This window comes from Lycorma delicatula, chromosome 10 (genome assembly GCF_047948215.1).
Source record: "Lycorma delicatula isolate Av1 chromosome 10, ASM4794821v1, whole genome shotgun sequence".
NCBI classification, from domain to species: Eukaryota; Metazoa; Arthropoda; class Insecta; order Hemiptera; family Fulgoridae; genus Lycorma; species Lycorma delicatula.
In genome coordinates, this window is record NC_134464.1 from 39,180,318 (window position 1) to 39,466,519 (window position 286,202).

A 286,202-nucleotide genomic window follows, 5' to 3' on the forward strand; every position below is an offset into this window, starting at 1 on the left:
ATTTACAGTTCAGATAACAGAATTTGCATATTAACTTAAATCTTTCATTATTATTTATTTTTCAAGTGATTGTGTTTTTAACAATTTGTAAAAATGTAAAATTTTATTTCTAAAAGAGAATAAACCATAAATTTTAGTGATAATGATAATTTACTATAACAAAGGCTTTTCAAATTATCAAATGCTATTAAAATTAATCTACTTCATGTATAAGTTACTTGACCAAAAAATTATGCACACTAGTTAAACTGAGACAACTGAAAGAAAATTTTAGGAAAATTGGCTACCCAACTGAATGATATAAAAAAACTGATGTATTAAATCTAGCGAAGAATATATCATTAATATATGAATATTCCACGATTACAAACAAGATCTTGGTTACTTTAGCTGCAAGGGCTTGGTAACTGTATAACCTCACAAAAATTTATAACACATCAATAATAAAAAATTTTCTTTAAATAAAAAACATACGAATATATTTTTCTTTAATATAATATACGATCGTAATAACACATATTATACAAATTAACATAGGTTGGCAACATTGTGATTCAGTAACACCTTTAACTACATTAAGAACTGCTAAATAAATAAAAATGAAATAATTAAATATAAATAATTATTATATACACATATAATTTATTTTTAAATATATTTAAAAAAACCTAATTGACAATACAACACACAAAGAAAAAATAAGAAAATTGGAAAAAAATTAATACTACAACTACTTCTGTTTTTAAGGTACAAAAAATGTACTTTTAAAAAAAACAATCTTTACAATACTATAATAAACATATACATACAGTTACAATTAATACTAATAATTATTATTAACAAGTTTATTATAATAATATTATAAGTCACATTTCTTATAAATGTCTTTTTTTATTATGTAGTAACATTAAACTTCAAATATATTTTATTTGTATTTTGTTTATTTATAATTATTTAATTAATTATAATTTACTAGGATAGAGCACATGGATGTATACACACACAATATATATATATATATATATATATATATATATATACAAATAACATGTGCATAAGGCAATTTTTTTTTAATAATACTTTTTATTTAGTAACGTAATTATTAATTAATCTTATTGAAAATAATTCACTTGCACAATATTTGTTTATTTTTTAAAATTTTTTATGCACATTCACTTTGGATTTCATCTGAAACAGAAAGATGACAAATGAAGAGCTAACATAAATATCCAAATGTAAAAGAAATTAAATTATAAATATATTTTATATTGAAATTAATCTTTCTAAGATTCATATTATTGTTATGGGGGTCAAACGTTGGTAAAAGGCAACAGTGGTGGGACGGATGTCGAATATGTCTCACTATTAAATGCCTACTGTTTTTGTAAAGTGGGACAAAGCCTCCTACTTATGTAATTGGTCAGCTCTGCCAGCGGTTCCTAATTTCCATGAGTCCTTGGGTTGACCTCTGAGTGCATGATGTGGGCTATTGTTGTGTAGCAGGATGAAAAGGTGAGAATCTTGGTGCCTTAAAATATAGTCACTTAAGCTAAGGTATGGTAACCCTAACAGAAGAATTCCTGGTCCTCCAGGTTGGGGGTTGGAGCGATGGATCTGCACTCCATCATCTGTACAAAGTCTCTCTGGCAAAAATTCCTACAGGAAAGCTTCAGAACAGGACTGGAAATTAATAAATGGAATCGTGAATATATCAAGAGTTTTGGATGCTGGAATGTACAGAGTTTGAGTACTAAAAGTAATGAAGTCTTAGAATATCTAAGAGAGTCTAATATTGATGTAGCTGTTTTAAGTGAGATAAAGAAGAAAGGTTCAGGAAACGAGATGCAGGGTGATTACATGTTTTTCTAAAGTGTATCGAGAAGGGATAAATAAGCCAAAGCTGGAGTGGGGTTTGCTGTTCACAAAAAATTTAAAAGTTCTATTAAAACTGGGCAACTACAAATGAACATCTCATAACGATTGTCTTGAAAGTATCTGGTCATAAAATTTTAATAATGGTGTATGGACACCAAATGATAATGCAAATGCAGATATAAAAGATTATTTTTATGATACTATGACATCGGTATTCAAATTGGGACAACAGAGAATTGTTGCTCATTGGGGGATTTTTTAATGGATTTTTATAAAAATCTCCGCCTTACACCTTAAAAAATTATGTTATATAATCATTTTTTTTTATTAATATATATTACCAATAGCTACTAAATAAAAAATAAAAATCAAGATTTTGTATGTATCCTTTTTACAACTTGATGTTTCCACTAAAAGTGAAATATATCAACCAGTAATCCAGTATAACAGGAAAAAACATCCAAATATTACAAGCTAAGTTTAATAAATTGAACTCCACAATCACTGAAGTTAAGGCAATAAGGAATGTAGCTTACTTTAAATAAATGACTACATACTAGAAGTAATTCAGGTTTAATGTCTATTTTTTCATTCGTTCAAAAAATCTTACCTGTGCTTAGAAGGAAGATGATATCATTTAGTACTAACAGGTGTTTTTATATTATTGTTAACTGTGGGAGAACCTTTAGAAACAGCCAATGTAGGAGATGTACCCGAACTTGGTGCAGCTGATGTTGGTGAACTAGAACCAGGAGTTGGAGTTCCTGGTGCTTCACTACCAGAAGAAACTCCATCAACGTCCATCTATACACATTAAGAAATATATTTCTAATTGTATAGCAAAATTAAGATTTTTATATTAATTATAAAAACAGAAAGAAACAACTATTACAGGTAATATTTTAAGATTAATTTTTAAGCAATAACAAAAACAGCATCGTAAGTCTATTATACAGGTCACTGGTACCACAATGGTCCTGTATAAGACTGTTAAATACATCCCTTGTAACTTGATGTTCTGCAATATCTAGAATGTTTCAGTAGATAGTTTCAAGAAAATGTACAGCAATGAAATATAAAAATAAATTCAAATTACAAAAGCGACCAGTTTAATGGCTTTTTTGTCAATTTAATAAACAAAATTTTATACATCACCAAATTTAAATAAACTGGGTGAAATTTCATATTTTGCAATTAACATACTGTAGATTTTTTTTTTGGAGTGTGAGGTAAGCACCCAACTTGGCTTCAATAATACCAACAAGAGATACAGAATCAACATTAATAAAGTAAAAGAGTATAATGTTATAAAATACAGGTCTCCTGTAAGAGCACCTGGCTTATGAACATATTCTTCAGGTTAAGTGTGTTAGAGTAATGTAAAGCATTAGTACTTGCACACACAGAAGGTTTCACAGAACAGTTCAAGGTTTGGTCATGCTGGTTATTCCTTAAGCTCTTCCATAGTAACTCCAAGCTCACCATTCTGCTTGTTGGATAATAACACATACATACTACTCTGATGTTTCAGGTCTGTAAACAGCTTCAGGAATATGAACAAGGAAAACATTGCTAGTGTGTACCAAAACAAAAAACTGCACAATAAGAAAGCTGAAGCATCATACATATCAATTTTTCATTTGGTCATAAATTTGTACTCAAAATATAAAATAAGGCAACAATGACATTTTATGGATGTAAATAACTAGGCACAATTTATCATTATATAAGTATAATTTCACATGAAAAAATTAAAAAAGGGGTTTCACATTTGTATCTAAATTATTATTCATAATTGTTTTTTTGTAAAACTCAATAAATAACTGTGAATCATATGGATAAGCTGTTTTAAATTTCACTTTAAATCGACACCTAATAATTAAGAAAATTTATTCTTATATATACAAGATGACATCATATATATGGATTGTAATAATTGTTTTTAAGATTTTTTTTGGATGATTTTATATTAACTTATGAAATTTCGAACAGTTCTACATTTTGACAATTTTTTTTGAGGAAAATTTAAAAAATGGGGACTCAATATTCTATCCAACACAATGATCAGTAACATTTTACTATAAAGAACCAATGTTAAATCTTTTAGAAATTTATGGAAACTGATTTTATTTCTTCATTTTCATTTGAATGTTGCATTTTAACTTTGTTTGTTCTCTTCTGTCTCTTGATTTATACTAATTTTTCTTGATAATACATCATACTATATATTATATAATATGATAATACATTATAAATGGATGTGATAAAGTCTATAAAAAGAAGATTCCTACTTTTTAATTATTAACTGACTAAAATTTTATGGGTTTAACCTAAAGTATATGTTCTTTTCAGTCATATCATTTTTTTTTAAATAATTAAATCTGCTTATAATATTAGTAAATAAAAATTAAAATATTTAATGTTTTTTTAAATTTTATTTTGATTGATATATATTTATTAAAATAATGAACACACAGATTTTCCTAAATAAAAAATACAAATATTATAATTTCAATATAAAATTAAAATTAGTAACAACAGTGATAAGGATATAACTTTTACCTTCTATGTCCAATAAGCATTTGTGAATTTCTCATTCACGACTGCCTTGAATTCCTAAGTACATTTTATAATTCTTTAAGTTTTGAAAAACCATTAATTAAATTTAAAATCTGTTAAAAAAAAATATGTACCACATAGATTTTTAATTTAATCTTGAATCAACAGGTAATCTATAGAAGGGAAAAAAGTTGTTTTATTCTGGTCTCTATAATACAATCATTATTTATATTGAATACGTGTTATAAAAGAACAAACTTAACAGTAGTGAAATAAATCTGTTTACCTTCTCTTCAGCATCAACAATCGGCCCATGTTCAGCTTCATACTCGACCAATACAGCATCAAGATTATATCGTCTTCTATAATTAACAAAAAATGTTCGTAAATGTGCTTCAGTTTTTGTGCCAATAACTTCAGCTATAGCACGAAAATCTTTTCCATATTTTCTCATGCCTAGAAAAAATATAAATGTATAATAAATAAATGAATAAAAATGTTTCTGTAACTTAAATAAAATTTATAACTGTAGGTGTACAAGAATAATTGTTATCTATATTTTTTAAAACATACAATTATATTTCTTGGTTATATGAAATTGAATTTGATAAACAGTAGAGGAAATTGCTGAATTTTTATCACTTAATGTACATTTATAACGTACATCACACTAGTAGTACACTCTTGTGTAGAAGTGTCCAATGCATTCGTTCACAACCAAAAGGGATTATATATTAATTTGTTTTTTAAAGTATTTCTAACATTTATGATATATATAAAGAATGTGAGGCAAATTTTGAAAATGTCTATATAAACTTTGGAAGTGACTTGTGATTAACATCAGGTCATCTACAACCATATAGCATTTAATATACAGTAGCATTATTTTTACAATTTTACAAGATAAAAAAATATCAACACACACAGAGAGATAGAGATATAGAGAGATAGAGATATATATATATATAGAGAGAGAGAGAGAGAGATAGAGAGAGAGAGAGAGAGAGAGAGAGAGAGAGAGAGAGAGAGAGATAGAGATAGAGATAGAGATAGAGAGAGGGAGAGAGAGAGAGAGAGAGTTGTATACTTTCAAAAAGTATACAAATTCAACATGGTTAGCAAGTGGGTAATTTATCAGGTGCTGCTAGTATGATGGTACTAGTAAATCAAATACCTAATTTACTCTGGTAAAAAACAGCCATTTAGTTTTGTCTTGAGTTTATACTGAGCACACAGTAGAGTCTAGTCTGAGTCTACTCTGAGCACACTATGAGTCTAGTTGTACGTGTAACATTGTTTGTAATTTGGATGAATTTTTTTTAATTTATCTGTTTTATGCAAACAATATCGAAATGGGAAAATTATAATAATAAAAGTTGGGGAAAATGGGGAAACAATAAAAGTTTATTCTATTTACAAAGAATGTGGTAGTGAAATGGTGGATATAATAAATAAAGGAGGAGAGTTCTTCGCAAAACCGTGACTAATTGTGAAGTACAATAAATATAAGAAAGGAGTAGATAATCCCAATCGAACTGTCTTATAAATCTGTAAAATTGTATAAAAAGCTAGTACTTCCTTTTATTTTATATAAATACTAATCATCAGACACTATTTAAAAAAATCCAGCACAAATAAATTAAATACGAATGACTTTTAGATAGTAAATACATTTTGCTGGAACCTGTATCATACCCAATATTAATGGGCTTGAAAATTAATCTACTACTGGAATTAGTTTATTCGAACAAAACTGGAAGAAAAGTGTAGGTATAGGTCACAGAAATATTCTCAAATTCATTGTTACAGTCAATATTCAGAAGGTTATTTTCTCACTGACAAATTATCAATGTCCAGAATGACATTAACACTCTTAACACTATTCTTCTTTGCCTATCGCAATTACTGATACTGACTACATATTAGAGCTAATAATTAATTTGCCAATTTATATTACTGATATTCTAAATTCAAATTTTATAATAAAATTTTTATTATACATTAGTATTTTTTACAAATTTTGTTTTAATTTTTTTTATGTCTCTTCATGTGCTTAATAAAAGAGTTATGATCTTTTATATTTAAAAAATAAATTAACAGATCTTTTATTCAAATTTATTTTTTTTTATAAATTTTTATTTTTATTATGACTTATCATTAGTATTATTAATTTTTTTTATGTACTCAATGCAGTAGAAACTATTTTTTATATAAATCTTAAAGTGACATTTTGATAATATTTTACATGCATTTTTTTTTTTTTACTTTTATTACTCTTGTTACTTCCTTGTATGAAGAAAAAGGAGATATTGTGATGGCAAAAAATTTCAGTTTTCAAACTTCAACGGAAATATCCATTTTGACTAGTTTTGGTGTGACATCTGTAAGTGTGTTCGTATGTTTGTATCTCGCATAATTCAAAAACAATTAGCCGTAGTACGTTGACATTTTGGATTTTAGGACATCTAGTTGTGCACCTCCTTGTGCACCTTTTGATTGCAATCAACTGAACCAAAAGTGTCCAAAAAAACCAAAATCCAAATAAATTTGGATTTTGGACTTTTTCTGAACTGTATTGACAGCTTTTCAGCAATATATCAGACGTGGTACTGTAGCAAACAAAAGACCCACAGGCTTTCAGATTTATGTATAAGATAAATCGTAATATTGTAATATTTAACCAACCAATTGTAATATTTAACCAACTCAACAATAAAAGCAATACAATTCAATAAAATACCTTGAACAGCAAGTAATAATTCATCATTAGTCCATCTTGCATTAATTCTACTATTAGTATCAGGCGGTCGTAAAGATTCAATACCTTCACCTGTTCTTCTTTTAAGTGATGAAAGCACTTGCTTGTTATTTTGAACCTATTTTCAACATAATAAATATTATTAATTAATAAACAAATCAATGTTATTTAGGGTACAAAATTTTGAATGATATTAAAATTATTGAATCACGATCAATGTCAAGTCATAAAGACAAAATGGCAAACAAGCAGTTTAAAATAAAGATCACAAGGTTTTGTTAAACAACATATTCTTTTTAACAGAAATAATAAAAATAGCCAAAATTTATTTGAATAAGCCATATCATAACAATAATTGGTCAGGAGTAAAGAGAAATCTTAATTGCAGAGGTAATATGCAACTGCTACTAACATTGCATATGTTCATATACTTCCACAGCATTCAGGCTACAAATATCAATTGGCCAAATTAATTTACAAAAAAAAAAAAAAAAAATATAAAAAATTAAAAAACCAGGACATTGTAATAAATACCACAAACTTACATTTTTATTATAAAAGTTAGTTTGCGAGACTATATAATATGTAATTCCATTTTGTTAACATAAATATGTTCAAATGTAATTATGAAGGCAATGAGTTTTATACAACTTCAAAGATATTAATATTTAATGCTGTCTACTTACAATGGTTTTATGTAGTTTTACAGCAGCACAGATTTTTATATATTAGTTTTCTTACACTTCCTGATGTTTTTAATATTTATCAAAACATTTTAACAAAATATATCTGTTATGTGAATTACATTGTATTGTACAGTTATTACATATTTTTATATTAATTTGCAGGGGAAACATGTAAGTTTAATAATTTTACAAATATGAAAGTAAACAAATTAAAATGACAAATAATATGGCATACAAACAAAATTTTATATTATTATTAAATTAACAAACCTGCCGTTTGAGTGAAACAATCTCACGATCCATGGCCTTTAACATCTGTTCACCTTGGCCAGCTGGACCAGACGCCATAGCAACTAAGTCATCATGATTAATATACATACCACGTGGTGGTTTACGTTTATGTCTTAATAGTACATTATTAGAATGCCTATCTCTTGGTTTAGCTGGTCCAACTGTAGGTCGCATACTACCAGTCCGCCTGTTGAAAAACATAAACAAATATAAACCACATTCCTTATAAACTGTTGAAAATATTCTTACTACAAAACAATGTTAATTAGTAGTATTTCTCAGAATAATAAATGCAATATAAAAACTATACCTTATATGTTTTAAACTGATGGGTTTATCACTACAGATACTACTCAGAAGATTATAACTGATTAAATATTACAGTAGATTTACTTACAATTTATGAAAAAAGTGATATTTATAGATAAAAGAAAAGTGTTATTTAATGGTCTACTTACAATGTTTTTGTGTAGTTTTACAGCAGGAAAAATTTTTAAATATTAGTTTTCTTATGCTTCCTGACATGTTTAAATTTTTTAATATTTATCAAAACATTTTAACAAAAGATGTCTGTTATGTGCATTGGATTGTGCAGTTACTATTTTATATTAATTTATATTCATGGTAATTATTACATTTTGTTGAATAAATTACTTGCGTAATTAGAATTAAACATCTTTATAGGCATACAAACGTTTAGCAAAACAATGACAGAAAAAATCTATTAAAAAAAAATCCTTCTTTAAAACTTATTTTAAAATATAAACATGAAATTGTTAACTATTAAAGTAAATAGCCACTCAAATTATCATCAATTATGAACCAGTAACCAATTAGGCTATTGTAGAGAAATTGTAATAAATTTTTATTTATGATGATTTGCCATGTGATCATAAAATTGTATACTTCAGCTACTTTCAAATGAGCAAAGTGAACAGATATTCTAAGTCAATACTTTCATTGTCATACAATATTTACTGAGATGAATATTTTTAAAGTAGAAGTTTCAAACTTGTACTTTAAAAAGTAGTACTTTTCTTTTTCTTTAAAATAAAAAAAGTAATACAAATAATAGTAATTATAGAATATAAATAACATTATCTTTTATCAAGTAAAAAATTATTACATGATATAACAGTCCAAAAAAAGTTTTATAAATAAATTTTAAATGTAATACTTTTACATTATTCAAATTTTAAATTTTCAAATAAAGTATAAATTTAGATTTTGGTGTTGTGAACATTTTATAGTTTGATATAAAAGTGTAAGTTTAATAATATTTAGTAAAAATAATATTATTAATACGTAACGTAACAGAAAGAGTGAGGATTAGGTATATTAAGCTTTTCATGGTGTTAAGACTAATTTTAATTTAATTTTCATTAACACACATACTCACTCCCCTCCCCCTCATCAATCATCCACAATTTTTTCAGTGCTTACAGAAGTATTTTCAGCAGTGTTATTACAGTAAAAATAGACACTAAATATGGAAATAATTAAACATCCACTGACTTTTATGTAAGACATGTTTTGATTTAATCAATCCTTGAGTACATTTAGAACAATTAGAGTAATAAAAGTAATTAAATTTTATAGGTTGGTCTATGTTGTTGGGAAGAAGGAAGCGGGTTAGAATGGATAATTTTTTTTACAAATATCTCAAAAACTACTGACTTAACATAAATGTTGTAAGAAAAGTCCGACTAATAAAAAATAATGTAGTATTATATTTTTGAGATTTTGCATTTTTTTACTCTCCTGTTGAAAGAATGTGTCTTATACTAGTTTTGATAAACTTTTGATCTCAGAAAAAATCCTAAGTTAAAAAAAAAATTACTTCTTACAAATTACATTTTCTTTCTTCACTGTTATTACAAAACTGACAGACATCAGTAACTTCTTAAAAATATTTTTTCTGTAATAATTCAGTTATGGTGAGTCTATTAAAATAAAGTATGAACATTTAAAAAAGATTTTTAAGTAAAACCGGATTTCTTTAAAACTTTTGATTCTTGTTCAAGAATGCTTTTCCTTAAAAAGAAGTTCACTGCAGGGTAAACTGGGCTGTAAAATATATAAAAATTCTACATGAGGAATTATACAAACTAATTAACTGCATAGCAGAAGTACTTTCAGTTCGTGAACTTAAGCCAAATTTATACAGAGAATCACAGGTGGCTGCTTAACAGGTTTTAATAAAATGTTGGTTATAAATGGACCTCATATCCACTTGACATGACTAAATTTTCTCAAAACACACACACACACACACACACACACACACTCACACTTTCGGAGAAAGAGAGAAGAATGGAATACATCCACAAATGCAGTAGAACACTTAAATTTAGAATTACTTTTTAACACCTTCTAATAATGATCAACATTCAAAAATTAGTAAAAAATTACAAAATAATGTTAGTAACAAAACACTTTTTAAATGTGCTAAAAAATTAATAAATACTAACCTCCAGTGTGTACAACATGTGTTACACATGTTGCCTTTAGGTGTACTCTGAATTTGTGTACAAACAACACCACAATTTGAACATAAACTATTTTTAGATCCATCTGTACCACCCTCTTTCTGAAATAGAAAACAAAATATATAATAAATTCTTAATATCACATAACAAGTGAGATTACTTCTACTTCATTTCTGCTACTGTGGTCATTTATTTGGTTGTCTCACAATAACTACAATACATTTTGATTGAAATGAAATTTTACATGAACATGTTTTTGATGGAAGGTAAAGCTATGCATCCACCTTTTAAAAATCATAAAATCTTTCAAATTTGACTGACTAATTCATAGGGATGAAAGATTTTCCACATAACACTCAAAATGCATTCACTGTGATGCTTCTGCAGTGTTATTTTAAACCATGCACCATTACCATCCTTCTGCTTTTAAACTATATACGAGGGTGTATAAAATTTATTTTTAAAAAGATTTAATTGGTTTACTCAAATAGCCATGCATATATCATTTTTCAATGTAATATCCTGCTTTGGAAATGCATTTTTCCCAGCGTACTGGGAGATTTTTGATCCTGGCATTGTAAAATGAAGAGGATTGTATCAAGAGCCAATAGTGTCTTGGAATTGTTGTCCTCCTAATGCTTCTTTAAGGGACCCAAAGAGATGAAAATTGCAGGGCGATAAGTCAGGGCTATAGGGAGGATGGTCAAGTGGAGTCCATCTCATTTCATCTAATTTTCTGCAAGTTAGATCTGCAGTATGGGGCCGAGCATTGTCATGGAGGAGAATAACGTCTTGAATCGGTTGGTCACGTCCTTTGGAACAATAAGAAACTTTTACCTCATTCAAAAGCGCACAGTAATAAGCAGCATTTATTGTGTGATGCTCATGCAAGAAATCAATGTGCAAAATGGCTCGCTGGTTGAAAAAAACAGTTGCAAGCACCTTGTCAGCTGACAGCCAAGTCTTGGCTTTCCCAGGGGCTGCTTTCTACCGCCACTCCTGGTTGGTTTGGATTCAGGCATGTAATGATGGACCCAAGTTTCGTTACAAGATGACAATTTGATTCAAAAATGTATTCCCTTCTTCTGCAAACTGTACTGAACGCCCCTGAGAGACCTGCAAACATCTCAACTAGTGTTCTACTGTCAAAAGGCGAGGGACCCAACTGGCACACACTTTACAGAACCCTAGATCTTTTGTCATGATTGTCTGACAGTTTCCATAATTTATTCCAACCTGTGATGCAATTTTGGAAACTATCAGATGTCAATCGCCTTCAATAAAGTCACTAATCGTGCAAATGTTCTATTCCGTAATGCTGGTCCCAGGACAGCGATCATGTTCCTCATTTCAATCAGTTGATGTCCTTCCTTGAACTCCTTATGCCAGGCAAACATGCGAGCCCTTGACAGTGTTTGATCCCTAAACTGTCCAATCAATTTTTGCAGAATTTCCACTGGTTTTACAGCTTCATGAGCGAGAAATTTAATGATAAGCATTAAATTTGCGCAGTGGAACGATGCAAGTGCTACTGGCCAAACTGGTCTGAACCAGACACCGCATGATTCCCTACTCCTGAAATCCCCACCAATGCACTCTAGAATGGCCACCTGCTCCCTTCAAACCTACACACTCAAAATAAACAGCCTCATTCATATTTGATCCACCTGTGTGTAACACATTTTTCTTACAAGAAAATCAAATTTTTCAAACCTGAGAGTAAAATGCCATTAAGATAACCATAATTAGATGAGAATAATATGCAATAACAGTGTTATTTAGATATTTATTTACTGGTTGCATGTATTTGTATTCTATATAATTTTTTTGAAAAAATAATAATAAAACAGTATATTTACAGTATATTGTACCAGGTGAGCAACTTAATACCGAACCTTAAGAGTACACACAGTGTTGTGAAAAAACATTTTACTAAAGAAATGAAAGGATAATTTAAATAAAAATCTGCATTTACATTAGCAAAAGTTTACATTTTTACCAATTCAAAGTGAGTCTGTTCTCTTAAGTAATTGCACAGTTGTTACAAGGTATGTTTTCAAATTTAAATCATGAAGAATCTTATGGCATGATATTTTACACTTGTTTGTTGTGATAACTTACAGATTATGATTTTTTCAGACAGAAACATTTTTCTTTGATTACTGGCTATGTCCTTTGAAGGCCTAACAGAAGGTTGCATATCTAGTTTTGTTTTGAAACAACCCCACTGCATGCCATTTTTTAACTGAATCATTTATGCCACTCTTTGCTGGAATACTGGCATTCAGAAATTTTTGTTATGAATATTTGATGCGTTTCTTGAAAAGATTCAGAATGCACATAAGCTTCTGTTATAGCAACCTTTTCCTTGACTGAATAAGCCATTATAGAAAAACACAACTGCAAAGAACAAAATTATACTGCACTGAAGTATGAACAATTTACAACAGACAAGACTAGACAACAGTAACGTATTCAACCAATAGTAGTGCTAGAAGATGCAGTGTTAAAGGTGTCACTCAAATGATTATAGTTCGAGCCAGCTTGGTTCAGCTCTACTTCAAACCGAATTGATTAGATCTTAGAATATTACTATTAGAACTACTAATATAATATTACTAGATCAGAATTTAGATAATTACTAATCATTAGTAATAATCAATTCTCATATTAATTTCACTTAGAGACAAATCTAAACCCTAAACCCCTACACGTGAGAGAGCCAATATAATCACTCTCATTTGTAAACTTGAATCCCTTCTAAGAAAAACTGTGAGTAATATACAAACAACATTACTAACACTTTCATAAGTACATTTTTTATAAACATGATCATATCTCTGTAACAAATAAGTATGAATAAATTTTAATAACATTTCGTTTCTGATGTTACTTCTGAATTGAACTTCTATGTGTAACAATGTAACATTTTAGTTTTTTGCATTTTTGTTTTTATGATGCAAGATATTTAATAAATTTTCTCTTTAAAGTTGTTTAAAAGATACTTCAAAGTAGTGAACACAAGAAAATTAATATTTTAATGTGTATTCATAATTTTATTTAAAACAAAGTTTAAAAAAACTTGTTTTGTAAAACCATTATAAGTTTCAGGCTTCAATACAGAACTTATGAAATAAATTTAACATCTTTAATGAGGTAGTATTACTTTTTTCTGACAATTTTAAAATGAATAATAGAATATGTTTTAGAGGAGCAAAAATTTCATTACAATCAATTACTCTTGTAATTTTAAAGCATTCAAACACTGCTTTCAAAGAAACATTTCTATAACACTGTTTTTCATCTACCCAGTTGGTTTTGTAAATATAACTATATATTACTGGTTATATCAATGGAAAATCTATTGTCATAAAAATCAGTTTAGCTTTGAATTCAGATCAATAAACTGTTTACAAGGGATGAGGTAAGGTTGTGACATTTTATTGGTTTTATAATTTAAAAATTGCTGGTTTGAACTAATTACAATTTATAACTTAATGATTGATGACCGACCCAACTTCATGAAATAAAAAAATTCTTCTTCACTAAATTTTGGTATTTAAAGGCAGTTAAATTTGGTGCTAGCAACATCATCAATGGTTTTGCAATACAGAGACCAATATGAAAAATTGTCAATTTTAGATGATACAGAGTGGCAACTGTGTTCTCAATCCAAGACTACATCGTATTTTTAAATCGTACACTATTTAATCTACATATTTTTTCTGACAGCAGAAGTCAAACTTTTTATTAACTTTTTTTTAGGATTCATTTACAATAAAAGCAGTTTTATAAAACCCTTTGACACTGATCACTTTGTTACTCATGATTAGGGTATTTTTAATGAGATGTTGCATACTATACACTAAATTTTACAAAGTAAAAGTAAAGTAAACTTTTTTTGTATAGATAGTGTAAGGTTTTTCAGCACCCCAAAATTTGAAAATTAGAGTGTCTTGGTTGGTTATAAAACCACTGAGAAAGTTCCACATTTCATCACTAGCACTGTGTTCAAAATTTCTTTCTATTCCATTATAATCTCCAAAGGACTTTAAAAAAATATCAACGATAGTATTGATACATCTACAGGCTGCAGCTCTTGGCCTACTCATGCACGGTACAGATACAATTTTACTTTCTGAATTCTTGAATGTGATATAAATAAATTTATGATGAAGATTTTTGCAAACCTATACTTGGAAAATTAATCCATTTTCTTTTCAAATTATGTAAAACATCATTTGTCAAGTAAGGTGTTTGACTAGTATGTTTTCTGTTATGAATACTATGTGTCTACAAAAATGGTTCAATAGCATAGAAATTGCTATTTTGTCTGACAAAGGAATATTAAAAAATTTTACTTCAGTGATTTTTTTTTTATTAACAGGATTTCACTGCAAAATATTGATCAACAATGAGTTCCTGATATTCTAGGGAAATAAGATTATGTTCTTATACCATGTAAAAAGTTATACTTATCACAGCTTACAGATAGTAAACAGTAAACAGCTGGGTGGATTGATTCATCATTAATATTGAAAATTGAGATTAACAATTTAAAATAATATTACAAAATTAATTAAATAAATAAATAACTTACATCTTTTGAAGATTCTTCCGAGTTAGACGTCCGAGGTGGAGAACCACTTTTACGTCGTATACCTCTGTGTATTGTCCATTTCTAGCATGACATAAGATATATTTTTAGTCAAATTATATTAATTTAAACTGTTTATTTTTAAAACTAAAACAAAATTTAAATGAGAAATATTACTGATAAAATCAAAACAGTCAAAATTATCATGAACTTAGAAATTCAAATAAACTTCTAATGTTAATATACTGTTTGAAAAGGAAATTTAGAAAGTAAATTAGTAGTAATATCCATTCTTTTTATTTTAATTAAATTCTCCATTAAGTTCAATGTACCACAATACAATTCCATATTCTCAGAATTTTTATTTACAAAAAAAGGGATAATGGTATATAAATAACATTTTATATAAATATAAGAAACTATTTTAATATACAATCCTAATCTAAACATGTATCACAGTTAATCTTTTATCCATGATTATAACTCGTTAACTTGGGTGTGGGATACATAATATTAAGATTAAAAAAGTAAAATAAAAATAAATACTGATTAGGATGGAGTTACCTTAATAATTTTAATAAAAAACAAAACAAACTATTTGAAAATTATTAATTGGGTAGAAGAAAATGGAAATTATAAACAAATTCATTACAAATTACTGAATATATAACAATATAACCTATATGCTTTTTATCATTGGTCATTACTAGTTTAGTATATGTTTTAAAAACTGCCTTTCTAATTCTTTTAACCTTAACTTTTTGATAGATTATATATCTTCAATTATTAGCTGACTATGACCCTGGCCAGATCAAAATGAAAAGCCAATAACCCAGTAAATCTACAAACGCTAATCAAGCTTGAGTGATTGCTCAAGTAATTGAACGCTAATACTAAAGGAGTTTATTCTCAAGTTATTTTATGCTGTTAGTTAAATTTTAATTATAAAAGGGTCAATTATTACAAGCAAATAAGGAGGGGAACACACAACTTGACTAGGACCAGATCAAACATTCTCTCCTTAACACTTCATTAAATTATATTATTTGGTTATGTATTAACTCATTAACTGCTGGACATATACACAATCTTTTTCTAAATAAACCCTTTATTTCATTTATTATTAAGTATACAAGCTAGAAATATTTCCATATCAAAAATAAACAAAAAACAAACAATTATTACTCAGGAATCAAATGATTTGTTTACGCACCTTTGGTAAAAAGCATGCAAACAAATATAATTTTCTGAAGAATATAAGACATGAACAATCTAAATTACAATTTATTAAACTGACAGTAATACATTTCAAATTAACTTTTTTAATTTTTTTTTTTTTTTTTTTGTAAAAAAATTATTTAGTTTCTTTGCTGCGAATGAAATTCTTGAAAAGACTTTGAATGTAGGAGGTGCTTTTTACTCTTATACACAAAAACATGGATTTTACATAACTTACATCTTCATCTAGCATTTTTCACATGCTCTGAAATAACAGGTGCCCTATTTGATCAAAACAAACATCTTCTGGCAAACTGTTTTGATGGATCCCTTGGTGAAGGAAAATTATCTTTATTTTTTCTTCATACTCTGCAATGCTTCATGATATTTTTAGTTCTTCAATCTTTGTCAGTGATAAGACAAGAGAAGACCTAAAATCAATTTTACTATTATTTGCAAGTCTGTACATTTTCCATGAATTTACTAAAATAGAGTCGACAGCATTTATAAAGAATGGCCACATTTTTTTCTACACACTTGAATTCTATAATTTCCAATACCATTGTCATAGGAATCAATGCCACCCATACGTTTAGTATATTCTGCTATCATTTATGACTGAGCAATCACGGTGTCTTCTCTTTCTTTTTGGTGTATCTTTTCCCATTTGATAATGGATATATGCCATTATGTTTACCGGTAACTGTCACCACTACATTATCATTCCATCCAGCAACTGTGAAATTTGTTTTTTCAATGGGCAATTAGGAAGCCTATTTTCTCTGACAGTGCCAGTCATAAACTATCTGTTTTCATTCAGTAAATTAAACAGATCATATGTAGAAAAGAAATTGTCAAAAAAAATTCTATGCTCTTTAGGATTGGTATAACATTTAACAAATTTAGTAACGTAAATTGCAAACAAGAATGCGAGTTTTGGCTGTAGTGGGACGGAGAATAATTTAATGTCCTTGGTGTGGTTTCCACAGCAACAGTACTGTTACCAGTTTGAACAAAAACATTGTGTTTGCAGTTGCAAGTGCCTTGTTATTTCAGCTTCTGTATTATTGTACATATTATTACTTCGTTCATTCGCTAGGATGCATTCTAACTGTTGAAACGTTTTTACTCCAGCAGTTTTCTTATTTATTTAGTTCTGCGTAGCTGTGTTTAAAAACATTATTTTTTCTTAAATAGTAATGTTTTATTGCATATTTTTATTAAAGTTTATATAAATATATTAGTTAATAGCTACAAAAATACATTCTTTTTAACTAGCAATTTTTTAAAGTATTGCTTTTTAAAAAATGTAGTCCAAATGGAAACGAGGACAAATAATATAGTAAAGCCGGAGAAATAATTTGTAGTTATAAATAAGTGTGATGAGGAGTACAGTGAGGGTAAAACTGAGCATCCCATTCAGAAAAGAAATCTGAGAGCATCGACATACACTGGAGGAGTTCATGAGCAGACCATATCTAAGATATGGAATGAAGATTTAAAAGCAGGAAAAAGTGTTCTTACAGCTTCAGGGAAAAAGAAACCAAAACATCAAGGACCATCGTCATCAGTCGATGAATTCGATAGAAACCATATTCATAATTTAATAGTAGATTTGTTTACAAACAAAAAAAGGTAGTTCCTACAGCACAAAAAGAAGCGATTAATTTTCCTTCATACACTCAGAAGAATTTTGAAAAAATGGGGGAAAAAGGTGTCAAAATATGAAAAATATTTTGATAGAAAAACCAGATATTGTAATCTGGTGCACTCGGTATCTCCAGTCCATTAAATATCAAACAGAACTCAGAAGAACTATTGTCTAGATTGATGAAACGTGGGTGAACAACAAACTTATGTTTGGAAAATGCTGGCAAAATAATAAAGTTGTGGGCATAACTGCAAATCATAGTTCTGCAAACAGACTAATTGTTGTTCACACTGGCACAAAAAATGGCTTCATAACCAGAGTAGAACTTGTTTTTCAGGCAAGAAAAGAATCTGGGGATTATCATGGCCAGATGAATGCTGAAAATTTTGAAAAGTGGTTGCAAGAAAAATTAATAGGTAACTTCCCAAACAATTGTGTCATTTTTCTAGACAATGTGCCTTACCATACCGTTTAGCTAGACACGCCACCCACAAAATACAAAGCAAAAAATGAAATGAAAAACTGGTTGACTAGCAAAAATGTTCCATTCAATGAAGACTTGAGGAAGTTTGAATTATCGTCATAAATTGATTGCCACAAAAAAGAGAAACCTATGTGTAGATGAAATTAACAGGTCACACAGCACTGCAGTTTCTGTCATGTATGTGTGAATTAAATCCAATAGAATTTATTTGGGGTAAAATAAAAAGATTAATAAGTAATGAAAATGTTGGTGGAAATCTGAGTATAACTGCTCTGATAACTAAAACATGTGAAGCAATTTCATCCATTTTGAAAGAAGATTGGGGAATTTTCTGTGAAATGGTAGAGGCTGTGGTAAGAGAATATTGGAAAAAAGATTGACTGATTGATTTAAAACCAAATGGAAAATTTTGTTATATAAATTAATGACGAAGATAGTGCAGAAGAGAATGATTGTGATGATGATGAGCAATCAGTAGAAAAACAAATATTTTGAATGTTTTTCCCGACTTTCCTTTCCCCATTCTCTCTTTTTTACCTTTATTTGTAATTTTTTTTTTAATAGAAAACAAAAAAATAAATTTTTTCAAATAAATTAATATAAAAATAATTTTAAAAAAAGTTATGAAAAGAAAAATAAATGATTATAGAAAAAAAGAATAAAAACAAAACTAAAAATACAGACATATCATCACACGGTTATGTGTGTACGTGTTTGTGAGTGTATGTACGCATGTTAGTATGTTTTTTTATAGTGAAAGGGAAGATAGTGAATGAACAAATTTAAGGTAGGGTCGATGAGGAATGTTTTTAGAAAAGTATTAAAAATAACTATCATAACGTCAACTGCATACTACTCGTTAAAGGTTGCATTCCTTATCCTCACAATCTCTTCTGTAATTGACAATACTACTTGTGCCCAAAAACCATATTTTGATTTTTCTTTGTATGCAGCTCAGTATGGAATAAATTGGTACAAATAATACCCATCTGAACAACATAAACACCAAAGCTTAAATCCAAATCTAATTAGTTTTCCCTTGATAAACATTTTTGTTGAATTCCTACCAAAATATGGCACCATTTCTTCATCAATACATAAATTATGAGAAAAAACACCAAATTGTAAATTCAGTTTGTTGACAAATATAGAAACTGGACATTTTATAAAATAACAATGTTTATAAAAATAGTACGATAGACAAAATGAAAATTTAATGATTCAAACTTAAAAATAGTACAACGTGCGATTGTAAAGTTATTATTTGTAATGCAAGAATAACAAGTTGCATGCCTAGTGTGTGATTCATTACTTCATACGCCAAAGGTGCATAATCGCACCATTATTTTTAACAACCAGTACTCATTATCAGTTTTCAAAATAAATATTTTTCATGAACTGATGAATAACAGTAATACTTAAATAAACAAATAAATAGAGATATTATTTTTAGCAAGCATAACGCACTCATTATATACCTTATACAGAAGGGGTTACATGATCTCATAAAATACAGTAAGCTGATATGCAAATAAACTCGCTAATTAAAAACCAATAACCATATAATTTTTTTGTTGTGATAACAACATCTAAGAAAATAAAGGCAAATTGTACAAAGTGAGAAAAACTTTGTAGAAATTAAAAAGAAAATATGTTAATGAAAAGGTTCGTTTATGCACCACTGGCTGTCAACTGGTTAATTTAATATTAAAAGAAGTTTCTAGCAACAAATTCCAGATTAATGCTTTTACACTGCCAAGAGGTAAATGTCGCACATGAAACCAGGAAGTGTAAAACCAACCATAAGACAAATAAAAAAATGTAAATTTCAAACCTTGTTAACTAAAAAAACCCTAACTACTTGATTTCTATTTAGTTCTCTTCCTTTCCATAAAAAGTAACTCAAACTTTTTGGAGCTGCAAGTTAATACTTAATTCCATTTAAAAATCAAGAGAATATGTAAATTACTGATAAACTAGTAAGAAATATGCTTTATATCTTTAGAAATTGCCAATTTACTCTTCATTTAACTTGTTTCATTTGTTGTTATAATTGTACAGATGATTGAGTAGTTTCTTCATTGACACTGGCAAAAATAAAACCAAGTTTATATAGTCCAGCTCATTTCCTGCACCATTCAAGGTTTATCAATATGAATTTTTTACAATGTATGTTTTTATTTTCAATTTATGACATTCATTAGTATTCTCATATTCATTTTAATTTTTACAACATTTGTATAACATAATAAAAAACTATATATAGTTCAGCTCAGTTAGAATTCTTTGTAGAATTTTATTTTTCTTTATTGGTTTTACTAATTAAATAAACAAACATGAATACTGAATAATTATTAAAATTATTCAGCATTATTTCATAAAAACAGTATAAACTAGCTGCTTAGTAAACAATCTTAAAACTATATAAATTAGTACAATAACTGTACTGAAGATATTCAACGTTAATAAATGTACAAATGAAACTACTATAACTTTGTTTTTACTTTTAATTTGTACATACAATGAAAGTGCAGAATGTACCTGCATGTAACAGATTGGATTTAAGATTAGGAGGTGGAGAGTGACTAACACAACAACTAACTAGTTAACCTTGACCAAATTACAAGCATGTAACATACATTACCATTATTGCAATATTTAATCACTTTAAAACTTTTCTGAAATATAGTATAATCAGTACCAAAATTATAAATATTTTATAACAGGTCTTTTTTTTAGTTCAAACTTTTTCTCTAAAGAATTTCTAAATATTTCAAATTAACTACAGATGAAAAATGAGCTTAGCATTTGAAAAATTACTTTTATTTATTTTTAACATTACTGTAGGTATTTAAATCTAATTAAAATTGCCTTAAAAAATTAAACAGTTACAGAGAAACTGCATGTTGGTGTGGAATAAATACACTAATAAAACCTAAACCTGACTAAAACAAAAAAGAGCCTAAACGTGCTCAATAAATAGGAATATAGTACATAAATATTACAGAATAGATTAAGTAATGAAAGCGTGCTCTAATCAAGAAATATTTGAATAAAGATTACCTCAGTTCTATTAATAGAAATACTTTTTTTCAGATACATTCTGTTATATCTTATCAGTTGTCTATATAAATACAGATAATAAACTTAATCAGTAAATATTATAAGTATTATAAAATTCAGCAAATAATATAAAATTATAGTATGGAAATTCATTAACATGCACTTGAATATTTTAAATTTAAATTATAAAAATGATTTTAAGAACACAGCCTGCCTTATTATTCTGATTAATAGATGTTAACCCGAAAAAAATTGACCAGGCATAAAATATATATTTTAAAGAATAATCAGTATCCCATATTAAGCACGTAGTAAAGATGATTTAAAAGTTTCCTTCTTCATATAGCCAATAATTACTTATATACGTGACATTTTCTCCATACAAATTGTATATTAAACATTATTATTCTCAAAGAAAGTAATTCTTGAATATTGCCTCCGATATACTAGGTCTCATTTTAAACTTTCCATCTAATTGATAGTTTATATAAAAATTATTAATGTTAAAAAACTGAAACTCATACAAAGCCATCAATTTTGACTCATACAACAACACTGCACTATCATATAGTGCTGATGATGTTCATTTCTTAAAAGATGAGGAAAAACTATGTATTTATTATTAAAATATAAAATGAACTTAAATTCAACCAAAGTAAAAAAAAATTCAATGCTTCTTTAATTTTTATTTTGAAGAGAGCATTAAATTAAAGGTTAGTAAATCACAGATTGTTTTAATTAGATATTGACAATTAAGAGTTAAAATTTTTTAAAAAAAGGTGAAAATGCAACTGTAGGACTTTCCCATCATACGGCTAAAGCTTTTTGGGAAAGTCTTGCAACTGTGGGTTATTTATGATGCATAGCTTGACACACAAAACTTAATTAAAAATATTTATAGTTTTATATAAATATAATAGTTTTTCATTATTTAATTCAATGATTCTAACTAAAGTGCGTGCGTGCATACTGTATTTAATTTGCGCAGGTGTGGCAGTACTAGTGGTAATCGTTGGCACTAACCAAACTAATGTAATTTTACAACTTATATAGAACAAATTTTGCTTCTGTGGCGGTCAGCAAAAGGTAGTCGCAAAGTTTAATGCACCAGTATCGAGTCAACCAGGTGATTGACCTGAGACGTAGCCAGACGAGTTACTTTTTTACACTTAAAATATTATTCACTTATTTAATTCTACCACTCATCTGTGACGTCACAACATAGCAGATGACTACAACAGCTGTACGTCAGTGCAACACTAGCAGTCCTTGTGGTGAGAAAGGGTACTATTGACACAGTATGCCCACTTAGCCCCCAGTTTAGAGGATTTTTTTGGGGTGAGAGTGCGATTTTGCTTTTTTTTACAAATATTGTTATTTTTTAATTGTTAACAAATGTGCCTAGGAAAAATATGATCTTAATTAGGCGAAACCTCAAGATACTGAGGGTGACCTGGCACTACAGCCTCACCCCCTGACCTCTTAAATTGAAAATTTAATGGCATCAATGCTCCAAATGTAGAAGTAATCTGACAAAGTTTGGTCAAAATTGGTCCAGTAGTTTAGGATGTATAAGACGATTCAGAGGCCAACACCAAACACACACACATTAACAGCCAAAAAATTTCTATCTGGTTTTTTGGGTTCCTTAGATGTCAAAACATCAAGATCTGGTGAAACCGCATATGCCCAAATTAGACCAATTTCAATACTTTCCCTTATAGAGCTCTAGCTCTATCTAGATGGGAAAGTAAAAGTTATATTTCATCTTATAGTGAGGGAGATTTTTATGAAATCAAGCTAATTTTTTTATAAACACCAATTTACTTTACATTTTTCAGTTTCAGTTTTATTTAAGATATGAATAATCCTATAAAAAATCTCAAAATATAAAGGTAAATTTAGATAAGCTGATAAAAAAATATACATGTCCAATCTCATTGGGTTTTTGAATGATAATACCCAACTTGCATATTAACTAAAAAACAATATCAAGAATTTGAGAAATTCTACACAGAGATTTTTGATCCAATGTATAATTTGAGGTTCACAAAAAATTAGTTATTACTGGTATTTTTATTTTTTTTAAATCAATGGTTTATATCACAGTTTTGAAAATGATAAGCAATTAAACTACATTAACAAATAATCTAGATCATTGGCATAGGAAATTTCTGAAAATTGAAAAAAAAAAATTCATTTTTTAATAATTGAAATTGATTTTATTTCAGTTATGTTAAATTATCTTTATTTTTCCATTTATTTTAAAACAAGCCTTAAAAAATGCTCTGTATATGCAATAAATGGTATGACTAGGAAAAAATCATTCAAGTTCTGTTCCAATCACAAAAAAAAATATGTTTTTACAACTTTCAATAAATATATTATAGATGTCATTATAAATTAAAAATTAAAAAAAAAAGAGTTCATTATTACAATGAGATTGCCATGGGCTCAAATAAAGTCTAGCAAATGAATTCTCTGGTTTCATGCTGAAAACCAGACAACTACTTTATTCAAGTCTGAACAGTACAAGCAATTAAATCTAAGTATAATGAAAATTGAAAAATTACAATTACTGATCTCCATGTAATCACCATATTGGCGTAATACAAACTGGGATTCTTCTTATAAACTATTAAAAGGGGACCTTGATTAAAAATTCCTTTTCTTTAAAAAAATACAATAGATGATGCCACTCACTAAAAAACTTGATCTAGTGTATTCAGACAGTTTCTATGTAGTCTTTATAGATTAATGAACACTTATAGATTGAATTATATATTGCTGATAAAACAGCATAAAACATATTGCTAATAATCAAACAGCTTTTACAAAAAGATGAAAAGTGATCACCGTATATATGATGCACAGACCTAAAAATATCTTTGTATAGTTTTGAAAAACTTTAGCAGGTTCGTTTCAAGAAATTGCTTTGAATTTGTATAATTACCTGAGGTTTCAAATCGTTCATGTTTGTTTAACAAATTATTAAATCCCACTAGCAGAATCAATTAATTTATTAAAATTAATTAAAAAATGTCTCCACTTGTTAAATTTTCTTCATTTTTTTTTACAGTTTAGTACACTCACAGAACTATTTTTCTGCTTCAGAGCTATAAAATTAATTATACACATAATTAAACTTTAAGATTGTAGAGATAGATTTTAAATATAACAGAAAGATAATTATAAACTAATGTATTAAAATAAAAAAAAAATAAAAAACTGTTCTGAAGAAGTAGCAATCTCTGTGAAAGTCAATGAAGACACACAAAAAGGCAGTAAATGAAAATAAAATTAATTAATTTTAATAAATTCACCTGTTTAATCAATGTTATTACACTTTGATTTAGATTTGCTTCTAGTAATCCAAAAATATCAGATCCAATCATTCAGCAGGCTAAAATTCGCTAACAACTAACATAGATTCTAGGAGTAACATTAATGTAATAGAATAAATGAATTCAAGACTTAAAGTTTAATGAATAAAATGTAAGAAAATTTTCAGTTTTATGAAGAGATCGAGAAAAAGAAAGGTATTTAATTGGGATTTGGAAATTATGTTTTTCATCTGAGTAAAATCTAAATCCTCATTTAATTTTCATCTAAAGGGACTTTAAAAGAAAATGAAAGATGGTAAAAAAAAAAAAAATGATAAGGCAATGAACCAAAAATTGGGATCTGTTCAAAAACAAAGATGGGGTTCTTAGTGTAGTTTGTTGGTATACCTAATTTGAAACACAAGAGTATACTTTCAGCACTACCATTTATAATACAATGATGAATGAAATCTGTGTTGATGTGAAGACAAAGAATAAGAAAGGAAGCATTCTGTGTTTGCTGATGAAACTGTCATGTGAACTGAAAGTCAAAATTGTGAAAGCAAACAACAGCTGATGAAAAAGGGATTGAAGAGTAAGATTAAATATAAGTAAAAGTAAAACATTGGTGGTTACCAAAAAACAGAGAGAAAATGAAGAGGAAAGCTAAATAACAAGATGAAGTTAAACAAATTTTAAATAATTTGTGTAGCGAGCTGGAACGATGATAAAATAGGAAGAAGAGTAGTAAAGAATGCAAAAAATTTTCATCACAGAGTACGGGGAAGTATGGAAACTACTACCAAAGGAAATTTTTCCTTTAAAAAATGTTTATTTCAGATAGTGTACAGAGTATATTTTTATATAAAGTATGTCATTTCTTGGGACAGCCTCAAAAAATCTGAACCAAAGTTTCTATGATACAATAATGGCCTGCCTGTCAGACAATATCTGGTGTCCATAAGTATAAATTGTGTAGGCCTATATTTAGAAAATTAAATACGTTAATTTATCCTTGTGTTTATATTTATGGAGCAATCTTTGCTAAAGAAGAATGCTCTTTTACTCTTGAAAAATAACAATATCCACCTTTACCAAACCACACAACCAACTGTTTTTGTATAAATCAACATAATAATATATATGGCTTATGAGAAAGGGTTATTTTTAATAAATTGCTGAAACATTTGAAAAATTTTCCCACCAGTTTATTTTAAGGGAACAGATTTAAGATTTTATTTTAAGGGAACATTATTTTTTTATGAATTTTAAATAATACTAATTAAAAACAAAACAAAAAACTTGGTTTATTTGCATCCCGTTTGTGTATATATAAACATGTGCTCAAATTAATTTTCAATAGCAGCTTCTGAATTGTAAATTATTTTATAGTAATTTTTTATCTTTAATGCATTTACCTGAACATTATTTCATATGTCTGTATTTAAATAAGTAACATGGACTTTATTAAACACATTTATTTTTATCTATAATTACTTTTTATATTTAAAATTTATTTTATATTGACATGATCTATATAATGTATTCTTATGATCCAATCAGAATTTATTTTATCTATATTAAAGATAAATTCTGCCCACTCTAACATATTATTACTTCCAAGAATTATTAGAAGTAGAAGTCTACTTCTACTGATACTATTGGTTATTCTTATCACCCTAGTCCCATTTCTACTCTGATTTATCTGCACTTAAACAAACATTTAAAGACAAGATCTCTATGCCTAAAATTCTGAGTATGTAGGATGGATTTTAGACAAAATTCTATGGGAGTTTGGTAAATTTTTATTATAATTTTAAAATAATAATTACTATTTTAAAGTATAATTTCAATTTTGATGTGTTTAGTAACCAAAAAATTTTAAATTAAGAAAATTCTGAAAACAAATTCAAGAATACAAATTGTATGATATTTATCAGAAATTTCACAATTTACAATATAAATAAATTAAATAAAGTTATCCAGTATCATTAACAAAGAAATTAAATTTTGTGTTATTCTTGAGAAGAAAAGAAAAATGAATCTAAAAAATAATCATCTTTAAAACTTACAGTCTACAGGCTTTCTAATGAGAAGATCTTTAGAAGCCGTACTCTAGCTTTTGTATGTTAATAGAAGCATAACAAATTAATTTTTCTGAGACAGAAAGACTGAGTAGTGTTTTGTTAAAAAGTACGTAAAAATTGCAATTTATTGACCAAGGAAAAACGTTGGTTAACTAATGATCATTTGTTTACTAGTTATTTACATTTTATTTATGGTATTGCTCATTAGATCTAGATAATTACTCACTGTCCGAAGGATTCTTTATACAAGTCCACATACATTTGAACAGCATTTATTTCATCTTACAAATTATCACTTAATGGATTATTGACTGTCTTCTCTTAATAACTCCCTATTTTCTTATTCTTTATTCTTTGGAAAAATTTTACAGGAATATTCTGGAGTTTATTAGGTTTGCAAAATAAATTTAACAAAAATTGCGATGACTACCAAGTAAAACTATATGTAACTGAATTTAGCAGTCAGTTATGAATAAATTTGATTGTTGAAGGAAAAAATTAAATAGTGTTTTGCTTATTTAAAGGATTATTTATGTTATTATATTATTACATTAGCACTATACAATTTTCTACATTCTTATAATAATTTTTGGTTCTGGTTAATCTTTCAAATGTATCAAAAAAATATGCAGTGCAACTAGATCTGACAAACAGAAAGTATAGGAATGTCAAAGTTCATAAAAAAAAAAACTATAGTTTTGAGAATGACTAAGCAAGTTATTATGGTGTTATCATGATTGAACTAAAATAAAAGTCTTTTGATAATTATCTTCTCTCAAGCACTTCAAAATATATAGGAACAATCATAGTAATCAATACCTTGACGTTGAAAAAATTAATTAAACCAAGCATTAGCATGCTCTTGTTGTAGATATGTGTCTACAATAAATTTGTTTTCTTTGGTTTCTTAAGTATGCATTTTTCAACTACAAAGCTTGTCGCTTGGTTTTCAGATAACTATAAATTAAACTTTTATAACCTACAATCCTAGAAATCAATAGGTTATTCTTCACCTTCTAACAATGTCCAGGCACACCTTCATATGATACTGGTTTTGATAGTTCACAACTAGGAGAAAGACCTTTGCACAATATGACTAATACCTTCTAGAAAACTGATCCAACATCCATTAAGTGACAGTCCTTGTATTTTTATAATTGCCTTCCATTTTGCTAGTACTCAGTTAATTGAACAAATTCATCAAATACTTGATTGATCTTGATTTACGAATGCAATTTTCAACTCCTGTCTGGCAGAAAAAACTGTTTTCAAAAACCTGATAAATCCCTACAGATTTTTTATGATAAACATAGAGCTTAACATAAAACTTGATGCAGAATATATTGTTAGATTTTGCCATCAAATAATATGGGGCACAAAATAAAGTTGAAATAACAACATTCAAAGGATAATATAATTAATAAAAGCATTTATAGAAATTTGATTTTAACTACCCGGACCATTCTCAGCAGCTGTTTTACTACTAAAATTATAATTTATGACATGCAATATATATATATATGTATATATAAACAACATCGACATAATTGAAATTAGATATCAAAATGTCAGACCCTTCCCTAGATTTAAATCCAGGACTAGCTGATTTAGAAAGCTAGCATGCTGACCACTATAACAAATAACTGATCACTTATAAGTAGGCAGAGCTCCTGTTGAAGAAGCAGGCTACATCTTCATTAAGATCTCTCCATAGAAAACCTATAGAAAGTGAGTATAATACAATTTCATAAAAAAAAAAAAAATCATTGAAAAATAACACAGGATGCCTAGTGACAAGAAAGCAGCTAACAGTAAAGTTATTAATATTAATAAATGAAAATTAAGCGTGAATGAAAAAAATCAAAAAAAGAAAAAACAACGTACAGAAAAATAAATATTTATTAATAGTAATAATAAAATACATTAAAATAAAATAAATAAATAAATAATTACAAAATAAAATAATACAAGAATACATTAACATTAATAAAATAAATAATTAAAATACAATTAAATTAAAAAAAAAAGTTTTGTTCATTAATCATTAAAAATACAAAATCAGGGCTGTATAAAATATTACAATTAACTGAAGTGTAATAAAAGAATTATAACAATTACAATTTGAGTATTAAAAAAACATTTTCATATACATTTTTTTATTTTGAAAATTATTTCTGCTTCGTCCTGAGTACCAAATATTTCTGCTTCAAAATGTCAATCAAATATTTCTGCCTCGCCCTCTTTTCCTACACAAATTACGAATACTAGTTAGAAGATAAGAAAAAACACTTGAGTAAGAAATAGCAGGGAAAATATTTAAAAAATAAATTTTGTTAAAAAAAAATCTTTTTCAAAATCTTTGCGAATATTATTAAGAAAAGCTCTTATTATTATACCAACCATCACCATAAAAATATGGTAACAGAAAAAACTAAGAAAAATTCCTTTACCAATTAAATAAATAAAGCAAAAGATTAAAGAAGGATTTAACAAAACATAAAATAACCGTAAAATGTTTGAAAAACAAAACTGAAAACTTCAAAAACAATTTATCAGTGTAGTAGAATGAGAAAATATAAAGTATATTGACAGACAATATAAACTTAAAGTTTTTTTTACCAAAAATTTAAACATCTCTTTTTAAAAATTTTTCTAGATTTGTATTTAACCAAGGATTTAATGGTCAATAAACATTCTGTGTCTTAGATTACATTGATTTTTATATAATCACCCTGAACTAAATTATAAAATACACAGTAACCATAATGGAATTATGGTTTATATCCATAAAGTGTTATTTTAAATTCAGGATTTTATTTCCTCAGATATTCTAAATTCTGGGGAACTACCGTTTGTAAGGGCTATATGGTTTTTTTTACAATCTTACTCAAGACTATACATTAAAAAAAAACAAAACAAAAAAACAGGAGAATAAACTATTATGAACATCAAATAGATTATTTTAATGGCCAACAAAAATTATACTTATTGTTAATGTTTTTTTTTTAATTCTCTCTCATTGGTAGAAATATTAATGAAAATTTGGGCAAGCAAATTGTTAGATGAGTAAATAAACACACATTTAATACTTGTATGACCTAATAAAAGGTCATACTTCATATAGAATATCTAAAAACTGACCCTAAGTTAATGCAATATGGATGAAAAACATTTCTTTATATTTTAACGTTCACTGGTAGTAAATATAGTAATAGATCGGTTGCAACATCTACTATGAATCTTATCGTAACACTTCCACGTATTTTAAAACACGGAACAAAGATCTATTTAAATTATACTAAAAATATCTACATCGCAATAACTAATTCATCAATACACCATAAGCAAAAAAACATGCATGCTTAAAATATTAAAACTATGTTTAATTCTGTCATGCCTAATCATATTCAACACATACCCAACATTATTTTATACATATATATGTAAGAGTAGCATTTATTTGTCTGAACAAATAGGCCTAGTTAATATACTAACACTAAATCATAAGTGCAGTGTTAGTTGTATAGCTCATTCATTTTAATATTTGTATACATTGCTTGTACTTCTTTCAATACAATATTACAGACCCTAATTTCTCTTTTAGAATACTCTAACAATAGTTTTTTTTTTTTTTAATTACTTATATTGTGGAGGTGCAGTACATAAATTAGTGTAGTGTTCTAATTAATTGTTTCAGTGGCTTTGTTTATTTCAATCTGCCTCCTTTATTTATGTGTTTTACTGCTTCTGCAGGATCACACATTTTCATGGATGTTTTAATAAAATTTAAAGAACATAATTTTTTAACTAGATATAATAATTTATGCAATTTAAATCTCATTAATAACTACTGTTTCTTCACTTGAAATATTTACCGCAGGCTACAACTCAAGACAAAAAAATAGTTCCTTCTCATTTATTTTCTTGAGGATACATTTTATAAAAAAAACTTGTCCCTTTTGGTAAAATCTTTTTTCTAATTTAAATGTTCAGAATGTATTTTAGTAATTAATATTCAGGGTGTATTGTTAAGTATTTCAAGCAGCGGAAATTAAGGACTGTTTTCGTAGTCTTCTTTTCAATTTCTGATTAGAGTTAACTTTTGGATATTATTAAAGAATTAAGAAAGATGAAAAAATTCAAGAATAAGGATTATGAAATCACAACAAAAGAACATTATGGTCAAACACTGGCCTTACAGTAGAGCGAATTATTATTTCTACAATTATGATTATGAAAAACGATACCTTAATTTAAAAAAATCCCTAACCACATTTCAACAGATTTTAACCCTTCTTAAGGTAAAAAAGTCAAGTTTCAAACTAGCTCACACAATGCAATCCAAAACTAAGTATCTGTTTCTACATTACTTAGTATTATTCTGCCATTATCCCAACTCAAAAATTATTTTTAAAGCTCATATATTTCTAAACCTTTTTGAAAACTGTAGGTACAACTTCAAGGCTATATTTCAATTTCACTTACTTTCAATGTTATTTTTATCAATTTTAACTCATTTTGACAATCTTGAACTTTTTTTCTGTTGATTTTATAGATCTTTGATTTTAAAACATCACATATAATGCTAATGTTAATTTTAAACCATGTCAATTGCAGCAAAATAAATTTGGAATTGATTACTTTCAGTATATTCAAAACGTGTTCCAAGAACTATCTGACCTCCATTGTTTATGTATCTCACTTATCAGGTTTATTAGAAAAAAAATTGTTAAAATTAAGTGAAAACATGAAACATTATAGTAGATTCCAAATACTCATTGGCAGTAGTAATAATGTTTATAATTAATTACATAAAAAAATATTATGTCTGAACAATCAATGCTAGAAAACAAAGTAAATTAATTACTATTATTATAAAATTATTAAGTTGTTTTTTTCAATTATCCATAAAATCACCATCGAATAACTGTGAGAAAACATAGCCATTACACAGAAAATAAACATAATTACATTATTACTTTAGCAATTATTCTAAGAAAGAATTAATTAACAAACAATATACAATATAATTGCTTAATAAAATTTTTAATTAATTTCACTGTAGTGTAACCAAATTTTGTTTTGTTACAAGAAATAAATAGATCATTTAATACAGGAATTAATTAAATACATTATTTTTTTATATTTAAAAAGTAAGCTAGAGGAAAAACATAGGATAATGCATCTATTTTTTTTATTAAGATTTAACTGTTTATTTTATTAATCTAACTCTCACATTTCAAATAGTTATTCTATACAGATATTAAAACATGCTATATTATTAGTTTTAGGACAAAAAGGAATGATGATAAGAAAGGATAAACAGACACAAGCCTGCTCTACTGCCAAAAATATTTAGTTAACACATGCAGGAACTACACCTATAACAACAGGTTGTTGATCTTCATTCCAAAAAGGCAAACATGTACAAATTTATATTTTCCACATACATGGACTAATCCAGGCGGTAGACAGAAACCATAAATCTTCATTACATTACCAAAAAAACGACATACACATTTAACATTTAAAATAACAAAATGAAAAAATGCATGTATCTACACACATGCATGCAATTTTAACACATGAAACAATTAGTTGAAGATAATATTTATATCCAATTAAAAATTACACGCTACTACATTGTTCCATCTGTACATAAGAGTTTACTTTCCGACAATGATACCTAAAAGTTTTTGACAATTATTCAAGTTGTTACCGTACTTTTTAGTATGGTAACAACTATCTTAATTAAATTCTCAATTCTTTTTAATATTTAATACTATTAATAATGATTATATAATTATCTATAATAATGATGAAGAAAAACAAATGTCTGTAGCTGCTAGTCAAAGAGGCATCCTGATTTGAATAAAAAAAAGTTTTAAACATAAAATCAAAATAATAATACATAAATTAAACATAGATAATTATTTTATATTCTGCAGTACAAAATGATTCTCACCTTTTCATCAGAATCGGAATCTGTATTCGATCCAAGTTCTGAGCCGACATCACTTATACCACCTTCTTCGCCAGCTGCTACATTACGACCTGCTAATTTACGTGCTTGTCTATCCATTAGACTCGTCCGACTTCGAGTTTTCTTCCATGAATAATAATATTTGACTAGGGTTGCAATAGATTTATCTGGCAACTGTTAAAATAATACAAAACGGATAAATAATTTTATGATTGCACTGTCACATCTGTTTACTGTTTACCAATTAAGGATTATTCTGTTTCAGGTAGATTACTTCTAAACTGCTGTTAATTAAACTGTAATGGTCAAATTAAATTGATATTCAAATCCAACTTGGAAATAATTACTTTATAAAAGCAGGTTTAAACCATGACTTTACACACTAACATAGATCAGTAACAATCTATAAATCTAAGGTACAAAAATTATTTTTAAGAATAACAACCGGAAAAATATTATTGACCACTTTCCAAAAATAACCTTGTGCTGATGTATAAGATAAGGAATACATATATTAAATTTAAAAAAAAACATCACATAAAATTAACAGTAACATAGGCAAAAGATAATTTTTAAAGCACTAGCAAAAAAGAAACATAAAGGCTATAAAAGGATCCCTCAAGAAAAATAAAATGAGTATAAACATCTCCATCATCAAAAACAAAAATTTAAAGAAAGAAGACAATTAAAATTACAAATTACGGCTAAAGCAAATTTTTCATTCTATTAACTTTATATAGTAGAACCAGTCTACATTGGCTGCTGTCATTGGAAAGACATGCTAAATAGGTTTGTAATTATATAAATGATTAAGCATCATTAAGTTAATTTGGCACGATGATGTGTTGAATTACATTATCTTATTACAACCTTTATTATGATGGCTGACATGGATGTCTGCTACAGTCAGTCCCTATGATGAACAGAATGAAAATGTCACACAGTGTTGAATATCACTTGGGAATTCAACGGGTTAGGCTTGGTGGTATGTACCAGTATATTTGGTTCAGTGAAGAAAATTACAACAAAGAACCTATTCCTTATTATTCTTAGTAAGCCTTACATGGGATATAATTTGTATTTTGAGAACTGCTGTATGATTTCGGGAATGATTTTTTTCATGTCGGGTTGTCTACAACTGTTACAATTATGGTACTTAGCATTAATACTGTAATTAAAGAAATACACTTATTTTTTAATTAATTATACTTCTCATGTTTTTATGATTAATACTTGAAATATGCTTATCTACATTAAAGAATACAAATATGTATGCAAAGTGTCGCAAAAGTAACAGTTTTAGATAACTTTACAAGAAACTCAAATCAGTACCCAAAATTAAGAGTGAAGTGGTCTTCCATTGCTAATGATAATTAACACTGCAAATTTTTCACTCTGTTCTCTCAGAGATTAGCCATTAATGATCATTATTTCTGTCAGAGAAAATAATTCTGAAAGTGCATTACATGTGTTGTAACTAATTGTGAACAAAGAGTACGACATAAATCAATCTACCATTTTCTATGGAAAAGAATATATATATATGTATATATGTATATATATATATATATATATATATATACATTGGTTCAAATTACTAAGAGAAAAAATTCAATGTACTGTTCAAAAGAAAGATTAAATTACGTTAAAAATAGTAATTCTCTATCTTTTTAGTCAGAACTAAAAAAAAAAATCACGTTAAGCAGATCAGATTATACAGTAAACTTAATTATACATTAAACTTTATATATAATCATATAAGGATTTTAATAATGATATATGTACTACTTAAAAAAAACCAATAAAATGTAAATTTATCTTACCATTTGTCTGATTCTATGAAAGCTTTTTCCATGGAATTGAAATGCTTGTTCAAATAAAACTTTATCTTCAACAGTCCATTCGTCAGGAAAAGGAGTAAAATTAGCAAGATCAAGAATAGCACGTTCAAGATCATGTTTATGCCAAAATAACATTCCCAGTGCTTGCTCACCATTATATCCATATTTTTCTTTAGCTAAAGATATGTATTCGTCCACTGTTGAAAAAAAAAAAAAAAACACACACTTTTAATCACAAACAAAAGTTTAGCTACAGTTTTGGATTAATTCTAAGATATTTATTTTCATTAATTTAACAGTAGCACAAACTTTTAAACAATTTAGTTTAATTTTTACATTTTATCTTATCAAAAATAATTGCAACATTATTAAATAATTTATTTTTTACAACATTCAATACAAATAAATACATTTAAACACCTAATATTAAAATACATTTGAACACCTAATATTAAACAATGGTTAGCCTTCATTTTACAAAATATTATATAATATCCTAGTGGTTACAACTGAATAAAACAAAGCCAACATTACGAACACTACATAATCACTAAAAACAACTTTATGCTTACTTGTTAAAATTTCAATACTTCTTCTGTAACAGAGAGTGCTTTTAAGTTAGTGCTTCTCCAGGTTAGACGTAATACATTAAATTTGGTTAACATATGCTACTATAATAGTTTTCCCCCAAAAAGTTTGAAAAATTATAGTATGTTTACGGATGAAAGAAAACAGATGCAAAAATTTGGAATGAACAGCTGATATTTTTGGCAAAAAACAGATTAACCAAAATATTAGAATTTTTTTTTATCAATCAAATACGAGGTCTAATCAAAGAATAACCAAACTTTTTTAATTACGCGCCAATGTAGATATGTAATGATGTGCGGTTGGCAGCATTGTGTTCCGCATAATCTCCTCTGTAACCACATGTCCTTGGATTGTTGATATCCCGTTTAGTTTTTATGTTATTGTTACTTGAGTGCAACAGTTTAAGTGTTAGCAGCGATTTCTGTAATGTGCATTTTTCAGGAGCAATGATACAACATAAAATTTTGCATGAAACTGGGGAAAACTTTTGAAACAAGCTTACGGAGATTATGCTACGGGTCATATGCAATGCTGTGAATGGTTTTCACAAATTAAAAGTGGTCGTCAGTCAATTGAATATGACCCTCGTCGACCAAGAAGGCCTTCAACTTCAACTGATGATACGCACATACAGAAAATCAGCGATCTGGTGCGTGCAAATCACCGATTGACTGTCAGAAAACTTGCAGAAAGGGTTAGCATCTTGATTTGATCATGCCATGACATTTTGACTGAAAAATTGAACATGCATTGAGTTGCAGCAAAGTTTGTTCCTTGTTTGACGACTGAACAGCAGAAAGCACATCGAGCCGGCAACTCCTTGAACAAGCCAATGACGATGAAACATTTACGCAAACGATCATAGTAGGAGATGAAAGCTGGGTTTACGGCTATGACATTGAAACAAAAGTTTAATCATCAAAAAATTGCACATTACAAAAATCGCTACTAATACTTAAACATGTTGTACTCAAACAACAATAACACAAAAACTAAACAAGATATTAACAATCCAAGAGCATGTGGTTACAGAGAAAGTTATGCGGAAAACAATACTGACAACGGCACATCACAAAATATCGTTGTTGGTGCATGATTAAAAATGTTCGATTTTTTCTGAACAGACCTCGTAAATATACCATATTGCCAGTCTGTTTATAATGAAGAATGCTCACTTTTTACATTATTAAATATAAATATTGTTAAAATGTCACCTATATTCCTTGTTCATAAAATTATATTTTTCTGTGAACTTACAATACTGTCAATTCATATAACAATGAATTCAAATTTACTGTATAAACTGGAAGTCAATCAAAAATCTGGAAAAATTATTGACAGAGAACCTGAATCAGGTTTCAAAACCTGGACGACGAATATTCTGGATTCACCCAAACTGTACTGATTACTTGGTATTAAAAGTACAGACAATCGAAAAAATACTTTTCTATAATTGTTCATAATTTAACAAAACATTTTAATCATAATAAAATTATAACACAAGAATTATTTATTGAATAAAAAAAAAAGACAAAAATATATCAAAAAACAACTGGTCCTTAAAATAAAAGATTAAAACATTTAAGGAAATGGAAAAATAAAGAATTCTGAAATGTTGATCACCTCATTCATTAGACATGGGTATAATACAATAATAAATATTTAATTATCCAGAAATGTTAAGGATAGATAACAACTACAATAAACTTCCAAAATTTGGAAAAATATTTTATTAATAAATATTATATTTTTATTATTTAAATCATTAATTAAAAAATATCTATTTTAAAATTACTACTTTTTAATTATTAAATAAAAATAATGGTTTATCTTTAAACTAAGTTTTTTTGTGTATAGAAATCATGCGACAATAAAAAAACAAAAAAATTTAGTTATTTCTTTCAGTTCTCCTGTAAATAAGCAAACTGGAGTTAGGTTCCTTAGTTCCGATCTAATAAAAATAATGATTTAATGCAAGTACTATGATCATATTCATTGCTAAATTTGAATTTCTCTTTATTTTAAAATGCATGGACACTTCTAATGCTAAACAAATTCTGGGGATGGTGAAACTTTTACTTGGGAAAGCCTGTTTTCAGATGGCTCTATAATACCTGTTAGGAAAAGATTTATCAGAACATTATTTATCTGAAATAATCAAAATAAAATCTCTAAGCAATAACAGGTTGTTCCCATCTTGCATGGATTTACTGATGGATGATTCCTGGAGCCCAGTTATTCAGTGTTTAAAGGTGGCCTTTTCCTTTCCCTTAGTCTTGATCATTTCTTCCTTATGGTGGGTAAGATATAAGAATATAAGGAACTGGTAAGTGACCATTTCCTTTCCCTTACAAAAAAAAAGAAAGTGATCCTTTCTTTCCTATGGTGAGAAAGTCAGTAACTAAGGATATTAAGAGCTGGTAAGTGTATTATTTACTAGGAAGTGGTTCTCTACAGACTATCTGGTACCTGTACAAAATGCCCAATATGGAAATGAGATGCTTGTTGGATATAACCAGCTTTCAATATATGTATGTTGTATTTGCATTTGACTACCTAAATTATGGAAAATTCCTAAAGCTAAAGTATAAAGCTAAAGTATAATACAATTAATAAATCAATGTAAATGTCAGTTTTCCTTTGAAATTACAGATTTTTTTTTTAAGTCATACATAATAAATATTTAGTAAACACAGTTTTGCACACAAAAATGTTTGTAAGTGAAACACCTGGGTGAGTGTCTTTTCCATAGAAAATGAAAAAAAGTAATTTATCCATAAAAAATAATACACAAAGTGTATCAGAATACTCAAAATGATGTTTAACATGTTAGATGCAGCATCATTTACAGGTGATAGCTTGTGTCTGAGCTTCTGCATACATCACATGGGCCTAGTGCAGTAAACCAGTTTTTTTTTAGTACTAATAGATACAAAAAATAACAATAAAAAATCTTATGTTCAATGATAAAAAAAGTATATAATGTAATACAATAAAAAATACTATACAATAAATCTTAAAATAGAAACTCCTCATATAAAAGAGCTAATTTAAAAATATTAAAAAAAATCCAGTAGTACAATCACAGAATGACAGACTATTACAAATCTTTCCAGCATACTTACATAATAAAAGAAGGTACAAAATTATTAGAAAATCAATATAATGCTAATGTAATAAGACACAAATTAAAAGATAAGCGTTTCATAAAATTTAGTCAACTTAAAAATGAGAGGACAAACAAAGTATAAGTCTCTGAAATTTGTCTACTTTGTATTTCATACTGTAATTATTTTGAATAAAATTATACACAACTTGAATAATGTGAGAAGTAAGCAAAATTCATTGTTTTACAAAATCATGCTCATTTAATGTTCTGAATGACCCAAATTTTGAACTGGATGACTTTTTTACCAAACAAGTCGGTAATTAATCAAATTACTTTAAAAGTAATTTTATTAGTTTATAAACAACCAACTTACATCTAGTGTCAGAAATATCTGTTGTAGGTGACCATACAAGTAGCGCTCTGTCTGGACATTGTTCCAATCGACGATCTACAACAAAAACAAATTAACAGTAATAAATTGAAAAATTCAACTAATTAATTCTTATTTACATAAATTTTATTTTACTTCATAACTATAATTCAAAGTAAATATTTCATCTTTCAAAGATTTTCATGCTAAATTACTAATAAATTAGTTTTGATATATTTTCAAATTATTTTAATCAATTAAAAAATATTTACTGTATATTACACATTTTTTTAAATAAAAAAAATGTATACTTGTCAGTAAGGCACCACACAAAGATTCCATAAAAAAAATGACACAAATTGATTCCTGATTTACGTAAACTTTGGAGGCTTTTGCATAACTCAATGGGGATATAGTTTACTGATAATAATTCAACATATTATTCATTTATTTTTTTTATTTTTGTAAAATTTTAGTTAAAAATGATTTTATAATTTGACTAAACTGCACGTACTATATTAATTTATGAGCTATAAATCTACAAAATTAATAGGATCTATTTGTAAAGGATATAAATGTTCCCATTTACATTTAAAGAAAACATTTTTAATCAAAAATAAAAATAATATCATGAATAACCAAATTCAACAGTTAAAAAAGTAAAAAAATTAAATAAAACTTGTCTCTGATTACATTTATTTTATTTGGTATATTTTAGTAAAGATATTACATTTTCAACACAAGCTTACAAGAATCCTATATAAAAGAAAAAAAAACAAATAAAAGATTGTGACCCAGTCCACTTGCAGCAATATGATTTATTCACAGTGGAAATACTTTCTGTAGAATAGCATTACCATTTTTTTTTGGAAATCTTTGTCCTTTTGCAGCAAGTTGTAAATATTGGTCTTTGATTATACAGTAAAAAAAATAAAAAATAAAAATCCACAGTATTTATGAATACAACAATTTTTCAAATCAATGTTAATTAAATTTATGATACTATAATATTTTTTAAATTGATTATTTATTCTCAAAGCAAAAACACACTTACACTTAATTAGGTGACTTTACAAAATTTGTAGGATATGAAAAATACCAAGCCTAAGTGGGATTTGAATCTCAAATGAGAGATAGCACTCAGCCACAGAATGGTAGAGTATTATTTTTTATTTTTTTCTGTTTTAGCCTCCAAACCGCTGTAAGGTATTACGTCAGAGGATGAACAAAGAAGATATATGTATGAATATAAATGAAATATAGTCTGGTGCAGTCTCAAGTTGAGCATTCCTGAGATATGTGGTTAACTGAAACCCAAACACCAAAAGACACTAATATCCATGATCTAGTATTCAAATCCGTTATAAAAGTAACAGTAACTACCATTACTAGGATTTGAACCTTAGAACTCTCGACTTTGAAATCAGCTGATCTGCGATGATAGTTCACCACTTGACCAACCTGGTGGCAGAGTATTATGAAGGGAATAGTGCTGTTAAAAACAAAGTTAAAAAAAATTTATCATCTTTACTAAGAGCCGAAGTTTAAAAAAAAAATGTCAGCCGTACTGAAACAACCATCAAAATACTAATGAAAGCTGAAATTCTACCTTTAAATATTAATTTTTCACATAATCTCTTGGTAACAAAGTCATGGTATGTTCAAACTGCACTACCAGGAAACAAAAGAAATCATAAGGTACTTTTAATGCATAATTTGTAATTCCTAGAAAAATTCTTCAAATAAACTTAAATGATCAAAAATAATATTGAGAAGAAAGAACAATAATGATAACTCCTACATTATTGTCATTATTCTTTTAATGTTTAATAGGGAACACAAAACTCAATCTTTTTCCCAAATGAAGTTTGGTATGATAGTTTAATGTCTATTTGTGGTTTGACTGGCCTAAAAATAAAGGAAGGGATCAATCAAGCCTAGTAAATGTCTATAAATAGCTTTGGAAAAATAGTAAAACAATTTTTATCAAAGGTTATAATATAAGATATAAATTAAATTGGTGCATTGTAATACAACATATAAATATATTTATGCATACCAGTGGTTCCCAATTTCAATTCTCAATTTCCAGATTTGCCTTATTTCCAATTCTAACAAGTACACTTTGCAAGGTTGCCAATAACTTTTGCAAGGATGAAGTAAAAATAAATAAAACACACATTTTACATCACAAAAAAAATGTAATAGAACAGATTCAACTACTAAAAATAAGTGGGATGATGTATCTGTTGATACCCACATATTTCTCAAATCATGGAATTAAATTGGACACAGCCATTCTCATTTCTCAAACCTAAATTTCCATTGTAAATTTATGAAATATTGAGTTGCCCCTCCCCTTTAATATGCAAGCATATTTTACAGTCATATATTGTGAACTGTATCGATAAAGAAAAAATTGTATTTTACTTATTCAAATCCGAATGTAAAGTAGTCATTTACTATATAAATATTGAATAAAAAATTTTTAATTCTATGAAAGATAGCTTTGAATTTACAATTTAGTTCAAGTAATTATTTTGATTACTATTTTAATTACAACTTCGCACAAACTGATTTATTTTTTCTAAGACTATCAACAAATAAATATTTTGTATTAATACTAAATAATATATTGTTGGCACCATGCCCATGCCTCTAGTAAGATTCTGTTAAGTGTGAAACTGTAATCGATAACATTTTATTGGTATCTTACTTATTCCAACAAAATTTTTTCATATAAGAGAAAATATAATTGAAAAAGAACAATACATTATAGCCAATACAAGTGACTTTCAAAATCCACATTGATCAAAATTTGTACTCATGGATGAACCATTATCGATAAAAGTTTTAGCTACATTCAGTCATTCAAACTGAAATAAAAGTTTAAGTATTTTTTAGATATAAATGAAGTGGAAGGCAAAACAAACAAATTAATGTGATTTTTATTGTGCACACTATACAAGTGATGTTTTTTATTATGAGAGTTGAAGTTTGTAATGTGATACATTTTGATTGTACTTAATTTAATAAAATAAATTTAAATAAAAATAATCAATTTTACTTCAATATTATTAAAAATGTCTCGTAACAGACATTTTTAATGCCATAAAGTACAGTTCCTCCTCTATGAATCATGAGACCTTGCCATTGGTGAGGGGGCTTGAGTGGTCAGGGATACAGAGTAGCTGGACCGAAGGTGCAACCATATCAGAGAGGTATCTGTTGAGAGCCAGACTGAGGAATGATTCCTGAAAGAGGGCAGCAGCTCTTTCAGTAGTTGTTAGGGGCGTGAGTCAGAATGATTTAAACGGCCATATCAACATCACTCAGTCCTGAAAGTACTGAGTACTGCGCAGCTGAAAGCAATGGAAAACTACAGCTGCTTTTTTTTCCAAGAAAATGTGGCTCTCTGCATTTTCATATAGCAATGACGGAGACGCCTTCCTTGATAAAATATTCTGGATGTAAACTAGTCCCCGGTTCGGATCTCCGGGTGGGGACTACTAAGGAAGGGGTCACCAGAAAATTAAAAAATAACATTCTACGAGTTGGAGCGTGGAATGTTAGAAGATTAAAAAAGGTTGGTAGGCTAAAAAATTTAAAAAAGGAAATGGATAGGATAAATGTGGATGTAGTAGGAATTAGTGAGGTTCGGTGGGAAGAGGAAGGCGACTTTTGGTCAGGTGATTTTAGAATAATTAATTCAGCTTCAAATAATGGGCAGGAGGAGTAGGTTTCATAACAAACAAGATAGGGAAGATAGTAGAGTATTTCAAAACGCATAGCGATAGAATCATTGTAATAAGGATAAAATCAAAACCTAAACCGACAACGATTATTAACGTCTATATGCCTACAAGCGCCCATGATGATGATGAGGTAGAGTGTGTATATGAAGAGATTGATGAAGCAATTAAACACGTAAAAGGAGATGAAAATTTAATAATAGTTGGAGATTGGAATGCAAGCATTGGAAAAGGCAAGGAAGGAAATATAGTGGGTGAATACGGGCTGGGCAAAAGGAATGAAAGAGGGGACCGACTTATAGAGTTTTGCACAAAGTATAATTTAGTAATTCCCAACACCTAGTTTAAAAATCATAATAGAAGAATATACACTTGGAAAAAGCCAGGCGATACTGGAAGGTATCAGATAGATTATATCATGGTTAAGCAAAGATTTAGAAATCAACTCGTTGACTGCAAAACTTACCCTGGAGCAGACATTGATAGCGACCATAATTTGGTGATAATGAAATGTAGATTGGGGTTTAAAAACCTGAAGAAAAGGTGTCAGATGAATCGGTGGAATTTAGAGAAGCTTGAGGAAGAGGAGGTCATCGCAAGAGGTCTGAGTAAAAAAGATAAGGTAGAAAATGTAGAAGTAGAATGGGAGAATGTTAAAAAGGAAATTCTTAAATCAGCAGAAGCGATCTTAGGCGGAATAAAGAGAATAGGTAGAAAACCTTGGGTTTCAGACGATATATTGTAGCTGATGGATGAACGTAGAAAATATAAGAATGCTAGTGATGAAGAAAGTAAAAGGAACTATCAGCAATAGAAATGCTATAATAAACAGGAAGTGCAAACTGGCGAAAGAAGAGTGGATTAAAAGTGTTAAGAAGTGGAAAGAGAAATGAACATTGGTAAAATAGACGGAGCATACAGGAAAGTTAAGGAAAATTTTGGGGTACATAAATTAAAATCTAATGTGTTAAACAAAGATGGTACACCAATATATAATACGAAAGGTAAAGTTGATAGATGGGTGGAATATATTGAAGAGTTATACAGAGGAAATGAATTAGAAAATGGTGTTAAAGAGGAAGAAGAGGAAGATGAGGAGGATGAAATGGGAGAAACAATACTGAGATCTGAATTTAAGAGAGCATTAAAAGATTTAAATGGCAGAAAGGCTCCTGGAATAGACGGAATACCTGTAGAATTACTGTGCAGTGCAGGTGAGGAAGCGATTGATAGATTATACAAACTGGTGTGTAATATTTATGAAAAAGGGGAATTTCCGTCAGACTTCAAAAAAAGTGTTATAGTCATGATTCCAAAGAAAGCAGGGGCAGATAAATGTGAAGAATACAGAACAATTAGTTTAACTAGTCATGCATCAAAAATCTTAACTAGAATTCTATACAGAAGAATTGAGAGGAGAGTGGAAGAAGTGTTAGGAGAAGACCTATTTGGTTTCAGGAAAAGTATAGAGACAAGGGAAGCAATTTTAGGCCTCAGATTAATAGTAGAAGGAAGATTAAAGAAAAACAAACCAACATACTTGGCGTTTATAGACCTAGAAAAGGCATTCGATAACGTAGACTGGAATAAAATGTTCAGCATTTTAAAAAAATTAGGGTTCAAATACAGAGATAGAAGAACAATTGCTAACATGTACAGGAACCAAACAGCAACAGTAATAATTGAAGAACATAAGAAAGGAAGTCCAACAAGGATGTTCCTTATCTCCGTTACTTTTTAATCTTTACATGGAACTAGCAGTTAATGATGTTAAAGAACAATTGAGATTCGGAGTAACAGTACAAGGTGAAAAGATAAAGATGCTACGATTTGCTGATGATATAGTAATTCTAGCCGAGAATAAAAAGGATATAGAAGAAACAATGAACGGCATAGATGAAGTCCTACGCAAGAACTATCGCATGAAAATAAACAAGAACAAAACAAAAATAATGAAATGTAGTAGAAATAACAAAGATGGACAATGTGAAAATAGGAGGAGAAAAGATTATGGAGGTAGAAGAATTTTGTTATTTGGGAAGTAGAATTACTAAAGATGGACGAAGCAGGAGCGATATAAAATGGCGAATAGCACAAGCGAAACGAGCCTTCAGTAAGAAATATAATTTGTTTACATCAAAAATTAATTTAAATGTCAGGAAAAGATTTTTGAAAGTATATCTTTGGAGTGTCGCTTTATATGGAAGTGAAACATGGACAATAGGAGTATCTGAGAAGAAAAGATTAGAAGCTTTTGAAATGTGGTGTTATAGGAGAATGTTAAAAATCAGATGGGTGGATAAAGTGACAAATGAAGAGGTATTGCGGCAAATAGATGAAGAAAGAAGCATTTGGAAAAATATAGTTAAAAGAAGAGACAGACTTATAGGCCACATACTAAGGCATCAAACCTGTCAAATGACTGAAGACAAAAATAAAAGTACAGTTTTGCATTTATGGTAAAGTATAAATGATTTTTATAATTCTCCTAATTTACTAAGGTTCACGTGATGTGAACATTATAGTTATAATTGTTTAGTTGTAGTTTAGTTTTGATTGTTTCAATTATTTAAATCATGTTTTAAAGATACTCTTAGTTTTATATAATAAATGAAAACAGTAATGTTTTCATCTACTTTAATAGTTTTTTTTTAATCTTTATAAAGTAGCATAATTTTCATAAACAACACTCAGAGAGTTTAGTTTACTATCAATATTCGTTTCTGCTGTATTACAATTATTCAGAGACTTGGAAGATAAATACTGTTTTAACTTTATTAGATAAGCATTTTTTTCACTGGTTGGCATTTATACTGTAAACATTTTTTATCTACTGTGGCTATGGAGTTTCAACCATGAGGTGTAATGTTAATACCATTTTGATTTTATATTGAATTTTTTTAAATCTTGTTAAAAGATAATGGTTTTTTATATTTTTAGATGTAATAAGTTATAATAAGTCTGTTTGTAATGCTATAAATAACAGGTTCTGCTTTAACATTACCGTTAGAATAGTATGTTGAGGTAAAAAGATTGGTAGAACAGAATAAGATAAACAATAAAAAAAAAAAAATAATAAAAATAACTTTTTGTATGAATCTCTAAAAACAAAAAAAATCTGATGTGCACACCACATGACTGACTTCCTGGAGAACTTACGTATTAACGCCACCGCAGCTACAGCTTTATTTAAAAACAAAGTAGTCAATCGGATTTCGGTGGAAAATGGGCCGATATAGAGCTTAACATACATTCAAAACAGTCTATTAATATTAATAAATGGTTATTTATTTTATAAATATAATTTAACCAAACTTAACCTTGACTAATTAACACCATAATTTTTTGAGTATTTATTTAATAAATTCAGTAATTATTGCAATTATTTATTATTTAAATAATCAAAACACTCCTGTTAATTAGTCAAGGTTACCGAGCGTAGTTTAAGTTTGGTTAAATTATATTTATAAAATTTATAAATAACCATTTATTAAAATTAATAAAGAGACTGTTTTGAATCTATGTTAAACTCTATATCGGCCCATTTTCCACTGAAATCCGATTGACTACTTTGTTTTTAAATAAAGCTGTAGCTGCGGTGGCGTTAATATGTAAGTAACCTTTCTGGTATGGTTATTAAATTACATATACTCATTTTTTGCTGCATTTCATTTTTTTTATTTGCAAGTGAGATATGATCCTCCAGTTTATTAATAAAGTGGACAGTTACACAGAAAAATGGTCCTACAAATTTCCTTAGCATTTTATATCAGTTTATATACTAATTTTGTTTCACGTCGCTCAAGCAGATGTGGTGTAAGTGAGAACATGTTGGATCCATAACCATGCACACATCGGGCTTGAATCCGACTTCATGTACATATTTTTTTTTAACTTTTTTTAAACTTAAATCTATTGATTTATTAATAATAATTATAAACCTCTGATAGTAAAAATTTCTGAATTAAAATTAAAAGTACATAAAATTTTATTTCACTAATAACTTCTGATTTTTTTTCATATATATATATATATATAACATTTTTTTTTTGTATTGTTATTGAATTATCATTTATTGTTAAATTTTTTTTTACAATCAGAGGTTAATAATTATTCATAAATCAATATACAGTCAAATTCCTCTTACTCGAGCACCTATAACTAGAAAATTTCTACTACTCAAAATTTATTCTAACTCCCGACCGTATTTTATTACTTCATATGGAAATATAATTCCATTAACTCGAACGAAAATCCTACAAGTCGAAGTAAAAAATTTGATTAGTTTATTACAAAAAATAATATAAAAACCCAAATTCAATATTAGGCCTATAGTATCAATATTATTTTCAGTTCAGAAATATTAAACAAGCACAATTCACTTCCTGTACTATTCGATAACATAAAATGAATCAATATACAGTAAAGTGGGAAACGAAATCCTATACAACACGTGTCAGTATTCACCGAAACTTGGTTGTCATAAGAAGGGTCGGTCAATGTGTCTTTATAACCATCTCAGATCGTTAAGCATAGATTTCACATGTCTGTTTGCAACTGTAAACAAGGGTGTTCTTATTCTTTCCCTACAACGATTTTTATGTGTTTAGTTTTTATCAATTAGGTTTAGTTTTTATTCTGTTTGGTTAGTTATTTTTACACTCTGTTCTTTCTTTTAAAACATCAAAAAGAAATTTAAAAACATTGTCATTAGATGATAAAATAAGGCTCATAATGGAAACAGACAAGGGAAAAAAGAAGAAAAACATGATCGCATCAGAATTCGGATACCACCCAACATGCTTACAACAATTTACAAAAATTGTGAAAAGATCATAGCTTTCGTTACTCAAGTGTTATCAGGAGTAAAGTCTGTCAGGTATCCCGGTGTTGAAAAAAGCATTTTAGAGTGGTTTAAAAACAATCACGATCAAAATTTACCTATCTGTGAACCAATTTTACGTGAAAAAGCCGAGTAATTTGCGAAACAGTTCAATTGTACGGATTTCAAAACTAGTGTGGTTGGCTTAATAAGTTTAAAGATAGGCATGATATAATCATTAAAAATGTTTGTGGTGAAAGTGCTAGAGTAAATGAAGTTTATAATACATTGATTAAACAGCACGCTAAAAGAAATTATGAGCATATACAATGAATCGGACATTTTTAACGCTGACGAAAGTGAACTGTTTTATAAATATTTACCTGACAAAATTTTAACTTTTAAACATGATAAATGCTACGGTGGGAAACAAAGTAAAGACCGCGTCACAGTTCTTTTAGGTGCGAACATGTCAGGGACAGAAAATTTGAAAGCTCTCTTAACTGGTAAATTTCTTCGCTAACTGTAAATCTTTGCTTATTCAGTACCAAGCAATAGGTACCCACACAAAAGCGTGGGTTAAGAGTGAAATCTTCGAAAAATGGTTATTCAAATTTATCATTATCATTCGAAAAATAGAAAGATTGTTCTATTTATTGACAAATGCCAAGCACATCCAAAATTGTCTCTTCAGGAATTGTTATCGATAAAATGTATTTTCTTTCCACCAAATGTTACCTCTAAATTCAACCAATGGATCAAGGTGTTTTAAGCAAATGTGCAGGAAAAGAATTATAATGAGAACGTCACTGAATACCCTACTGACGAAGATATTGTAATCAATATGATTAACGCAAAGGCAAATGGGAATGACGCACAAATGAATCACAAATTGATTCGGATAATGGCAATGATAAATTACCCTGTGTACCTCCCTCGAAAGTTACAGATAACGTTGCCTGTCCAACGATTTGTTGAGTCAAAAGATGATGTATCAGAATTGGTTGACTACACTGCATCAGATGAAACGTCAGACAACTATCAACAATTTTTTAATCGATTTTAATGTTTTTTTATGGAAGGACCAATTATCCTTCACTTTTTATTTTATTTTTTATAATAGTAATATTGTTTTTATTTTATCTGAAAAATTTTTAAAAACACAATCTGAACCATGTTTAATATACAATACAACAATGATATTTTTTTGCTATTCATAATAGTATTACAATTTTTCATTCACAATTGTATTTTTCTTTCATTAACAATTTTTGTGCAATAAATTGAGTATCAGTAAGAAAAAATGAGATTACAGACATACTATCAAGCAGTGCGTTCTGTACACTGTATTTATAATGTTGAATCATGTCATGTAATAATATTTCTGTGATATGACTATACATTAAAAAAAATTTTATATTTTCTTAAATAGTGCTATACATTTTACATGAGTGAATTTACAGTGGGTATTAATTTCGTAACATGTATGTTTCTCAAACTCGACTTTTCCGTAAGTTGAATTTCTTTTTTATTCCCTTGAATATTCTAGTTATAGGAATTCCACTGTATTTCATTTAAAAAAAAAAAAAAGTATATGAAGTCTGATTCGAACCGTGTGCCTTCCCTTTGTAAGATCCAAATATTTCATTAATGACCATAACTCTGGAACCAATGAAAATAAGTACCACTTATGATATATTGTTGAAAAGCTCTCAATGAGGACTGATTACTAAGGTTAAGAAAAAGTCGAAAATACAAATTCTTTTGGATTTTGGGCTTTTTTGGACACTTTTGTTCCAGTCGATTGCAATCAAAAGGGGAGTTGCATAACTAGATGTTACAACCGTGTTAAATACAGAATTTCAAAATTCTATGACTAATCATTTTTGAGTTATGCGAGATACATATATACATATGTACAGATGTCACACCAAAACTAGTCAAAATGGATTCAGAGATTGTCAAAATGGTTATTTCCGTTCAAATCTGAAAACCGAAATTTCTCGCAATTACAATACTTCCTTTACTTCATACAAGGAAGTAACAAGTTATTGCTTTTATAACAATTATTGCTTTATTTTATTTTAGCTAGCACTTCGTTCAATATTCATTCAGTTACATCTACTAGTTAGACTTAAGTGCTTAAAAACCAAAACATCTGACATTTTGTTTCAAATTAATTTTAAATTTTGATAGGATATTTTAAACTTTACAGTAGTATACTAATTTAAATTTCTACAGAATACCTAAACTTATGATAATATCTGAGGGATTTTCATGGGATTTCTGCTTACTGCATAATAAAGAAAACTGAATATGTTTTTGTTAATCTTGGTAACTGTTAATATTTTAACAGTGGATAAATTTTAGAAGTACAATGAGATATTGAGCTTCAAAAAAAAGTTTGATTTATAAGTACCCAACACTCTTATTACTGAATAAAAATGCAAAATTTCATAGTGTAATTTAAACTGAATAGTCTTTCTTACCAGAAATGTATATCTAATATACTGTTAGCTCTTTGGACAACTAACTCACTCACTTTGTACTGAATTTAAAACAAATTCAACTGTACAATGAAACTGAATTAACAGACTGAAAATTAAAATTAGCATATGGAATAATCACATATAATTTATTGTGAAAGGTTTAGCCAATTAACCAATATAAAATATAGTCATACTATATAATCAAGGACCCAAGACATCACTGATTGATGACTATCAGACGAAGGAATGATTTTTGAAAAAAAAATTAGTTCATCTAAAACCAATATGAATTGAAGTATTTAATAACATACTGGGAAAAGATGTGAAGAGTAGTAAGAAAATGATTTCAAAGATAAATATTAATCTTAAAGATGGAGGAATTGTGAAAGAGTAAAATATCTAATACTTAAATTAATACAGGAGTGTATGTGGGAGACCCCACATTCAATCTGTAGCACTGAGAACTTGGCAATGAAAAATTTCCCTCAAATTCCTGTTTAAGAAAATTAGCATTTGTCAATTTTAAAGGGACAATTTTATGAGATTGTTATGTAAATCATTCTTCCTAATTAACAAAGAGCCTTATCGTAAAATTTCATAAAAATCAGAAAACAAGTTTGTCCATAACTGATAAGAAAACTAGAGGTGTCAAAAATTTAGTTAAAAAAAAAATTCTCTGTAAACAAAGGGAGTTATAATTTACTGCTAATCTGAGCAAATGTAAAAAAACTATACATGACACAGAAACATCTAGAATACAATTTCTTAGATTTTCTTAGTCAAAAATTCAAACAACTGATGTTGGATAATTTGACAATAAATCCTTGAGATAAAAAGAATATTACTGAAAAGATTCACATCTGTGTTCCTTAAAGAAAAAGAAAAAAATGAGAGATAATTTTTAATTTACACGTTTTATTAAAACAGATCACTAATATAATAATACTAATAAATTACATATTCAAAAAGTGAACACAAAATATGATCCAAGCAAAAAATTCAACTGGTATCACATTTTACTACCAGCACCAATAACTGATGAAAGCTACAAAAGTAGAGCTTAAATTAAATTTGGATCGTATTAAATTAAATTTTGAAACGTATTCATTTTATTTAAAACTAGGTGGATTAAGAGATTTCACCCGAACGGTAGTAGTTGTGTTCTACCACAACCTATTTATAGAAGTTAGTAAATATTTAAAAAGTAAATAAAAATATGTACTACAAACAGAATCAAAATGTTATTTCAAATAACTTTTTACCATGCACAGGAGGCATTTGATCAAAATAAAAAATTACTATTACCATTATAATTTCAAATCTTATGTTTCTAAATTTACTATAGTATAAAATATTACTAAAAAGAATCCTGAGCAAAAACAGAAAAATTTCTATTCATTTTAGCAAAGAAATTCCAGCTGAATAGCATACTATATGTAAAATAATAAAATTGAGGTTGGTTTCCAATAGCACAACATATAATAAAGTGAATTACCGGTTTGTTTGAAGGGATATATATTTTAATGGAAAATAAATATATAACTTATGAATAAAAAAATGCAACTGAATATCATAATATAATTAGGATTAAAAGATTCAATTGAGGATCTTCATGAATGGATAAGAGAACATGTTACAAACAATGTATAAAAAATTTTATATAAAAAAGAAATCATTGTTCATATTCAAAATAGATATGCTTATTGAAGAAACTACAGATAAAGAGAAGATTGTGAGTTTGGGAGATGAAGTAACAAATAAACATGCAATTAGCACCTTTTACCTGATATCATCAGGTAAAAGGTGCTAATAATGTAATGACAAATTTTACTTCATTTTTTTAATCCCAGGGGTTTATTAAAAACTTTAATTTTATACTTCTTCCTCATTGAAAAGAAAATCATGTACCATTGATATCCTTCTACAAAAGTGAAAAATAGTTAAGACAGTGATTTTATAATTTTTTTAAGATTATAATTAGATTACATTATCAACATTTGATTTTTTCAAATGTATTAATACTTACTTTTACTGCTGTATATGAAAAATTCATGAATTATATAATTTCTCATTTCTCCCCACCCCCCGCAATTTCACCATCCCCTAAAAGTAATTAATTATGGAAATTCTATCATTAATCATGAAAACACTGTTTCACTACATGGGAGGCATATCCCAATCTGAAATTAGAATTTCTTTTTATCAAAGTGAATGCAAATTTCTGGTTGGATTTGATCCTTGTAATTGTTTATTTAATTGCAACTTGAGGGATTTAATAAAATTTTAATAAATACGAATATTTTATCTAAAATTGTATAATTTTTCAATTCAGAATAAGATAACCTCCCTGCTAAAATCAATTCTACGGCTCGTTGAGAAGAAACTAGACCAATAAAATTAGAAGCAGTAAGTACCAGGTTTAAGAAAAACAATGACAAAACCCTGCCTGTTTGGATTAATTGGGCTTTTTAGGGGTTTTATTGGACATTTTGAATTTTACTCGGCACTGAAATTTTGTTCTAATTTAGTTTTAGTAACTTCAGGAATATTAAGGGCACAAAAATCTCAGAAGTACTTCATGAGAAATATTTCTTGAAAAATTGTGGTATAACTATATTGTTACACCTGTAAGTACACCGAGTGAATTTTAAGATTGTTAAGGTGCAAAGCTCAATATTTGTGCATATTTTGAAAATTCATAACTTTGTTTAGAGTTAAATTGAAATTAGTTAGGTTGAAATTTCTCCTGTAGTTTGTTCTTATATGTATGTATACTATGTGAAAAAATTAGACTTTCATCCCAAGCCCTACCAGAGACATCAAAACTTAAACTTTCAAAAAATTAAGATTTTATTTTCAAAAATTCATAAAAAAGGAAGTAGTTCTTACTCTAGTTACGGTGAATATGGTAGCGTATGTAAAAATAATAATAAAAATCAATTTACTTCACCCTATCATTGCAAATTTAAGCTCTAAAAAGTGGAATTTACATATTAAAATTTAGAGATAAATTTCTCTTATTAAGGCTTTTAATAAAAAAGGACCCAAATTAAGGAGAGGGAAATGATGTATATGTTGCAATGTTTTAGCATAATCAATTCTAAAGGTATTAAGTTTACACTAGTGTCTGTAAAGCTAAAAATTAAAATGTGCTTATAAAGAAAAATGGCCGCCACTCACTGGTAGGGATAAAAATAAAAATGGTGAAGCAAACAAAAATATTTTGGTTGGATTACTTTTGGTTACAAAAGAGTAAGTTCACATGAACAGATTCTTTTGTAAAAAACCTCCTTCCTTCTCCTGCAAGTCCATTAAAAGGGTATTCTCCACTTATTGGCTTGTATGGTCAAATTTGAGAAACAATTTAAATGAAAAAGCCACAAAATTAGTGAAAATGTATTATATATGTAAATTTTTCCATATGAAAAAACATTAAAATTTCATTATTTATATTTCCAGAAAAGTTTCAATACAAATGTTTTCAGTAGATCGTATGGAAAGGGTTTAATATTTTAGTTACAAAGTTTAGATTTTATAGTAAGTATTAAAGGATTTTTAGGGTAAATAAATTGTTATATTAAATAATTATGAAGCTATTGTGTGTATAAATCTAACTATACCATCCTGTCACCAGTATGTGTAAAAAGGTGAGCTATAAAAGAAATGGGTTTCATTGGTTTTTTTTTAAGTGTGTAGTTTAAAAAAAATCTACCAAATTTTTTTGGGTTGGGTTAAATTAAAAGTATGATAAATGAAAAACACAGACATGAAAAAACTGTTATTAGAGAAGTTATTCAGTTTAATCATAATAGGCTCTAATAAATATTAATTTTGCCATACTTGTGTAATAATTGTGATAGCCTACAATTTTTCATTAACAAAAGAATACCTGAGTAAATGCCTGTTTTGAAACAATAGGTTATACTTAAAGAGGTAAGAATGCCAAACTATACTATGATGCAAGGAGGTTTCTGCTCTTCTAATTCTATTTGGAAAATATATTAAAAATTTCCAGTAATACAATCTTTATTAATATGTGGGGATTAAGGTATTGGGGTCATAAAACAACAAGGGCCCTACAAAAAAAACTGGACCCCCATCAAATGTAAAAAAAAAAACTTTTTCCTAAAGGTAGATCATATTTTGATAAAAAAACAGCAGTAAGAATACAGGAATAATTGAGCTTTCCTAATGTTAATTGAGGGGGTTTTTTAGAGAGATTATACAGTAGTTTTTAATTTTATCTTACCCAATGATTATATCAATTTCAGAACTGGAGAACGATATACAAAATTTTGGTGCACTTATAAATAATGTTTTTCATAATTACTTTAAAAAAAAAAAAATCTGTTTTATTATTCATATTATAAAGGAGATTCAACAAAGTCAAAATCGCAGAAGATAAATGAGCTGTATAAACTGCTTTTCTATGCCACTTCGTCAACACTGATTTTTTAAAAAATCAATTTACCAGAATGTAAATTAGATTTGCTGTAGTGAATACTATCTACACTAGAATCAATAGAAATTATAGTACTATAATGGATTTGGTTAAAATTACCTTTAAAAATAATTTTGAGTAATCTTAGCACTAACTGTATCTAACATATTCTTTTAATCATAAATGTACGTTATTTTCAACATTATAAAGTTCATATTTTGTTTTCTGTCCAAGAATTATACTAGACTGACAATATTTTACATAATATATTTATAAAACAATTCATATGTTCTTAATAAATAGCTTATCAATTACCTGACACAGGTATTAATTCAGGAACAACAGCTTGAAAATCTCTACCCACTCGTATTTTTTCAGCTAAAACAGAAAAAACTCAATTAAAAATAATAACAAAATACATTTTTTAATTAATATGCAAGAGAATAAATTCGTGGAATAATAAAATGCAAGGTTTAATGGACAATCGTGAAATAATTAAGAAAGTTTAATTATTTGATAAAGATATCAATAGTCTGATTACAAAAAAAGGCTGATAACTAGAAATCTAGGGGAAAGGGGACTACTAGGAAAACTTATTAATATGTAATGGTGAGTAATCTATGGGCAGTGCTATTACTGAAATAGCACTGATAATAGGTAGATATTATCATTCACTTAGTACAACCAAATACTGAAAAAATGTTAAAAATACACAACATGAAAATGTTCACAGTAAATTTCCCCCAACACTCAACAACTAGTAAACCAATTATGCTAGTAATACCCTACTTTACAAACCCTTTTTTTACAGTCATTATTAAACAAATCTTTGATTTATTTAAGGCAGAATCAAAAGCAATGTTACAAATTTTTTATGGACCAGTCAACCAACATAGACCAAAAATTTTAAATACTACTTGTACTTCTATATTTTCTGAACTTTTAGCTATTTAATTCTACATATACCGTAAAGGTAAACAAACAGAAGGCATATATAACATATACAGTAAAGGCAAGCAATCAGTAATGGATTACTGGTAGAATTTTTACAGTATTATTATTAAAATAGTAAAAAATAAAAACAACTCATGAAATAAGGAAACGTAGTATGCTGTATAAGTTGCTATGGCCAAATATATTGCCTAAAAGTATTTGCAAGACTATATTAAAGTCCACTGATTTGGAGTTAATATCTAAAACAGATGAAATGACTTTAGATGACATGGAGTTATATTTACATGATGAACCTTTAATAAATGAACAACAATAAATTTAATATGAAGGACGTTAATGCTGAAAAAAAGGGAATGACAAAGGTTTCAAAACAAGCTCCGAGATAGATTTATGTTGCTTTAGACTTGTTTAGGGAGGAGGAAATTATGAAGATCATGAATAACAGTAAAAAGAATTTAAGCAACATTGCTAAGAACCTTGTCTTGATTTTATAAGCAGAAAAATGAACAAAAGCCTACAGAAACATTACACATAATTTCATTCTTGTAATTTATTTTATATAAAAAGAAGCTTTTCATAATCATAAAAAAAAATCTTGTGATATAAATGATATAACGGCCTACAGTGCATGTACATGTTTGAGTTTTTTTTTTATATAAAAAATAAATATAAATATAATCTAACCAAACTTAACCTACACTTGCTAACCTTGACTAGCAAGCAAAGTGAGTATAGGTTAAGTTTGGTTTGAGTTTTAACCAAATGTTTGAGTTTTTAAAAACATCATTCTTCCTTCTGATAATAGGTGGCCTCCGTTTAATCAGAAGGTACCTTTTTTTCTATCTAATAATATGGGATGACATCAATTATCGTTTCTTTTTTTTTCACTGTTTAGCCTTCAGGTATCATCACTAGGTAAGGTATTACACCTCAGAGGATGATATACGAGGGTAAATGAAGGGTAGTCTTGTACAGTCTCAGGTTGACCATTTCTAAGATGTGTGGTTAACTGAAAACCCAACCATCAAAGAACATCGGTATCTACAATCAAGTATTCAAATCTGTATAAAAGTAACTGCCTTTACTATGATTTGAACTTGGAACTCTCGACTTTAAAATCAGCTGATTTGTTGCAGACACGTTCACCACTAGACCAACCCAGTGGGGGTTGAGAGACATCAATTATCTAATGCTGGTTGTTACTGTATTAATGACTTACCAAATTAAACAACCGGAGTAAATGCTTACAGAAAAATGGTTGACAAATTAAAGATAATGCACTAAACAGGCAAGTTCAATATGGGTCTCATTCGATCACTAACAATTAACATCAATTAGTAGTTTTCAATTTGCAAGTGCTGTAAGATCTATGCTAAATATGAAGTAAAATAATGACAAGAAAAATGTTGTAGGTCTAGTTCATACAAAAACTTTGCAACAGTTTCATATAATTTCATTACAGAAATTAGATAATACGGGCCAAAATAATTACAGCTTAGTATAATAATTTTACCTTAGTATTTTCTGCTTTTTTATACTTATTTAATATGTCTTAAGTATGGCAAAAAAGATGTCAGGACAAAGTCATTTTTTTGCGTTTTATATATTACTTGAAAAGAAATGCAAAAGTTAATATAACTTACTGCTTCTAAAGTTCGAAAATGGTTTTAAAAGTAATGAAGAGCAAGAGCAAGAAAAAATATATCAGCTAAATAATCACAAAGGCTTAAGAATATCCTTGCTGGATGGTAAGAAGAAATAATAAATTACATGTTTTATAAAACAAAGATATGTTACATTTTGTTATGAACCTTTAATAAAAAAAAAACCAGAAATTCAACAGAAAATGATTTAGTAATATAAAATAAATTGTTTACTATTAAAAACACAGACATCTGTCCAGCAACTTAGTCGGCTAAGTTAATTTACAAAAATTTATTCAACATACAGAACAGTACCTTGTTCTTCAGACTTAGATACACTGATGAGAACTATAACTTAAAAAATATTGATTACATATAAACAATACTAACAATTTTTGGAGAATCGTCTAAAGAAAATTAGTGTTTGTTATGGAATAAAGTTAAGAGTGACAGAAATGTAAAAATAATAAATTTCAAATTGTGAAATTTGTAGACATGCTATTAAGATTTTTAAAATAATGATAGTTTGTGCAATTGCAAATCAATTAATTGGAACAAATATATTTTTAAATAAATTCCGTCATAATTAAACACAAATAAGAAATACATAAAACCATACATTAAATATAAACCCTCTTATGTAGGAGGACCATAGTTAGGAGATTAAATCACTAGAGCCTGTAATAACAGGTATGCCATTTTCCATGACAGTTTAACAATTAAAATAAAACGTAAATTATTCAACAGCTTATGGTATAATTAGCTAATGGAAGTTTTCCTATGAACAGAAACCCAACTCTATAAGGGAAAGAAAATTCCTACAGATATCAACAATTTTAATCAAAAATGATTGAACAACCATCTTGTTTTACTATTGTAATCTTCATAAACTTTAATTTCTTTTTTATTTCAATATAGCTGTAATAGCTGTATGCAATCTTTATTGTTAACAAATTTTAAACAATATAACCAAATCCAAGGAAATCAAAAGTTGCTCTAAAGTTCATTACTGCAAGCACTGCAGAAGATTTACCTATCATATACTGCTACTCAAAATATACTATTGAAAACAGAAATAAATTTAATCCTTTTTTATTCAAATAAAGTCCTTCAAAATTAATTTGTTTTCTTAAAGCATTATTCTGATAAATGAATACTCTCTTCAATTAGCAAACACAAACTACGAAAACATTAACAATTAAGTATTTCTGTTCGAATAATTGTGTGCAAAACATATTTTTTTTATAAGGAAATGCCAATTTATGTTAGCAATGTAACAAATACTCCTACAAGTTAAATCTCGTTTCATCAACAAAGAAGCGACACTTTTTTTTTAAATTGTTATTTAGGAATGCATTTATTAATTCATTTTTTATAAATCGTCAACTTATGAAAACAAACAGGATAAAGCGGCAATTTTTCAGATTTATGTACGTCCGTACACCAAAATAAGAAAAAATCTCCGTTCAAAAGTTTTCATACCATCATGTCAGTTAAAACACAGATAGGATGATCACCAATGCAATAAATTAACACGAAAAAAAAATTAATCTCTATTATTATACACTTCCACAGAGAGGTTTATAGTAAACAAAAATTCACTGAATGCTAAGTCAAATTAAGCCTATTTGAATTTCTTACCACCTTCCTCTTCACTACTCGATTCTGAGGCATGTCCATTCGGACTAGGACCACGAGAACGCCTTCCATTCCGCAAACTATCCGAATTTCTTTCAGCTAATACCATTTCTAAAAAAGTTCTAAACAAAAAAAACTTAAAACTGTAAATGCAACAGCACAGATATGTCACAGATAATCCAGCCGTACCAAATGTTGCCAGAACACATTCGGGCCACTGTAGTTCAGTTGCTATGAACGTATAGTTCTTCTCCTTGATTTTATCAAATTACAACATTAATTGTCTTTTGTCATTAAATTGCTTAAATTAACTTAAAATTCGTAGAATTTTTTTTAAAATGAATAAAAAGTATTCCTTAGAGTTGATAGTGTCTGAAGTTTTAAAATTAAAATTATATATTAAAAAAATCTAATCAATTTGCATTTAACATGAACAAAGTAACATTTGTACAAGTTTCTTTTAGGTTTCGCATAATTATATTAATTAATCAAGATAAAAAAAACAGTTGTTTAATTACTTTTGATACTAAATAGCATATTACTTGATTATATGAAAAAATAAATTACTAGATACGTCTTTAACTATTCATTTTTTTAATTAACGGGTTATTTTAAGTTTACGAGGTAATTTAACATCATTAAATCTAAAATTTAATCGTTTACAGAAAAAAAATTATTTAGTAGATGAAATGTTCCTTTAGAAGTGCAAAAACGTAATGTACGTGGCATAGGGTACTATCAACTACTGTGGTATGAATAATATGGTTCTTGAGAAGCCAAAATACAAAAATACACTTTTGTCACAAATTAAGCAATTATTGCTGCTTTTCATAGTATATAACAAAAGCAAATGATTATTTAATCTTATTTTTCCATTAATCTTTCAAATAAATTTCCAAACATTATTCAATTATTGTTAGAAAAATCTTGATTTTACATTTCCCTCTAATAGATAGCGTAAGCGTTGGCATCATCCAAACTTAAGAAAAACCTATGTAAAGAGCGTGTTATAAAGTTTCCATGTTGAATCTGTACCACCATATTAATGCCAAAATGTTTATTTTTCTCAAAAACGATTATTATCACCAGATAGAATAGTTTTTAAATTAACTATATTAGTACACTATAGTTTTCAAGCTTTACTAAATATGTATCTCTTAAAACCTATATTCTTTACTTCTACAATTTTTAAATTGCATTTAGACGCTACCTCTTTGTATTGTTATCCTGAGCTCGCTGCATTTTATCAATGGTGAGGCGAAGATTTTAGATTCAGTTGAAAAGTACTGTTCTGTTCTAGTTGGTTATGAATTTCGTTAGTTACTTTAATATTGCTGTTACCGAATTTTGTGGGTAAATTTGAAGATGTAAGTATCAAAGTTGTGATACTTAGTTACTATAAATAATTTTTTTGTACTATTGAATAATTTTAATACTTGTAAACTTGGCCATTCTTTGAATCTACAGTTGTCCCTTGCAATTCGTATTAGATGTTATGTTTAAATTGTAAACCTTTAAATGGTCTGCTTCAAGATATGTAATATGATAACAAGTAAATCAGTCTGTTTGTTTTAAGCTTTATAGCTATTTATTACTGTTAATATTTTAATTATATAGCTGTTTAAATTGCTTGTGGCGAATTTAAATATAAATTTGTATAATAATTAAAAAGTGCAATTTAAATATATTTATGCATTATTTTGAAGTAGCTCATTTATTCAGTTATAGATTTATGTTCTTTTTCGTATAAAAAAAAATTAAAATTCAGCAGATTTGGTTTTCTTATAGTGTATTTTATTGTGAAACTGTGTTATAGTGTAAAATTTGTTTTACTATAAATGTGATTTATCAGTTAACTACATTTCAAAATTCGCTTATTTTTACATATCATGACCAATTGATTAATAAGTGTTTTATCTGGACTTCTGTAAGATTAAGATAACAAAAGTATTTTAGTAAAACTTAGAAGTTTTCTTTTTTCTATAAAAGATACAGGTTTCATTACCATATGGAGAGGTTATGGCTGGTATATTTCTTTTAATCTTAATGAATTTATTAATGTTACAGTTGTTAATGATTGTTAATCAAAATAGTACTTATTTTTCTAAAAAATAAATGCCTGCAAATTCATTCTTTACAACTTTTGAAAATGTTCTATTATTCATAAGCAGCTGTTAGTAAATTGCTTCATCTGTTTGATTAGTACTTTGTTGTCATTTCAACAGTTTCGTTATACTTGTTCCTTGAATTTTATTTCCTACAAAGTATTGTTTAATCAGAATTTTTGCTACACCTTTAGATCTGACTTTGCATATGTTTACTTAAATATTAAATTATATGCTGGATCTTTTATTAACCTATCTTATATAACCTTTCAAACAATTTTTATTTGTTAAGTTTATTTATTTTTACATAATTATGCCAGGAGTTTGTGTTTTAATTATATCCGTTGCCTTAATCACTCAAATAATAGTGGACTTACAACCATTTTTTTTTAACCAAAAAAATCTGTGTAATTTTTATAGTAAAGTTGTTTGAAGATTTATTCTGTGAACAGGATGTATGTATGCCCTGGTTTAGGCACTTACACGTATGTAAGTACGTGTTTTACCCGGCAGATGAATTTTTTTTCTAGCATATTCTGAAAACTAGGATTGTGAAACTCCTTTATAAAATTTCAAACCCTTAAGGATAGAATTTTATATTAACGATGTATACCAAATTATATCAGTCCTTTACAAGTTCTCAGCTGTTCTGGGCTCAGCACCCTTTTTCAGACCCTTTTTAATTTAATCCCTGTAAGGATTATGAAATTAGATTTATGTTTCTTTTCATAAAAGCCTTAATTAAAAGGATTAACAAATTTAAATTTCATTTTCTTAGATATTTGAAGATTAATGATGAGTGAGCTGTTGAAATGTCTAAAATTTACATGAAGGCTTTATCATCATGTTTTATTTGATGTCCTGGTTTCTAATCCCAGTTAGGCATGGCATATTTTTCATACGCTACAAATTTCCATTGGGCTAATGACCGGATGAGCTTTATAGGCAGTTGATGCCAAAAAAGAAAAAAATTCATTTATTTTGTTTTTAATGGTTTTAATTTTTTATTAGGAAATTTTTAAGAGGCAACTAAATGTTTAACTTTATTAATGTTGTTTTACTTGTTTAATTTATATTTGGTAACAAATACTTCTGACTATATTCAAATATTCAGAGTTAATAGCTTTTATTTGTTTTAAAAGAATTTTTTCAGTAAGAGTAGTACTAAAGTTAATGGCTTATTTGTTTAATCCCATAATGATAAGGATAATAAGGAATGGGTATTTTTGGTTATACATTTTTTAAGGGATGCAGTTGTTGACAGAAGAAATGTTTACTTAATGTGGTTTATTATTTGAATCAATGTGGGATCTGTTATATAATTTCTCAACAAAAAAACACTGTATTAGTACATAAAGTTTTTTATGTGGTCCCAGATCATAAACAGTATTATAACTATTTTTTTTTTTTTTTCTAAGATACTATACATTTTCTTGGAGATGATTACTATTCATTACCCCCTCCCAAAAAAACCGGGTTAAAATAATACAAGATTTAATAGAAAACATCCTGTTAATTCTATATATGAATATTATTACAATTTAATTAATTATGATTTTACTGATTACTAATTAATATAATTATACAATCTTTACCCATCAGAAAGAATTTTAAAATTAAGATAAGTAGGAACAAGTATTCTAGTTTACCCAAGCTTTAGAAGGAGTAAGACATTTATGTTACCATTATCTATAAATTATTATATCAACATAAATGATATTTATTGATGCAAGTAGTTATTCACTCATGACCTCTGAAGAGTGACATTCTGATAAATCTGATGTTGAAATATATGTTCTGTAACAAGTATTATTTTAATATACACAATAATGAAATCTGATACTGGATAATATATTTTTCTTTTTACAATTATTTATGAACAAATTAAAAGTAGCTAATCATTTAGGCCAGTGTATATATCCTTTTTCATTGATATAAATTAAAACATATGTTGGCCAGCATAACTAATCAGTTCTCATGAAAAACAGTTGTTGCATCCTTAAGCGATCTTTTTTCTTTGGTAGTTTATTGTTATATGTGGTTATGGATGATGCACAAAAAATTAGTTGAAAATGTTCTGATGTAAATAAAAATCTCAAAATTCAGATTTGACAGTTATTAAAAACTATATCTCCTGTTATTAGCTTGAATTTCTTTTTCTTATGTGTGTATATTGAGGTGATTGAATAAAATCCAAAAGTATAATTGAAATTTATGATATATGTTTGCTAAAATTCAAAACCTGTAATTGAATTAATAGGCTATAGTTTATCAATCCTTTAGTTAAATCAACTTGCAAGTTAACAAAGAAAAATAAATTTGTGGTCAGGAGTTAACAAGGGAATTCAGTCTATCTATGTAAAATCTTAGTTATTATTTGTAATGAATAGAAAAAATTGCAATTTAACAGCGTGTAAAATTATTATGCTATAACTGAGCCATATAACAGCCACAACTCTTAAGTAAATTGACTTATACATGATTTTATCTCTATAAACCAATTAACACTGAGTTTTCAATTTTGAAGCAGTTCTTTTTAATTTTTTTTATGTCTATTAACATTTTAAGTTTTTTTCTTTTCAATTATTTTAATAGTGTAAGTCACTTTAATTTTTATCTATGTATCAAACTTTTTGAAAACATAATAATTGTGAAATTTTACTCGATAATTATGTTTATTTTTGTTGTTACTTATTTTATTTGTTTATTTTTAAGTATGGCAGGTAGCTGGAGAAAAGGAAAGAAGTGAGTTTTGAACTCAAATATATACTTACAATTTGTTTATTCATTGATTTCAATTATAATTATTGTGCTAATTGAATAAATAGTATAATTTATTACTGCAAAATGAGGGTAGTTGCTCTCATTAGTGGTGGTAAAGATAGCTGTTATAATATGGTACAGTGTGTTGCTGCTGGCCATGATGTTGTTGCCCTTGCAAATTTGCGTCCAGAGAGTCAAGGTTAGTTGAAAATCGTTTATTACCTATTATTATTAACTTTTTATGCTTTAACTTTGCATGATTTTTTATTTTTAGATTTAGTGTTGTAATTATGACACAATTTCATATTAATTAATTAGTGATTTTATAAATAGTGTTAAGTGATATCTTCATAGCTATCATACCCATGTTGATTTTCATTGGTAGATAATTATCATTATTGATAATTTTGCATACAGAAAAAAAATGAAGTTTTGCTTTAACCTCACAGCTCATCAATGCAAATGCATGAAAGTTATTTGCAAAGCTTGTAGCTACATAAAAAGGAAAAAAAATCTCTATTTTAAGTGCAATTTTCAAGCAGTAAGTTTTAACTCTTTTGATATTATGTAGTAACATACAATTTCCAGCATAGAATATTTTCCTTCAAAGAAGATATTCTCTTTCTTTTAGCATGTCTTAGAGAATATTGTTATTATAAAAGAGCTTTTATTAAAGAATTACAACAGTAAACAAAAAATTTAAATCTCTGTTATAATTTATTGGATTGGGGAAAACTTCTTTCTGTTCTCCCAGTAGATGACTTTATGATTACCTTATAATAATATTCAAATCTGGCAACACTAGCTGCATCCTCTTGTGGACTACATATCCTATGCGGCCTTATGTCACAAATTTAAATTGCCAAGGGATATACGGCACGTCGTAGGAAATGACAATTGTACTAGACCAGCTATTGTTACTTCTAAAAAAAAATATACTTAATAAGATTTAACTCGTCAAAATGTTGATATTTTTTTTTATTCATATTTCATGTATTACCCTAATTGTTATATTTCTTTTGCTATTTCAATTCTATTCCTACTATTATCTTAGTTTTCATCATAGTTTCAACCCAATTTTACTAATATTTTAGTATCTGAGAAGAAGACTCTTGTTAATATTTTGACATATTTGGGCGTTGATAATATGAAAGCATTTTTCACCCCCCCCCCCCCAAAAAAAAACTAGTGATTATTTTAATTAATTAATTTAAAAGTTATTGCGTCTTGAAAATGAATGAAAATAAAAAGAAATTGTATACATATTGAAAAAGGGAAAAATGTGAATCAGACTGCTAAAAAAATGTATGTATGATGTTTGTGGACATGATGTGGTATTAGTATATTTGGCATAAAGCTGGTTCAAGTGTTTTCAGTCTGAAATAATTTAATTTAATATCATTGGTGATGCACCTCATTCTGGTTGGCTGATGACAAGAGAATGTTGATGAAATCATAAAGTAAATGAAGCGAGACTGGCACATTAGCATCATAATATAATTAATGAACTAAACATTGACCACAAAATAACTTTAAACCATTTGAAGAAGGCTGGCTATTAAAAAAACTCAATATTTGGATGGCTACATTTAATAATGAAAGATTTAATGGTTTGACTTTTCATCTGCGAATTATTGCTGAAATGGAAAGAAATTCAACTATTTAAAATGGCTGATTACAGAAGTTAAAAAATTGATTATATATGATAAAAATGTACAAAAAAGATCATAATCAAAGTGTCATCTTCCATCATGACAATGCTGTGCTTCACACATCTTTGGTGACCTGTCAAAAATTCATAGAGCTTGACCAGGAAGTTTAGATGCATCCAGTGTATGGTCCTGACCCTGCACCATCAGATTAGCATTTGTTTTGATTTCTGCAGAACTTTCTTTAACAGTATAAAGTTGGCTCAAAAGAGGCCTCTGAAAATCACTTTGTCACAGGTTTTTGTCCAGAAAACACAGAATTTGTACAGTGATGAGATTATAATGATGATAATTTTGCCTCAAAAATGGCAGAAGATGGTTGATAAAAACAGCAAATATTTGGTTTTAAATATTAAAAAAATCATGTGTTAATTTGGCATCAGAATATGAAGAAACTTTCTCCCCAACTTATTATATTGGAAATTAATAATATATTTTTGTTATATTAAAATCTAAATTATATCAAAATAGTATTAGTTATATCTTAATTATATGAAAATAGATTTAAACATACACCAGCTAATAGTTAGTTTTCCTTTTCCATTTAAGAAAACAAACAAGAAAATTAATAAACAACTTCAAATATCCATCAGAAAAACTTAGGAAATCTGATGGAAAAAACGTAGAATGGAAATCCTAGAACAAATTTACAAAAATTCCAAAGGAATTTAACGTTAAATTTTATCAAGAAAGATCTCTTTATGCAATCTGTGAAAATGGATTTAATAGGAGGTTGGAATTATGTGAAGAATTTAATATTAGTTTTGAAGCAGGTAATTTCTGTGTTGAGTGGTACGGTTTGATGAAGCGTGCTTCAAATTGATTGGCCTGATAAACTGACACAATCATTTTTATTGTCTGATGAAAATCCTCTTTTAATTATGAAGAGGAGATGTTAATGTACCTGGAGTTCAGGATTTGGTATGGGACCATAAAAAAAATAACATGGGGACTTTTTTCTTTGATACAAGTGTAACAGGTAATTGATAATTGGAGATTTAGTTGTTATTCCCAAGCTCTTAAACATTCCTGTGTTAACATCAGCTGTGCATATGTTTGGCTGCAAGATAGGGTACTTCTTCACTAAGCTTAAGTTAAGGGAATTGCTAAGATGCACCTCTGCTTTTCACTTTTAAGGTGTTTAAATCCTGGCCCAGGCTTGGCATTTTCATATGCTACAAAATTCATCATATCTCAACCAGCAACTGCAATCCGGCATAAGCCTGTAATTATATAAGGCTTAAATAAATAATATATGTTACATGTATATGTATTTAATCGTCATTAAAGTATTCTGTAATGATCTGCGTATTTACATCTGTTGATGGGTGTTTCAAAAGCATATTACTAAACTTTAAAAATGGATTTGCAGTACAAATTTTCATATCTGTTAATTCTGTGAATCTATTTAAACAATTTTGAGACCTGTATAATTAAAAAGCAAATTTAAAATATTGCTTTTACGAGGCATATTCATAAAGTAAAGGGCCGTTAGGTCATTAAAAAAAATTAACTTGTGAGAAAATGTTTTTACTTACAGTTTACTACATATCTATTTCACTTTTCCACATAATTGCCATTCAGTTCTAAGCACTTTTTGTAACGCTGTACCAGTTTATTTAACCTCTCTGCATAGAAGTTTACCGCCTGGGAATTGAAACAGTTGACAATGGCAATCTTGAGTTCCTCGTCATTTTCAAACCATTGTCCACCAAGCCACTTCTTCAAATGCAAGAAGAGGAACTAGGAGCAAGGTCAGGGCTATATGGTGGGTGGTCAAAAAGTTCCCAATGAAAATCTTGAATCTTCTTTTTGGTTAAGGCAGCAGTGTGAGGACGCATGTTGTCATGAAGGAGGATTATGCCAGACAACAGTTTCCCACATCGTCGATTTTGGATTGCACTCTCAGTTTGGTGAGTGTTTCACAGTACACGTCGGCTGAAATTGTTGATCCATGTTCCATGAAATCAACCCAAATGACGGCCTTCTCACTCCAAAAAATGGTAGCCAACATTTTATGACTAGTACGGGAATTGCTTAAACGTTTTTAGTTTTGGAGAACTTGAATGGCGCCACTGCATTGACTGTTGTTTTGATTCTGTGTTTGTGTAGAATATCTATGTCTTGTCGCCCATAACAATGTGGGAAAACAAATCATCTCCATTTTGTCATTAGCAGTTCAAAAACGCTCTTCCACTGCATATTCTTTAGTCTTTGTGTTGGTCAGTGAGCATTTTCAGTACCCATCATACACACAATTTGTGATATCCAAGCTTTTCTGTGACAATCTTAAGATAGAGGTGCATCCAACAATTGGAAATTCATCAGCCAGAGCACTAATCGTCAATTGTCTTATCACATCACAGTTTTCGGTTCACTTGTTCAATGATTTCATCCCTCTGAATAGTGGGTCTACCACTCCGCTCTTCGTCATGCACATTTGTGTGGCCATTTTTAAAGTCTCAACACCATTGTCTAACTTTTTCTTCACTCATTATTGTAGTTCCATACTATAGGTAAAACTCCCAATGAATTTCAGCAGTTGAAGATCTTTTTGCACACAAAAATTGAGTCACAGCACACACTTCACAACTGGCGGGAGAAATGATTGTCATGTACATTGCGATCTGCATTCACCAGCAGGCAAACTACTAACTACTTAATCAAAACAAATGCAATGGCTTCATAAATAGCCAATAGATGGCTCTGCATGCGTGAAAATGCGTACAGACCTGATAATATTTAAATATAAGCTGATGGTCCTTATTTTATAAATATGCCTCGTATATTGTAGAAACTTGTTGAAAAACTTTTTTCACGAGATTAATTCACATCTTCAGTTTATTAAAATAAAGTACATATTCCATCTTTCAAGAAATTAACCAGATTATGAATCTTAGTTGATGAATCTCACTCAGTGAAAGCAAGACATTGCTTTACCACTAATGAACAAACTAGACAGTAGATTGGTATGTAACAAGATTATAAACTGACTTATTAAAATAATATCTAATTTTATCTCAAAAAAATTATGACAATATTTCCTTTGAAAGGATAATTTTTATAAGTTGGGACTCACATATGCTACATAACCTTGACAGAAATCTTATATTGTGTAAATTATTAATAGCTGTAAAGTTTACAAATAACTTAGAATGCATTATACTTTCTAAAGTTCTGTATACCTTTTTTTTCTAGTGTATCTCTAGTTAACAAAAGGATTATGGCAAGTTTTGTAGCTTTTTATTTTCTAAATTCTGAAAAAAAGGCTTAAAAACAAGCTGTTTATCAAATGTTAGTCTCTTAGAAATGACTTTAAAGTGCATGATTGTAAATACATACTTTTTTTGTCTTCAGTCATTTGACTGGTTTGATGCAGCTCTCCAAGATTCCCTATCTAGTGCTAGTCGTTTCATTTCAGTATACCCTCTACATCGTACATCCCTAACAATTTGTTTTACATATTCCAAACGTGGCCTGCCTACACAACTTTTTCCTTCTACCTGTCCTTCCAATATTAAAGCGACTATTCCAGGATGCCTTAGTATTAAGTATGTAAATACATACTTATGTATATAAATACATACTTACTCTTTCATATTATGAAATATAGGCTATTCTTGATTATATTCTGTCAAGGAAGTTTAACGATTATTTAAGGCTTGAAATAAGAATTATTTTTTCATTAGTTTATACTATTACAAGCGGAAATTATAATATGTTTCAGTTACCAAAGGCAATCATTTCAGTTTGTAAAAGATATTTAAGTTATATAATTACAATTTTGTAATGGAAAATGTGCTTGTCATTCTTATTTAAAATTGTGTATTATAACAGGAGAGGCTAGCCTGTAGGCCTTTATGTAATATTGTTACATTGGTTAATATATATTTAGCCTTTCTAGTTATTGCTATCCATTTTTGCATCTGTCAAATTGCACTTATGATATAAGCTGTTGAAGTTATTGCAGCTCTTCAGTTAGTTCTTCCTTTGCCATTGCTTTAGTTTAGTTAGAGTGTTAATAAGTAGAATTAAAGTTCTTGATTCAGGTTAAAAAAAATACATAATTTTGTATTTGTTTTTTAATTTCTGCAAGATTACAAGCCGTGTATTGCCATACACGTTATCTGAAGTAGTTTTAGGATATTGTAATTTAACGTGGAAGTGTTAATTTGTAATTATTACAGATGAATTAGACAGTTATATGTATCAAACTGTTGGACATCAGGGTGTAGAATTGTATGCTGAAGCGATGGGTTTACCATTATTTAGACAAATGACGCATGGTGTAGCTTTATTGCATGATAAAGTTTATACGCCCACTCCTGAAGATGAAGTAGAAGACCTTTACCGTCTTTTAAACAGAGTTAAGGTTGGTTGTTTTTTGTTTAGATGTTTTATTTATAAATATTATATCAGAATTTTTTTTCAGAGTTAAAATTTTATTTAAATTTGTAGTGTATACATTATCAGTAAGTCATTGCATTTGTAAATCACCCGGCCTCTCTGCAAATATTTCTATTTATTACAAACAGATATATATATATTTATTTAATATAAATATAAATAAATACGTATGAGTATGTTAAAGCAATAATTTTTTTTTTCATTTATTATGAATAATTTTAAAGCAACCAAATAATTTTCACCAAATTCCGCTTTGTTATTTTTAAAATTAATAAATATCATGATGAGTCTTTCTCTTGCTTTTAGATCATATGAGATATATTTAAAAAAACACCAAATTTTTGTAGTAGCCCACCAACCAGTGCACAGAGCATGTTCCAAAAAGTAGCGCTGATAAGCAATAATTTCAGAAATGCTATGCTTTATGATACATCACATTGCTTGTTAGTTTTCAAACTATGACAGCTGTAGTAAACATGTGTAATAAACTCATAATATTTTTAGCAATGTGAAAATTAAAATAAAATCGTGAAGAAAAATATGTTAAAAAAATAAAGAAAAATGTATAAAATGTTGCTTCAGGCTTGGGTAAAACCTTTTAACAGAGATTTAAATTCCTTAGTAAGCATTTGTGAAAGACTGTAAGAAGATTGTAGAGCTACAAATGATTCACTTTTTTAAAGGCACCACATCATCAATTAATGAGCATCCATCCATTTGTGGGCTTTCACATCAATAAAATGATAATGCTCTAGCATCAATGCAATTTATGTAATCGTTCATGAATGTAACCAGTTAACTGTCCGAGAGGTTGCTGAGGAAGTGGGCATCAGTATAGGATCATGTCATTCAATTTTAACAGAAAATCTTAATGTGTCGTGTTTCTACAAAATTCATGCTGTACTTCCTGACTAATGGTTAAGAAGAGAAGAATTATGTTGTAACATTAGTCAAGATTTTCTTGACTGTACCAATGTGATAAAAATGTTTTGATAAGCATTGTAACAGGAAATGAGACCTGATTATGACAATATGGAAACCAAAACATAATTGTCACAGCTGGTGCATAAAGGGTTTCTCAATCCCAGCAAAATGGCAGGTGTTTGTCAAATATAAAGGGATGTTGATGTGTTGTTTTTTTTTACTTGTAAGCCTACATGATGAATTTGTTGTTGAATGTTACACCATGACAACACACCAGCTCACCTAACACTTCTTATCCGCCATTGTCTAGCAAAATACACTCGCCCATCCTACACTCTAGACTTGGCCCCAGCAGACTTTATCTCTGATTGAAACTAGCCATGAAAGGATATAATTTTCGAACCATAAATGAGGTTGAGGAAAATATGATGAACATCTGAGCACCATCTCCAAAAATGCGTTCCAGGAAACATTCCAAAAATGGAAAAACATTTGGAGCTCTGTATTGCCAGCAACTGAGATTGCTTTGAAGGAAACAAGCATGTAAAAGTTATAAGTACATTAAGGTTTCTATTATAAAAGTTAGAGCTTTTTTTAGCACACCTTATATATTTGGATGGGTTTTAAATTTTGGTTTCATAATTGGAAAAACAAGTAATTAGCAATAATTTTAAATATTGGAATAAAAATGGTAAAAGCAAAAGAATATGTTAATATTTTTTATGATCTAATAGATTCTCTGTATCTAAAAGAGCTAGGAGTAGTATTTAAAGATAACTTGTATTTAAGAGGATTCAAGGGAAATGGGGTTAGGTAGTCTACAAAATATTTATAAAAAAAGTTAAGTTTCTTCAAGATGTTAGAAGTATTTACAAAGCATCGTTGAAAAGTAAGGGCCGATAGTTAACAAAATGAGTACAGTTGGAAAAGTAAAAAATTTATTAATGATTTCAAATATATACATATTTACTTTATTTTTCTGTATAAATGCAGTTTTGTTCTAAACACTTTTGTTAATGTGAAACAAGCTTCTTCAAACCCATTGCATACAATTCCACTGCCCAGGATAGTTTTGCACTGAGATTTTCAACTCTTTTTTTCCTCAAATTGTTGACACACAAGCCAGTTTTTGAGGTGCAGAAAAAGATTGTAGTCACTGTGAAAGATCAGGACTGTAAGGGGAAAATCTCCCATCTGAGTTCTTGAATTGTTTCTATTGTGCATGTAGTCATTTATGGACATGCGTTATCATGAAAAAGAACATTACCTGCCCATCAGCATGACATAGTGTGGTGTGATTGGATTTAGGTGAACTGGAATTACATCACTGCATGGATTTTTGCTTTGTTTCAGCATTGATGTATGAAATTCATGTTTCATCACCAGTGAAGATAAGGGAAAAAATGTGTTTCTCTTGTGGTTAAAGCAGTTAAAAAAATCATGTGTAATATCATTCTGTGATCTTTGTGAGCACTTGTCAATATTTTTAGCACTCAGTGTACAAAATTTACAATAGTCCAGAATGTCAGTCAAGATTTTCAACAATGTTGTCTTTGAAATTCTAGGGAAAGATTGCTGATTACAAAACATTTTATTCTCACTTTTTCATTCACACGTTCAATGAGATTGTCAGTTTGGACAGTAGGCCTGCAACTTCTCTGTTCACTTTCTCTAACTCACTTCACCATTGCATCACTTTTCCTTCACTCATTGTGATAGGCCCAAATATTTCACACAATTGACAGTGAATTTCAGCAGCATTATATCCTCATGCGTTTAGAAATTTAATCGCTGATTGAATTTTACAATTAGCAGGATTTACCACACTCGTTTTAACAAACTGTCTCGCAAAGGCAAACAACAATGAAATGATGGCAATGTGGTGGTTAGATGAACAGCAGACCACTTGAAAGTTACTTAAATGCACGAATCAATCAGTATTGCCAGTTGCTTTTTAATAACTCATCGGGCCTTACTTTTCAACTGCCTCATATTATCATTAAATTATTAAAAGGAAACAGTTGTTTATATTACCTATTTTCAACTGTATTTAGTCATATAACCTAAATTTATACTTACTCTTTTTTAAACTTAAAAAATAGTATCTTGAGCACCTGAACACAAGTATTTAAAAAGTTATGTACATTTTAAGCCTTCTAAATTGTATTAATTTATATTGTTTAGAATTTTAGTTCATTAATTTTTCTTTTTATTTTACTTCAAATTAAAATATATCATAATATATTCAACATATTATTATATGCAGTGTCTCCTAGGAGGTATTGGCCAAACTTAAGGGACTGATTCAGGACATCAAAATAAACAAAAACTTCATGTGAACAAATACCCTATCTTGCATCATTTTCTCTCTTGTCTAGTAATAATGCAAAAATAACACATTATAACACTTAAATTAAAACAGAATGTTTATATGCTTGTGAATGCCTTAATTACTTGTGTAATAATCACTTAATTATAAATAACATAATTTAAAATTATTAGAAGAATTTAGGAAAATATTGGGTCTACTTAAAATCAGTTTTTTAGGTTGGAAAGTAAGAAGTAATGATAAAGTATTTAAAAACATTTAAAAAATTATAATAAATATATAAACTGCTTACCAACAACTTATTTATTTATTACCAAATTCCTTTAAACATTTAGACATGCAAAAAGGACCTATAGTGGGTATAATAAATACCCGTACATAGGTTGGTCTTGTAATTAAAAAAACTTATATATTTTACACAAAATGTGAAGCATACCTCGCTCAGTACATAAATAAACTATACTATACTAAAAATACTATACTAAATAAACTATACTAAACTATAAACTATACTAAAAATTTTAAAAATTAAGGTTTTAGTATATAAAAAGATCATAACAAACAAAAAAATAATAGAATCCATTTATAGAAGATAATAAGTACTCTATGTCATATCAATCTTTTTGATTTGCTCTTCCAATTTTCGTTTTAACATTTTTTTTACTAACATCGAGATCCTTATATTTATTTGTCAATTCATTAAAATATTTTTTAGAGTATATGATATAGCTTCTTTGTCCAATTGTAAATAGGTGTTTTGGTAATTTAATACTTTTAAAACAAGTGTTAATTGGATTCGGAATAAACTCATTTTTTAGTTCACAATAAAACTTGTCTGATATCCAGCGGTCTGTCTTGATTCTGTTCGCTGATTCCAATTATTTTAAAAATACTTTTTTATAGCCTGTTCAAAGGATCAGACAAAGAACCGTAAAGACCACCCTATCCAATGTTTACCATACACTGCCAAATTGTGAAAAGAACCATAGTGTATACTTGTAACGTCTGCTTTCTCGATAATACTTGTTTCAATCTGTAGAAAATATAAACTAGGTATTTGGTTTTTTAACTATGTTGTTCACGTGCACATCCCACTTTTCATTGTAGTAGTATGTCACTCCTAGATATTTACTAGTTTTGACTCTCTTCAGGTGCTGACCATTGATCATGATATCCATGTTATCTAGTATACAATCTCTGTAATTGTCAAAAGTAATGAACACTGATTTTTTATGTTTAGTATAAGATTGTTTTGATATAACCATGAGAAAATAGAATCAAGCTTAGCAGATATTGAATCTGCCAGTTCAGTGCATGTATGTCCATGTCATCAGCATATGTAATTAGATCTTTCTGTAGAATTAACAAGTTGTTAATGTAGAGAATGAATAAAAATGGCCCTAAAATGGAGCCCTGTAGCACTCCCAACATTCATATTAACTGGCTGACTTTTAAAATATAACCTTAACAACTTGAGTTCTATCTAGCAAGTAACTTTTTATAAGAGATAGGCATACACCTCTTATTCCTATATTGCACTTTGGATAGGAGTATCGTATGATTAACTGTATCAAAAGCTTTACAGTAGTCCAGAAAAGCAACCACCACCATTGGCCTGCCACAGCATTTGCTACCATAAATAAATTTGCTTAGGTGAGTAATAGTATCATCGGTGTCTTTATTCCTTTTTGAAAACCAAACTGTTTTTCACTAATTAAGTTGTGTTTTATAGCGAACTTGTACAATCTAGAAAAAATTATTCTTTCAAATACCTTTGCCAGGTATATAGTCTTCATAACTTCAACCTCATTTGTAGGTGTGAGGAACAATGAATGCTGATTAAATTATATACTTGGTATTTCATATTGTTGCAGAGGAGTCGCACACTCATTGAAAAAAATCTTTGCTTAGCACATTGTTGATCACTATATCATTAATTTGTCAACTTTTTTTCGCCTGGTCCAGTTTACTATGAACATATTGCCACAATCTTTTAGTCAGTATTTGAATTTTTTTGTTCATATTTATTTTTTGCTGTCTTGAGTAGGCACTTGAGTATTTTTTTCATAATTTAGGTACCTCACTTTCTTAGCTAAATCAGCCTGATCATTTTTCCATGCTTTGTGCAGTCTATTTTAGGTATTAACTGAATGAATCAGGACTGGAGTAATCCAATTTTTTACTTGGGTTTTGAACTCTTGGTTTAGTTTTAAGTGCAAGTCTATTGATATTCGGAAGTTTTCCAGTCAGTAGGGCTAATGCATCTTGCATTATTTTATATGTTAAACATTTGTTCCTATTGTTCAGATTCACATAATCAAAAAATATTTTTTTATTAATTTCATATTTATCTTTTAAAGCCAAATTTATCTTGCTATAATATAGTGAAATCAGAGCAAGGTAATGGTCAGTGATAGAGTCCAACAATTAACCAGCTTTTGCCTGACATATACCTTTCATAAAAATGTGATCAATGCAGGTTTCATCATTATAATCCTTTATGGGATGAGTACATGTGTAATCATTGATTGATAACCATTATGTAACAGAAGATAAAAATAATCTTCAGCTCTTTTACTAAGGTCATTGATATCAGTATTCACGTCACCCAAGATTAAATGATTTAACATTTTTATTGCTGAAAATAAAATTTCTGTGATCTTCAATGAATATATCATTATAGTGATGACATTAGTTTTGATCATTGTTTCAATAAGCGGGCTGAGGGTTTTTAAATTCCCAAATTGTTTGTTAATAATCTGATACCTTAGATTATCCATCTGCTTTGTTAATTCTATCATTGTCAAAATATATATATCCTGTTAGATTAATAAATTTGATTATTATCTATTAGCCATGCTTCTGAACATATTATAACATCTGCTTTGTTGTCAAGAGCATTTATCATTGCTTCGAGCTTAATAATATTTTTCTTTATACTTCTTACATTAATGTGCAGGATCAATTGTTCAGACTTGGAAAAATTTGAATTTTCATCTATTCTACCGTTTTGTTAAAAATTAATTTTTCACTAAGATTATAGTCCAGTTCTATAAATAGAATTCAGTATAAAATCTCTTTACCAAAGTCAAAGATTAAACAACAGATGGTGACTAGTTTTCAGGGATAATTGGTATCACTAATATATTGTTCCCATCTCACCGTGTAGCTTTCACAAGTTATTTATGTCATCAACAGAATGTTTTGTTGATCTTTTTTTAGAAAAATACTTATTGGTACTAATACAATTGATACATTTTCTAATCTCTGTATTACATGCAGATACATTATGCCCGCCAACACACCTCAAACATGCCTGAGGTCTTTTGAAGATATTTTTGCACTTTATCCCAACTATGATTAATTCCACTACAGTTTTTACATCTCTTAGTATTAAAATTGTCATACACTTAACAGTTTTCAAATCCTGCAAAAACAGTTTTTTCTTCATGATCCTGGCATTTGCATTCTGCTAGGGCTGCATGATTATTATTTCCTTGTCTATATTTATGAACAATGATAACACATATCATTGGCATGTTCTTTCTTATTGAAATCAGCTGAGATATTTGTTTTTTTTATTTGGGGGTATTATAGTATATTTATATATGTATATATAATATTTATATTTATTTTAATTCTATACTACACCAACAGGCCATGTTAAACAGAATCAGTCTGAATGAGAAAAAGAAGATTGATTTTCTTTGGGCACTTGTATAGAATGAATGACAACAGGTTAATGAAAGGGATCTTCAAGTACATTTGGGAAAAGAAGTTAACAACAAGCTTCATCCAAGAAATATAAAAGATGTAGAAAGAAATAACAGAAAAAGGTACAAGCATTCCAAGGTAGGAAGGATAAGAGAACTGAAACAAAGTGGTTCTAGAAAAGGAAAAAATGCATAGCGAAAAAATGAAAGAATACTGGAAGATAAAGAAGAAGGAAATTAAATTGTTGCATGGCCCTTAGCCAGCTGTAACAAAAGAAGAAGATACAACATTTTTATACAATAAAAACATAATATATTTTTTTAAATATAATTTTTTTGAATTCATTTAAATCAAAAAAAATCAATATTATTTTACAAATTTATTTAACAGAATTATTAATTAACTATTTATATTTAACTAAATATATTAAAATATAAAATACAAGATTTGATACAATACAAAATTATACATTTTTAAAAGAAATGCAGTTTTTTTTTTAAATCATTTAAATTAAAAAAAAAGTATTACTTTACAAATTATTTAACAATTAATAAATTATTTTGCCTTCACAGCAAAAGGTACAAGTCCTTGTATGCTAGTGAGAGCATTCGTTTAACTATAGAAACAGATCAGATCTTAATTCAATAAAACAAAAAGAGAAACATTGAAAATACTACCCTTAGTTCATAGAGCAAACAAAATTATGGCAGTTAATTCTAATTTAGTAATAATTAAACAGATGCCTTGACAACAAGAAGTAAATTAGTTAAAAATATTTAATAAAATAAACTATCCGTATTAAAGAAAAAACTATTTTTAAACCATTTTATTAATTCTTTGTTGGTTTTGTATTTGATTACTTGATCTTCAAAAAATCTATAGGTTCATCATTTTTGTATTAATATAAACTATCTTCATATAATGGTTAAATTTGAAAAGTACTCATATTTCTTAATTGTATCATTTATCATTTCTTCATTTGCTCTTTTTTTATGAGATACCTTTCACTTTTGTGTTGCTTGCTTTATATTCGTAATCGATTTGTTTATGAATACTATGACCCAATTTTTCAACCAAGTCGTCACTATAATTAGTAAGCATGTCAAAACAGTTCTCTTTTACAAGACAGTCACTCAATTTTTAGTAATCATATTTATTATTTCTATTTACGTTTTATATCAATAGACATATGAAAACTAGTGGAATAATGATCTGTAATTTTTGTTTTTAAAACACTACCGAAACAATTTTGAAATTTGTATTTTTAAAAAATATTATTCTGATATGATTCTGAATTAATCTGATATTGTTGTGTTAGCATTAATATAAGAAGCAAGACCATATCTGTTGAGAAAGTTAAGGTATTCAGAAGCAATCTTATCATTGAAATTTATATGAGTACAAGTCAAAATTTATTTACACTTTTCATTCTACAATTTATTTATATAAAGGTAGGGTTCAACATGTACACAATTTTTCTACATAGTCACCTCTCTTGTCAATGCATTTGGCAGTTCATAAGCTTTTATATTCTTTCCAAGTAGAAAGTTTTTAGTCGGTTGTGAAGCCACTTTTACACAGCTTCCTGCAGATTTACATCTGTGGAAAATCAACAACCTTGCAAAGCATCCTTGAGTGGCCCAAACTAATGAAAGTTGGAGGGAGCAAGATCTGTGCTGTAGAAAGGGTGTTCAAGTACCTCAAAATTCAACTTGTATGGTTTGAACGATGTTCAACACATATAAGCTTGTGTTCTGCAGTTAGCTGTCGTGGTACCCATCATGCATAAGCTTTACAGAAGCCGAACTCATTGTGGATGATTTAATGGGCAGAAGCATGACTGATGTTCAATGAAGACACTACCTCATCAGTAGTAAATCCCCTATTTGTCAGAACAATCTCTTGAGCTTTCTGAATCTTCTCATCTGTGATGGAAGTTGGCAGGCATTCTACTCCTTCATGCATTATATTCGTCCAGCCACTTTTAAACTTCTCAATCTATTAAAAAACTTGTATGTGATAAAAGTCTACATTGAATTTTAGCCCCTGTTACACCTTCTGACCAGAGAAATCTGATCGTTGCCCTTTTTCCTCCTTGATGCAAACTGTTAGAGCAGTCATGTTTACACTGTAGTAGCTGGAAGGTTAGTTATACAATTGGACTGAAATTTTGCGCACGTGACCACAGTCATATCAACACTAAGCACACATGAGAAGAAGGCAGTATGACAACCATTGAAGGTGTGTTATGGCAAAAGTCTAGATAATTTTTGACCTGCCCTCACATCTGTATTTATATCTCCTATCAAGAATACAAATTTAGCTTTAAGCTGATTCAATTGGTTCAAACTTTGAAGGAATTTGCTTTCGTCACCATTCAGAGAACAATAAACAGAAATCATATTTATTTTGTTATCTTCTATGATTAGTCCAACACACAATTAGTTACATTCCAACATTTTTAAGTCAATGATCTCCACTATTACTTTTTTCTTAAAAAAAAACACGAACACCATCATACTTATTTAAATAAGAATCTGTATAAAAGGAGCATGTATACTGCACTATAATTTAATGGAATAGTTTTATCACCCAAAGTTTCAGTAAGAATTATAGACAGTTTTAAAATTATTTAAATGATGCATTAAATCATCAAAATTTTTCCATACTTCTGATGTTCATAAGAAAAATATTAAACAATCCCAGTTTCTTATAATCTTGGGTTTTTCATTAACAAGGATAAAAAGTAATTAATAATTTCTAATCAGAGGGAAAATGAGGCAAGACGGGAATTTGTTCACTTGAATTCATATTATATTTTGATGTCTTGACTCGGTCTCTTAAGTTGGCCATATCTCTCAGGATATTGTTTATTACACTTTTATAATATATTATGTTTCTTATTTAACTTACAATGAGGTTTAATAAATTAAACAAAGGAAAATTTTATGTAGTTATTCTTTTCAATCCATTCCATTGTTTTTTATTCACATGTTAGATATATGTATCTTTATTTTGTGTATCAATTATCATATAATTATTTTTTTTATTAATGAACTCTGATTGTTGTTTTATGTTCTTATCATATAATTTTATTGTAGAAAAAAATTGTAATTGTTTGAAATTTAATAACTATTGAATGCTTTAATAAATCAGTATAACAGTTTTTTTTACCCATTTTGTTCCCTATTTTACGAACTTTAAATGTTTATTGAGCACGAGGTTAGATTTTAAGTATTACAAATTATTAGAATTTGTTATACCTCCCATTTATTCTTTTCTCATTAACAATTTTCTGGCTTCTATAACCACTTTAAAGATATTTTATTTGTGCTAATTTAAACATTTAATAAACTGTCATTTAAAATTTTCAAGATGAAGTAAACTTCTTTTTAAATAATTTGAGAGTTCAGGAAATATTTTTTTAAGGAAAAAACATTAAACCTTACTATAATAGATAAATCACAGATTTATTCAAACTGGATTAATTTTTTCCTGTAGATGGTGTTTTTTTATTTTCTGAAGGTAGAATTTTATATTTTACTTCAACTGATCAAGGTTTGAAAGTTCTGCTGAACTTATGTTATTTGTCTTTTTCAGTCTTAAATGATTACTCATTTAAAGGATTTCATGGATCTGTTCAAATATTTTCCAACCTTAGTGCATTACACAAACATCCTCCTCAAAGTTTGGTTCCTTGTGACATAAACATAAATATGTTTAGTCACAAGGTTTAGCTTAAGTAGCTCAAAACTTCTTTTATTCAGCACATATGTTGAAATATTATTTTGAAATTGTACTCAGCAGTTTTGTTACATTTTTCATATTTCTTCTTAGATTTCTAATTTTGACTCTAGGTGAAGTTATAGCTGGAGAAAATCACCAGAAATCGGCTGGGAGCCATATATTGAGTGTAAGTTCAATTAATGTGGAGGAATTTTATGTCACAGTATTTCCACATGTTTGGTCTTTGACAGCAAATGGCATCATAAACGTGATGCAGAAATACTTAATAATTATACTTAATTGCTGTTTGACCTGTTTTAATTTAGTAATTACGTATAATATCATGATTTTAAAAAGAGAAAAAATAATATTCCCTGTGTTCCTCATTTATCTTGAGTTTTTTTTATAAAAGGAGAATTAGAAACTACCACTATGATAATAGGAATGGTAGTGAAGCCCTGGTTCTGCATATCTGTTGATGAAAAGCCTTGCTTGAATTTGTGTTCCTTTTTATTTTTTATGACCAATTCTTCAGTATTATTTGCAAAAATTATTACACTTGCATTATATATTTTTTGCCAGTTATAAATTCCTGCTCATTATGAAATTTTCATTGGTTCATATCTTTTCCCCTATTCTGTTTGACTATCTAATTTATCATTCTATGGTTTGATATTTATTTTTATATTCTTCCTTTCAGTTTTTAAAATGATTAGAAATAATATTGCATTTATGTATTTATTTGTAGGAGGAAATCAATATAGAAGCAGTAGCTGTTGGGGCTGTCCTTTCAGATTATCAGAGAGTACGAGTTGAAAATGTGTAAGTGGATTGCAATTTTATATAATTTATGATATTTGACAGTACGCTGTTAATTTATGTATAACTAACTACTTTTATAAATTATATTGAATTTTAGATACCAGCTGTTACAAATTTATGTAAATGACTTCTTTCCAGTATATACATTTATTTACACAAATTATTTTCAACTGTGGTAAACAAGAATAAGTTAAGTTAAAATCTGTATTTTGTCTTAATAATCGTTCTCCATACTCAAATGTGAACTAGTTAAATTAGATTGAATGTTACTAATTGCTAAATTTGGTGGTTTTTGGTTAAAGAAAAACTTAGAACATTTTTTTGTTTGACATCAGTTTTTACTAATTTTGGTAAAGGATCTAGAAACCTCAACTTTTTGGCAACAATTTTTTTCATACATTAGTCCTCAGTTTCAATATATAATAATTATAAATAATTACAAATACATAAAATCTTTAACTAATAATTAAACCTCAAAGTAGATATTATGTGTGTAAATAAATTGATATTATATAAGTAAATTATATTGTTTGTATAAATAAATGTAATTTATGTAATATCTTATATACACATATGTTTTATATATATAAAACACAATTTTAACTATAATATTACTATGCTGTGTTTTTATATATGTTAACCATTTAATTCCTTAACACTTTTAGCTCTTATAATTTATCTTGAAACCATATATAGAATACCGGTCAATTTAGATGGTGTTTAAAATATCAAGAATTTATAAATTTTACTAAAAGATATTTAAAGCTAATAAGGCTGTCATCTCTTTCAGTATACTGAATCTTTATATATTATATTAGTATATAGTATAGAATATAATATAATATATATTATTATGATAGTAAATAATAATATACTGCAGTAGTAGTATTATTTTTGCAGTGTAGTAGTATTACTTATGTAATTAAACATTTATAAATTTATATCTTTCAGTTCTATTAAAACCCATGTTCTTTTCATGTGATCTTGCTTTTGTTCTCATATCCAGTTTTGAAATGTTTGACACACTCGTACGCATAGTTTGTTTACTTCAATTCTATAATCTAACTGAATTTGTTATAATATACAGCAATATTTTAATTATGATGCAGTTTAATATTAATTTATATTTTTTATTTCAAATTTTATTTTTTGTCAAAAATATTTTTATAAATAATCAGTGGAAAGACGTTTTACAATCCTTTTGTAAAAATTGTGCATTACATATAATTTTCTATAGTTATAAAAAGGGGGAATAATTAATTTTTTCTTCGTAATTTTATTTTTAGTTTTCTTGGGTTCAGGTATTATTGAAACTTGAGTCGAGTGGATGAACTCGACTTCATGATTTTATCATTTTTGGTTGGGTTTTTTTGGTGAATTTTTTGGTTCGGACGATTGGGATTGGGTTTGTTGAATTTTAATGGAAGTGTCTTGTAAATTTTTTGATATTGATTAACAGACTTTCTTTTTTATTCTGCCTTTTATGAAATAGACTTTATTGCCTCTGGCAGTAGAGGTTAATTTCATTGAGGACTGAAGGTTTTGTTATCTAACAATAACATTGTCTTTTTTATTAGTTAATGGACTATAATCAATAATATTAAGTTCTTAGCTTGTGAGATAATATTAGAATAGAATATTATTTCTCATTGCTGATTATAATTTTATATTATTTACTGGCATTATTGGTTTAAGCGATGGCTTAAACTAATAACATTATTGTTATCACTGATAAATTTTGTTTCTAACATGCGATACATGATTTTAATCTGTTTTTTAAATACTGAAAATGAATATGAACACAGAATCTTTTTATCACTTACCATGTTTGAAAAATTTTTAATTAAAGATTTTTTTTTATTTTTCAACGTTATAGTTACCATTTTAAGCTCCTACATTGTATTTGTTAGCTCATTTTTTATTGTTTAACTTTGTTAACATAGTTAGCAAGCTATAAATAAACAATACTAGACAAAGAATTAAATCATATCATAGTCACATATTATGACATCATATCTAATATTGAAGAGTGAGCCTTGATGGACAAGATTAATCATGTCTTTGCAGATCAAAACATGTAGCTGAAAACATAGCTGTGTTGTTTGTATTAAGCACTGGATTTAGGAATGAATTAATTTTGTACGTCTTATTCTGCCTTAAGTTTGTTAACAGTGCAGTGTCATAATGCCTCAAAATGATCTGGATGCCTTTTGTTATGTATGTGGTGAGTTTACCGTAAAATCGAAAAGTAAAAACATTCACTTTAAATTTAAAAAAAAAAAAATTTATGACCAGTATAAATGGTGAGTTCCTCTCATAGTACAACAAATGCCAAAAGGCTTTGGCATTTGTTGTACTATGAGAGGAACCATAGGTACAACAAATCCCAAAAGGCTTTGGAATTTGTTGTACCTATGATTTGGCATGATCCAAAGGATCATGTAACAGATTGTTACTTTCGTCTAACAACTGTGTCTGAAATTTTAAAGTTGAACCCAAAAAAATATTTTTACCCCCTCACCATATCAAGCTAGGACTAATAAAAAATTTTGTAAAAGCAATGAAGAAGGATAGTCCTAGATTTTTGAACATAAGGCAGAAATTTACGAATGTATGTGAAGGAAAAATTAAAGAAGGAATATGTTGGTTCTCAAATAAGAGATTTGGTCAAAAATTATGTATTTAACTCAATGTTAAATAATGTAGAAAGTGCTGCTTGGGCTTCGTTTAAAGACGTTTGCAAGAACTTTCTCGGCAAACAAAAATCCCACAATTACCACGATACTGTTAATCAACTTCTTACTTCATACAGAGCTGTGGGATGTAATATGACTTTGAAAATACATTTCTTTCACTCACCTGGATTTTTTCCCAGACTAACTTGGAGACGTAAGTGACAAACACTGTGAATGTTTCCACCAAGACATTTCGGTGATTGAAAGTTGCTATAAAGAGAAATGGAAAACTAAAATGCTAGCCGATTACTGTTGGACATTAATTCGGGATGTGCCTGAGGCTATTTATAAAAGAAAAGTATTAGCGAAATCATTCTAACACAGGTGTGGCCATGCAAAATTATAAACTTTGACTATATTTTTTCCCTTAATTTCTTTTTTGAAGCTTAATTTATTTAAAACTAAGGATGATAGAAAAATTGCATTTAGAGATCTATAATGTACGCAAAAAAGCAATTCAAGAAATGGTATCACATTTAAAGAAACATTACAACATTTTTTTGTCAGTGTATTTAATTAGAATATTTATTTTATTTTTGTTTATCTCACCGGTCCTTTCCATAATAATGGAAGGGAAGCTGGCAGAAGAACTGGAAGTCGCTCCTGAGCCTACGATGTTGAGACAGGAGGCAATGTATGATCTACCCATCCCAGTTGTCACCAGTGCTGTAACATCTAACCTGCTGGTGGAGGGCCTACCCTCCAGAGTGACTGTAGAGGGCAGGAAGGGAACCAAACAGCTGAAGGTGAAACAGTCCTCCACTGAGGAGGAAGACATACCCGTTGACATGGAGATGATGGTCTGGCGGCTTGAAAAGATAGCCAGAGAACTGAGGAAAAACATGAATAAGAATGTTAACGAAAATAAAGTATAAAGAAAATTGATATGGAGTTCACCACTGCTGTGAAAGACTCTCCCGTTAATGCTCATCAGGGCTAGGAACTACTTCCTAGCCCTGTTAATAAGGGGGGGAGGGGTGATGTGGTGACCAGAAGCGTCACAAAGTGGGTGTCTTCCCCTACAGGGTAACATTTGGAAGAACCAAATGGTCAAGGTGGAGCATATGGCTGACTGTTAACAGGAGTTGGCCCAGGAAGGCCTACTCTAACACAAACAAAAATGCTGGGTAAGATTGACACACCCCTAAGAACATAGTAGCAGTTATGGACATCAAAGAGATTACTGAGATTAGACTGATGGACAGCTTGGTGATGAGACATCCTCAGATAGCATGGATGATGAGCACCCAAAGACAAGTAGTTGGGAATGTATTGTTGGCAGCTATGGAGGTGACTCTTACTGGCGAAGATTTGGGAGAACAGGTACGATTAGGAATGTTTTTCACATGGTCTTTGTAGATTCCAGTAGTGATAACGATCTCACCCAGGTTCTGGTTGACGTGTTTCAGAAAAGTTAGTAAAAACAACATAGGGAAACCCTTGATGACATTCAAACTGAGATCTGCAGAGGGGAGACTGCAGTATATATAAGAAAAATAGTTGAGTGTGAAGGCAGGAGGGTGGGATGTAATTACTATGTCACCGTCTTGAGTGGCAGAATTCCCTCTGGCGGAGCAAACGTTTAGGACAGAGACAGTTATTCTAAAGTTTAATACGTCATACATGGACTTACTTAAAACCATGAGATTAGATGTTGGTGTTGCAGGCACAACAGAGATACTATCCTTATGTAAATCTGGACAACATGTGGAGATTAGAGTTAAGGAGGAGGTTAAAAATGCTGGGATGTTTAAGCAGGCAGTGATGACTGTTGATGGCTGGCATCGTACAGTCAAGAACCAGAACTGTTGCTCTCTGCATACATGATCTAGAGGGTGATATGCAGGCGGAGGATGTAGTAAAGGGCTTGGGGAGGTGGCGACCCTGAGCTACTTGATGATTTACGGATTATGATGCAACCTGGTTACAGATGGTGTTTCAAGTGCTTTAAGGCGGGCCATACGGCCAGAGGATGCTGAGGGGAAGGCTGATTGGTCTTTTGCTTAAATTGCGGAGCTGAGAGTCATAGAGCCATTGATTGTAAGGTGGGAGCAAGGTGCTTGACCTGCAGAACCGAGGGGCACAGAATGAGCGCTTCCTCATGCCCTAGAAGACCTGGAAAAGAGACAGTTGAGGAAAGTCGGGAGAGGAGCAGCTGCACAGCTGCATGAAAATGAAGGTCATCCAGACTAATCTGAATCCACTAGGCTGACAAATGACCTGATGACCAGATACTCAACGAACATGGGCACAGATGTTGTGCTCATCTCCGAGCCGTATGACACCTGTCCTTGACCCACATGCCTGCGATCTGAGGATGGGAGGTCAGCTTTATGGAAGCATATCTGTACATGACGTGCACCTTGATAGTAGCTTTGTTTGGGTGAAAGTCAGCAGCATCTTCTTATATTCGTATTATGTGTTGCCGAATATTATAGTCTAAAGATTTGAGGAGGTACTGACTGCTTTGGCCAGAGACATTCTTACGCACCTTCATGCTCTCCTGGCAGGACACTTCAACTCCTGGTCTACGGGTGGGAGCTCTGCCAGGACGAATATCAGGGGGAAGGATCTTTGCAGATACAGCTACTACTTGGATTTGGTTTACCTGAACATGAGCAGTATACATACCTTCAGGAGGGGCACAACTGGATCTGTGGTTGATCTTATGCATGTAAATTCTGAGCTGGCTTCGTGTATCTGTGAGTGGAGGATGTGGGAAGGCCTGTCTGGAAGTGACCACCAGCCTATTGTCACTGTGATCTTGGAGGAGGGAAACGGTAGGGATGGCCTTCCCATATTTTTTGGGTGGAGTACTCGGGACCTAGACATGGCTGCCTTTTTAGAGGCACTCGACTTATGTGAAGTCTGCACCCCTAGCTGTGCAGAAGAGAAGGTCACCAGACTTGTAGCCTTGTTAGAGATGGCCTGCAGAATACTCCCTAGGAGACATATTAGAAAGGGGCGATCTCCTGTCTATTGGGTGGTTGTTAGAGATTGCCAACAAGAGATGGGTGTGTCAAACAGCCAGAAGGAAAATGACTAGGGCTTGTCTCTCTGACCTGAGAGATATATGTATGATCCAGTATGGCCCAATACAAGAAGACAGACCTTACATCATGCATTCGAAATTGAAAGCATGGATGAGCTAATTGCGGAGGTAGAAGCAGACCCTTGGGGCAGGCCATATACTATATTGGTGAAAAGGAGGATGAGACCCAGGGTCCCTGCTATGCAGGATGCTCAAGAAGTACGGGGCATAACGCACTTTTTCTAGATGGACAGGAGGTAACGACTGATGACAGGAATGATGGAGAGATTCCACCTCCTTTTGTGCAAGAGGAGTTATTGGATGCAGTGTTACACATGCCCCTGAGGAAGGTGCCGGGCCCAGACCAGTTGCCAAATTTGGTGGTAAGTGTGGCAGTCTGGGCTGCTCCAGATGTATTTCTTGAGATATAAAATGCTTGCCTCACAGAGGGGGTAATAGAGGCTATAGACCTTATTTATACAGATTCTGTTTGGACCACTCAGACCTTTGTCCCACATGTGCTGAGGAGGAGACCCCCTCTACATGTTTATTTTAGTTGTGCATGATTTGAGAATGAACGCCAAGAAATGCTGGAAGCCTTGGGCACAAAGGTCATGTATAATTCAGAAGACACTCTGAGAATTATAATTAGAGAACCCGTTGAATGGAAGGCTATAAAGGTCTACGTTAAGAAAGTGAATGACAGATTACATGCCTCGGAGGAAGCTTGACAGGGAATTCAACTCCGGAGGGGGCTGGGCCAGACAGGCCTGTGGCTGAGCGCAAAGAGCCCCCCGACCAAGTGGAGGTCGTCTTCGCATAATGAGGTCATGGGCACTCCATATACCAGCATCTGATGGCTGTATACTTCCCCTGTCAGAGATAATGCTCCAAGAGTGGTTCCAGAAAGGGGGAAAAACATTATTGCTGAAACTTATGAAAAAAAAAAGAAAACTAAGCATCTTTGGGCCTAGTTCCTTTTTTATCAGTATATTAATGGAACAGCAACCAAATTAAAACTAATTTAAAAAGCTATGAAGTTTAGTATTAGGGATATTTACAAAAATTAGAATTTTTATTCTTTCCACCCCCTTTAAAATCATTGGCACCTTTGATCATAATGCAGGCACACTGATTTATGAAATAGTTGATACAACACTGTGGATATAAAACTGTACTGAAAATATTTTATTCTACATGTATTATCTTATTTAAATATAATTCGTTTTTATTGTAAGTGACTGATGCCTTTGTTGTTGATTCAGGTGTTCACGACTTGGTTTAATTGCACTAGCATATTTATGGCGCAGGGATCAAGCAGAATTATTACAAGAAATGATTGATTGTAATATAGATGCTGTTATAATAAAAGTGGCTGCTTTGGGTTTAGATCCTGTTAAACATCTCGGATTAAGGATATCAGAAATTCAACCCCATCTAGTCAAAATGGTCAGTCATTAGTTGAATTTTTTTATTTATTGCTGTATTTAGTTTTAATTTTTTGTGAGTTCAGTGATTTTAAGTCCTCATTTTTTCAGATTTTCACATTTGCATCTTAATATTCTTTTTTTAATTTACTGTGTACTCCAGCTAAGTAGAGCATAAATTATGACCTGGTTAGATAAAACCATAATATTTTTGGTACTTTACTAGTCTTTTATTACTAATACAGGGTTATCATAAAAGAATGGTGCGATTTTGAAGATGGTTTAAATTAAAACAGAATTACTTAGAGTTGATGTTTTTTATTTTTCAAATTTGTCGTCTCAAACATTTTTTACATAATTAATAAATTTCAATATGTGCGCCCTTAATCGCTCAACAAATGTCCAAACGATACTCAACTTCTCTCCAAACATTGATTAACATTTCTTCTTTAATGGTTGCCATTGCTTCATTAATTCTGTTTTTTAAGTGGTTTAGGTCGTGAATTTTTTGTGTATAAACAACGCTTTTGATGTACCCCCACAAGAAAAAGTCGCAAGGTGTCAGGTCTGGACTTCTTGGAGGCGAAAATCTGGGTCCTTGCCGGCCTATCCATCGATCTCCAAATTTTTCGTTCAAAGCGTCTGTGACCAATGCATTGAAGTGCGGGGGAGCACCATCTTGTTGGAAATGAAGTTGTGAATGTTTTCAAGTTCATTCAGCTGAGGAAAGCAATAATTGGTAAACTTGGCAAGATACATAGCTCCATTAATTGTTTTTTTCAGCAAAGAAGAAAGGCCCTATTACACAATTTTTCATCACACCACACCAAACATTAACTTTAGGCAAATCGCGTTATTTCTCAATAATTGCGTGTGGGTTTCAGAGCCCCATATTCGTGAATTGTGTCTGTCCATTCACATGGAATGTAGCTTCGTCTGTAAAAATTATATTATCTAAAAATGATTCGTTTTCATTTATTCTGTCCAACATTCCAACAGCGAAATTGTAATGTTTTACACCTTCATCGGGTTTCAATTCCTGCAGTATCTGGATTTTATAAGCGTGTAATTTCAGTTTTTTATGTAAAGCTTTGTGAACTGTTGATTTTGGAATACCTAATTCGACGGGAGATGAACTTCCGAGGACTTCTAATTGCCAATTGTCTAATTAGTTCAACCGTTTCGTCTGGTACACTTGGTCTGCCGGTTGATTTCTGTTTCTTAACTGATCCAGTTTCTTCGAATTGTTTGAACCAATGTGTTATGTTATTTTTGTGGGGTGGATCTCTTCCGAATTCACGTCGAAACACACGAACTAAAATTACAGATTTTAATTCAGGTATCAATAAAACACACATTGCTTTGTCTTTATCCGAGAACATAGTAACTCACTAAACTCACCGCAACAACAATACAAGAACTAATGTTGTGGATACAACTGCTGATAAACAAACTTTTGGGTTGGAGGCTTTCAGGCATACCAATAAAGCATCTAGAAATTTCCCTACAATCTTCCTATGAATGACTAAAACAACACCATTCTTTTATGATAACCCTGTATATATATATCTATTTTAATAAAATCTATTTGACTAATCTGAATGCAGTAGCCCCTATTTTTGTATGATATGCACAATTACTATTTTGTGTAATTTCTGTGTTGAATTACTCCAAAATGGTTAATATGATTTTTATAAAACTTCAGTTCTATATTTCTAGCCCTTGTAACCAGTTTACATATAAATTCTTGCCCGTATAAATCTTGACTTTACTTCTATTTTGATGTATAGCTATATAAGGAAATGTTTGGTAATTAGGTTAAATTTTCCATATCAGAGTCTTTGTAGATCTTGATGCTTCTTGATTCCTCTAACAAAAAAACAATGTTAGTATTGAAAAATTCCAGAGGATGAATCTAGTTGTTTATGTATAGGGTGGGCAGGAAGTTCCTTTATGCTAGTTATAAAATTACTAGCATAGGTGTAGCTTACCTTCTATGGATCTAAAATATCTATGTGGGTTCCACCATGTTCAAAGCTCAGCTGTATGCCCCTCCATATCCGGTTGTTCATCTGCAACAGCATACATTGCAGTGATTATTTGAAATGCTGACCGAACATCTTGGAGCTGCTCGTTTTTTATGGGTATCTGCGTTTTCAGATATACAAAACCCTTAGTGTGCATTGTCGGGTATCTTGAAGTCAGGGCTTCTTGCTGGTCAAGGCAATGGAGCACATAACTCTCCTGATCCATGTCCGATCCAATGATTCGGAAAAATTTCATTGATGCATGTACAGATATTCAAAGCAAAATATACCGGAGCACCGTCTTGCTGAAACATAATGATGTTAGCAATCCCTTTTGCCGATAATTATGGAAACAACCACTCATTGATCATTTTCAGATAACTGTGTTGGTTAATTGCACCACCGAAAAAATAAGGAACAAGGATATGTTCAAATGTTATGATGATGTAACATGAGCTGTTATGAGTCTGAGAACATGATATTCTTTTTCATTTGTTCTCAGAAAGTATTCAAGTAATAACTGGCATGCATAGACACATTGATCAAGACATTGTCACTCAACTCATTAACTGTGACTAGACGAAAACATTTAATTTTAAAGTATTTCCGTTTATGACCTCACATTGTCGATCTTTGTATGCCTAACTGCAGAACGTTTTCTCATGATTTCATCGGTGGTTGTTGAATTGATGTCTCCACAGCAGCACATATCTCAGCTCAGTGATTGACCTCCCACTGCATGGTGCATCAAGAATACTTCCCATTGCAAAAGCTGAAGAAGGCTTTTGGGAGAAGAATCCCATGTCAGTAACATTTGCTACATTTGTGACAATTTCCCTAAATGCACAAAGAAGTCATTCATAATGTTCTACAATGTTTTACTAGTGGGTGGACGTGTGTGGATCCACACTCAGCAGCTAACAAACACTCTTCAGTGAATGCACTTGTATCCGCTGTTGTTCCACATTCTACTACGATTAAGATCATCCCACCTTCAATGAACACACTGGATGATCACCTACACAGCTTATCTTCCCCACCTTTTCAGCAGCAGTGAGTGATATCAGTGGTGAGAGTTGGTAGCAGTAGAGCCTGATTCAGCAGGATTTATTAGAGTGTAAAGGGACTACCTACCCACTCTGTATATTGACTTAATATCTCTGGACTGCATAGACCGATTTAGATTAAGTTTGGTATAGTGATTTGTGTATTTTAGGCAATTTAATTTTAGTCAAAACTGATGTAGGGGAACAGAGAGATATTTAACGTCATTGGTTTTGTAACTCAGTAATGTTCTCATATGGTAGATGAGTTAATTTCACACAATTTAATACACCTTAGACTGCTAAAGTACTTTATAATAGTGTTTGGTCTTTACAAACACCCCATAAATGGATGGAAGCAAAAAGCACTTTTTTATATAATCTTTTGGTTAGTAAACTCCAGGAATGTTTGTGTAATTAGTGAAGTAGACTTTTAATTTAAATCCCTCATTTTCTGACCACCCTGCAGTCATATAATATGGTTTCATGAATTTTCATGAAAACATATTTTAAATATCAAATTAACATTAGATAATATTATTTTATCAGTAAATATATAGTACCATATAATAAAATAAAAAAGAAACATATGTTGTCTGTAGATAACACTGGTCAACAAATTTAATTTTTTGTTTGTTAAATGAGAGTAAATGCCTGATTCTTATAGTATTTTTTATGCTGAGTTCATATGTGTTAATAGATTTTTTTCTATCAGGCTCATTTTTTTTTAATTGTAATCTCTTTTGAAACAAAAAATGTATGGTGAACATAATATGACAGTATATTACATGCATTTTGTACTCGTTTGAAATCTATTTCTTCTGGATTTTCTGCTGTAATTTGCTGTTGGTAGATCCCTCTTTAGTTTCCAACAGTAGTCGGCTAACATTTTTGGGTTCCATATTTCCTGGTATCATGTTTCCATTGTAGATATCTCCTGGTGAAAGCGTTCTCCATGTTCATCACTGATAGTGCTGAGATTGTTAGGGAAAAAATCCGAAAGTGAGTGTAAGAAATGGATTTTAAGTGAACACATTACACCCAAGTTCTTTGTAGTTATGAAAAACATTATTTATAATAAACACAAAATGTTTGATTATAAATTTATTTGAATCATTGCATAATTTGCATGCAGTTTAAAATTCTTGTAATACATTGAGATATCTACTAAACTATTAAATTGAAATACATTTGGTTATTTGCTAATTGCAGTTTATTACAATTAATACATTTTATTGTGAATCCGTCCTTTATTATTATTGTATATTATGCATAATAAAAAAAGCGTTTAACCTCTGTGATTTAAAAATATTAGGTAGAAGGTAAGATAAACATTATGTTTTGATTTTTGAAATATTGGTGAAGTTCTGCAAAGCATAAAATTGAGGAGGATTCTTTAAGACAAAGGTCCTGAAAGATGCTTAACTGTGTCCTATACTACCTGTTGGTTCTGCAACAACTGGAATGTATTTGGAAATAGTAACTGGAAAATGAATTAAAAATATATTTTTTTTGAGTACTAGGGAATTCGTCTAGAGAATCTTTTCAGAACTACGATATAGTTCCTTGTTATTTAATATTCATTTTAAAGGAGTTAGTAAACTTGTTGAGAGTGGGTTCTATGTAATATTTATTCTGTGTTCGTTCATATTACTTTGTATGAATCAAATTAATACTTCAAAACCAGTGCCATCTACAATATTCCTGAATAAGGAATATATACTAGTTGTTCAAAGATCTGAAAATGTATTTATAGTGTTAGAGATTAAATCATTGTTTAATTTAATTTGTTTTATTGTTTAGTGATGAAATAAAAAACATCTTTTTGAATAATCCTGCATTCCATCATTTTTATAAACAAGGCAAGTGCCATGTGTTTCTGCAAGTGTTTTTTAACTGCATCCCTTCTAAATTGTACATTTATACTTCTCATTTAAGAGAAAAATTCTGATTACAAAAGCATGATGTAGATATTATTATTTTTCAGAATGAAAAATATGGATTAAACGTTTGTGGTGAAGGTGGTGAATATGAAACGTTTACCCTCGATAGCCCCTTGTTTGCTAAATCTGTTGTTATGTAAGTATTATTTGTTTGTTACTGTTACATCTGATATAGTTTACAATCTGTTATTATATCTTCTTACTTGAGAATGTAATAAGTACATTGATTTTGTAATAATTATATGTAATTATTATTATATAATTTGAATTAATAAATAATATTTATTTTGTTTATAAAAATCTGAAAAATTAATAGGTATTGTTTGGATTAACTCTACTCAAACTCTTAAGTAATTCTTCCTATAAAATAATTTACAAAGTCTGTTCAGAAAATAACCAAAAAATTTTAATTATGCGCCAACAGAAATATTTAGTGACTTGCGGTTGGCAGCATTGTATTTCACATGACCTCCTCTATAACCATATATTCTTGGATTGTTGATATCTTCTTTAGTTTTCATGTTATTGTTACTTGAGTGCAACATGTTTAAGTGTTAGTAGCAATTCTAGTAATGTGTGATTTTCAGGAGCAATGATACAATGTAAAATTTTGAGTGAAACTGGGGAAAACTTTCACAGAAACATCTCAACTGTTGAAAAAAGCTTACAGAGATGATGCTCTGGGTCATATGCAATGTTACGAATGGTTTCCATGATTTAAAAGTGGTTGGTTGTCAGTCAGTTGAACATGACCCTTGACCAGGAAAGTCTTTGACTTCAACTGTTGACACCCACATTCAGGAAATAAATAACTTCCATAATGAAATACAAAAGCCGGGTTTATGGCTACGACATTGAGACAGAAGTTCAATCATCACTATGGATTGGCAAAGGATCTCCATACCCCAAGAAAGAATGTTAGTCTCGATCCGATGTTAAAGTGATGCTTTCTGTTTTTTGATTTTAATGGAATTGTGCATTTTGAATTCTTGCCCCAAGATGAAACAGAATCGTGCATACTACCAAGGCATTTCGTGAAAATATTTATAAAAAGACATCAGAGTTGTGGCAAGATAAGTTATGGTTCCTTCACCACAACAATATGCCTGCACACTCAGCTTTGTCAGTTTTGTGCCAAAAATCCCCGTCAGCCTCCCTACTTGCCAGACCTGGCTCCTTGCGAATTTTTTTGAGACTATTGATGACATTAAACTGTATTCTTCATAGACCTTAAAGGCCATTTCAAATGAAGCTATCCAGGACTGCTTCACGAAGTGGAAATGCCTCTCGGAAAAGTGTGTGAATTGGGGAGGTGAGTTCTTTGAAGGGGACAAGGACCAATAATCTGTAAAATTAATAATAAAGTTTAAAAAAATAGATTGGTTATTTTCTGAACAGACCTCATGTGTATATATATATATATATATATATATATATATATATATATATATATATATAATAATGTTCTATGCATGTATAGAACATTTATTAAAATGAATAAAACTTTTATTTACATTAACCTTATATTGCAGAGAAGATATAGAAAGTGATATTTTGGTGGCTTTAATGTAATTGTGAAAATACATATCAAATAAGACACTTTAGAGCCATATCAGTTGTTATAACTCAGCTTTTTCAGATGTGCATTAATAATCCCTTGAATCTAGAAATTCATTGGCAACAAATATCATTGTTAAAAGCTTTTGTGTTTCTTGCATCACTTAATATTTTTAGTTATGCACAACTTTTTTATCACAAAATTCCTAATTATCATAGAATGTATTTATAGATTAATAGCACAAAATTAACGAATGGTTTCATTATTTTTACTAATATAAACCTATACTGTACCCATGACCCTTGAACCATACGTCTGTTAAAAATATACTAGTAAATCATTGCAAGATACCTGTTTATAATGTACTATCCTTTTTTTTTCAGTGAAGACTTTGAGACTGTTATTCATTCAAACGATGCAATTGCACCAGTTGGATATTTAAATTTCAGGAAATTTAGACTTATAGAAAAGGAGGTATGTATATAAAAAAAATAATAAAATAGAATAGCAATAACAATAAGGTAAGTACAGAAAAAGGATAAAAGTATTTAATTAAAATTTCTACATCTTTTTTAATTGTCGACTACAATCAGTTCTATTAAATTTTCAAATGAAATTAAGTATGATTATTGTTTAACCTGTAGCTATCTACACCTTTTATCTACTTTTGGAAGTAGACATTGGTATTTTGCTAAAAATAAAAACCATCCAAATATCAGATTGTGTTATAACAATAATTTTTTATATTATTATTTATTGACAAGATTAAATTAAACGCCATAAAATAATTTTATGAAAATATGTATTTAAATGTTATTGGAGATTAAACATTTACAAAGTTAAAAACAATTTTAATAAGTCATGTTAATAGCCAAATTCTATTATTAAATTATCAGTTAGATTTCCATTCCAGCTTGCTCAAGATACAGCTTTAAATATACAAAACCCAAACAATAACAGACTCATAAATAGTACCTTCTTGGCATCTCTAAGGTGCCTAATATCTCAGTTGTATATTTTTAATGTTTATTAGTATTATAGACATTATTTATGCTTTCATTTTAATATGTACATATATATACTAGATCATTTTACTGAAATTAATATTTTTTAAGATTCATATTATTCCTCTGTACTGTTAAATTATATTTTTAATTTTATAATATAAACTACCTAGTATATTGAGATAAGGCATATCTAATTATAAGAAATATATGTCAACAAAACTATTTTGAATTTAATAAAAAATATTATATATAAAAAAATACCTTATCTATGGGATTTTTCCACTATCAGAAATTATGTAAAAATTATACAGAGTGTACCATGAAATTCTCTTGAGACTTTCATAAACTATTGTACTTGTGAAAATAATAGAAAAAGTTCATATAAACGTATGTCCTAAAATGCTTTGTTTGCAAATTACAGCTAGTGAAAAATTTTGCTTGGATGATGGCTACTCTGGTGAAATGAGATTGTGCTGAAATTTTCAGGGCTTAGTTAAGGAGCAGAATTCTGCTACTGGTGAAATACAAATTGACATCTCTTCATGTATGTCTTGTTTACCGACCAGTCAAATTTCACTCAAGATGGTGTCAACAACTTGCACAAAGAGCATACTTGGACTGAAGTAAATCCTCATGAGACAGTGGAAGGCAATTATCAATACTGATTTAGTGTCACAGTATGGCATGACCTTCTCACTCAGTTGTTTTGGCCTTTCATATTATGTGGCCACTTATCTTCAAGAAGAATTGCCAAAGTTGTTTAATTCCAGCATGATAGCACACCTCTCCATTTCTCTTGCGCCATTTCCATTCACTTAAATCATTTCTCTGAGAAATGGATCAGTTGTGAAGGTCCACATTCCTGGCCACGAAGATTTTCTGTTAACAACTTTTGATTTTTGTGTCTAGGATGGGTGAAAAATATTGTATAAAAAACAAAAATACATTCTTGTGAATTGTCCACATTATAGATACAGCTCAGCAACTTAAGGATAGCCCTGAATAACTAAAAAGAGCAACAAAACCAGTACAGAAGCGTGCCAAAAAATGTTTTGAAAAGGCAGGCTTATTTTTGAACATTTATTATAACTGGAACATATAATGCACTTTGGTGTAGTGTACTGTTTCTAAGTAAAATTAAATAACCAACTTTTCTTTATTCAATTTACCTCACACCATTTTGTTCAGAATTAGATACTATTCGATTAAGTTTTATGTGTTTATTACCCATTTAACAAAGTAATTGTACTTCAAACATAAAAAACAAGGTTTTTTATTGCAATTTATTGGTTTTCACCCCTAGATTTTTCAAAAACTATTGCTGTTACTATTTTTGGATCTGTTTTATTCTATTTTTAAGGTCAAAACCATAAATTACTAATTCTGCCTCTTAATTAAGCCCTAAAGATTTCAGTATGACCTTATTTCACCTGAGTAGCAAAAATCCAAGTAAAATCTTTCACTTGCTGTAACTCGCAAACAAAGAATTTTAGAACAGATGTTTATATGAATGGTTTATATTATTTTCATCAGTAGAATAGATTATGAAAGTCCTGGGAAAACTTCATGATAAACCCAGTATTTATAGGATTTTTTGTCATTTACAAATTTTAATATGGACATGGTATGTTGATGATATTCTCATTGTATGTAACCCTGAATAAACAGTAAACATCTAATAATAAACAAATTAAACTTTTAATGAAGATGTAAAATCAAAATAAAAAGGACAATCAAGTTGAAACATCAGTATATAAAAAACCTACATCTAGTAATGTAACAGGTCGTAAAAAAATCAAATCGCCCTTGTTCTCATAAAATTAACACGTACACAAATATGATTAATAGGGCAGTCAAGTACAATATAATAACAAAGAAAAATTAAATAATGAAATAAACATCTTAACAACATATATGGGTTGAAAATGGATGACAGTTTTTTTAATTAAAATATTTATGAAAAAAAAACAGTATCAAAACACTAAAAAAAATAACTACCTTATAACAAGTACATAATATGATACAAAACATACACATAAATTATTTATATACTAATAATATCATTGAAAACATTACTAAAACTTACAATAAAAAAATGTTTAAACCAATATATTTAAAAAACAGAAGTAATAATAAAATCAACCTTTGTGGAATTTATAAAATTAAATATTATGATTTTGATTGTATTTATGTTCGAAAACCAAGTGCATCCTTTAAAACTGCTTGAACATTATAGAACTTACAAAAATAATAAATTAGGTTTGTCTAATATGGCAGACCATCTAATAAACATTAAATATTCTATTTCTGATATTAACACAAATTTTGAAATATTAGAAATTAATAAAGATGACAAAAAATTAAATGTATTAGAAAAGTATTATGTATATAAGTAGAAACAAAATTTCAATTTGATAAACCTCAGACAGTGTTTGAGGGCGACAGTTTTACAAAAATTACAACAAATAGTAGCATTAATGTAATAAATTGATATGCAATTTTCATTTTAATGTTACAGTAATATAACTATATACCACGTATATAGTTTTAATATTTTTAATGTGCAGTTTAATTAAATAAATAATTCAATCGTGACTGAGGGTACAGAATCCTGCGAAAGTACATTCATGATAAAATTAAGGTAAGATGTCTTATATGATATTCTGTACTAGGTATTTTATATTATAGAATCAAAAAAAAAAATATATATATATATATATATCTCAGGTGGTCCATTTAAATTGAGACACATCTGTTTCTTAAAAACTACACTGTTTAGGAAAAGATGTTTCTGATTAAAGTTTTTCCATTTCAAGGGGGAAATACATTCACACCCTATGTTGTCCTTGACAAGGTCAAATAAAGGTCAAGTCAAGCTCAACTTAATTTTTTTAAATAGGAACCTATATTTTTTATTGCAGAATCGAATTCTTTGAAAAAAAAATTTATTTAATTTCAGACTTCTTATATAAAATTGATAGTTTTTTAGTTATTTATCTTCAAAAATACTGTAGACCAGCTGTCTAGTAACATCCAGCTGATGTTAAATTTTTAATTAAAGAAAATTAAATTTTAAATCAAAAATAATCAATGTTAACAATAATGAAGAAGAAGAGAAAGAAGTTAAGCACCAGCAAACTTATTAAAATAGGCTAAAAGTGAAGTTCAAGTTGTAAATGGCATTTGTCTAAATGAACATATTATCAGTGTCTTCAATTAATTTTATTGTTTTATTACTTGCCAACTATTAATTAATATTAAATTATTTAGTTTTTATTTATTCAAAATTATGGAATGATTTACAATTAGAGAAAAAGCTAAGGTAATTTTACTTTATGGGAAATATCACCGAAATATTGATCAGACAGTAGCTTTGTACACTCTACGATTCCCTGGTAGAAATACTCCAAGTCGTTCTTCTGTGTATAGAATTTTAAAACAGTTTAGTGATGCTGGAAGTGCAGGGGCCAAAAATAGGAACCATCAGAATACTGTGATAGCAGAAAACAATGAAATAGCAGTGGCTACAGCAGTCATTGTAGATCCTCATGTTAGTTGAAGAAGAATTTTGTGTGACACCGGGATATCAAAAACCAGTGCGTTTTAGAACACTTTCTAAGAATATTAAAATGTCTGAAATAATTCCATCAGTACCATATTTCACTTAATTAAGAGTAGTATTTTGTTGATGGGCACTGGAAAAAGTACAGGTGCATCAAAATTTTTATCTTAATGTTCTATTTTTCGACAAATCAGGTTTTACTTATCATGGAGCAGTAAACAGACAAAATGTATTATTGGGCAGTGCAAAATTCACAGTGGCTAAGGGAAGTAGAGCAACAACATCCATGGACTGTCAATGTTTGGTGCAGAATCATAGGCTGTTCATTAATCAGATCTCATTTTTTTTTATGGAAGTTTGAACAAAGAGATACGCAGATTTTCTAGAAAATCAGTTGCCTTCACTGATGAAATTAATGAAGTATCCTTGGAGAAGAGAAAACTGATGTGTTTTCATCATAATGGCTCTCCTGCACATATCACCAGAATAATTTTGGACCATGAATACAATGATTGATTGGTTGTGTTGGTCCAGTTTATTGGCCTGCTCATCCCCCTACTTCCATTAAAGCCCAACAGAGCTATGAACGAGGGGGGTGGCGACTGGAACGTCACTAGGCGGGTGTCTTCCCCTATGGGGTTGGGATGCTCATTCCCCTGACATTACGCCAGTAGATTTTTTTTATGGGGTTATCTTAAAGAAAAGGTTTACCAAGAAGTACCAACTATCCCTGAAAACATGAAAGAGCATATCGGAAAATGCATAGAAGTAGAAGGACATCACTTCGAACATTTGCTGCTGTAATTTATGTAGAGGAAGTTTTTGTAATTATTTTAAATAAAGAGCATTAAAAAAAAATTTTAAGTATTACTTACTCATTAAACCCAACATTTTCATAGAGTCTACATAACTGACCAAACCATACAGCACATGTAGTCTGGTATGTACTACTATTTGATTAAAAAAATTCATTAAAATGTAAATGAATTTTATGTAGGTTAATCCTTTTATTAATTGTTTTTAATTTAAAATTTAACATCAGCAGTATGTAACTCAACAGTTGGGCCAGATCTAATGAAACTAAAAACATCAGTTCTAAAAAACAATCAATTTTAGAAAAAAATAGTTTGAAATGGAATTTTTATTTTTTTTACGAAGAATTCGATTCTGCAATAATAAATATAGATCCCAATTGAAAAAAATTAAGTTGACCTTGACATGACCTTTATTTGACCTTATCAAGGACAACATACGTTGTGAATGTATTTATCCCTTGAAATGGAAAAACTTTAATATGAAATAATTTTTGCTAAAATGTTTAATTTTTGAGATATAGATGTGTCTCAATTTAAATGGACCACCCAGTATATAATACTTTACTGAAATAAAAACGTCTTTCTTAAACACTGTTTGATGGTTTATCAAATTGAAATTTTATTTGTATTTATATATGTAATATTTTTCTAACATATTTAATTTTGTCATCTCTATCAATTTTTAAATTTGTGTTAATATATCAGATATAGAATTTAAATACATATATATACACCTACAAGATATAATTCTGAATATATCTAGTGAAAGAGTGTATTTTCCAAAATGTAAAATTGTAATTTTAAATTTCATCAAAATCAGGATTGATAAAAAAAAATTATAAAAGTTTTTTATTAATTTTTATTTTAGAATGGCCTTTCTGAAATAAATCTCCATGAAAGACTTGTACGTTCTGGTTGTGTCGTTAAAAATGCTTTAGATTACATCTCCGATATTGACTGTGCTGATAATATTCTCTGTGATGATAGTGATACCTTAGTCATTACTGCTACAGCTTCTACACCTAGTGATAGTGGTGATAATGTCCATAAAGAAGAAAACAGTAATAATGATAATACTGAAATAGATTCAACAGATGAACAGGTAATTTAGTGTAGAAGATATTTTATTTTTGAATTACTAATTAGAGTTGGATATTTTGTTATGAAATATTATTTATTCATTTATTTATTTTTTATTCAATATCACAAGAATCCTTTTTTTTCATATGAGCTCATAATTTTTCATTTTTGAGTTTTTGCTGGAATAACTCTGCCAGTTATTGAGTCGATAAGAGTGATCAATGTGTCAACTTTTCTTCTCTGAATATTACGTCTTTCCTGAATATTCCTACATTATTGCATAAATGATTAAGCTGGATTGATCCCAATTTAAAATTTGGATTATTATCAGAAATAAAGCTTTTTTGGGAGAGAATTTGTTTCTTATCAATTGCATGACTGATTTAGTTCATGGCAATGATCAATTAAAAAAAAAAAGATAAAAGTTTTTTATTAATTTTTATTTTTTATTGTAGAATGGCCTTTCTGAAATAAATCTTCAATAAATCTAGTGAATTTGTGGGGTTCTTCAATATTTTATTATCATAAAAAATGTTTGTAATTAAACTTATGAATATTGAAATTTTATAAATAAGCAAACTTAACTCAGTTTTACTGTAATTTCATTCACAGTAATGTCTCACTATTTACAATTTTGTTTTGTTTTAAGCAGTGAAAGATTTCAGGATAAGCAGTTTTCTGATGTATATTGTGTTGAAGGATCAGGATTTTTATTTAATATCAGGAATTTAGATCTGAAGGGATTTTTTTAATTTAAAATTATAATTCTAAAGGGTATAAAATACAAATAAAATTATAAAGATAAAAATGATGAATTAAGTCTTTATTTTATAAAAATTTGTTGTTTGAAAAAGCAGTAAGGTTTCCAAGTAATATCTATAATGAAAGGAACTTAAAATTCAAAGAAAATGCTTGAAAGTTATGAAGTTAAAAAATGAGCAAAAATTATTAGTTTTTATCAGTATGCTCTCAGATTATATTAATTTTTTTTTTTTTTATTCTTTGTAAGCCTTCATAATGTTTAAGATCCATAGTTTCTTAAAATATGGAGTCTTTTTAATAAATACTCCAAATTGTAGATATTCATGATTCATTCATAACAGTACTCGATGAGAGTCAAGGTTAAATCATTATCATGATTTAAAGTAATTTTGAAAAATATTTAAACCGAGGGATTGCGTGTGTGTTTTGTAAGTGAAAAATTGTTATTTTTTTCTATTGAGCTAATTCAACACATTAATTTATTTTACTTCGTAAGTAATGATGATGATATAAATAAAAGTTATCATTAACTAAGAGTGTATATTTTTCTGAGAACTATTCCAAAATAGACACTTCTGAACAAACATTTGAAAATCTCTGGTCAGACATTTCTGATATTACTGCCATGTTGCTCAGATGTTTTACTGTATAAATATGCTTAATGTATAATATATTAGTAATTTTTTTACAACAAATAAAAATCTGATGTGGATACACCACATGACTTCCTTGTACGCTTATTAAATTACTTATACATAGTTCTTAAAATTTTATTTCATTGATAACTTCTGATATTTATTCATACTTTTTTTTATTGTTATTGGATTATTATTTATTTAATTTTTTTTTTACAAACAGAGGTTAATAATTAATAAATCAATATATTTCAATTAAAAAAAAAAAAGATGAAGTATTGAGATGAGGTCTGTTTTGAACTGATGTGCCTTCCCCTTGTAAGATCCAAATATTTCATTAATTAAAAATTTTATTTTGCTGTAACTTTGGAACCAAAGAAAATAAGTATCACTTATGATATATCGTTGATAAGCTCTCAATGAGGGCTTATTACTGCAGTTAAGAAAAAGTTCAAAATCCAAATTTTTTTTTATTTTAGGCTTTTTTGGACACTTTGTCCAATCGATTGTAATCAAAAGGGGAGGTGCATAACTAGATCTTACAACAGTCCGAAATCCAAAATTTCAATATTCTACAGCTAATCATTTTTGAGTTGCGAGATATACATGTATGTACAGACATGCCGAAACTAGTCTAAATGGATTCATGGATGGTCAGAATGGATATTTCTGTTGAAATCTGAAAACCAAAAGTTTTTGCGATCACAATACTTCCTTAAGTTAATATTGGGAAGCAAAAAAGGGGGGAAAATTCAGTTTTAAGTAATCTACTTATCAGTAATTTGAAAATTACTTATTTATTACAAGTTATTAGAGAGTATTTCGTAGAAGCATAGGAAATTACTTTTCTATCAAATTTCATTAAATGCTTTTCTTTTGGCCTGAGGTCAAATATACTTTTTTTTTTTTTTTTTTTAGAACATAATCCTGTTTTTTTTTATAAGTTTCTTAAATTTCTCCTTTAGTTGCTTGAATATTTTATTTTTGAATTTAAAGGTTATGGATGAATTTATAGTAGAGTTTTCAATGTATTACTAATTTATTTAACATGAAGTATACAAAAATTAGCATTTACATTGAATATTTATTATATAGTTAAATAATTTATTCAGCTTTGTTCATAATTGTACAATATACAGATGGTTGTGTCAAGAATGAGTTTGTAGACTACTCCTCCTGTTATTAGAATTAATAAAGGTTTCTTGCAATATTGTTCATTGAATAATAGCTTTTTTTTAATATGGATTTTGTGAATTTTTTTAGTTTTAGAAGTACTTTTTAGTTTTAATACCATCTGGTGTATGTAGTTAAGGTTAGTCTAAAAGAATTTGAACTAACTTTGTAACACTGAAATTTACACTGGAACATTAGCTCTGCTTTTAAACTTAAAATCATACCATTAATTAATGATTTAAAAATTTGGCCCAAGCATTCAACCGCAACCTCCATTTATTTCTCTACAGTTTTTTATTTAATTCTGTTCACCTTATTACAGTCTGTAATAAAATATAACAGACTTATTTTTATTGATTCAAATTCATAACATTTGATTTATAACTCAGCCGTTATATATTTTTATTAAAAATAAAAGATACACAAGTGAGTGTTTTGAATATTGGTTTGAGGTTATTTAGCATACTTGTGGCTCATTCATTTAGTCTGGTCAATTGCATTTCTTGATTGGTTTATATGATTTTGTTTATGTTTTTAATAATATTAATACGTTTTCCTCCTTAAAATGTATAATAATCAGGATATTTAATATAACTAAAATTGTTTGAAAAATTCAGATCAGTTATAAATTATTTCAGATAAAATAATTGTATGTGTAGAAAACTGGAAAAAAAGCAATAATTGTGGTTTTTGTTAGATTTGACATTTTATATTCAAGCATTATGATATTAATTTTTATTGCTTGTTGTCTTCATTAAACTATGATTTGAAACTTAACTGCAGGTTATTATTTCTGTATGTATAACTGAACTTTTCTTCATTTGAAAAATTACTTTTAGAATGTGTCACATAATAGCGCAATAGTAAATGGATTAAAATTTTTAAATAGTTGATACAAAGAATAATAGTTAATATATACTAGTAAAAATAATATTATAGATTTTTTACTTTAAAATGAATTTTGTTTAGCTTTCAAACAGTACTTTATATCTGTTTAATTGTAGAGCAGTGACGTAATTTTCCTTCAGGTGGCATGGTTTTAAGGTTTTAAAGTTAAGAGAATGTTTAAAATTTTCAGCATGAGGATTTTTGTAAATGATCAGAAACATATGTTGTAATTGATACTGTTAGTTTTTGGGTCATGTCAGGTAATGTAGCCTACAGATATTAATTATTGAATGCTATTTAAATTATACCATTGCTATATTTAAGTTTTTACTCTGTTGAGAATATGTAATGTCGTTGAACCCAATTATTGTAATAAAAATGGGCATAATAATCAATACAGAAATCATTAGATCACCAGATGGTGATGTTCAATCAAACTCCTGATTAATACTTGCATATACACCTTTACTTTTGTAAAGGCTTAAAAAAGATTTATTTATATACAAGAATATTGTTGCAATTATAGATTTGTCATATCACGTTTAATTAAAAGTAGTTTCACTTAATATAGTGTTCTGCAGAATCATATTTTGATAAAAAACCCAAAGCTAACAAAAAACTGCAACTTCTACCATCTTATAAACGGTGACACATAGGAGACAGATGGTTTTTAAATAAGCAATACTCTGTTAATTTTAGAATTAAATAATGTTTGTTGACATGAAATTAAAGTTCAATACATACCATTCGAATGTAATTATGGTCACCTTATTTATGAAAAATGTTTTCAAGATAACTTACATCAATTTGAATGCAGTTCTCAAGTCTCTTCTCGAAATTCTTCATCATGCGGGCCAAAATTTCTGAAGAAATGGTACCAATTTCTTGAATATGGCATTCTTTAACTCATTCAAATTGCAGGGTTTGTGATTGTAGACATGGCTTTTGGGGTACACCCACAGAATATAGTCGCAGACTGACAAGTCGGGAGATCTTAGAGGCCACGAAACATTGCCAAAACATGAGATGATTTGTCCAGGAAACATGCGTTGAAGAACTGCCGTTGAATTATTTGTGATGTGTGCTGTAGCACCATCCTGCTGGAACCAAATGTCTTTTAAAGCGATTCTTCATCTTCACAGGAATGGCTTGAAGAATATAATTGTATTGAGCCTAATTAACAATGTCATTAACGGTATTTTCCTCAAAAATATGGTTTGATAATGATAAAATGATAAAAGAGTATAATGCTAAAAATGGCATCTTGTGAAGAGCAGAACTGTTCCCAACACCGGCTCTCAGTACTACGAAGATCAAAACTGTCAGTCTCCCGTGTGTCACCCTTACAATGTAATTCCTTGTGTCCTATTATTTTGGAATCACTGATTAGTAAGTAGATATAATTTATACCCTATTCAGGATGTCCGTAGCTTAGTGTAACCTATAACATTGTAAATCACCATAAGACACTTTATAACTGTGGAGTGCAGTTTTATTTACAGTATAATATAATGATAATAATCCTGTATTATTATTGTTTTTATGTGTTTTGTATTTGTTTTAGATAATGTTGTTTTATAGTGAAAATATATTTAAATGTTGTTACAATTTTCTGATGGTATCTACAAAATTGGGTAACTTATTTCTCCTAATTTATGATTATTAATATACATTCATTACTGATTTTCAATGTTATTTCGTTATAATTTTGATTGTATTGTGATTCGTTTATTTATCATTATTTCATTGTTATGTCGATCAGTTATTTTTAATTATTACATTTTATGACTGGTTTTATATATATATATATTTGCATTAAAAATAAGCAATTAACAAATCAGCATTTTTATTTTATAATTTATGTTTATTTGCATAATATTTGTTCTTCTATTTGTATGTGTTTATGTTAATTATATTACTTATATGAAGTTTTGTGTCATAAGCTGTTCTAATTCACTTTTTATTTTTATAAAGTGTAGTTTATAATAATCAGTAAGTAATGTTTATATTATATTACTGTAGATTTTCTTTTGCTTTTTATTTGTTAATAGAATGTTTTAACATGAGATTGAGAAGTTTTAATCTAAATAATTTTATTTATATTACTTCTAATGGTTAATTTATGTTCACAGTAATGCATAATGTAGTATTTACTTGAATGTTGTTGATATAAAATACATTATAATGTAATATGTATATACATTTTGTTAATTGTACTTATAACAAACTATTTTACAGAACCTCCAATGGATACTTTCAGTTTGTTGGAGAATGTTGTGGAGTGTTTGATGACCATATAAATATTAAAATTAGTAATTAAGAAAGATACTGTGCCTAATTGAGACTTTAAAAAGTATTCATGCTGAATCATGACTATTTCAAGTCATCAATATTTTCGATTTTTTTTGCATTCGGTTCAGGATAGTGCAGAATGCTTTGCCTATTTTGGAGTTTGTGATTCTTCATATTGCTTGTAATAACATTTTTATTAATACTAAAACTAAACTATAAGATCATTAAAGATTACTCAAAATCAAGTAATTAAAGTTGAAAAATTTATTTAAGGAAATCACTACCATAATCCATCTGCAAATTTTCATGTGTATTTTACATACCATTAATTTATATAATAAAGAATTTGTATAACTTTTTCATAAAAAAGATAAAAAAACAATTAACATATGCATAATAATAAATTGGTTAAAAATATTAATTTCATATTTCTAAAGCTGAAATTGAACTCTCTAGCAAGGAGATGAACAAGTATATAATCATTTAATTTTAGGTAATATAAAAAAAAATTATAAACAAAACTTTTTTTACATATTATTATATTTTTACATCACTGAAAAAGTTAGGAAAATATATAAAGAGCAAGATGATGCATAGGTAAAGTGATAATTTTTTTACTACTTATTCCTTTTTCCCACCATCAGTCCTAGTTTTCATATTATCAGTTCTGTGAGTAGTTATTCTTCTGCTGAGGGTGTCAGGATCTGAAAAGTTTGTGCATACTTAATATTTCCTTTTTCTTGTTAGTGAATACACAAAATGTCTAATGGCTTAAGGTACCTATTGGGTGAAGCCAGGTGTCTAATCCCCTGAAGTATGTTAATTGTTTTGGTAATCGTCATAATAATATTACTAAAAACTTTCATATAAAAAGGAAACAAGAGTGTGTAGATTATACTATTAAAGTTTTATAAATTTTATGAATGAATTATTCATTTTCCAAGTGCAGAATTAAAAACATAATGCTGTAATTAAAAAATAACGTAAAACTCAAATTTTGCTAAATAACCAATTTAAAAATAATAAATTGATAATTCAGATAGTTTTTTATTTAAAATTTTAAATTATTGTTATACATAAAACACACTTTTTCTACTTGCATAACTTCTTTTATCCCATAAAATATGTCATAACACAAATTTCAATTTTCACAATATTTTTATATTTTCACTAGGATTATCATAATTTATTTTGAATGTTGTTTTCTGACTTTCCTAGCATTGTCACTCTTTTAACATCCATAGTTGGAGTACCTCCATTCTTAAAACTACTTTTAACATTGAGTCTTCCTGCATTGGAATCGTTGATTAAATAACAATTTTAAGCTCCTCCCACTTCCCATCACTACTGTCATGTCCTCTTCTTGTCCCTCAACGATTATATAGTTTCTTGAAACTAATTTTTCTGATTCTTTATTTTAACAATTTTAAATTTGTTAATATTAGATTGATTGTTTATCTGTTCATTTATTGTCTTTTCTTTTAACTTTAGTTTGAATATTTCAATGTTTTCTAGAATTTTTAAATATTAAATATACTAGAACATTCATTCTCAAAGAGGGTGATATGCCCCCTTGTGAGCTCTGATTGCCTTCAGGGGTGGAAGTAGGTGGCCCACAGAAAATTGGGGTTGTTCAGGCGGTCTAGGAAGGTGATAGCTCATTAAAAAAAATTATGCTTTTCTGATATTACAAACCAAAATTAAATACTACACTAGTATAAAAAATTTGTATTAGTAGTTATATATTATAATAAAAATGAAAAATAAAAAAGAGACTTAGAGACGAATAAAAAAAATTAAAGCTTGAATACTCTACTTTTTAACAGTATACTTCAAATTTAAAAAAATTATCAAATTAAAAAAAAATTAGAAGAAGAGTTTTACGAAGAAAAAAAGTTTTTCTTCATGTTTGATCAAGCGCATGGGGGGAAAAAAATGATTTCAGTAAACTCCATTAAAATTATTTAAAAGCTTAAGATTTAGCTTTAATTTATTTATTTATACGTGTCTGCAATTTTTCTGAACTGAAATATTCCACTTTAAAGAGAAAAAGCCACTGTTGTCTTTAATGCTGCATATCTTCTTATCTCCGGCAGTGTATTGATATAAATAAATACTTCCAAATATGTTTAAATATGCATTTTAATTTTTCTCATTTAAAATGTAAGTTTTAACTCAGAAATAGGATATGCCAATTTAAAAACAATAACTGCAATTGCTGTTTTGAAGAGGGATCTTCAAAACAGCAATTGCAATTATTATTATTAACATATGGTAAGTTTAAGAATTTTGGGGTGCTAGAAAATTTTTGATTCTCTATGTGGGCAGTGGGCGAAAAAGTTTGAGAATCAATGTTCTAAAGTATTTAAATATTCTATTTAAAAACATGAAAATATTAAAGTTAAAAGGACAGAAGATTATTAATGAAGAAATAAACACTCAATCCTATGTAATGATATTTAAAATTTTTAAATTGTTAAAGAGTGAGAGGGATAAAACAAAAGAGGCCATGACAGTAGGGATGGGAGGAGCTTAAAAGCACTATTTATTTGATGATTTCGACACAGGAAGACTAATTGTTAAAAGTTGTTTGAGAATAGAGATACTCTCAAACACATATCAACTGCAGATGTTACAGTGACATGCTAGGAAGGCCAGAAAATAATACTCAGATCAAGTAATTTTCTTTAAAGTTTGTTGTTAATTGAATCCATAATCTTTTTTTTGTTACTACCGTTTATTTCTTTGAATATTCTTTATAGAAGAATTTTGTGAAGAGATTTCTATATCCTACAAATAATAATATTTTGGTCATCATAGTGAATAAAGAAAAGTCTATCTTTATCGATAAGTCTACACTTGAAAAATGTAGGTAAATATTTCCTGTTTAAATATCAAAAAGGTGTAATAGCTTTCTAATAAGTAAAATTCCTTAAATAAATAATTTAAGTGAAATTTTACTTACTTCTTAATAAGTAAAATTTTGTTGATGTAAAAATAAAAAAGCAAAAATCTCTACTTAAAAACAAATTGTAAAGTATGAGGTTAACCGCCAGTTTGACTTTAAGAATAAATTTGATAAAAAAGAACAACCCTTTTTTCAAAATAGTCTACAGTATAAATGATATGAATACATAAAATTTTCTTCATTTTCAGTGACCCCTTATCTAATTTTAAAAACTGACATCAAGTTATAATATTGCAATGTATATTAGGAAACCCAGTTTTTTTGATTTTCAGCGTAATCTATTTCCTTCTTATGAGATTTCAGTAGTATAGTTAAAAAAAAATAATAATTAGGAACATTCATGCAATAAATATATATGTTAAATTAAATAAATAACAAAATTTAACTTCCAAGTAATTTTAAATAATAATTAAGAAAAGCTTGCTGTTTGGGAAATGTCAACTTCCCTTTCCAAAATTAAAAAAAATTCATAGAAAAAATCAATATGCACATAAAATTATTTTTGAACAGCAAGCACCATAACAAAAGAATGGATCCTTCCAATTGTGTTAAGTTGTAACAACAGGAACATTAATAGCATAATCAATTTAACAAGAAATACCTGATATTTCAGATTTGTGGATGTAACAAGCGGTAAGGAATCACATAATGTGCAGATTGGCAGGTGCAGCAGCTATTGTGTTAATATATTTTTATTGCATTTATGTTTTGTAGACTTATTGAAGGTGAAATTAAATGTTTGATTATTAACATAAATATATTTCTTATTTTAGTTTTAAGAATGTTTGTCAGATGCATATGACTATTTCTTATGTACAATTGATTTATACTTGATTGATTGTTTATTGGTTACGGCTGTTTGATAAAAATTTAGTTATAATTTGGAAATTTATTTTTGTTATGAAATGAATCCAAGCTATATGTGTTTTTTGAATTACTGAGGTTTCAGTGTGTATATTTTTTGTATTTTATTTATAGTACTTCAGAACAGCCATCTCGTTCATCTAGTTGAAATGAACTATTAAGTTTTTTTTTTTCAGCAGTCATTAAGTTGCTATTTTTTTACTTATTTATTTTTTTTACCTTTTTCTTTTGCTTATTTTTTTTTTCTTTAATTTCTGCAGGAAATGATCTTGAAAAATATGGCAACATTTTTATTATATGGATTATTATTATTTTTTCAATTTCAGTGAATTGTATACACAGCATGTAAACTGAATGAAATTGGTTGTGCTGCATTTTAAGTGTCATAAAAAAATGATGCATCATTAAATGTGCAGCAGAAGCAGTCACCTTCGCCGCCTGAACTTCAGCTGGTACTGTGGGAAGAGGAGCCTGCTGCATTCAACAGTGTTGTCCATTGTAATACTAGCGGTTGGGCTTGGTTCGGTAGTGTTACTGCAACGCATGATAACGTAGCTACTGCCACAAAATTAGCTCTTAATAAACTTAGTGGTATGTTTTATTTTTTTATATTTGTTACTTTACTTTTCCTTCTTTTTTTTTATTATAGTTAATTTTCTTTTTTTGAGACATAATTATAGGAATACTTAATAGCTTAAATGTTAGATATAATTCTTGTATGTAGTCAGTCCTTGGTTCAATTCTTAATTACATGTTTTATATTTTTACTTTTATCATCTCATTCATATTTCATTTTGTGATTGAGACCCTCTAACAAATTTGTCAGAATTTCTAAAGGATTCATGTCCTATCAAAAAATTAAGAAAATAGCTTCTTTAAAAAAATCTTCAGTTTCACTTTTAATAGAATCATATTAATGTATAATTTGACAAAATAACACAGCAAAGGAGCAATTCTAGTATACAATCTGATGATTAATTAATTAAGATGACTACTTTTGGGAGAAATCATTACATAGTATGATAAATAAGAGTTAATTCGCTGTCATCTTTGTCGTTTAATAAGTTTAAGAATGGCCCTTAAAAACTTGCATATTCAATTTTTGAGAATTCAGTCTACATCTGTTCTCCATTGTTTAACAATTCTAATAAATTGAAATGGATCATTTAATGATTACAGAGTTGTAGAAAATAGTTCATCGCTTATTGTAATCTCTGATTCTGAAGGTTTTTTATATAATGTACTCAAAATTTGTATCATTTAAATCCATTATAACAAACACAAAATATATTGTAAAATACACACAAGTAAAACCTAAAAAAGCATTTCAGTTGTAGGAATAAGGCACTCATGACGTTAAGTAAAATGCTTTCATTGTAGAGGAAACATAACCTCAACTTATAATCTTCAAAAAGAGAATTTTTCTAAGATAATATTATATTGTGTTAATAAAGTCCTTGAATAAGAGTATTTCCTGGTAAAATACTGCATTATGTGCTGTGATTTATTGTAGTTATAATGAACCACAAAGCAAAATAAAAACATATGACACCATCACAGCCTTGTTGATAGAACGTAAGATCACAGTGTGATGCTCACCAGAGCTAGCGTTAAATATTTTATCTAGCAGCCCTATCATTACTATATTTAAACAGGGTTTATGATCTTAATTGATTTTGAAGACTACCCATTGCCTCATTATCATTCTTGTTAATTTGTAATAGTTACAAAATTCTAAATTTCTTAGAACTTATTTTAATGTTTTCTGTAAATTTTGTTCTCACAACAATTGTTTTAAGACAATCTTTGAATTTTAGATGTTCATTGATTTGTTAATAACTTAATACTTATAAATTAAGAATTGAAATTCTACATTTATAAATCTATTTTATAATACATTTAATAGTGATTTCTTAAGACTGAATATGTTATGGTGATCTTGAAATTATTTTCTTTAAACATGATCATCCTTAATTTTAAACTGTATTCATAGTATTAATTTTAGTATATTTAAAAAATGTAATTTTTACTTATAAATAGTTTAATATTTGCCTTTTCTTTGCAGCCTTGGTTAAATGTGAACACTTTATGCTTGGTGATTTGGTAGCAGTGTGCCTATATGTAAGAGATATTTCTGATTATACACAGATAAACAATGAATATATTAGGGTATTAAGCGGTCATAATCCACCTGTACGTGTATGTGTTGAAGCACCTCTTAGTCCACAAACTCCAGTTATTATTGAAGCAGTTGCTTATTCACAACCAGAAAAATCAAATTCACCATCAAGGCATACAATGCACGTTCAGGGTGTATCACATTGGGCACCGGCTAATATCGGACCATACAGCCAAGCTGTCCAGGTATTTTTTTTAACCATTTTTGGATTTCAAATTTTTCACATTTTATAATATCTATATATCTCTTTTTTTAGTATGTTTTAGTATAAAAAGTTGACAAGAAAAAAATTCCATTGGACTCCATAAATAACACTGTAAAGTTTATGTTTTTATCACAGTTTATATAGGCTATAACTATTTTTTAGCCACCTTTATTGATTTATCTATTAAAATGCCATTGGAAAAAAAACATAGAGGGGACAGAAGTACAAAAATCAATCTATAAAAATATAATAGATTATTTTAGATTACCAAGAGACTGAAATTAAAAAAAAAATTATTTTAAAATTGAAATACTGCATTTGCTACGTTAAGTTAATAAAATATCAATCATAAATTTATTGATGGAGAGATAAGCACAGTTCTGAAAATGTATTCCCCTTAGAATAAATGCCAGTTTTATAAGCAGAGGTAACATCACTAAATTTCATAGTATTACTTGATCCATAGTGTAGATATGTAGTGACCCCTACCATCCAATATTCTTTGAATATTACAATTACAATCAGATTTTGCAGGGCTGATTTGCTTTAACATCCAGTGCCTCAAGTAGTATTAACATAATCCATATATTACCAATAATCCAAAAGTGTTTATTACCTGTAAGGCTGCAAAGTTCAGAAAAAACTGAGTGGTTCAGAAGAGCAACGTGAATAAGGATTGAGTGAGTGTTAAGTAACGGATTACTTATTCATCTACAGTCATCTGGCAGAGAAGATCTCAGGTTAGTTTATTTATCTCGCCCAGGTCTCTCAGTGGGGGTTAGTCAAATATTTCCTGGAGATCACGTACTCAGAATGGTGTGGGGGATTACTCAAATAAAAGAAAGTTAATATAATTTTAAAATTTGTGAACAATAATGGAAAGTGACTAACATTTCAAAAATTGTAAACTAAAATAATCCTAGGCTATGCTTTACTTGAAAATGTTTGGAATTAAACCATGAAAGATTAGCCAGTTTGTTCTCCCAGATATTACTGATGCTGTTGTTGATCAGCTCATGTCAATTTGAGAAGAATTTTTTGGCTATATAATTTATATCTTAACAGAGCAAAAGTAAATTTTTAATAAGCAATATGATTCTCCAGATTCCTCAAGCACCTTAATGACAGATTTTGAGTTTCTGTAATCTGGTTGATTCCCAAAGTGAAAATACTGCTTTAAGGATAAAGATTTAAAAGAAAAAACGCTCTCAGATTTTGAAAGTGTTTTGAATTGTGATAAAACGAGAGGGCTAAGTGTTTAATTGAACATGAGATTACTTTTATTTTTACTCTTAACTTCCAAAATTTGGATGCTTTTTAAACAGATTTGCATAATTAAGAAAATGTGCTGTACATGAATAGTTTTTTGAATTTCAAAACTTCTTTGTTATTTTTGAAAAAAGCACATTGTACTGAACATTTACATTTTTCCTATTATATGATTTTTTTTTACAGATCGGCGAGGTTATATATGTTGCCGGTCAAATAGGACTTGTGCCAGGTTCAATGACATTAGTAGAAGGTGGTGTACTTCGACAGTGTAAATTATCTTTGCGCCATATTAGTCGCATAATAAAAGCTATGGATCCAAATTCAGAATTACGTAATGTTGTTCAGGTCTGTTATCACGAAGTTCCATTTGTATTTGGAACAAATTAATTTTTTTACTGCTACTTATTCTTCATTTTATTTTAAAGTATGTGGCTTACTGCTTATTTATATATTTGAAGCTTATTTTTCTTAAAAACTATACCAGGTCATCTAGAAAAGTCCTTGATTTTATGTAAAGTATCTTTGATAATAGTCAGCTTAATTCTTTGATTATTATTGTTATATCAGTTTTATTGTAGAAATACTGACAGTTCTAATTTTGGTCACTGAAGTGATCTTAATGCATTGTAAATGTATTAGCCATCTTACTGCTTATGGTATGGAATAATGCAACAATTACAGCTAATTGTTATTTGGATTTAAAGGAATATTCTGTTTTTCCTCAAATTTTCATTATTGAAAGATATAAAAGGTTAATGTTCACCTTTGTGCAAGATGGTACATTATCAACACCAATTATAGTTACAGTGTTCAAGATACATTGAAAAATTGCTTCCCTGATTATTTGAAAGGGAAAATTGGGAAAGACAGTCTTGTTTCTAGTCAGCAAGAAGCCTTGATCTAGGATCAGATCAAGCTTCTTCTTAGTTCTTGAGCTATATTTTAAAACAGTTATTATACGAAGGAAAGATTTCTGATCTATCACAATTAACAGAAGAATCATAATCACTACATCAGCTGTAAACTGGTAACACTTTATATGATTGATCATTCCTGACAAAAGTATTGTTTATATGTTTGTTGCACAACAAGGTATGCTCACACTGAAATGTATCAAGGCATAAAGCTGAGTTTTTCTCTGTTTTGATATACAGGACATTACTAAATTTTAGAAAAGTAACCTTTAATAATGAAAAAAGTAAATAGCTTATAGAATTGTTTGATACATCACTGAATACATTATCTTCCAAGTTTCATTGTTGCCTAACATTGTTAGTTCCTGACTATTCTCACTAGGTGGTACGCACTAATGAGTAATTCCATCTGTCATCATGGAGTCTTATACCGGTGCACAGAGCATGCTCAGTGTTTTTTTATGGTTTCATGAATCCAAATCTGCTACTACTGTTTGGAGACAATTCATGAGTAAATATTGCGAGCAACCACCTCAAAGATAATCTGTTATTGCATAGTACATTTCATTGAAACAGATTGTATATCACGTAGGACGCCAGGTCAGGATAGACCTTCAATTTCTGAAGTTGGAATCGAACAAGTGCGTCAGAAATTCATTCATAGTCCAGATAAATCAACAGGATGTGCCAGCTAGAATTGAATTTTCCTATGGTTACTGTATGGAGGGTAACACGTAATCGACTGCATATCAACCCTACAAATTGCAACTGATACAAGCTTTGAGTGAAGGTGATAAAGAGAAACAAACTGAGTTTTGTGTAAACATGTCAAACAAAATTGAGAGTGAAAATAATGATTTTAATAAAATTGTGTTCAGTAATAATGCAACCTTCCATACCAGCGGTAAAATGAATCAACATAATGTTCAGATATGGAGTCAGCAGAATCCACATCACAATTGAACATGTATAGGACTCCTTGAGTTTAATGTTTTTTACCGTCCTTTCTTTTTTGGCAAGTTAATTGTAACTGACATATCATACCTGGACATACTTTAACATTGTCTAATGCCACAATTACAATAGGTTATGGCTACAAAATTCATTTTCCAACAAGATGGCATTCCACCACATTATCATTATGCAGTTGCTGCATATCTCAATAGCAAATTGCCAACTTGGATTGGACCTGCTGGAACAATTTCTCAACCACCACGATCATCTGATTTAATTCCAGTGGACTTTCACTGTACGGGTTTACGTTAAAGACAGCGTGTTTCTTCACTTGTAGGAAGGTCGACAAGCTATGGTACCAGATAACACAAACAGTTACCATCATAGATCAAGACATGCTTCAAAGGATTTGGCAGGAAATTGATTATAGATGGACATCTGCCATGTTACAAAAGGTAGCCACATTGAACATTTGTGAATGAAGCTTAAAAATATATTGTAGTCAGTGTTGTATCAAACATTTCTGAAAGTTAATTACTTTTTTCATTATTAAAGGTTATTTTTGTGTAACTAATTTAGAAATACCCTATATTAATAAATTTTATTATGTAGTGATGAAATCACAGATACCTATCTCAATGTCTCTTTTTAATATGCATTAACTTTTAATATATATTGGCTTTGTAATAAGTAAGTTGTATGATATTTTTGCAATTAACATTTTTTTTAACTTTTTAAAGAAGTGTGCTGGCAATTTTGTGTCCAGTCACAATTTTTCAGTGTTTTTCCAATGTATCTTGTGTTAGGAGCATCTTACTATATATAGAAAAATGCATGTAGTTTTATTTATATGAGATCTCTAGAAGTTGGATTTGATTACCATATATATCGTAGTGACTAGAAGTATTGGCACAACTCTGATCTTGATCAAATGATGAAAATTATATGACAATTTTTTTAACATGTAATTTTTTGTTATCAAGTGTATCACCAATGAAAATTTATCCGCTGTAACATGAACAAGACTGCAGTGCACTGCATTCCAAATTTTTCTATCAGGATATCATTTCTTATTAATCAATTGAATTATTAAAAACTATTTAGTTTTTGTTAGTGTTAGTGTTAGATACTTAACTATAAAGTGACTTCATGTATGACTTAGTGACATAAGTTTGTTTCATTATATTATGTGGCTTAGTAAAACTCTCATTTAATTTAACATAATATTTAAAACAAACAAGACAGGGAGTTTGCTGTCAAGCACACAGTTGTACAATACCCATAGCTACTTCTTGTAAAGTAATTAATTTGTACAATATACAATCAATAAATTAACAATTAATGTAATCCACCTTACCAGCACATTGATATGTACTCTAGATCTTTCAGCATACTTGGAAGCCACCATCAGGAGTTAAAATTAGTACATTTAAAGACAAAAGTTTAAAAAATCATAGTTAAAATTTAAGGATTTGGAAACAGTCATTACTGTCCTGGTCCTAGTAGTATACTAGTACAGTATTTTTGTGAATACTAGTAGGACTGGGACAGTTATGACTTTTTAAATTTTAACTGTGATTTTTTAGACTGTTGACTTCAAATGTGTTAATTTTAACATATTGTTCATATTTAATCATCAGATTGAAAAATAGTAATTAAAAATTATAATTGTATTCCATGTTTTTTAAACTAAATCTTACAAACCAACTTGAACAATTTTTTCAAAAATGTTTTTAAACATAAACAACGTAGATAAACAAGTTATCCCATGAGCTTATAAAAAGTAAACTTTTTCAAAGGTTGTAAACTTTATTTAGCATGCATAGATATTACCATCATTCTTCTAAAAAGCCTTAATACAATATTCGATAATTATTTTATAAACTAAGATGATGATGAAATGTAGATGTTCTGTAATTTTATTTTGCCAAATCATTGAAGTAAACATATCATTATGTATTAACAATTTGGCCTTCTTATGAATTAATGCTTCCATTATTATTATTATTTTTTAATTCCCTGTTATGGCACCTAGCATTGTGTAGATTTAATTTCCAAACCTTTAATCTTTAGTACAAAAATCCTGTAGAGAGAAAGAAGTTATATTTACAATCAGTTCCAGCTGACATCTGTACATGTCATATAAAATTTTTACTTGGGAAAAAATTATTTTTGATTATTTTAATTATCGTTTTAAAAAAATAGTTGCTCGTGTATTTACTTAATTAGAAGATTTATTTCAGATGTGTGCTAATAACATTCTCTATATGATTATTTTTGTCTAAAAAAAGAATTAATTTATTGAAGACTGTTGCAGAGTGTTTGCTATGTAACAAATGCTGCGTATATACCAGAAGTTAGATCTGAATGGGAGAAACATACTAATAACTCTATCGTTGATTATGTTGTTGTTCCTCGGTTACCACGTGATTCGTTTGTGGAGTGGCATGTCTGGGTACATAAGGGAAATTCACGTTTTGAGTGTAAGTTTTCAGTGTTTTATATTTAAATTATTGAATGTTGCTAGATTTCATATATAAAATAATTCAGTGTGTAAGTGGTAACACTTCCATTGCCAATTTATCTAGCATCACTGTTTTGTTCTTAACTATGCAAATTTCACTAAAATTGAGTTCCAAGACAATATTTTACAGGTACTTTAGCATTGATTTATCCAAGTTATCAGCTTAAAAATTGCACATACAAAAAAAAGGGTTTATAAAACCATATTTTCCTTTTTTTAATTGTAAGCTGGTTTGTTTTTCAATCATAACACCTTTCTTTTGTGTCCTGTTTTATTATTAATTATACTGTATAATTATCATAATATTTATTGTATCTATGGAACTATGATTCAATATAAATTGAGAGGGGTCAGACTTAAGCCTTAACAAATTATATCAAGTTTTTAAGATGCATCTTTCTGATACTGAAATTTATAATCATCTGATCAAGGCAATTGAAATGCATAAATTAATTGTAAATTTCTATGTCAATATAAAAAATAAATATATTACTGTATTTAAATACCTGCTTAATTCATGCCAAAATACACCTGAACTTTTAAACAGTATTTTTTTTTAATATTCAAAAATAAAATATTCAGTGAAATATAATTTTCTCACTGATTATCACATTTTATTATCATTATAAACATATGTAAAATCATTTCTTCATGTAAATCGCACACCTACTAGATAAAAAATGTTGATCAAAAAAGTGTGTGAATTATGCGAGTAAATATAGTAATTAAATGGTGTATACATTTAACCATTCAAAAGAAAATTGTGATGAAAGTGTTACTCAATTTATTTCTGATGAAGCTAGAGTAGATTTCATATAATTATGAAATTGTTATTTTGTGTGTGTGAATGTGTTGAAGTTTTACAATTTCTTTATAAATTTTGATTTCTTAAATATTTTATTTTATTAACCTAAGTAAAACAAAAACTATGCCAGTCATTTCAAGCTTCAGCTATTATTTATTTACTATTATTTCATAATTATAAAAACGTAAATCTGACCCAGGAATTAAGTATTAACTTAACAATTCTAAATAATACTTCATCAGTAAGTTAAGTAGTATTATAAATTTGTCAGATTTTTAATTTTTTTTGCTACAGGCTTTTGTTGCAATTTTTTTTATTTTATTTATTTATTTTTTTGTAAAGAAAGGATGATTGTTGATGAGACACGAGAACAATAAAATAATCGTTCATTATATCATTTAGATTGTTCTGTTACAAAATAGATGAGATGCCTCAATATCTTCAGGTATTTGAGTATATTCATATAAATATGCCTGTGGCGTGGAAGGATTAATTAAAATTTTGTTTAATGGTTTTCACAACTAATAATATTGATTAATTGCATAAAATGATTTTTCTTTATAGATGAAGAAACTGGTTGTGTTGTTGGAGATAATCGTGTATCAATTTGTCGACGATGGAACTATGAGAATACAGTATCTGCCATAGTTTGCTATGTGTCTGCCAGTGAGTAATAATATTTATTCATTTATATTATGAATGTTTCATTCATGAAAGCAATCAAATATAGTTTAACAGCTGATCTATGCAGTGCTGCTGATGTACAACAAAGAAATATTTTTTTTTTAATTTTCCATACTACCACATCTTACATAGAATTTTTCTCTGTTATTTTGATGATAAAAAATTATTTGATTGTGTGAATTAATCGTAAAGTGTTTTTAGAAAACATTTCAACAATTTGTAGTGATAAAAAAATTTTAGTTACACATAGATATCGTAGCTTTATTACAAGTCTGGTTTGTATATAACATTTTTGGATGCATATTTCACTGTTGTTTGTAGTAATTTTAACATTATTTTTAAAGTGAAATCTAGACCATGTCTTACTCCTTCTACACTGGCTTGTAAGTAGCAGAAAGAACTTATCCTGTGTAGAAGCACACTGAATCTTATCAGGAGCAGTATCATAAATCAATACATCTGGTTAATTGCATGTCTCACCAGTATTCATCTAAAAGAAATTTGAAAAATTTTTTGTATGTTTGACTAAAGCCTAATAAAATTATTTGTGCCAAACTTAGGAGTGAATAATTAATTTTTTTTAAGCTGAAATGGTTTAACAAAATACCATAACATCATAAAATATCGTAATTGTTTTATATCTTGTACTTGCTAGAGATCTTCTTTTGTTAATAAACATTTTCCTATTGTTCCTCGAACAATTCATATAAAAGCATAAGTAGAACTTTATAATGGATTATGTTTTGTGATTTAAATATAATTCTGATGAATATTAGCTGAGTTAACATAAAATTGAATTTTATGTTAACATTTTGATTAATTTTTTAAGGCATGTATATAAGGTAAGATCAAAAAGTTCCTGGAATTAGTTTATATTTTAAAAACTGCTATTTTCAGGAAAAAGTTTTAGAGTACTTGTTCTTCAAAGTAGTTCCCTTCAGCAGCTAAACACTTTTGAAAAGTTGAAAACATACCTGGAACCATTTAGGTCAGCTCTTCTTCACATTAGCTATCACATCATCGGAATTATGGAGAATACTGTGGCAGCTTCCAAATGATATCCTAACTATTGATGCTATTTCTTTGACCAGTTTTTCTGCTGCAACTTCACAAAACATTTTCAACATGCTCTATATTTTCTTAATTTTGGCGAGGTAGACTCCCACTATAAATGTTATTTTCAATAATAACACAACCATCACTATAGCATTATATCAAGCAAAAATTGCTGTTTTCTTTATTGCCAATTCTCCATATGCTTGTTCAAGCAGAATTGATGGTGATTTTTTTAAGCAAAACACAAAATTTTTGTACAGTGTTTGACTGTTGCTGACTTTCGTTGTAACATGCAGAATATGATACAAAGCTATAATATTGTTTGCAAAAAATAAATTTTTGCGGCTATTATCATAATGTCATGAGTGCTGCCAACATATAAACCAAAAATTTCCTAGTTAGAATTGCTATTTTAAACTGATGAGGCAATTCCAGAAACTTCTTGAATTTACCGTATAAATAATTACTACAGAATATTAATGGGGTACTACTGTCATTTTTAGTTAACAATTAATTTCATTCTTATCTTAATCTCTGAGGCTATTTTTAACCATTTTCATCAGAAAAATTATTTATAGTACAGCCCTTAAAAAAAGTCAAGAACATATTCTTTTTCCTATATTAATCATTTATAAAGTATACATATATATATATATATTATTGACGTATTAACATATTGACTACTGTGTTAATAAAATTTAATATGTGAAATGCAAACCACCAAACAGAGTAATTAGACAGTTAAACTTACCATATTAATTTCCAAGAATCGATTTTCACGGCATCTTGCACCTTCAGTTGGTATTGAATTCTGTAATTAAATTATATATAATTATTTGTTTTACTGGGCATCAAAATTTGCATATACTTTCAAAATACAAATCAAAATTTTTAAAACTGAGAACAATTAAAATAAAATAATAAAGTTTTCAAAGAATTATATACAAGGTAATTATGGAATTCAATACCAGCTGAAGGTGTGGGATGCTTATCCTGGAAGGTGTGGATATGAATATCTTAATTACTGTGTTTTGGTGGTTTATATTTTACATATATACACGAGGTTTATTTTTTAAGTAAAGTCTAATTGTCTGTAGCTATGTAATTTTTGCACCCCAGCTTCTGGCATGCCTTGCACAAATACAGATGCCATTTACAGTCATATTGTCACTGTGTACAGTTTATATTGTGAAGTTGAAATTTTTCAAATAATTGAGCAGTCCGCCATATGTGAAATACAGATTCGATTTTTGACCATAAGGAACGTTTCAGCAGCAGGTATTCATCGCCAAATATGTGAGATTTACAGCCCTAATTCAGTGAGTGACAAAAAGTGCATAAATAGGTAAGACTGTTCAAGAATGGGCAGGACAATGTTTATGATGAACTGTGATTAGGCTGACTTTCTGTAATCGCAGACAATTTGGTGTGCAAAGTAATGCAAAAATTTGTGAAGACCGGCAATTCACGATTTCCACTTTGTTACGATATTCCCAAAATTTTGAGGTCAGTGCTATATAAAATTGTTGATGAAAATTTTGCAGTTCAAAAAACTATGCTCATGACAGGTTCCCAGGCTGCTTCCTGAAGAACACCAAAAAGTGGAGAATGGCTAGTGCTTTTAACATTTTTGGCCCAATAGTCAAAAATGGAATGGCAACACATAGCATCTACAGTCAAAGTGAAAATCAAACAGACACTGTCAACAAACAAAATTATGGCTACTGTGTTTTGGGATAGACATGGTGTCCTGTTAGTTGATTTTATGCCTAAAAGGACAACAATAAACTCAGCTGCATACTGGTGAGACTTTGACGAAGTTCCAGCGTGCTGTACAGAATAACCGACTTGGCCTACTGTCATCTAGAGTTTTGTTGCTGCATGACAATGCATAACCTCATTCTGTTGCTCAAATTCTGGAGTTAAATCAAATCTTTTGGATGGGAGCAAGTAGACTACCCACTGTACAGCCCAGACCTTGCGTTGAGTGATTACCGCCTGTTCTGCTACCTGAAGGAGTTTCTTGGCGGTTAGTGGTTTGATACCGATTAAGGAGTGAAAACAACAGTTGAAGACTGGTTTTCTTGATTTCTTTGATTTGGGCATAAATAATGTAGTAAAACGCTATGATAAATGTTTAAACAACAAATGAGCATGTAGCGTAAAGTATGGAGTGAAATAAAAACATTTTTTGATAATATCTCTACTATTTTTGTTTGTATTAAAAAATGGACCTTAAAAAATAGCTCTTTTGTTTATGTACATAGAACATAAAACATTTTGTTTAAGAACACATTTTGTTTGTTTGTAGAACATAAAATATCCAAATAAGTCTCTATGCAAATAATAGAAATAAATATAAATACGTAGATAAAATATCTAGATCACAGATATTCTATATAATTATTCAGGTAAAAATCAACCATTTTACAATATTATATTATTACTGAAAACAAAAAAAATATATAAAAACACAACGTTCACCTTCAACATGAGGCTTTATCAAGTACAACTAAAGAAAAAGAAAAAAGAAATATCTTTACTTTTTAGTGCACTTTATAAAGCCTTGTACTGAAGGCAGAACATTGTGTTTTTGTATTTTGTTTTATTTTAAGTAATACTGTCATATGGTTGTTTTTACCTGAAGAATTATAATATGGAATATTTGTGATCCTAGATATTTTTATCTGCATATTTATATTTATTTCTATTTGCGTAGTGATCTATTTGAATCTGAATAGTTTGTATTCTTGATACACACACACATACATATGAAGTATGGTGTATCACAAAGTTCTTCTGGGACTTTAATAATCTATTCTATTCATGAAAATAAGTGAAAAAGTTCATATCAGCATATGTCCTAAACTGCTTCGTTACAAGTTAGGGCTAGTGAAAGATTTCACTCTGATTTCAACTATTCCAGTGAAATGAGGTCATACTGAAATTTTTTGGGTGAGACAAAATTAGTGATTTCTTACGGTTTTTGACCTGAAGATCAAATAAAATAGGTCTCAGAACCATATCTGCTGTAGTTTTTGAGAAATTTGGGGTAAAAAACAAAAAATTGTGGTAAAGAACCTTGTTTTTTATGTTTGACACATAATTACTTTGTTAAACGGGTAATAAACGCATAAAACTGTTAAACAAAACATCTAGAGAATTTAATTTTGAACAAAATGGTTTAAGTTAAGTTGAATAAGACTAAGAAAAGTTAGAAAAATTCTAATTTTATTTAGAAACGATACGTTACTATATTTGTTAGAAAATTACTTATTTAATGTAAACAAAAACCAAATTCTTTTTGGTGATGTGAAAGATCTGTAAAAACAAAACTTACTGTTTGATTTTTATAAATATCAAATAAATTTTCAAACATTTACTATTCAAAGTAATGAAACTGACATTTTATTTCATTTACTTAACTGTGACAATTTTCAACAAACGTTTTTATGTTTTTTTATAAAAGATTTCTCATTCGATCCATTTCTGATAATACAGCATCATTGATGCATAATTAATTGCATTATTAATTTCCACCCTTAATTTACCCCCATACAGGGGAATGTTTGCAAAAGTAATGGTGGAATATTGTATTGTCACCTGATCTTAGTAACTGCAAAATTTCATCAATCGACAATGTCAGGAAGTATTTTAAATTAAGGATACAAGATTTGAGGACAAACACGAAAAAAAAATTGTGAGTTAAAGAAAAGCAGGTAAAAACAGGAAATTACATTATAATTAATTTACTGCATTGATACATGAAATAAACATAATTGAAAAAGAGTTTTATTATCTTTAAAAGGATTTATAAACGGAACAAATAATGCATCTCAGTATGTGCTAGAGTATGGCAAAGGACAGCTGCATCCTTGCATAGATGCTTTGAGTGTATTAGTGTGAAGTATTTGCAGGGGGGAGGGCTTGACTTACAAAATAAAAATATAAAAAATAGTTTTTGGCATTTTCTGCCTCAAAATGCTTTTTATCATAAACAGATTAATAATACAGAAATAAAGTCTGTGATTTTTGTTGCCTTAATAAGAAACATCTAGGCAAATAATGCTGGCATATTTGTTTTTTATTGTCTGAGGAGTAGCACACTTTCTCATTCCTTACATGATTATATAATGTATTATTTACTTAATGAAAAATTTATTCCAAAGACATTACTTGGATTCTCATAAAAAGCTTTTTTGATTTGTCCTTTTAAGAATTACTCTAGCAATAGCTATTAAGAGGCAAAAATTGTATGGACTTCATTACTCTCTTAGTGAAAAAATTAAGTAGAGAAAGTGAAATTAAATAAAACTTTAATAATGTAATGCTTCTAGGTAATATTTCTCATAATAGTTGAATAATGTTGGTGATTTAAAGAAATTTCTACTTACAACAAAACTATTTTATTCATTAAAACTAATTAAAAAATTAATTAAAATGTTTTGTCATCATTTTTAGGTAGTTCTGTTTCAAATCCTACTATGTGTGAAGGAAATAATACATCAGTTGCTACATCATGTGATGAACAGTTAAGCAGTACACAGTTAGATGAAGTATTGAATTATGTATTAAGTAGATTGATGAAAGACGTTTCTTCACCTTATGTACACAGTACTGTATGTTCAATGCGGGTGTTTTATAGAGTAGGACGTGCACCATCTCCTGCAGTGTTACATGCTGCTCTATCACGTGTCGATACTTTTACTGTTGTACCAACAGTAGTGCCTGTAAGTCAGTTAAATCATCCTAATACGTTCCTGTCATTATGTGCACTCAGACATCTTTAAATTTAAATTTATTTAATTTAATGGTAAGTAATTCAAGAAGTAATTTCTGTATTTATTTTTATTATAAGATTATATTTTTCAAAATTGCTTACAACTAAAGAAAATCAAAGAGAGAATTTAAACAGGGCAACTTCTAAACAAGTACCATAGCATATGATAAATGTAAAAATTAAGAAAGAGATAGAGCTGTTAAGAAGAATAAACAATATAAAAATTACCATTATTTCAGGTTTTCTATAAGGGGATTCACCAAAGAGACCATAAAGAGCATTTTAAAAAATTAAATTTTCTAATTTAATGTAGTTTTTTTGCTTGATGATATCACCACATAAGCTGGAAGCTTGTAAAAAATTATTTGCATAAATAAAGTTGAACAGCTCTATACTGAAAAATTATTTGAAAATCTGAACTGTAAATTTAAAAGAACAATTTTTTAATAAAAATAATTTTCTTCATAATCATGAATGAAAAAATAATAAAAATATTATATATAAATATAATATATATAATGTATTAATATTATATATATATATATATATATATATATATATATATATATATATATATATATATAATATTTACTTAAGCTTCCTGATTACATACAAATTGCTAATTTTATATTTTCATATGATTAATTTACCCATAAGTTCAAATTGAAGGGAAATATGGTTTGGAAATTTTGTTTCATATGAAAGATGCCTAGCCTGATTGGAATTGAAGCTAATTCATTTTAAATGAAAGACAGATCGTATAATTCAGCCGTATAGATTATCATTGATATCAAAAGATTACTATGACTAAAAATTACATTTGGTGGTAACTAAAACCGTGGGTGTAGTTAGTGCGGAACTTTTTGTAATGAAATAATTTAAAAAATAAATTTCTCATTTAATAAAAATTCATGATTGTCATATTCATTTAATTATGGGGATGTATTAAAAAAGCCCCATAGGTCTATAAAAAATGTCAAAATAATTTAAACAAAAAAAAATTCAAAATTTATGGTAAAAGATAATAAAATAAAAAACCATATAACAATACATGAATAATGGATGGATATTTACAAATATGGCACACCCAAGATGCCTACTTGTTTTTTTTTTTTTTCTTGTAAACCAAGAATAATGCTTCTTGTAGAACCATAGTCATATTAGAAAGCAGAGGTTTTTATCTTTAAGATGATGTATGACTCAAATTATATTGGAAAGGTGATAACTGAATATTCAAGAAGCTTCTGTCTAGCCATTTGACCAGTTTCTGCAGTTGAGTCAACTGTTGATTTCTTCTGCAAATTTTGCTTCTAGAATTATCAGTAATGTGTGAAATACTTTAGTGGGCTCAAAAGCTTTAAAACAAACTTGTTACTAGATAAAGCATAATTTTTTTTAATTTTCTTTCTCTTTTTTCATTCATATACCTTCTATACAAACTTTCTCAAAAAAATAATTTTAAAGAGTTTGCTTTCTTTAAATCCTCTTCCTTTCAAAGTAGTCTTGTAGAATCAGTAAAAGCATCAATCCCCATATTTTTTTAATGATCAACAACTATCACAAAAGCTGCTTACAGTCTGAACATTTTCTTTTTTAGCAATTCTGTTAAGATATCTTCACTAAAATCAAACCATTATCCCTTAAATGTAATTGTTATTTTTATAAAAAGTGCCAATATTTTGAATGTATGTCATACAAATAACATGATTTCAGAATAACCTTTTGACAATAAAAACTTCTAAACAAAAATAGCAGTTATGATTGGCTGTGTTCCATTTGTGGTATGATTTTGGAACATCCTCTTGACTATATAATATTTTAGGCCTTGTCCTCCTATGTGTGATACATAGAACAAAATTAGAATTTGATGCTATCTACCCTAAAAAAAAATACTCATTTTTTATTTGTATAAAAACTTTATAAAAGTCTTTGAATTGATTTCCATGAAATTTTTCAATCCTAGGACCATTTTTATCAATAAACTTGTACTAAAGTTTATATTAAAGTTCAGAAAGGAGCTGCTTTCTGAACTGCTATGCCACCTTATATATATAAGGCTTTGATGGCTTGTAATTCATAACCTTTGGTGACCCTGAAAAGGGTCGTTTTTTGCATTAGCTCTGAGAAGAGCTGTTGGGTCTGGAAGCTGATCTCCGACGTAGGGAGTTGCTCCATCAGCAGCAGTTGGGTTCCCACTACAGCATGGCAGTGATGACCCCAGAGCCCCGCAGTGTTGGGTCATGTCGGTCATCCCCCGCCGGTGTGGACAAGACGGTTCTCCCCAAGCGATTTCATGCTGGGCCGGCTCCTGTACATCGGCCAGAGCGATTGAATCCTGGTGAGCTGGAGCTGGAGCAGAAAGGTAGCGTCCAAATCCAGCGGTTCCCTCGGCAGGCTGTCCAGGCCTGCTGCTCCAGCAGGGATGTTGGCATCTGCCGGGAAGTTCCACGTTGAGCTGGCCAGGGAACTTCTTGGTCTTCTCCAGGTGGTGTTTGACAGTGAATTAAAAATTCACTTTTGTGCCTCGTGTACATTCTTTATTGGAGCCTGAGAGTGGTGGGGCTGCAGCGCCGCTAGGTGGAAGAACTGCGCGTTGGGAGTGATGCTTGTATCAGCATGTACGTATATTGTCCACCAGCTCACAGCGTTGCTACTGTGGTTTGCCTGTCAATATTAAATTAGGCATATAAGTGGTAACAATATATATATATATGTAGAATGTCCATGTTTATTTTGTTTGTATTGATGTTTAATTAAAACTCAAGTTTTTCTGAGCTGCTCTGTTTGATTGCCAACTTGTTATTGAAATTTGAGGATGGTTTTAGGCATAGATTTATTAAGATATTTGTCATGAAGGTGAGTAATAAAGCTTTACCAGAGAGGATGCCATATTTCACAGCATTATTTTTATTCACGTACTAAATACATTTACTGTTAAGAAGAAGGCTGTTAAGAAGAATTTGTTATAACAAATGAAATTTTAGAAAAAAATTTAATTTTGGTATTTTATTTAAGATTAATTCTTTTCAAGATATAGGTTATTTAATAAAAAAATTATCTTTTACCACAATCATTTTAAGAAATAATAAATGCAGTTCTTTGTAGGAAATCCTATTCATAATGTTTATACATTGGGTTTTATTTTCTTGTTATCTCTGTATTTCATATAAAACTAAATGAAAAGCCGTCTTATGTCAGTGTATCTGAAATACTTAGCATTAGGTCACTCTCTTGACAGAAATAGGTCTCATTTTAGTTAATTCTGTAATTTAAACATTCAGGATGCAGTTTAGCAAAAGATTTCAGATGATGGGAATAAGAGCAAGTAGAATTTTATACAACTTTCACAGAAACTTTTCAAAATGTAGTGTTGTTTCTTTATCCTATTTGCAGGAATTTCTTTTTATGATTTACACATTATGGATAAATTGTAGTAAAAGATTTCTGGGACACAAGAATGAAAGCAAATAAAATTGAAGACATCTTTTGAACAAAATATTTTTAGTTAGAATTCTGATTGAGGGTCCCCTTCCAGGAATTAAAGAGGTTTTGGTGTTTGGAAGAACATCAGATAATTCAGCTTGTACATTATAAACGGAAAAATTGTGCCTGAGTAGAGTATCTTTATTACATGTACTTTATTACCTACCTAGTTTATTATTAATGTTCTTTATTAGTATTCTTTGGAGTAGATATTCCTACTCTCTGATTTTCTCACTTAATAAGTTTATTTCATCTAAAATTATTCTCTTACTTTAAAATCCAGAAATTTATATTTTTTATGAGATTTAAGTTGCAGTCAGCACTTATTTTATGTTGAAAACATTGTTTTATGATTGTTTGCGGTATATAATATAAGATATTTTAATGTTTATTAAAAAAAATTTTCTTTCAATTTCAGATGAAATGAATATCAATACTCCTTAGAAGTTGTCAAGTACTACGTAGGTGAAAAATTTATATATGATTTTAATTTGTTTTTAACTTAAGATAAGTTAATAAGTAAAATAAACTTACATTATATATTATTTTTGTTTTTGTTTTGCTTAATGCCATTAAATAATTTTGTGCCATTGAAAAATTTACCTTAACATTATGGAACTGTTTTTATAACACTTGTTCTATTTGAATTATGCCAGATTTCTAGATTGTTAAATTACAAAGTCATTTAATTGATTAAAATTGTTTTATTTACTGGGTTATTACAAATGATATTTTTTAATACAAACTTGAATAGCTCTGATTTAATAACACTCGCATATGTAAAAGTAGCACCAATGAAAAGGGAACTCAAAAGGTTTTGTATTACATTTGGCTTCCAACATCACATCACATTTGCTAAAAATGAGCTCCCTGTGTCATGCAACACACATCAAGCCTTTAGTCCAGTTCCTGCCATACTTGTAACATTGGACAACCCATTAATTCAATAGCCTCTGAGATGCAAACACGAAGTTTCTGGATGGTAGATGATAAAGGTGGCCGATAAACTTGTTGTTTGACAAAATCCCAAAGAAAAGTCACAGAGTGTGAGGTCAGGAGAATGTGGAGATCAATGCAAATGTTCACTATCATCATGGCCAGCAATCCATCTCTGCAGTAGTTGCCTATTCAGTTCACATCTGACTAAGTGGAAACGGGGTGGTACCCCATGCTGTGGTGGTGGTGGATTTCTGTGGACTTCGTATATAACTCACATGCTCCAGGTTGCTTCACTTACTGGTGGACAGCCAGTTTGACTTTTGATTAAAGATGCATCCTCTTGCTCTAAAATCAGAATGTACTATCAGCAGATTCTGGACCCAGGGATCCATCTTAACCAAAGTTCCTTCTAAAATTACATTGCACAGTGATAACAGGACTGGCAGATCTGAAAATCCAGCATACAAAAAGCTTTTCTATGTTTGTTGGCAGCCATTTTCTCAATTTTTAAGTTTTCCTTTCCATTGATGCTATTTTTATATATCTGAGTGTTATTAAAGTTCATAATCAGTAAAATCATTTGTAATAGTCCTATATATTAAAAGTTTTCACAATTTTTTTTATATCTAAAGGAAAATTAGAGATTTTTTTAAACTTTTTGTGATTTTTTTTTAGTAGCTTTGCCTTGATTATTCAATGTTGCAAAGTATTTCCAAATAACTAGTCTTTTATAAGTTAAGTGCTGTAAATTTGTACAGATGTAAACAAGCCAATTTTTATTCAATAGGTACTACTGTCACTTGTCAGATCAAATCCTAAGAATTATTGTTGTCCCTGGAAAAGCTTATAGTCAAGTTCCTGCCACATTCCACCAAATAAAGTGTTCTTGGTTATTTTAAAATTCAATGATTAATTTTTCGTTATAGATATCAATTCAGTTGTACTTAGAAATTCAAGGGCTGATGGGCAGTATGTGGTAATTTAATGTTTACCTAATCAGCAACACGTAATGTAATGCTACTCTGTATTTATTATCTAATCCTTGATATAAATCAGAAACATGATAATAATTGCAGATTTGTGGGATACATGGTAATACCTTAAGTAATGGTCGCTATGCCTTACCATATTTTTTTCACGAAATGTGTTATATTCTTTGTAAACTTGAAACATTAATCAAAAATTAAGTATAACTAGTATGTAGTAATTGTAAATAAATATACATATTTAAATTGCAAATTATTGTTATTATTTATAAGTGGCAAAGTAATATACACTGAAAGTAAAGATGATACACTTTATAGTGACATAGTAGTTTTTTATTGTGTGATTTTAATACTCATATGATATAAATCATATGAATACTGTTGAAAACTGGTTATGATGTGAGTTCAATGATATTGTACTGTTCTGATTTATTATCATGTTTATTGGAATTTTTGAGAAGTTATGTGTTTAATTTATGCAGGTGGAGTTTGTTATGTCTTATTTTTGTCTCTTGAGTAGTAGTTTCCACTGCAGCCCTGCTACAGAAATATTGATAACCAATTGAGGATAAAATTCAGACAAAAAAATAAATAAAATTATTTGGGGATTTGGGAACATTAATTCATGTAAAAGGTTTGAAGATGTACATGCATGAAATTCAGGAGGTTGCATAATAAAATACTAAACACCATAAAATAAGATTTTATTTTCTTGCATTGCTTATTTGATAGTATGGTAATAAAAACGATTTTACTTTATTGTACAAATAACGTATTTTTAATTCATTTTGATCAATAACAAAAAATCACTATCTTTTCTTAGTTTAAATCCAAAAATATGTTTTTTTGTTGCGGACAAGTCTCCATACCTTAGATTTGGGCACTGCATACATATTACTTTTCTCTGTTAACATTTAAAAACGTACTATGAAGTTACCTTCTCCCTGTGTATTTCCTACAGAGATTTTGGGTAAATTTTCATTCAGATGATCAATATTTGGATAATTGATACTCTGGTGTTAACACTAAAATCAGCATTTAGAATACCCTCTAAACTTTAAGGTAATTTCAAAATCTTCCTTTCTTACGTAATTATTTTTATTAAGCTGTTATTACTATCTATTGGTTTACTCAGAAAATCACACACTTTTGTAATCTGCAAAAAACTTTTATTTTCCCAATAAAAATATTTATGTATTACCCTTAAAAAGATATTTACAAGAATCTATTGTGTGAAATTTAAATACATATGTATTGTAGACCTTTTTTTTGAGAAGAATTACAAAAATGTTATATGTACAGAACATAAAATCTTACTTGCAATTTTCACTTTGTTTCTGAAATGCATGTGATGTCAATAGCATGGAAAGTTATTCTAATTTCACCCTGACACATTACTGTAATATAAAAATGTTTACTTTGTATATAAAAATTTCTTACAAAAAGTAGTAAAATTTTTTAATAAAAGAAAAAATAATTTATTTTGAATCACTGTTGATGATCTTCTTTTATTTTAGTACTCATGACAAAAGTATCACTAATGAGTTATTAATATACAGATTAAAAATGTCCAACACAAATTGTGATAACAAAGTACACAACAATGAAGAACACCGACAAAAACTTCATCCCGTTGGACTATTGGGGAAGGATTGCTTATTGTTCACTAGTTAAAGAGATTTCAACATATACATTAGGAATATAATATAATGTAACAAATATTTTTGAAAGATTAAATTATTTGTTGGAAGTATGTTTTGTATTATAAATTAATATTTCTTGATTAAAAAAAAAATTCTATGAAGAATATATAACATAAAGCATGTTTTTTTAAGTAAGGGCCATTTTGATTTAAAAGTTAAAAAAGCAAAATAGAAACAACTTTATTATAACAAAATAAACTTACATATATGAATATATACTATTTTTCTACTTATACACCATTCACTGCAATACATTTTTGATATCGGCTTACCAGCTTCATTTTTCCGTTAGTGAAGAATTCTCCCACCTGTAAGTTAAACCAGTTAACTACTCTGTTTTGCAATTCCTCATCATCTTCGAACTTCTGTGATACAAGCTATTGTTTTAAATGGAGAAAAAGGTAATAATCATTCGGTGCAAGATCCGAACTGTAAGGCAGATGTTCAAAGATTTCTCAATGAAATTGTTGCAATTGTTTAGTGGTTTTGTTTGTCATGCATTATCAAGGAGAAACAAAATTTTCATTGCTTAGCTTCCCATGCCTTTTTTGAATTGAACGTCTTAAGTTTAGTGTTTCACAGTTCGTATCGACATTAACAGTTCTTCGACGTTCAACAAATTCAATCAGCAATATCTCTTTGGCGTCTCAAAAAACCATAGCCATAAGCTTTTTCATTCTTGCTTAAATTTTTTGGGCTTCAGGAATGATGAATGCTGCCACTGTATACTGATTGCTGCTTTGTCTCAACATTTGAGTAAGATCTCCACATTATCACTGGGTCACAACGTGTTTCCATAAATCATCACCTTCAATTTTGTAGTTCAAAAATTTTTGAACTGCAGCAAGACGTCTTTCTTTGTGTGTTTCTGTCAATATTTTTGGAATATTTTTTGGAATTAAAATGTTGTAAATTACTGATCACAAAACAAAAGGAAATTCAATCAATAATTGAGAAACAGTAAGCCTTTCTGTTTTCACATATTTTTGGATTCACATTTTCAGATAATTCATCTGTGATGACAGTCGGGCAACCACTACATTCTTCGTCATGAACTATTGTTCTTCTGCCATAAAACAAACGACACCATTGGTGAACTTTACTTTTCACACATAAAACTGGGCCTGTAAACATAAACAATTTCTCTATGAATATCAGCAGCAGATTGTTTTTTGTGAATAGATAACAAATTACTGAGCGCACTTAACAACTCACGGGATTATTTATTGCAGCATTCATTTCAGCTAGGCTAAACATAACAACTAACACAAATAACGTTAATCTATTGTTGTGAACAGATGATCATTGATATAAATGAACATGCAACATTTGCACCATCAATTTCCATCGCATCTAATTGAAAACAGCCCTTCCTTAAAAAAGCATGCCTAATATAGTATACAAAATTATTTTCCAAAACTGATAATAATTCAGATTCATGAATGTGTTGAAAATCATCTATCAATTATAGAATTAAAAAATTAATTTTATTCAAATTATTGAATGACAAAATGAGACTAAATCATCAATTTTTTTTAATAATTTATATTTGCTATAAGTTTTATGAGAAACAGTCAAGAGGAAAATATATACTCCAGGAATGTCATTTTTCCTATGATACATAATTTTTTTTTCCTTTTGAAATACATAGGAATTGTTGTCTGATTATTATAAAATGGATTGTTTGAATATTTATGGAATGTTTTTTCCATAAAATATCAATTCAATTTCTTTAATATTTAACTACTGTTATGAAGTGTAATATAATTAAATAATTACCTTTATTAAGTTTAATAAATATATTTCTACAATATAATTTTTATATTATTGTTAACATAATTGTATATGGTGATTTAGTACAAGATTTTAAGTTTACTTTATTAAAATATATTATTTAAACTATGATGTTAGGAGGATTGTCTGAAAAGTTTTGAGCCTAATATAGTAAGATGTACTTTTTCTGTCAAATGTAGTTTTATTTTTCAATAAAGTCTCCATTCAAGTCTATACACTTTTTCCAGCAATGCTTTAACTTCTTTAAACCTTCCAAATAGTAGCTGGCGTCTTTCTCTGAAAAATAGGTGTTTACGTATGCGATAACCTCCTCGTCCAAGGAAAATCTCTTTCCTCCAAGTGAAACTTTAAGGTTAGGAAACAAGAAAAAGTTGCTTAGGGCCAGATGTGGTAAATAGGGTGGTGAGTGGTCAACCAGTTCAAAGTGCAATTCGTGAATTTTAGCCATGGTGACCTTTGAAATGTGAGCAGACAGGCGCATTGTTCTGATGGAAAAGCACTTTCTTCTTCCTCATATGTGGTTGTTTTTTTTTGCAATTTCTGCCTTCAGTTTGTCAAGTAATGATACGTAATAATGTTCCGTTATTGTTTTGTCTTTTTTAAGGTAATAGATAAACAGAATTCTGTTACTGTTCCAAAAAACAGTCGCCATCACCTTCCCAGCCGATGGAACCATTTTTACCTTTTTCGGAACAGGTTCATCCTTTGCAGTCCACTGTTTTATCTCAGGAGTGTAGTCATGGATCCATATTTCATCTGCAGTTATGAATTGACACAAAAGATCTTACTCGTTTTGCTTAAACTGATCCAGCAGGGGCTTGTAAATGTTCATTTGAATTGAATACATTTTTGGTTCAAAGTGAGCAAATGTGGCACCCAATGCACAGATAGCTTATGCATATCCAATTCTTCAGTTAATATACAACAAACACATTCTTTCGATATGCCCCCATAGCTTCTGCTATCTGTAACTAATTCATCAGTTGTCCAGTACCGTTTGGTGAACTTTTTTGTTGGTTGCAGTTATTGTCCGTACAAACGCTTATCAACCAAGCTGGTACAACCATTTTTAAATTCAGCTGCTCATCTTTTCACGATGGCAAATGATGGGACATTATCCCTGTAAACAGCGTCCACCTTAGTTTTAATTTGTATAAGCATATTGCCTTTAAAATGCACGATATTCAATTTTTTCCATTTTCACAGAAGCACTCACAATGACTTACTCATAAGGATTATCAAACAACTGAGTGTATAAAATGGCTGAAGGTATAGTGAAGTTTCAACGCATGCACAAATACATTCCCTAACCTTTGTTGACGAGTGCTGCCATCTTCATGTTGAGGTTCAAAACTTTACAGACACCCCTTGTATAATAATAATTTATTACTACTATAATGTAATGTTATAATTTATTACTTTGCTATTATGTTACGGTGAAGTATACATGCAATTGGATTTGTATGATGATACTTAATAATAATTCATAATTAGTTCACATAATAATTCATTTTATTAAAATATTTTTAATGACTAATATGTATTACCAAACAATATAGTCAGACTTATAATCATATCAACAGGTTGATAACCAAATTATATCCTCCTTCAAGGCTATTTTACTCATCCAAGTTGCTGGTGGCCTGATATTTAATAGCTGTCAAATTAATTTACTCTGAGACAACGTTATTTAGTAAAATATAGTCATTCAAGTAAAATAGTTATTTATACTATTTTTTTAGTGCAGTTTCCTTTTTTATGAAATATTTATTTTTTCCCCCTAAATTAGTAGAAAAGTTGTAAGATTTTATTGCAAGTGATTTATTTTTTGTAAAGAAAATACTAGTATATTTCAGAGATGCATATAAATAAATACTTAAAATATAAAGTAATCAAGAAATTAATACATATTACCAGAGAATTCTCTTACTGGAAAAGTTTGTACACAATGTTTCATGTTTCACCATGAAATATAATCTACATTAAGAAATTCTTGCTTCAGATGATCTTGTTTTGTTATGCTGAATAATCTAAAATTTTTTAATGCAATTATAAATCGTCAATTTGATGAATGGTTAATATCATCACAATTAGTTGATTTTATAGTTGTCTCATGATACTAAAAGCGGCAATATGACCTTTTTTATTTTATTGACGTAAAATTGAGAATCTTCTTAATTTTCCCATAGAAAAATATGAATTTAAAAATATTTTTCTCTTATATTTATGATTCTTTTTATGTACTGTTTGCATTCAGAAATTACAACTTTGATCTCATTAATCCCATACGCCACTTCTTATCATTGTCGTAAAGTTCTGAGTGATAAGTTAAAATTCAGAAAAATTGTAGATCTCATATGCTGTGAAACTAACACAGTACAAATGAGGTGCACATCAGATATATCATACAAAAATTATCATATCTTTGTGATATTTATCAGGTGGTAAAGTGTGCTTAGAAAATGATATACAGTAAATAATTTGATTACGTATAGGGTAAAATTGACTTTATTTATTAATTCTCTTTAGCAACTATAATGTAGCACACCTAGTTATTATCATTTAATGATTAGTATGAGAGATAAATATTGTATTTGAATAATACCAAGCCTGACCAATATTTGAAAGTAGAAACAGATATAAAGCAGAAATAGTAAAATCATTCCCAAAGATTTGTTTATCGCATGCTTTATGGTTTCATCTTATGATTTAATGCTCATATTTTTTGGCTGAAAATTTTTGTAGTTTTAATCATGTTCCAAGTTTCCTTTTTTTTCAAAATATTTTTATCTGGTAGATAGCTTTGTTTTCAACATGTTTGTTGAATGTTTTTGTTATGGTTTATTCACTTTTTTTTTTTTTTTAATTCTCCCACTTTTAAGAATCCCATTAAGTTTTTGTTATAAATACAATGGATGTATATGAGTCAGCAGAAGAACTTTCTTAGACTATGCAGTTTTCTACCACTTTCTATTTTATTTTATTATCTTAATATACTTTGTACATTGTAAATTTACAGTTATTTCCTTGTATTTATTTTAAATGAAAAACTCCTATAAAGTTTTCAATTTAATCATTCTTCTACAACTAAATTAATTATTCTTTGATGAACTAATATATTTTCACTTTGATAAATTTTATTAGGAGGTAGTTTTTTCTCTAATTCATCTTAAAACAACCTCAAACTGTTCTTTACCAGTCCACTTATTTTCTTGCTTCATATTTTAGACCCTTATTCTTTCTCATTCTGGTTTATCCATGCTTTAGTTTTACAAAATGCCACACCCTAAGTTTAATTTGACAATTTCTTGCTAATTCTTTAATCTAGTTTGTTTTACATTTGTATTTCTGTCTATATTTAATACTCTTCTCTCTTGTTCTAATCTTACATTTGATATTTTTTAGAGTTGTGCAAAATAAACGTCATATAAGTCTTTGTGAAATTTTTCAATTCACATTTTTTTCCTTTCAATCACAGTTCTTGATCTTCCTTTTCCTTTTAGTTTCCACTTCTTCCTTTCTTGTTTCTACCTTAAAAGCTCTCATTTCCCTTCCTGCCTGCCCTTTCACATTCAGAATTAAATATACTCCTATATTACTCCTTTTATTTTTAAATTTACCATTTTTAAGCCTTAATTCCAATGCAGTACTTATATTTTGTTTACTTGGAATGATAAAGAAATTCATGTATCCATGAAGTCAAACTGGGAATACAATCCCTGGCTCACAAGAGATTAAGCTAGTTTGTTTCCACTGGGGACACAAACTGCTCTGGCTCATTGACTGCTGGAGTCGGGTACCTTGATCTTTTATGAGATTGTTTGGCTCATTAAAGTACCTCTTCCAGGATAAGTGTAAGAGAAGCAAAGAAAGTGTTATTTTTATGATTTAGATTGTGAGAATTATTATATTTTCATTTGCCATTGCTAAACATCCTTTTGAGAATACTCCCATAAGATTACTTTGCAACCTGTAATGTGTTACATTGTAATATTTTGATATGTTATTTATATTTTCCCTTTTTATCTTTCTACACTACTTATATTTACTGCTGCTTATTTTTAGTTGAAATTTCTGTTACAGCAATGAAAGATGTTTTATTTTTAAATTGTATTTCCAAAAGAACAATATCGTAATTCAATCTTAACATATCTGTTTTTCTTTTAGTTTGTTTATTATTTATTTAGACTTGTATTTTAGCCGAGTTATTATTTTTTCTATAATGGTTTATTTGGCAAATAATGTATAAGGAAATATTCCTGTACTTAGAATTTAAACCATTATAGAAAAATGAATTGCTTTCACGTAATTATAATTTTTGGAAACTTGCTTTTTTTTGGGTCCTCTACATACAATTTTTTATTTTTACATTGCTCCTTTTACAACTTTTAATAACTGTACCCTGAGTTTTATTGTTTCTTTTCGCTTACAGTCTATTCCATTTTATTATATGTGTAGTTCTAGTTAATTATATTTCTTTGAGCAAATTTTACTGTATTTAACTTTGAAAGGTGTCTATTTATCATTAAACCATACAAAAACCTGAGTATATTCATTTTCACCAAGTATATAAGCATCAATTTAACACTTAATTTTAATATTTTATCCTTTAATCAGTATTAAAAATATTCTTGAATTAAATTTTATTTACTTTGTAAAGATTATTTGTTACTTGACAATAATATACAAATGAAATCTTTATCTATTATAAATGAATTTAATTATCCATCCACTGCAATAAATTTATTTTTATGATATTATTAATTATAACTATTAGAATTTAAAAAAAAATTGCATATATATAAATTATAATACATTAGTTCTTAAAACAATACATTTATTTTCATAATTTTTATGTTACATCTGATTGAATATATTAATAATGTTAAGAGGTTTATAATTGTATTTATTATAAAACAAATCTATATACAAATTAATCTATTACTATATTTATACATTTTAAAAGTTACAAATGTATTTTTTATTTTATTAATCATTTATATTCACAAAACAAACTGTAGTTATCTGTTATTCTTGATTTAAGGATTTTATATTTAATTATTTTTCTATTAAAAAATTTATATTTATATACTTAATGTTAATGTGACATTAATTAATATTTTAAGATTGATATTAATTTTATTGTAATATACGTAAAATTTTTATTTTTGCTTGTTATATTTTTATTTAATCAAATTTTTAAAAGAAATTTAGAGTGATATGGTGCTATGTTTAGAAGAAATATATAGAATTAAGTAAAAAATAAGTGGTTTATATATAAGTGGTACTGTATATCTATTGCTATAGCTACTGTTATTCAAATTATAATGATAATTATGGACCCCAAATTCAGACCCAGTAATTCTCGTTTTTCATGTAATTATGAACAGTGAATTCAGTCATATTTAGATGCTTAATTCCGGGAAAAAATGAAATTATATGAAATGTTTATAAGACGGAGATTATTTATACATTATTCAGAATATTTCATTTAAAATTAGACATTTAATATATTATCTCAAGTTAAACGTATCATACAAAAATGTTGAAACTCATTTTAATGATGCTTATAAATAAATTTATCTCTGTAATTATATTTTAAGTTATACTTAAAAAGTATTTTCTAGAAGAAAAATTATTTTCAGCTGTTCCGTATTCATTGATATATGTTATCAAAAATAATTCATTGGACAGTAAAACAGATTAAATTTCCAACATCTTTTAAAGGAACAGTTTTTTTAAATCAGGGTTGTAACCAAGTAGTTCTATTTGGTTTAATTGATTTGGATATATTTTAATAAAAAATTTGTTTAAAATGATGTTTTGAAATTTTGAATGGGTACTCATCATCCTTCCTTTAAAAAAAAATAAAGAAAAATTAAAGTTTTTTTTTAAACAAAATTTGGTTTAGTGATTATCAACTTGGCTTCAGAATCAGTTGGTCTTGGGTTTATAATACAAAATAAATTCTGGAACAACTTTCATTTGAAACATTTCTATAATTTTCATTTCCTACATGTAAATAAGAACTGATAGAATTGAAACACCCAGTAATGTTTAGATTGTTTCCACAATTATTGTCAATTTTTCAACTCTACATAAGTTTTCACGCTATTTTTTTAATAATACTGGTGATTACCATTCTAAATTTTTAACTCTGATTTTTCTCAATTTAATTTTATATATTGTTATAATAAACAATATTTTTCAAAAAACCTTGCAGAAAAAACTGGTGAGATCAGAAAACCTGCAGGGTGCAGGGACTTTTTGAAATTAGACTAATATCATCAAAATAGTCAGTTTTGGTTATTGTGTTTGCTTTGGTTGTAGACAAATGTACCAATTTTCAGATTTCAAAGGAGCAATATATTTAATTATACCTTAACAAACATGTTTGTTATTTTAAATGTTATTACAACAAAAAAAGAAATGTAATAATTTTCTTCCATAAAATTACAAATAAAATACTGTTTGTGTTTTGTATTACATAAAAACAATTCTTGAAACATATATGAATTTTCCTTGCTCCAATTTGTTTTATGTTTTAATGTAACCATATTTAGGAACAACACATTTGTATCTAGTATTATATGTGTACTTTAAAATGTTGGTTTACACCTGATGAAATATAGGTTTAGCCTAGATCTTTAATTTCTTGAACAAACTGGTTTGGTATTTTCTATACAAATATATATATTTATATACTTTATGTTAATGTGACATTAATTAATATTTATCGATCAACTTTTTATTTTATCTCTCACTTTGAAATAATGTAGGGAAAAATAAAATATTTCTAATGAAAGTAGCTATTATGAAAAATATCCAAAAGAATTTGATTTATACTTTTTAATCAATTCGCCTTAATGTGGTTAAGAAAAAAAAGTCAGGCTGATATTTGAAGCACATCCCTGACTCTGGGTATTAAATCATTTGCTGACCTAAATAACAGAATTATTCTGCAAATTAATTTTGTTTTTTTTTTAAAGTCAGCTGTTATTTTATAAAAACATTGGAAAATTTATCATTTTGGAAAATGGTTTAGCAATCTTTGAATGAGGTAATGCACAAAGAAGCTAAGTATACCAATGGTATTGTAATTCACTCTATTACAGTATAATGATTTGTCCTAAGAAAATGAGAAGCAAAAAGACCCTTAGTAACTGGAAAACACTATTACACTAGGTCATCAAAACAGATCTCATAGCCCAGCTACACTTAGTTTCACTTAATGTAACTTAAGATCCAGAGTAGAATCTCACAGCAGTCAATTTGTGATGTGTCATGCTCGATAAAATAACATTTAGGAATTTTGACTAGAATCAATATTTTATGCAATGAATTTCCAGGAACCTTATAATGGTTACAACTTACATCATTTGCACTGAAGAACCATCTAAATGTTTCGTTAATCCCACCTTATAAACGTATTTACAAAAGCATTTGCGTAAATATTCTACATTTGATTTATTTGACTTAGAAGATTCAGTAAACATTTCAAAATAATTATTATATGTTTATAAAAATTGTTTGTTTTCACTTAAAGTATTTGTTAAGTGAAAGAAGAAAGCTGTTCATCATTAGTAAACTGTACCTACCAACTGTTTAATCAAGTGAAAAATTGTATAAAGCAAATTATTCATCGTTTGCTGAATCCTAAAAATAATATTCTCTCTATTTACATTCATCCCTGCTGATGAGAGATACATTTCATATATTGGGATGAATAACTTGGGCCATATATTTGAATACAATACCCAAATGATTGTACTGTAACATGATATTCAAAAGCAAAATCAAAATGATTTTACTTTATCTTTCAAACTCTGTCAGTCTACAATTACTTTCTGGTTTTTAAATAAATAATGGAAAACTTTTATAAATTGCAAGTCTTAAAAAAAGTTGTCTTAATCTTAACCACATTCTTAATAGTGTTTGTAAACTAATAATATTAAGCTTTGTTTGTATGATAATCCTCAAAATATTAAATATTGTATATGAATTATTTTAGGTCCATTTTCTTCATCCCTCTATCATCACTAATCCTAGATATTAATCTTAAGATATTACAGAACTGTGACTTTTTTTGTAATTGTAATCTACATGTAAGTCATTACATTCAAGAACTCCATTAGTATATCATATACATTTGTTATGTTTTTGTTTATCTCATTTACTTTCAAAATTTATAAGATTGGGTTTATTTTCGTTTATTACTGCATCACACTGATTGAAGTGTTAAATAACTTCAGATATAAAACTATCTTTGTGCTGGTTTGTGTCAGCAATGTGTTTTCAGATCAGTCACTTCAGCCTGAAAGGTATTTTGTGTATCTCCTATTAGATTTTAGCTCAGTAACTTTAAAAAAATGCAGAGTCTGACCATATTAATTCAACTCTTTGAATCTAGAAGGAAGGAGATCCAAAAATCAGATTTTTTTGGTATTAAAACATCTCATATTTCAGATATTTTAAACTGCTAGCGATCTCATCTGATAATATCAAACATGATATTTCATCTTTTATAACCACATTTTTTTAATATAAATTATTGGATCTACTTCTCATTTGGTGACTGGTTCCCAGAACATTTTTAGGTGAACAGAAATTTTTAGTTTAGAGAATGATTTTATCCATCTATGTAGAGTAAATCAACCAACTCAGTTACTGATCAAGTTTATTTGTCTATTATGATGCCAAACTCTGTTTCAATTCTTCATAAAGTAAGTGTTTATTTTTAATTAAATGTTATTGTTCCGTTGTACTAGATTTGTAGAATTCTGTTTCAAAACTGATCAGCCTGAGTTGGATAAAAGCAGCTTGTTTCAACATGATATAATCAACATAAATAATCCATTTTAATCAGGTAAAAGCAAAAATCCATGCATTTATAAAAATGAATATTACAAAATATTCTTATGTATTGGAAAGGACATGTTATGTAGAAAATGAACAAATGATAAGACAAATCTTTGTTCTCTCATAAGTATTTATTTTCAGTTTTGTTCTCATTAAATTAGCAACATTATCAAAGGATTTCTGGGGATTTGCATTGTTGTAGTTCCTGCATAATACGTTCTCTCACTGAACTGTACTTAGAGTATATTATCATGAAAGTAATAATTAAATAATATTACTTTTGTACAATTTTATAACAGATCTAAATGAGGAAAACTATTATTTGTATAGATATTAAAGCAAATTTGGTAACCAGCTAGTTTATGTAGTTGACAGTAATCTGAATCGGCAGAGTTCACAGGGAACTTTTTTCACAGTAATTTATGTAAATAAACTCATGTTCAAAAAAATAATAAATAATAAAAAAACTGTTACTATTTGTAAATCATTTTGAAGTGACATAAACTGTCAGCAGTTTACAAATAGAATAAATTTTTAAGTAGAAAAATCAGGCCCTTCATTTTAGACTTTTAATTCAATCAAGGGTAAAATACAGGTTGAAATATTTCTCTGATTTTACTGTACATCTAAATATATTATAAGTAAAAATATACAACTCCAGTTTTGTAATTTTTGAACAAGGAGTTTTAAGAATCTAAAGAAAAATTCATCAAAGCAGGAATGCTGGCTTTGTGTTATTTTTTGGGCGTCCACAATTACAAATTTTAATTTGAGATTAACCAATAATAATTATTGTGATCTGTCTATTGAAATTAATACAAAAATATTATTATTATTATTACATATATAGTTTTATAATAGTATATATGAATGTTAATAATATTAAAAATATAATGTAAGTTAATTATTATATACAGTTTTATTTTTAGTTAATGATTGTTTTTAATTTTAAAAATTATATGATTGATAATAGGATAGATTTCATGAATTTTCTGTGGATCACTGTAATCATAAGGTATATTAAAAAATATATATATATTTAAGTAAGAAATATGGGTATTAGTATTTTCTTAACACTTTTTCTACACATCACAACCAATCTATAGAACTGTTAACAGTGCTATCTTGATTTCATCAGCCAGACTGTTGAAGAGATACTATTAATGCATGTTATACTATCACAGCTAAACTAAAAAATTAATTTTTTTTTCAGCTACATTATTACTTGCATTGCTTAATTGTTACGGCAATGAAAAAAAAAAAGAACTTTATGAGCAGTTCAGTTGTATGAATCAAATAACTTTTTAATAAAAACTGTTTTCTGTATTTCATTTTAGTGATATATATGCATACATATATATATGATATATCATATATATCATATATGATATATATGTATACACACTGTTTTGTATTTTGCAGTGCTTAACACTGCTGTTGTCACTTATCTCATTCCCAGTGATTTCTATTTGCCAGAAGTTTTTTACTATCTTAGTAATAAATATTAATTATACAGTGCAACTGGAAATTCACTGTGCAGTATGCTTTAGAATTATGTGATGATGCATTCTGTTCTTTCGGTGTCAGGTGGTTGCCCTGTGGGTTTGTTGGAAGTTGCTTATTAATAAACCAAGACGTAAGTTGTCGAGTGTGATTGAACATGCTTTGTTTCATTTATTGGAATCAGTAGCTACAAGTAACATAATTGTTCTTTCAGTAGAAGAACACATTTTTCATGAAGGTGACAAGTATATTGATATAGTGAAGCAGAAGTTTTGTTAAGTTCCCAAGTACTCCTGTTACTAATTGCAATGCAGTTTGAATTCTTATAAAAAAATTTCAGGCAACAGGCTCTGTTGAAGATGCTTATCAAAGTGGAAGACCACCTTCCTAAATGAACAGAAACTGCTTAATATTTCATATGCTATGGTTGAAAGTCCATCAAAGTCAATGCATTAGTTAGCACAGCAGCAAGATATCACACTTGCTACCTCAAGTAAAGCTGTAAGAAAAGAACTGAAACTTTTCTCATACAAATTAATGTGTGTTCAAGATCTGAAACCTATAGAACATGCCAAAAGAATAAATTATTTTCAATGGTTTAAACTTTTTATTGACCAAAAGTTAAGTATTTTCCATAGGTATCCTTGACATTATATTTTTTATAGATGAAGCGTGGTTTCATTTGGGAAATATTAATTCACAAAATATACAGCTGTGGTTGACAACTAACTCCCATGAATTGCACATGAAAATTGGAGTCTGGGTTGGTGTGAGTAGAATACACATTGTGGACCTACATGGTCCAATCTTTTTTGAAAATACAGTTAGTAGTGATTGTTATTGTGCTGTTTTAACAAACTCATTAGTCAGTTAACAGAAATGGAAATCAATCATGATTGGTTCGTATAAGATTGGGCCACAGCTAATAGGTCAATGATTTTTTTACAAAATGTCTTTGGTAAATAAATCATTTCAAGGGGTTTGTGGCCTGCACGATCTCCTGAACTGACTCCCAGATTCATTTCTGTGGGGATAGTGAACAAGAAGTGTATCACACAGACCATGCATGATTGACAACTAAAAATCACAATAACGGCATATATACAAGACATTCCAGTACATCAACTGGTTAAAGTGTTAAAAATAAATTGAAACGTGTGCAGTGTTGTAACTGATGTTGGAGGATGTGATTTTCAACCCCTTTAACTATTCCATTTATTGTAATATCAATTTCAATAAAATAATGAAATAAAAATAGAAAGTATAAATTAAGAAGGTTTTGTCATTACACTTCCAGTGCGTAACAACTTTCTTTCTGAACACGCTGTACTTGCTGATTGTTAATTAGTACCATTGCTGATAATCGGAAAGTACATTTGTAATGTCTTTATTATGGTGCTGTAAGACAGAACTGTAAATCAGAGTTAAAAAGTGAAATTATTTTAAATTTGATTTTAATGCCTGAGTTACTAGGGCAACCTGGAGGTCTTCACTTATTCTGAACTATAAATTCAGGAAGCACACAACTAAATTGCTTGGACTATTGTAAATACTGATCAGAGTTTCTATGACAGTGGTTGTTTGCCACCAATGGTAGAGAGATAATTTCAAATCAGGGTTAATGGTATTTCAAGCCAACTTGTTGAGGTGTTTTCTGACTTGTACTATCATCAAGCTTGATCTCATGATACAGTAGGTGATCCGGGACTGTTCAGGTTCATGGTTGTCAATGGAGTAGCTCAGTATCAGAATGCTGATGCTTAAATTACCATCTTTTCAGTATTTTATTCACTTTATAAAATACGTGATGAAAAATTCTTAATTCCTTAAGAAAGGATAATGACTTTCTTCTTGTTAATAATATTTATTGGTGATTTGAAAAATGAATTGTACTGATATAAGTTAAGTGCTTCTAATGCAACTGGAAGCCAGTTCAATTAAATATTGATACCTTAGTATCATTATTGTTAATTATTTTTAAGTTTTATCATTTATTTTTCTACTGATCACATGAATTTCAAATCAGATTATTTTTTATCTCAAAGAAATGTGGCTTGAGATGAATAAAAAAATTATTCAATTAAGAGGTTTAAAAAGAGGGGAAAACATGCTTTAGATTATCATCCAAAGCATGGTTTTTGGCCTCATGAATCTTATTTCCAGAAAGTGTTCTATTTAATGTTAATTTTTGCAGAATCTAATGTATTACTTTACTTTGATACAAATGCCCCTTATAGCTGACAACATATATTTTTTTTTAATTCCTGATTACATGTTGGTATTGTATGAACTTTTGTACTAAAACTGGGACTGGAATTGGTGCTTATCTCTTACATTTTTAAATGTATTTTTGCTGCATCACTTCCAAAAAATTGAAATAAACGAATGAAAAAATGTTCCCTAGAACAGGTAGAAGTTGCTAACTTTGATTTTATTCAAGCGGCCTCTGTTGTGAACTAGACTTATTAAATTAACCCAGCCAAAATAAGCGCTGTTAACGCACATCAGCACAAGACAGTATAGCATTAAGAACGCCAAATAATCCATGCTTCTGGTTAAACACCACTACTATGAGTGTTATTGCCCTATCCCAAACTTGTATTGCAGATTTTTGGTAGCTTATGTCAATAAGTCACTGATGTACTGCTGCTGCTTACATGTTGAACCACAAAGTATGGAATAAGATTAAAGTTCTCACTTCAAATGAGCAGCACTTGTACTGTTGCAGTCTGAGCAATAAATGAACTAACTAATTTTTTTAGTTCTTGTTCATTCAACAGAAATTATTGATCTAAATTTATACAATCTGAAGTCCATTTAACAAAACCAGATTGTTATCAGTTCAGCACCTGTTATTTTTCCAGTTACTGCTTTTTTATTAATTTATTCCAGATTTGTCAAGAAATGACACTTGAAAATTTTCATTCCAATTTCGAAAGTGCAGCATGTACTTTCTCCTAAAAAGAAAATGAATGTGAAACTTCATATGATATAACAGATTTTTGGTGGAGATGAGCATAGTCTAGGACCCAGGATAAGTTTAAGGTGTAGCAAATATTACCTCTGTGCAGTCACCAGGTTTCAGATAATTCATGGTATTCCTGACTAGTAATAATAATACCAGATGGGTTCTTTTTAAAATAAATTTGCTTAAGTGTGGTTAATCCAAACTAATATCTGTCCAGCTAATGCAGTTATAATCCATCCACCTAATGCAATTCTTGATTGAAATAAAATGTCCTGGTAATTCCTTAAAAAAAACTAAAAATAATATCAAAATGATCTTTTGAACTTCAAGAATACCTACCAACTTATGATTTTAAGATCCCTTTTGTAATAATACTTCATTTGAAGAATAATTATTAAAAAAAAATTATATATATATATATATATATATATATATATATATATATATATATATAGTTTTAAATAGTAAAAAAAAGCAAAAAATGCTGGAAGCATTTAAAAGAAATTGTATTAAGTTAATGTAAAATATGTAATATAATTTCTCTTATAGTGTTTATATTATTTAGGCTAAATAGCTTATCAATTATTCTATTTGTATACACTGTGATAAAAAGCATTTAATCTAATGACGTTTTTATATGAGAAAAAAGTCTAATGAGTTAGGTTATGTTTACTATAAAATTTATATGAATTTTAGCAGTATTCTTTATAATTAGTTTTCAAAATTAAATCACAATATTTGAAATAACATAAATATTTGTTTAAAATATGAATGTGGGTAAGAAAATAGTTAATTTTTAATATGATTTAAATTATTGTTTAATTTCTAATAAAGATATGAATAAATTTTAAAAATGCCTTCTTAATTAATTATAATTTTCTGCATACAAATACAACTCTTTAGTACATTTATTAATGTTTATGACAATTAAATTTAGTTACAGATTTAATTGTAGCTTCGTGTACTACTGTGTTGTATAACTAAATGAAGCCCCTATAAATACAATAAACTAATAGTAGTTAAGAAGATCCGCAAGTAAAGACAAATTTATTTTTTTTTTTACAGTAACAGAAGAATGTTTAATTCTGTGTAATATGGACACAGTATAAATCTAGGAAACCTGTTAAGTCTGAAAATTATGTTTATATTGGCACATGTTGGATTTGGGTAGTGACATCAAAAATTGTCTATTTCTGACTAATTGCTATTAAAAGTATTGCATTTACTGATCTAAAAACTAATTTTTTTTCCCATGTCAGCTAAGAAGAATGATGAATGAAATGGTTTTTTTGTTATTGAGGCAATTATACTTGCATATCATCAGCAAGCCAAATCCAGCAACATTTATGTATTATTTTACACTTTGAGCAACATTTTACTTTGTTTACCACAGGGACTGACTGCAAAATAAACATCATTATTCTTACAGATTGTTAGTCATCTTTTAACTAGTACTATTTGTACTTACGATGTTTTACATGACTCACAGCTCTAAAAGACCAAAACAATTCTGTCTATATATTTCATTTATTGTGTATATTAAACATCACTTTAATATATCCTTTTTTACGGGAAGTAAATGCATTATGTACACTGTTTACATTCCATAAGATAACTAAATCTTCAGATATTTATTTCTTCTCCAATTAATTATATGCTTCATTCGTTCTAAAATGTGTTTTACCCAGTTATTTCTACTTTTAAGACTTCTAATTTCCTGAAGGATAGAAAAGACTGAATTATAAAAAAGCATTTAAAACTTACAATAAACTTTACAAATTGCTGTGCCCAAAAACACTCCAACACAAATACAGCCTCATTGGTGTTTATGAAATCATCTGCTATGAGTACTCCACCTTTTATATCAGGCAGGTTGGTGTAGGTCCAACAAGTACTTATACATAATCAAACTTTGTAATATTTAACAACTACAGCCTACTTAAACAGTCATTTATTCTTTCATATTGACTACAGCAATACCTAATTCTCCCCATCAGAAGCAGTCCTTCGAATTGATTGTGTTTTTCCATCGTCTAATTAATTCTTTTTTAAGCATGTACCATGTTAATTATGTTAGCCATATTGATTCTATCTTTAGCAACAAGCTGGTAGGCACTTCTTTAGTGATGCTTTATGGGGTAGTAATTCAATATATATGCCTGTAAACAATCCAAGGATTCTATTTCTGATCCAGGAGAAAGTCAAAATAGACGATGAAATACCTACTAGACAAAGCCAGATCTCCTATTCCTAAAACTACTCTCTATCTTAGCAATCCCTAATGCTAATAAAAACAGTTTTCAGCCATTTCCTAATACATTTTACATTGTACGTAACAGTTTAGTTTCAATTTCGGGAAAAGGAAAAAGTCACAAGGATTCAAATCAGGTGAATAGGGGGATTGAGGAACCCTAGGAATGCATTTTGACGTCAAAAATTCCATGATGGAAATGGCCTTGTGACACGGGGCATTGTCGTGATGAAGCATCCACATGTCTGCAATGTCTGGTCTCACGCGAATCACTTGTTTCCTGAGCCTTTCAAAGATACCTTTGTAAAACACTTGGTTGACAGTTTGTCCTGGAGGAACAAATTCTTTATGCATGATAACCCTACTTTCAAAAAAAAAAATCAGCACGGTTTTTTGATCTTTGATTTGCTCATTTGACATTTTTTCGGTCGAGGAGATGATGAAGTGTGCCACTCTTTGCTTTGCCACTTTGTTTCAGGATCGTACTCAAATATCCAGGATTCATCACCTGTGATTACATGATTGAAGAATTCTTGGTCATTGTCAATCCTCTCAAGAAGATCAACGCACATGTTTCTTCGATTGTCCTTCTGTTCCGTTGTGAGGTTTTTCGGCACCAATTTCGCACAAACCTTTCACATGTCCAAATCGTCTGTCAAAATTTGATGTATGGTGAAAGCGTTTAAATTTAACTGTTCACTCATCATCCTTATTGTTTGATCTCATAAGAACCCTCACATGCTCAATCTTTTCGTCAGATTTTGAAGTTGATGGTCTTCCTGAGCGAGATTGATCTTCAACATGCTTTCAGCCTTCCAAAAATGATTTGTGCCAGCGGAAAACTTGTGACCTTGATAAACAATGTTTCCCGTAGGCCTGTTTCAACTTTTCAAAGGTCACACTCGCGGATTCTCCAACTTTAACACAAAACTTGATTGCACAACGTTGCTGTAAATTCCGATAAGTCTAGTTTTTTAATAAAAATATATCATTTTGTAAGTTTTTAAAATCTGTATGGATTGTAGATGGTACAACATAAAACTTGTTTTCTATTTTACCCAAAAATGACTAAAATACTATCTTTTTTAAAGATATGTTGACATTGTGTATAAAGATTGAGGCCTGGTTTAACGCTTTCATCATAAAAAACATCAGCTGCTACATCATCTTAGCAGGATTGATATGGTATATTGTAGCTACCATAAATGAGTATCAGCTATTTCTCTTTTTGATAGAATCATACATATCAGTATTGGTTGTATATTGTTGGGTGAATATTCTTCTAGATCATTAAGCAACAAGTCACTGAGGAAATAATTTATATGTGTATGATACAGTATTAATTTATTAATTTTTTTTTTATATTACAGGAGTATTCATAATTATTGAAATTATATTATCTAATTTAGTTCTTAGTTATAAAAATGATAAGAAATATTCATTTAATTATAAAAATAAGGACATTTTAAGTGAAAGAATAGATAAAAGTAATATAAAATATAAAATGCTGTATAGTTTTGATGTTACAAAAAAATATATTGTAAAATTAGTTCTAGCTATTTACACTAATAAAATATCTAGTAATAATTATCATATTAAATATGACATTTGTGACAAATTATTCAATAAAATTACCAACTTTGATAAAACTAAAAATGTGGAAGTTATAAAAAACATTAGTTCAGTTGAAGAATATAAACTTCATAACAGAGTTTTGAAGAACAGTGCTGCTAATAATACAACATTGAATGGTAATATTGTTACACAATTAATGAAATCAAATATTACTTTTAAAAAAGAAGAAAATTATTATGACGCTAATTATTACAAAAATAGAACAGAAAATCATAATTATAAAACAAAAAAATATCAACTAAGACATTATCCAACATTTGATGATTTAACAAAAGTTGATGATGATTTTGTATTCTTCAATTTAACTAAAGATAATAGTGAAAAATGAAAATTAATTATAAAAAAGACTACAAAAAATCATGAACTGGTCTAAATTTAATACTATAAATCCTGCATAAACTTTACTGATCTTAAAAATCTGGTGTTGTAGCTCTTCAAAATTAATAAATAGAATTTCTTACTTACATCTAAAAGATAACTAAACAATACTTGTAATCAATTAGTATAATTTCTTTAATGATTAAATAAAAAATGTGTTACTATTGTTCATTTTTAAATTTAGTAAATTTTGCAATTGGTACTGTATAGTTTTCTATCAAAACAATATTTATTTGGTCAGGGTGGTGTAGTAGATGCAAAACATGTAAGATTTGATGTAAATCACGTGTATCATATAGTTTATATGATAATTTTATGAAACTTTGCTACAAGCTAAAATATTATTTTATTACATTTAAGTTATGATAACACTGGGGAGCAAAAAATAACTTTTATTTTGTCTCGGGAAGAAAAATATGTGATTCTGATAGTATATCTTCCCCTGAATTCAAATATGATATCGGTTTTCCCTCCCATCATGCAAGGTTTCCGAGAGACAAGCTTTGATAATATCAAACATTTTAATACTTTCTGCATTCTTAACTACATAATATTCAAACATTTGACTCACCTGGAAAGTAAGAAATGATGATTTTCTGTTATATTTCACCTGTGGAGCATCCCTCTTGATGGTACAACAATATCAGCCAGCATGTTAGGATTCCATTTGCCTTGATACCTCTTTTCCATAGCTGAAGTCTGCTGATGAAAGTGTTCCCCGTGCTCATCGCACACTGTGTCAAGATTTTCTGGAAAAAATGTAGGTGTGAGTGCAGGAAGTGTACTTTTAAGGACATATTACAAACCAAATGTTTATAAGATCGTTGACAATATCACAGTAATTTTCCGCCTTTCGATTTCCCAAAAAAACTCTGAATAACATTTTTGAATGCTTGCCAACCTACTTTCTCAAGTGGCTTCAATAGTTCCTCAAATTTTTCATCATGCATTAGTGATCATATTTGTGGATCCACAAATATTCCTTCTTTAATTTTTGCATCACTAATTTTAGGAAACTTTTGTTTTAAGTACATGAAACTAGGAGTATTGTCCATGGCCTTGATGGTCTTCATTAATCCTAGCTTGATATGTAACAGAGGTAGATACACGTGTTTAGAATTACATAAAAGTCATGTTTCACATTTTTCTGTTTAGGAATGAGTGATTCACGTTTAGGTCATTCTTTTCTAATGAAATGGTTTTTTTCTATCCCTGTTATATCATTCACACAAAAAACAATAGTACTTTGCGTAACCAAGCTGCAGATCAAGAATAAGTGCAATTACCTTCAAATCACCACAAATATTTCATTCATATACTGCATATTGAAGCTTTTCCAATATAAATTTAAAATTTTCATGTGTTTCTTTCATACTACTAGAGTGAGTCACAGATATTTGGGAAGTTATTGGCATTATGCAGAAGTACAGCTTTTAAACTAACTTTAGAGGAATCAATTAACAAGTGTTATTCTATTGGGTTATGTTCATTACAAAGTGTCTCCATAAGAGAAGAAATGTCATTACAAAACACTAAACCATTTTCTCCAGAAAAATGTCTTGAAATTCACAATAACAATTATATAAGTAGATATGTTTGTATTCTTTTGAAGAAGATTTACATCCTTTTAGCCAGGAAACAAGCATTACAGACTGTTTTTTGGATAACTTTAAATCTTGTATGAGATCGTTAAGATTTTCTTGAGTCAGTAAATGAGGCTTAGATGAACTGTTTTGTTCAGAAGTTGTATCACCAGAATCTGTTTCTTTTTCTTCCTTATTTCCATCAGACTGAGCTCTCTTCATCTAATGTCACACATTCTGGAGGCTTTGGTATGGGCAATTCTTCACAGCGTGGAACTGGTCTCATTGCAGATTGCAAATTAAGGTACCCCACTGTATGTTTTGATTTTGACTCCTTTAATGCTTATTAAGTAGAAATAACAGTTAGAAGAGTGATCTTTGGGTTCCCTCCAAATCATAGGATTACAAATGGCATGTGGTGTTTTCCATGCAATGAGAAACCTAGAACATGATAAACAACAGATATGTGGGGCCCAGGCCTTTATTTGATCCCCAACTTTACACACAAAATAAAGTTCATAACACTTTTTTACTAATGGAGTAAGGTTTTGCCTTTGGGACTTGAGCATCATTTCACCACATGCATAACAAAAATTGTTAGGATGATTTAAACAAACTCTAGGTATTTTTGTACCTAACGACTAATTAAAAGAAATAAAGTCATAAATATGAAATACACAATAATTCAGACACACAAAGCACTCACAATGATGTATTTGCTGGATCACTAGTATCTCACAACTGGCATTGTTGCCAGTTGTAGATTACATGTAATATGTAATATATGTTACATGTAATATGTATCATGTAGATTACATGATCAAAATCTACTGCCTTTTTTGATGAAGCAAAGTAAGGTCCTGATTTAACTTAATCTTTTGGCACTTAACCGGTTTTGATGTTTGTGATGCAAGTCACACATTTTCCAATTTTTATAAAACTTTGCCGAAGGTTTCTTTCTACTTGGTGGAACAATATATGTGAGATGATTTTTTCATGAAAAGTGTTCTGTTTCAAAACAGATCGTTAGTTTCTGTTTTGAAACAGCAGGAAGAGGTGTGTGGAGAGGAATTTTCTGATGCTGACCCATCCCTACTGATAAAATGGACAAATAGTCTCCCTTTATTCCTGGTATGACCTATTCCTGATATAATCATCTTCACTGTAACAGTATTCTTGTAATAACAGAATATTTCTTACTGGCTAAATATAAGATACTCTTTCATGTTAAGACCAACATATGTCTCATGAGATCATTCCCTTACTACTGTATAACATAATGTCTCTCAGAAACCTATTTATGCTACATTAGTTTTCAGTAGCTTATTTTTTAATACTTTCTTTTTGAATGCCTTACTTATACAACAAATTGAATAACACAAAAGAAAATATATGTATAAAAAAAATGTAACAAAAAATAAAGATTTAATGGAAGAACTTCCTTGACAGTCATCAGTCAGTGATGTTCATTAACTCTGTTAATAGTGTTTATGTTTAAATAATATTAATACTACTCGACTGTTTCCAGCATGTCCTAGAAACAGTCCTAATATGATTATTTTTCCTGTTGCTAAAACTTCCACAATTAACTATGACTAACAGTTTTTTGTACTTAATTTTAACTTTAATTTATTCAATTTTGTTGATGAGATCAATTTATTAAATGCAGAACATATATAATGATGTTTATTATTCATAGAACTACAATTGACATAACAAACAATAAAAGACTTTTAAAATGCAAATACTGCTGTACCTTTATAGATTACTATTGTAATAAATGTTACTACTCAGAAAATTAATTGATAATTTTTTGTTTATAATTTTATAAACAGTGATCACTTTCTTTTTCCTGTTTAGCCTCCGGTAACTACCGTTTAGATAATTCTTCACAGGATGAATGAGGATGATATGTATGAGTGTAAATGAAGTGTAGTCTTGTACATTTTCAGTTCGACCATTCCTGAGATATATGGTTAATTGAAACCCAACCACCAAAGAACACTGGTATCCACGATCTAGTATTCAAGTCCGTGTAAAAATAACTGGCTTTACTAGGACTTGAACGATGTAACTCTCAGCTTCCAAATCAGCTGATTTGGGAAGACGCGTTCACCACTAGACCAACCTGGTGGGTTTATAAACAGTGATCAAAACTGACCATTCATTACTATGATCATATTTACATCTAAATAATTAAAAATTGAAAAACTTTAATAAAAAAATTAATTAAAAACTTTAATATTAAATATTTCAAATTTATAATACAGTTATTTTGTATTTTTTCTTGCAACAAATATAATTTTGTTATCTTCACTTGAAGCACAATTTAAGAACTATTCTATAAAACTGTTAAGTCAAGGCTGAATGAAGTATAATGAATATTGTCAAATTTGTTGGCCTATATATGAATTTAAACAAATTAAATTTAGAAATTCATTTAACATATAAAACTAAGGGGAAAAAAATGAATTTTAACAAAACAAATGATAAGACACTAACAAAAAAAATTATATGTTAGAAATCATGATTTTTATCATTAATAAACACAGTAAGAGAAATTACCTATTTGTGAAATTTTATTTTAGTTAGACTTTAGAAAGAATACTTTTTTCCACTTTTATTGCTAGTTTACTAGTATAAGGTTGGAACTAAAATTATTTAGGTCCAATAAAACGATTAAAATACACATCCATTAATTAATTTTCAATGACTTACACCATATCCAGTTATGACGTTACTATTATAGTAACAAAATTTGTTATTACAAATAAAATTATTTATGCCTAATATTTTGTTCAAGTTGTATATGAAGTAATCTGTTTCTTGAAAATATATGTTTTTTTTAAGTATGTTAAACTGGTTTTGCTATAAATAAACAGACACAGTGATGTAATCTGAAAAACCAGCAACTTTACTCCTTAATTTGAGTCCCAAAAATTACAGTAGGGCTTCTTTTTATTAGAAGAGCTGAAATTCAGGTGAAATCTTTCATTAGCCCTAACTTGAAAACAAAACATTTCCAGATCTGTTTATATGAATGTTTTCATTATTTTAACCAGTAGAACATAAACTGAAAGTTTTTCCTCTTCTTCGTGGAATATTTCTAAAAATATTTGTCTTGTGCTAGAATAATAAATCCTTCAGGAAATAGGGTAGGAGTAACAGATTTTAATCAGTAATGATATTTGAAGTGTGTCAATTATAGACTGTAAAACAGATTGCTTCCCCCCCCCCCCAACCAGTAATTAAAGAGCTCAGGTTTTCTTAATGAAAACATCTGCTCATCCGAATTTAAGTGTGATAATGTACATGGAAGTATGACTAAACTACATAATTGTACAACCAGGTTCCCACTGAAAGCTTAAGAAAATGGAGACTTAAATAAAGAAGTTAAATAACCAATGTTTTATTATAACATTAAAAATAAAATATATTTTAATATATAAAATACACAGTAAATAAATAATTTTTATTATTAACTAGTAATAATAAATTTTAAAATGTTGTTTTTAAAGAAATATAAATAAAATGTACATATAAAAATATTAATGTACATAATCAATTACACAATATCATTTATGTGAAAAAATAAATGTTTTAATTATTATATAATAAAACTTAATTAGGCGATTGTATAGTTAACAGACTTAGCAGAATTAAATTAATTACAATTATAATATTAATTTTAACAGTTTAAACTATTTAAAAAAAAAAATTAACACCTACTTTTAAATATAAATTATTATTTTACACTTTAGTTGAGGAAGCTATATTTTATTAAATTTTGTTTCTACATTGAAATGAAAATATTTTTATCAGACTATAAGTTTAAACAGTAATAAAAATCAACTTATTTATCTACATAATAATATATTATATAATTTATAAAGCTGTTAGAATATAAAACTGGAATTTTATATAAACTACAAAATCAGAAATGTGTGACTTTAAACAATTTCTTAACTTGCAGATTTAACAATCGTTGAGCCTACCTCAAGTAACTTCTTTTGGTATTAATTTATATAGTAGTATTTGAATAAATGATAACACAGTTGTTATTTAATAAAATGTAAACTTAGTTAATAATAATAACTTTACACCTATAAAATGTTTAAGAATGTAGTAAGTATATCCTCTTATGTTACTAAACACTGTATAATAAATATCCAGTTACTAGATAAAAGAAGTACATAATCTCACATTACTTAGAGAATACAAAGAACATATGTATGTCATCAAGCTGTGTAACCATAACTCAGAAAAATACCAAAAAAACTGTTAAAATTAATTAGCAAGCTACTACACACATATTTAGATATAAAACAAAAATGCATACACAAATTTACTTTCTCTTAAGATTTAAATTTTCTCTTTATATGAATAAATCTTTACAATAAAATAAGAAAATCGGAGAGGAGATACTAGAAAAAAAATTAATATTGGTTATCTACTGACAGGTTAAAATAAGAATCCCCAGTTATGTTTTCAACCTGATGAATCATTAAGGACTCCAAGGTATGTGGGGAGGACGCACTGGATGGGGGAGGGTATGCGTGGGGTGCATACTCGGACTCTGAGTAGACATAGGTAAGGGAAGGGTAGCCTTCTTGAGGAGGAACATTCAGGCCTTCCACAAGCGGAAGGTCTGCATGCTCCTGTGAATCAAGAAGGAATCCGATAGGGGGGCCTGAGAAGGCCTTAAACTAGGGTGGGTTTAGTCACTGCCACGATTCATAGGTGTGGCTGAGGTAACGTGCCACACCTATTTAATATCCATTTAAACACACAGGCAAATGCTGGTTGCACTGTGTGTTTAAATGAATATTAAAAAAAAATTTTGTTTTCAAAGTTCTCTGGAGTGAGTCATATGATAACGCAGAAGTCTCACGATAATAGATGTGCCATTAAATGTTGCTAGAAGACAAATAAGGGCACAGTGATAGGTTAAAATCTAATCAATGAAACAGATCTCTGATCTGCTAACCTACTACATTCTGAAATGCAACAGTTTTTTGATATGCTAGACTGACAATCCAAATTTTTAGATTAGGATGTAATTTATCTGTTACCAAGATGGAGAAACAGCTGCCCTTAACAAAACATAAAAAAACAGTAATGTAGTTACTGGTTTTTTGAAGATTCATCATATAAGCTTAAAAGGATGTGGAATATATAATGTGTGCATATGGAATGGAAGTTTTGTAGTTAAATGAAAAATGCCAAGTCTAACTGGGATTTGAACCCAGGACCATCCAGGTAAAGGTTTGAGAACACTGATACCGGTGTTGGTACAGTGGATATCGGTGTTCTATGGTGGTTGGGTTTCAATTAACCACACATCTCAGAAATGGTCGAACTGAGAATGTACAAAACTACACTTCATTTACACTCATACATATCATCCTCTGAAATATTATCTGAATGGTAGTTACCGGAGGCTAAACAGGAAAAAGAAAAGAAAAAAGGTAAAAGTTTGAGATGTTATTACCCCTTCATGAAGGTCAGTGATTTGGTTAAAATAATGTTCATGTAATCACAGAAGTGGAAATAGTTTTCAAGGAAGGGTGAAAACACAAAATTAAGTGGAAGTCCATTATCTATGGCTCAACTCAAAAACTATTGGATAAAAAAAGAATGATATAGATTTAAGTAATTCAAACCTATTTCATATTATTATTATTATTCTTACTGTTCCCTAAATATTCAGAATCTATCTAGTAGGAATTTGGCTAAAACCTACAGAAAACCTAACCTATAAGTACTTTTCTTGAACTGAGACTTGCTGGACCCACACCTGAACGAAATTAATGTTATATAAATATCTCAAGTGGCTTGAGCTTCCCAAGTGGCTTGAGCTTCCCTTTTAATTGCGTATAATGTTTTTCTTTCCTCCTTGTTAGCTTCTCTTTATTCTTGATAATAGTATTTTTACCCCAGGCAGGTAGAGACATAATATATAGCTAGATCACTTGTTACCAACAGCAGAATCACATTAACATTATCTGCCAGCAGGTAAGGTAAATATCTTACAAAAGGAGGTAGCTCTGCTGCAAATTCATCCATGATGTGCTTTCCCTCCTATTAGGAGGTGAACCTATTTGGTGAATGACATACCTGTCAGCAAATCTGAATTATCTAGACTGGACTATTTACGCATTCTTTGGTAAAGTATCACTAAAATGTTGCCAGTTGCTAATTCAGTATGATTAACAGTCTTCAATTTGTTTTTCTTTTCAAGAAGCTGTAATAAAAATTTATCACATTATTTTTGGTGCAGTATAGAAGAGAATTGTATTTGAGCTAATGATCAGCAATAATTATGCCTGCTTCATTGAATCCGCTATAATGTTTTTTTATTTTTGTATGTAATCAGATCATCAATGTGTCTTTATATGAATGGCTATTTAATAAACTAAGGAAATCTTTGAAACCGTATCATTAAAAATGAATTAAAATAATGTTACACAAAAAAAATTTGGGGAAAACTTTGAAGTAAAAAATGGATAAAAGTATTTTTGGTAATTTTTACAATAGATATACATAGTTTTTTCTTTTTTTTTTAATTGTATACTTAATTCCAGTTTATATCTAAAATAAATTTAAAGTTATACATACTCTGTTTAATAAAATATTATTTATAGTGTGTGTAAAACTTATATTTTTTTAATAAAGATAGTGAAGAAGTGCTTTATTATGTAAATTCTTCTACTTGTGTCATAGTAAGTGCATTTTGAAGAAAAAAAATCAGTCTTGTGCTAAAATTTATGAGCTTTTATGTATTAAATATTTTTATAATTTTAAGTCCTAAGCAGCACATTATATTACAAATAGAACTCTACAAACAAAATTAATATTTTTTTAAATAAAAATATTAAAAAAAACTTTTTCTGTCAATAAACTTGTCACTGATTTTATCATATTTTCTAAATATGGATTTGATTTTAATATCAATGAGTTTTTAATTTTATATTATAATCTAAACAATTATTTTAAAATTGTAATAATTATTAAACAATTATTTAACTCTTTTAATGCTGATTATGATTCATGAAAAGTGTACTATAATAACAATTCATATTCCATTTATATAACTCTTTATTCCTAAAAGAACATATTTTGATTATCCAATAACTGGCATTTTTTGATGCGTAGAATGATTACCGCTTTTCGGTCATAATCACTGGCATTTCATGGTATAAGAGTGATTTATACACCAATTTTCAAAACTTTTCCATGGTTATTTAAATTTAAAAAAAAATTCTATTGGTTTTTGATGTCAAGAATCACCAAATAAATAGATGTGTTTTTATCCACAAAATAAGTTGTGGTTAAGTCTTGAAATATCTGTTGAGTCTTGAAACAAACAGGTATGTTATACTCTAATAAATGATAACTTCAATCAGTTCTTATCAAGAAAGTGCAACAGAAAATAGTAGACAACTTTTTTGCAACCATTTATATTTTTTAGGGAATGATAGATATAAAAGAAACAGTACAAAAATGCAGAAAGCCATTCGGCTTCTTTCAGATTATCAGAAACTTAGTCTATGCGACACAGTTATAAAATTATAAAACTCATGATAATTTTATCCCAAATCAATCAACCAAAGCATTGTTATAAAAGAAAGGAGTAAAGTAGTGCTAACTGCAAAGAAGAAGTGTATTTAATGAAACCAGAGAAAGAAACTAAGGTTAACAAGAAAACAATCAGGACTGGTACATTGCAACTACACTATGGCTAATAGTGCTTGCCAGTTTAATTTTTCAGGTAGTTATAAAACACTGGTATTCCAGTGAATAAAACAAATCATTTGGTATTTCATAAAAACTGTTTAGGATAAAGCAAAAAATAAAGATCAAATATAGACATTAAAAACATAACCTTTCTTAGCTAGGTGAATTCAATTTAAAAGTCACTTTTTAAATTTATAAAAAAAATCAAAAGACCATGCATCATTTTGGTTTTTACTTATATATACTCATGAACTTTTAATAGCTAGACATCTATTTCATGAAAATTGCTGTAACCATTCTAGTATTACGTGCCAGATATATATATGTACAAAATAAATGAATAATAAATAAATATATATTTATTTATTTATAAGATTTTCAGTCATTACCTTCCTTTAAGAGAAGAAAATTAAAAAAAAATGCCTTTTTCCCAAGTTTATCACAATACACAATATCATATACAAATTCTATCTACCCTTCAATCACAGCCATACCCTGATCAGACTTAAAGCTATAAATTATTAAAAAAATCTGTATCATTTCTTATAAAAGTACAGTCTAGAAATTTAGACCCTAAATTACTTTTATTAAGAAATGATAAAAAACATGTTTTTTCAGTTCAGATTATTTAATTTAAAAAATAAATAAATATACTCTTATTTTATATTGTTTTAACTAAAATAATATTAATATTTCCAATTTCTCCAGATTTTCAAAAATCTGTATCCTGGCAGATATTCTAAAAGTACTAAATTTTAAGAATAACATTTTTTTTAATAAAAATTCTTGTTAAATAATATAGAAATCAGTTTATCTTTGAAAAACAATAGTATTTTATAACAATAATTTTCTTGTACTGAAATCTCAGCTTCATGTTCTTAGCTGTTTACCACAGCAAATTCATAGCAATTAATAGCATGTTCATATAGTAATTCCATTCTTAAAATATAATCTGCATTCAATCTGAAATCTCATAGCACATTATAGTACTTAGTAATAGACTAATTAAATTTAATATTTCAATATTTATTCTGTGATAGTTATATTTTAGTTGTGGAAACTATGTGAAAAATATTTCTTAAGTGGCATGGTTTCAGTTTGTAGCATACACTTTGCTCTTTACTGTGCTGTTTGAAACTTCAGACTCAGTCATTGTTATATAACTTGCAATAAATAAAAATGAAAAAGAACAATATTTATAATACATATTGGTACATGATGTTTCAGCGTTTTTCTTATTTGGATCCATTTTACAATTTGAGGCCTGGCTCAATCAATTAATTTTATTGTTATTTTCCTGGCTACCATTCATTCTGTGATTGGGCTTTATTTAACAACATATCCTGTCCTGATTATTTAGAAATGTAACAAGTCAAAACTACATGAATCAATTATGGCTATGGACCCCAATTCAACAAAGTTGCAAATAATATGGTCAGAGATTTTTATATTTTGTATAAATCAATTAAAAACTAATTTTTATGGATTTACGCAAGAAAAAAGGCATCAATGTCTATTCAAATATAGTATAATGCCTTAGAACAACCACCTTTAATTTCAGAAGAAATTTTTCAAATTAGGATTGGACAGGATCCAAACAAACAAGTGTGTAAATACAATTATCTTGGAGAGATTAAAATATTTGCTGATGTATGTGCCAATTTTCCAGAAACGAAAATGAACATTTTTCAAACTAAAAAAACATATGGCATATTACCATACACAATCTTCCAAAAAAAATTAATAAAATATTAATAATTCTTTAAAAACTCTTCAATTACTCAAAACAATAAATTCATTTTCTGACTTTGATATACAGTCTAAAAGAAATAAAAAATCTACTTAACATTTCTGGAAGAGATTAAACCAAGCCATAAAAAGAATTGTGATGATCCATCCATTAACTTAAGCATGAAAACTAAACTCTAGTTCCAATGCTGATAGTATTAGAAACTAAAGCAAAGATGAACATGTGTTTGTATTAAACAATAATGAAATATTCAGCCAACATTTTTATCATTCATTTAAAAAAATCTAAAACAGTTTCTTGTTTGGTTTGGAAGAATGGATAGATTGCAAAATATATGATAATTTGAAGACAAACTTATTATTACTATTCTTTAATGCCAGGAGCACAAATTATGAAATAACTTGATGAATCTCATTAAACTCATTTTCTATAACCTATAATCTACACTTTTCTATCATCTATATACTTACATAAAATCTTGAAAACCAAGTTTCTTCTAAAAAAATGGTTTTAATAAAATGATTCCTTACCTAAATTTGAAGCTTTTATAACTCTGTTGATGGCATTGTAATAAATTGCACTGATGTTGACAGTGCTTTTTTTGAATTTGTTAAAAAAACTATTTTGGCATTTAGTCAAATAACATATCAGACTTATGTTGTTTTTGTCAAATTTAGTATGTTTATGTAAGTTTGTTACTGTTGAGTTTGTAGCTTCTTTGGGCTGTGAATAAAATTATATAATAGTTGTTTGTGTAAGCTTGAATTATTAAATATTTATAATGTATAATTCCATTTAAAATATAATACAACATTTTGGTCTACTTGAAAAAATCAAAATTAGTTTTCAGAATATAAAAATTGGATGTCAGATCTTTAACGCTGCATGTGTTTCATGTAGATTGATTTTTTAATAAATAAAAAATTTTGACATTTCCATGCATTAATATTTACAAATTTGAAATGATTTTTTAACAAAATTCTAGTAATATTTCTACATATTCTTTATGCTTACGGTTGAATGTTCATCTATTCCAGAAGTATGTTTTTTCAGTTGTTACAGTTTAAGGTAAGTGTGACCATCAAAAAAAAAGAAAAATCAGGTTTTTTTAATGTTGCATCATGTGATTATATCAGTACATTTATTTCTGTACAATTCCATGTAAATATTTTGGTCATACGATAAAAAATATGGAAGATATAAACATTTTTGTAAAGTGTTTTTTAGACCTGAAATCCCTGTTTCAAACTCAAAATTTTTCTGATATTTTTCTACACAATACTGCGAGAGATTTAGTACCATACTTTTATTTTTTATATACCGCAGGTAACAATACATGATATCTATTACTGTTTGTGTATTTACTTATACATTGCTATTCCTAAAAGGTTGTGTTGTAAATTTGTGTTTTGTTTTCGTTTCTTTATGTGGCAAGTTTGTAATCAGTGAATTGTTATTGTGTATTGTGAAGTTTTATATAACAAGTGTTTGTACAAAATGCTGAGTTCTGAAAGGCTTACAAAAGTTTAGAGGAAACCAGTACATAAAAAAAAAAAATATTCCTATAGAAAATCTACCTGATACACCAAATCAGCTGCCACCAGGTATAAATAGACCTAGTAGTTCTTCAAAAACGAAACTAAATTTAAATTGTTATGGAAGTTTTAAAGGATCAGGTGATGGATATTGCATATTTGATGTTAATTTATTAAGTAAGTTTTTAAAAACATTTGTTAGCTGTAAATATTATTATGATAGTGATTATGGAAACTTGATTTATTTGGATAAGAAAGGAGTTGGTTTGTTCAAAAGTATTTTTACTGTTGTGTGATAAGTGTAATAAATCAATTGAATTTATGAATTCAGATAAAACAAAGAGTGGTAAATATATAAATCTTGTGTATGCTATGAGAACTATTGGCAAGGGGTCGAATCCTTGTATATTTTGTTCCCTTATAGACTTACCCTCACCTCCGATAATAACTTCATGCTTACACAAAATTGATTGGGAGTGCTGTTAAGAGTTGAGCAGAAGAGATTATGATAGGAGCCACCGAGGATGCTGTATCTGTAAACAATAATTCAAGAAATCTAAGCATGGCTCTTGACAGTTCATGGCAGAAGAGAGGTCATACTTCACTCAATGGATTTGTGAGTTAACTAGTTTTGATACTAGTAAAATTCTTGATGTTAGTGTATTGAACAAATACTGTCAGGAATGTGTAATTCAGAATGCACAGGAACATAACTGCACCAAAAATTATGAAGGGACAAGTGGAGGCATGGAGGTCGTCGGGGCTGTTGAAGTTTTTAGGATTACATGAAGAAATGTAATGTATATTGAGTATCTGAGAGATGGGGGGCAGCAAGGGTTTCAAAAAAAGGGTAGAGGATAACTCTTATGGAAATGATGTAATCATAGAAAAACTTTAATATGCTGGACACATACAAAAGTGTATAGATTCTAGGCTGTGCAAATTAAAAAAAGATATGAAAGGGCAACGTCTGGCAGATGGAAAACCCAGTGGCAGTAAGAACACTTACCTTTTCCAAAATAGATAGAATTCAGTCATACTATGGCCAAGCTATCAATGAGGAAATGAGAAAGAATATTTGGATAATATATTTTCATGAGATGTCGACTGACAGAGAACCATAACATTTCTTACGCCCCAAGGGGATGCCAACTCATGGTACAAGTATAACAAAGCAGTTGCTTTAAGTGAAAGATATAAGGATAAAACACCACTCAGTATGGCTATTGCTGAAAAAATTAAGTCAATTTATCTGTGATTTTGACAGGTCAAAACCCGTCAAAATCAGAGTTGCTAAAGAAATGCCACCACTGCATGCAAAATCTGAATGAGAGTTTTAACCTGAATATAGAATCGTAAAAAATTCCAAAAACTATATTTGTTAGATTAGATACTTTTAAAATAGGGGTTATTCAGTGTTGGTGTTTAATGATGGATTCTGTGGCCAACTAAAAGCTCTACAAAAATTAAATTTGAAATATAATGAAAAAATGTCATTTCAGTGCTATGGAGTCTAGATGCGACATGAGTGAAGAAAGCTGAATTTTCAATGATGTAGCCTATAAAACCCAAAAGAATAGTAAGGAGAACACAGGAAAAGAAATAAGAAGACTCAAAAGAGGCAAAGTTGGATTCAAATTATGGCCCGGGACGTTTTTAACCAAGCAAGTGCTTTTACTTACTTTTAAACTGTGTTTACCGGAAATGTGAATTTTTCACCTATAGTCCTTTTTTCAAAATCTATCAAGAGCTAATTAGCTGAAATTTTTACAGGACTTTACAGAGGCTATTTTACTTATCTGATACCCTGGTACCGAATTCACTAGTATATATCGTCATTAAAAAAAAATTAAAAATTATTTTTCACTTAAAAAATTAACATTTTCATAGAACTTTAACAAGACATTTTAAATCTGTAAATATTTTTCTAGTCTTAGTAAATTTGGTAGGGAATTGTCGTTAAACTATATAGATTCAGTGGTAAAAATTTTAGGGAGATTTCAGTCAAACCATTCGGGAGAAAAAGGAACATAAATATTGCAAATTAACATTACTAGCATAGGGTGGTCATGCTTATCTTAACTTTTGTAATGCAGGTTGTTGTTTTATTAAAACATTTTTGATTTGTTATGATTTTGTACAATATTTTTGAGATAGTTGAAGTCTTAGTATTTCAAAATTTTGAACTTTTTTATTCATAAATGACTTAAAAAATTGAACTTGTTATTTTTCCAATTACTAACTAAATGCATAGAATTTTAAATAGTATTATAAATATATCTGTAATATAAAAAATAATAAACAATGAACTTTGCAGTGTTTTCAAATAATTACAAAAAACATATAATCTATGCAAAAATTACAACAGCTGCTAATAATTTTAATATTTAGATGATTTAATGAAAACATTTTTCAGCAAAAAATTTATATTCATATCATCAAAACAGTAAAGAAACATAAAATATGAAATATTTTATAAACTGAATAGTTATTGTTATTTTACAAAAAAAACTTCCAACATGTTTATGAGTATTCATAACAGTAGGCTACACAGGTACTTCAGTAGCAGTTGTGCTAGATAAGAAACTAGACCTTAAAAGGTTGCTATGGATGGATACAAATAGTATGAATGTCCAGCATATGAAAAACCATCACCTGAAAATTTCCCTTTTGCCTTGGCTGAACGATAAAACCGAATCATCAACTCCATGCTATTTTACAATTTATGTCTTAAGATTAATAAGATATGAGTTCAAGTACTATAAACTTAAAAGTTAAAAATGGTTTTAAAAATAATTCATTTATAATATATAACATAATATTACAGAATATGATTATACAAATTATATTGTATTTCATTATTAAATAAATTAAAGTAAGATTATATCAATAAACATGTTTTTATCAATTTACATGTGTATTTCACCTTATAAAATTTGATAAGTTTATGCTGCTCTTATATTAAGAATGTAACTGCTATACTGATTTCAGCATAAAATTGTAATATTATTATATGCAGGGCGAGCTATTTAAAAACAACCTATTTCAAAATGCCTCTAAAATATCGACTTTATAACAATAAACAAATTAATATATAAGGTAAAGGAAGAAAGAAAGACAAAAAACTTCTTAATTACTCATTTTGGACTGTAAATATGTATATGTTTATTTATAAAAGAAAATGAAAACAATTTCCACGTAAAATAATACATTTTTTACTTTAGTAGCCATATATTAAGATATACCCGATCCAAAACTATAGTTGGTGAAACTTTGAATGTTCCATCTTATGAACATCTAAAGTAATGAGAAATTTGTGTCACTAACTTTCTCATTTAGGAAGTCTAACCTAAAACTCGCATAGACAAAACATACTGCGTATACAGTATAACTATACAAATCAAATTGCAGACAAACCGCTAAGGAATGTTTGTATCACAATTCTTTGTTGACACTTTGTTTTGCCTTGTAAGCACTATGAACACAGTCTCTCACATTCATAAACAGTCAATTGAGTATATAATTGTATGATTAAATCTGTACAACCTGTATTAAGTCATATAAAAAAAAAAATTAGATCCATAATTTAATTACTAAAAACAGTACACATATCTTGATTTTCTTTTATGAAGTGGATCCTTTTGTAGCTAATATGGGTTTTCTGTTTATTAAACCTATTTTTGATAAATAACATTTGTCTACATGTAGATAGGTAAAACCATATTGGACGTATAAACCTTGGTTTATATTAATTATCTCACAAATGTTTTGATATTACAAACAAAATTGTGACACTGCCTTACAGAAATAATTAAAATTTTGTGTAGGTAGTCAAAGTTGCATGAGCACAGTTTTCATATAGATTAGTAGAAATATTTTAGATGTGGGTATTATACTGTTCCAGCACCAGAGAGAGGTGAAAAACACTCATGTGCTCCTCTAATTATATGCTTGCTTGTGTTTTGTTGTGCTTGTGTTGCAGGCAACAAGCCTGTTGAACAATGCAAAGTGTTGGAAGACTGTTTTATACTGACTCATCCTTTATATTTCCACTACACCTGCTCACCAACACAAGCCCAAAGGCAATCAAAATAAACTATTGTAGATCAACTGACTAACTTACAAAATTTTAAACTTACAAACTTTATTGGATAAATACAAAAAAATTAAAAATGTAGCACTGGATTTAAAAAAAATGATCTTTCTTAAGGCCAACTAGCTAGTTACAGAGAAAGTGGTAATCAGTAGATAAAGTCAATTGACAGCTGGAATTAAGGCGAACAACTTTTAAATTGCTGATCTGTAGAGGTGTTGCACACTTGATTGTAATTATTACAGATTTAATTATTTTTAACGTAAAGTGATTATTCGCAATTATAAAAATACTTTCCTGCGCTTTTATTACTTTTTTAATTAATTTTTTGTTATTTTATAATAAAATGGAAACAAGTGTTTCAACTGACTGGAGATCTTTAGTCTCCGATCTCAGCACACCAGGTACAAATGAAGAGAAAATATTTTATTATCTTGGCTACTTGAATTCATCTTATTTATGACTGTTACAATCTGTCTTACTTTAATAATAGTTGGGAGATTGGAAAAGGCAAGGAAGGAAATATAGTGGGTGGATACGGTCTGGGCAAAAGGAATGAAAGAGAGGACTGACGTATAGAGTTTTGCACAAAGTATAAATTAGTAATTGCCAACACCTAGTTTAAAAATCATAATAGAAGAATCTACACTTGGAAAAAGCCAGGCGATACTGCGAGGTATCAGATAGATTATATCATGGTTAAACAAAGATTTAGAAATCAACTTGTTGACTGGAGCAGACTGCAATGACTGGAGGAGCAGACATTGATAGCGACCATAATTTAGTGATAATGAAACGTAGATTGGGGTTTAAAAACCTGAAGAAAAGGTGTCAGATGAATCGGTGGAATTTAGAGAAGCTTGAGGAAGAGGAGGTAAAGAAGATTTTTGAGGACATCGCAAGAGGTCTGAGTAAAAAAGATAAAATAGAAAATGTAGAAGAAGAATGGGAGAATGTTAAAAAGGAAATTCTTAAATCAGCAGAAGCGAACTTAGGTGGAAAAAAGAGAACTGGTAGAAAATCTTGGGTTTCAGACGATATATTGCAGCTGATGGATGATCGTAGAAAATATAAGAATGCTAGTAATGAAGAAAGTAAAAGGAACTATCGACAATTAAGAAATACCATAAACAGGAAGTCCAAACTAGCAAAAGAAGAGTGGATTAAAGAAAAGTGTTCAGAAGTGGAAAGAGGAATGAAAATTGGTAAAATAGACGGAGCACACAGGAAAGTTAAAGAAAATGTTGGGGTACATAAATTAAAATCCAATAATGTGTTAAATAAAGATGGTACACCAATTTATAATACGAAAGGTAAAGTCCATAGGTGGGTGGAATATATTGAAGAGTTATATGGAGGAAATGAAATAGAAAATGGTGTTATAGAGGAAGAAGAGGAAGTTGAAGAGGATGAAATGGGAGAAACAATACTGGGATCTGAATTTAAGAGACCATTAAAAGATTTGAATGGCAGAAAGGCTCCTGGAATAGACGGAATACCTGTAGAATTACTGTGCAGTGCAGGTCAGGAAGCGATTGATAGATTATACAAACTGGTGTGTAATATTTATGAAAAAGGGGAAGTTCCTTCAGACTTCAAAAAAAGTGTTATAGTTATGATACCAAAGAAAGCAGGAGCAGATAAATGTGAAGAATACAGAACAATTAGTTTAACTAGTCATGCAACAAAAATCTTAACTAGAATTCTATACAGAAGAATTGAGAGGAGAGTGGAGGAAGTGTTAGGAGAAGACCAGTTTGGTTTCAGGAAAAGTATAGAGACAAGGGAAGCAATTTTAGCACCTCATTAATTAAAGAAAAGAAGATTAAAGATTAAAGGAAGATTAAAGAAAAACAAACAAATCTACTTGACATTAATAGACCTAAAGAAGGCATTCAATAATGTAGACTGGAATAAAATGTTCAGCATTTAAAAAAAAAATTAGGGTTCAAATTCAGAAATAGAAGAACAATTGCTAACATTTACAGGAACCAAACAGCAACAGTAATAATTGAAGAACATAAGAAAGAAGCCGTAATAAGAAAGGGAGTCCGACAACAATGTTCCCTATCCCCGTTACTATTTAATCTTTACATAGAACTAGCAGTTAATGATGTTAAAGAACAATTTAGATCCGGAGTAACAATACAAGGTGAAAAGATAAAGATGCTACGATTTGCTGATGATATAGTAATTCTAGCTGAGAGTAAATAGGATTTAGAAGAAACAATGAACGGCATGGATGAAGTCCTACGCAAGAGCTACTGCATGAAAATAAACAAGAACAAAATGAAAGTAATGAAATGTAGTAGAAATAACAAAGATGGACCACTGAATGTGAAAATAGGAGGAGAAAAGATTATGGAGGTAGAAGAATTTTGTTATTTGGGAAGTAGAATTACTAAAGATGGACGAAGCAGGAGCGATATAAAATGCCGAATAGCACTGGCGAAACGAGCCTTCAGTCAGAAATATAATTTGTTCATATCAAAAATTAATTTAAATGTCAGGAAAAGATTTTTGAAAGTATATGTTTGGAGCGTTGCTTTATATGGAAGTGAAACTTGGACGATTGGAGTACCTGAGAAGAAAAGATTAGACACTCTTGAAATGTGGTGCTATAGGAGAATGTTAAAAATCAGATGGGTGGATAAAGTGACAAATGAAGAGGTGTTGCGGCAAATAAATGAAGAAAGAAGCATTTGGAAAAATATAGCTAAAAGAAGAGACAGACTTATAGGCCATATATTAAGGCATCCTGGAATAGTTGCTTTAATATTGGAGGGACAGGTAGAAGGAAAAAATTGTGTTTGCAGGCAATGTTTGGAATATGTAAAACAAATTGTTAGGGATGTAGGATGTAGGGGTTATACTGAAATGAAACGACTAGCACTCGATAGGGAATCTTGGAGAGCTGCATCAAACCAGTCAAATGACTGATGACAAAAAAAAAACAATCTGTGAATTTTAAATACCATTATTATATTTTTATTTGAAAATACTGTGTTCACTGCTTACTTATAAATTTATTATTTAAAGCTTGCAAAAATAACAATAATTAATAATACAACTTTAGCAGTAATAATGTTACAGCCCTTTCATTTTTTTAATTCTAAATTTTTAACTATATCATCAAAAGAATTTTTTTTTTAATATTTTTTTTTATACAAAATTATTTTCTTATCATTAAATTTATTAATGATATGCGTTACTTTCATTTTATTTATTTTTTGTTTTTATAAATAAATAGATTATGACAACTGGAATTTATAATTTTTTAAATAAAATTTAGTTATCAGATTCACTCTTAGAAATCTGTATTGGTTCTTCTTTAGATTTTTTAATATGTTTAGCTTTTTGCTTAAAATATTCACTAAACCTTGCTTCTCCGTATTCCTAAAAAACAGAGAACAAAAACAATATTAAAAATGAAACAAAAGTTAACAAATTTCTATTAGATAAACTTTTTCTACTACATAACTTAGTGAATATCTTGTGAAGATGTATACATAAACATATTTATTTAATACAAAGAAACAATGAATATGCTGCACAATAACCACATAAGATTCATATCATTGGAAAACACTGAACAGTCTAAGGCAATTTCATCTGATCCTCTTTCTACAAAAATATGGTATGCTTTATTAGTAGAAAAAATCCAATTTAAAAAAAAAGGTTTTCTATTCAACCTGTATGTATTTTGTTAATGATTAAAATGATTTTCAAATATAATTTCTTAATCAAATTCACTGATTAGGTAATTTTTTTTTGGTATAGTTTGCCAACTGTAATCAAATCAAATCAACAAAAATGACACTTTGCTGATAAAGAACAACTAAAAAATGTATCAGATTAGATTGTATGAAATGGCTAAAAAGTGGTAAGAGCATTACAAGTTGTTTATTTTTATAACAATTTTAGTAATTATAATTACTTACCCAGTAGTTGAATGAAATTTCTGAAGAAGTTGAATTAACCAGACTCCATAAACCCCAGAAAAAATGTGAGGCTAATGTAAAAGCTTCTGTCTCAGCCAAGAGATGTTCAACAGTGTCATTAGGATGACTTTTGTAATTCTGATCAGACTGCAAAACTTTTAAATAATTTCTAATAAAATGTTCCTAAAAAAAAGAAAAAAGAAGATTATTAATGAATAAAAACTTACAAAAACCAACTTCAAAGTAGACTGCCTGATAGAATTTGAATCTATATATATTTTAAATAGAGTAAGCCATGGTATACTGATGATTTTTAAAATGAAAAAAATATAAATAAAAAATAACTTACTTTTTATTACATAATTGGAGCAAATATAACACTATTACCGTTTAAGGGTATAAATTCATTTTTTAAATAGCAATCTATCCAATGTGCTCCATCATTCATTATGAACTGCTGCAATCTGTCCCATAGATTTTTTATCACTGCTTGCATTATGATATCTGATATGGTTGTGATTTTTTTCTTATAGAGATCTTAAGCTTGTTAAGGACCTTGGCTTATTAATGAAAATTCTAGACTTCTGTTACCTCAGAGAAAATAGTTGCATGCAGGGAGTTCTGGAGAATGTGAGACCATGAAACATCTCTGGAAATTACATGATTTGAAGACATTTCTCAAACCACCATCACTGATGCTTTGCAATAAGGAATATTGTCCCATACTCTTGGAACCAAACACATTCAAGTGGATGCTACAGAAATGCAATTCAGGAGCAAAATATTTGTATAACATTGCATTTCAAGTGACTATCACTACTTGCCCTTCCTTTCAAAAAAGTGGGGGTATGATTCTATAGCACAGCAGACAGTTATATGTGGATTACAGAGAGAATGTATATGAATCTGTTGGAGTTTCGAATCAGATCAGTAGAAAATTTTATTTGTTGTGTCAAATAAGTCAAATGTGCTTTGTCATTCATTAACAGGGCCATTTCCTCAGTAAGCAAGTTAAGAAAATTTTAAGTTAAGAATATTGTACACGTACATTGACGTGTTTAATTACCTCTTGCACCACTATCATTTTATATGGATGAAAGTTCACATCTTTAGCAGAATTCTTTTGAGATTGCTGCAGGATAAACAAAGGATGGTAGCATGCTTTCTGTTCAAGCACTAATGGTTTCTTATTGTTGCCTGCGTGGGTGTGTCAGTGTTTCCAGATGTTCTCAAGATGTGAACAGGACCTACTGGTTTGTTTTCTGTTGCACAAACTGTATATCAGAACTTATTTATCCAAAATATTATTGTACTGCAGCTAGGAAGGGCCCTATGATGTGGAATACTGAAATGCTGATAAATGATCTCAACATAATCATTTTTAAAATATAACTTCACTATGAAAGCACAGTGTCAGTGTACAACAGTTCACTACTCCGTTTATACTGAAGTGGCATCCAGTATGCAAGTTCACAATCTGTCTGATTCCTGCCTACATGTTAGGGTTGCCTACCCACTTTAAAAAAAAAATCATCAGGTTCCCATGGCTTACTTTGTATAAATCACTAAGCCAAACTAGAAACTGAATAGAGGAATTATTACTTAACTTCTTTGTAAAATAGTTAGTATTAAAATATATATTATACTTTTAACTTAATTAAAAAATTTTAATTGCAGGTCCTTTTAATGTAATCACTAAATGGAACTGTTTATAATGGTGTACTCTATAAATCAGAAAAAAAAATTATAATACTCTTTCATAAATTAGTTGTGATCATGGCTTATTTAAATGTTTTTCTCATTCTTGGAATTAATAGAATTTCTTTTTTACTTGGTAAGTGTATATTTAAACATAAGTACATCTGCATATAATATGATATATATGCATGCTTATCATTTTAATGATAAACTATATATTTTTTTATAATTATTATGTAGATATTGCAGAAGAGTTTCCAGCATAAACTGTTCTGATGATTTCTTTCAAACCATTAATTTACACATTTTTTAACTCTCTTTAGCCTCTCAAACATTTTTCTATAAAAATCTTAGACCAATTTTCTTTATTCTTTTATTTAATTGTTAAAATATTCATTTTCCTATTGCACCTCTTGATTTTCTACTTATTTACATTTTTTTTATTCTGCTAATTTAATTATTGGAATTATTGTTAGTGAGAATAGAAGTACAACATTTTAAAATTATGTTTTTATAGTAAACATGTTATATACTTTTAAGAAGAAATGAAAAATTATTTTAAAGGAATAAAAAAAAAATAATGGGGTTAACTTGATATAATCAAATAATGAAAAGCTCATTACTGTATTAACAGTGTATGAAAATACCAAGTAGATCACCATAAAAAAAATTATAGAAGTAAATGAATGCTCATTATTTAAGAAAAAAATTTCAGTTAAAGCAAAAATTCAAAATTGTATTTTTTTAAGAACAATATTGTTGATCAAATATTTTGATGTAAAATGATACTGTAATCATTCGGGTCAAATAAATCCCAACACCATACAAGGAAACTTCACTCTCTATTGTTGCATAAGAATTTTACTTATTTAATTTTTTTTAATATGTTACTTCCTGAGATTTTGCCATCAGGATGTACTGAATACACTCCAAGCAAGACTAATCCATTTTATTTTGTTTTTATAATAAACATTACTAACAGTACAGACATTTTATAATGTAAGTGTATGATTGACTATTCTATTATTACTCTATAAATGGCCACAGCAAATATACAAACAAAATGTAGTAGAATTGTTGTTATTATTTGACTATTATATTTAGATTTAGGAGTAGTAGGACTTTATCTGACTTTACCTGAGAGGCAAGTACTAATTGGCTCCTTTATCTGATTCCTAAATAGGAAACAAGAGCTTTGGATGACTAGCACTTAGAAGCCTGATGCTCTGATTATGCATGCATACCTGCCCTAATTCCTAGGAAATACAACAAAAACTTCTACATAAGACATGACAGAAAGCAAAAAAAGATGGCCTAAATTTTACATTAAAAAACCAAGTTCTTGCTAATTAACAAACATAATAGATTTGGTAAGGCACCTTTTGAATGACACTGAAATAAAAAAAGAGTTGTCAAACAAACATGATTACATGGAAACTCTAATAAACTCAAAACAGGACCATTCTTTAAAACAGAATAAGAAAAGCTAGAATCTGTGTTAAAATGGGTTTCATGGATTACTAAAACGACCTTAGAACAAAAATAAGACTTAAAAGATGCTTTTCCAGGTCTGTTGCACAACATTATATATTGGGACTTTGATTAAGAATGAAGAAATTTGAAAAGTAGAATTTAAAGGCACATTATTAAAATACATTGAACATTTTATGTTACAAACATCTTTAGATTTTAAGAGATTTTACACGACATTCTCAAACGTCTTGAGAAGAATGAATAAAGATGATGAAATTGATAAAAAAAAAAAATAATAGATTTTTGAAATGATGAACCAAGCAAAATTTTATAACAAAGCATCTGTAATAACTTATTTTAAACTATTTTTGGTTGTCTTGTGATTATCTTCAAACACTGAAAATGTTTTTAAGTTATTAAACATTATTTTCGTAAAATTTGATTCAGTATGTCAAGGAAAAAATGATAAGGGAGATTGCTGGAACATAAGAAAAGAAATCAGAATATTCTGATCATGTGATCAAACATCTAGAATTATGTGGTTTACTTCAAGTCAGAAGATGAAGAGTCTTGATCAAAGAATTTATTGGCTTTGGAAATTATGTATTTATTTTAACTTCTCTAGAACTCATTTATTCTGTCAATTATGGAGATAGTTGTTAGCCATAATAGGTAATAGATAAGCACGGAAAAAAGAAGGTCCAGACAAAAACAGATCATGGAGAGGATTGTAGGAAGGAACAATTACATCATAACAGATTGTAAGCCTCTTGTAAAATCTAAATTACAAAGACAAGTTATCCATCTAGCAAAAGATGCTATTCAACTCTAAGTTAAATAAACATCAGAATTTTACTATGTTACTATTATGTGATGCAAGGAGAATAAAATTAGAGAAATACAAACATTCTAGTTTAAACAAAAAGCCTTAACTGTTACTTCTTCTTTTTCATCAGTAGTCGTTCTTATATTTAGATCTGTTACCATAATGAAGCAAGAGGTGAATATGTTCTATAATTTATCTCATAATTTCTTATGTAACTCCACAACATAAGCTTATTAAATAATTTCTGACTGTACAATATTTTACAAATTTTCATTTGTGTAAAAAAAGTTTTCAAAACAATAAATGTATTACTTTGTGAAATAATAAAGTTACCTTTTGGGCTAATGTTGGATGATTTTCTTCTGGTTTTGTGTAAAAAAATGGTGGTAGTTCATTTGTATAATCATACAGCCATTCATTGAAATGATTTGCAATATCAAAACCCCTATAATTATATGAGCAATATTCAAAATCAATTATTACTAAACTTTCACAATTTACATTTTGTGGTATCGTTTCTTCATCTGCTATACAATGACATTCATCATCTATTTTCAGTGAACTAAGATCTACTTTTGAAGATGTTTTAACCGGTATATCAGTCATATTTGTTCTTTGGAAGGCTTCATTATTGTCTTGACGTAATAGTATATTTCCTTCTTGTAAATCATTATGACAGAAAACAAGAGGAGAGTCTACTGCCACTAAAAATTCACTGTAAAATAAAATAAATATAAAGCAATAAAACATAATTTAATGCACTAACATTTTTGTATTTATTAAAGTAAGGTGTCATTTTAGAATTAAATTAATACTATAATATTTTGGATATGTAAGAAGACCTTTGGCCCTAATTCACTAAAGCTCTGCCCAGACCGGAAAAGCTAAAACATAATTGCCAGGATAAAAGTGACCACTAGACTTATTAAAAGGATCAGCATATTAAGGAAAGTTTTCCTAAGAGATGAATAATATTTTTTAAAAATATTAACGTATTATCACTTACGTGATTGACATTCAAGCAAGCATACAAAACATAATACAGGTACAGGGTGTCTATAAATTATTTGTACAATTTTAATTAAGAATAAGAAACTTGTAGTAAAAGATAGTAATTTCCTGAAAGGTTTCTTTGAACAAGAAATTCATTTTTTGATAATAATAGATTACAGTATAAACAGCATTGTTTTGTGTTGTCATATGACGGATTTTTCTGCTGATCATCATGAATTTACAAGAGAAAGCTTGATGGTTAAAATAGTTTATAAATCAAAATCAGAATCAAATACAGTGCAACTTTTGTACTTGTTATGAAGAGTCAAATCCATTTCAAATTATTATTAGTGCATGGTATGATAAGTTTAAAACAACAGAGACCATGATCACATAATTAGAAGTAAAGAAAGTCTAGAAGATATGTTTAAAAACAATTTCTAAACTGAATGATACAAATAAATATATTAGTTTATTATGGTTCCATTATTAACTTAATAATATGAAAATTAATTTTGGAAACTACAGAATGATGCCAAATTATAGTAATCATCTTTCTTTTTTTTAATGATGAGTAATTAATTAGTTATGTTGTATATAAAAAACAAGATTTGAAACCCCAGATGAAAGAAAGAGAAGAATACACAACTCTTCCGCAGAAATACATAGAGCTATTTCCACCATTTCATTAACTTTATATCAGTTATGGGTGGAAACTCAGTTATTACTTATCATGTTTGGATAAAATTTATTCGTTCAGTTTTATATTTGATGATTGTCGATAAAAGTTTTTTAAACGTTTTGAGAGATATTTTTTGGTAAATTCAAGATAAAGAGTACATTTAGGAACTCCTGATTTTGAAGGCCTTAGTTTGATCGATTAAAATTCATAAATCTTCAAATTTTGAACAGTTATTCATCATAATGTTCTTAGATGATTAATTTTTATAGATTTTTATTTTAGTACATGATTTTTTTGTTAATTAAAATCTGTTAACATATGATAGACACAGTGGTGAAGGAAGCACATTGTTTTCAGGTCATTTTTAGGCAACTGTCCATTTAACTTGCAAAGGAAACTCCTTTTTTCCCCAAAAAAATCTGGCATTGTTGTAATCCCTTCCCTTCCACATCAATATTAAAAAATAAATATAAAAAAGAAGATCAGTTCATTATAACATAACTTTAACACCAAATTTATAAGAAAGCCAACGATAAAGTGTGTCTGTTACTTTTCGTAGTTACAGTTGTGGAGATATGTCCAGATATTATTTTTATAAGGTAATTAAATGCAAAAGTCTATTCCATTAATTAGGATTTTATTATTTAATGAAGTTATTTGAAATACAAAATAAAAATCATTTTCTAACTTATCTATGAAATACTAACAATAAATTTTATTTTTAAGTTCAGTTCCTAAAAGATGTTTGTTTTAAATTGTTATAATTTTCTATTATGTAATTTTGTTTCTATTTTTTATACCAAAGAATGTATTTGTTTAACACTTTCTCTACTTATTGCAATAAATTTTAATTAGTAGAAATTTTGGTACAGTAATTGACTAGTTCCTAACCATTACATACTTCTCTTCTATTTGATTACTGCTTCAATAATCCCAGCACTATTTAAAACTTTCTACCCAAAAAAATATTTCTCTTTAAACCATTGATACAAAACTTGCCAATAGACACTTAGGTATATTACATCAATAAACAATATCACAAATTTCTATTACCTCTCTTCAACTTGTACCATTTTTTTGTATTTTCACCTGTCTACAAGGTTTTTCTGTTGGAAAAAACTTATTTTAATTACAATATCTTTTTTAACATAGTGATATACTTAAAAAATAAAAAAAAATAAGTTACAATGGATATAAAAAATTGTACAATGACCAGTGTCATTAACCATCTTAATTGGATGTCAAAGTCATGAAAATCACCACATACTAATTTAAGATCATAATAATACGACCTTAAAATATTATCACACAGATAGAAGGAAACAACACTGTGATACCCATCTAAATGTTTTTGTTATATTTATGATTTATTGATGAATAAGTGTGCATCCACTTCTTCACCGGCTGGCAAAAAAAAAATATTTCAGCAGACATTATTGGATAACAAACAGTGTTTTGGAAGTACAAGGATATTTTACTGAAACAACTACAGATGGGATCACAGTAACATCAGAAATTTATTAAAATGAAAGATATTTCAAAGGACAATGTAAAACAAATGGCATAGCTAACTATGAAAGGTTCTTCTGTGTGATAATGCATGTCCCCACTCTGCAAGGTATACACGAAACAAAGGAAAGACTTTGTGTGACCCACTTATATGTAGCTGGAATAGTTCAGTGGGAAATTTTTTATCATATATATAGTCCTGACTCAAAACTGAGGGAATACCCATCTTCTGATCAAGATGAAGACTAAAGACTATCCAACACTTGGAAATCAATTAGAAGCTTACAGATGTAATTAATAAATGGCTGGGGGTCCTGAAGGTAGAGGTCTTTAGAGTTTATAAAAGTTGATGTAAAAACATAATTGCATGAATGTGAGAGGTGAATTCTATGGAGTAATGTGTAATTTTTTTTTTGTTTTTTTTTAAATCAACTAATTGGAGGTAAAGTTTGGAAGTCAATGTATTAATTACAAAACTTTATGAATTATGTGATCACAAAGAAATAAATTAAAAATAAACTGTAAAAATTAATCTTATAAAAATGAATTTAAATCTTATTTTAATTAACCAGTTTTGTTTTATAATAAAAAATATTATAATTGTTCTTACCTTAACCAGGCCAATTCTTCCCAAAGTTGTAATTTTTCAATTTTTTCTTTCATAGCAGTAAATTTTTTTTCACTATTAGTTTGAAGATTGTCTACTATCATGATTATCCATCTGTAAAAATTAATCTTTTTCTTATGAAGCTTGCACAAAATAATTATTACTTTTCAGATGAAATGAATATGTTATATATGAAATGAATATGTTATATCTTTTTATTTTGTCTCATTCACGCAATTTAAGTTAAGGTTCTGTAATAGATATAATTTAATTTGTAATTATTTATATATTTTAGTTGTTACCTTCTTTTCAACAACATGCATGAAAAAAAAAATGGTAATTTTTAGGAATATATATAATTTAAATTAATATTTAACAAAAAAAAGATTTAAAAGATGTCTAAATTAAAGGAGCGTAATTAATATTAATAAATAAATAAATAAATCTTTTATTCTTATCGATACATAATAATAACATTGCATACTAAGATATGTTACACTATTAATAAAAAATTAGATCAAGAGAAAACATTGTATAACTTTGACCAGAAATATATCACGATATATTCAGTTAATTATAAAATAAAAATAAAAATTGATTAAAATTCATAATTATTATTTAAAAAATAAACACAAAAAATAATGTTACGATTAATATATGATGATACTGAATATAAAAATTAACTACAAAATAATTAAAAATTCAGAAGGCATTAATCAGAATTATTTAAGCACATATTTATGTATATGTTGATGATGAACAGGATGCAGATAATTCAGTGTTTTTAAAATTTTTTGAATAATTTTATTTAAAAATTTATTAACATAATAATACCAATTCTGTGAAAAGGAAAATCTTCTAATCATATTTAAAACAAACTGGTGGGAAGATTTTTTAAATGGTTCAGTAATTTATTAAAAATGGCAATGTAATCATAAGGTCCTTTCTTGTAAGCTGAAGTATTGCGTTTAATTATATGATAACAGTTCTACTGTCTAACCCACCCGGTTGGTCTAGTGGTGAATGCGTCTTCTCAAATCAGCTGATTTGGAAGTCAAGTGTTCCAGCATTCAAGTCCTAGTAAAAGCATTTACTTTTATATATGTGTTTGAATACTAGATTGTGGATACCAGTGTTCTTTGGTGGTTGGGTTTCAATTAACAACACATCTCAGGAATGGCTGAACTGAGGCTGTACAAGACTACTCTTCATTTACACTCATACATATCATCCTCATTTATCCTCTGAAGTAATACCTGTACGGTAATTCCAGGAGGTTAAACAGGAAAAAAGAAGTTCTACCGTGTGGTTTTAATAGAGGTGGATATTGTTATTTTTGTTAAAGAATAAATGATTATTCTTTTTATCAAAATTGCAAATTCAATATTTTCAGGTTTAATAATCATAATACTCAATAAACAATTTAACAGAATTAATTATACTGTTATAGTTCTATTGTACAACTTAGAAAATGGAAGAACTAGGTTTTTTTATTAGAATGTAATACTTTTCACACCACCACTACTTCATACAATTAAATTTTTACAATATTGCCTATTTTAAAACTTTAGTGTACCAAAATGACTACTAAGACATTTACTTTCACAAAGGTTTCATAACGTATTTGATTCCAAGAAAAAAATTCAGCGCAGTACATCATTAAAAGTAGCACAATGTTTTGGCAGCAATTATAAATTCAATCCATCACACTAGGTTTTGATTGCAAATATATTTAATATTTTGATCACTTGGAACTTAGGAACCTACTCCATTTTGAAATATTCAGTTTTTCATATTTCTTATAAACAATAACATAAAATAATCTTTCATTCTGAATCATCTTACTGCAAGAGAACTGTACATGGTATTCCTGTTATGGCTGTTTGCATACTGTAGTTATGTGTGGTTCCGTACATTACATTTTTAATTAAATACTGTTTAGTACAGAGAAAAGTATAACTTAATTTTGTTAAGACAAATATAAGCCTCTTTTAGTGAGCCACCAATCCTTTGCAGACTAATACGCAGCACTCCATTTGGTCAGGTGCTAATAGCTGCGGAACCCAAAAACACACATGTTTCATATGCATCCACTCAGGTACCTTAAGTTAAAAAACTTTCTTAACCATTAAAAAACACTTACACCTCCATCAAATTTTAATAATCAGTATTAAAAATCTCTTAATATTTCAACAATTTTACTAAAAACATGTCTACTCCATAATTCACTAAACTTATCTATACAAACATTAAAATCACCATTGTTTGAAGATCAATGATGTAATAGTTTTAAGAACAATCTAGTAATAGTAATAATTAAATTTATTAATTTACAAGACATATTCATCTCCTGCTGAATCAATTCAGAAATTTGAGGTATACCAACAACTAGTAATCTTTACAGATTAATATCACTTCAGCAATTTAATAATATATCATACAAATAAGTGACACCTCTATGTAATTTTTTAATTTAAAATGAAGAATTTCCACTGTTTATAACAATGCTTGGATCTTTCATACTGAGTACACTGGTTTGTTTTTATTAACTGAATGATCTAAATGTTCTAATTTTCTTCTCTTTCAATAGTGAGTGTGGATGTACAGTTCACTAAATCTATTATCATATATATTGTTATTATTATTTTATTTATAAATAAACCACAAGCCCTGGATCTAACTGTTTTTTATGTCTCTTACATACCTAAAGACCAGTGTCATCATTTAAAAAAGAAGTTGATTTTTAAATTGTATCATTTAAGATCTTTATTTGTTTTATATCAGAAAAATTCAAACTGTCTCTAGTTTCATGATGATGAGTGGTCAGTGAATAATCAATATGACTAAAATAGTTTACAGCAAGGATTTATTAAACTATTCCAGACATAACAAAATCTAACATGTGTAATATTAAAAACAAAAATAAACTATAATCAAACTACACGAGTCTAAAAAATGTATATACATGAATATATATATTTTCTTATAGCAAGAAACTTACTCTTCAGTAGTTTTCCAGAACCAGCGAGGTTGTTTATTTAATGGAACATCCATCTGATGTATCTGGACCAGTTTTTCTGCAATCAAAGCACTCAATTTTGGATCTGCTAATTCATGAGTTTTTAAAGGTCTTGCCTGAAAAAATTTGTAATCTTATAAATTTTTAATTATTGTATTAATAGCATTCATAGTATGCAAAAAAAAAAATATTTTAGCTGCAAAACGATATTTAATTACTTTTGTTATCACAGTAAAATAATTAATCAGCAATCAAGGAATTTGATTTTAAGCATTTTAAAATAATGTTACTGTAAACACAATTATATAGCTTTTCTCATGAAATCACTCCCTTAAGTCCAGATAAGGAGAAAGACATTGAAATAATACTCTCTATTATTTTCTGACAGTGCAAAACTGTATAAATAGATGATGTAAATGTTAAAATATAGCTCTATAAAAAAGACTTTCTCTCTCTGTCTGTCTATTGCACACACACACACACACACACACACACACACACACACACACACACACACACACACACACACACACACACACACACACACACACACACACACACACACACACACACACACACACACACACACACACACACACACACACACACACACACACACACACACACACACACACACACACACACACACACACACACACACACACACAACATAATCAGATGCAAGTTTTTCTTTTTACTTTCCTGGCAATAGTTGCATTGCTGCTGGTGCAGTATACGTAAGAGAAAGTTTAGCGATTGGCCAAAATTTTGGGTTTTGGCAAATGTCGATGTTTCAGCTGGGTTCCGTGGTGCTAGTGGTAACTTTCTGATCTTTCATCTGGAGGTTCCAGGTTTGAATCTCAGTCAGGTGTGGCATTTTTACATGCTACAAAAATTGTCATTCATCTCATCCTCTGAAGCAATACCTAATGATGATCCCGGAAGTTAAAAAAATAAAAAAAGAATGTTGATGTTTCAAGACCTCTTGGTCCAAAAAAATAATAAAAATTTCCATATGTGTGTGTGTAAATGTACAATATATGTATGTGTGTTGGCTTAAAGTTGATTAATATCAAAGTGGGATTGGTTTAAAATAACTTGTGTGAAAAACTTCAAAATGTTTATACATGGAACATTGATGGCATTAAATTTTGAATAAAATTGAAAAAAGAGGAGGAGAGTTTACATCTTTTATGTTTTTTTTTGCATGATGGTTATACAGAATTGAGCTTCAAGTACAATGAGAACAATCCTGGCTGTAGGTCTATTGCACTATGTATTTAGCAGTACTCTAAATTATTATAGATTATAGCCGATCTAAAGCTATAAAGGGAAAGTATATAGATTGGTCTAAAGTCTCAATGACTTTAGACCAATCTAAAGTTCATAGACACTCACAGAAAACCATCCATTCACAGACATTCACAATCCCCCTTGACTACAAAAAAAAACCACAGATATTTCAGAAAGACGTGCACTTGTGTGTGTTGGTCTATATGTTGATATCTCCAGACTGGTTCAACATAATTTTTTTGAAAATGGCTCAAACATATTCCTAAATATAGGGCATTAGAGTTAAATTTTGGACAAAATTAAAAAAAGAGTCAAGGCAATATTCGCCATTTTGACTTTTTGCATAGTAATCATAAAAAACTGAGCTTTAGAACAATGAAAGTACTAATCAAATTATTTAAAAGATAAAAAATTTATAACAATTAAATCATTCTTATTGTATTTTTTAAATCAATCAGTTCCTCTGAATTTTTTTTGCACTTTAAACAAATGCTATTTGGAAAAAAAACAAAATGTAATTTCTGGAAATCAGCTGTTTCAACTTCTTTTCTCAATGTCCAAATCTTTTTTTTAATTCTATAAAAATTAAATATTCAGCTTATGTTTTATCCAGACTTTTAGTTTTACATTTTTATCCATCTAATGATTAGCTTGTTGTTACAAATCAATTGTTTAATAACTGATTTTCAAAGTTGAAGGTTCTGAGGTTCAAATCCTAGTAAAAGTTAGTAGCTTTTATGCGGATTTGAATACTAGACATTGGATACCAATGTACTTTGGTGGTTGGGGTTCAATTAACCACATGTCTAAGAAATGGTTGACCCAAGTCTTTCTAAGACTACACCTCATTTACTTGTCATATATATCAACCTTATCTCATTGGGCTGTGAAAGGGGTTGCTTATTGTTCACTAGTTGAACTGATTGCAATTTACAGATTAGAAAAGAAGAGAGAAAATATGTTGATCAAAGATGATATTAATTTAAAAATATGAACTTCAGTGTCAAACCAAACCAAATTTTATAATATAATTTTTCTTTTAGTAACGTTAGCAACAAAAATGCATGTAAATGTTTTGAAGTAATTAAACAAAAAGAAAAAAAAGGTTTATCAGATATGTGTAAATATGTATGTGTATGCATGCATGCATGAATGCCTCTGTTAAACAAGCAAAGGCTAATCTTATTATATATATTTATACCCATTTTTTTCTTTCTTTTTTTAATGATTTTTATGAGCTCGTTTATAACTTACTGAACTGTGAAATTAAAAGATATAATTTTCTCTATGATCATTTTTACAGCTTATGAATCCATTTAATCTTAATTTACATTTACTTCTTTCATTCTCCATCATAAAATACTTTACAAAATGTAATGAAATTACTAGGAATATGAATTGCAAACATAGACTGCTAATCTTTTCTATTTATTTAGATAAAGTGTTTCACTTAAATAATCAATGATATATTACGATAAAATTACACATTAATATTATTATTATTCTATGTGTAAACAAATGTGCAGAATTTATAACATAAAGTGATTATAAAAATAAAGTTTAAAAAATACATGAATGTAAATTAGTACAAAAAATTAAGTATTTTGCTGAAATTTTACAGTTGTTCATACCATGTTTAATATTTAATCCTTCTTTTAGTTAAATATGATTTCTACTAAAACCTTACTTTTGAAAAAAATGTATCTTTAATAATAGAAAACAATAAATATTTTTCTAAATAATTTTATAAACCATTAAAAATGTTTAACATTATCATGTATCAATATTATGATTAGGTGTTGCATTTTTAGCATACCTAAGAACAACAATACAGTTAAAAACACATCAAGACACACTTGTGTACCCAAAAGTGTTTACACACTTTTCTTATAAGTACACTTTATATAAAATGGATGAGAAAACAACATTGTTTCCTACCAAAATTATTTCAATTAACTTTACTCTTATTATTATTTTTTTGGTTAAATTTCATTTTCTACAATATTTATTACATGAATTTTCTTCTAAAGTATACATCAAAGGTAGTATGTGCGTGACCAGATAAATAAGAATTTTTGCAAAGACAATAAATCATTATTTGGAATTTCAATAAATTTTTAAACAAATGGTAAGGCTGAAGCCGTATTAGCAATATAACCATATTATAATATATAATATGGTTATTAATATACAATAACCATATTAGCAAGCCACAGGTTGTTTTTAAGAACCAATCCTAGATCAGACTCTCTGGCCAGCCTAGTCATTGCTACTGATAACCCTAGAAGCTCACGAACAGAACAGCTCTTTTCATGGCTGATCACCCCAGTTGGGCTTCAGCTGGACTCCAACTGTTTGAAAGTAAATCTAATTGTTTTAATAACCAATTGAAGGTTAAGATTCTTGGGTTGGCTCAGCTGGAAGTCTTCTACCAACAGTTCTGATCAGTAGAGGATACTTAAAACTAATAAACAGCAGTCTTTGAAAAAGCTTAGAGTAAAAGGTACCTTGAATAAAGTTTTTTCAATTTCACCTTCATAAAATAATGTATGAGTTTAATTTTGCTTGTTTATTAAAAATTGTAAATTAAATACTTCATCTTACTGAAAATGTTTACTATAGGTTTCATAAATAGACATGACTGTTAAAATTATAACAACTATAAAAAAATTAAAATCATAAAGGATTACAAAATAGATTTAAATCACTTCAAATTATTAAAATATATTCAAGTGAAGTAATCATGTTAATTTGATTTATTATTCTTCATTAAAACATTTTCATTGAAAAAAAAAGATTATTTTTACTTGTTTATCAGAAAGTGCAATTAACTCATCAATAAACAGTTATTTATTATAAGTTATTAATTAAAAGCAAGTGTAATCTGATAAATATTTAATTTATCGTTGTAGAATCATATTTTTTTATGAATTATATAACAGTTTACTTATTTTATGATTAATATATTTAGCTATTAAAAAATCTTTTTTTAGTGATTTACTTTTTTTAGTTCTAAAGTAAAAAGTAAGTTGTAAACAGTTTTTAAAATAAGTGTGTAAAAGTTTAAAAAATATTGTAAAAAGGTTATAAAAATAAGTTCATTAAAACCAATTTATTCTAAAATACCTACTTACAGGAATATATTCTTCCAATCTTCCACCAGGAAATACTCCAAATAATCTTGGACCTCTTTGGCTTTCAGAAAGAAGTGTAAATATAATACATTCAGTTATAACTGTTTCAAAAGCTCGTTCTCCATTAACTTGTCCATAAATTCTTAATAAAGCTCTTGATGGCTCATTCTGAAATGGTTTTTTATCAGGCGGTAATGCACAATAATATAATAAATTGCTTAAACCACCACTGCAACAAAAACACATTTAAAAAATGATTAATTTTTTTAGTAAATTATAAAATGCAATTTACATTAATTTATTTTCCGTTATGAGAGATAACATCTGGTGTCAGATTCTAGTGATTTATCACCCCTTCCAATGTCAGATATATTCTAATTTTTTATTATTATGATTATAAATGACTATTATAATATGAGTAGTATTGGTCACTCCAACAATAAATGATTTTTAATTTCAATTATTAAAGGCTTTCAAATTCTGTAACTTTTATGTTAAATTTTTTTTTTTGATGAATTTTTAATATAAACAAGTAAGTTTATAAATCTTTACTTTTTTACAGTTGTTACATGTTAACTGAAATACCTTGTTATTGTTTATGTTTAGATTATCCTATTTTTCATACTATGTAAGACATTACTCTTAATATCAAACACGATAACGCAATAGAATATGAAGTAGTTTGCAATGGTACTTTTAATTCCTAGTTTATCATACAAACAGATCTGTACAGTTTGATAAAACTATTTACAATTTCTAGCTGTGACTTCAATGCATACAAATATTAGTTTTTGAAAATTATTCTCACTTTTGATTTATATAAACAGTTCATGATTTGTGCTTTTTACATTATAATTTTAAGAAAAATGTCAGTAAATAATCCAGATTTTTATTTTGTGTCTATAAAAAAGAAGTATATTCTGTATATAAAATTATATATTGTATATTTATTCTTGTACAGCTATACAAAAGAATATGATTTAATAAATTTAATACTCTTCTTAAAGAAATGTTTGCTGTAACACAAGTGACTGCAAATATGTCAAGATGAGCTATAATTTATAATACACTGTAGAATTTTTTTAATATCCTAACTTTGATTTTTTTAATATCCTTAAAGTTATCTTTGTGATACCATTAAATTTTTTATTTTAAAAAGGTTTAATGAGGTTAAATGTAACCGCACGCACACAGGGAATCAAAAGTATCATAACCTTTCTAATTTTGAAGCTGTTATCTCAGATGGAGTTGAAATATTCCAGAGTTTAAGTGTCAATTACTTCACCTTTTGGCTACAAAATGAAATTTTACCCCTTTTGAGGGAAGGGTTGCGTGTAATTCAAAATTTTTAAACAGTGACATCCATTATGTGGTACATCATTTTAAAACTCAATCAAAAAGAGAAAAATTCCATAAGAACAACTTTCTTTCTTTATCATGCTCCTATTCTAAAATGTAGTGTATCAAAATCGATTTAGCATTTTGAAGAAACAGGCAATATAGGATAAATTAAGAAACAGGAAGACCTAAACCTGCAACTTCTAGTAATAGTAGTTTGATTTTACTGGTAAACTCAAAGTTAATTGAATAAATAAATGAATGCTTTCACTATCCCAAAAGGTTTAAATTAGGAAATCAGTATTCCCATTTAGCTGTAATAAAACAAAAAATAGTGTTATAGTTAACTTTTTCTCAATCGTAATAAAATTAGATTTTAAAATACACATCCCTCCATTGTATCTCAAAATTAATGAATAATTAATCAAAATTTAAATACTACGAAAACTGAAGAAAATCTGAACTTTCGTCCATTGCCATTTTGGATAGGCAGTCCAAAATATTGAAGAGAATTGCTTTGATGAGAGTCTTAAAATGATTTGCCATTGATGGGTGTTGTTATTTTGAAAATTATGAGGTGCATGCCCACTCCCTTCAACAAAAAGGGTAAAATTAAATTAATAACATCATAAAGTAAAGTAAACCCATAAACTCTCCTGATCATGTCGCCATCTGAAACAGCTTAGGAATTATAAAATAGTGTTCACATTTGATTCACTATTTATATGTATGTGTAATCCCAGTAAACATAATACACTGTATTTACAGTTCTAATTATTTTAAAATAGGAGTGTAAAGTTTAATTAATCAGAATTACAAAAATAATTAATGTTTTAAAACACAATAAATGTATTTTTACAAATTATAAACTTAAAATGAAAAACACATATATTGCAGTTATTTACATTAAATTCAGTTGATGCGGTTCTATCAAATGGAAGGTGTGCCTTTGACCTTCATTTGTCAGTTGTTTTCAAATCGATGGTAATTATATTTGAATGTTATTTAGTTCTTGGTTTTTGTTAAAATTTTAATTTATTAACATAAGAATAGTTTCAAAAATACCGTGAACCTAATTACAGTACAATAAATTATTTAATAATAAAAGAATATATTTTATAGAAATGAAAAACTATTTAACCGTGTTAAATGGGATAAACTAATAAAAATATTAAAAAGCCAAAAAGTGTACTGAAATGAAAAAAAATTAATCAAAGAATTGTACTTGTATCAGAACAGCTATCAAAATAAAGGGTGCCCAAATTAACTGGTTTTACTCAAGAAGAGAAGTAAGGAAAGGTACTGATTCATCCAACCTTGTTTAATAATCATGTTGAAGAACCAACCAAATTGTTCTAGTACACAAGGGAATCAGCATAGGGGGAAGAAATGTAAAAGATATATGGTTCACAAATGTTGTGTTTTTAGGAGACGAAGTAAAATATATTCAATTGAAGATTTCAAAATTAGAATGTGGAATAAAAATAAATTTTAGACAAAAAGAAGTATTGACGGTAGGAGACAAGTCAATTAATGTATACACAAAGGAAGGAAGAATCTAACAAGTAAAAGAGAACTAGTTCTCACATACATAGGTACCATCTAACAGAAGAAAAATGCAAATTTGTAAAAAAAATATGAAAATAAGAAAACGGTGACTAAAGAAACATTAAATAGAAATAAATAATTATGTTGCAAGACAGAGTTAACTCTTGAAGAAGCAGTCTCTAAAGCATTATGTTTAGAGTGTTCTTGAATGGATGTGAACCATAGAAATTAAGGAAAAGGTAAAAAAAAAATGGAAACATTTGAAATAATGGTATAGAAAATATTGGATTAGATTAAATGGACAGACAGAGTGAAAAATGAAAGTGTAATGAGGAGAGTGAACAATAAAAGCTTAATCGGAATAGAAAAGCTAACAGGTTGGGATATATATCATGAAAGGTGAACAATCAGTAGAATGTGCAAACAAGAGAGGACAGAAAAAATTAAAAATGATAGATTATGTAAACAGCAATGGGAGCTATCAGGATCTCAAATGTTTAGCTGCAAATAGAGGAGAACGGAGTCGGACACTGTGCAGGGGACCTGCCTCAAATGCAAATAACCATATGAGAATGAATGATATAAATTTAAAATCTGGTAGTGGGTACAATATCAGTTATAATATAATAGCATTAAATTGAATTTGAACACATATAAAACTAATATACTGGATGCAATTCATCACTGGGTACCCTCCTTGATATGAATTACCTTAGATTGGACAGGACAGTTTCTGAACATTAATTATGTTTATACATTATTATTTTAATTATATTAAATCATTTAACTGTAATGGTTATAGGTGACCTGACAAGAAATAGAAGTCACTTCTGAAAATAACATAATCATTCTCAAGAATAACAAACATCCAATGTTAGGATTACTTAGGGAAATAAATAAATAAAGAGTGAAGTGTTTTGTTTCCTGTTTTTAATTTTTTTTTTAAATTCAATTAAGTTTTTTTATTGACCAACTGTACTATACTAATCCAAGCCTATGTACTTTGACTATACTGTGTATGTACTTGGTATGTACTGTGTACTATGTACATACCAAGCCTGTTATGAGTTGATTGACATTATGATAGATTCACTGTAATACATTAAAGTAAAATATTCTGAAAACAGAGTTTGTTGTAAAAAACCATTATAAATCAATACTAGATTTCAAATTATATCTTAACAGTCAATGTACATTATTAAAATGTACTGCATGATACCTTTAATAAAAATAAAAAAAAGACTGGCAAGGGTTGCATAACTTTCTCAGTTTTGTTCTTTATTTCAAATATAACATATGGTTTTTAAATATTAATATTTAATTATGCAATATTTAGAGAATAATTGCAAAAAAAGATCATAAAAAAATTGGGTCTGATTTGACTCCCTTGATCAAATGAAGACTTTACCTTAAAAAGTATGCAGTATTAAAAGTATAATTGAGAAAACAAATCAATATTCTTAGTAAAATATTTTTGATCTAAGTTTATCCTTCATGCCCTTGACCATATAATGATTTTATCATAAAAATTTAGATTGTATTTAGACTATAACTGCTGAAAGAATAGCTATGGGCTTTCCCACTTGCCAATGGGGATACAGACTGGAAATTATACAGTCTGACAATTTTCAGCTTGTTTTGAAGCATAATTTTCATGATTCACCAAAAACAATTTCTGCTATATCGTAACTGTTTGTTAACCAATTTGAACGACTTAAGTTCATTTTGTTAAAAACAAAAGATAAACATTTTATCTACTAAAACATAATTCAATATAAATATTATTTACAGAACTATTAATGATAATTTTAATGGAGCATTTCTTTATTTCCAAAGGTAAAATTTTTTAACTTATTTATTTTGTAGAAGATTTTAGTGGTTACATGTACACCAAATTTCATTAAAACATCTCAAATTTGTTTTTAAGATATAAATCTTTTCTGGAAAACACAAAATGGTGTACAGACAGAAAAAGACGCTAGTTGTCCACATTGCTATAAGCTAGCATTTGTCCACATGATTTCTTTTTGTTGTTTATTTTGATGTCCTGAATCAGCGCTTTAAGATTGGCCAACACCTCCTAGAACACTCTGTATAGCTATTGTCGGGGAGGGATAAACTAAAAAAAAACCACAAATATGTATAATGTGATGCCTCTTTGTTTGATGTGGATTGAAAATTAGGCCAAAACTGGAATATATATAGTCAAATATTTTTCCCAAATTTCAACTTCTTTGGGCAATAGGTTTTTGTAATATGAGGCAATCCCCCCCCCCCCCAACCCCAACCACCTGACTTAAAACTTTGGGATTTTAAATAATTTAATGCATTGTACTAAAGCATAGAGTTCAGCTTGTGACATCGACGAAATGAGTCGTGCTTAGGTTAGTTCTGTGTTATTGGTGTGCAATTATTGAGTACTTATTAATAGTTACTAGTTTTGTTATAGGGTTTTTAGTAATTGTTTTATTTTTTTCTATGGTTTTAGTTTGATTTAGTTTAATTTAGGATCTTGGTTTGTGTGTGGCTATAGGTAACCTAGGTTAGTGGCCGGGTAGGTTGTTTATTTATAAATCATTCCCCTGGGCTTGGGACTTTATGTTTTTTATGTATTATTTTGGTAGTTTAGTAGTTTGTGGTGGTTGGTGTTAGTTTAATTTATAGTTATGTTTTCATTTTTATAGATATTTAGTTGTTGCCAGGGCAGCATTTTTGTTGTTTATCGGTTGCTAGTGCTCCGACTGGTCATTGTTTTGTTTGTAGCTACCGTTTATTAGTTGCATGGTTGTTCGTATCTAGTTTATTGCGTGTATGTCTTTGGTTGTTTAGTGTTTATTTAGTTAGTGGTTTATGTTTAGGTTTGTTTTGTTGTTTACTGTTTCGTTTGCATAGTTATTTCTTGACTGAATTTTTGTGTTCTTCTGGGACTATGATTTTTGGTATTTTGTTTTGTATTTGGGGTTTCTGTGTTTCTTGGTATGAGTGGACGTGAGGCTCGATTGAGGCATAACCCTACATGGTTGGTATAGTGGTGAACGCGTCTTCGCAAATCATCTGATTTCGAAGTCGAGAGTTCCACCGTTGAAATCCTAGTAACTTTTATGTGGATTTGAATGCTAGATCGCGGATACCGGTGTTCTTTGGTGGTTAGGTTTCAATTAACCACATATCTGGTCGACCTGAGACTGTACAAGACTACACTTCATTTATATTCATGCATATCATCCTCATTCATCTCTGAAGTAATACCTGATGGCGATTCCCGAAAGCTAAACAGGAAAAAAAGGTGATTAAGGCTGTGGAAGAAGGCAGAGATGCTTCAGATGGCCACTGTTAGCGCGGCGGGTATAGAGTATACCTAAAATGGTGGGCTAGCTATACTTTTTCGGATTCTACTGGTAAAACTAAACAATGAATATCCTTAGGAAAAATTGTAAATTCTCCTTCGTTCTCCCCCTATCAGCCATTTTGTTATTTTTATATAAAAATTTATATCTCAAGTTCGCATAGATGAATCACATCTATGCGTTTTAAAATTAGCAAAGAAATCAGGACTTAAATACCTTTCCAAATTACAAAATGGCGGCCGTGTTTATTTTTCAATCCGTTATATTTTAATAAATATTAGTTTTATGAAAATGTATGTTTTTGCTAAAATATTAAGCCTTTTATTTTCAACAAAATGACATTTTATTTTTTAAAATCTGTTAAGAAATAGTCGAGTTATGGGAGGAAACTGATGATGTAATTCTGTGTGTATTCTGTGTATCTGTGATAAATGGTCATTATTGTGAGAAAATTATTACTTAATATGATACTAATTTGCAATACTAGAATTAACAATAAATAAAAACAATATGAAATCGAATTGAACGTAAGTGGACATGCAAACAGATACATACAGATATATATATATATATATATATATATATATATATATATATATACCTTTTTTAAAATTAAATCTAAATTTTATTGAATCATATATTATTGTATAAAATCGTCTAAAAAGGGTATAAAAAAAATGTAGTCCATTACAATGTTATACTTATAGAGTAGTCACAAAACATGAAAAAATGATATATCAAAATAATAATATTTTTTTCAGTTCTGACACAAACAAAATTGTAATTATGTTCACATAATTTAATGAAAACTATCTGCTAAACTGGGTTTAATGATAATCTCTCTATCGAAAGTTAAACCAGTTAGTGAAGAAATTGATTATACAGAAACTTAATTTTTCTTGGAATTCTAATGTAATAAAAATACACATCAGATAATGAACAAAATAAAAAATATTAATTTTATAAATCGTATAAGGAAAATAGAGTGTTCAATAATAAGGGAATCCCACTTTAAACCTGTAAGTAGAAAGTATTATTACAAGTATTATCATTATAATTACATAACATTTTATAATTCAAAGAAAACTAAAATAAGGAAAAATAGTATTTCATCTATAGTAAACTTTCATGGTAAACCAGTTAAGGTTTTTTTTTTATTTTCAAACTAATTTTCTGTTTGGATAAGGAAAATAAATGCAGCTCAATGTATATTACAATAATAATTACTTAACAATTTTTAACTATATATAATTATTAAAATTAATCTTAATAGGTAACTGTAAATGATAATTATTTTAATAGATTATAATTAATTTTGAAATTCATAATAATTTTAACTACATTTAAATAATGTTGGTGAATATATACACCAAGAAAGAAAGATACATCTTGTACAGTTTCATTATTCTTTGTTACAGTAAATAAAAATATAAATTATTTTTGAAAAATAAATTAAAACTTAATATTTATTAATTATAGGCTTAACCTATTTGTAGCATACAAGTAACAAAAAATTTAAAAATTAACAAAATATCATATCAAAACAAAAATTAAATGAAAAAGAACAAAAACAAAAAATATAAACAAATATCACACACGTAAATAAATATACTAGTATATTTATGTAAATTAATTATAAAAAGAGAACAGAAAAATATATTTTAAAGACTCAAATAAAAAATAAAATAATAAAAATGAAAAAATAAAAATAAAAATATTATATGAGAAAAAAGCTGACAGTGATTTGTATAACATTCCTGGCTGTTCAATTTATTTTTTCAATTCAATTATTTATAAATAAATTAAGTCAAAATTAAAAAAATTTCAATTTGAAAAAAATGATTTGAACATGTAAACAAGTTAATCATATCAGGATAATAAGTAAATCAGGTCCAAAGTTATAAGTTCAAAATACAGGCCAACATACACATACATATCCACAAGTGTTGTATTTGACAAAAACATTTTTGTCAAATATTTTTTGGACTTGGGAGCCTTGGAATAAAAACTTTTTTCAAAAGTTATTTACACTTTTTAGAAATATATTTTGTTAAAAAATTTTTCTAATTTTTCCTTAAGGCAGAAGAGTTAAAGAAAGACAAATTTTTTTTCGATTTTTTTTTTTTTTTTTTTTATCACCAGGAAATTCAAAATAACAAAATATTTATTACATAAGTGATTTTTATAATGCAAAATAATGTAATAATTGTACCTTAAAAACCAGTGTTTACTTTAGTTGAAAGTTGAATAGAATACTCCTTATGTATCCCAAAAGAAGCTTACCATTATTTTCTCAGGTGAAAGATACAGATTTTATTTTACACAGAAAGTGAGCTTGAAGGATACTTCTGCACTTGTTTTGACTCTTAGTGTGAAATAGTGGATACATGTTTCATCACGTATTATAACATTTAAAATTTTTTTTATTTTCATACGGAAAAATTATATAACAATAACTAATCATTTTTTTTTGTGTTTGGCTGCAAAAAGGGGTGGAGTCCACCAAGTACTCTCTTTAATAAATTTGAGATGATCTCATACCATTGTTTCAATGATCTCAATACTTAATTTTTAGGATTATTATTTTTTTCAAAAAAATAAGTTGAAATCTTTTTGTAAACAGAGTTTCTTAGCTGAGGCAGTTTATTTTCAACTCTCTCTTGACACTATTTGAATGACTTGCACCATTCATTTTCATTAATTCTGGATTAAATAAGAAACTTATCTTCAAACTTAATTTTAAGTTTCATATACTTATATTTAAGTATAAGAATGAAAGACCCCTTATTTAAAAAAAAAAATTAATAGCTTGCTTTGCAACATTACTTTTACCTCTTATAACAGAAATCAGAGCAATTAATCATAAAAAATTAATAAAATTCCTGTTATTATTTTAAAATAAGTCATAATTGCTAATATTATTACTCTTTCAAATTTAATTAATGAATTTATTTACAACAGCGTAGTTCCCAACTGTCTTAAAAGTTCAGTTGCTATTCCTCTCCTCAAGAAAGGTTTAGCAGTTAATTTACAAAATAGGCCAATTTTATTATTGCCCATATTGAAGAAAATATTGAAAAATAATATTTTTAAATTTTTTGAAAAGCATAAAGTATTTACAAAGAGTTTCAGGCAAAAATTGTGCCAACACAACCATTTACCAGTTTTTAGAAAATATTTTAAATTGTTTAGGTAAAAAAAAGATTAAATTCTTTGTTCTCAGCAAAGCATTAGATTTAATTATTCATATTTTAGTGATACCCAAAAATTTAGTAACTAATAACATAGCAGGAGCTGCTTACAACTGTGTAAACAAGTAGTTGACCTTTTACCTAATAATGAATAGTGTATTCTTTGATACTGTTCTGATCAAGGTTTTACTGGAATTTCACTTGATTCATCCAAGAAAATACTGGGGCAGAACCTTTTTTCTATCCATGGAATAACATGTATCTATTTATTCTTGACACAATCTATGTAATGCATTACGTCTACTGCCCTGGTTAAAAGATTTATTTATACAATAGAATACTCATTTTTCCTATGGCTGGTGGTTTTTAGATATGAGGAAGCTGGAATTTGCAATGATGATAATTCCAATCTTTTTAGCATACATATTATTACATGACTAATGAGACAGTTTATCAAGCATTCAATTGCAGAAAACAGGAAGCACATGGAAAAATTAGAGAAAAGTAATCTAAAATAATAATTTGCCTAATCTATAAAGCATGACAGCTCTTTCTTATAAATATCTATCTTTACACGCGCGCCAGAGAGAGAGGGAGAGAAAGATACACACATATATACATTTGTGCGAGTCTGCATAATTATACATGAAATTACACATTTAATTATGAACTAATTTTGCATTTATTTTTTAAGAATTTTTTTAGAATGTTGTCAGAGTTATAAAACATTCTTCTTCCTCTATATATAACTGATTATGACAATAAAAGTAGTAAGCAATTGAAGTTGAACAGACAAAAATTCTTAAATTATTTAGTTTTAAGTTACATTTAAATCTTTGTGTTATGCATCATAAATCTCGATGGATATATATAAAAAAAAAGGCATTAAACACCAGTCACTTCTGAAAATGGTATATAACCATTCTTAGGCATGACAAGCATTTAATGTCAGGCTTACTAGAGAAAAGAGGGATGAGGGACTGATAAATGGCATCGAACCTTACTATAATGAGTCGTCATTCAACCCTTTATATAATGTCTAATTTACTTTGTTTAACAAAGAGAACTGCTGTATAATAAACATCATTAATCTAACAGAAAATGATTAATTAGCGTCATTTGTGTACAGAATGGTTTATGTGCATTATAGCCATAAGAAAGAAAGAAACGTAATAAATAATATAATAATTTTCTAAGAAAAATTTTAATAGATATCTATTAAATATGAACCTTAAAAATAAAAATAATTAATCAGCAAAATGCTGATTTTATATATATATATATATATATAAGGTAAGATATGTCTTATCTCAATATTCTGTACTAGCAGGTTTATTTTGATAGGATTTAATTTTAATTTAACAGTACAGAGGAAAAATATGAATCTAAAAAACATTAGTTTCAGTAAAAAAATATAAATATATATGTATATAAATTTAGAGAAGGAGTTGTTTTTTTACACATTTAAATTAGTGACAGTAATTTTAGATAACAATAAAATTCCCTAAACTGTTAAAAAATCATATGTTTAAAATTATTTTCACCTTGAACAAAATTTCATGAAAGCTGTTTCCTGTATTAAATGCTACAACTAAATTGCTACAATTATTATTGTATTAATTCATTTTTACTATTACACATACAATAAATTTTTAACAAACAACTTGAAGTTGATGAAATGAAATTAAATGAGCTGCATTTATAGTAATTTGTATATATATATATATATATATATATATATATATATATATATATATATATACAGTAAATTAGTATTAATCATTTCTAGCAACAACTGTACACAATGATATTGCTACTGATCATATAAAAAAAGGAAAAAGTTCTAAGATTCAACTGAGCTCACTGATGTAAGAGTTTTTACCTGCCTACCTTATGACCAGTTGAGTATTATTTCACAGAAATAAATAAGACATAAGAAAGCTTTAAGTAAAGAAAAAACTTAATGTTTTATATTAACTTCTGACATTTATTTTCAATACTTTACCATATAATAATTAAAAAAAAGGTTTTCTACAGAGAGAACATATGTGTTATGATCATACAAATGTTAGATTTATAGATTCCAGTGAAATTTAATGGTACAGATTACAATACTTTCCCTTCTTAAGCTATATCTCTGCTACAGCGCTAGGCGGGAAAGTAAAACATGCTCATACCCACAATTTATAATTTTGTCATCTGCAAACATAAAATTGAAATTGTGTTTGTATTCTCTCTTATTTGTTAATTCATCATTTAAAAATTACTACACAGAAAAGTAGATTTAAAAGGATTTAAAGGATTTAAAAAAAAGGTGTAAGATGAATTTATTGTATTTTCAGAATTTACTCACCCACCTTGTATTTAAAAAAAGAGAATTTACAATAACAGTAATGGTCGATAGAATTGAATTGGCTATTATTATTAAAAAAAAATAATTTCTAATCATGTCAATTACTATCACAAAAATAATGATTTTGTGATTTATTAACTTAGAACAGATTATAAATTTAATAGGGAAACTAGCTTAAACAGAAAGCTTATTTTATTTTGGAAAATTTTTAAATTGAATTTTCTGGTTGTAATAATTTTAAAAAAAATTTATATGATTCAAAAAAATGTTTTTTGTTAAGCAGAATATTGCGCTATAAAAATATTTATAATATCTGAAAGAATTCTCATAGTTAATTCTCATGATTTAATTCATCTAAAATCAGGGGTTTGCCAATTGTGTGTTAAAATAAAAAACGCAACTTAAAAAAAAAGTGCATTAAGTAACTAATAATAGAATGAGTGAGTAATGGACACATTAAAACAATCATTGCTAAGTAAACCAATACAAAAATAAATAAATTCAATAATTTATTTATAAAATTTACACAGACAGTAAGAATAAATTAATTTCAGACGGACATATAAATTATATTTATTCAAAGAAGAGAGGAGGAGGAAGTAGCTGTTAAGCATAAAATAGATAAAATAAATAATTAAAAAGAAAAATATTTTATTATGAAGAAAAAGTAGAGTAGAAAAAATACAGAAATTGGATATATATGAATACAATAATATTAATGTTTATTTTGTTCAAGCAAGTATTTAATCCAGGCTAATTGAATTACAGTTTTCCAATATCAAGAGGTCATTCTATTACCTGAATGACAAAATCAACAATAATGATTATTGTCTAAAATAACAGCTTAAAATTATATTATTTTACGATCATGCTCTCAAATTGATTTAGCTTTTTAAATGACATCATGAATATTGATTTTATATGAATACCTAAATGCATTCATATAAATTTAATGAACTGAATAATGCTTTTTATTTAACACTACTATTTGGCCTGTTGTAAATCACTTGTAGCAAGTGAATTTAACAGTTTAATTCAGTTAAAGAAAATGTTTTGTTATGTATTACAGTTTGACTGATTCAGAATGCATAATTCTCAGTGAAATGCATGTTTCTCATGCTAATGTTTTATTATTGTAGCGATTCTTAAGTTATTAAATAAATATTCATAAATATAACTTTTTTCTGAGTGAATACATTAAAATTAATTTCAGATAATTATGTTGGGTCTTTATATCATGGGAGTAATATATTGGTACTTTATTTCACTGAGAGGGAAGAGAGTCAGTTTGTACCTTTATACAGAAAGAAGATAAAAATATTACAAAGAAAAAAGTTACAAGTTGTCTGATCCTTCATAGAAAGTAATTTTATTAAAGAAAAACATGCGCATAATTTGTGCATTTTGTTATAAATAAAAATAAAAAAAGAAATGGGCATAAGTGCACTGAAATTAAAGAAAATATCATTAATGCTTGTTCTGGCATCAGAAGTTAATCCTGAATTTATATTAAAAAAACATAATATTTGTATATAGCATGTTTGCAGTTTTCTTTTTAGACCAATCTCACTAGTTATGTAGTGAATAAATTGATTTGTTAGTTGCTGGATTTGTAAATTAAAAAATACAAAATCTTCTGTTATTTTTAATGGTATGGATTCGTACATTTAAATTTTATTTTATACTAAAATATAACAAAATTACAGGGAAAACAAAAGTTCTAAAATTACAGTACAATTATGCAATTAGTAAGGTAATTGCTATAGCAATTAACGCTTTTATTATTATTAACAATTAAAGTTTTTATTATTTATGAATTATACATTTTAATTATTCACAATAAATAATAAAATCCACTACTTTTGTCTTTAGGCCTCTCCATTTAACCTTTTTGTACTATATGTATTCTGTACTACCTTTTTGTACTACTATGGTGTTTCAATCTTACTTTATTAGTAATCTTTACAGATCACACCTGGGTACTATACCATACAGCAAGCTGGGTCTAAGCCAAGTCAAGGCCATGTTTATCAGCAGAATGATACTATTTTGTATGGAAAAGTTGATTCTACCAGGGTGGGATTGAGTCATTGCCTTAGCCGCTTTAAGCCCTGAACCTGGTCAATCCCTAGACAAAACTGTTCTGACTGGAGCCTTATCTGAAGTGAAAAGAATTAATTCAAATATCATTTGGGGTGAAGTATTAGGTGCATGCTGGATTTTGATCAACAACAGACATACCAGTGAGTGAATAGCACTAAACCTTGTTTTGTGACTCACAGTTTCATGTGGGTAGAAGGACAACCTGCAACCTACCAAGGTGATGACAGCTCACACTGCATTCATCAAGTACTGAACTACCACCAGATGCAATCTCTACACAGTGCATGAGTTTTATTTTCACTTGAACAACTCAGCCCCAAATTGGGCTTTCTATATCATCAATAGATTGGAAACAGACACTGCAAAATTGGTTTGGAAACAGAAACATGTACTCCAAAACATCCCAACCCCGTAGGTGGAAGACACCCACCTTGTAATGTTACCTGTCGCCACACCACCCCTCCATACCAAGTCCTGACTGGCTTTACCAGAGGTCTTTAGACCCTCTAACTGATTACATTTCACAGTCATCAGCCAGGCTTCGGTTCAGGATGCCACCGATGTAAATGCCTCAGCAGACATTTGCATCAGTTAAATTCATATAAAATTTTGCCTTCACATAGGCCTCAAATATATGGCTGTTTTCCAAAACAGCCATACCCAACAAAGTACAAAAATAACGCAGTAATTCTGAAAGAACCTATAACCTACGCACGATTTCATCAGTATGCAGCTAAAACACTATTTGGAAGAATGGATTAAGGAAGAGGGAAAGGAGTAGCTAGTAATAAAAATATCACTTACTGACAAGGGGTAATAAAATTAAACAGACTTAAAGGAATATTTGAAGGTATTCCAAATAAAATTCCTCAATAGATGGGAGGGATGTTTACATAAAACTGAAGTAGAGCACATTATGATCAATAAATCTGCACTTAACAGCTCAAATATATCCTGCAATAAGCTGGTTTTCTTACATATAATAGAGAACTATATAATAAGTGTAAGGTTCAATAAGGAAAATTATTGCCTACACTAACAATTGTATGGAATGGAGTAGATTAGATTCTACCACAAGTAACAACTCATCCACATTTTACAACAAATAATTCACTCTTGTTCTGACTGGAAGATCTAAAAACCTTCAGTCATTACATTAAAAATAAATTATAGTATAATGTATACTACATTATAAAGATGAATTGTGGAAACTTAATAAAAATGAAAAATCAGATTTAACTGTTTACCTGACTTTTTTCAGTGTCATCTCTTCTGGTTGTATGTGCCTCCAAATACCATACAAATAATCTCTACATAACTTAGCTGCATTTTCTCTTATAGCTTCAACTGAATTACAACCATTCATTTGTAGATAAGTTGAAGCTGCGGAGTTCATCTGACTAGCTTTGTCAAATTCAACAGCCAATTAATTACCAATATCTTATTTTCCTAAAAACAAAAAGAAAAGAAATTAAATATTAAGTAAACTTTATTGTGTAGAAATAATATTTTTTATTTTTATATAATTGGCGATTACTGTCAGAAATGAAGATTAGAAGAATCTACCAACTTCTTTAAATGACAGATCCAAATAAATTTACGATCTTATACCGATATTATATAGATTATCAATCTTTATACTTTGATACAAGAAGAGATCTATTAAATTTTCTAATGTGAGTAAATAAAATTGGTTTAACAACTCGTATTAAAAAATATGTAATTAAATTATAGATTAATAAAACATGAGGTGGAAGGTTTAAAAAATTAAAATCCATTTGTTTCAAAACCAGTACAGGTCAGTTGATACAAATTTAGTCCTTAGACTGTCACTATGGGACTGTCACAAGAGGCATTTTGAATACTTTTTGGCCCTCAGTAATCCCATTCAGTCTGTTACTAGGTAGGTTGCCATCACCCTTATCAAGTTGGCACTGAAAAGAGCTATTGGATGGTGAACTCCTGAGTTTGACAACAATAACAGCTGTATTAGCTCAGGATCTTAATCTAAAAATGATTCTTAAATAAACTGTTTTGGCTTTTCATCAGGTGGCTGTTATCAGAAGCTTGACTTGGGTGGTCAGGTACAGCCAAGTTTATCTACACTGAGTGTCTTCTCCATCATTTTCTTCTGGAAATAACATCTAATCTTTCCATCAATGACTGGAATGGCTGTGTTAGCAGTCTCTTTAACACGTTGACTGCCACGCTGATCTAACAAGTTATGTATGGCTGGCCGTGAGATCCCGTATGGGATCTCACCAGGCCAGAGAATTTTATCACCAGGCCAGAGATCCCATTTGGAATCTCAAGTCGAATTAGTTTATAACCTACTCTGTCTCCGTATGGGATCTCACTGTGCATGTTTTTTTAAGTAGAAATGTTCACTAAATTCTAACCTTTAAACTGATCTATTTAGCGCTCTAATACCTAAATCAGTACAAATGTTATAGGAATTTAAAATTTCATAAGTTTAGGCACTATAAATTCGAAAATAACGCTTAAATTCGAGTAATTATAACATTTTAAAGTTTCAAACAACCAATAACAAGGTTGGCCAACCTGCTGTATCATCTGCTTTTACAAATATTAATAATCTCATACATAATAACATAACCTAAGTTTCATAACTTGTTTAGAAGAAGTGTGTAATTATTGGTAATTTACATAGTTACGTTGTTTCTAATTTGAATAGAAATGGAAGTAAATTAAATTTTTGAGTGTTTAATGAATAGTGATTAAGAAGATTCGACTGTTTTTGATTCAGATTTGGACCCAGAATATGCACCTAGCAGTAATACTTCTGAAGAAAGTGAAATTGATATTTCTGGTAATGCTAGCGATAATAATGTAAGTACAAATAATGATAATGACAGATCCCGTAACAATTTTGTATACAATCCAGAAAACATAAGTGTTGGAATAAATCCTGATGTTATTGAAACGTTAATTGATGGAACTTCTATTGATTTTTATTATTTATTTTTTGATTCAGAAATTATAAATGTTATCGTAAATGAGACGAATAAATATGAAGATAAGCAGCTCCAGCTCGAGCTTCTTAGTTGTTCAAGAATGAAAAAGTGGGTCCCAAATACGAATTGGGAAATAAAAAAATATTTGGGCTCATTATTTGGATGGGCTTACTTAAATTATCTTCAATAGCAAGTTATTGGAGTATGTTAGATGTATTTCAAAATAAAATACATAAGTATATGTCAAGGAATTGGTTTGAGTTATTACTCAACAATGTTCACTTCTGTGATGAAACTGAAAGCCCTGATAGGTTAGGTAAAATAAAGGGTGTTGTTGATTCATTGGTTGAGAAAATAAATTTTTGCTATCACCAGAGAGAGATGTAATAGATGAATCCATTGTTCCATTCACGGGGCGATTGGCATTTAAACAATTCATTAAAAATAAACATCATCAGTATGGGATGATATTTAAGATAAGATATTTAAGATATGCTTCCCTTCTTGCTATACTGTAGGAATGAGAATTTATCCTGGTAAACGAGCGGGCAATGGTAAAAATCTGACAAAAAATGTTGTCATGGATTTAATGAAACCATATTTAAATTTCGGAAGGACACTTTTTACCGATAATTTTTACATGAGTATAGATCTTACACATGAATTGAATAAACAGTCTACGTATTTAGTTGGTACTCTCAAATCTAATAGAAAGAAAAATCCTAAGATATTGTTTAGCAAAAAATTAAAAAAAAGGAGAGTTTATATCACTTAAAAGCTCAACCAATCTCATGATTTGTAAATGGAAGGATAAGAGAGACCTTCTTATGTTAAGCACAATTGACCCTCCAGAAATGGTAGCAGTTGTTAAGCGAAATAAAGTTATTTCAAAGTCAAAAGTTGTTTTACGTTACAATAACGGGAAATCTGCTATTGATCTCGCAGATCAACTTTCCTCCTATAATTCACCACTCAGGAAATCGCTGAAGTGGTATAGCAGCTATAGATGTTGTTTGTAACATAGCTGTTGTGAATTCTCATTATTTATTTACAGCTGTAACTAAAAGAAATTTCTCAATAACTGAATTCCGGACCTCACTTGTACAAGAATTAATAAGTGATGATGCACCACTTGATAATTCAGAAGTTTATAACAAAGAGCACCAACTTGTTTCGGCTAAGAAGAGTCGTTGTGCTACATGTTACAAACATACTTCTGCAAGATTTGGAAGAAAGTATGCACATCACACTCCAAGAAGACACGTACTAAATGCTCAGTCTGTTTATATACTAGTATACTATTGCCAAGACTGTTTCTGTTATGAACATAAAATAAGGAAATAGACTTTATTTTTTAAAATTTCATATATTGGAAATTATATTTCTTTTCATTTATTATCTTGTTATTATTATTTTATTATTGTCTATTATTATTTTATTTATTATCTTTTAAAAGTATATGTACACTTTTTTTGTAAAATTGATAAAAATATACTATAATAACTTGCCCAACAGATCATCTTTTACTCTTAAAATCCTAATAATATGTGAAATTGATACAGTAACAAAAATAAGCGTTACTAGGAGGCCATGAGATCCCATATGGGATCTCACATCCTAGGGCCATAATACCAATAAAATTACATTCATAATATGGTAAAAACAACTAATTTGCAATATTGAGTTAATATCTGACCAATAAGTACAGTGGCCAGTTGGAAACATTGCTTTTTTTTTACATGGCCATGTAGCAACTCTGTGAGTTGCAACTCGGTGAGACTCTAAACGGGATCTCATGGCAGCCAACGTGTTAATAGCGGGGTTGGATTGCAATGATATGAGTTTAACAGAATAATAATCACTCTGACTGATGACTATTGGATTAAAATTACAAGTCCCCAAATTGTCAACTTTATTTCACCTGGTAGCACAGTTATCTAATTATACAGGCACCTATAGTGAAATTAATCTTTTAAAGCACTGAAGAAGAAACACATCTTGAAAAAATATTTGGTAATTGAATAGAAGATTTGTTAAATTTTAAGGGAGGTAATGTTCAGTAATAGAGAAGGAAAAGTTATTTGCAGTTTGTACATGAATTGCGGTAGCAGTAATAAGAAAGGCAAAAAATAATAGGAAAATAGAACAATAGGTAAAAAAGGTAACAATTCAGAAATGTGTGAGACTAGCATATTTTCTATTCTTATTACTTTTCAACTTGTGTGAAAAAAGGCAATAAAATATTTAGAAGTTAAACATCTCTGGCAAGAGCAACTAGGGAGAGTGGGAGGAAAAAAAGCTATCATGCCCAGTTCCATTAGCCCTTTATTTTAGTTTATTAATCCAGCCTGGTGTTCTCCTTTAGTGTTTTACAAATATATTGTTTTTCTTTTAAAGAATAAATTTCAGTTTACTGAGATTTATTGAAATATTTATTTCAACAGGGATTAATTTCAATTTTGTAGTTTTATTTAATTATGCAAGTTATTTAATTAATTTATTTGTAGAAATTACTTTTCACTTTAGTTTGCTTACTGAACTGTTCAAATTCAAATTATTATTTAGATTCAGTGCTGTGTGCCTTGCAGTACTGAATTTTATTATCTATTCTATATAATAAAACTTATTTTTTTCATGTTGGTGTATTAAATCTGGACTTAGATTCTATTATATTTCAATTCTGATGAAATTTATCGTTCCATAAACATTTTTCTATCTCTCATTTCCTATATGTCTTTCTCTTTTTAATTTTCTGGTTATAGGCCAGAAAATTAAGTATTTGCCTCAATCAAAAATCCAGCAATTAGAGTTTGGTAATGACCCTCCTGTGGTTCTTCTTTAATCATCATATTTTGTATCGTTCCTACATTATGTTCAATGAAAAAGAGGTACTTACGTATTAACGCCACCGTAGCTACAGCTTTATTTAAAAACAAAGTAGTCAATCGGATTTCGGTGGGAAATGGGCCGATATAGAGTTTAACATAGATTCAAAACAGTCTCTTTATTAATTTTAATATATAACCATTTATATTTATTTATTTTATAAATATAATTTAACCAAACTTAACCTATGCTTGCTTCGCTCACTAACCTTTACTAATTAACAGGAGTGTTTTGATTATTTAAATAATAAATAATTGCAATAATTACTGAATTTATTAAATAAATACTCAAAAAATTACGGTGTTAATTAGTCAAGGTTAGCAAGCGTAGGTTAAGCTTGGTTAAATTATATTTATAAAATAAATAAATAAATATAAATAACCATTTATTAAAATTAATAAAGAGACTGTTCATTTTCTACCGAAATCTGATTGACTACTTTGTTTTTAAGTAAAGCTGTAGCTGTGGTGGCGTGAATACGTAAGTACCAAAAAAGACAAGTGGTCTTTCATTTTTTTTAAAGAGCTTTTATTTATGATTAATAAAGTATTATTATGGTTTTATATTAATACTTATATTTTACTTAATAATGACCTATAAATAAATTTTGGAGTAAAAATATTTATGCTTTTTTCCACTATGTAGCTTTTTATACCTGAAAAGTGTCAGTTGATCAAATTTTTACAGTAATCTACAAATTAGCTTTTTTTTTTACTTTGAAGCAATACTTGAGCTTTTATGTGTTTTTCTGTGTTGATTTTTAACATAGCTTGTAGATGCCCTGAACTTCTACATTAATTATATTAATATAATTTTTCATCTTAGTGCTTTTTTTTACATTTCACTGTAAACAAAATACTGATAGTGTAGCTATATAAGAACATATGGTTACTCATAGTTCATATGAATAAAAACATAATGGTGTGGTAAAAATGTATTTGGCCCGGTTCTTAGCGTTACCCAACAAACACCACTAGGAGGTACTTCATTTCTCAATTTAAAAAAAAATTTTTTTTTTTTTAATATATTTTAGTCGCGTAGCTGGAGGCAGGTTCAGCCGGTTGAATCCCACATACACTAACAGTGGCAGTGGCTATGTTGGTTAAGCTGCATGCCATACACTATTGCACCACCTTAAAAAATTTTAAATAAAAAAAACCCAAAAATGGTTTTTAGATATTTGTCTAAAGAGTATTTGCAAGCCCAAATAGAACAAATATCTTATTTAGAATTGTTGGAAATGGGGAAAATTTCCAATCTTTATTTAAAACTTTTTTACCTTTCTTCACTCCTTTTAAGGTTGAATTTAAAAAATCTAGAATTCAGTTTTTAGATAGTCACGTGAAGATTACTTATACCAAAAAAATTTCATAACTTCATTTATTACCCGGAAATTAAAGAAATAGTAAAATTCAATGTTACTCCATTTTAATCCTTTAAACTTGGAATTTCAACATTTCTTAATGTGCACTACCATAAGAAGAATGTGAATACAAATTTTCATTAATTTTTTTTCAATAGTTTTTTTGGATATTGATTATGAGTCAGTCAGGACATGTTGTTTTACAGGCATAGATTTAAAAATTGTTTTAATATAAAACCTGAATTGTGCTCCTGAATATTCTCTGATCATAAGAACAGTACATTTGTGACTTACTTTCCTTTTTCAGAATGCCAAAACTAGTAAATCTTAATATCTTTATTTTTTCCTTGAAGAGTTAATGCACTCCATTTTTTCTTCAATTTCTCTAAAGACTTTCTCAATTTACATATTATAAAGCAAAGCGGAACAGACTATCCATTTCTAAAGTAATGGGAAACAATGGGGAATCACAACTTTTGTTTTTCTTCTACTCTTATAAGTGCAACCTGATTCTTGTACAGATTAGAAATAACTCATAAAATATAAGTAAATAGGGAAATAACACAAAATGGCATCACTAGATAAACTTCCTCTGCAAAATAAAAATTAATCACAAAAGGTTTATTTGACAAAAAGTATGACTTAGTTACATGTACATAAAATAAATCTATACATAATTTTGAATTGATAACTTTCTTCATTTTTTAAGACAGCTATAAAGTTAATGTCCATAGAAATTTACTATAAATCTAAAGGAAAAACTAATATTCTGAATAGCATTCACAAAGTTATAAGCAAAATTAATATGAGAACTGTATGTTGAAGATTGAATTTAATAATTCTAAGGAATAAATTAAAAAAAATATATTAAATATCTATATATAAATTACTTTTCAAACATTTTGAATAATAGTTCTGTACTATCTACGGAAAATAGTTCATTATTATTTAATTAAGAAGGATTTACATATTGATAATGTACTTTAAGAGAAAAAAGACAATATAAAATCTTTATCATTACTTTTGTAAAAGATAAATATATTTTTATATTTTAATAGAATCAATCTTTTCTGATAATAAATAAAACAAAAGATAAAGATTAAAAAAAATTATGAACTGGAATGAGGATTTACTATTATACCATTGTATTTATACATAATTTTACATCGTGAAAAATTTACATAGTTTTACTTTTAATATGTATTAATAAAAATATATAACATGCAAAATGAACACTGTGCATAAATTTTTTTGCATATATTTTAAAATACTAGAAGATGTGTTCATGTATGATTGTCATATTACCTTCGTAACACATAATATGTATATAATTTGTTATGCAAAGTAAGTCACGCATCATTTGTTACCATAATATGAATGTGAATTTAGTGTTTCTATTTATCCTTGAATTTTATAAGAAAACTAGCATGTATTAGACAAGAGCGCAATTTAGTAATAAATGACACTATATTTAGAGCAGTTTTTAATTTAGTACATTTCTACCATATTTTTTTAGACGTATTATTTCATGGATACCAAAATTTAAACTAATAAATCAAACTTTATTATTAAAAATTAATGTAGAAAATAATAAAATAATTATCTCACAATGGATAATAATATTACAGAAAATCTATTAGTAATGAAGTTTTTAGGAGCAGTGATTGATAGCAGCCTATTTCCATATACATTCTTGGATAAAAAATTATTTTAAATATCTTTGTATAATCTCTCATACTAAAGACTGTTTTGGGGATCATCAAGTAAAATAAATTTGGTTATAGATTTTAGCCTATAAGACAGTCATGATGAAGATATGAAATATGTTAGATATAAAAAAAACTGAAATCAGTGTTTAAGACATTAATGACTGTTCCTCATTATTTATTAATGAAGCAAAAATCAGTTGCAGGCAAATATAATTTAAAAATAGAATTAATTTTAAAATTATTTATACATTAATACTTACAATTCAAGAAATTTATGTATATTGAAACCCATAGAAGTACATTAAGTGAATTTAAATCAAACCATCTACAGCTAAAGTTCATGTTGAAATTACCAAATGGTATTGTACCTGTGATAATAGAAAGGTTTTTCAAAAAAATGATAAAAGGCGTTTTTAAATAAAAATGTTTCTCAGTATTGCCATAGAAGGATATTAAGTGATATTTATTTACCAGAATTTATGTGGCAAATCAAAGTTCAACATTCCTTGCTGAATTAACTTTTCCACATAATATAAAGCTAAGCCTTGAGTAACATTAATACGATAAAATTCTGGTACAAAACCACTGGAAACTTGACCCACCTGAAATCACCGCCTTGTAAGCTTAGATCTGGTTTGATAATAGTTTGATGCAAGGCTACATTTAACAAGGCAAATTGAGACAGGGATGGTGTAGAATAGTAAAATCCACCTAAGATTTGAGACTAAAAGCCATCCTGTCTGTTCTAAGCAAACACGATCACTGCTCCTTTGAATCGAATCCTCAATCATTAGACATCTAGATAATTTTGACATTATCTCAATATCACCTGGGCTAAGAACCATGAAAGTTATTAGATACTCTATTCAGATTTTGCAAATGGATCAACAGCAAATGCTTCCTGAATATGCTATATGTTATGATTGGTTCTGATTTGTATTAGTCATGCAAAATTTGTTGATCGGCAATATGCGGGGGCCCGCTCCTACTAAGGGTAAAATACCCTTATTTTTCATGGAGTTATGGTTAGGATGGATGTACCTTATGGCAGTTATATGGGAAAGGTTATTGTCTTTTTCCACCAGCCACCTCTTTCTTATCTTAAATTCTATTTCCTTGGTTTTAGTTCAGAACATCTATATCAGGCTTGGCGATCTGATAAGAGTTTGGCTTACCTGGACTTTGTTTTCCTGTCTGATAAGTCCATTATTAGCATAATAGCTAATATAAAAATTTAATTGTAATTAAAATACAAATTCTAATTGTCCAAAAAATACAAATGCAAAAAATTAGACCAAATGATGTTAGAAATAACATTTTTGCTACAAATAAGTAAGTTGGCAAAAACAATTGACAATACCAGTAGTAAATCCAGTTGGCATTATATAGTTTCATCTATTTTGACAGAATGTAAATTTTGGACTAAAGTGCTAATTTATACTTTTTAATTAAATAATTCATTGGCATGGTAAAAAAAAAAATTATGTGCTACTTTTTTAATAACTACACCAGTATTTTGTGCTAGTTGTTATGCATTTCAGCTGTTCAGAAAATCTTAATACAAACTAGTCATTGTATGTACATGGGTATGTATGTTTGTTCCATACCAATTTCTACCAAACTTGGGACAATTATTACTTACTAACTGAACAGAAATACTGTGGATGTTAAACATTCCTACTGTAATTGTTGCAGGAGATGTGAGGTGTTCAAACCTTAAAACATTATAAAAGGTTAAAATTTTGGAACATTTGAGAATATTCAAGAATATTTTCAAACATTACTAAATTTTGAAAATTTGTAGAACTTCTTAAAGCTTTCTATACATTTTGGAGCATTCTAGATCATTAACATAAATTTTTAAATATTATTGCATTTTTTAACAAGAAGGAAAGACAAAAAATGCTGTTTACAGCCAAATACTGGATTAGTCTTAAGTCATTGCAGCCTTGAACTCTTGTGTTGCAGTTTGAAAGCCCTGTTTACTTGAATATATATTGTACATTTATGTAGTTGTATTAGTTATTTCTATATTCTGAATTTGTGTGTATGTGTGTCTTTGTATACAACTTAGGGCTGTATATACAATCTTTCTCGATGCTCATGACAGAATTAATCAACTAATTGAATTAAATTAAATTGTACATACTTGTGCAGTGGCATAAGTTATCTGTACAAAATATATTTGTATAGTTGCATTAGTTATTGTGCTGTAAATTGTTTGAAAGTTTAAAACACATGTCCTTTTTTCACACTCCTCATGTTTTTATTCAAATCATACTACTGTAAGGTAATTACAGGGTAAACAGGCTAGATTTGAAAGGTTAAATTCAACAAGAAGGAATGAAAAAGAAGATTTATGTTTTTTTGTGGAAAGTTGTAACAATTTTTATAAAAAAGAAGTGGATGGGCTACTGAAGAAATTATGATTCTGATCAACATTGGATATATAAGCTAGTAAATTACAAAGAAATCTAAATTTTGTATAGAACAGGAATATATGATCCAATTCTACTCACTGATAACTCAGTAAAACAAGCTATTCATGTTGGAGTAAAATGTAAGAGATTCTTTAAATTTTATACACAGGATTGATAAAAAAAGCAGTTGTTGAAATCACAGATCAAGATAGAAAACACAGGGATGATTCACAAGTATTTTACTCTTGTTTTTGAACAATAATACCAGTAATTTTATACTAATTAGCATTAATACAATAAATGCAGTAATACCATGTTCCCTCTTTATGTCCTCTGTCATTTCTCACTGCTTTTCCTTATCCTTAATCCTTCTTTCCTAGAAAAATACCATCTGTTTCTGGTTGTAAATCTCCCAACAACAAAGATTATCATGCTTACACAGTTTAATCCTACATGGGCTCGTCAAGCACATAATTTTCTATCCATTTTTGATTCAGCTTCTGTAATTTAGAGGGTGTTGTGAATATAAAACTCCTCTCTTGGGTACTTACATCTCATTAATCTACATACATAAATAGATATATACATACAGAATTTTCAGTTGAAGATGAGCATGCAAAATATTACGCTGTTAAAAGTTAAATTTAGAATCAATATGTTTCTAAAAAAACGTTATGTAAGACTAACATTTACTTTATTATACTTGGTAGTTTAGTTTATTACAATATAATAATTGTTTAGAGTTGTTAATCCATTTCACTACTGAGCATATTTTATTTAGCCTTTGATGTTTAAAAATTAAAAAAAGTGTTTACTATCAGCCAATAAAAACAAACAGATAAAATAATAATCAATATTTTATTTTTAAAATGTTATACTCTTTTATCTTTATCCAATACAATCAGTTTACAAAAGAGATAATCAGTTAATATATAATTAATCAGTTATTTATTTAATTTAATTTACATTATCTTTTTTTTATTGAAAAATTTAAAGTAGATAAAATCATCTAGTAGCAGTCTATTTTTACTTGATTTAATATTAGTTTTGTCTGAAAATGATAATTTATGTATTGTGGAAGTAAATGATTTAAAGGCTACATAAATGATAACAAATATTAATTATACTTATATAATATTTTTACACATTCTTACATAAAAAAAATTACGTTATTGAGATCTTTCAGAACATCAGAACAAGCTTTAAGAAACACCTCTTCAGTACAATGATAGAATCTTAGTCTTTCATAAGGAAAGTCTCCCAGTTTTGAATCCTGGTTGGTATAGCGATTTTCAAATACTATAAAATTTCCATTTCACATTTCCACACATAAGCTTCAAGTCTAAATGATGTGAATTAATCATAAAAAAAAGTATACCTATGTATATATATGTTAAGTATAAAAGTTAAGTATAAGTTAATATGTTAAGTATAAAAGTATATATAATAAATATTTTGTGCTGATTATTTAAATTTTTGTACAAAAATGATGAGTAACTATTGTTTAAATATTATTTTATATATATGAATTCTTCATAATACATATTATGAAGTAATATGTCTTACTTACTATTAATATGTCTTACTATGAAGTATTATGAAGGACATAATACTTCATAATTTAATAGTCCTTCATATTATGAAGTTAAGTATGTATATTCTTTCATTTTTATACAATACTAGTTGTAAGGTATAATTTTTGTACTAGTAATTTTATGAAATACGTATGTCTATAATTGTAAGCTTTTAATTTGGCACTTAACTTCAGCATATCAAAATTTAAAAACGTTTAAAAAAAAATTATCTTTTATATTTAATTATTTGTTTTTTAAGAAAGTTACTTTCTCTTTTCCCAAGAGTTTCTTAAGAATTAAAAATTATATGAATTATCAGAACATATTATTTTTTATCATGAAAGAAATAAAAATCTTCAGACATAACAATAATAATAATGCGTAATTCAATTTTTTAATAAGTTTAAAGAAATCAACTATTTTACAAGTGTACACTACATCTATTTATCACCACTATTGTGCACTACACATTTTATATTTATCATAAATTTATACAATTTTTTTTTTGGCTCGTATTTCACAGACATAAATAGTTTCAAATATGTTCATATGTATTAATGCACTGAGAGATTGTTGCAATAATTACCAATGAATATAATGATATTAACATTGAAAAAAAGTTTATACTAATTTCTATTCATTGGTAAAATTTTAATACAATTTTTTTTTAAATGATACAATCTGTGTTTCATAATACTTATTATTTACAGCTCTCCTTTTTATGTTCAGCTCTGGAATCACCATAAGGTTTTACTTCAGAGGATGAGTGTGAATGATCTGTATGAATGTAAATGAAGTGTATTCTTGTACAGCCTCAGGTCGACCATTCCTGCGATGTGTAGTTAATTGAAATGCAACTACCAAAGAACACCGGTATCCCCGAATTAGAATTCAAATCCGTATAAAAGTAACTGCCTTCACTAGGATTTGAATTTTTGAACTCGACTTCGAAATCAGCTGATTTGCAATGAAGAGTTTAATCATTAGACCAACTCAGTGGGTTTTATTATTTACAGCCGATCCTGTTTTACTGAAAAATTCTTTTAAAGTTACTTTTATCATTGGCGCTTAATTTGTAATGTAATAAGTTGCAAATATGTGAAGATAATAAATCAATATAAAATAATTAAATTATAAATTAATAAAAGCAGAAAACAATAATGCAATAACAATTTGAAAGTATAATTATAAAATATTTAATGCATTTTATTTAAGGTTATATTAAAAGAGGATACTGAAAATTTTGTTTATTAAATTTTAAATTAATCGATCAAAAATCCTATAGATGGTTAGAATTTTATAATAAACACATTATTAAAAGGAAATAGCAACAGAAGAGAAGATATGACCTCTGTGACTCAGCACTCAATAATACAGGTAGGTCAGGAGTTAAAATCCATACTACATCTACAACAAACTAGGCTATTTATTATCAGGGAGGGAAAGATATTCTTTAAGGGAGTACACAATTTTTTTAGATTGCTTACAAAAAATTTTCTCTCATAAATACTTAAATCATTTAATAATTTCTCCTTGAACTTGAGCCCTATTTATATACAATAAATTAATGTTCCACAATCAACTTTCACAAAAATACTTATTCCATTTCACTTATTATTATAATTACGACTTTTTAGATTTCTTTTAAAATCTGTTTGTCTTAATTTATGTTGTAAAACTGAAAATATTTTTGTCATGATACAAATGAATACTTTTCATAAATTACGTTTTACAAAAACCAAATTAAAAAATATAAAAATATGAAATGTTAGAAATTGTTATTAATAAAAAACTGGTCTGGATGACATAATTGCTGGAACTAAACAATGATCTGATTTTTTTTATACTGAACACCCTTTCTGAATTTTTGATTGAATTCTAAAATATAATAAATTTTAGATACTGTATTGTATTTTACACAGACGTAATACATATTTAATAATATAACAAAGATTTATTGTTATTAAGACATTATTAATAAAGAAAAAAAGTCTGATGTGGATATACCACATCACTTCCTTGTACACCTATTAAATATCGTATATACATTTTTTTTAAATTAAAAGTACATAATATTTTATTTCATTTATATATTATGATATTTTTTTTATTGTTATTATTGAATTATTATTTAGAGTAAATTTTTTTTTACAATCAGAGATTAATAATTATTAATAAATAAATATATTTATATTAAAAAAAAGGAGATGAAGTTTGATTCGAACCAATGTGTCTTTCCCTTCTAAGATCAAATATTTCATTAATTAAAATTTTATTTGGCTATAACTCTGGAACCAATGAAAATAAGTACCACTTATGATATGTCATTAAAAAGCTCTCAATGAGAGTTTATTACTGCAGTTAAGAAAAAGTTCAAAATCCAAATTTTTTTGATTTTGGAGTTGGGAGGTGCACTAGATGTTACAACAGTCCTAAATCCAAAATTTCAACATCCTATGGCTAATCGAATATGGGTTATGCGAGATAAATACGTACATACAGACTTCACGCTGATACTAGTTAAAATGGACTCAGGGATGGTCAAAGTAGCTGGCCTTCATGGTGCGAGTGGTAGCGTCTCGGCCTTTCACTAAGAGGTCCTGGGTTCGAATCCTGGTCAACACGGAATTTTTTACACACGCTACAAAACACTCATCTCATCCTCTGTGGAAAGAATTGCTTGATTGTGGACCCGGAGATTAAACAAAAAATAGGATGGTCAAAATAGGTATTTCCATTGAAATCTGAAACCGAAATTTTTCGCAATCGCAGTACTTCGTACAAGAAGTAAAAATATAGTTTCAGAGCAAACATTTTGCACTATAAATGATCTAAACATTGCTATTGTCTCTAATAACAATAATTTTTTTATGAAAATTATTCTACTTGTATGTATATATTTATAAACATTTTTTTAAATTTAAAAAATTTCATGAATATAAATAAATAATCAGTACTAATAATGTTATGCATTAAAAAAATGTTTACTGGATAAAAATAAATAAAAGGATAAATGCACCTATCCTATTTTGCTACTAGAATGTTCAGGGTCCGGCAAATAAATCTGACGATTTTGTAGTAATTGTTATGTTGGCACCACTGTCAATGAGAAGGCGGGAGTGTTGTACATCGACAGGTCTATTCATGCTATTTTAGTAGCCAGTATGTCGTGGTCGGGTGAACTATGAGCGTTTGTGACTGAAGCCTATTTTAAAAATAATGACTCGGTTAATGAACACAGCGTTTATTTCACAGACATTTCAATTTAAATCGACACGCGTCTGTTCTTAGTAGGAATACGATATTGTTGTGGGTGAAGAAGGAACACATCGTCTGCTTTAAAAATGAAACCGACAGGACGAAAACGGACTGTGAGAACGCCTGAAAACATTAACGCTGTAAGGTTAGCTGTTACGCGGTCTCCACGACGTTCAGCAGCGAGACATGCTGCTGCGCTAGCCATTTCTGATCGAAGTGTTCGACGAATTCTTCATGCCGACCTGAAATTCCATCCGTATAAGATGATGTTAGTGCAGCAACTTAATGCAAATGATTGGGCGTCTCGCAAAGCAGCTTGCGAGGTCATCCTCGAAAATGTTCACCAAGATTCCATTATTCTTTTAAGTGACGAGGCACATTTTTATCTGTCAGGATTTGTGAATAAACAAAATTACCGTTATTGGGCTTCGCATAATCTACGGAAAATTCTTGAAAAACCACTTCAGTCAATATGTTACGGTGTGCGGTTTCAAAGTTCGGCATAATTGGCCCGTATTTTTTTTGAGGTGTTAAATCGTAGAGTAACAGTAACATCTCATCGATATGTAAAAATGTTGAATGAATTTCTGCGACCGAAACCGAATTACTTTCAAGGACATGAAATTTGGTTTCAACAGGATGGTGCCACCGCCCATACGGCGATAATCGCAATAGATGTTCTGCGAGAGACCTTTCCTGGACGTTTGATTTCCCGATTTGGCGACATTCCTTGGGCAGCGCGTTCACCTGATCTGGCTGTTTGTGATTTTTTTTCTGTGGGGGTATTTCAAACATAAAGTCTTCTGTAGTCGACCACAGTCAATTGCAGAACTCATGGAGGCCATTCAACGAGAAATTGAAGCAGTTCCACAAGTGATGATTGAGCGAGCAATGTCAAATTTTATAATGAGGTTAAGGGAGTGTGTGAGGAGTAATGGAAAACATTTGGACGACATAATATTCAAATAAAAAAAATCTATGTAAGTAATTCATTATAAATTGCAAAAATTGATGTTAATTTGATATATTAAATGTTTTAATAGTACGAAACACAGTTTAATTATTATCCCTCAAAAATCGTCAGGTTTATATGCCGGACCCTGTATTTTAATAATGATATATTTTTACAATATGGTTTTAACTTAAATTATTGTTTTTCTGATCCAAGAGAAAAGTGTTACATACAGCAAAAGAAATGAAATATAACAGAAGTATGAAAAAAAGAACTCTAATAGACTATACATCTGAAATAAGAAAAATGATTGGACTGGAAAATATGACAGAGAAATGAGCTGTATAGATTAGTTTAGGTAAATAGATGGTGGAAGGCCAAGAAACACTGAATAGTTCATGAGGAAGGATGTACAGAAGAGAAGCAAGACAGAGGCAGCATTTTTTTTTTCTAACAATTCTTAATCCAGTGTTCATCCTAATCAGTTAAATAAATATATGCATAACAAATTATTAGTGATAAATATATATATTTATAAAGTATTTCTAATTCTTATTAATACTATTCTGAAATAGTAAGTAGGATAAGAAAAGTACTAGATCAAAATTTATGAAGTTATGGCCATAGTGTAGGAATTTTATATATATACAAAAGAATGAATCTTTACTTAAGTTTTTTAATGATTAATTCTCCTCATCAGCTCGAAGCTTACCCCATAGGAATATATAAGACGCTAATTTTTTAGATTATAAAAAATGCCATGCCTGACCAGGATTCAAAACCCAGGTAATTCTGATTTTCTAACATTCTGCCACTGATAATAATAACTGATGTGTAGTAAACAGTCATTTTATATTTATCTCACTATTCTTCTACCTGTTATAAACAGTTTTTATTCATAACAACTATTACAATGACATGATTTTCTTTTTTTTAATTTTTGATTTTTTAATTGCCGGTTTACTTAATAAGCACCTAAGCTGTTGGTCAATAAATCTGGATTTCCTGTCAAACTAACCCAAAAATATTCCGCATTACCTAAGCATAGATTCAACAAGAATCTAACCCAAAAAGCAACAGAAGGAAGAAGAGATCAAGAAATCAAGTAAAACTGTTAAAACCGAGAATGTTTTACTTACACACTTTTTTCTGTTTAGCCTCCTGGAATCACCGTCAGATGTTACTTCAGAGGATGGATGAGGATGATATGTATGAGTGTTAAGTGAAGGTCGACCATTTCTGAGATGTGTGATTAATTGAAACCCAACCACCAAAGAACACTAGTATCATGATCTAGTATTCAAATAAAAGTAGCTACATATAAAAGTAGCTGTCTTTACTAGGATTTGAACGTTGGAACTCTCAACTTCGAAATCAGCTGATTTCTGAAGATGCATTCACCACTACACCAACCCAGTGGGTACTTACACAGGAACTTTTTTCTCTTTCCTGTTTAGCCTCCAGGAATTATTGTTCAGGTATTACATCAGAGGATGAATGAGGATGATATGTATGAGTGTAAATGAGGTATAGTCTTGTAGTCTCAGTTTGACCATTCCTGAGATGTGTGGTTAATTGAACCCAATCACCAAAGAACACCGGTATCCACGACCTAGTATTCAAATTTGTATAAAAGTCCTTATTAATACTATTATGAAGTATTGCACAAAGCTTAGGCAGCACTGAAAAGGACTAGATCAAAATTTATGCAGTTATGGTCATAGCGAAGGAATTTTTATATATTTAAGAAAATATATATACATAAAAGAATGATTCTTTATTTAAGTTTTTAATGATTAATTCATTAATACTGCCTTTATTAGGATTTGAATTCTGGAACTTACACAGGAACTGCACAACAACAACATTACTCAAAAAAAAAAAACCATCAACCTAACCCAAAATTCTTTAGAGACCAGCTTATCTTTACCTACAATTAGAATATTATTGATAAATAATTTCGTGTCAGTCAGTTCTGATATATACTGAAAGCAAATTTTTGTCTGCATACCATGAACTGTATCAGAATTCCTTAATGAAAATTCTTTCTCATCCAAAATCTGGATTCTTTGGTAACTGTTTACTATACCTCTCTGTTTCTAAACTCTTTGATATTGAGATATATCCTACGAAATGGTTAGCAAAAAATAAGGAAAGAGGTCTTGAGAGTCAGAAATGCATCGGATTGAATAGACTGTCACTATAAGGTAATAACCTGCCGAAGAATAATTCGGATACGAATATGGCTTCGTCATGTTCATACGATCAGAGTTTTTCATGCGATGGATGTGAGTTTAATTATTATAGTTTATTGTTTTATCAGAATATATTGGTGAATCCTTGCGTAATTTTTGTATGACCACAGGTGTTAAAATCTATGAAATATCCAGATTGTGGAAATCAAATAACATTAAATGAATAAAGGGAAGTGTTTTGTTATCAGAAAAGAAGTAATATAGTTGATTTTCACCAGGAAAAAGTTACAGAAAGAGACAAAACAATTCCACAAAATTAAATTACTTGGTTTTTTGTCATAATTTAACTAAACACAGGTTTTGTTTACTATGATGACACTAAAACTACCGCGTCCAAGATTCCTTGTATAACAAGATTGACTTATCTTGTAGTGTGTGTAGCCTGGAGTTTATACCTTCGTAAAGTTTGTGTGCGTACTGTATCACAGAAATCTTCAGTGGTTAATGATGTAGGAATAACTGTAAAAATAGATCATAGAAAATACAACAGAGATAAACTGATTGACGATAACTGGATATTCGGAGGTATTGAACGTGTCAGTAAAAAGTCTTTCTTTGTTTCAGTTCCAATACGAGAAAGTGAAACTTTATTAGCAATATGAAACAGTATTTTTTTCCCGGCACTACTATAATTAGTTACTGTTGAAGATCTTATAATTGTTTACAATACGAAATTTACTACCACTCAACAGTTAACTAATTGGTAAACTTTGTTGATTTGGACAATGCGGCTCATACACGAATGACAGAAAGAACGTGACATGGAGTTCGTGAAAATGTGTGCTCTTTACGGTAACTGAAATCATCATTTAGTTGACCATCTGGACAAATTCATGTTTCCTCAACTCAATCCAGACTACAAATCGCGAATTCATGCCCTGTTCAAAGTAATAAATCAGATTTACAACGGTTCTGATCACTAAAAGCAGCCAGATATACAGCCACTGACAACGATTCTGAATCTTCTGAAGATGACTTTTAAGGTTATTTATGCATGTTTTTATGAGTTTCCGATCTAAAACAAATGTTTTTCTATTCTTCATATTCGTTTCAGATTAATATATCTCAATATCAAAGATATTAGTTACAAGGGAAATTGTAAACAATTATTTATTTCAAAGCAATTATTAACACGAAATAAAGTCAACCATGGTTTTAGACACCCCTCCCACTAACTATTGATCTACATTTGACTAATTAATAATGATAATTAAAAAATTTCGGAAATATATTAATGTTAAAATTTATCTGTATAAAGCATCAACCTTTTTTAAAGTATTCTTCTGAAAGGAAAGAGAAATAGCGGTTTGCGTTATTCTATTAAGTAAAAGTAAACAAACACTCAATTTTAAATGGATTCACAAATATTTTCTGTAGTATTTATTTAATGATACTATTTTTACAACGGTTCAGCCCTGACGGATTAAAACAAAATGCAGTATGATTCTAATAGGCTTAAAAACGTTTTTTGAGTCCATATAATCTCAAAAAAAATATGGCAAAGTAATTCAAAATATTTGCATTAAAATTAATATTGATAATAAAGTACTTCAAACTATAAATTCACACTAATAATTTAAATATTAATTTATTTTAAAAAAATTTAGCATCATATTTTGTTTTCTTTTTTGTAAATAACGAATGAGGGGCTTAATAAGAAAAACTGACAATAAAGTTGTAATTCATTCCTGTCATTGGGTATTTATTCTTATATAATAAAAAAATAATACATGAAAAAAGTTAAAAAAATTAAAAAAAATCGTTATTTTACTTTTTTCTACTTCTCTATCCCCAATATTATCATCTCCGAAGTATTTTTTGGGGGCCATTTGCACTACTACTATGCTTAGGAAAATTAAAAAAAAAATGAATTAAATAAAAAGATAGCATTTTTCGATTTTTGGGGAATTGGAGAATTTGGAGCAATTTTTTTTTAATGGTTAAGATAATCATGTTAGCAGTTACTGAGCTTAATATAAAGTACTGTACGTAAAGTACAGTAAATACATAAATTACGGCTTAAAGTATGTTTGTAAAACTTTTAAAAAACTGACCTAAAAGAAACTATCTACCCCACCCCCTGAAAATATTAACCCCAAACATCTATTAATAAACTGCCCCATATATACGAGTCTCTATACCAAATTTCATTAAAATCGGTGTATTCAGTCAAAGGTTAAGCTTCAAATACGTCAATACTTGTACATTCTTTGATAACAAACATTACCCCCTCACTTTTTATTTTATTTTTGTGGTCCCTGGGTCTGAAACATTGAGAAATAATAAAAAACCTATACTATACCATACTTTCCTTCTTGCAGCATAGCTCTAGAGCTGTGATGCAAGGAAAGTAAGAAAATAATATTTATACACAGAGATCTTCATTTATTTATACATTTTAAAGAATAGTTATGAATAATATGTTAGATACTGAGATTAATTCAAAGAGCAAGCATTGATTTGTTCTACCACTATTTACTAAAACAAATTATATGAGTAATATTTTTTTTCTCAATATAATAGCACATTTTGTTATTTAAATAAATCATATGCCAGGTTAGTAAAACTAAAATTAAAAATCTTCAAATCAACTAAGGTTAACTAATAAAGATAAAAATCTTGGCATGATAACTTGGCTTGCAATTTAAGGTTAATAATATTTATTAATATTTCTAAAATATATCGTGCACCGAACATTACGTAAAGTAGGAAAATTGCAGTATTTGGGCTATGTAATTAGATGAGCTAGATTTGTCTTGTTGAAAATTATTATCATACAAGACAAAAGAACCAGGCAAAGAAGAGGTATTTCACAATTTGAGACAATATTACCATAATAATTCTAAAAATTATCCAGAGCTGCAATATCAAAAGTCAAAATAACCATGATGACTGTTGACCTTCTTAAAAGAGACGGGAACTAAAGAATAGTACATACATATATATATATATATATATATATATATATATATATATATATATATATATGGTAAACGTTGCAATCAGTGTAACATAAATATTTTGAAAATTTTATCATTTTATTTCTGTAGGTATATACGTACTTAATAAATCCTTTTAAATAAGTAGGTCTATAGTTACAATTCGTATTTGTTTACATTCTAAATGTTATTTTGTATTAAATTGCACAAAAAATCAATATTAAATACCGTAAATAAATTTATGTTGATAATATTTAATCACTTTTTAAAGCATAGCCAAATATTAAATATTTAGTTTTTAATCAGAGCTTTTAAACAGCTTAACAATATATAAAATCATTCAAATAGTAAGTGTCATAATGTAACATGTTATGTAGTTATAATTTATTTTAAAAAATATTTTTTTTTTACAACATATGTGAATTTAAGAGGAAAATATAAAAAAAAATATGAAAAATATACAACGTTATCTACATATTTATAAAAACAAACAATATATAAATTTAAAAAAAAACAGACTTACTTGATTTAATATTGAAAAAGGTGTGATAAATTTAACAACGTTCGTATTCTACACTGTATTGTTGACTGAAATGTTTTTGCTAGTATATCCACAACGAAACACTAACAGGCAAATCTATTAAACCACGCATGCGCAGTAAGAATTGCATTTCGTGCACGCGCAAAACGTCTGTGCCATTCACCTAACGACCGCTTGATATTTTTTTTTCACTTCTATTTAATTATCATCTTTCATACTTTCCTTGCCATTTTGTATGTAATATTTATTTGAAAAAAATGTGTATTACATGTATGGTCAGTAGTGAATATATATCCATCAATCATGTTATATTACATGATATAAACATACATTAATTTTATCATTACAAAAACATCACCTAAAACAAATGTTATCAATGAAATCTCTCACGTTCTTGACTAATAAAAGTCAGTAATTGATCAATTTTAATACATTATTATCAACATTTATTTACGATTATTGATAAATAAATCTGTTCAATCATCATAATTAAAAAATAGAAAATAAGGAAAAAAATTATTAATATTTGTATTTATTAGAGAAAAAAAAAATTAAAATATAGTCAAAAAATAAAATATTTCGTATAAAAGTTTTCTTTTCGACAAAAAATTTTGGAGTTATATATTTAGTAGGAGTATAATATGAAATTGGTTAGTAAATGAAATCCGCCAGGTTAGTCAAGTGATAAACACGTCTTCACAAATCAGCTGATTTCGAAGTCGAGAGTTCCAGCGTTCAAATCCTAGAAAAGGCAATTACTTTTATACGGATTTGAATACTAGATTGTGGATACCACATCGTGGTATCCACGATGTGGATACCATATCGTAGATTGTGGTTTCAATTAACCACAAATCTCAAAAATGGTTGACCTGAGATTGTACAAGACTACACTTCACTTACACTCATACATATCATACTCATACATCCTCTGAAGTAATACCAGACGATGATACCCGGAGGCTAAACAGGAAAAAAGATTTTAGTAAATAAATAATATTTTCATACTGCTTGGAATTCGATCTTGGATCCTTTCAGATAAAAGACAAATAATAGCGATTCTAAAGAGAAAAGAATTATCCATCTATAAGTTAACATGTTGCATAGCTATTTGTATATATCATACATTTTTATCGAAATTATGTAGGGGTTTTTGGCGTATGATAACTTGTAGAAGTTGTTCGAAATTGTATCATTTTTAATTTAATATACATTTAAAATGTTCATTCGTTTATAATGATTACGTAAAAAAAAATAGACGTAAAAAAAATTAGACAAAAAATACAGCGTATCAAGAAAGTAACAGAAATGTCCGACATCAGAAAGTTCTAAATTGGACGAACGAAACGCAGATTCAAAAATATAGTTATCGAATAGAAATAGGTCAGAAACTTAGTAATGTCAAATTTTTTTAACCATCTCTTAGAAATAAAAACTAAATTAATATTAATTAAAAACCTCCATATCGTACCTGAACACTACTAGGGGTGCACTAGTAAATTTCCAGTACCGGAACCTTAACCCACCGGGTTGTTGTAGTGGTGAACGCGTCTTTCCAAATCAGCTGATTTGGAAGTCGAGTATTCCAGCGTTCAAGTCCTAGTAAAGTCAGTTATTTTTACACGGATTTGAATACTAGATCGTGGATTCCGGTGTTCTTTGGTGGTTGGGTTTCAATTAACCACACATCTCAGGAATGGTCGAACTGAGTCTACAAGATTACACTTCATTTACACTCATAAATATCATCCTCATTCATCCTCTGAAGTATTATCTGAAAGGTAATTACTGGAGGCTAAACAGGAAAAGGAAAGAAAGTACCGGAACCTTTGATTTTGTATTTTAGTAGATCTCAAGAATATGGTCCACAGTCAGAGATGGCTGACTACGTGACAATGCTAAGAAAAATGCGCTTCATTTTGATAGTTACATTGATAAGATATCTTTAAGGGAAGTACGTGCGGACATGTTACTCCGTAACCCAGTAATACTATGATGGAATGGTCTAAATGTGGAAATAGACGAATCTATTTTTTCAACACGAAAATATAATGTCGACATGGTTTACCATCAGCAGTGGGAATTTGCAGAGAAAGAAAAGAATGTTTCGATGTATGCGGTCCCCGATCGAATGAAAGGCATATTACTAAATGTTATGAAGGAGTATATTAAACCTGGAACTAACATAATTTCTGATTTTTACCGGAGTTACGATGATATACTTAATCTATAAGGTTAACATTTTACGCGTCAAACTGTTAATCACTCGATTAAACACAGTGGAGAATCCACGGGCAACAGCGAAAACACGGAATCACAAGGTATAATGATATACAATGGTATAAAGTTATACAATGGTATAACGAGCGGCGTATTGCTGTGCACATAGGCTGACGGTTGGCTTACCGCGCTATTAACTATCTTGACAACTTTGACAATGTACTGCATATTATGTAAGTATACGAAGCTATATGAGAGATGTTTTCGTAAAAGAATAACTTTCTAACTGTTCCACCCTTGCTATCGGTCTACCTTTCTCGCACGCAATGTGCACAGCTATATGCAGCCCGCTATACATCGAGATTTACTCACATTTATGTGAATTCATGTGACGCCAACGTAACATCGATAGGACCCGTTTGATCAAATTTTTAAAGATATTTCTTTATTTTGGTCTCTACAACAGTGAATTTAAGTAAAAGATATATTTTACTATTGTAATAGCAATTAAGAAAATTTGTTCGCTTTCGAAATAAGACCCAAAAATTTCTAGTATAGTTGTCTCAAATTTTATTACTTTTAATTTTAAACTAGAAGATGGTTAAAATTACAATTTAAAATTTTTAAATCATTTTTTTTTTCAATGGTTTAAGTACGGCCAGCAAGTTTTATTAAAATCTGTCCGGCTATTTGTACTTTGATAAACGCAGCCTTTGATAAACGCAGAAAGAGACTTAAAAACCATAATTTCCCTAGATTTAAATAGATCCCTTCAGGTATAACACCTTCATTATCAGTAATCATTGAAGAAAAAGTACATCTAAGATAATAAAATAAATATTAATCGACAAATAAACTTAAGTAAAATTATAAAATCAGTTTATTTTAAAGTAATAAATACAAAGTGTCGTTTTTAGCAATCCAAATCGAAAGGATAAATTCAGTTTAAAGAGATCTAAACTACTGAAATCACCCATTCAAATCGCTCATCACTACTTAATAATAGACCTTTTATATAGGTCGAAAAGATAAAAATTTATCTCAAGAAAGGTGATTTATCTCAATAAATGATCTCAATAAATATCTCAAATTTATCTCAATAAATGAACCTTAAATCAATAAAACAAATATTTCCTTACTTTAAAAAGAAAAAAACTTAAAGGAGAGGAGTAGCTTTTAATATTCTTAAAATGGAAAACTTTCACAAAAAGTTTTTTAATAAATCTAAAATTAAAAAAGATTATTTGATATCAGTCTCGTAGTATAGCTGTTCAACAAAAAACGTTTACGCGTCGATATTGATATATGAAATTTCCCGACTATATAATTCTTTTATATAAAGTACTTTTTAAAATTCTGATTTTTAGTAAATCAATTTTCTGACGAGTTTTCAAACAATTTCTATTGTCTTTATATATTTATATTGAGTCAAATTTGACGTATTTAAAATTAAATTAAAAATCAATTAATGAAAGTTTGTTGTTTAGAGTTATATATAACATTTCTCAGGATAGAGGTTGATTTTCTAGACATAGTAATAATTAAAATTAGTTTTTACCGACCAGCCGTACGAAGGACAATGTGCTATTTATGTTGATTTCTCCGATTCTGCTTCTCTATTTTTCTGAAGTGAGAAAGTGGTTTTATTTATTTCTGGTAGATTTTATGTATGATTTATCTAGAAAAACTAATGAACTCGGTTATACGTTTAATTTACACACACTACACACACACACACACACACACACACACACACACACACACACACACACACACACACACACACACACACACACACACACACACACACACTCAAACGCGCACGAGCGCTTGTGTATACATTACTTTTCTTAGTATCTATTGATGATGATTGTTTCAACAACTGAAATAGCCATTTAGTCAGTGTAAGTTTTAATTAAAATATTTGTAAACGGGTTTTTAAGGGTTTTCTAGTTTTCCAACTCACTTCAGTTTTGTATGGAAAATAAATATATAAATATAATTAAAAGAAAATGTTCATAACAAAAGAAAGAATAAACCTTTCATATATTTATTAATAATAGCGCTAGTTGTAAAAAGTTACATCGCAATCTACCTACGAAAAAATAACATATTTTTTATTAAACATCTGAAATCTTCAGAATAGATACCTCAAATTTAATAAATGAAAACCAAAAAAAATCCTTTAGCACGCCGAAAGGCGGAGGTAGATTTCATCGATGCTAAGTAGGGGGTAAAAAAGATTTCTACTTTAAAGTTAAGAAAAACTTCAAATTACTATATACGACAATTGTATGTGAAAAAAGTTTCACATGTTTAGCATACGACAAGCCCTCCACCTTTTTTCAATTCCAGCAACATTTTGGTCATCCCTTGCCGTAAAAGTTCTCATATCAAAAATTGTTTTAGATAAAACAAAAGTTTTAGGTAATGTTTAGAGGATTAACGACCACTTTTAAATGATTCGATACTGTGCCTACTAAGGAAGGTATGGTATTTTTTATCTTTGAAACTCCATTTTTTCCACCTCCTGGGTCAATGGTTGGTGATATCAAAAAACTTTACTTAGATAAGTTTTAGGCCCTTATCCAAAGAATAGTAGGAACTTTAAACGAATTAGATATTTTACTTAACAAGAAAGTTATAGCGATATTTTGTTTTTTCGAAAAAGTTCCCTCCCATTTCTATTCAAACGGTCCGATTTTGCCCATTAATGAACTCGTCCGAGATTTTCGGTTGACATATTTTATGTATCAATTTAAAAGTGATTGGCGCAAAATTACGGCAGTTATCGTATCCACAAGAAAGTTATATATATATAAACTTTTGAAGTGACGGTGGTTTTCGGGGTGTGGGAAATGTGAAACGCGAAAATATGTCGAAATTTTCCGGAAGTCGAATCTTGCTATCCATAACAATAGAAATCGACCTATTCTTTCTTATGAAATCTACCTAAAAATACGGATATTCTGCTTTATATACGAGTAGAGGTTGTTCAATGACAATAACGACGGTATATTCACTGTTACATATGTATATATATATATATATATATATATATATATATATATATATATATATATTTTTGCTTGTTATGTATATATATAACAAGCAAAAATTTTGCGTGTTTAATACATCATTATTAATTGTTTTATATAAAATGTGTGTTAAATTATTATCAGTAATATACATATACTTTATTATGATAAGAATGATTTCTATGAATTTATATAAAAATTACCGGAATCTAAGTTCTGTTAATTACTGTATGACAGGAGAGGGTGAACACGACTGTGACGTACTATATCACGTCATTTCTTGTGTCACCTGATGAAACGGGTGGGAGGGATTACTAGTATGTTTACTCGCACCGCTGATAAAGCTTAGCGTATCTCATTTCCTTAAGAAGATTAGTCATCAGTTATACATTAGTATTTATTATTGCTTAATTACTTGAAGTGCATGGTGACGTATTACACTCGTGTTAATAATTATTAATTCACATACATTATTAATTTATTTCATTAAATTATCAATATATATATATATATATATATATATATTTTTTTTTTTTTTTATTAATTTAAATTGCATTTTAATGTGGATTAACTCGTATTTTGTTAATACAATATTTGTTATTATTTTGTACAGTTTTGATTCTTAATTTCTTCATATTTGATATAAAATATCTTCTCGAAAAAATTAACAAAGTAATTTATTCTGAAGGGCTAGAATAATTATGTCAGTTATTAAAAGGTGTGATGAGAATTGAAAGAGAATATCTATATCCAGTTAGAAAGATAACTTCAAAAAGGACAACACTTTATTTCGTCTTAAATGTATTTTATTCTTACAATTCAAATGTTATGAAGAAAAAATAAAAATCATTTACAGAATTGCCCTGATCAACGTTTAAATACTCCAACGAAAGGAATTTAAAGTTTAATTTTTTTAAACGTAAAAAAACAGTTTTCAAATTAAACTATCTAAAAATATATTGTATTTTAATCTAACTATGGAATAATTTAAAAAATAAAAACTAAGAAACGATTTTTTTCTTGTATAGCCTCCGGGAATCACCGTCAGGTATTACTTCAGAGGATGAATGAGGATGACATATATGAGTATAAGTGTAAGTGAAGTGTAGTCTTGTACAGTCTCCGGTTGACTATTTCTAAGATGTATGGTTAATTGAAATCCAACCACCAAAGAACACCGGTAAAAGTAACTGCCTTTACTTGAACGTTGGAACCCTCGACTTCTAAATCAGCTGATTTGGGAAGACGCGTTCATCACTAGACCAAACCGGTGGGTAAGAAATGCTTTAAACACATTTTATGTTTTTGGGCAGAAATAATATGATGACGTAACAAAACCTTTTTAAAATGAATAGTATAACTATATATTAAGTATATTCTTATTAAGTAAAATATCGAATCCGTTTAAAGTTCCTACTACTATTTGGATAAGGACCTAAAACTTATGTAAATAAAGCTTTTTGATGTCACCAACCATTGGCCCAAGGAGTGGAAAAAATGGGGTTTAGAAAAAAAATTATATCTCCCTTAATAGGCACAGTATCGAATCGGTTTAAAGTGGTCGTTAGTCCTCTAAACATTACCTAAAACGTTTGTGTGAAATTTTTGATGTAACCAACCCTTACGGCAAAGGATGACCAAAATGTAGCTGGAATTGTAAGATGGGGTTCGTCGTATGCTTAACATGTGAAATCTTTTTTCACATACAACCATTGTCGTATTTAGTAAATTTAAAGTTTTTCTTAACAAGTTGAAATTTTTTTATTCTTTCCTTAGCACCAGTGAAATCTTTTTTCAACTTTTTTTAGTTTAATTGTATTGATTTATAAATAATTATTAGCCTCTGATTGTAAAAAAGTTTTCAATAAATACTAATTATAAAAAATATAAAAGAAAATCAGAAGTTATCAGTGAAATAAAATTTTATGTACTTTTCATTAAAAAAAAAAAAAAAATAGGAAATGAAGTCGGATTTGAACCGATGTACCTTCCCCTTTTTAACAGCCAAATATTTCATTAATTAAAATTTTATTTGGCTATAACTCTGAAACCAATGAAAATAAGTACCAATTATGATATATCGTTGAAAAGCTGTCAATGAGGGCTTATTACTGCAGTTAAGAAAAACTCCAAAATCCAAATTTTTTAGAATTTGGGCTTTTTTGAACTATTTTGGTGAAGTCGATTAAAATCAAAAGGGGAGGTGCACAACTAGATGTTACAACAGTCCTAAATCCAAAATTTCATCGTTCTACGCCTAATCGTTTTTGAGTTATGCGAGATACATATGCACGTACAGACGTCACGCCGAAACTAGTCAAAATGGATTCAGGGATGGTCAAAATGGATATTTCCGTTGAAATTTAAAGTAAAAAACTGGGTTTTATCTCATTTAATAATTATTAATAAATTATTTTTATCTGAAGGAAAAACTGATTAACAAAGACAACATATTTTTAAATCGTTCTAATCTCTTAATACTTTTCAGAGAAAAATAATTTCCCTTTTTAGGGAAAAATAATTTTTTAATATCCAATACTAAACGGTCAGAATCCGTATTTCATCGCCAAGGAAAAGATTTACTTAATTTTCGTAAAAAAATCTGTACTTTTTCTTTTATGTCTCCCACTTTTTTCGTTTTTTTTTTGACATAAAAATTATTTAATATAGTATATTTTATAATAATTGATGAATAAAACATTAGAGAAAACACACTAATATGCTGTATTATACCGGTCATTTTAAACATATTAGTCAAGATAAGCGAGTGAAGCCAGCGTTAATGTCAAGTGAAGTGTTAACGGATTGGAAAATGTATCTGAGAGAGGTTTGTGTGCTGATCATTTATTAAAAAACCCAAAAAAAAAGGTAGATGGTCCAGGAATGACGGCAGAAATAGACGAGTCTTCATTTTCAAAAAGAAAGTGCAATAGGGGCAGAATTCTTCCAAATCAAACTGGAGGTATTTGCAGAGAAATTATAAATATAATCTAACCAAACTTAACCTACGCTCACTAACCTTGACTATTAACACATTAATGTTTTGAATATTTAAGTAATAAATATTTTTTTATATTATATAACCAACAATGTATTTTTTAATACGTAAAATAAGTTAATATGGAAAATGTTTAATATGACTGGTATAAAACAGCATGTTAGTGTGTTTTGTGTAATGTATTGGGTTATTTTAAATAAGTTATAGAGTTACTACGGTATTTCTCCAATGTTTATTATCATTTATTACAAAACATGCTGTAGGAAGTAATGTTTAAGTGAAAAAATGCGAAAAGAAGTGGTGGGGGGGGACGTAAAACGAAAAAGTACCAAAACATTTCTTTTAATTTTTATTTCAATGTTATGAACAACAGAATCCATGTATTGTAGTTGGTTTGCTTGGCATTTCTACCGCCACGCCCGTTTCGGTCGCTCTAAAGCATACGACCGAATGTCTGTGCCACAAACAGCAACTGAGCCTCGAACAGTTTAGCGACCAGTATACTAAATAGCTCCTAGAGCTTACCTGACAGCGTAAGCGGACTAAGCGCGATGCCATACACCACCGGCATACATGTCCCAACCGCTCACTTGTAATATATTTGCTTAAAAGCGTAGGCGCACCCCGTCAACTGCTAAAAATATATATGACATCCATAAATTAAAATTTATTTCGTCTAGACAGCAATTCGCTCCCACGCCTAGGACGTTGAATGCCAGCAAACCTGTCCACCATATTAAAGCGCTTGGAACCATATATATATCTAGGTTAGCTTCCCACAGCAGTGCGGTAGGAGTATTTTCTCTTAGGTAAACTACTGATGTCGATTGAACAAAGCAACGGCATCAAGGAAATCCCACACGGTCCGACAATGCGGCTCTCGCCACATTGACTCGCCGAGTGAATGGCCAATCTTCCTCTTGACCTCTAAATTCCAGGGCATCCCGGTCTCGGCCAACCCAAGAGCAGGGCAGTCAAACATCCAGGTATGTAAAGTTTTTTATTATTTGACAACATTAGCTATTAGTCAAAAGAAAATTTATACATTATATGCCAAAATAGATCCTGTGAGTGGTGTGCCAAGGAAACTTTACAGGACAAACATATTAAGAAATCTATACCTGAGGAATGTAAAGAAGCAGTAAGGTCATATATTCAGACATTTCCAAAGATAGAAAGCCACTACTGTAGGCAATTCAAAACGAGAATACCTACTAGAAAAACGGTTTTATATCTTTATTCCTATATAGAGGTTTGAATAACACCAAATACCATCAGAAAGTAAGTTAGATCTAAGGGGCGTTAAATAATATGAAAATATCTACCTACTCTTTGAGTAAAATTTTTACAAATGGGGAATGGGGTTCACAAGATCTCCCTACCTCCTTTATCAATTGTAACCAAAATTAAATGGCATCAAAATATAGAAATCATGGTGAAAAATTTCATGTAAATGGGTTCATCCAATCTGTAGATATTAAGCAAAAAACAGACCAACATACTTAACTAGATCCATCCGGTATTTTTCAATGAAACGTAAAGATCTGCAAGAACCCATTATGTAAATTCTCATCCGATTAACATATTTTCCCTTTTATTTACAAATCTATATAAGGTCTATATATAGTATAATTATACACCAGGAAAGTAATAATAAATAATGGACAAATAAATAAGCATTGAATAAATAAATTATGTAAAAATACTGTTTTATATAGTTATTAAAACAATAGAAAGCGCGACGGTGCCGGTATGATCGCGAGGGCATGTTCACAATGTGCATCATGTCATAGTTATAAAAATTTTATCCTTTAACGGAAAATATCTTTTTCTCTAAGACCGTTCACCTCTCTCTTTTTCTGTTTTCCTTTGGAATCACCGTAAGGTATTACTTCATAGAATGAATGAGGATAATATGTATGAATGTAAATGAAGTGTAGTCTTGTACAGTCACAGGTTGACCGTTCCTGAGATGTTTGGTTAATTGAAACCCAAACACCAAAGAACACCGCTATCTACGATGTAGCATTCAAATCTATATAAAAATAACTGCCTTTACTAGGATTTGAACCTTAGAATTCTCGACTTCGAAATCAGCTGATTTGCGATGATGAGTTAACCACTAGACCGTGTGGGCTAAGACCGTTCACCTAATACTATATAGCATCACATTCCTTTCTCAGTACCCTACATTACTAAATAACTAATCTTAATTTTACAATAAATTTAATTTTAGTGAAACAATGTGTAGGAAAATTAATGAGCGAAAGTTTCAATGGCTGAACAATGTAAATCAACTAAAGAACAAATTAGGAAAATAGAGTGGGAAATCTAAGTGAATGGACGAAGATTCTTGACAGCTGATTATCCACTTAACAGGATCGTCGGAAGTATCCGATGAAAACAATGAAAATGATAAATGTAATAAAGGTTGCATGTAAAATCATCGAAAAAATTACTCAGAATTAAATTTTTAATGTTTTATTTATTCTAAATTAAAAATTATCTCCAGTTGAACTGATAATAAAACTAATTTTATTACCATAAGTCTATAAACTGAGTTTTAAATTATATAGAGTGATTCGGAAGGAAAGGGAAATAATTTTAAACTTATTCTAGAGCTTGAAGTAAGGAAAAGGTACAAATCATATTTATGTCCGAAAACGCTTCGTTATCAAGTTACAGCTTACGAAAAATTTCCCCCGGTGAAATGAAATCATACTGAAATTCTTAAGGTGTTATATAATGGGTAAACTGGAGGTTTTTTATGTCTTATGACCCGAAAAATGAATAAAATAGGTCCCAGAAGTGTATCTCCCGTAGATTTCATAATATCCAACATAAAACAGAAAAACTTCGTCCAGTACTACTCGTCCAGGATACCTAAGTCAATATTTCCACCACTGGAGAACATCCAGCCGTTTATAAAAATTATATCAACATATTCTGCGTGCCGGCCTCCGTGGCGCGAGTGGTAGCGTCTCGGCCTTTCATCCGGAGGTCACGGGTTCGAGTCCCGGTCAGGCATGGCATTTTCACACGTTACAAAAATTGTCATTTATCTCATCCTCTGAAGTAATATCTAACGGTAGTCCCGGACGTTAAAAAAAAATAAAAAAATAGTTTTTGTGTGAATGAAGAGACGCGACACTTTTAAAACTAAAGAATTAAAAACCGAATTTCACTTTTTTAAATTCAGATTCAATTGGACTAATGTCGGAAGTTTAGAATACAAAAAACACAAAAACATTAGTCTGGGTGGTGCAATGGGGTACTCTTATAATATCTCTGCAAACAATCGTTCAATTTTCAAAATTCAAACTGGGTATTTTTTAATAGGTTGAAGCTAACTTTTGCGTGCAGAGCCGTAACAATGATTTTGACACCGTTGGCAAATATCAAATATGGCGCCCCTTTATGTCTTTTTTTTTAAATAGCTAAATGGCAAAAAATATAATTAATTTATATTAAATATAATATGAAAATTATTTATTGCAATAAAATTAAGTTATACAAATTTAAGCTTTTTTTAAAAAAAATAAAAATGTAAAACATAAATTTACAATAAAACATAACATTTACTTGTGGTACTAATTTAATTATTCGAACTTAAAATTTAATTTAAAAAAATGCATCTATAATTTTATTTTTCTTGCTTTTGAATAAGTGAAATTATTAATGATATCGCCGAATTCAAATCATTTATTAACTTATATTACATTGATAAAAGGCTTAAATCTGGAATATGATCTTGATTACTTATAGATCTCAAATAATTGATTATTCTTAATTTGCTAAAACTTCTTTGGCCGTGTCTGTTGTCGCTGGCATGGTTAGAAATATGCATGTAGCTTGTACAATACTTGAATATGATTCTACTAAATCCCCATTCATTCAGTATATTCAAAATATACTTATGATAAATAGTGCTCGGATCTTTATTTTCCAGTAAAATTTTTTCCATTTGGTATTTAAAATATTTCATTCAGTTCATTTATGAACTATTTTTATCTATTTCTGGGTCTCCTACAGACAATAGATTAGCGTTTTTCTTCCATCTCTTCTATTGATAAAATTAAGTCTTTCCCGATTAAAAAATAGAACTCTTCCGCAATCTGTCAAATGTAGTGAAACCGTTCTTTCAATTGTATTATTATAGGATCTATAACGCTGTAACACGACATTTTAATGAAATCTAAACTCGGCGATTAATCATCGACAAGTTCATCTATCATTTTCTTCCTTTAATATTTTCTTTCATCTGGTTTGGTATTGATGCTTAATTTATCACAAAGATCAACAACTTTTATGAAAATTTGATCTACATTGATCTTTCGAAAGTTTTTAAAATTATCAAAAAGCCTTTGTATTAAATTAGACGATCTATAAATATATTGATCTCTTTTCCGAAGTAATATATTGACATTATTTAATGTATTTAGTACCAGATTTCAGAGATTCAAAAATATAAGAATCTTAAAATTGTACATTTGCTTGTACAGTGATTTGGCAAGCGAATGCGAGTCAGTAAAAGAATTGTTGACTTTAATTTTTCTCAAGACTGAAATAGATTAAATAGATTGAAAGTTTAGGTTATCAGGTTATACAACCGCAGTAATAAAATAGCTAATAGATTTAAATATATAAAATTATCGAATTAACTGCAAAATTATCGTTAAAGTTTTTTAATTTCCAGATTTAGATAAAATGATATCACTAAGAAATTTGTATACCTATGTTTTATAGTTGTATATCTCGTAAAAACCCATTAAATTAATTTATTTCATTCGACATTCAACACGAAAGCGTTTTTCACCAAAAAAAATCTGATGTGAACACCACACGACTTCCTTGTATGCTTATTAAATTACATATACACATTTTATGCTGCACTTCATTGAAACTTATTTCATTTGAAAGTGAGATACGATCCTCCAATTCTTTAATAAAATGGACAGTTACACAATTCCTGAAATATTAATTATTATCATAAAATATTTATACAATTATTAATCCAACAATCTTACTTGAAATATTAGGATAGAGTAAATATCTCTTTATTACTCTTTAAATAAATGTGTCTTATATCGATCTAATACTATGTTTTAAATTATTATGATGCAACCATCAACAGATGTTTCACCAAATCTGATGTGGATACCACATGACTTGTACGGCTGTTAAATTACATATACACATTTTTCTTTTTTAAATGAAAAATACATAAAATTTTATTTTATTAATAACATCTGATATTCTTTCACATTTTTTAAAAATTGTTATTATTGGATTATTATTTATTGTAAAAATATTTTTACAAACAGATGTTAATAATTCTTAATAAATCAATAATATTTAAATTAAAAAAAAGAAAGTTAAAAAAAGGTGATGAAGTCTGATTCGAATCGATGTGCCTTCCCCTTAAAAGATCCAAACATTTCATTAATTAAAATTTCATTCGGCTATAACTCTGGAACCAATGAAAATAAGTACCACTTATGATAAATCGTTGAAAACCTCTTAATGAGGACTTATTAATGCAGTTAAGAAAATGCCCAAAATCCAAATTGTTTTTGAAATTGGGCTTTTTTGGACACTTTCGGTTTAATCGATTGCAATCAAAAGGGAAGGTGCACAACTAGATGTTACAACAGTCCTAAATCCAAAATTTCAACATCCTACAGCTAATCGTTTTTTAATTGTGAAACACATACGTACATATGTCACGCCGAAACTAGTCATAATTGATTTAGGGATGGTCAAGATGGATATTTCCGTTGAAATCTGACATTTTTCACGATCACAATACTTCCTTTACTTCGTACAAGGAAGTAAAAATAGTAAACAAATTAACAATTTGCGAAGAGATTTTATAATTTAATAGAATTTAATTTTTTTAAATATGATTTCAAACAACTCAGTTCTGTGGAGGAAATAAAATATGGAATTCTTCAGATATTATTTTAAAAGAAATGTATCTCTGCAAACATGTATGAAAGGAAACAAATAAAATTCTACAAAGATGAGAAAGAAACAGCAACTGAGCGAAAGAGACGGTTAGAGAAACCGCCTCAAAAAAACCAAGAAAAGTAAACAAATGAAGATAAAGAAGCCAAGCGAGCAAGATCGCATATTTATAATCAATACAAAGCGCAGTTGAAAGCTACCGATGCACCGGAATAGCGTCAACACTTCAAAGAAGCTTGCTTGCAAAGTCAAGGTCAGCGGTATTTGGAATGTAGGACACTAGAGACGACACAAGAAAATTTTGTAAACTTTATTTTAAATAATTTTTTTATGCAAGATTATGTAAACTATTACTATCAACAAGATTTCGCATGTTTTATTTAAATTTAAGGTTACTACAAATTGCAGTTGTTATTATTTTCTTTTATTTAATTAATAAAATTACAGTTAATTAGAATTAATTTTCTTAGTGTAATCTGTTCTAACTTATAAATTATAAAAATAAAAAAATAACTTATAAATTATAAAAATAATAATAATTCAGCGTTTTATTATCTTAATTTTATAAGCTAGTGTTATTGTATTAACTTATAAAAGCTTTATATTGTTGGAGTTTTATTACAAAATACTGATAAGTTTAATTGTGTTTGTAAATACATTAAGTATAAAGAAATACTTGATACTAGAAATTTACGCATAATGTAATGTATACAATGATTATATCGTGTTTTTTATGTGTTTATATACTTAACTTTTCTTTTAATCGATATCAATGAATTACATAATTTAACTGATAACTTAGAAACTTCTTGATATGAAAAATTAATGATATTGGTAGGTATATATATCTTATCAATACTCGGAATTTATTAATAACCAATAGTCTCCAGATATCCTATGCAGCTTTCTGGATTCGGGGACCATAAGCAGCTGCATCCCTTGTTCATAACTTATGAGTGAGTCTTGCACAAACTCAGGCTGACCATACCTGACACGTGAGGTTAATTGAAAACCAACCACAAAAGAATATCTGTATCCATGATTTAGCCTACCGGGCTGGTCTAGTGGTTAATTGGTCATCACAAATCAGCTAATTTCGAAGTCGAGAGTTTTAAGGTTTAAATTCAAGTAAAGGCAGTTACTTTTTTAAGGATTTGAATATTGGATCGTGGATACCAGTGTTGTTTGGTGGTTGGGTTTTCAATTAACCACACATCTCAGGAATGGTCGACCTAATACTGTACAAGACATTCATACATATCATCCTTATTTATCCTCTGAAGTAATACCCTAAGGTGGTTGTGGAGGATAAAACTGAAAAAGAGAGAGGTATCCATGATCTAGTATATCTGAATAAAGGTACCTTTATTAGGATTCGAATCCGAGAAATCTTGACTTCAAAATCAGCTAACTTACGACACAAGTTTTATCACTAGACCAACGTGGCGGTTTATTGATAGTTTTAAAAAAATATATTAACTTACATATTTTTTTTAGATTTTACCTTATATTAGTCATACAATAATTTTGTTTTACAAATAATTTTTGCTTATTCTTAAGTATTTTTTGTCACTTAATATAAATATGATCTTAAAATTTATTCTAAGAGCTCCGTTTTTTGTTTGTAATTCTAACTCGTGAAAAAATGAAGATTATTGAAACTATTTGTTTCCTCTATTAACACTAAACACGTGTAAAGATTTTCTGATTCGATGTTTATATTAATAATGATATATGAATGTCTAAAGATATTTACAATGGCTCAGAGTAGAATAATTTGGAGGAGTGACCAGTTTGAGTAATATAGTATTACATTATAGAATGATTTTAGTGGTGATAAATCTATTTTTCCTAAAAGGAAGATAATAGTAATCACATAAATATGATTTAATTAATAACATTTGTATTTGTATAAATCATCCTAACAATTTTTAGTATGTGTGCAGTGAATTAACTTAAATTTCAAAGAAGAAATATTATTACTTGTTTGAATTCATTATAAGTCATATGAACTCTATCTATTTTGGGTATAAAGTAGGAAATCAGGACAAGTTTTGGGCTCCTTATATCTGCTATATTTCTTATATAACTTTACTAAGCAGCTGGATAAGTGGGAATCTGCGACACATCCTTTTTTTATGGTATGGAGAGAGCCTAATAACTGTTATTTTTTATCAAAAAAATCACAAATAAATTATAGAAATCTATTACATATTCTAGTTTTCCTGCAGCTATAAGATCTATTCCACAGAGCGAAGTAGAAGCATGGAGTTCAGAAGAAAATGTTGATGAAGAAGAAGGCAACAGGAATTTACAAAGTAATGAAGAAGAAATGGATCGAAATTTCCATGGTGAGAGAGGACTCTTTCTTTTCTTTCTTTTTCCTGTTTAGCCTCCGGTAACTACCGTTTAGATAATTCTTCACAGGATGAATGAGGATGATATGTATGAGTGTAAATGAAGTGTAGTCTTGTACATTCTCAGTTCGACCATTCCTGAGATGTGTGGTTAATTGAAACCCAACTACCAAAGAACACCGGTATCCACGATCTAGTATTCAAATCCATGTAAAAATAACTGGCTTTACTAGGACTTGAACGCTGTAACTCTCGACTTCCAAATCAGCTGATTTGGGAAGACGCGTTAACCACTAGACCAACCCGGTGGGTTATGGTGAGAGGACTGAACCTCATAAAATTACTCCAGCCGAACATAATGATCTGATTCGTGATATTAATTTACTTAAAATAAGTCAGAGTAACTAGTATCAAGATTACAAGGATGGAACCTCTTTGAAAGTGGCACTAAAATATGTTTTATCCGTGTTAGTCATCAAGAATTTCAGACCTTCTCCTTAAAAGATATAATGTACTCCAATAATATAAATTCTTTATTGGACTTACTAGAACAGCATCACAATCCTGAATGGAAAGTGTTTATAGATTCCTATAAAACAAGTCTGAAAGCCATCTTTTTCATGATGGAAATGAAAAACCATCAATTCTGCTTGCTTATACAGCACAAATGAAAGAGACTTATGACAATATGAACATTTTTAATTACGGAAAAAATTACTTATGGCAAAATTTCAGCAGTATTCGGCAAGCATATTCACACTCAAGTTTCCATCATTGATATATCAGAGTGAAAGCATTCACTGTACTGATTACTTACGTTAACAAGGTTAGGTGGAAAAAAGTCCAAAAATGAATGCAAATTGTGCACTTTTAGAGACATATTGCATCCCAGTTCTTTATAGTTTTCAAGAAATCTACTAACAATTATTCTACATAATTCTCCCTTTTCTTTTTGCATAGGAATGATTTAATAATATTTTGAAATCACACCCGTGCTGTTTTCTCAGATTCATTCAAACTCCTCTCAAAGCCAGAATCTTTCATTAGTTTATTTATTTGTAGTCCAACAAATATTGTGTTCTTGTCAGATATATATAGAGACGTAAAGGTAATAGCTATTTTATTAAAAGCGCAGTTCTGTTATACTAAGTTCTGTTGTTTTTTTATAGTAGTGGGATAGTTGTAGAGAGAGGAAAAACCACTACATTAAAAAATACTAATCGAAGAAAGAAGCGCTCATAGCTGGGCACAAAAAACTACTTGTCAGAATCTTGTGAATTCAAAGAAAGTGTGTCTTTTACAATTACACATAAAATTTTGTTTGATAAAAATTTTGTCTAAGTCAATCAATCGTAATCGTAATGTTAATCAATGTTTTTTATATCTTAAGAGCAAGTTTCCCATGATCAACAAGACAAAAATCAAAGAAATAATATTTGTTGGACTACAATTACATAAACTAAGGAAGGATCCTAACTTTGAGAGAAGTTTGAATGAATCTGAGAAAACAGCTGGGTGTGATTTTAGAATATTATTAAATCATTGCTTGATAAAAAAAATATGAGAACTATGTAAAATTGTCAGTAAATTTCTTGAAAACTATAAAAAAAAACTGGGATGCAGTATGTCTCTAAAAGTGCACATGTTGCATTCATTTTTGGACTTTTTTTCATCTAGCCATGGCGATGTAAGTAATCAACACAGTGAACATTTTCTCTATGATATATCAGTGTTGGAAATACGTTACCAAGGAAAATGGAGTGTGAATATGCTTACTGACTACTGCTGAAGATTGAAAAGGGATATTTCACAGACTGAATACAGAAGAAAACAAAAGAAAAACAGATATTAAGTAAAATATCATATTATTGATTATAGACTATGTAATTATTTAAAAAATAAAGATTTCTTTAAATCCATATTACTAAAAAATCCTGGCTTTCATTGAATTTTGGTTTAAAAATTTGAAATCAGCGTAATAAATATTATAAGACATACCTTATTAAACAGAAACAATTTTTTTTATAGACCAGTGTCATTTTTTATTTGAGTAAGTTTTCTTAGAGATATTAAACTGCAGATGCATCATTCCATTTTTCATTCTGCGTACATCGAATGCAGACTGAAGGTTTTTAAAACCAAATTTTACATAATAATGTTATAATTTATTTTGGTTAGATGCATCATCAATCTTTAATCACTCTGAAAATTGTTAATAGAATTTTATCATTAGTCTGGGAAAGGTGTAAACAAAGAAAGCAGAGTATAAAAGTAATACAATGAAGAGGCATGTACCCTGAACCTTAATAAAAATAGTTTATACTGTATTGAGCAAGAAGTTGTAGTATAAAATCACTTACCTTATTTTCTCCTGTACCGTTTCTAGTGTAAGAAAATGTAGTTTTTTTGTTTTTTTTTTTAATTTTTCTTGTTAAGAAATACTGAACATATCACTAGTAAAAATATACTAAATATGAGTTTCTTTACACGAAAGTAAAAAATTAAAAATTTTAACTACAAATGTAATACTATACCAGTAACTTTGACAAAAATGAAAACAATTTTATTGCAAAACAAATGAAATATTATTAAAAACAAATAACTTTCTTTAGTATGAGTCATCATTTCATAAAGGAATAAATCCTTTCATATCGCATTCCGATTCTAATTCAGTAGATTTGTCGTCATCAATTTAATAATTAGTCTGTTAACGAGTTTAACAAAATCGAGTTGGGATATTTTTTCTTCTCTCACAACGTGATTTTTACATCCACTATGATTCTCCTACATTAGTCAAACCTACTTCCATTGATATTTTTACGTCTCACTTTTAATATTTTTTTGTTTGGAGCTACGTAGCCCTTTACCTGCATCATTCCCATTCAATTCTACAGAATTCAGCAAATGGAAGTACAAATTGGCCTTCTTTTTCAGTTATGTCATGATTAATATATTTTTTTAAAAGAGTCTGAATTTACTTTTTACTATTTGCCTTTATGTCACTTTCGTCAAAGCTAATTGTTTTTTTTTTCGTGGAGTCAGTTAACTATATCACATGCAGCAAAAATTAATCGGTACTCGTTTAATTCTAATAATGTGATACGGGACATTATCCATAATTATTATACTATTAGTATTAATTTCACAACTTTTTCGAACCAGTTTTTATATTATCATTCATTTTCGCGTGATAATAACCCGACTTTTTGATTCAATTAATTAAGTGATCATCATTTAAAACCCGCAGTTTCGTTTCCAGTGCAGAATGGAATTGCACGATTTTCTCGACTAGATGATTTTAGGATGCAAGCACCCACCAAAAATGTATGCTTCGTGATTTTACGGTTGCATCATGTCACACTTTTAATTCATATGACCTACATTAACTTATGTCTCGTTGTTTATTATTTGTAAACTCTCTAATTTTCTTAAAATAAATTCTGTACCACAATGCGAAGTTCTCATTGTCTATTATTACACTTTGTCTTATTGTTGCCACAAATTAAAATGCTGTTAATCGAAGGAATTTATACGCACTGGCTCGTTTAGTATTAGGAAGGACTGAAGCATCATTTAGCATGACAGTACTTATTTAAAGCAGGCATTTCGTTTTTTTTTTTAAGTTGTGAATTTTCAGCCATACTACATGTTTACCAAATTCGTCAAATTTTTATATGATAATTCGATCTCGTTCCCTTGTTTTATCGAATGTAAATAGTTTTATCCCTTCTGATTATTTAATTTCAGATACTGTGGACATTATTCCCATAAATTTCACTGCAGGTTTTTTAACATTTTTAACTCCTGGTGTCAGATATTTTTCATAACGAATACATAATGAGTACATTCCGAAGGATAGTATTCATATTGAATACATCCCTTCGGAATGGGTAAGACACCTATCTTGTGATAATCCCGGTCGTCACACCAACCCCTCTGTTCCTAGCCTTGATGGGCTTTACCGGAGGTCGCCTGATAACACATCACAATCAACAGTTTGACTTTGTCAGGATGCCACCGATGCAAATGCCGGGATCGGCAGACTTTTCCATCAGTGTATTTACACAACTTACTATCTGTACGGCTTCTTCCAACCATGACTACCTACATAACTTACAACCCTCAGCTATCAAATTAACCGATTCGTGGAAGCGCGATCCCCGCGTCTTCCTCTAACACCGAAGTTTTCATACAAAAAACTCTTCCCATATATAACTTTAATTAGACTATGCACTCAGATCATTACTTATTGCGTCTTTAAACACCAAAAATGCTGTTCTTATACCAACAAAACAAGTGTTGATCGCAAGAGCGATAAGTTTTTGTATTACAATTCAATTTACTCAAAGTCCTCTTGATTTATTTAAAAATCAAGAAAAAAATTCTTAAATATAATAAGCTTCTAATGAAAACATACTCTCTCTCTGGTCTGGTCCACTTTCGGGGGCGAGATCAATGTCCACACCCTCCCATACCGTAGCTTCATCTCTCAGAGTTCTCCACAGATCCATTCTCATCCTAACAGCGATTATCTTAGTTAACCGGGGCTCGATACCAAAAGGCCTATCTCGACGAAGTAAGCGGGATCCTAGTCAACCGCATTGCTACCTATCTATACATCATATAACAGCATTAGATCTCCTCAGCCATCCTCCACAGAGCTAAGAATCTCAGGAACCCAGCAACTATGTTACATTCCCTTTCGGTTTTCCAATTAACTCGCAGATCAAAACCAGGATTGATCCTCGCCAGCTCTCTAACAAGTTTGATACGTTCAGTTTCGTACCTGGGACAGACATGTAAGACATGGCACACATCATCAATGGCTCTACACTCCGGACACAAGCCTGAATTAATCAAACCAAATCTGGCCAACTTATCTCGAAAAGAACCGTATCTAGAAAGAAACTGTGTAATACGTTGAATGGGGGAAATACACCTAACAACCTGCATACTACTCACATCAGAAAAAATCCCATGCGTGTAACGGCCATCGGACGATTCAGTCTACCTGCCTTTATAAAAAAATCTGGCAAAATCGGTATATGACTTTACCGGCTACGCTGGTCATGATTATCAAACTAAGATTCAAACATCAAAATTCCCAAATTTTGAAAAAAATTATTGATTTTAGAAATATTCTTGCTCTGTGGGGAAAATTTAGGAAAAAAATTTTTTATAAAGAAGTAATACTTAACAAAAAATATTAATTCAAAAGTGAATTGTTTAATTATATTAAAAAGATGAAGTAACTTTTATTTAAAGTGAATTTTTCTCATATTGGGTATGAAATATAATATAGATGCCAAAACTACTTTAATTTTAATAAACCTTTCAATGAAGAACAAAAGATACAATTTCACAAAAAGAGCCAAAAAACAGAATATATATTTTTTAGAGGTGGAAAATAAATTTTAAGAAATATTTTTCTAAAGATATTTATAAATAGCTTAACAAATCTGCTTAATAAAATAACCTATAACCTATAACTCGAAAATATTTTAATTAATATATTTAATTAAGGAAGGACTAAGAAAAATTAGTTAATTAATAAGGATGTCGAAGCAAAATCTTTAAAATGAAATTTAATCGATATAGAATCTTTTATTAGAGAAGTCTTTGTACAGTTTATTCCTAGTTGTTTACATATTTTAAAACATCTCAGTCAAATTAAAACAAAAAAAAAAAACATGCTGCTAAAAAATGCCGACTTCTTTGGTGAAGTGGTAGCGCCTCTGTCTTTCATCCAGAGGTTCTTCTGGGTTTCAATTCCGGTCAGGCATGACATTTTTTCACATGATACAAACACTTAATTTCTTTATAATCCACTGGAAATTATTAAAAGGTGACAACTAAAATAAGACGGAATATAGAGGAGTTAATTGTTGTTTTTTCTTCTCTCCATACGTGGAGAGGAATTTTCGTTGTTTTCCGTTATCTTTACCCCCTCGTTTTAGGCAAATTCCTGAGAGAAAATACTCTCCTGGAAAATACCACTAGCATTTCGAGAAAAATATTTTTTAAATTTTTATATTGTTACTTTAAATTTTTTTAAAACTAATAAAAGATGTGCATATAAATAAATGTAAAAAAAATTTCCAATTTGTTTTTTAATTTAAAAAAAAAATTGCAAATTGAAATGAATAAATTACAAATTAATGAAAGGGGAAAGTTGGATAATAATCTTTTGAAATATTGAATACTTATTTACATATGAACACAAATATTTATGTATAGGTCAAAAAACGACAATTCTTCCAGAACTGCTGGGAATACTTTGCGATCATCCGTTTACACTTTTTTCCTCCACCAGAATTCACATTAATATTTGTCTAGAAATTTTCTTGCTATGCCCGATTTAAATTTAAATTTTAGTTAGGCTTAACTTAATTTAAATTTAAACTTAGATAGGAATGAACACGTGTTTGAATTATGTTTCCTTTCTTGGTAGCCTTGGTCATATAAGGAAGCGTAAAAAAATCCCAATATTTTTTGTAACCTTTAATATTATTGCATAACATTACCAAAACTTTAATGATATATTATTACTGATAACATCTTGAAAGAGGATGTAGAATAGTCTGCTATAAATAAGAAAAATTATTTTATCTCAAAAGGGGGTTCAAGAAGGTTAAAATGACGGTTTAATTAATTCTTTCCTTTATTTATTAAATTATGTGATGCGATTACGAGTACGGCAAAATAAATTAAAAAAATATATACACAATAAATATTGTTATTTAAATAACTTTTATTTTATTTAATTTGTTGATGTCCTCAAGATTTATGCAATGTATCATATTTTTATAATAGAATTTTTGCGTTAAACGTTTTTTTTGTACTATTATACATATTTTTACATTAATGAATTAATATTTATTGAGGCATGTACGATTAAAAATTTGTACAAAAATAAAATGAAACTGACAATAAAGTTGATATATTTTTTTGACATTGGTTATTCTTATATTGTGGAAAAATAAACATAAATAAAAAAAAATCCCTTTTGGCATGCCGAAAGCCGAAGATAGATTTCATCGGTGCTAAGTAGGAGATAAAATCTTTCCAAATCAGTTGATTTGAAAGTCGAGAATTCCAGCGTTCAAGTCCTAGTAAAGGCAGTTACTTTTATATGGATTTGAATACTAGATCTTGGATACCGATGTTCTTTGGTGGTTGGGTTTCAATTAACCACACATCTCAGAAATCGTCGAACTGAGACTGTGTAAGACTACACTTCATTTACACTCATACATATCATCTTCATTTATCCTCTGAAGTAATACCTGAACGCTAATTCCCGGAAGCTAAACAGGGAAAAGAAAAAAAAGTAGGGTATAAAAAAAATTTCCACCTTAAAGTTAAGAAAAACTTCAAATTTACTCAATACGACAATGGTTGCATGTGAAAAATGTTTCACATGTTTAGCATCTTACAATTCAAGCAACATTTTGGTTATACCTTGCCATAAGGGATGTTCATATCAAAAATTGTTTTAGATAAAAGCTTTAGGTAATGTTTATAGGACTAACGACCACTTTAAACCCATTCGATAATGTGCCTATTAAGGGAGGTATGATTCTTTTTTTGTCTTCAAAACCCCATTTTTTCAACCCCCTAAACCAGTGGTTGGAGATATCAAAAATATTTACTTAGGTAGGTTTTAGGTCCTTATCCAAAGAACAGTAGTAACTTTAAACGAATTCGGTATTTTACTTAATAAGAAAGTTACAGCGATATTTTTTTTTTGTTTTGGTAATCCCTGCCGTAAGTGTTGATTATATCAAACATTAAAAAAAAAAAGAATGTTTGATAATATTTAGAGGACTAACAACCATTTTAAACCGATTCGATACCGTGGCTTTTAAGTGAGTATGATTTTTTTTTTGTCTTCAAAATCCCATTTTTTCCACTCCTTGGGCCAATGGTTGGTGATATCAAAAACTTTTACTCAGATAAGTTTTACGTCCTCATCCAAAAAATAATAGGAACTTTAAACAAAGTCGATATTTTACTTAATAAGAAAGTTATAGCAATATTTTGTTTTTTCGAAAAAGCCTCCCCATTTCCACTTCCACGGTCAGATTTTGGCCGTTAACAAACTCGAACGAGATTTGAAAGTGATTGGCGCAAAGTTACGGCAGTTATCATGTCCACAAGAACGTGAAATATATATATATATATATATACAAACTTTTGAGCTGACCGTGTCTTTGGGGTCTGGAGGATGTGAAACGCGAAGATATGTTGAGATTTTCCGGAAATCAAATCATGGTACCCATTACTATAGGTAGCTTTTGTTGTGAAATCTACCTAATAGCTGAACACGGATGTAGGACTTTCTCGCCACGCGGCTTTTTTATGATGCACGACTTACACACAAATTAATTAAAAATATTTATCATTTTATTTAAATATAATATTTTTTGTTTATTTTATTCAATGATTCTAACTAAACCACGCGCGAATATCGTATTTCATTTGCGCGGGTGTGGCGGTACTAGTGGCCACTTTAAATACTTTTTTAAAGTTTAAATATTATTCACTTATTTAATTCTACTTCTGACGTTACAACATACAAGACGAAGTTACAACATAGAAGTCGACTACAGCAGCTGTACGTCATTGCTACACTACCACTCCTTTTGGTGAGAGGGGGGAATTAATGATACACTATACCCACTAGTTTATTTTGAGCATTTTAGGAGGTGGGGTGCGTTTTTACAAATGATTTTTTGAACATATCATTATGTTTTACTTGTTAACAAATGTGTCTAAGGAAAATAAGACCTTAATTAGGAGAAATTTCGAGATAATGAGAGTGACCTTGCTCTACAGCCTCACCCCCTTGACCTTTTTAACTGAAAATTTAATGGCATTAATACCCCGTAAATAGAAGTAATCTTTATTTTTTTGTTTAGCCACCGTAAGGTATTACGTCAGAGGATGATATGTATGAATGTAAATGTAGTGTAGTCTTGTACAGTCTCAGGTCGACCGTTCCTGAGATTTGTGGTTAATTGAAACCCAACCATCAAATAATACCGGTATCCATGATCTAGTTTTAAAATCCGTATAAAAGTAACTGCCTTTACTAAGATTTGAATCTTAGTACTTTCGACTTCGTAATCAGCTGATTTGCCATGACGAGTTAACCACTAGACCAGCCCTGTGGGTTATATAGAAGTAATCTGACCAAGTTTGGTCAAAATTGGTCGAATAGTTCTGAAGATATAAGGTGATTTAAGGTGCGACACCTAACAACGAACACACTCACGTAAATACGAACATCCGGAAAATTTTTATCCGGTTTTTGGGTCCCTTAAGAGTCAAAACGTAAAGATCCAGTGTAAACCGCATATGCCCAAACTGGACCGATTTCCCTTCTATACATTCCCGTCTACAGCTATAGCTCTGCTATAGTGTTAGGGGGGGGGGGGAAGTAAGTTTAAAATATTAAAAAAAAATTGATATTTTTAAACTTTTATTGGCTCTTTAAACAAATCAGTTAAAAGTATGCAATAAATAAAAAGATTGGTTTTTCTATTTTTGGGGAAGAGGTAAAATTTTGGGTAATTTTTTTTAAAAATGGTAAAATAAACATGTACACATATACTGAGCTAAATATAAAGTGGGGTTATGTTCCCAAAATTTTGAGAAAATTTACCTCAAAGAAACTATTTACTCCACCCCGTAGAGATATTGAACTCAAAAGTTTACCAACAAATTTTCCTACATACCCGAGTCTATGTTCCAAATTTCATCAAAATCGGTTAATCTTGTCAAAAATTATAAATTTTCAAACACGTACATAAGTACGTAGAACATTATTCTAATTTTTTTTTTGTTGGTTTTTGAGTTCCAGGGTCATGCAACGAGAAATGCAAAAAACCCATACCCACATTTTTTGCCCGATTATCATACTTTACCTCTTGGCAGCACAGCTCTAGAGCTACTATGGCAGGAAAATAAAGGTAATCAATAAAATAAAACTGTAATTCGTTTGAATCTACTTGGTGTATTATTTTACACATAAACGCACGCGCGCAGTAAGTTTTATGTGTATATAAAAACACATAAACTTACAAACTAATAGATTACTGATGTGAGACAAAAATCACTTTATTTCATTTATCTCTGTTCATTTGATTTTTTTTTCTTTATTTCAATAATTAAGAAAATATAATTTTATACTTTTAATTTTAAGAAATAATTTTTTTAATTAAGTATAACAAGTATATATTTAATCATTAAAAATTTATTTAAACTTTCTCTAATGTTTTTTTTCTAGGGTTTGCTTATAAGATTTGGCAAACTTTTACATTCACCTGAAAATAAATATTATTTAACCATGAAAGTTAATTTTAATCTTAATTTGGCACAAATATCTTATAATATTTAAGCTAATTTTGTTTAGTTAACCCAAACATTACATTCATTTTATTTTCAATAATGTAGAAAATATAATAATCAGCATTTTTCCCATGTTTTTTTCGGTCATAGATTATTTGCTTTTTATTTGAAAGGCAATCACTGTAAAAAAATAAATTCATAAGTCCTTTTCCTTTACTATATTCAGGAAGTTATTTTTTCATATCATTCTTATAGACCTGTAAGTTTGATCCTTATTTGTATCTACGTCTTACAAAGATATTTATTATCTCTGTGTTGAAAGCCTTGATTCAGATTTATAAACACAAATCGTATCATTTTTGATTAAATAAATAGGCGTGAAATGGAATAATAAAACAGTTTGTAATATCGATTGCTAGAAAAGGATACATTACCCATAAAACGATGAATTATGAAAGTAAATATATAAATGTTGCATCTTTAAGTAAAACCTATTTATTCGAAATAACACTTTTTGTAACTTAACTTTTTTTTTTTTCTGTGAGCGCGAAGGAGGATTTTAATCCTGCTGATTTTAATATATGAATTGTGTTTAAGAATCCTGAATAAAAATGTAATCATATGCGCAAAACAGTTTTTGATTAGTATTCTTATTTGAACAGTTTGAATTTCATACTTAGTCAGATTAGATAAATTCTCCCACTAACAGTGCTTTTACCTTTTTCAATTTCAAGAAGATTGTGACTATATCAGAAATACACTCACGGAAAAAAAATTCTTTTTACTCAAGTAATTTAGGTTGCTCGGGATCCTGTGGAATTTAAATGGAGTTGAGAAACCTGATGTTAAAGAAAAGACAAATATTAGTCCAAGGGAGTACACATGAATTTTCATGCAATCTGAAGTTAGCTGAAGTGATAAAATCGGTGTCAGCTCGAAATTGATGCCATATTATATTAGAATTATTTAATCTAATCTTTTCCCACATTTATAAGTTTACATTGCTAAATCCTTACTAATATTATAAATGTGAATGTGAGTTTGTTACACTTTCACGCAGAAACTACTCAACTGATAATCATGAAACTTCGTACACATATTCTCAAACCTATTGCAAAGGACATAGGACACTTTTTAGTAAAAAAAAAAAAAACAATATTTTTTCAGTAGGGTAAAAATATTTATATTGGTAGGTATGATCGTCCGACAAAACATTTGACAAAATTCAACGCCATCTGGCGTTCCAGTAAGTAAATGAAATAAAGTGCCAATCCAGCACTGTAATACCGACGGTCAAGTCACTATTCAATTGAGTATAGTGATTCTGCTGTTTCGAATCCTTCTATATTTATTGTTATTTTTCTGTCACTTCTAAGCAATACTAAAGCTTTTCCAGTTTTTGAGGTTAGGTGACTGTTTATTGTTTTACTTCTAACGCTATTTTCAGTTTTTACTCTGTTTTTTTTTCTAAAATGCCTCGGAAGCGCAAATCTAACCTGTACAGGGATTCATCACGGGCCCGGGTGGCAAAAGTTGCTCGAACTCAAGAATCTTCCGCTCACGCAGAACTAAGATGACAACAAAAAGCGAGGCGACAATGTGCTTGAGGGCTGGTGAAACAACTTCTCAGAGACAAAAAAGGTTAGATGAGCAAGCTGAACGCCAAGCTACCTTAAGAGCAGCTGAAACGCCAATTCAAACACAAATTCGTTTAGAAAGACAAGCTGAACAGCAGGCAGCTATAAGAGCGAGAGAAACTCCAGAACAATCGCAGGCGAGAAGAATCGTTCATGCAGAAATGCAAATCGCGCGCCGTCGAAATTTCTTGCGTAACAATTGGTCTGTATTTAATAATTTTGGATTTCAATATGATCCTTCACTTGAATACCATAAGCATTCTTTAATTGGTTTGGCTCAATGAATAGAAAATGTCAGCATTGCGATGCTTTGAAATGAAAAGATGAAACTGCTGGAGTGTGCTGTTCCAGTGGTAAAGTTTCTCTTTTACCTGTAATCCTTGGTGGCAGGATGTAACTAAAGAGCTAATGCCCGGGCAAAAAGCCACTGATCGACATGACATAGTTGCTCGCGTATTTCGTTTAAAGGTTCACCGCGAGCGAAGCAGCGGGTAAAAGCTAGTGAAAATATGAAACACATACATAGATTCTAAAGACCAGTTGCGGCTCGCGTATAGGCACTGTGGAACTACAGCACCATCTATTTCCACTTGATATTATCGATAACATTTAATATAATGAGTCCTTTTTTCTTTAATTCTTTCTTTATATTTGTACTATATGTAATCCTTAACCTTAATGTCTGTAGCCATCCCCCAGTTTATCAAAAATGTGTGCATGGAACTGTGCACCTGACAGTTCCAGCGGCGTGGTGTTTGGCTGTTATGTGCATGCGCACATAGGAAGCTGCACGCGAGGCTGCGAGTGAGTGTGTGAGAGAGAGAGAGAGAGCACTGTCGCTGTTGCAGTGCCGACCCTGGCGTGCTGTTGAAGGTTTTCTTTATTCCGCGTGTGTATGGAACGTTCCTTGTTCGTTCTTTTTTCTAGTTTAGTCGGTGGAAGGAATACGAAAGCGGTTTAGTTGTTTTATCAGTAGTGATTAGAAGATAGCGGAAAGCAAGGGCTCTTTGATTGCCAAATCTGTCCAAAACACGCTGGAAGGGCGAAAGAGAAGGTAATTAGTAAAAACTAATTACGTGTTTGTTTCTGTGACATAGAAATTTAAATTAAGCATCATTGGATTATAGTATTTTTAAGCAGAGATTTTATTAAGTTAATAATACTAAAAAATATTATTTGTATTGACTTTTATTATTTATTTGGTTAAACCGTGTATCATATTCTTGAATGTGATAAAGTGTAGAATTAAATTATTATCCTGCTTCCAGCTATTCTATTTGATCCATTTTTTCGGTTCTTTTATTTTACAGAAAAATTTAACCATGGCCTTGAAAAGGCCCAGAAAAAGATTTTTTGGAGCAGCATCCCCATTAATTTTAGCTACGAGCCGCTACTACTAAAACCATACCATAATTCAAGAAATTTTACGTATCCAAGTAGCCCAGTTATTCCCAAATAAGAGTATAACTTACTTTGAAATTTCTTTCGGTGAACCGATCAAGTATGGTTAAAGTCCCGTGTGTTTTCGATTGAAAATTAATCGAATAACTATGTGGGTTACTTGGTCGATTCCATTTTTTCTGTAGGGATCTCATTTTAATACGAGACATATTGTTTTTACCCTACAACGAATTCTACAAGATGAATTCAGTAAGATAAGAAATTAAGATACGAAACACTCTTAAGAATACTATTTAAAAATAAGCTGCGATTTATCTTGTTTATCACATCTCTTTCGTTGAGATCTAGTATATCATAGTTTTCAAAAACATTAGCTGAACATATTTATGTTCAAATATGTTTCATAACATATTTAAAAGTACATAAAATATAGAAAAAAGTGTTCTATATTGAAATATAAAAGAAACTTCATGTAGCAGGAAAATTATCGAATGAATGAATTTGCTTGACAGAATGCGATTTGATTTCATTTTTTGTAGAGGTGAAGATGGAATTTCCGTAGAGATCCTCGTAGATAGTCATACTTACTCATAAGAAAGTTTTTTTTGTAAAAAAAAGAATGATCACTTATTTTGGGAACAAATTCGGAGAAAAATTTCTGTCTTGAAAAAGCGTGGTTGTAAGCGTGATTAGTGTTCAATATAAATATCAAATAAATCATGAGAAATACTTAACGGGATAAAATACTTAATGCCTACGTAAAACTTTTGAGGCTCTAAAATCTCCAAACTGCTACGTCAGTTCATTTAGATATGCATGTTAAAACCAATGTAAATTGATTGAGTCGTTCTTGACGGATCAGCTGATCTTGGTTGGACCACTTCTGAAGTTTGAATAATTTTAGATTAGTTATTGTAACCCACCGGGTTGGTCTAATGATGAGCGCGTCTTTCCAAATCAGCTGATTTGGAAGTCGAGAATTCCAGCGTTCAAGTCCTAGTAAAGGCAGTTACTTTTATACGGATTTTAATACTAGATCGTAGATACCAGTGTTCTATGGTGGTTGGGTTTCAATTAACCACACATCTCAGGAATGGTCGAACTGAGTCTGTACAAGATTACACTTCATTTACACTCACCACACTTTGCTACTGAATTAAAAAACGAGGAATGGTGTGAAAATGTGGCCTACTTGGTTGATATTTTCAGCCATTTAAACGAAATTACACAAAGAAGGCAAGAAAATGTGCTAACTTCAAGTGATAAAATAATTGGATTCTTAGAAAAACTTAGAATATGGAAATCACAAGTCAAAAAGAAGAATTTTCAGATGTTTCCTCTGACTTTCGAAGTAAATACACATGGGGATGTGACATCCGAACTAATTTTAAATCACCTCTGAGCGCTTCAGGATAACTTGGCACACTGTTTTCCCTCAAACCTGTTACTAAGTATGACTGGGTACGTAATCCGTATACCGTGTCTTCAGAATCCACCCACAAGTGATCTCCCTCTGTAGACACAAGAACAACACGTAGAGTTTCAATCAGACCGAACTTTTATTCTGAAACATGATGAACTAGTGGTGTTCAAGTTTTGACTGTTGGTGAAGGAAAAATAGGAGAAAAATTAGCTAATCATACCCTGTTACAATTTCCAACTATCTACTTAGGCGAAGTAAGGTTTTCGACACTGATGAACATAAAAAACAAGAAACGTGAGAGACTTCTCTCAGTTGACAATTGACGTGTATGTGTCAGTTTACGTGCATGTGTGTTTATCATCAATCAATTTCAGCATGAATTGAACTGTTGTGTAAAAAACGACAAGCTAAAATTTCTCATTAATTATTAGTGTCCATTATTCAACATCTCTGAAGAATAAATATAGTTGGACATTTGGAATATTCTTCTTGTTCCTTTTTTTCAAATTTATATTGAATTATATTATTTTTATTTATTTTACATCTTTATTATCAGATTGCCTGGTAAGTTTCGAGACACTCCGATAAGAACCATTGCTATAGTGCAATAGACGTGCAACATCATCATTGTAGTCAGAAGACAAAAACACCGGCCTAGTTGAAAGGGAAAATACTTCTTTTTTTTTTATTGAGGCCGGAGAAATCGCAGTTACGTTCTCAGGTTCCGCAACGTTTTGTAAAGTGCAAATGTGACCTGCGCCCTACCGACTAAACCTCTTTTCCTCCCAACTCGGAGCCGGACCTGTCCATAAGATATAACACAGCCCCGAGTAGTGTTTCGACCAGAGGAAGGAGACGCTGGTCACACTCCAACATACTGACATGGGGTGCCTCGATATGTGTACTCTACCCTCGAGTCACAGCCTGTTCTAGACTCTATGTTCTTGTGTAGTTTTCAATCTTCAATCTACCCCATCGGAACAATGATTCCACGGAGTCCTGGGCTCCTCAATAAGGGTTACCCGCCGGGGCAGACCATTCCCTCCTTGTCCAGGCTGTCCGGCCCTTCCCTACCACGGAAATCACGCTCGTGGTCTTCTTCATTATCATCATCATAATGGTCACAAGGTTTTTTTTCCAGCTAATGTTCGTATAAAATCATTTATGTTGCCGTAATACTTTAAAAAAGACTGCTATCTTATTTGTGTTTGTTCTACACACGCGCGTGCACAAACAACACTTGCATAAAGATAATATTAAAACCGTCGTTTTTGACTTTTTTTTAATATGTATTGGACAGCTGTCTCTTATTTTATCTATTATTAAAATAGTTATAATACTGTTCAGTTGAGTGATATATGTTAGTGTGTTTGTCAGTAATTAAACTGCATTAGGTTTAACTACAGATACTTAAACAATAGAATTAGTAACATTCAGTTTTGTAAAATAATTATCTTCCTTAAAAATAAATTTTCTATAAATGAAAACTCATAAAATTAGGAGTTAACGCTCCACAATTATGAAAACAAAAAATATTTTTGAAAAAATTCAGTTATAAAAATACTGCATTACCAACATGTAAGTATGTCATCAATCATTTTTCATTTCAATGAATCCTGATTTTACGAGTCTTAATTTTATGAACATCGAATTTAATGGATAGTTTTATAATTTATTTATGAAAGAAAAAAGAAAATAGAAAAGATTATTAACATAATAATAATGTTAATAGTATATGCAACAGAGAAGAAGCGGTGTAGAAATTGAATCTGCCACAAAAAATGTTTCTTCTAATTTTACGGTTACGTTTATTGAATTTTTGTTTGATATAATATTATAAACTGAAGAAAAGGATGTAGTATTTACTGTTGATTTTCACAAAAAGTAACGATTCCAGGAAAATTTAAATAAATTTAATTTAAAACATATTTATTAAAGCCTGTAATATATCCAACTTTTAAGGAAATAACATAATACTTATTATGTTATCTCAGTTTTGAAACACAAAACTGTTTTTTCCTAGATGTTTTTACCAGAAAACACCCACGATTATAAATAAAAGAGTTCAATACCAGGAAGAAAGTTGATTATATAAAGATTTTTCCGCACTTGTTTGTACAACCGCAGACAATAGTTATTGTAGTGGTTGGAAAATCTACACGACAAAAAATTCTAAACGATGTAATAAATGACCTATATTTTACGTACTAACAACTTACAAATAAACCCTGTATTTTGAATTTAATGAAACTGAATCAACCCGTATCATTTTCATCTCTATTTTAAAAAATTCTGATTTTACAACCAGACTTTATTTTTCGACACCTTCTTCAAGTAGAGAGATCAAAAAGTTGGATCACATTAAAGTAACAAAAAAATAAAACATTGAATAATAATATTTAAAGATTTATCTATTTTCACCACATACGCTCAAAATGGCTGCCCGGTTCAGTAATTCATGTACGAACACTTTTTATCATATTTGAGATCACTTTGTGAAGCACGTGTATATTGATGTTGTTAAACTCCGTTGTTATGTTCATCTTTTGTTCCTCCAGTGTGTATGGCCTGTTTTTATAGACCTTTTGTTTAAGATAACCCCTACAGGAAGAAATCTGGGGACGTCAAATCGGGTGAACGTGGGTGCCATAATCCTTTAGAGATGATACGCTCGCCAAAAAACTCGCGCAAGAAATGCATGATTTCATTAAATGTGTGACATGTGGTACTGTCCTGCTGGAAACCAACAAACACGTTCATCATGTACGAGAAGCGCAATAAACTGTGTAGAGTTCAGCTGTTCGTTTTTGGCAACTCGAGTTCAGACAGATACCCGGCGCCTAACCCACCGGGTTGGTCTAGTGGTTAACGCGCCTTCCCAAATCAACTGATTTGGAAGTCGAGAGTTACAGCGTTCAAGTCCTAATAAAGCCAGTTATTTTTACACGGATTTAAATACTAGATCGTGGATACCGGTGTTCTTTGGTGGTTGGGTTTCAATTAACCACACATCTCAGGAATGGTCGAACTGAGAATGTACAATACTTACACTTCATTTACACTCATACATATCATCCTCTGAAGAATTATCTTAACGGTAGTTACCGGAGGCTAAACAGGAAAAAGGAAAAGGGAAATATACCCGGCGCGAGGCTACAGAGTTTGCTTTAAAGTGTTCGTTAGAGGTTAGCGATAGTAGCGCGTGCGCATTTCATTCCATCACTGGGTTCGTGCTGTCAACGTCAGTGCTTGTACAGTCAGCACAAGAATTGAAACGCGAAGTACCATGTAACTGGGTTTTTATTGAGTGTTTATATTCTGTATTTTATAACTTAAATGTATTCTATCTTCATCAAACTGTAAATATGCCCCCTAAAATATCATGCAACTGGTGAAGCTCTTATCAATAATTGTGACTATGATTGTACCGTCTCTGTAGCTAAGTTTTTATCCTTGGTAAAAATGCATGCGTAATTCTTGTTTTGGAGGGGGTAATTTTACGATTTACATAGCTATAGTCCAGTTGCCAGTAGTAAACGGCCGAACTCTAATAACGTCTTGGTACACAACAATGTTCACTGTATTTTCAAAGAAAATGGGACCTACTATTTGATGACATGCTACGGCACACCATACTCCCATTTTCTAAGAATGTAAGGGATTTTCATGTAGATTTCCAGTTCATTAAATTCTAGTATTTTGACGGTTCACATATCCACTAAGGTGACACCACGCCTCATTAACGAAGAAAACACGGTCAAGCTCTGCGATTCCATGGTTGTCAACAGATGATCGAAACCATGTACAGTAATACACTACACGCTTTTCTTTATCCGGCTCCTTCAATTCCTGAACACTATGAACAAGGTATGCACTAAAGTGTAACCGCTTCATCGCATTTCCATTCGAAATCTGAGAGTGCGCTGATGGTCTCCTCAAGCTTTTTGAAGCGACCGCTGCATCATATTCTTAACCTCAACCAGTTTAGCATTAGTCAAAATGGTCTTCATTCGGTTCTCTTATCTGCAACGATCCGCATTCTCTAAAAGGGGCGATTAATCTTGTTATGGTTGAATTATTAGGTACTACCACGTCCGGATATTTCCTGGGAAACTCGTTATTCATGGAAAAACGACATGTTTACAAAGCAATAAACATAACACTACTGCAAGGCGTCGTGTGATCAATACACATCAAAACGGGGTCTAGCTTTGTTGTTAATACCCATAATGCTATCTTGCGGTAGCCGATAGAACTTGTTCAGCCATACTACGATTTATAGATAGTTTAATTTTGATGTGAGCGATTTTTGGATCTCTAGTAGGTAAAATCAAAGACTTATTTGTGTATTTTAAACGCGTGTAAAATTTTTTTCATATCACTTTTAAATTGTTCGTTAAAAATAACTCGTTCCAAAATCTCGGTTGAGTTCGTTAACAGCTAAAATCAGATCGTGGAGGTGGAAATAGTGGGGCTTTTTCGAAATAAAAAATATCACTATAACTTTCTTAATAAGTAAAATATCGAATTCGTTTAAAGTTAGTATGCTTGTCGATTGGTAAACATGTGAAAATTTTTTTCACATGCAACCATTGTCTTATTGAATAAATTTGAAGTTTTTCTTAACTTTAAGGTGGAAATCTTTGTTATCCCCTAGTTAGCACCGATGAAATTTACCTCTGCTCTCCAGCGGGCCGAAAGGAGTTTTTTTATTTAAAAGTTAATTTTTATTTAGAAAATAATATCAGTTGATATAGCCAATTTGTTGTATTGTTAATTATTAATTTATATTATTATCATCAATATTATAGCACTGTTTAAAGTTCGTGATTGCATGAATTATGATTGTAAAACACAAAAAAATTATTCATGCAGCGTTTTTTACCTCGTTTTATTGTTAACACGATTTTTTCATTACTGTAGATTTCAATGTTATAAGTCGATAACGAAGGTTGAGTTATGGGAGGAAACTAATGATGTAATTTTGCGTCATAATTATTAGACCTATTATTGTGAGAAAATTATTACTTAATCTGATACTAATTTACAATACTAGAATTAACAATAAATAAAAACAATTAATATTTAATTGAATTGAACGTAAAGTTGTGGATACAAAATTACAACCATTTTCAGCCATAACTCGGCTATTTGTTAATCGATTTAAAAAAAATAAAATGTCATTTTGATCAAAATAAAGGGCTTGATATTTTAGCGAACATAAATTTTGATAAAACTAATATTTATGGAGATATAATGGATTAAAAAATAAACATGGCTGTCATTTTGTAATTCGCAAAGGTATTTGAATCCTGATTTTTTGCTAATTTTAAATCTTTATTACCAAGATGCTTACCAAATATTAATGTGATTCATCTATCCGAACTAGAGATTTACTTTTTAATATAAAAATAACAAAATGACGGACAGAGGAAGAACGAAGGAGAAATTGCGATTTTTCCTAGGATATTTCTTGTTTAGTTTTGCAAGTAAAATCCGAAAAAGTATAGCCAGCTCACGATTTTAGAAACACTGTATATACAAAAAAAAATATGTTTTGTAAACCAAGTTAAGATTACTGTGAGCTTTATAACTATTATTTATTATACAATTATTATTATCAGAATGTGATAAAAGATTGTGAATACAATTTCAAAATAAATTATGCATTATAATATTTACCAATTTAATTATACTACTGTTTATTAAAGCAATATGCATAATTAATAAAGTTTATGATATTTTTATGTAAAGTAAGGTTTATTATAATTACATAAACTACTATTTGTTATTATTGTTAAGATATAACCATTATAGTTTATATTATTTACTTATTGTATGATTCATTTATTTACAATTATATTGTTAATTACACGATCATTCATATAACTTAATGTGAATATTATTATTTTCATGTTATTGTTTGCCATGTTTTCATTGTTAATATTTAAAAAAAAAAAATCATCTGGTTTTTTGATGGGCAGTTATGTTACAACTCATGTCTCTTTTTCTAGAATTAACTTTAAAATACGATCAATATAATAAAATGCAGTTATGTATTTATTATCAAAAATCATGTTTGAATAACTAACTGCTTCGTGTAATACCTAAGTTAGGTGTAATTACTCTATATATTAACTTTACTGATTCATACTTTGACGAGATGATGATTAAATATTAATTTTTATAAGTTATAATGATGATTAAATATTCAACATTTTAGTTTGAGTTATTTTACATGAAAATTACAGTGTTGATGAAAGTGTTCATGACAGAATGAGATCTAAATTTAGATTGAACAATGCATTAATAATAATGAATTACTAATATAAAATATCAGTTGATAAAATAGGCTAGCTGAAGATACAAAATTATTTACTTTTACAAAAGAGTAAGAAGAATGAGACAGCTAGTGTATTTATAAATTAATAAGAAGAAAGAGAGAGTGTTTCTTAACATAACTGCTTGTCAAAAAAATCATCTGATTTTTTTTACAATATTGAAACACATATTAGAAACAATACATGAAAAATAGTAATATTAATAATAATTTATTTGTAATCACAATAAGTCATATAAATGATCAAGTAATTAACAATATAATTATAAGTGAACAAATCATACAAATAATATAACTTTTATTTATTTTTTCTGATTTATACATCCCTAAGGCAACCAGTTCAGCAATCAACCATCACATGGTCACCTCAGGTTGTCGTGGCAGCAGTCTGCCCTCCCTGTCTAGCCCCCTGTAGAGGCATCCCACCAGAGTCTTCCTAGCGTCATCAGGACACGCCGACTTCCTCTTCTGGACAGCCAGCCCATCTCTCATCTGGAGAACTGCCTTTCCCATCCTTAACCTACGAAGTACAAGGTGTACGTTTCGGATATTTGGTGTTTACCCCATGCGACCTGACCTCTCATACCTTGAGGGCCCCCCATACCATCATCGAGTAGCTCCAGTTTCCCACTCTTGCATGTGGGTGGACCAGAACACCCTGGGCATGGGGGCTACCTCCCTAGCTCTAGATGTCACCATGCTTCATCATTTTAGTAGATCCCCTCATGAAAGCAATAGATCTCCTCACCACAAGACTACACAAAAGTCAGCCTGCGCTCATACACTGTAATATAAATAATATAACCTAAAATTTTGTATCTTAACAAATGTTTAATAATGCATATCGCTTAAATAGATAATCTATTAATCATACAAGTATTACATAATTAGTTTGAAGCTGTATTCACATTCATTTTTCAAATAGCATCAATAATAATCATACAATTATGTAATAAATAATAGTTACAAACCTCGTGGTCATCTTAACTTGGTTTACCAAGCATATTTTATTATGTGTATTTATAAATGAATATATAAATTGATCAAAATCAATAATCTGATATGTATGAATAATTGTACCTACAATCATATAGATTTAGGATTTCTTCTAATGTGTTGTTCATGGGTATACTGGTAAGACGTATCCAATGGCCAGTGTATAATTAATGTAACAAAATACATTTTGAGCATTAAAAATTTGTTAAAGGTAAAAACATTGTTTTTTTCATTTTGGGGGCTCCCATACTCATTCGATTAAAATTAATTTAAAAAAAAAATAATCCCTAAGTAGTGATAATAAATTTAAAATAAAACTTAAAAATAAAAGATTGTTTTAAAAATACAAAGATACATCCATAATTCTAATTAAAATAAGTTTTAATTTTTTAGGAAGAGGGTGAAACTTTTTAGCTAATTTTTTTTTTAACAAATTTTAAAGAGTAAGGGCTATCTACAAATTAAGGTTTTTACATTTTAGAAACAAAGGGTAATTTGTGAGATGGATTTAAATTTAAAATAAATAAAAAAAATACTGTTTTAAATATTTTTTGTTACTACAGACCACCGAAGTGGGATGGGAAAAATTTTTTGTAATGGTTTGAATTCTTGTTGATGTACAAAGAAATGACGTAAAAAACTATCAACTCATTTTCTGAAGAAATATATAGCTAAAAAAAAAAAAAAAAAATATATGGTATTTTTTTTTGGGGAGTGAATATTAAATAAAAATTTTTGGTAATTTGTGATCTTGATAAAAAAATTTCAATTTTTTTGCTAACGTGCCCCCAGTAAAGATTAGAATAAAGTAATACAGGTAAAGTAATATAGTAATATCATATTTAAGAAAATATCAGTCAAAACACCCCAACCTCTTTTTCCAATTTTTGCAAAAAATTAATGTATTATTTGCTACCACATTCTACTCTACTAATTTTGAAGAAAATCGGTCAACGGTGCCCATGAAACTTTGAGAAATGAAGAACGTATAATCTAATTTTTTTAATTGATTACCATACTTTTCTTCTTGTGGCATAGCTCTAGAGCTTTGCTGCATGAAAGTAACACAGTTCACAAATTGATTGAAAAATTAATAACGATAAATAATATAATTTATAATTAATAATAACGATAATTAATAATTTATATAAAAATTAATAACGAACAATTTCCTTGTTTAATTCTAGAAAATAAGCATAATTCTAGGTAATAAGTATTTGTAATAATAATAATAATTATAATAATAATAATCTGTTGGGTTCTGAGGAGAAATGATAGGTAATTATATTTATACGGCCTTGTCGAAGTAATTATAGTGGAGAATCTAAATTAGAGGTTAAAAGTGTTTAGATTTTTCCTGTTAAATGAACGCTTTCTCTTGGAATTCCCTAATACGATGACTTTTTTTATTTATTTAATTTTACTCATACTTTATTTTAAAAACAAATACTACTTGATTTATAGTTTCCTCTAAGTTCTGTTGATCTGTAAAATAGTATTTATTCTTTGTTACTTATTTACTTTTTGTGTATACTTTCTCTATACTGATGTCGATTATTTAAAATCATTTAATTTTAACTAAAAATTTTGTTAACAGTTTTAGAGAATAATTCTTTACCATTGCTACACAACCCATAAGTTTTGTTTTTTCTTTTGTATTTTTTGATGATTAATTAATCGTATAATATAAATATAGTAAGTTATTAAACCATAAATATGACGAGTAAACACATTATTTGTGAAATAAAAACCAGAAAGGGGCTAATTTTTTTTTAAAAATTAATCTTCTTACTTGAATTCGAACCCGAAATTAAATTAAGTTTGTTGAATTCAGCTTGTTTTTATGGTTCTTCTTTCTTTTTCCTGTTTAGCCTCCGGCAACTACCGTTTAGATAATTCTTCAGAGGATGATATGTATGAGTGTAAATGAAGTGTAGTCTTGTACATTCTCAGTTCGACCATTCCTGAGATGTGTGATTAATTGAAACCCAACCACCAAAGAACACCGGTATCCACGATCTAGTATTCAAATCCACGTAAAAATATCTGGCTTTACTAGGACTTGAACGCTGTAACTCTCGACTTCCAAATCAGCTGATTTGGGAAGACTGTTTTTATGGTTCTAGGAATGAAAAATTTTACTATAAATAAGAATTTTATTCTGATCTGTAAATAATAATACTTTTAATTTCATATCAAAAATTGGCAAATATGTTAATTCATAGATTACTGTTTTTCAATCTTTTTTTCATTTTGTTTTTATTGATAAACGGATGGGCAATTCCAACTAATAAATACATAAATATTTAATTTTGATCATTTAATTAAATGATTTTTTCTTCTTCAGGTGACTGAGGTACTTTAAAATCTGTAAATAACCTAGGAATAGTAACACAAAGTCTTCTCCAATAAAAGATTCTATACCAATTAAATTTCATTTCATCATCCTTATTAATCAACTAACTCTTTTTAATCTTTCCTTAATTTAAAGTTAAACTTATTTTTCGGTTGTATGTCATTTCTTAAATAACAAACTTCCAGGAAGGAATTATATAATTGTTTAAATCACAAAAAGGATATTCTTTTTAATATAAGCTTGATTATTTTAAAAACAAAAATGATTCAACAAAAACAAAAAATGATTATTTTAAAACCGAAAAAAATTGTCTTGGTTTTTGACAACAACTTAGTACTGGTATCAAACAACATCGATGAAGCTAAATCACACATAGAATTCCAAAACAGCAAATAAAATTGGTCTCAAAATATCATTTGAAGACAGAAATTATGCTCCAAAAACCAACACGATTATAAAAGTAAACATAAATGGCAATAAAATCAATATAATAACCCAATTTAAATATCTCGGAGAAATAATAACTAACAAATTAAACGAAAAAACTTCGATCCAAATAAGAAGAAAACAAACTAGCTAAAACTCAAAAATCAACCTAGTACACTCACAATGAAAAATCCGTGTCAATAAACGCAAAAATTAAACACTACAACACAGTTAAAAATCTAGAAGCAACTTATGCAGCAGATCATCCACCTGACAAACAATTAAAGACAGATAGATATCAGAAAATCAACAGAAGAATTGAAAGAACTTTTCTCTGTTTTGCCTTTGGAATCACCGTAAGGTATTACTTCATAGAATGAATGAGGATAATATGTATGAATGTAAATGAAGTGTAGTCTTGTACAGTCACAGGTTGACCGTTCCTGAGATGTTTGGTTAATTGAAACCCAAACACAAAAGAACACCGGTATCTATGATTAGCATTCAAATCTATATAAAAATAACTACCTTTACTAGGATTTGAACCTTAGAACTCTCGACTTCGAAATCAGTTACTTTGCGATGACGAGTTCACCACTAAACCAACCCAGTAGGTGGCAATGTAGGGTGATGCGTTGTGAGACCATTAAAACTCGAATTGGAAGAACCTGGATCAATAAAAAGGTATCAGAAATACGAGCAGTGATGGATTGTGCCCAACAAAGTCGTGTAAAAGAGTTAGAATTTATCACTGATACCGTGTGTAAGAAGAGATTAGGATTCTTGGAACGTATCATGGAGATGTAAAATTCAAGACTTCTGAAACAATTAGTGTAGTAACTATCTCGACTCAGAAAACACCAAGACAGGATGCAGATGGATCAGAGAAATAAGAGAGGATCTGAAGGAAATTGGCCTTACACCAGAAGACACCACAGATAAGGTAAAATTAAACAAGAAAATCAACAAAAAAAAACTCTCGCTTCACAGTCACAAGAGAAAAACTCACAACATGAACATTTTCAAGATAGAAACGGCACAAAGATTAGAACGTATGAAAAGTACTGGGAGGACTGCAAGGTCCAAACAGTCCCATCGAAGAGACTTGGATAATGGACTGACTAAAGTGATCCTATGCAGTTATAAAAGATGATGACGATAATAATAATAATAATTTTTTTTTGGGTGGGGAATGAGGTGAAATGCATTTACGCACGGGCTCCCACTGGTGGTATTATCCAATCCGCCATCAGCAGACTACCGACTAAAACCACCCCCTTTCCACCAGGACTCGACCCAGAACCGTTTAATACATTACTTCAGGACGAGTCACCCTATCCTAGCCTTGTAAGGCCGCTACCTAATTTTCATGACTATCTAGGTCACCCTGAGAATGTTGCCGACGAATCAGGCTACAACACTCTTCCAGCTGCTCAGGTCACGGAGCATCATTGCAACCACGTTGTGGGGGCTCAGTGCTCCGAGATCCGCCTCTAGTGTCCCCTAATCTGCCGCTCGCCAAGCACATTTGAAAAAGATGTACTCGGCATCGTCCCGTACACCGGGGCAATACAGGCAGTCGGGGAACGGATCTTTCCCTGTGACATGGAGATAAGCGCGGAAGTACCCGTGACCCGTTAAAAACTGGGTCAGGTAGTACTCCACCTTTCCATGCCCCCGCTCCGTCAATGGTCTGACCAGAGGGATAAGCCTTGCGGTCTATCGTCCTTTGGTATCGTGATCCCAAGTCTCTTGACAAGCGAGAAACGTGCGAGTCCGTTCCTCTTTGGCGATGATCTTCGCGTCTTCGCCTGCCCGTCGCTTCCTGTAGGCTGCCTGGCGCTCCTTTTGGGTATGATGCTGGCGATCACCAGTACGACAGGTTCGGAAACCGTGCGATACGCGGAAGCGACTCGCAAGGCCGCGGAGCGTTGCACCTACTTGAGCCGCTTCCGGTTTCGAATCTTAATGCCTGAGACCACACTTCCGCCCCGTCTAACAGGACGAAATGCATCGTGAACATCAGTAGTCGCCGCCTGTTTGCTTTCGGTCCGCCGAAATTCGTCAAGAGAAATTCTGAGAGCGGTTATGGCTATCGCAGCTTTGACGGGGGCTTTCCGAAACTGCTCAGCAAAGCTGGGTTTCCGGTCAATCATCTTACCGAGGTACTTTGCGGCCGGCTTGTTCTCGATAATCTCGTTCCCATACCGGTGTAACCGCAAGGCTTAACGCACCAAGTACCGAGACACCCGGGCGATCTAGTTACTTTTAATAATAATAATAATAATAATAATAATAATAATAATAATAATAATAAATAATAAAATTAAAATAATAATAATAATGATTAAACATTGCTCAAATGTTTAAAAAATATTTCATGTAAAAATATTATGTGTGGAATAGGGTGATGTTTCATAAAGAAAAAAATAAGGAATTATCGATTACTCTACTTAATTATAAAAAAAAGTTCTGAGCACTATTAAGAGATTACAAAGTGCCATATAAGTGACAAAAAGATGCTAACATCAAGTCTTATAATTCATTAGTGTAGTTTGTCATCTTTTTTTTTTTTTATAATAGCACATAGAATTGTTTTTATAAACATACATCCATTACATTTCATACTCGAAGTAATTGTATTGCTTATACTCACACTGTATTACTCACTCCAAGTAATTCTCATCAAATAAACCACACTAGAAAACAAATTATAATAATACACGGAAATTACAGAATTTCAGCTAGTAATTTTTATTTATTAAATTTTTTACCTTTTTTAATGTTTTTAATAATAATAAATAATTACCACTTACTGTAATATCCTTGGAAAGAGTACCAGAAACCACACATCCATTAGTAGTCACGTTATTCATTTGTCAATTAGTTTGAATTTTACCAACAGTTTCATAATAATGATAAAGTTAGGAGGATAGTCTTATTTTATTGTGAAATTTTTGGAAACTCATAAAATTTAATTTTATTAGTTAAGTTTATTTTAATATTGAAGGAGAAATAAAGAAAATACCCTTTTCGACTATTTTATAATTTTCCTTAAATTTACTTCACATGAAACATATTAAAAAAATCTATAATTTTGTTCAAGTAACTTATTTTTTCTAATAATAATTTTACCTGAAAAATTTGTGAGTTTTACAACTATGGTTTTCCAATCATCAGCAAATTTTCATATAACAAATATTTTAAGAAAACAGCGGCTATTTTTTATCATAGAAGTGACATTAAAAATGAATTGAAAGTAGTCATTATTCTTAATATTTATAGATATAGAATAGATTGGCCTTAATCATCTAATTAGAATGAACCAGACAGAATGCCATGAAAAATTACCAATTGTCATTTTCAGGGTAAAAGTTTGGGAAGATCCAGGAAAATATGAAGGACCAGTTTATAGAATTATGGTAGTGATTACAACAGTTTTACTATAATTGCTTCCTTGCTTGTTTAGAGTCTCTCATCCAAATGGATTGTAACAATTCATAATTGTGTTTAATAGTGCAATTTGTGATCACTGTGTTACAAATTAATTTTTTTATAAAATTTGCTTTTTATGGGACAGGTCTTAGATCTAATACATTATTTTTATGATCTAATATATTATTTTTATTTTTAAGGGTGGCTGAAATGTAATGCACAGTCACTATAACTCGCAAATTAAAAGACATAGTCAGATGAAATAAATATGGCACAAAAGTACATTTTATTTTCTACAAAAACTTCAATTTATTTTTCTACATAGTTATCATTTACAACTTATAATTTCTCCCAATGGTGAACAGTTTACTTGCTCCCTGAATGAAGAATGTCAGTAGCCTTTCCTTGGTGGCTTTTTCTTGATCCTTGATTTCACTGCATCCTTCAGTTCATCATCTGTGGTTGAAATGAATATCCCTCTTTAATCGCAAAAAGAAGTGAAAATTGCAGTGTGCCGAATCTGGTAAATATGGAAGGTATGGAATAGGTTAAAATTTCAACTTCATAAGAGCTTTCGTTGTTGAACGCAAAGTGAGTGGCCCAACATTATTGTGTTGCAGAATTATCAGTTCGTGGTATGTTGAATATGACACACACATCTCCTAAGATGTGTAAACCCCAGGTGTTTTAGCATGTTTTATAAGCATCAAAAGGAAATGTTTTCACCTTCTTTCCGCTTCATTTTGGTGAGATGGAAATACCTCAAATTTGTGAAAGGGGAAATATCCTATCTGGTCCTAGTCCTTTCTCTTCAGTGATAAATTTACTAGTGATATACTTCAGAAATATTTATTTTTGTGTTATTTGAATCAAGTTGAGCTCAAAAATAGTTAATGAACTTAATAGATAATATTTTTGTTAATCTACTTTAAAATTTTATAGTTTCTTTGTATGAAATAAAAATTATTTCAATGCAATATTTAAATTTTAACTTTAAATTTAATTAGTTCAAATTAATTGTTTAGCTTATGATTATCAATGATTATCTTCCTGTTATTTTGAATAAATGAATTACCTCAGGCTGCAAAATATGGGACAAACTCTGATTTAGACTGTTAATTTTAAGAATATAGGATTCTTCATACTAGTTCATTCAGCATTGAAGTGGTATTGATTGCAGCTTCTTCAGGATCTGTATCTACCAATGCAAGTCTGTGTAGATGGATACTTCTGATACTGTTAGATTTTGGGACCTGAAATAAGTTCCAGTAAATTCCAGTAGATTTGGAAAAAAAAATGAATCAATCTAGTAGTTGTGACTGCAATAAGGCTGCTAACACCAGGACAGTGAAATTAAGGTAATTTATCTTTCAACTTGCAATATGTATCTCTTATTTTAAAGTATTATAGCAATTGATATGTGGTACACATATCAATATAGGGAGGCTTACCATATTTTTTTGGGTCCAACCCAGGACATATTTTTGAAATTACTTAAAAGTCTTAACAGTTTACTTAAACATTACACTTTATTAATTCAGTTGTATTTTTTACTAGACATGACTTTTTTCAGAAATGGTTTGTTTGTTTTAACTACATCATAAAATTCACAACAAGAAAGTTCTGAATTAATTTTAACATTTAGCAGATGTTTAACAGTTGATTGACCCTTTCTGCTGACCAAATGTTCTCGTAATTGAAATAACTCTCTCAACTGGAGTAGATGTCCCAGGCAAAGACATCGAAAACTAAATCATTTTAGAAATATTGAATCATGAAATATCAGTCTTTTGAAACACCTTAAAGATTGCTTTCCACTTCTCAAAAATATCTGGTACTTTTTCAGAACTTGAACCGCAACCTACCCTTTGGTTATGAATTACCTGGTTCAACAATGTACGTTCATTAAATAGGTCGTCAATATTTATGGAATCTTTTATAATTTCACTAACAACTTGGGCACTCTCTTCTTAATCAGACCAGGCAATTTCAGTTCGTAAATTTATCCACTGAAACTTACTAACTTTGTCAAAACTGGTTCTCCACAACTCTAAGTACTGGATACTAGAATTATAAAAGTTGTCTACGCTTGAGATGAATTTTTGTTTCTGAACATCATTATTTTCTTTTAGAGTGCATAGAAATTCTGTGGAAGAAGATGGTATAAATTTGTGGATTTTTCTTTCCTGAAGTTGACAAATTAATTCACAATATGTCTGAAATGCTTCTGTTATTGTGATAGAATTAGCTTCCAATTTCAGAACTATATTATTAAATAATTGTAGAATAGCACATAAAAATTTCAAAAAACAGTTCACTTTCTAGATTTAAAAAAAAACTGAATAATAATTTTGGGCATTTGTCACAAGATAAGAAGTATGATGTTAGGGTGTCAAAAATGGAAAGAATTCTTTCTATTGCAGGTATCAAACTGAGGAACCTTGGCTGCTATGAGATATACTTTTTTGTAATCTGTTTTCACAAATTCACTTAACTCTTTAAGTTTCATTACTCTTACTGTATATATGTGAAAATGTTTATAAATGTTTATAACAATAACTTCTATGTCCAGGGGTAGAGAATCACATACTGTTTGTACTGAATTGTGTACAATGTGGGCTGAACAACCAATTCCTAAAATAGGTCTATCTAAATCATTTTGGACTTTTCTGAACACATTTTCATATCCCCCTTTCTCTTCACACCACCAAAATTACTGTTATTAGTGTTATCAGCAGTATAACAAACCAACTTTTCTTCAAATTTGTTTTTTTCACACACTGCAAAGGATACAGAGTCAAAATTTGAGCAGTTTCACCTGACACTTCATCAAAATTTAAAAGTTTAACTTGAATTCCCTCCTCTAGACTGAAATATCTTACAACAAGTTTTATTTCACTTCTGTTTGAGCTATCCATTGTTACTGTTACATAATTAATGTTTTCCAAAGAACGCAACACATTATCAAATTTAAATGGCGATAAAACATTAACAATAATTGCCTTGGTTTTGGTTCTAGCAGATGAAAATTTTGGGTCATATAACATTTTAACCAGCTTAAATGTGCAGTATGAAATTTTGAAACTGAGTTTATGTCTAGCAGTGTGGTATGAAAATGTAGCTTCTTTAGCAGCATACTCCAGATCACTGTTATTGTTATTTCCATCTTTGGCTTTAAAAAAATCTCTTATATTTGCTAAAGCAGTAGCACTAATAGCACTTCTATGTTTAGCTGTTTTCACATGGTCTTCAATATCACCCTCTCCTTTATGTACAACAGAAAATTCTCCAGTACATAGTGTACAATACTAGTGCACGTTCATTGTTACTGTCATTACCTAATTTCAAAAATTTGTGTTCCTGTTGCAGGTTAACATTAAACATTCATTTTATTTTACACATTGCTAAACAATGAGACAAAAACGAATAGAGATAAAATTATCAAAAACATGTAGACGGGTTACTTCGCACACGAAAACAATATAAACATATTGCTCCTGTTGTGTAGCCAAATGACTAAGTAAAAGGTTGTGGTGAGACCCGTAGCCATGCCTCCATCAAAATCGACATCAGCACCTTTTATATGGATTTGATTACTAGACTGTGGGTACTGGTGTTCTATGGTGGTTGGGTTTTCAATTACGCACATGTCTCAGGAATGGTCGACCTGAACTATTCAGAACTACATGTTTGCTGGTATATTTACACTTACATTTGCAGCTACAGGCCTAGCAAGCACAGTTAATAGGAAATTTATAATAGATAATAGATTGCAATTTAATTATTATTATTTCATAATACACTAATATACTAATTATTATTAGATCTGGTTCTGCAGTATTTAATTAGTTATTGTTATTTTGATTTACCATCGTAATACCTTTAGGGTTCTGTAAATACTTTATTTACTCTACTGATTATAAGGATCCTAATGACAATAATGTCATTAGGATCCAATACTACAACCATGCTACACCAGCTAAATGTATTACATTGCTTACCATAGATAAAAAATGGTTCATTAGTTTTCCCTTACACTAATTATCCTAGTATTTCTTATAGCTGTGATATAAATAAAATATTTCAAGTATAAGCAGTTGAAATGTCGTTTCTGAGAGTAATGATGTTCAATATAAATCCAGTTTCTGTAATATCCAATGTAGTGTTGTTTAAGAATGAATATCACATGAATTTTGGTAAGCTTTGTGAATGCCACTGATGATGAAGGTTTAATTCTTTGAAACATGTCAATTCTCTAATAAACCTAGCATAGGATGTTGTTATTCCTGAAGATTGCTACACCATTTTTGAGAGTAACTATTGCTCTCTTGAGTCAGATATTTGGTAACCATTTGGTTTTAGCATCTAACATATGTATTGAGAGCTTACTAATTGATTAACATTGTATAGATTGCAAAATAATAAAAAAATGGCTAATTGGCAAAGAGTCATTAAAAATTACTTTTCATGTGTTTTATTGAGTTAATAATTAAGAAAATTATATTACTCTGATTACTTTTAAATTGTTGTTAATAAAAAGGAAACAGTTTATGTATTTTTTTTTTTGTTGAAAAACAGATTAAAATTATTATTGCTAATGTTTTTTTTTTTTGCAATTTATAAACATTATGGATATTTATTCATTTATGGTTATTGTAAGTGTAAGTCTTCTCTAATTTAGGTTAAGTACTTTTGATAAGTAATCAGTTTTGAAGTTATTGTATCGTAAAAATATAAATGAAAAAAAAATCAATGAAACAAATGTAATATTTTAGAGTTATCTGTAACAGACAAGTTCTTTGTCTAGCTATATTTATTGTTTTATTACTTTGTATTATATATACACAAGTATTTATTTATAAATACCACCTGTGAACATACAAAATAGCAAACTTAATATAAAGTTATAAATTTTTATTTTAAGTTTAATTTTCTAAATCCATAGATTCGTAATCAATCATAAAATACTATAACATTTAATGCGATATAATTGTTACATTTAAAGATGTAAAATCTGATAATTGTCATGACCAACTGAACCTAATATTGTATTTTAAATTCATAATTGTATATATTAATTATAGTAGTCTGTAACATGATGTAAGCAAAATTTTTCTAAATTTAATAATTGATTTTATGTACAGAATGAATATTTTATCAAAAGGTAAGTCGTTATTGGTTGTTGGCACTATATAATTTATTTTATTTGACCTGTGACCTCAATTATTTTGAAAACTATCAATTTTGGTGCAAAATGTCAATTGATGTCATCAAGTTGTTGATGACATCAATTGCTGGTCCTTTATTAGAATAAAAACATTTGTTTTGCTCAATTTTGTATTAGCATTGAGCGCACGCACACACACACACACACACACACACACACACCATTTTTGTAATAGTATAGATTTTAAATAATTTTATTCAATTGAATTTAATTTTATATTACGTTATTTTAATCTATTTTATAATGCTTGGATTCAACAAGATCCTGAATATAGCCAGGCAATACGTGAAGTTACAGCAAGTTTTTGGAGATTGAATCATTTCTAAGGATTTGTGACCATGTCATTATTAAATAGTCTTTGATATTGCTGATATATTTCAGTTTAGTTAAGCTAGTGAAGGGGCTTTCAGCCACCATCTACCTAGCTTTGACCATCCCTCAATCCACTTTCATTAGTTTCAGTGAGACGTTTGTACGTATATACAAACGTACATAAGTGCGTATATATCTTGCATAACTCAAAAACTATTGCCCCCAGGATTTTGAAATTTTGGATTTAGGACTACTGTAACATCTAGTTGTGCACCTCCCCTTTTGATTGCAATCGACTGGACCAAAAGTGTCCAAAAAAGCCCAAAATCTTGAAAATTTGGAATTTGGATTTTTTCTAAACTGATGTTTTTAAGTCTCACTTAACTGATCTTTTTAGTCCTCACAGAGCTTTTCAATGATAAGTGGTATTTATTTTCATTATTTCAGAGTTATAGCCAAATAAAATTTTAATAAATTAAATATTTTGATCTTACAAGGAGAAGACACATCAATTCAAATGCGACTTCATCTCCTATTTTTTAAGCTTTTTTTTTAATTTAAATATGTTGATTTATTAATAATTATTAACCACTGAGATTGTAAAAGAAATTTTACAGTAAATAATAATTCATTAACAACAATAGAAAATTTAAAAAAAATGAAAAAATATCAGAAGTTATTAATGAATTAAAATTTTATGTACTATTAATTTTAAAAAAAATGTGTATATGTAATTTAATAGGCATACAAGGAAGTTATGTGGTATCCACACCCATTTTTTTTTCTTTAAAATGAGGAAGAAAATTTTTGGAAAAGAAAGAAATTCACTAAGGAATATATCTAGAATAGATCAAGAAGAATTTCAATTTATATTAAAAAAATTTTAACTCACTACAATTTAAATAAATAAATTAATAAAATATTTTTTGAAAACAGCAATTGAAATATATTAATAAAATAAACAGTTAAAGAATCAAGACTGAGAAATGGTAATAAAAAAGAAGAAAAATTTTAAGAAACATTTTAGGACCTAAATATAAAAATAATCGAAATATCTTAAGATCAAATGAAGAAATTTACCAAACATTTGAAAAAAAACCCAGACATTAACAATAATGTGCATATACAGATTATAAAAAGAATTTTTAATTATATTTTTAAATTAAAAACTAAAAATAACTGGATCAAGAAATCAAAAAAAAGAAGATTTATTTAATAAAGAAGAAAAAATTTTGGAATAAATTACTTTCAGAAATAGAATAAATAATTTCAAGAGAAAAAATTTTCTTTCATGGTTTTTTCTGGAAAAAATCCGGGAAAGAAAATTTTTTTTAAAAAGGAGATAATGTTTGTCAAAGAATATTTCCAGGAAAGGAAACAAAATGCAGAGTTGTTTTAGGTAGATTTCATAAGAAAGCTACCTATTGTAATGGGTACCATGATTTGACTTCTGGAAAATTTTGACATATCTTTGCGTTTCACATCCCCCAGACCCCAAAACCACTGTCAGCTCAAAAGTTTTTATATATATATATATTTCACTTTCTTGTGGACAAGATAACTGCTATAATTTTGGTTCAATCACTTTCAAATTGTTTCTTAAAAATAACTTGTTCCAAAATCTTGGTTGAGTTCATTAACAGCCAAAATCAGACCATGGGGGTGGAAATAAGGGAGCTTTTTAAAAAAAAAAACAAAATATTGCTATAACTTTCTTATTAAGTAAAATATTGTATTCATTAGTATAAAATATTCAAGTTAGTAAAGCCTAAAACTTATCTAAGTAAAGTTTTTTTATATTACCAACCATTGGCCCAGGGGATGGAAAAAATCTGGTTTCAAAGACAAAAAAAAATCATACCTTCCTTAATAGGCACAGTATCGAATCGGTTGAAAGTGGTCGTTAGTACTCTAAACATTACCTAAAACCTTTGTTTTAGGCAAAGTTTACAATGTATGTATAAACAATTTTTTATTTTGGTAAGGGATGACCAAAATGTTACTGGAATTGTAAGAAGGGGCTTGTCTATGCTAAACATGTGAAACATTTTTCACATGCAACCATTGTCATATTGAGTAAATTTGAAGTTTTTCTTAACTTTAAGGTGGAAATCTTTTTTATCCCCTTACTTAGCACCAGTGAAAACCTTCCGGCATGCCAAAAACCATTTTTTTTTTAATACTATTCCAGAGATGATTCAAATGAAAAAGTGAAAAAAATTAAAATGATGTCAAAAAAATAAAATAAAAAATAAAATGTTTTCAAATCTTTTCAAATTTTTAATTTGTCAGCTATGTAAGCTTTCTAGAATGATTGACTGAAATTTCTTTTTAAATGTTGGAAGTTTTTCAATAATTTTGTTGAATTTTTACAGAAAATTATTTTTAATATTATAAGAATTGCATTAGGCTATGCATTGGGCTACATATATAGCCTAATGCATATATATATATATGTATAGGCTAAATGTGTCTGATATGAGTCATAAGTTATTCCCAAAAAATGACAGCCATCCTTAAGAATAACAAGCATTACTTTCTAAGCCTACTAGGACAACGAGGAGTAGAGTAGTTTCCATTGCCTTATTTATTGAGCTAAATATATGATTGCGAACCAACATAATCTAGTTTAACCAAAATGTAGATGACATTCAACCCATAAGTGACACTTCACTCTGTTCCTCACAAGGAATGAATGTGTAGTGAAAATTATTAACGTAAACAAAAAAGATTCCCACTGATGTTTTTTATATCATTAGTCCTTTAAATGCGATACAGACATAAGAAAAACTGGGGTAGACATTATAAAACAGCAGATTAATTTCTGTCTTCAAACAAAAAATTATCAATTTTTAATAGATTATGTCTTTATTTTATATATAAATGCGAAAGTTTGTCTTTTTGTTTGTTTGCAGTAGCATCACACAAAAACTAACTGACTAATTGCTTTCAAATTTTCAGGATACATTTGTGATATCCGATGGAAGGTTTTAAGGCATAAACCGAGGCTCTAACCTCCTGTAGGGGGGGGGGGGGGGGAATGAAGTTGTGATTAAAGATATTTGTTAAAAAATAATTATTCCTTTTATTTCATTATATTTCTGTCACCATGGAAATAGATATATAATGAAATAATATTAATAATTTTCTTTTTAATGATATCTGTAAAATATTTAATATTCTCACAGCCATGAGGATAACAAATGCACCAGGGGATCGAGGTTAGGGATCCTGCTAGATGGTCGGTAGAACAAAGCAAGACCTAACTTGCTAATAAATTCATTGAAAAACAAACATCAATTAAATAAAAAGAGAAATGATAGATACTGAAAAATACTTACATGACTGGATGCTTTGGGGTGCATCTCAGGTTTTACTGAAAACATTATTATCTGACAACATTATTTACTGAAATTATCTGATGGCTTGACATAATCCTAAGTGATGTAAGGATGTTGATCTTGGAGGTGGGAAGGCCTTATGTACTAACATCCAAGTAGTATTAAACAAAATCAGTGTAGTGAGATACCCTAAAATCCTATTAGCTTCATGATTAAAAAACAAATTAAAACAATGCCAAAATAACAAATACATGAAATTATATTCGAATAACACACTATTAAAACATGCAGTGATGGACACAATTCAACCATATACAAATTAAACTGCAACAATGACACTAAGTTATAATAGGCAACTTGTGAACGAACATAAATTTTTTAAACTTTTATGACATGCATTTAAACATATACTTTAATGAGGAAAAGAAAAATATAAAATGAATAATTACCCAAATAATAATAATTACTGTAACTAAAACAAATACAAAATTATGCTTCTACAAAGATACCTAATTTCATAAGTACATGTCAAATATTACTTAAATAAATACAGTAAAACTATAAAAATATCCACAATAAACACAGACATTTCTTAATGTATAAGTTGAATCTAGTATGCATTATTAAACAAATTTCATATTAAAATATTTTATTAATTCAAATAAATATTTAACTTTTTTATGCTGTGTATATCATGTTTCGTACAACAATATTATGATATCAAATCTAAATAAATGTTATATATAACTGTAGTTTTAATGAGATACATATTTTTGATTTGTTTTTTCCCATGATGACCAGTAATAGAAATAATTTTAAATAATAAATTTTTTTAAAATGACTATCTAAACCAATTATATAAAAAAAATGTTTTTAACTTACTCAAAATATTTTCAGTTATTCTTATGATTATCTTCACTGATTTGTGCTGCTTTTCTCACAGTGACATCAGCTAATATTATTTACTGGCATTTTTCTCAATTGGTTAACACATATTCATAGTATTTATGAGATATTTTTAATAGTAGTATGGTGGAGTGGCAATGCCTGCCTTTCCATGAAATGTTTTGGGTTTGAATTCAAGTCAGGCTTGGCTTTATTCACATAAAAATTTCAGTTACCGTCATAAAAAAAAGCTGTAGCTGAAATTGGGTTAAGTTTGTAGTTGCCAGAAATAAATAAATATTTTTGTTTACATACATGAAATGAAGTTGTGTACCTTTAAACTCACAATGAATTTGCTGTTTTGTTTTTAAAAGATTATCTGTAATATTTCTGATTTTTTGTAGAAGATTCTATTCTAGTGTAGGTTTATTATTTTCTTCTGTTGTTTGTTATTTAGCTTTTGTTTATTATTTTTTTACTATGCTATTTTTAGTTGTTTCTTTAAAATATTTATTATTGTGGGTAATGACAGTATTTTACCCCCCAAAAAATATATATACATATATACACAATTCAAATCCAACACACTTCTTGATACATTCTAAATAGAGTTCACAAAAAGAAAACTGCCTCAATATTTTCCTGAACACTTGGATGAAAACAACAGCACCAGTCACTGAAGATGACCACAAGAGTGACTGAAAACACTACAAGTGAGATTTACAAAATTTGTATTTATTAAATTTGGTTGTTTGTCATTTGAACAGTTTGTAATTTTAAAAATATACTTTAATAACTTTAAAATGTAACATTTTTTATTGCTGTTGTACAAAAATAAAACACTGAAAATAAAAATAAAAAAATAAAAATCAGAATTGTTATTTCTTATACTGCATTGAATGCACTAGAATTTCAAGTTGTTATGCTGCCTTCTGTGTATCAGATTGCAAAACACCCACTGGATGGCAGAAGAATGCGAATATTTAAATGCATCTTTATAAGAAAGGAACTTTGATACCATAATAGCTATGGTATCAGTGAAGCTGCTTATAATTAATTAAATTCATATCTTACCAACTGTAAAAGGCAGTTTAAATTTCATCTTTTGATAAGAATACATGTTTAAAATATAGTTCCTCACCTCAAGGTGTACAATATGGAGTGCCACAAGAAATGTATTCAGTTCCTTGGTGTTCTTGTCATTTATTAATGATCTGCCTTTAAATCTTGAACCAATTATTGTTATCCTTCTTTATAGATGGTACAACTATAAATACATCTGAAGATAATTATTAAAAAGGGCTTGGAAATTCCACATTAATAATTCAAAATTTATTCATTGAATGAATTGTAACCATGTAACTCTAATGGGTAAAAATGTTGCTTCTGCTTTTCAGGTAGGTGTAACATTTACTAATTGTATGCTAGACCTCATTAATGATGATAGTATTTCTGTTGCTCATAATGCAAAATTTCTGGGAGTTTTATTAAATGAGAAATTCTCATTTGATGGTCCAATTGATTTTGCTTGTAATAAAATCAAATCGTACTGTTAAGCTTTGAAGCACCTTAATAAAATACTAAGATAGTCATCATTATTAAATATTTATTATATTTATTTATATTCCTATTTAAATTGTATTTATCATCTTTTGTGGCTTCAAAAAATCAGAACAAGTTTGCAGGATACAAAAATGGGCTGTCAAATCATTATGTGATGTGTGTTAATATAAATCATGTAGACTGATGTTTACAAAATTACAAATTTTAACTTATCAATGTATTTATATTTATGGGTGTACAATCTTTGCTAAAAAGAATAGTTACGTATCCTTAAAAATGAACAGTATCTATTGTGCTCTGTCAAACCAGATGATAGAACTATTTTCATGCAACTGAACACGATACTTCTACTTTAAAAGAAAGGGTCATCAGAAAGAAAAGTATGGTTTCATTACCTTTTTTAATAAATTATCAAACCAGTGGTATATCCATATCTTGCCACAAATTAAAAGGTTTTCTTTATAGAAAGAATAAAACATCTAGATTTATTTTTAAATACTAATTAAAATATTTTAAAAATACTGATTTTTGGCATTCAATTCAATGCGTAAATAAATATGTGTTCAAATAATTTTCATTAACTCCTTCTGAATTGTGAATTAATTTACATTTATATTTTACGTTTAGTATCTCCATTTATATTATCTTTACATTGCTTCATGTACTTATAATTTAAATAATTAATAATATGAACTTTAATCATACATGTTTTTCATTTTGTAATTAACTATGTATTTTGCAATGATCATCTGATCAAGATTTTACCAAGTTTTCCCTTGATCCTCTAGGCAAATGCTGGGACAGTTCTTTTTTTTGTTCATAGAATAATATATACCCATTCCTGACACATTCTTCTTTATAATATATTATTATGTACCAATCAGAATAAAATATTTATTTATCATATACCTGAAGTTACTTAAAAATGATTTACTAGTTATTTCAATAAAAAATTGCAATTATTTAGAAATTTTAGGGGAATAAACAAATAAACAAACCATGCAAGCACATTAGTTTTCCTTCTGGTATAGTTAGGTAGATAAGTAAATAAAAATATTTTAGACTGACATTATAACTATGACAAATGTATATATTAATTAAATAAGTGAAATATTAAGCTGTTAAATGAGAAATATAGACCGTATGTACTGTATAAAATGCAAAGCTAAAGAATATAATAGAAACTGTTGTTTAAAAATAAAGTATGTGTTCTACTTTCTTTAAAAGAAAAAAATGAAATATTTATTTTATATCTTAATTAAGTGCACAATTAACACACATAACAATAAATATACGCAGATGTATAATTAATATAAATGTATATGTAGAATGTAAAATGTTTTGCTGAAAATTCAAAATGTCTGTTGCAGTTCAAGTATCAGTTACAAGATAAACATAAAAGACAAATATAATTCAAAATAGATGTTTAACTCTGTAAATGTTTGAGTTTGTAGTGGTTGAATTTTCTTTTGTACCATAGGTTGGATATCATTATGAATAAATTTTTCAATACAGGTCTATATATATTTTTTCCTTACTGAGTAGAGGCTCTATACAATGCATTGTTTCTCAGATGGAAGCGCTACATTAATTTGTTGCTTTGTTATTTTATTTATTCCTTTTATAATTGTGATGAATGTAAAATATTAGAGACACAAAAGGTAAGTTTCAGTTGTTTTCTCAGAGAAATGATGTTCACTCTATAACTGATTCATCTAGTGAACAGAGTAAATTTGTTACGTGCAGACCTGAACAATTCTTCATTTCAGTAGACTTATGATATCAATGTACAGCAGAATATTTAACTTACTATTAAATATATATAACTTACTTTGTTTATATATTATATATAATTAACTTACTTGATTTGCTTATTGCCTTGGGAACAGCTATCCCAGTATCAGGACTAACTTATATTGCAAATTATAAAACCTTTTTGGTTATGTAACATACAGTATGCATATAAAAATGTTTGCAAAGGGTATAATAAAAATTGTTGGTTCAACAAATAAGGGCTTATATGAACTAATAAATTGAAGTGAAAGGCAGGTTTGGCCTCTTTGGCATCAAGATTAAAAGTATAGCCAAGGCTGTTAATAACTCAAAATTCATATTTTTTAATTCAGTAATTGATACTTTATAGTTAGTGAAACCTATTTATTTGTTTTTTTTTTTTTGTATTCTTGGATTCAGATACTTTTTAACTAACTCATAAAATATTGGCCAACCCCCTTATCAATGTACTATAGGAATAAGCAATGTATTAGTATAAATTACATTACCAATGTATTTTGCATAAACGTAAATTCTGTTTATTAATAGTTAAATTATAAGTATTTGATAAAGAAATAACATAAATCTGGATAATAAAACGAAATAAGTATAAAGCACAATCAATAATCAATAAAAATAAGAAACAATATTTTTTACTACAATTACTGTTACACCAGTACCACAAAATTCAGCAGTTTCAAATACACATTCAGAAACATAATAAGCAATACATATAATCACAGATTGTTAATTGTAAACAAGCTGGACAATTAATTTTCTGAAAATTAACAAATACATAACAATTTTAAGCCAGTACCTTACAACACAAGACACTGAATTATTAGTTTGTTAAGTGGCTTTCCTTTTAACCAACTTGAATCAGACTAGGTTGAGACTGGATAATTGAAAAGTTAAGTAATAAATAAAAGCTGGAACTATATTTTTAATTATGAACGAGATACTATACAAAATGAATAGTTCTAAATTTAATAAACATAAAATTAGTTATTTTAATTAGCTGAATCACAAAATCTTGAAAGAAAATATTACATTTTTTGTTGCTGTCATCAGTAGGTGAATTAAAATAAAATATTACTTTCCCGTCTAAATAGCTTTAGCTCTAGAACGGAAAGTACTGTAATGGGTTCAGTTTGGGGATATATGGTTTTCAACGGATCTTGACCTTTTTACATCTAAGGGATCCAGAAACACTGGATGGAAATTTTCCAGATGTCATATGTTTGTATGTATGTGTGTGTGTGTGTGTGTGTGTGTTCAGTGTTGCCCTCTAAATCACAGTCTCCAGAACTATTGGGCTGATTTTGACCAAACTTGGTCAGATTACTTCTACATATGGGGCATTGATGCCATTAAATTTTCAACTTAAACGGTTAAGGGGGTGAGGTTGTAGAGCAAGGTCACCCTCAGTATCTCAGGACTTCAAGTAATTAAGGCCACATTTTTCTTAGGCACATTTTTTAAATAAAAAATAACAATATCTGTAAAAAAATCTTTGTAAATTGCACCCCCACCCTAAAAAAATTCTCTAAAGTAGTGTTTAAGTGGGCATACTGCGTCAATAATACCCCTTGTCACTACAAGGAGTGCTAGTGTAACACTGACATACAGCTGTTGTAGTCGTCTGCTATGTTGTAATGTCACAGGTGAGCAGTAGAATTAAATAAATGAATAAAATATTTAAAGTGTAAAACGTAACTCATCTGACAAGGTCTTGAACTTGATCATGTGGTTGACTTGGTACCTGGTGTGTTAGGCCTTGCGGCTGCACCTGTCTGCTGACCATGCAAGCAGTTGTTCTATATAAGCATCTTCAGTGTTCTATATAAGTAGTAAAATTATATCAGTTTAGTTAGTGCCAACCATTGTTGGTACTACAGCACACCAGCACAAATTAAATATGGTGTGTGCATCTGCTTTAGTTAGAATCATTTAATTAAATAAGCGAAAAAATATTATATTTATATAAAATGATAAATATTTAAAATGAAGTTGTGTGTGTAAGCTGTGCATCAGAAACAATCTACAGTTGGATGATTTTCCCAGAAAGTGGCTTTAGCAGCATGATGGGAAAGTCCTAAAACTGTGTTAACAGATTTTATTTCAAACAATTAAATACAAACAAATTTAAAAAAATTTTATTTATGAGGAAAAGTTTGTCTTTTTTTCTGTGAATTTTACTCAGCTGTATAATTTTTTCACCTTTCAAATTTAAAACTCAAATTGTGATTGGTTAGATGCTTGCTAACTTTTGAGTTAGCACTAAAATAAAGAATAACCTCTGGCTGCTTGTAGAGCATCTTTTCCTACCAAATAAGTAACCTTTTTCTTCTTGAACATCATTGACTGAGTTCTCATTATTTTCTGTATTATTTGCTTTTGTTATAATATTTTAATGACCATTCACTTTTAATGCCTTTTCATCAATTTTTTATATTTTATAAAGTACAGTAAAGTCTTTTACGTGTTTAGTTTATTATTTTCTTTTTAGTTCAATTATTTTATTTAAAATGGTTTTTTATTAATTTTTTTTAAGTCTTCTGATCAAAAATTGATCAATGGAGTTATCAGTTAAGAAAGAGTCAAACATGATTTTATAAGTATCAAAGATGTTAC

At 29.0% G+C, this 286,202-nt stretch overlaps 3 protein-coding genes and 1 long non-coding RNA gene across 6 annotated transcripts; 1 reads left to right on the forward strand and 3 right to left on the reverse strand.

Moving 5' to 3' along the window:
- Positions 1-1,059: 1,059 nt before the first annotated feature.
- On the reverse strand, positions 1,060-58,941 carry LOC142331521 (REST corepressor 1-like). Its single transcript, XM_075377496.1, has 12 exons — positions 58,718-58,941; positions 54,795-54,857; positions 38,979-39,053; positions 34,888-35,102; positions 33,047-33,238; positions 15,259-15,339; positions 10,641-10,759; positions 8,149-8,356; positions 7,175-7,310; positions 4,721-4,890; positions 2,486-2,679; positions 1,060-1,188 (listed from the first exon to the last, which is right to left on the reverse strand). The coding sequence occupies exons 1-11, from the start codon at positions 58,821-58,823 to the stop codon at positions 2,509-2,511; spliced, it is 1,536 nt and encodes a 511-aa protein (XP_075233611.1). The 5' UTR covers positions 58,824-58,941; the 3' UTR covers positions 1,060-1,188; positions 2,486-2,508.
- A 1,004-nt stretch (positions 58,942-59,945) lies between these two features.
- Positions 59,946-130,495, forward strand: LOC142331244 (uncharacterized). 2 transcript variants are annotated; one of them, XM_075377003.1, is made up of 15 exons: positions 59,946-60,081; positions 63,535-63,781; positions 69,479-69,663; positions 81,140-81,213; positions 88,245-88,428; positions 93,464-93,555; positions 95,361-95,451; positions 101,230-101,463; positions 111,443-111,614; positions 113,089-113,387; positions 114,863-115,024; positions 118,865-119,030; positions 120,441-120,542; positions 126,078-126,429; positions 130,298-130,495. In XM_075377003.1, the coding sequence occupies exons 2-14, from the start codon at positions 63,667-63,669 to the stop codon at positions 126,404-126,406; spliced, it is 2,205 nt and encodes a 734-aa protein (XP_075233118.1). In that variant the 5' UTR covers positions 59,946-60,081; positions 63,535-63,666; the 3' UTR covers positions 126,407-126,429; positions 130,298-130,495. The 2 variants fall into 2 exon arrangements, with proteins under 2 accessions (XP_075233118.1, XP_075233117.1); XM_075377002.1 differs by having other exon boundaries at positions 111,440-111,614; positions 130,298-130,493.
- A 42,059-nt stretch (positions 130,496-172,554) lies between these two features.
- On the reverse strand, positions 172,555-225,597 carry LOC142331022 (choline/ethanolamine kinase-like). Of its 2 annotated transcripts, none has more exons than XM_075376593.1 (8): positions 225,503-225,597; positions 203,896-204,097; positions 188,769-188,997; positions 184,324-184,457; positions 181,326-181,436; positions 177,865-178,246; positions 173,535-173,717; positions 172,555-172,989 (listed from the first exon to the last, which is right to left on the reverse strand). In XM_075376593.1, exons 2-8 carry the CDS (start codon positions 204,042-204,044, stop codon positions 172,882-172,884), a joined length of 1,296 nt encoding a protein of 431 aa, XP_075232708.1. In that variant the 5' UTR covers positions 204,045-204,097; positions 225,503-225,597; the 3' UTR covers positions 172,555-172,881. The 2 variants fall into 2 exon arrangements, with proteins under 2 accessions (XP_075232708.1, XP_075232710.1); XM_075376595.1 differs by lacking the exon at positions 225,503-225,597 and adding an exon at positions 214,314-214,497.
- A 12,576-nt stretch (positions 225,598-238,173) lies between these two features.
- Positions 238,174-244,770, reverse strand: LOC142331428 (uncharacterized). Its single transcript, XR_012757994.1, has 3 exons — positions 244,461-244,770; positions 244,099-244,302; positions 238,174-238,745 (listed from the first exon to the last, which is right to left on the reverse strand). It is a non-coding gene; the product is annotated as an uncharacterized LOC142331428 (long non-coding RNA).
- Positions 244,771-286,202: the final 41,432 nt, after the last annotated feature.

Coding starts and splice junctions, on each gene's coding strand:
- LOC142331521 (XM_075377496.1), bottom strand. CDS start 58,823: ATGGTATTAGCTGAAAGAAATTCGGATAGTTTGCGGAATGGAAGGCGT. Junction 39,054..54,794: donor TGAATTAATACCTGTGTCAG/GTAATTGATAAG, acceptor TTTTTGTTGTAG/ATCGTCGATTGGAACAATGT. Junction 7,311..8,148: donor TTGTTTCACTCAAACGGCAG/GTTTGTTAATTT, acceptor TGTTGAAAATAG/GTTCAAAATAACAAGCAAGT.
- LOC142331244 (XM_075377002.1), top strand. CDS start 63,667: ATGAGGGTAGTTGCTCTCATTAGTGGTGGTAAAGATAGCTGTTATAAT. Junction 63,782..69,478: donor TTTGCGTCCAGAGAGTCAAG/GTTAGTTGAAAA, acceptor TAATTATTACAG/ATGAATTAGACAGTTATATG. Junction 120,543..126,077: donor AGTTTGCTATGTGTCTGCCA/GTGAGTAATAAT, acceptor CATCATTTTTAG/GTAGTTCTGTTTCAAATCCT.
- LOC142331022 (XM_075376593.1), bottom strand. CDS start 204,044: ATGAACTCCGCAGCTTCAACTTATCTACAAATGAATGGTTGTAATTCA. Junction 188,998..203,895: donor ATGACACTGAAAAAAGTCAG/GTAAACAGTTAA, acceptor TTTTTGTTGCAG/TGGTGGTTTAAGCAATTTAT. Junction 173,718..177,864: donor ATCCAACATTAGCCCAAAAG/GTAACTTTATTA, acceptor TCTTTTTTTTAG/GAACATTTTATTAGAAATTA.